Source organism: Ambystoma mexicanum, chromosome 9, assembly GCF_040938575.1.
Source record: "Ambystoma mexicanum isolate Mex_15411 chromosome 9, UKY_AmexF1_1, whole genome shotgun sequence".
In the NCBI taxonomy this organism is placed as follows: Eukaryota; Metazoa; Chordata; class Amphibia; order Caudata; family Ambystomatidae; genus Ambystoma; species Ambystoma mexicanum.
Genome location: NC_090931.1, coordinates 602,597,473 through 602,885,830, shown reverse-complemented (window position 1 = coordinate 602,885,830; position 288,358 = coordinate 602,597,473). Strand labels below are relative to the sequence as shown.

General features: G+C 46.3%; 1 protein-coding gene across 1 annotated transcript; it reads left to right on the top strand.

Moving 5' to 3' along the window:
• The first annotated feature begins 84,383 nt into the window (after window positions 1–84,383).
• On the top strand, window positions 84,384–201,324 carry LOC138487354 (trichohyalin-like). The gene is made up of 3 exons (XM_069613936.1): window positions 84,384–84,675; window positions 200,075–200,333; window positions 200,436–201,324. The coding sequence occupies exons 1-3, from the start codon at window positions 84,384–84,386 to the stop codon at window positions 201,322–201,324; spliced, it is 1,440 nt and encodes a 479-aa protein (XP_069470037.1).
• Window positions 201,325–288,358: the final 87,034 nt, after the last annotated feature.

The following is a 288,358-nucleotide window of genomic DNA, read 5'->3' as shown; positions in this document are numbered from 1 at the left end:
CAATCCTGGCTACACCTCTGGTCCTGGGATTTATGAGGCCTTGACCACAAAAGACGTTCATGGCGCCTTAATATTGTAGAAAATGACATTACATGAAGCAGCATAACTTAACATGTGCCTTTGCAGAGTTCACTTCCACCCTCTTCTCTGCTGGGGAGGAAAGGGGGGGCGCTCTTTCACTAACAGATGTTGTTAACCAATTCAGTGGTACCCCTTTCAGTAAACTCAGAAGGATAAAGGGCTGAGTGGACCTGCCTGGATTTGAACCTGTGTGCAGGAGGTGAAACACAGGGGTGGACTGGCACCAAAAGTGGCCCTGGAAATGTTTTTTAAAGTGGCCCCATATTACACACAGTGCTGGGCTTGAAATGGTTTTCCATCAAGGACATTTGGCAGGGGATCAGGGGAAGTGGCGGAGAGATCGAAGGAAAGGGTCCGGTTGCATGGGGGAGACAGGGTAAGAGGAGTAGAACGCGAGCGTACCCACATAATAGAGCCCCATGGTGTAGCGGCCTACTGGGATAACTCCAGAGTTCCCTGTAGGCCAGTACAACCCTGCCTGTCGTGGATTTATTAGCCAACCGAGCCACACCCGGATTTAATACTTTTGTTTCTTTCAATGTATGCCTTTTTATATATTTAACATTATGTGACCATGAAATATAACAGATATATCCAGTGAGAAAGAAATCATAAATTGGTCATATCGGTGCGTCCAAATGATAAATTAAACATAAACCCCCAGCTCCTTGACAGGAAGGAACATAGTGCACAGACTGTACCAAGTTGAAGAGAGGGTCCCAGGAATGGCCCTTATAACCCCTATGTGACTGTCAACCCGCGGAATGAAGAATGAAAGGTGTAACTCGCTGTTTGGCCAGTCACTGACTGCACCAATGTCTCTCAGATATGAGAAGAGAGATTCTCTCAGACTGCCATTCAAACCATATCCAGTTGATGGTTTTGAGGAGAAAGAGGTCTCCTCAATGGACCAGGTCAACTGACAATAAAGCCAAGCATCAATGACGTCGTTAGGGGCATCATGACCTGGCTACGTTAGCCACGAAGCAAATATGCATCTATTCATGAAGCTACACAAACATTCACTACTTTATTGCTTGTAGACGTGAAAAGCATGCTTATAACTCCTGTAGGTAGAGGACGGATATGTTCACATAATGCTAAGAACCTTTTCTTTCTTTCGCCAAAACGAAACTGCAAGATGCAGAATATACGGGGACCAAGCTTGCATATGCTTTATTGCAACTAACCATAAGAAACCATGAAAACACATAGGGTACCTATACGGTGACTGGAGTAAATCAGGTTGGAAAGACAGGCCTCAGATACATGGAAGGGGAGACATGAACTCTGCAGCACGAGGCGCAGAGCTGTTGTTCACAGACAGGGGCAGGGTGGAGAATTCCTGGCTCCCAAGGTAGCAAGTCACCTGCAAGAATTCAGAATAAAATCCTCATAATTTCAAACAGAACAGCCTCATTTTATAGCCCTTTCACAGTCTGTGATCTAGCAGAACAGGACAATGCTCATCTACCCGTGGTGGGAAGAGAAGCTGTTCCCAGCGAGACGGAGTGTCCACCAAAACTGCAACCTTCAGGCACTCCCTCAGGCTTAGGTTATCAGACAGTGGTAACAATATGGAACACACAGCCCTCCATGTTCTTTCCCATTACCTTGAAAAGGTACACTCAACTCTGTGACCAGACAGGGTCCCATGCCCGTAGGACCCGCTCTAGCCAATCCAGAATCTCCATTTCAGAGGTGGTATAAAATGTTGCACAGGCCAATGGTCTTCCGCAACCCTGCAACAGTGTAGTTTGTAACATTTAGGGGCAGTCTCAGGCAGAGCCACCTGATATGGGGAGCCAATAACTATACTAATGTATAGGTTGTGTATAAGTAGTTAACCCAAACTGACAAATAAGGTTTTTGGGGTGGACTTTTGTGACGTTACATGCAAACAAAACCATGTGACACGTGCTCAGGACCTGAGAATGCCGGAGAATTGTTTCTTCCTGTGTGATCAGTGTCTGTATTGGACAGTAAAGACAGTATATTCTGCAGTATCCCCCATGCAGGGATCAAAATTGGGATTTGTTCACCAGGAGCAAAAAGCAGCTCCCGGTATCAGCCATAAGCAGTTCGGCAGGAGCTTCCTTTGGGGAACCAGGAGCTAGTAGGTAGTGTGCAGCAAATCTAACTTTGCCCAAGATGTAAACTCTAACTTTGTGTCCATTTTATATTATCCAGTATTCTCTAGATGTCCCTTAGGTGTGTTCTTTGTTATCCCTAATATACATTCCCAAACATACACAGTTAATATTACATAGCTAGGATTATATGACACCACTTGCCACAGGAGTGAAAATTAGTTCCTGGTAGCTGTTGCTGTGAACCTAAGCAGGGTCCCCTGGGCTATAACCAGCAGCTAAATAGCTCCCAGCTCCTGGCAATTTCGATCCCTGCCCATGGCTGAGTTTTCATTCTTGCGGCGCAGTCTTTGATGGGCCCAAGCTTCTCTGCTAAGTATCTGGACGAATGCTGTGCGGTCCCATCCGCAAGTGCTTAACAGCTGGCAGCAGAGGATGGCCGCTACATTCGATCAGCAAAAGGCTGTCTCGACCCGCTGCATGCCTGGAAGGTTGTGAGGTAACCCGTGGAAACTGAGGGAGACACAGCAAGGGCACACTGTGAAGAGGTAGTCAGGAACCGCCCTGGAGAAATTCCTGCCTGCTTTCCGTGGGATGCTCATCAGACCATAATAAGGCAGAGTGGCAGGTTGGGGGAAAGTCTGAGAGCGAACGACATCAGCGGACCACAGAGTGTAAGTATAGACTCAACTATATGGCAAAAAGGGGAGGGTATGTAAAGGTTGAGCTTAATGTTTGTGTCGGAGTTCTGGTTTGGTAAGGGGTATTGTTGTTGAACTCTTGTTCTTGGCTAGGGAACATTCGTTCTTGGGGCAATCAGTTTGGACAGTCAGCCTTGATAATTGACTTAAGGGTTTCGGATGACAAAAGGTGTGTAAATATTGGATTTCCTGTGGGTTACGCATACTACCTTGGGCCATGGATGATGGTATACCTTTTTATGGGGCTTAGCAGGTGAAGCTAGCTTGTATCACGGAAGGTGCTCTCCTGGTTAAGTCTTGCAGAAATGTTTTATCTATAAGGCGACGCTATAGATACAGGACCACAGAATTATTGATTTTCCCTGTTGGTTAGGCAGGAAGGCGGCCGCGTATATGTTATATATGTTTTGTCAGGTTTGTCATTGTGTTCGGGGAATGTGTAAGCAGACAGATTAAAGGGGCAGGTGTCAGCAATGTATTCCTCATTGTAGAGGTGATGTCACCAACAAAGTTGTTGTTTAGGACTTGAGTTGCACAGCTTTCAGGTGGATAAAAACTACAATTGAGTTTCGAAACAGTGGTTGCACCTTTGGGGTGGAGCATGGAAAGCGCATGAGCAGAGTTGTCAGTTGAGCCTTTGGGGAGGAGAGCTGTAGAAGGGCGGTACATGGAGCACACCCGTGGCATTAGTCGAGAGCCGGAGAGACTGAGGTTAATGTGGTAATTTATTGGTCATACGTGGTATTTGTTACATGATATCGAGGTGGAAAAAATGAAGTGTACTTTAAAAGGTGGATGTGTCAAAATCCTGATTTGAGTCAAGTAAGTATTGATATATGATGTATTCAGGTAAAAACATGAGGGCCACACCCCTACAGCATATGTGCAGGTCCCTACCACCATATAAGGACACAATCTGTAAATATAACATGAATGGACTTGCGGTACGGAGGGCAAATTGGCAAAGCCCTGGCCCAAAGAGGGTAGCTTTTCCAAATGTGTGCAGCAACAATTACACAAAGCCTACTAGGGGAAAAAGTTAAGCAAATGAATGGCCATATTAGAGTTGTGGAAAATGTTTCAGGACGAGGAAGGGGACCTGGCACGGCAACAATGGATGCTTAGCCAACGAGTGGCAGAAAGTGTCTCGCCCTCGGCTCTCCCTTCTCCTCAAATAGAGAGCGAAGGAGCAGCAGCGGGAACCTAGGGATTATACCCAGCAAGGGAGTTAAAATCAGCGGCAGGATACACCAATCCCACATTTGCACCCCCAGCCTATAGCTGAAGGAGGGGCAAGGCAAAACTAAGGGAGCACAGAACGCAGGCGGCACATGCGAGGAGCGCCGCAAGATCCAGGTGAGGTTTATAGAAAATGACCTGGGGAAAAGGGGAAGCATTGAGGGGCAAAAGCCAATAGTCCCGAATGAATGGGTAGGTGGACAGATATTGCTTAAACTGGATGGGAAGGTTGCAGGATAGGCAGGGTGGGTAAACAGGGAAGTGGCAATCAACACGGACACAGAAGAGGCGAGAGAATGGGCAGAAATAATGGGGGAAGTAGAAATAAGGGAAAGGGAAGAGAGGGAAGAAAATGAAAGGTTGAAGGGTGCGCAGAGAGAAACAGAAAAAAGAAGACCCAGAGGAAAGGGAAACGAGAAGACAGAGAGAGCTTGAGGATATAGCAAAAAGAAAGACAGAAGAAGAGAGGGAAATGCAAGTGCAAATAGAGAAGGCCAAAAGGAAGGTAGAAGTCTAATTACTCCTCAGGGAGCGACAGCGTAGAGAAGAGGGACACTCTCTAAGGGTAGCCGAAATTAAGTGGGATTTAGCAGGCATAAGGGATAACAAGGAAGAGGAGACACAGAGGAGGAAAGAACGAGACAGAAGTGGGAAAAGTAGCAGGACTACCCTACGGATAGACAGACCCAAGGTCTATTCCTCAACGTGGAAGTACAGGCCAATCAGGTGGAAAGCAGCATGGAGACACAGTATTGGGGAGCGAAGACGATGAAGAGGAGAGGCCCTCCCTCCGCTCCTGAGGGACAAGCCCAGATAGAGACACAGTATGGGGAGACGACAAAGACATGGACAGACTAAGGGAAGACAGGGGAACGGCTGCAGCGTTCTAAAGGTATATCGTGCAGAACAGGCAATATTACCCAATATGCGCAGAGGCTTAGGGATCTGCCGACGTGGAGGAAAGGAGAAATGACAAGGGTGTGTGCCACCACCAATGCCATTGGGAGACAAAGCGGAGGGATAGGACTGACACAGAGTTCACTGTTAGAGAACCGAATAGGGCGACCTCAATGCATACTATGGCAGCAGATGGACAAAGACAATTTAAGATGTAAATTACTGTTATTGACTGCTCGGGCTGGCAAATGGATCTATGAGCTAGAGAGATTGACAGCAGGGACAACATTGGTGGTGGGTGACATGAAAAGTTTGCTTTCAGCAAAATTCAGGGAGGTTGCAGATGATGTACGGAAAAGATCTGGTTACCCCGGAGTAACGGTACACAACACGGCACACAATGGTGTGCCATTCAATAATTGATGAGTGGCCGGGTGTACACTCTAAGGGTACAGTATCCAGATACCTCAGACATTAGCACGATTATGGCACGCAAAAGGAGGGAGGATGAGGATCAACTTCAATATATTCAAACTATACAAGAGAAATGGAGGTTGGGAACGTGTGAACTGTGCGACAAAACAATGGGATTATTTTATCATATATTATGTCAGGGATTAACCGACGAGTTGCAAAAGCAGCTTAAGAAACTATTGGGGATGGAAGCCCAACCGTCGTCAGAAATTCAGCTGACTATAGTACACTATTGTCGGCTAATGCAAGAGAATGCAAGAAAGAATCGTGAGGACAGAAAACAGGAGGAAGCAAAACTAGTGCTGAAAAAGTTATCAAAGTATACAATGGAAGGAGCGATGTTAACCAGTGGGGAAGGAGCCGGTGTGCAGCATGTGCAGTACAGGTGGCCACCAGCGGGGGGAGACTTTGTGGTGCAGGAAGACATGCACCAAGGGTTTAGAGGGAGAGGAGACGCACCAAGGGGAAGAGGGTATGGATATCAAATGCAGCAAGGACCGGAGGGGTTTTGGGGGGCTATCAGAGACCGATGTGAGGACCACCACAATGTTGGTTGAGTGGACAGATGGGGCACATTTCTCAATTATGTAGAAGCAGAGGTGGGACACAACCTAATAGGGGAATGCCGCACCAACCCACATACCAGGCAGAACAGACTGACTATTATACCCAGGACCAAACACAGCGACAGGCGCAGATTTAAGACGCGCACATGCAAACATATCAGCCTATGACACAGGCACTATAAATGCTGGGAGCCGTACAGCCATATCCACATGCACCACCTGCACCACAAATGCAGAGACACATGCAGTCACCACAAGCAGCACAGCAGGATGCTAGCACACGGACACTCACAGACTCCATGCGATCAACACCCATTAGGAAGTTAGGGGGTGACTGTTGTGGGGGGGCCACCTGTTCATGGGGACAAGGATTTCATTATACCTACAATAGGACAGCCCACAAGTGGACCTTATGTGTTCAAACCTATCGGTTACACCCAACCCAGCAGAGGAACCACATATAGGGATGACGATACGTGACAATACATTTTCCTTTCTCCTGAACTAGATTCTGTATCAGGGAAATAAGCTACCCAATGTCAGGCAATGCCATGAATGTGCAGGGATTCCCTGGGGTGACGGACTTGGTTCCTTTTACAGATGAACTGTCACTCTCTATAGGGGGCATGACTTAGCTTTGCCAGACAGACATCAGTGAACATAATGGGAAGGGACATAATGAGTAAGCTCAATATGAGCATCTTATTTACAGGCCAGGGGATAGTGTTTTTAACACTAGAAATTCATTACATGAATGTGAGGGAGATTATCCAGGCATATTGTGGGAAAACAGTACAGAGGGGGGTGGCAGCAGACATTGAACTGTTCCAATATGGAGTGGAGGTATTGATAGCATGACTTCCAGGGATTCAGGGAAAGCTATGGCGATTACCTAATGAGTTTATATTCAGGCCAGAATTTCCATTAGATGAGCCTGAAGGGAAAGTGGTTCCAATTGAACTTGAGGCATAATAGTGGGGGGCGACAGGATAACATTACATGGGACAGATGATACCGGACGATCTTGGAGGACAGTGATTGCAGTGGGGGAGGGGTACAGGTTGACGGATGTGGCTGATGAGAAACTGTTCCAGGACAATCAATCAGATCACGAAGTGGTGTTTGACATCAGCATTACATATTGGGTGAGAATACACTATATGGAAGTGCCACAGAGAATGGCTATTTTGCAGAAAGCACCGCCACCATTTTGAGGAAGACTTGGGGAGGGTACCCAGTGTCTTCTGGACCACGGGTCCCTATGATGTGGGGCTACTGAAAGGGATAGGGGCAGTAAAGATAAAGCTCACAGCAGGAGCAATTTTACCAAGGCCATCGCCCTTCAGTCCTTTTCTATTACCAGGTCTGAGACAATTTAAGCAATAATAGCGGATACTTTTTAGAGGGGACAGCGGGCGGGCGTATGGAGGAAAGGCGACTATGGACTAGGAGTAAGATGGTCACCACAGTGAGTAACTTTGTTATACTCCAACGCCCCATCCCCTTTCCGGCATACTTGTGGGAGATTTCCAAGCACAACCAAAGGTAGTAAGGGTGGATGGAAAATCCCTTCTTTAAGACATCCTGGCCAAATTGGGCATCAGCCCTGGAGCTCAGGTCTAAGCAGTTATGCTTGCAGAAAGCTGATGGGGAGGCCCACGTAGCCGCCTTGGTGATGGACTCCCAAGGAACATACTTTTGGAAGGCAACAGCAGCCGCTTTGCCGTGGACTAGATGAGCATGGATGCCCTTAGGTAGTTGAAGGCCTTGGATCTTATAGGCCTCTGAAATGCATGAAGCAATCCAACGGGAAATCGATGCGTTGAAAGCTGGTTTCCTTCTAGGATCACCGAACGTAACAAAGAGTTGTGAGGAGCTTTTGAGTTTCCCAGTTCTATCGAGGTAAAACCTGAGAGCTCGCCTGACGTCCAAATTGTCGGCATCAGATGCCGGGTTCAGGAAGTAGACTGCTAAGGAGATAGACTGATTCAAATGAAAGTAAGTAACTACCTTAGGAAGGAAGGATGGGTGCAAAGCACAACTTTATCCTTGTGGAAAGTGAGGAACGGATGTTCCACAGAAAGCACTTGGAGTTCGCTTTCTCGCCTTGCGGTTGATATGGCAATCAGAAAAGCAACCTTCCAAGAAAGGTACTTACGATCAGTAGTGGCCATGGGTTCAAACGGCTTATGGAATAAAGCGGTGAGGACCAAATTTAAATCCCATTTGGGATGAGGAGTGCGTACTGGCGGGAAGAGATGAAAGAGTCCCGCAAAATGCCTTTTAATGACAGGATTAGTCAATGAGAAGGAACAGCTGTGCATGGACAGGTAGGCCGAAATGGCAGATAAGTAAGTTCTGCAAGACAGAACATGAATGCCAGAAGCTGCCAGGTGAGACAAAAAGGATAGAACAGTGTTGACCGTAGCATACCTGGGGTCGAGCTGTTTAGCTTAGCACTAGTGGAAAAAACAGAGCCATTTGCTCCTATATCGGGCCATCGTAGAAGGCTTCCTAGCCACTTGGATAATGCGCATATTGTCTTCGGACAGATTAAACTGCGCTAAAGATCTGAACTCAGGCTTCAGGCCGCCAAGCTGAATGATTGAGGGGAGGGGTGCCAAAGCTGGTGATGAAGGTTGGGTATCAGCGACATTCTAATCGGGGGAAGAATCGACAGATGCTGAAGTTCCGAAAACCAGAATCTGGCTGGCAACCAAGGAGCTATGAACAGGAGAGTGCAGTTCGATGCAGTCCTGAGCTTGCAGAGTGACAATGAATCAGTGCCTATTCAGGGAAGACATAAGCCTTAATGTTATCCCACAGAATCTCAAATGCGTCTCCCAGGGAGGACACTCCGAGTCTGTCCCTGGATGCTAAAGAGGAAGTTTCCTGTTTGTAGAAGTTGCAAAGAGGTCCACCTCTGGAGTACCCCATTGGTGGAAAATGTTGGAGAGGACATCGCTATTAATTTCCCACTCGTAACTGGCTGCCGACTGACGGCTGTGTGAGTCTGCAGTTACATTGATATGACCCGATATCTGTACAGCCTGGAGCCAGACCTTGTGCTGAATGGCCCAGACCCAAATTTGTATGGCAAGATCCACAAGGAGAGGTGACTTGGTGCTGCTCTGCTTGTTGATGTAAAACATCTCCACAGAATTGTCTGTGCGAATAAGGACTACCCTGCTGGTGACAGACGGTGGAAAATCTTTGATCGCCAGGAACATAGCCAGAAGTTCCAGATAATTGATATTAAACTGCCTGTCCTGAGGCGTCCACACGTCGAATACTTAGAGGTGATGCAGCGTCGCCTCCCACCCCAGAAGGGAGGAGTCTGTGGTAACCGTCACTTGTGGGCAGGGCTCCTGTATGGAGGCCCCCTAAGAAAGGATGTTGGTTGAGGACCACCATTGTAGATCCACTGTCATGCAGGATGGAACTGGAATTATCTTGGAGTCCGGATCAGATGTCTGAGACCAGCAGCTCAGAAGAGCTAGCTGAGTGCTCCTCATCTTCAGACGTGCAAGAGTTAGAGCTAGCACGCAAGAGGTCATGAGACCAAGAAGCCTTTGGAACCACCAGGCCGTCATGTGCGAGGACTGGAGGAAGAGCTGACACGTGGTCGATAGGTCTGCAATCCTTCCGCCGTTAGGAACACCTTGGTTGGCACCCCAACACGTTCCGTTACCTAGGAATCAATGTCTACCACACGCCAGAACTCATGCATGAGAATAACACAGCAGCGGCACTTCCTCCTCTCCGTAAGTCAATAGGGTTCTGGTCACAACTCCCCTTGTCCATGATGGGGAGGGCTTCTGTCATCAAAATGATCTTTCTCCCCAGATTTTTCTATCGGTTTCAGAATGTTTATTACTACATCAGGGCCCCCTTTTACCGGTTATTGGAGAAGTTGCTTAAGGAATTTCTGTGGGGGAGGGGCAGACACAAATTGGCATTCTCCACGTTAGTCCTCCCGTACCGTCAAGGCGGCATCCAGCTCCCCGACTTCGGGGGGTACTATTTGGCGGCCCAGCTCAGCTTCATTGCCAAGTGGTTGGCCGACGATGCCACTCTGGAAACGGACGTGCTGCAACACTCAATCGCCCCGATTCGTCGGAAAGAACATATTTGGGCTCCCCAGTTCCTCATGGCCGAAATTCCTTATCTGGCTACCCTGGGAAGGCAGATATGGCACAGAACAAAGTCGCTCAACCACCTGCAGCACACGTATACTCCAGACATTTCGCTCATCTCAGACTTGTGCCACAACAGTGTTTATCTGGCAGCCATTAGAAATTGGGAACGGCTGGGAGTGTACACCTGGGGGGACCTGTATGACGAGGGCTCTTTCCAGGACTTCTCCTCCTTACGAATGCAGGATGGAATTCCTGTCGGCCAATTCCTCTGGTACCTAAGGATCCGGAAACGAGCCCAAACTAATTGGGTCGTTTGGCCTGAGGAGCCCGAAACCAACCCCTTTGTGACACTTCTATATAACCTGGGAGAAGGGCAGAGACCAGTGTCTCAAATATACAGCCACCTCACCGATAAGCCTAACCCCCCATAGCCCTGATCTAAGACTTAAATGGAACATGGACCTGGGCCAAGAGATGTCAGACGGGGAGTGGGAGAGAGCATTGGCGTTCCCTAAGGAGGTTTCCAGGAACTCCAGGTTTAGACTGATTCAGCTCAATGTAGTGTATCGCTCGTACTTAACGCCGCACAAACTAGCACAGATCTATAAGCAATCCCAACGAACATGCCCTTGGTGCAACAGAGATGATGCAGATCTTATACATATGCTTTGGGGGTGCACTAAGGTCCGCCAACTCTGGGCCGCGGTCGAGCAGACCTGCAGGAGAGCTGGTATGACTAGGTATGGTTGGACTCCAGGGGAATGCCTTTTGGGAACGTATCCCAGGCTCGCTAAAATGAAGCACACTGTGAAGCTAATGGACTTGGCCTGCATCCTCACCAAAAGAACTATAGCCATGGCTTGGAAGCGACCGGATGGACCATGTTACCATGTATGGCATGGTGAAATGGAACGCTGGGTGGGGGCAGAAACTGCGGCCTGGGAGGAGGGCATTGCCAATTCCCCTGATGATGCGAGCCAGGCTCTCGAAGCCTGGAGGGCCCTCACATGGGAACTCTTCTACCCTTCCAATGATGACAAACCCCCTTGAACAACCTACCCGCAGGTATACTAACCTACATATTGCAGGACTTTTGTATATACCACAGCCTTGAGGTGCCTGGGCCACCCTCTCTCTCCCTTGATGGCTCCTCTCTTTCTTTCCTTCTTTTTCTGCGCTCTTTCTTCCCTCTCTGGGTCTAATTTCACAATAAGGCTCTAGATAGACCACTTGGAGACGTTTATTGTTACCGTTAACAAGTTTTTAGTTATAATTGTGTTTTGTTTTTTGTCTATGGAATAATCAGCAAATTTTGACAATTTTACCTTACGTTGAAGTGGGCACTCCTTTGCCACACTGCTGTTGTATTTATCATAAATGCCAATAAAGAGATGTAAAAATAAATAGGAACACCTTGGTACTGACTGTGTTCCAACGGGAACCCAGGAAAAACAGGTCTTGAGAGACTGTCATGGATGATTTCTGCCAATTCACAGACAGCCCAAGATGGAACAGGAGCTGAAGGAGAGACTGAAGATTGGTCAAGGCCGTTTGTGGGCAAGGACTGCGCAGGAGCAAACCGTCCAAGTATGGATACACATGAACGCCCTGCAGTCTGATGAAAGCTGTGATGACCGACATCTTCGTAAAGAAATGCGGTGCTGAGCTGAGACCAAAAGAGAGTACACGAAACTGGAAGTGTTCGGCTCCCACAGAGAACTGCAGATATTTCCGATGCAGGCTCCAAATCAGAATGTGCATGTATGCATCCTGGAGGTCTAACACGCTGAGCTAATCGCCCACCTGAAGAGAGGACCTTATCTGGCAAGGTGTGATCATCTTGAATTTCTCTTGGGGAAGAGATAGATTGAACTGGGAAATATTGAGGATAGTGTGCAGGCCAGCCTGGTGGGGTTTGGGCACTGTGAACAGATGGGAGTAGTAGCCCTCCGCTTGCTCCCTGAGGGGAACAGGCTCCACCGCTGTGAGTTCTAGAAGTTTCTGCACCTCGGCTCTGAGGGAGGGTGACCCAGTCTGCTGGAAGGGAGGGTTGAAGGGTGGGATAGGGGGGAGGGGCAAGCGGAAGCCCGCCCGAGTGATCGACAAAACGGTGATGGTCTGCCACACCTCCAGATGTGACGAGATTCGTCCTCCCACCAGAATCTCGTGCGACCGACAAAAAATATAATTTGGATGATTTATCGGCAGGGAGACCTGTCCCTGGAGAGGAGGCTGCTGGCCGAGAGAAAAATCAGCCACCTTGCTGTTGTTTACGTCGGGGCCCACCAACCAGAGCTTCAGATCGGCGCACACAACGATCCTGAAAACCCCTGAACCCATAGAAGGACTGAGGTTGGGACCCTGACCTCTGTGTATAAGGGGCCTTAGCTAGAGCTGGAGCCAGGTCCAATAATTACTTGGCTGTTTGAGTACTCCCCTTAGTCTTCGTGAGTTCCTCATCTGTGGAGGAATGGAACAACTCCTTACAATCAAAAGGAAGGTCCAGCACTTTGTCCTGCACTTCCTTTGAGAACTTCGTAGCATGGAGCCACGCTTGAGGGGAGATGTCAACCCTGACCATAATGCCTCGAGCTGAGGTATCTACGTGATGTGCAGCAGCCTCCATTGGATCCTGCGTCAACACTCTGGCATCCAACAAACCGGCTTTGAAATCTTCTAGCCTATCTGCGGGAATACATTCCTAGAAGTCGGCTAGCTCCCTCCACAGCTTGACATTGGCCGCCGCCAGGATAAGCTTGGTGTTAGCTTGACGAAGTTGGATCGCCAAATTGGAAAAGACTTTCTTGCCAATGGCGTCGAGAAGTTTGTTTTCCTTGGAGAGGATTTGGGCTGCTGCAGTGGAGGATGTAGAGGCCGTCTTGGACTGGAGAGTGGCTGCTGCCACTACCGTAGACGATGGGAGTGGACAAGCTGACAAGGCTGTATATTCTGAGGCATGAAGCTTGTAACGAGTGTCAATCCTCTTGTTGAGATGCTGCCCGGAAATGGTGTTTTTCCCAGACCTGGCGGGCCTCAGCCAAGATGTCCTTCTGGAGGAACAGGCCAGTGCGCTCCTGAGGTGATTAGAGTAAAGGCTCCAGAAAGCACCCCATCCTGTGGAGCGGGGGCCTCGTGAACTGGAATGTCAAGCAAGGCCATCATATCCAGCACCCGTTCATGAAATGCTCTAATAGAACGTGGCTGTTCATCGCTGTTCTGATCTGACCTGGCCCTCATACATTGAAGCAGGGGCAGAAGGCTGATCCACTGCACGTGGCGCCTCAGGTCTTAAAGTGGTGTCTAGCGGAGCACCCAACGTTTCGTTCTATAAGAGAAAGCCGAGGCAGAGGAGGAAGTGGTGGAGGAGGTGCAGCAGGAAGAGGTGGAGGAGGTGGCACCACCGGGGCCTGCATAGGATCAGCCAGAGCAGGAGGCGGAACAGGAGGTCCAGGATACATTTCCCTAAAAGGACCCTTAAAGTACACTCTCATGGGATCAAAGTGCATGAGTGTCTGAAATTTCCCAAAAAACGCATCCTCTGATGAAGGTCTATGCACTGGAGTGGGCAGAGTCCGCTCGGGAGGGGCATACCCCCATGAACGCAATGAGGATGGTTGCCAAGAAGGTCCACAACCAGTTGGGTCCACATATATCAGGGGTGCAGAACCAGGAGGGAGCGAGACTGTACGAGGCAGTGGTGCCTGAGCAAACCAATCGACTGAAGGGCAGAACGGGTTTTTGTTATCCACATGGTGTGGAAAGAACTGCTCAGCCCCAAAAGGAATCCCCCCCAGAGGCAGCCGTATTGAACATTGGTGTAAGAGAGGTAGTCAAAATGGCCGCTGTAGACAGCCGAGGTTCAGCCGCCATTTTGTCGACATCTGAGTTGAACTGCGTTCCAGGAGAAAGTTAGGCAACGGTCTCCTCAGGGGAGTCAGGAGTCTTATGTGACATTTTAGCCTTGAAACACGGACCCTCGGCCGAGCCGGTACTGGCATATCTAGGGATTTTACTGGACACCTTCTCAGAAACCAGTAGGAGGAGAACACTAGTGGCTGAGAAGGTTTACCAAGCAGGGAACTGGAGTGCGCCCCTCTCTTCTTTCTTTTTTGTCTATATATGTATATAAATGTACATAGAGAGAGAGAGAGAGAGAGAGAGAAATCATAGAATGACTGTAGTGAAATTGCACAAAGCCACATACCTCAGAATAAGGAACAAAAAGATACAATTCTGCAGCACAAAGCTAAGGGCCAGAGCTCGCAGCCAAGGACAAGGACGGGTGGAACATTCCTAACTCCAGGGGTTTGGAGCCACCTGCAAAATAACAGAATATATCCTCACTAATTGCAGACCAAAAAGCTCTGTTTTACGGTCCTCACAGATGTGACTCGGCCAAGCCGAACAATAGCCATTTACCCATTGTGGGAAGATGAGCGGTTCCCAGCAAAGCAGACAAGAACTGATACATGTGTTGCCCAACAAACATTGTAATCCGCAGGCACTCCCTCAGGCTAGGTGGCTATAACAGTGGCAACAATTGGGACACACAGTCTTTCTCATTACCTTGAGAAGGTACACTGAGCGCTGTGAACAGAGCAGGGTCCCAGGCCTGGGGTGACCCACTCCAGCCAATCAGGGAGCCCAGATCCTGTGGTGGCGTGTAACGGGCAAGGGCAAATGATAGTCTTGCGACCCTGCAACAATGTAATAGACCATTTTTGGGGAAGTCTCAGGCGAGGCCACCTGACATGGAAGGACCAGTTAGGCCACTCATATAGGCGACTTCTATAAGTAACACCACCTGAGTGACCAATAGAATGGGCTTTTAGGTTTTTGGGGAAAGGTTAGCTTTTGTGACACCATTGTGTAATAAAAACTTGTGACACAGGCTCAGGAGCTGTGATTGCTGGAGATTTTGGTTTCATGTATGATCCCTATCTGTTATGGAAAATAAAAGACAGTTCTAATTTTCCCTTGGCTGAGTTCTCCATCATTGCCGGGGGAGGGTTTGTTGGGCCTGGGGCACTCTGCTGAATGGTGACTGTGTAGCACGAACCATGGTCTGCTGGCATACGTTTACAAATTGGTTGCAGAGGACAGTTTGCTGCATTCGTTCGGCACAAAGCCACCTCTTCTGTTGCAATGCCTGGAGGACTATGAGGTGTCCCACAAAGCGCAAGAGCCACACAGAGGTACACCCCATGCCTATGTACGTGAGAAGCCCAGCAGACTAGAAAGGCAGGGTGGCTGCTTTGAGGACAGCCGATGGCAGAGCAGCATCAGCGAATCAGTATTGACTCTGCCATGTGGCAATTGAGGGAGGTGATAAAAAGCTGCTGGGTGAGGGGTGGTATTCAATATTGTAAAGTGTTGTTAAGTACTGTTGAGTGGTGTTGTGTAATGCAGAATGGGTTATTGATGATCTTAGGGAACATTCCATTTTGAGGTAAAAGGTCGAGGAAGTTTGCCTAGACTATTGACTGAAGTGTACGGATGGCGGAAGTTATTTAAGCATTGGATTCCCTGTGGGTTGGGAGTTGTAGCTCGGGTCATGGATGATGGTATTCCCATTTATAGGGCTCAGGAAATGAAGCTACTTGAACCGCGGAAGGTGTTATTCTGTTTGAGTCTCGCTGAGACGTTTTTCCTACAAGGCGACTCTGTAGGTACAGATTGAGCACATGAAATATTGGTATCCCCTGTTAGGAGGCTGGACGAAGGCCATGGGGGTATGTTGGTTGTGTTTGTGAGAATAGTGGTGTCATTGGGCAAAGGTGTTGTGAGTTCTGTTAGAGGTTTATTTAGTTCACTTATGCATTGTAGAGGTGACATCACCAGTGAGGTTTTTGTACATTACTTGTTAGTACGAGAAGGTGCGACAGAGTTGTGGTGTTCTGAGGCGGGGCACAGACGGTTCCACGTGCAATAGTATTGGGTGTGCTTGAAAAGACTGTGAAGTACCGTAAAGTACCTCTTTGCCTGTCGCTATGTTCCGCGGATGTCTACTGTGAAGCATTTCTTGTGATTTACAAGCCTCTTGAAAGCCAATATACGGCTTGTTATTTCCATTTTTAATAAACCACGCCTCTTTGGGCACGAAGCTTCAAAAGTTGCTGTGCGCGTGCACCAGCGCGTGTGCACTGGATTAAGTACTGTGAAGTACCTCCGTGCCTGTTGCTCTGCTCCGTGGATGTCTACTGTGAAGCATTTCTTGTGATTTACGAGCCTCTTGAAAGCCAAGATATGGCTTGTTATTTCCATTTTTAGTTCCATCACATTTTTTGCCGGTTGTTGTAACCGGTCTAGTTGTTGTCCCAAGATGGCCACCGCCAGCCGGATTTAGGCTCACAGAGTCTGTGATGCGGTGCATTGCACCTTAGTTTCTCTGTGCGTTTTGCTCCAGTTGCTGATTCTCTGGTCAGCTGCTCTACCCGTTTTTACTCGGGCACCCACCCAGTGCTCCTTGCCATCCTACTCTGTAGATCGGCACTCTAACTCTTGTACTGCCCTTTCTTGCTGTAATTTTTCATCCCTTCATTTCGCGGTCCCTGTTTCTTTCCCTTTTCGTTTTTTCATCTCTTTCGTGTTTTTCTTTGTGCTCCATTCTGTCTAGTCGGGTTCTTCCGATGCATTCCAGGTCCATTCTTACGACCGCTTGCTCCGGAGGTCTTGCTCCTCCCTTCTGCTGGCTGCATCCTTTCACGGTCGACTCGTCGTCACTCTGTACTGCACTCCACCTCTTCATCGTGCAGTATGTTGCAGTCCTGCTTCAGCATTATCTCAGAATCACCTGCAGTTCACAGTCCTCTTCACGTCATCTGAGCCAATTCCTCAACAAGCCATTTGAACCTTCGAGGGATTTCAGCATTTTTCAGCCAGGAGGCTTTTCCCTGTTTAAGGAGGCTCGCTTCTGGGGAATCAGGCTGTTAGTGTCCTTCCTACCGACAGTGTGGCTTCCTGCTGAGAAAGACCTTATTTGCTGCAAAAGAAAGAGAAGAAAGTGAACATTCAACTTACAACATCTCGCAGAAGGAGGAAGGATCTGGAGGAGAACTCCTTTGAAGGTGAAGGTGAGGAGGAAGGGAGGGAGGTTTCCCCAGATTCTGACAGTGTGCAATGCTAAAAGGATACCATGGTTTCCCTGGAACAGTATCAAGAAATGGTTACAGCCATCCGAGGCTTGACTGCAGAAGTGCAGACCCTTCGAAATGATAATGTGGCCTTAAGGCAACAGATCGCCGTCCGAGATGAATGAAATCGTGGTGATTTACCTCCTCTGCCATTGCCATTTGGGAAGTATGATGGTAATCCAAAGACCCTAAAGGAATTCCCTGATGCCTGTCTCATGTATTTTACATTCCAACCTCAGGCTTATGAATCAAGCAAGGCCAGTGTTGGCTTCCTAGTCTCCAATCTGGTAGGCAATGCCTTGGCATGGGCTACGCCTTTGATAACCCAGTCGGATCCAGTCATCAATGACTATGCTGCCTTCACTCAACAATTCAGAACCCGATTTGAGAGACATGAAGTTCAGTATTCGTCCTACAAAGCTATATTGGACTTACAGCAGGGATCACACGATGTTCAAACTTATGTCTCAGCCTTTCAACGTTTGGCGGTGAATGCTGGCTGGCCAGATTCAGCCCATTAGACATTGGGCCTCATTACGAGTCCGGCGGTAACCGCGGCGGTAAAACCGCCTGGTTACCGCCGGACTCGTATTACCATTCCGCCTCCGTGATTCCCGGAATTACCGGGGCATTACAACCCCGGTTTTCCGGGAATCACGGAGGCGGAATGGTGTAAATCCCCATTCCCATTGAGTCCTATGGGACTCAATGGGAATCCGGATCATGGAAACACCGGCAGCATCAGGTAATGCTGCCGGTGTTTCCTTGTCCACCTACATGCGGGAGGTGTTAAACCCACCAGGTCAGACTTGGCGGGAACATCACCTCCCGCCTGCAGGGGTCGGGATCAGGCGGTCTGGAAACAACGGTGGCGGCGGGTTTACCGCCACCATTATTTCCGGACCGCCAGGGTCGTAATGAGGCTCATTGTTTCATCGAGGGCTTCACAACGACATCAAAGATGAGCTAGCCAGAACAGCTCGACCTCAGTCTTTCCAGGAACTCGTTACCTTGGCACTACAGGTGGAGTTTAGGCTGGGAGAAAGAAGACTAGAAAGGAGGTGTAGTCGGATCGTTCAACAGCCCTTGCTGTGTTCCCCATCTGGGGAACGTACTGCCAACACCTCAGGAGAAGAGCTAATGCAGATTGGAGCAGCTTGTGGTCCTTTGACCCAAGAAGAACGGAAGAGAGGGAGAGAGCTTGGCTTATGTATGTACTGTGACTCGCAGAAGCATTTGGTTAAAAACTGCCCAGAGGAACCTCACCGTCGACCGGGAAACGCCGCTCCCTGGACCTAAACAGGGATAGGTCGGGGGTGGTTGCTATCAGTCCCTGTAGTTTTTCCAGAGTACGGAAGGTGGAGGAGGATGGTCCTCTCATGGTATTGAAGGTTAAATTGTCTTCTGCTTCTCAGAATTGGGAAACCTTGACCATGGTGGATCGTGGAGCGGCTGGAAATTTCATGGACATATCCTGGGCAACAGAAAACTGCCTGCCCATCTGTTCAAAGCCCAGAGCCATTCCAGTGGAAGGAGTGGATGGTTCACCCCTTTCTTCAGGCCTGATCAACCAGGAAACCCATCCATTTAAGCTACGGTTTTCCAGCATCACGAAGTGTTGGTGTTTGATCTTATTAAGGCAGCGCATTGTCCCATCATTCTGGATATGCCATGGTTACGTCACCACAATCTGTTTATCGATTGGACAGCCAATACTGTCACATTCAATTAATCTTTCTGTCATTTGAACTGTTCAAATCCCACAAGGCCAAGACTGGTAGAAGGGGAGAGTAATGAAGTTTCCTCTGTCTTAGTCAATGCAGTACCAGTACATAACCAGGACTTCCGCAAGGTCTTTGAAGATAAAGTCCACCACCTCCTTCCTCCTCCTAGAGCTGAAGACTGCACCATCGAAACCACACCAGGAGCCTCCATTTCTTTCGGAAGGATGTTCCCATTGTCCATCCCTGAATGCAGAGCTCTAAAGGAATACCTAGAGACGAATCTCAAGCATGGACTTATCAGTGAATCTAAGTCCCCAGCTGGCGCATCTCTCTTTTTTATCCCAAAGAAGGGATCTAGCGAGCTTAGGCCATGTATCGACTACAGGGGGCTCAATCAACACACAATCAAGGATCGTTATCCAATGCCTCTAATCAAGGAAATCCTAGAAAGAGTACAAGGTGCTATTATTTTCACCAAGCTAGATCTCAGGGGAGCCTATCATTTGGTAAGAATAAGAGCTGGCGATGAATGGAAGACTGCTTTCAGAACTCCCCTGGGACATTCTGAATATACAGTGATGCCCTTTGGGCTGGTGAACGCTCCTGTCGTTTTTCAGAGGTTCATGGACAAGGTTTTCCCTGATATATTGCATGTTAATGTGGTGGTGTATCTCGACGACATACTGGTGTATTCTGCTTCTAAATCTGAACACCGAAGGCATGTACGTTAGGTCTTAACACGTCTTCAAGAGAACCATCTTTATGCGAAACCTGAAAAATGTCAGTTTGAGGTACCTTCCATTTCCTACCTTGGTTACATCCTCTCAGCCAGTGGGGTCCAAATGGATCCTGAAAAGATTAAGGCAATCTTAAATTGACCAGCCCCCAAGACAGTAAAAGACATACAATGCTTCCTGGGCCTGGCAAATTTTTATCCCTGATTTTTCTGACAATGTTTTGGCTCTCATTGTGCTTCTTAAGAAGGGAGTACCGTTTTTCTGGAGTCCGGAGATGGAACAAGCCTTTACCCGACTCAAGCAAGCCTTCACCACTGCACCCATCTTAGTGCAACCCGATCAAAGCCTTCCTTTTATAGTGGAGACAGATGCTTCGGATGGAGCTACTGGAGCAGTTCTCCTTCAGAAAGGAAAGATGACCTTGAACATCCCATAGCCTACCATTCTCGAACTTTGAACACCAGCGAATCAAACTATTCCGTAATAGAAAAAGAACTGCTTGCCTTCCGTCAGGCCTGCAAAGAGTGGAGGCATTTGCTACAGGGAGCCGTGCATCCTTTTACAGTTAGAACAGATCACCGGAACCTCAAAGTATTACAACAGATGGGGGGTCGAAATGCCTGACATGCCCGTTGGGCTAGCTTCTTTTTGCACTTCGACTTCATCCTTACATACATACCCAGAAGAGATAACACCTTGGCTGATGCTCTGTCTCGTGGCATGGACAACAAACTTGAGCCTTTTTCCAGAGAGGAAAAGCTACTAGCTGGCAAGGAATTCATCGCTATGGTCAATACTTTCCTTCAAGACGTACAGAATAGTACGACTCAAGGGGTCCTACCCCCCTTCTCTCCAGTCCACTCTTCTACTCAAAGAAGGACTCTACTTGAAAGGACAAGCGTTGTATCTATAGGCAAAGAAACTACAAGAACAAGCCTTAGCGTGGTGTCACGATCTTCCATCTGCTGGCTATAAAGGTCAGAAGGCGACTACAAAGCTTCTCTCCCGGTACTTCTGGTGGCCTATGAGAGGATGCCGCTGTCTATGTTTCTGCATGTCCTTCATGTGCCATGGGCAAACACTCTACACAGAAGCCCATTGGATTGTTACAACACAAAAGACTGCCTTCTCAGCCTTGGGCTCACATTTCTACGGATTTCCTCTTGGAACTCCCCAAGTCAGAAGGGTTTACCGCTATCATGGTAACGGTGGATACCTTTTCTAAATTGGCCCATTTCTCTCCGCTCCCAGCTTTGCATTCTGCTCCACAGACAGCTACAATATTCCTGAAGGATATAGTCCGTTTGCATGGGCTCCCTACCACTATTGTGTCCGATAGAGGATCCCAATTTACTTCTTCCTTCTGGTCAGCCTTATGTCAACAGATGGGTATTCAGTGTGCCCTTTCTTCTGGGTTCCATCCCCAAAGTAATGGACAGACAGAAAGACTAAACGCCACTTTAGAAAAGTACTTGCTGTGTTTTTGATGTCATAGACAACACGAGTGGGGTAGATATCTCTATATGGCAGAATTTACCTATAATAATACGGTTCACATCACAATAGATATGAGTCCCTTTCTGTGTACTTATGGTTATCATCCCAGACACGTACCTTTACAATTGTCTACACCCACTAAAGTACCAGCCATTGAACAAATTATTGAAACCATCAAGGAGACCCATATCCAAGCTATAGAGGCACTGGGGGAGAGTAGAAAGTACTATAAACAAAGAGCTGACCAGACTCGACTACCAAATCCGACCTGGGGAGTTGGAACCCGAGTCTGGCTTTCAACCAGATTTCTACCTCGATGGGTCACAAGAGGAAAGTCTGCTCCCCGTTACATTGGTCCTTTTACTATCCAAGCTCAAATCAATCCGGTGGCTTATAGTTTGCGACTTCCGTCAGTGATGAAGAGGATACACCTGTGTTCCACACCTCTTTATTGAAGAAATACCAACCAGACCGGTACAAACGGACCATACCCAAACCAGGAATGTCGGATCCAACTAAAGAGGAAGAATATGAGGTCTCTCACCTCGTGGACTCCAGATACAGAAAAGGTGTGCTTCAATGTTTGGTGCACTGGAAAGGGTACACAGAAACACCTCCATTATAATTAAGGCTTCCAGTTTTCTGTTTTTACTCATTTATACACATAAATACGGACGGAAATCAATCTGCTTTCTGTCTGTATTTATTTATAAAAATGGGTAAAAATGAAAAACAGGTCTTTCTGTCTGGTTCTCTATGATGTCACTAATACATCACAGACCAATAACATTGCAGATTGGCAGCATGGAGTTGTATAAGAATAGAGTTATACGTTTTTCAAATTGCTGATGGCATATATCTTAAGGCAGCAGCAGTAACAGGAGCAACCGTTTGTTATGGAAAACATTTAGCTAGCGTTTCTTTCCTATGTGTCTGCATGTGTGCTTTAATAAATGCAGTTTTTATTAGAATAAATGCAGAAAAATACTGGTTGCGAATTATATTTTCATATGACAAAAAATAAATGTGGATAAATACAGAACAAAAAAGGCACCAAAATAAATATGGATAAATACAGATGGAAATGGCAGAAAAATAAATGCCATAAAACCGGAAGCCTTCATTATAAACTATTCGCCACACAGCTGCCTCAGATGGCTTGGAGGACAGGAGGGAGTGGGGGACGAATAAGTGATATCCCCAACAGTATTTTGAAATGGGCTCCCACCATCTGCCATGCGTCTTCAGCCTGGCCATAATATCACGTATAGCAAGAGGATGGAGACAAACAGCACAAACGTAGTCTCACGCGAAAACGCCAAGCGAAGGACCAGACAGAGGACCACAACCTGCTAACAAATGGGATATCATTGCAATCAATTGCCCAGTGTTTTTTAAAACAGCAAAGACCCAGCGCATATAAAATTCTGAACTCTCTCAACTTACTCATTACAAGAATACCATTACTTATGAAGCAGATAATTACGTAAATTACATGGGCCCTCATTAGGACCTTGGCGGAGGACCATGGCGCTATTTGCACCATGGTCCATGGCGCTAAGCTGCCAACTCCGCCATGGGGGTTGGCGGACTTACCGCCCCATTCCGAGGTTGGCGGGGCGGTAAGTCCCCAATCCCCATTTACCCTTCCCCATTCCCATTTCTGGCCCCATAGGGCATAATGGGAGTGGGGAAGGCGTTAATTACGCCACCGTAAATTACGGTGGCGTAATTAACAACAAGGTCCCTTAGCGCCATGGATTTTAACGCCTGCTAAAAGCAGGCGTTAAAATCACCATGGCGCTAAGGGAACTCGTACTCAGGCGGTAAGGTGCGCCATGGTTTACGCCGGCGTAAACCCCTTACCGCCTGGGTCCTAATGAGGGCCATGATCTTTTCATCGCCATTCATTTAAAAATGTATGCCTCAAGAGTCCTGAGGAAGAGCTTTGCTTGAAACACGTGTCGGCTCAGCACCCAACAATTATTATTCATGTTGCAAATTAAGAGATTACACTTATATCTTAAACAACAAGTATCTCTTCTTCTTCTTCTAAATTACTGAATGTGTGTATTAAGGAGGCGCAGTCACTCTAAAAGTAATTCCTTGTTTAGTCTCTGGCTACTGTGTGTAAAAGTAAAGTGCTTTTTGGGAGCATAAGAATGGCGACACATTTTTATATGTGACAAATATGTCTGAAGCTCATAATGCACAGTGGTCTTTTTGCTGATTTCTTTTGTGATGCCACCTTGATAGTTAGGCGTGTGCAAACTATGTGTCATATTTACTCATTTGTATAGCCTCAGCCTTTGGGCATGAGGCATTGGCTGTCTTGCTTGAGACTGCTTCTTGCTTCCCTTCACATTTTCCTTTCACAGCTTGTTAATACTTGGTATTGGCCAATGGGGAGCGGCGGTTGTGTGGTTGTCCCCCGCCCTCCATGTTTGGTATTACGGGATTCGGTGGTTGCAGGGGTGTCTCCTGCTTCCAGGACATTGGAAGCAGGGGACTCAAAAACAAAAACAAAAAAAAAGAAAAGAGGGACCCTGTGGCATCAGTGTGACCGGCGTTGGAGGGATGGAACTGATGCGGCATGGGTACAGCAAAGGCGCTGGCAGCCAGAAACTGGCGACAAAGATACCTAGGTGATGGGTGATTGATATAGGGCTTCTGGCAGGACAGGGATTTGGGTTGGTTGACTGATGGTCAAATATATTTGTGGCAAAATCGACTACAGTCAATTCCACCGCAAATATATTGACCTTGGTCAAACAAACCCATATCCTAATACTCGAGCAATTACAAGTCTCCTTCCCTGCCAACACTCTGCCCAGTGTAGCATTGCCCACTTAAAGCTTTGGTTATAGGTATCCATAAGATGGTTAGAGGGGGGGGGGTGACAGTCCCGCATTTACAGCCGGTATAACATTTAAGGTGGCAGGAAAAAGTTAACATTTACAGTTAATGGTGAACATTTACCGTGGCAAAGGGGGTATGTGGGTTCAATAGTGAGGTTGGTTGTTGGGTCATCAAGCGGGATACTGGAGTGGGTGGGTCGATGTGTGCATCTCGGGATGTGTGAGGAAGGTGCACCTTGAAGAGAAGGACTTGATTTTTTATATGAATGGTTCTATTCCATTAGCAGATTTTTTTTTCGCTTGATGTTTTTCCTGCCTATTATTGTCTAAAATAATTTGTTGAATACCTTTTTTTTATTTGGGGGTTCCTCCCCAAATACCTCTTCCCAGTTATTTACTGCCTTAGCCCCCCCACCCCCCTTAACCCTCATATCCCTTTACCCACACCCCATATTTTTCAATGAGTTTGTTCGGCCAAAAATCGGCAGCAAAAATCTCAGCGAAAACAAACCTGGCGATGAATGAACCTCTTAACATCGGAATTGCGTGTGGGTTGGTGTAACTTGATGGTTTCGACTATGAGCAACTGCAGTCTGCGGATGTAAACTGCAAATGCTCATTTACTAGTTCTTTCTACATTGCACGTCTGCTGCGATAGTCTGGTAAGGTCCTGATCTCTGGTGATGCTCTGACCACCAGAGATGATGAATTTAGCTCTGCAGGTAGAAAGATGCTTTCACTGTGACAACTTTGTTTATCAATCATCTCGCTTTGAAGATGAAGCATGTGTGCAGGTGTGGACAATGAAGGTTGATGGATGTGGGCATTAGGCGGCTATCTTTGCAGAGATCTTTCGTGTGCCGGCTAGCATCATGGAGGGTGCTTTGCATAGATGCTAGGCCGCTGAGTGTTTCCTCCGACCTGGTGAGATAAGACGAAGGTGTCTACGAGGGGGTCTGAAGTTGGTGTCTAATAGGAAGAGCAAGATTTTCTTCACGAGGGATGGCTGACCACATGCTGTCTGAGATGTCTGATTATGTGTGTTTTGAAAAAGAGGTGGCTATCTATGTGGCGTCCAGACCCTTGGATCAGGTTGTCTGCTGAGAGGAAAATGGGAATTAATTCCTTTTGTGACGATATTTGAATAGTACCCAAGGGGGAGTTTGACAAAAAATGTATGCAAATTGTGCATTTTAAAGAATATTTATTCAGCAACACTGGTCAGAACGATTAGCCTCACTTTGAAGTAACTCCTCAAACTGGCCCACATTGGACAAAACAATGGCCCACTTTGACCAAATAAACTGCCCCACTCCAGCATGTTGTGTTTTTGGTTCGGCCATGGGCCTATTGACCTATGGGCCAGTCCGAGCCTGATTGCATATGATGGAATATGCATTAAATGTCTTCTAGAGGTTGACTGATGTATGGTGAAATACGTTTGTTAATCCAATTTCTAAAATTATCAACAGTTTAAACAAGGTATATGAATGCCTAGCTCTCCTCTAGAATGCCTTTATCACTTCATTTTGAGGTATTATAAATGGCTGTTAGGCAGAATCCTGTGCAGTTCCCTTGGGGACCACTGCAAGAAGATTAAGACTACAGGAGTATGCAGTAAAGCCAATTGGAAGCAGTCTGTACCACCCAGATTTACCTGGTAGCTGTGGCTGAGCAGTCAGACTTCTCTCAAGAAGAGTAGGGCAGTTTGTAGAGTATACACAATGGGGCTAAAAACACAGTAGAGCAAACAAACACTGACCAGAGCTTTGTATCAAAAGTATATCATTATTTATTAAAACACACTTTAGGGAATACACTAGCACTCTAAATCAAAAGCAAGTTAAAACACAGTCAGGTAAAGTATACACACCTCCCTTGATAATTATTAGACAAGTCAGAGTTAAAACACCACTACTTGTTAAAACAGATGTGAGCGCGTAACCTTGATGGCACTCAAATAGTTAAGTGAAAGGGAGAGAAAAAGGAAGAGCATAAAAATAAAACAGTTCCCAACACTTTTAGAAGTTCAAAGCAAGGGAATAAAGGCAGTATAAACTGTAGAGCCAAAGTTCATAGGCCAGGCCCGCAAAGCAAAATGTGCCCAAGATCACACAGTTTAAAATGCACTAAAAGTCTTTGCAGAATGTTCAAAAGAGGTTGGGGTGATTCAAGAAGTAAGGTTAGAAGGTCTGGGGCCAACCCAGTTGGAGAGCCAAGGATTTAAGGGTCACCTTTAGCAATCCGTAGAAAGGGAGGCCAGGCAGAACACAGTACCTTAGAGAGAGAGGAAGCTCCAGTGGTGGCAGTTGTTTCTGGCAGTGGTTGCAGTTTGTTGTTTCGACCAGGCGAAGAGAGGATCTCGTCGAGAAGGAAACTTGGAGTCGATGCACTGCACAGGGATGAAACCAGCCGCAGAGTTTGTTGGTTAAAAGGTGCGTTCCTCTTATTTGCGGTCAAAGTGGTGAAGCTTGGCTATCCGGCCGCCGGGGTGCTTGGCACGGGCGATTCGACCAATAGTCATCTTTAGAAGGTGAAAGGGGCGAACTGGTTGATCCCACCAGCTCAAAGGAAGAAGACTCGTCCAGCAGAAGATCTTCCCTTGTCGTTGGGAAAGTGGTGAGTTTGTTGCAGCAGGCCTCCACCGGTGATGTCGTCGTTGCAGATGGCTCAGCTTCTTCCCTCTTTGGATTCTTAGGTCCTGTGGCATTTTCTGAAGTTCCAGTCCCAAAGGCCCTGCTTTTATGCAAAAAAAACCCCATTCAACAGTCTAGCTGTCACTCAAACATGGTAAGTGGTGACCGGGCGGCTCACCACTGGGCCAATCAGAATAGAGTGCGACTTGGGTTGCTAAGGCAACGCAGTCAAGGGTGCCAATTCCCCTTCCCACACATCCTGTGGAACCCAGACAGAGTGGCACCATTTGGAGGGCTTCTGTGGAGAAGCCTGCCAAAAAGTGGAACAAAGAACTCGACTTTGGTTAGAGTTACAGAGTCGGACACAAACGCCATTTGAGAAAAGAGTTCTGGCAAAAAGACGCAACCGTTAACATTGATTTAATATTAAATAAATAAACCAGCGGTATCTTTAACATTGCACCAAAAAGTGGTGCGTTTAAAATCAATGGGAAAATCCCATAGGAAATATTCCGGTGGAATAGTTTGCGTGGTAACCACTGCCACCAGCCAGAAACTCGAAAAGGGGGGACTGGACAGTGCCCCCTTGGAAACAGACCCAGGGGCAATCGAATTAACCCCTTCCAGTACTTCCACAATATGATGGTTTGTACTGGTTCTGTTCACAATTTTGGACTAGTAAAGTCAATGGTGACTTTACATGCCCTGGGAGACAGTAGTCAGTCCCAGGGTATGGAGTCTATGTTTGGGGGTCACTATGACACCCCTGTGCTACTGCACTGAGGGTGCTGTGTCACACATACACAAAAACAGATGATACCCTATGGAGAAAAAAAACCATAGCCCATAAGCACACAAAAAGTCAAAGACATACCTCAAATCATACCTAAGAGTGGGAGGAAAAGAGTCTCACTCTTAGCAGGAGAAAAAAAACAAACCCCAAAAATCCAGCAAAGCTGCTGGGGGACTCACTAGGTTTGGGAAATTAGCCTTACAAGAGAATTCTCCCTAACAATGGCCAAGCTCAGACTAAAAAGATTCCCACTTTTACAATCAGACATCTTAGGGCTCAGATATTAGCTTAAGGTGCACCTTCATGCATTTGCCAAACACACTGTGACCATGTCACATAGATATGTGTGTATGGCAACAATTGGCACGTGGAGTAAAAAGTAGCTTCTAGCAGCTGTTGGTATCCAACTAACCCGGCTCAGCTAGGCTACAAGCAGGAGCAAAATTGCTCCCAGGTATGCCCATCCCTGGAGTGTTCAAAACCAATCCATGCAACAAAGGAACCGCCCAGCCCTATCCCCAAGTAGCGCGCCGCGATCTGGAGTGACAGTCAAAGGGCTGGTCCTGTCATTAGCTCCGCAGAAAGAATTCTAATCCTAATTGCACCTGCGCAGCTTGTTCCGCTCCATGTCTGTTGATGACCCTTCTCTCTGACAAGGAATCATTAGAGAGTCCGCCCTCTACCTAAGAAGATGAATTGTTGCGATCATCGAGGCCCTTGTAATCATAGTTTCCAACAAATTGCTTACTATGGCCCTTTTGGTGCATGATCTCTTTGGCTGTCTGTATTCATCCCGTTATGAAGAAAATCTGATATTTACAGGCAAAGCCTGTTTCATTTGTGCTATAATATTGTCTAATAATACACTGCGCTATGAGGCAATGTATCCCTCCTCGCAAAAGCACATCATACATTGTAATACTTCCTCTGCGCACGAGAAATGTAATAATGGCTAACCAAAGCTATATGGTTCCATGTAATAATGTCCCTGCAAAAAGGTTGCCTGGCAAAAAAGTCGCCAAAAAATGTCTGGCTTTTGCAGGGACATTATTACATTGAACATGCGAAGTGGGGGGGGACCTCTGCAACCTCCAAAACTTTTTTTTATTGTCAAAGGGTGCAGGGGACACCCCCGCAACTCCAGCTCCCCTTGACCTCCCCTAAATATGGTCACCAAATATAATGTCGCCACAACCTTTTCCCAGCAATATTATGTATGGCAACCATATGTATGTGGACATTATTACCGGATAACAGCTATAAGGAATCACCATGTGGTGCAGGGCAGTGTATTTGTATTTTGTATTTTATTGACATTTATAAAGCAAATTCGCCAACGCGCTGTACAGAGTTCCAAATAAACAGTACAGCATATGAATAGATGAGGCTCAGAATTAATAGTAACACTTGGGATTGTTGGTGTTTCTTCCATTTTTTAATTCTACTCCGACAAGGTTCCCTATTCCCCTATTCATTGCATTAACAGGTCCTCCGAGTGATTTAAAATAGTGGTCTGATGACTCTGGGTCAGTCATGTCTTGCCTAATTTCCTCTAGGAGGGCTCCAAAGTCCCATGCTGGCTGCTGCGTGCATGTACAATATTTAGTCTCATTTTGCTTTTGCTTAGCTGTGTGATATCTGCCTCGAGGTAGTGGTCTAAATGAGTATCTCCATCACCTCTCAGGAGACTTCAACTCTGCAACATATATGCGATTTTACCAAAGTAAAATTCAGAGTGGTAAGTGTTACTGAGGTAAAAAAATAAAAAAATGGAATTCTTTTATTTGATGGGTCCTCCCCCTCATTGCCCCCATTTCCTGCCCTTTTAACCCCATCTCCACCCATTTTAACCCCTTACCACACTACCATATATATATTTATTTAAAATGTTCTGTATTCTTTCTGCATTTTTTACTTCAGTAAAACTTACCACTCAGAATTTTTTTCTGTAAAATGGCTGGATAGCTTGCAGACCTCTCATAGTTTTGCCTTCGTCTTCAGTCAGAGGCAATTTATAAAAACGTACTGAGGCCAATTAATAGTAACGTACCTAATGGAGGACAACCTCGGTGGTGATCAGTGGTGCTGCAGCATATGTGTGTAAAGAGGTGTTGTCGACATTTAGAAAAACAGTAGCTGTAATAGAATTACTTTGGATGTATTAAATACACTGTCCTGTCGATCTTTTACACTGTCCCGACTCACACCAAAGGTCGCATATTGGATTGGATAGCTTATCACAATTGTGCTGCTGACATCAGCTCTTACAAGCCACGTCCCTGGACCGACCACCATCTTCTGCACTTCCTTATACCCTCTAAAATTAGAGGTAAACACAGCCCATCTGTGCCCGTTGCTATGGTTAGGTCAAAAAAACTACTCACCAAAGACATAATTCTCTCTTTCCTTGAAGCCTCTGCTCTAGCACATCCAATTTCAAAAGATCTTACAGAACTAGTAGAGCTCTACAATGCCACTCTTAAAGAAGAAGTAGAAGCTGTGGCCCCATTGGAAAAAAAGAGCTAAGCATATTCTACATGCCAACTCATGGTTCACCCAAGAACTCCTAGATATACGAGTTGCCAAACGGGTAGCACTGACCGCTTGGCAATTAAGCCCCTCTGTGTCTACACGAGATACCTACTTGACAGTTGCTAAACAATACAAAAAGGCCATTTCTACAGCCAAAGAATTGAGAAAGCTAACTCCCAGTCAAAAGAGCTGTTTGCTATCTTTAATGAATTGTTCATCCCCCCACCTCTACACAACCAATAGAGAAAGACGAAACATGGTGTAATAACATACAACATGCCATGTTGGAAAAAATCAAAACACTCCAGGAAAAAAATCAAGACACAATTCAACAACTGCCCAAGGTCGCGTCACCTAATTCAAAGCCCTCTGCCACCAAGCCAGCCTCAGGTGGCTCACATTGAACAAACAAACCAAAACCCTTTTCCTTCAGAGAGGTAACCATACCTGAAGTCCTGTTGATTAAGAAGCATATTAAACCATCACTCTGTAAGGGTGATATCTGTCCAGCCAGCCTAGTCAAAAACTGTGTGGTAGCACTGGCCCCTTTTGTCACCGCCTTTATTAATGCCTCCTTTGCTTTGGGTATCATCCCACCCTCCCTCAAGGAAGCCTGGGTTCATCCACTGCTAAAGAAACCTATCCTTCACCCAGATTCCCCCAACAACGACCGACCAATCACTACCGTTCCGTTCCTGTTAATAATTCTGGATAAGGCTCCGTATCTGCAGATCCAGTCTTACCTGAAAGCACACGACATTCTCGGTAAAAGACAATCTGGCTTTCGTCCTTGTCACAGCACAGAGTCAGCTCTGCTTGTTCTTAAGAATCAGGTACTTAAATCCATGGACAAAGGCAAGTCCTTGCTCCTCCTACTCCTCGACCTCTCGGCTGCCTTCGACTTGGTCGACCACAAGATCCTGTGCAAACACCTTCTGGATACTGCATATTTTCCCCAAGAAGGCACTTCCTGGATCACATCCTTCTTGGAGGGCCGAGCCATGAGGCTCTTCTCTGATCAGGCATCAGCCACTCCATCCCCCATTGGGTGTGGAGTCCCACTAGGATCCTGCACATCTCCTACCCTCTATAATCTCTTCACTCTACCCCTGTTTAACGGTTTAACGACCTAGAAGAGTTCGGCATAGCTTTTACAAACTATGCTGATGATACACAAATTCTTCTCCCACTATCAGGTGACTAGGAGCAAGATCTCGACACCCTCCAGAAGACATATGCCCTCATCCAGGCCTGGATGGCAGCCAAAGGCCTATGTCTCAATGGGGAAAACACTGAAATTCTATTGGTAGGCCCCAAAGAGTCCCTAAATAAATTAGACAACAAATACAGCTCCTTAAGCATTGAGAACACTGTAATTAAAGTCTCTGCTGCAGTAAAACCCCTCAGCGTATACTTGGACTCCACCTTATCAATGGAAAGACAAGTCAACACCATTTCATCATCTGCTGCCCTCACAACAAAAATCATGAATACACTGAATTCTCATCTATCGCCAAAAAACTGCATCAACATTGTGAGAGCCACCCTTGGCGCAGAGTTGGATTACTGCAACATCCTACTCTTAGGTACATCCGTCAATAACATTAACAAACTGCAAATCACGCAAAATAATGCTCTCAGAGTGGCACTAAGTATCCCTAGGAGAGAGCATATCTCTCAGGCTAGAAAAGATGTCCACTGGCTCCCGATCAAAGAGCGCATACTGTTCAAGGCTCTCACCATCACACACAGATGCCTCTCTCAGTCTGCCCCCTCTTCACTAGTGGAACGAATACATCAGGTGCCCTCCCTCAGACCAAAACGAGACCAATACTCTCACCTACTCTCAGTCCCTGCGTTCAACAGAGCCAAAGCCGGCGGCACCAGCTTTGAAGTGTTAGCTCCAAAAGCCTGGAACACCCTTCCACTCACACTAAGAAAGGAAAACTCTCTCATGGCGTTCAGAAAGGCACTAAAAACTAAGCTCTTCAACTAGACTTACCTGAATGATGTTCGCCTGTAACCATGGAACACTTCTACTGTATTACTGTTTGAACCCCTTCAACATTTCTGAAGAGTATGTTTTAAGCTGTATCTAAGTGAATGTACTGTAACAGCGCCATGATGCCCCAGGGCTGTTGTGCGCTTTATACATTTAAATAAATAAATAAATGCAAATAGTTAATGTGATGTAAGAAATAGTTTAATGATGTAATATGATTATGTGACATATGAAATAGTTTAATGACATTTTAATGGTGTAGTAATTAATTGTTATGTATTTAATTGTTGTAATCAAATTTGCAAGATTGATTTTATGGTGCAAAGTTTTAATTAAACTATAAGCACTTAATAAAGACATTTTTAAAAAATAGCGGACTTCATCCTTATTCAGCCCTGGTCCAGGTTTGTGACGCAATTTGCAGTGCTTCTGGTATTTTCTAGTGCTTTGGCTTCGGTTGTCTGAAGTTGACCTGGTCTGATTGCTGATTTAGCACTAGTCCATACCTATTTCCTAACTGTTGTAAACTTGCTGGTATGTGCAATCCCTTTATTTCCCCGTTTTTGCTCACTGCGTTCAGATATTTTTGAAATGCTACCATCCATCTTTTTCAACATATTAAACTTGCCACGCCACCTTTTGCAAATGGCGGCTTGTCGGGATAAGTGCATGTGCAAATAGGCATATACGCTCTGGGAGACTCAGAGGCCACAGGGAGATCCGGAAACAGCAGGTGGACAAAGTAAGGAGAATGCTGGGCGGGACGAGGGTAACGCGGGGGAGTGTCTGAAGATTGGTGGTGGGAGAAAAGGATGGTTGGGGAGAGGGATATAGGGTGGAGGTGTGCGGAGTGAAGGGAATCTAGGGAGCAGGGCAGTCTGGAGACATGTGGTTGCAGGGTGTCCCCTGCAGGAGAAGTTGGAGTTGGGTGGGGGAAGGAGGGCAGTGCACCTTGGGGGATCGGGATGAGGGGGCATCCCCCACATGAGAAAAGGGTAGTGGCGGGCCCAGCAAAGTGATTCCCTGCAGCCCAAAAGTCAGACGCAGGAAACTGGTCTGCGGGAAAAATCATATGGATATGGCCGTACCCCACTTGTTTCTTTCTGTATCCGCTTTTAAGGATTCTGATGGCAAGTCGTTTTTAGATTTTAAATATATAGTGCCAGTTTACCACCACTTCTTGACAAAAACTACGACTGAGAGATGAAAAAAGAAAGAAAGGGAGCTAAAATGAGAAGTAGAATATTTGGTTGGTATTGCAATTGACTATGCTATTGACTTGCATTGCTTGTATCACAGATTAATATTTCTGTGTCCTGCCCACTACTCTTTCTTTTAGCTCCTTGTCATAATGTTTCTCTTTCGTGATTGTTCTCCTTTGTCACAGTACTCTGATTTGTCCTTCTTTTTCATATTCCTTCTCCTACATCACAGTCCTTCATCACACATAGTGCTTCGCCTTTGTCAAAGTTCTCCTTTGTCACAGTCCTTCTTCACTCTTCTCTTTTGTAGGAGTCTTTGTCATAGTATTTCATCACATACCTTCTTCATCATAAACCTCCTTTGTCATAGTCCTTCTCTTTCATCAAAGTTCTTCTTCATCAGAGTCCTTCCCTTCTGTCATAGTCCTTCTTCATTGTTATTCTTTGTCATAGTACGTTATCATAGTGCTTATACTTTGTCTTGGCTCTTCTCTTTCATCATAATCCTTTGCCATAGTTCCTCATCATAGTCCTTCTTCATCATAGTCCTTTGTGTTAGTCCATCTCCTTCAAAATACTCCTTTGTCCAAATCCTTCTCCTACATTGTAGTCCTTTGTCTGAGTCCTTGTCTTTTATCATAGTCCTTCACCCTAGTATTTCTCCTTCAACATAGTCCTTCTACCTAGTCCTTTGTAATAGTCCTTCATCATAGTCCGTAGTCATAATATTTATCATTTCTCCTGGTCCTTCGCCTTCCTCATAGTCCTTTTGATAAAAATCCTTCTCCTTCAACATAGTCCTTTGTCCTAGTCTTTTCTCTTCATCATAGTTCCTCATTATTGTCCTTCTCCTTCGTCATAGTCCTTCATCCTTGTCCTTATCGTTTGACATAATCCTTTGTCCTAGTTTACATTTTTGTCCTTTGTCACAGTATATATTTCTCATATTCTTTCATCATAGTCCATCATAGTCCATCATATTCATTCTCCAAAATCACAGTTCTTCTTTGCAGTTCTTTGCCCTACTCCTTTTCTTGTTTTGTAGGCCTTCTCCTTCATCAAAGTCTTTCATCCTCGTCCTTCTCCTTTGTCATAGTCCTTAGTTATAGCCTTTCCCTTTTGTCCTTCTCCTTTTTTTCTGTTCCTTCTTCATCATTGGCCCTCACCCTAGTACTTTTATTTTTTCATAGTCCTGCATCCTAGTCCTCCTCTTTTATCACAGTCCTTTGTCCTAGTACTTCCCATAGTCCTTCGTCATGGTTCATAGTCATAGTTCTTTGTCACAGTCCAATATAGGCATTCATCATAATCCATTGTTCTAGCATTTTCATGCATCATTAACTTCAACACATTCCTTCCTCGTCATAATATATCTCGTTTGTCATAGTCTTTTGTTATAGCCCTTCAGTTTTGCCTGAGTACTTCTCCTTCATCCTATTTCTTCTCCATCAACCTCGCCCTCGCTCCTATTCCTTTTCCTTCACCCTAGTGCATCTACTTTGCCTTAGTCCTTCTCCTTCATCCTACTCATTCTCCTTCATCCTAGTCCTTTGCCCTGGATCTATTCCTTTTCCTTCTTTCTAGTCCTTTGCTCCTGTACTAGACTTCCCCTTTATCCTACATTCTAATACTTCATTCTTCATCCTGGTCCTTCGTCCAATTACTTCTTCTTCACCCTCGCCCTTCATCTTTGCTCCCTAGTTCTTCATCCTTCATCCTAGTCCTTTTCATTCTTCCTACTCCTTTGTCCTAGTTCTTTATCCTAGTCCTTCATCCGAGTCCTTCTTCTTCATCCTGGTCTTTAGTGCTAATCCTTCTCCTTTATCGTAGTGCTTCATTTTATTCCTTATATGTAATGTTACATTGTCCTTGTGGGCCTTCATCCTAGACCTTCCTCCTATTCAGACAGTGTTTCTTTCACTAACAGTCTTTCTCTCTCTGTCTTTCTCTCACACCATCTCCCACTCCTCTCCCTCTATATCACTTCAACTATATTTTCTTCTTTCCACCTTCATGCAACCTCTTTGTCTCTCTTTCTCTCTTGCCTGCTCTCTCTTTCTCATCCTCTTAATTTGGAGTTTAGTTTTCGGCCGGGTTGGAAATGACACAAGTGAAATCCAACAAAGAATTTACAGGCTGCGTTGAGAGTTTGTAATGGGGCTCAACGTTGAAAACACAAAATGTGATGTAATTTATGAGAATGTCTCGGTTGTGCTGAAACAGCCATCCCCTAATCCTGCATTTGGATCTTCATGTAGTATTTCTGCATTTCCCAACTGTGTGCCTACCTTGGTTGGTGGGTTTGAGGTATGCAATGAACTAGGCTCTTTTATTAAGCATGACACCTGCAGGCAAGCACTGTGTAGAGCAGCTGCATCTGTTGTCCCAGAAGTAAATGGCTATGCATGAATGGGTCTCAAATATTTCTCAGCCTGAAATTAACATATGGCCTTCATGCTGTCAGACAGTTCTTACATCAGTTATAACCAGCATTTTGACATGAACATTGACGTCCCCTTTGAATGAGCGTGGCTGGTAAACTTGTACTGGATTGTGGTACAGTAGAATATTTTCTAATTTGGTAAATAGTAGTTATAAAGCAGTACCTACCCTCCTACACATGATCCAGTTCATCAAATACATCTGTATTCTATTTTAGAGTGGGCAAGTCCTAATTTGTGTCCCTCTAGTAAACCGATTGTTTGGGATATGCTGTGCCGCTAGGAGACAGCGGCCCTGGGTAATTGGAGGCATGTTGGAACATTGACGGTAAGAGAGGATTTTATGGACCTTTGTAGAAGGCTGTGCAAGCTGCAGGCTTTGTGCCTCCGCTGTCACTTTAAAATGTTACAAGTATTTAAACAGCCAGCAGAGGCTAACAGCTCACATGAAAAATAGTGATTTGATGCCCACCATTCAGCTTGCAATTTGGTTTTAGCAAAGCCCATTCTTTATTGGGCCAATACAAATGTGCACCTATGAATGTGAAATGCAATGGACATATACAAAAACCCAAACCCTTGCCTTTGCCAATGCTGGTTTATTTTAGAGTCTACCTAAGAGTTTGGCCTTATATTGTTGGATCTCTTGGTGCTTCCCCGCAGTAAATGTTTAATTGACTGAGATGCTTCCAGCAGTGTGGTAAAGTGTTATCTCGAAATCCCACATGTAGGGTCCTTCAGATGGGGCAGGTATTATACATCAGATAGGGGACTGGCCAAAGAGAAAGATTTCCTTATAAACACAATCAATGACTGTTTGCACATTCCACCACCAACCAAACTTTGTTAATTGACCATTCAGGTATTTGTATTCCATTGGAAAACTTAGGGTGATCTTTATTTTTTATTTTTTTTTACCATCACCTGTACCAGTTAGTTTTGTGGACAAATGATAAAAGGTTTCATTTCTCGATGCTTTCAAACTTTCAGTTAAGCCTCTAATTTTAACATTTGTCATTTTATATTTCGTGGACCACACACACTAGCTTTAACAATATTTTTGTCGTTGACTTTTCCCCTTGTAGCAGCTAATGGTTTAATATTGCATCCTGTGCTTCCTTCTTTGGCCATTAGATGTTTGCCACAGTAGCTGGGCTTCGGAGTACCTTTGTAAGTTGGGAAAACCATGGTTTGTTGACCCGACAGCTGAGTGGTTTGGCAATTCAATTTCAGATATTTGCCAGTTTCCTATTTTCACAAAGCTCTTTATGTATATATATACATAGCTTAATACGAGAGGTTTGCTAAGTGCGGTGTTATCGAACCAGTGTCATTCTGCATTGTTTTACTTTCAAGGCGAGCGCATTGCCACTGAGCTATCTTCCCAGCCCCGACTTTGCTAGGCCAGACTTTGCATGGACTGACTAGTAGTTTGATACTGCCATATCGTTTCGTTCGCAAATGTCGCTCTTGTCACACTGCCACCGATGCTGCCGACATGGGGCTGCAATGTATGTTAACTCCTCTTTCACGTCTCTTACATCAGTGAGCATTGTATCCAAGACGCCAGCTGACAGGTGACCAGACGAGGCTTGGCCGTTTTTACGAGCGGATTCGATGTTACTTAAATTATTGCAACTCAGCTTTGGTACAATTCTGTTTCAGTCATGTTTTTCAATGTATTCAGCTTTAGTTTCATCCTGGATTAAAACGGCGTCTGCTAAACATCGATCCGCTTAATGTCGGCCATTATCTGTTCCTGACGTTGCTTTTTTGCCTGAGGTGTTTCTAATCTAAGGTTGCTCACGCTGGCATATAAGGAGTGCTTGGCCGGAGCTGCTGAGTTTGTATATCTAGACAGTCTCTCATGGCTCTCCCCCTAGTGGTTCCAGCACAGAGGGCAGAGCCTTAAAGCAAGTTATACTTATTTTGCATATATTTAATTTCTCAAGTGCCGTTATAAATATTTGTTTACATTTTGAAATCCCACCTTGGGGAGTTATCTTCCACAGGTATAGTCATTGTTGTAAAATATTCAGGTCATCAGTAGATTGTAAGAACAGCTTTATTTGTTTTAAAAGCAATAGTTACAGGTAACACTACTGAGTTCTTATAATGTCCATGGGCTACTTGGGGTAGGGGTGTGGTGCCTGGAGCCCCAAGGCTGTTCTGGGGGCCTGGTAGCAGTCTTAAATTCCTCAATACGGAGGAGCACCAGGAGCACGTCTGCTCCGTGTCTCTGGCGCCGTGTACTCTGCTTTTGCAGCTTTGCTCAGCTAAGCGTGCATCCCGTGGAGGGTCTCACGAGACAAAGGCAGTGCTGCGTCTCGCGAGCTTCCTACAGCCAATGCAGTGGATATGCACAAGGTCTCCAAATACAGACTTTGAGCTGCCATCAGTACTTTCAGTATCCTTTGGGTCGATTCGTCAGTGTTTAAAAGGTCCTACAACCTGCTTCTTCGGTCCAACCTATGTTCAAGTATGGCTTCAGAAATGTGTCAGAGTTATCTCCCCCTCCCCTAGGTCTAAGGGGTCAGTTCATTTGTGTAGTCATAGTGAACCCTTGTTTTGTTTCTAAGGGAAATGTAGTTGGGCTACTGTGTTGGTGCTATTTCTTTGTGTCATTTGTTATGTTATTGAGGGTGATAGCTCTCTCCACTCACTTTTTTCATGGTCTCTTGTCTCCATGGGCCTTGAAAAAGAGTTGGGCTGAGTTTGGTGTGTGGAGAAAGAGGGACAATGCAAGATAACCTTGCTGTTGTGTTGATACGTGCTAATTGGAAGTCTCTGGGTACTGTGTTCAGGTCTGTTTCTATGTGGTTTTTGTTGAGAGCACCTCAGGTATCTGTATGCCGAGGGTATCCTCGGTTGCCCATATTGCAAGGATTTGCTGTCCAGGACTGTAATATATAAGTTGATTGGAGAGGTGTAGTTTTCTGATGTTGGATGTGTGCTGGGAGGGGTCTTCAATTGTAGATCTTACAATATAGAAGTAGGTCTTAACCTACTTCAAACTAATAATAATTCTAAAATATCAAGGTATAATTACCGTTGATGCTTGTCGAAGACGAATAATCTGTGCAACAAGAATTAATGTCAAAAGTCACAATTATTGCAAATTGCCATGATTGTTTCCAAAATTAATGTGACAAAAACCGAAAACCAAGATTAACAATGATTTGCACTTACCAATAGTGCGGTTAATTCTAGGGAACAATTCCAGAACTAAACGGGATTAAATTAAATATACCAATAAGTGTTAGAGCAATTAGCCCATTCGAAAAGTTTTTAATTTTTCGCAACACATTATTTAATGGAAGTAAAAGAATTACCTTAATATAAATTGCAATTGCAATGACTAATGATAGTAGACCGCAAAGATCCACGATGGAGGGGGGAATGTTGCCCACGAAGATACAATATATCAGCCAATTCAAAGTAGCCACGATGGTCCGGTGTCAGTTGACAATTGAGCAATTAGCAGAAAAAGACAGGGAGCCGAAGCACAGAGTTAGGTGAATGAATAGAGAACGAACATAATTAAGTGTCAGGGACCGTGTCGAAGGAGCAGCATCTCACTTACCAGCCTTCCGGCAACAACTGTATCCAAGGGAGAGTGCACGCGCGCGAGATGCAGCTAGTGTGGTTAAACAAAAAATCTAGGTCACGAGAGCAAGACCGTAATGAACCAACCAGCGGCAGCCATGTTGGGTGAGGAAACCACTGGCTGCCAATCAACTCTCAATGGAGACAGACTAATAAACCTAAATTGGCAGTCGAACCTACACACAATTTGTAATTGTAATTGTGTGTAGGTTCGACTGCCAATTTAGGTTTATTTTAGAATTATTATTGGTAATTCAGCCAATTATATCATCCAGGGTTGCTTAGTCACCTCACCGCACTTATTTTCTTATCATGTTGTTTTGTCATCCTTCTTATTGGTTTCGGAACCGGATGGATGTCTTTTGGAAACAGTAATTTATTAACCAATTTTTATTTTCTCATTTATGGTTATCCAATCTTACTGATTATGTAACACTGTAATGATTTAAACAATGCTGTTATGTATCACACATTCATGGTTTTGGCCAATTCCCCCTTTTCGACCCCTATGTGTTTGCCCAATTGGTATGATGCGTATACAATGGTCAACATGTTAATGGTTTTAAATTGTAATTTGATGCACAGCCTTTGAAGAAGAGCTCTGCTCGAAACACGTGTCAGGCTGTGGAATGGAATTAAAAATATAACTCAACTGTTTGATGTATTATTTGTAAATTGGCGCAGTTCACTGATTATATTCACCTTGTTTCTTACACTTGGTCTAGGTACCCTCAAAAATTCATGTTGAACGCTGCCTTTTATATTCATAACTATTGGCATTAGCGCTGGTCGTTCTTAGTGGCCTTTTGGACCACCTTGTTCTACTGTCTACTTCAAACTAAGATTATTGCACATCAACAGGCTTTGAGCAAACATATCAATGACTTACACCGCAGGACCCCCCACAAATCCCCTCCATTTTCCTTCAAAGGAATGAACAAACAGGAAGTCATTGTCCTACTCAAAACTATTAAACCATCCAACTGTAAAGGGGACGTCTGTCCTTCACAGCTCATCAAAGAATGTTCTTCCGCGCTGGCCTCATTCTTGACAGCTTTCATCAGCACCTCCTTTTCTACAGGGCTTGTCCCATCATGTCTTAAGGAAGCCTGGATACGCCCGCTCCTGAAGAAACCGTCACTTGACCTTACGGTCCCTGGGAATTATGGACCCATTACCACAGTCCCTTTCCTTCTAAAAGTACTAGACAAGGCTGCTTATCTTCAAGTTCAAAACTTCCTGGAGACCAATAATCTCCTTGGCCTACGCCAGCCAGACTTCTGCCCAAGACATGGGATGGAAACTGCACTCCTAGACCTTAAAAATCAAATTGATAACCTCAGAGATGCTGGCAAACCAGCTCTCCTCTTACTTCTAGACCTATCGGCAGCACTTGATCTGTTCGATCATAGCACCTTTTGCTGCCTCCTATCATCCTCAGCTAACTTCTCCTGCAAGGCCACTGAATGGATTGCCTCATTTCTCAAGGGCAGAGCCATTAACGTTTTTTCGGAGCAAGCACACGCCAACCCAGATGTTATCAAATGAGGCGTTCCGCAAGGCTCCTGCATCTCTTCCATCCGCTACAACCTTTTCATCAAGCCCCTATTCAAGTATTTGGATGAGCTAGGTACATCATATACCAACTACGCGGATGACTCGCAGATGCTCCCCCCTCTCACCGGCGACTACGACACTGACTTGGAACAACTAAACTCCATTTACTCCAAAATTCAAACATGGATGGCAGAAAATTGGCTTTGCCTCAACGGGGAAAAAACAGAACTGCTTCTTATTGGGGCCTGGCATCTCTAAAAAAAACTAGACGAAAGATACAACTCCTTCTCCATTGCCAGCATGCCTATCCCGGTGCTGTAGGCCGTAAAAACATTAGGGGTTTACTTAGACTCGAATCTCACCATGAACAGACAAGTTAATGCAATTGCATCCACAGCGTCATAAATTAATCAATGCAGCGAGACCCTTCCTGTCCAAAGAGAACTGCCTTAGTATAGCAAGGGCTATAATTGGATCAAGGCTAGATTACTGGAATGCCCTCCTGGATGGCACCTCTGGCAAAAACATCAGAAAACTTCAGACCATACAGAATAACGCCCTCCGAGCGGCCACTGGCATATCAAAAAGGGAACATATCTCTGCCACCAGGAACCAAGTCCACAGGCTTCCCATAAAGGAACGTATCACATTCAAAATTCTCACCATCTCACACAAATGTCTGAACAACAATGCACCGCTGTACCTTGCCCAGAGATTTTCTAAACCCATCTCTGACAGACCTACTAGAATGGCCTACTCTAATATGGTCACTGTTCCTAAAATCTCCAGGTCTTGCGCAGGTGGCTCGAGCTTCCCCTTCGTCACCACCTCTCAATGGAACTACCTTCCTACAAACATAAGGAACATTGAGTCACACACAGCCTTCAGGAAGGCTGTCAAAACCTGGCTTTTTGTGTAAAAGGCCCTTGTTGTGGTTAGCCGCCTGGCCTCTTCAACTGGCTTGTTTATACGGCTACATTACTGTGTATGTTGTTCATTGTTTTTCTTGTACATCTGTAACTGTTCTCATGCTCACTATGACATGTTTTTCTCTCTGTAACTCTTGAGCGATCCTCCACGAAACTGTAGCTAAGTCATTTGCTTGCAACAGCGCCTCGATCCCTGCAGTGCGCTTTACAAATTCAAAAAATAAATAAATAAAAATAAATTGCCATGTGTAGGAGGCCAAGTTGATGTGCGTTTTGTTGGTTGGATAGTAGAATTTGAGTGTGTTACTACAGGGGATTGTCAGTGAGGATCCCTGTGGGCATTTGGAGCATATATCCAGTGTAGCCGTGCTGACGTCTTAGGGTCATTAAATGGGGAAATCCCACAATCAAGCAAGAATATTTTCCTGGCAACGGACAGCGTTTGGCACCTGCCTCTGCACTACAGGGGAGAAAGACAGAGGAAGACATCCAGGAGCAGACAGCAGTGTGAGATCCCCACGAGGGAACCAAATCACGGGAATCAAATGATCAAAAGAAAGGCACACCCTCAAGGCGGACAGCAGTGGGCACCAAGTCACAATGGAGTGAGACACCAGTGGGTAATACGTCAAAGTATCTAGCAGTGTTGCGGAGGACAGTGGAGTAATATAATGGAAGCACACATCCCAGAATAGACAACAGTGAGGATCCCATGAGGGAATCACAGTGAAGCAAAGCTACTGTGGGCATTAGGTGTTGAGTTGGAAAAACTCTGCATCCTTTTATAGGAGAGGGTGAACCTAAGGGGACTGGTTTGGTACGGTCACTACCCGATTTTTGTCCCAGTGGATGGATGCAGTGGGATTCCCTCAGCTTGCCCGCACCTTGCAGTTGCTGTATTTTCTGAAAGCATAAGGATATGTCTTTTCCTGAAAAGTTGTTTCAGAAACACCGGTCCAGGCATTCCCCAGAATGGTCAGATTCTAATAATATGGACAATGTCAACTGTGACTGTTTCCTAAAGTGTAAGTGCCTCATTACACGGAAGGCGGTAAGGGTTAACGGTCACCGGTAAGGGTACCGGTGACCGTTAACCCTTACCGCCTTACTACAAGGTCCCTTTGCGGGACCCGACCTTAACGCCTGGTGTAGACCAGCCGTTAAAGTTGGGTCCCGCAAGGGATCTTGGTGCTAATTACGGTACCGCAATTTGCGGTACCATAATTAGCTCCTTCGCCATTCCCATTATGCCCTATGGGGCAAAATTGGGAATGGGGAAGGGCCATGGAGAAAGGGGGAATTACCGCCAACCTTGGAATGGGGTGGTAATTCCCCTTTTCTCCATGGTGGTACCGGTATGGTACCGGCGGCAACCATGGTGTTAATAGCACCATGCTTTACCGCCTTCCGTGTAATGAGGCCCTAAGTCTAGAATAATGTTAAGAGGAGCTGGTATAGAGACCGCTGCTGCAAATATAAATCCAACCACAGGCCTTTCAAACAGCAGAATACCAAAGGAAAGGCGAACTGGAGGTGTTCATAGAACTCCTAGTGTGGAAGGGAATTAATCAGCAAGAGTGCTAGTGAAACACTGTGCCTTTGAAATGTGGAGCAGACTGCTCTCAGACAACTAGAACAGCAAACCTTGCGCACTTCCAGAGAGCCTAACAGCACAGAGCATCGCAGAACCGCACTCACACAAATGTGACAGTTAAAATGGCACTGATGACCCAGGCCCAGATTTAAAGGCCCAGAGCTGACCGTTAAGCAACATGCAACTTATGTAAGGTAGGACCAATGCCAAAAGAGTACAAAGAATAAAACTGTGTTTCAAACGAAATATCATAAGAGGAAAAAACAATCGGGAAACCTAACACAACCCAATGCAATGGAACAAATAATCCTGAGACGTCTTAGAGAATCAGCCACTGACCCACATCTATAAAAAGGGCCAGAAAATGTCAGTAAGGGGCAAAGACTCGAAGGAAGGAGCCATGCTTTCATCCGCTCCCTTTATACACTAGGAGACTGCTATCTGGAGAGAGGCAGCTCACTCCCTGTTAGTTGTGCAGCAGTTACTTTGGCAAAGGTATGCCCAAGGGTCTACCTCAAGAGATAGGCATACTTTGAAAAGAGGCCCTAGTGACTGGTCGTACCCACCAAACTAGACGCAAGGAGGCAGCCCCGAGGACAGGGTGCTTCCTTGAAAAACCCAGGAAGAACAACCCCTGGCAAGAGGGTAAGATTAGTATTTGGCTAAGGTGGACCATGATTTATTGTGAAGAGTGTTGAGCTTAGAAAACCAAAGTCTGTGACGAAACCGGAGATAATTCTGAGATAGCTAAAGGTCGTGGAGGGACCTAAATGAAGTCTGAGAGCTAAAGCTAGTGGAGAGATCAAACAGAACTCTGAGAGAATCAGAGATTGTGGAGAGATCTACAACCATTTTTGTGCAAAGAGAAACAAGAGGCCTAAAGAACCTATGTTGACCTGGGACCCTGCGGAAGGCAGAACCTGCTCTGAAATGGACTGCCCAAGAAGGCATCTGATGTCTGTTTGATTTTTAGAATAAAAGAATAGGCCATGAACACATAGGTTAGCAAAATGGGGAGAACTCTTGATGTAGCTTAGGGTTGCTTTGAAACAATAGCAATTGTAAATAATATGTTGAAACTTTCTGTTGGCCATCACCAACTTTGGTTGTTCATATAAGACATGCCTGGAGGGACAGAGACTTATAGTCGTACGATGAACACTTAAGACATTCCATCTGGAAAATCACAATATAAGTTATGCAATTTTTGTGGAAAAATAACCACAGACTCTTCCAGTGGATTCGTTGGATTGCTGAACAACCTTTAATGGCAATCAGCAAAGGCAATGTACACAGAACAAACAGCAACCCAACAACAAAGGAGACTCTGTGCAGCAACCCGCCTCGCCTCCAGACACTCGCCTTTATACAGAAGATCACATCTGCATTTCAATGGGGTGGAGGTTCCAGACAAGGCATAATATCTGTAAGCAACAATTTTTCAAATGATTGAACAGTGTCTCAGCATACAAGTCTTAGGCAGATCCTGCAATATCACGCAGGAAGGCATAATCAGGATGGAAAGCAAACAGATACATTTAGGGTCTTTTTGTGCAAGCTACTTCTACAGTTCATATACAGCTCTGTGCTTGCAAGCCGGCTCACTATATGACAACTTCTGTCTGCTCAGCCCGCCTTGCCTGGGAAAGTGGTACTCTAAAACAAGCTTCTATATGCCAAAAGGGAAACACGTCAGGGGCGCGAACTGTGGTCGCGGGCACTTCTAGGTACTAGACGGTAAGGCCTTCAAAGTTAGAACATGCGAATTAGAACATGGGGCTCACACAGAATAGGCAATAATGCACTTGTTAAACATGGCAGTTAGAATTAGCTGAGCATTATTATACTGCAGCAACATAAGCGAGGAGCTCATAAAAGTTTTTGAGAACCCGGTTTTCCCCCCATAACCACTCCTAGGAAACATTCACTCCAGTCCCATCCACTACAGCTTTGTGGGTACAACCATCACATTCTGGCAAGTCATGACAGTTTACTAATTCTGTAGTATGACAGTAGAACACCTGAGTGATCTGGGGAGCCTCGGTGCTACAGGCACATACACGATAATGGAGACATTTGCGATTTATCACTAGACAGAACAGACTCAGGACGAGAACCAGGATTATGAGCAGGATATGGCTGATGGATGCACCAAGTGGTCCAGAATAAATACTGAATACCCAGGAACTGAAGGTCCATGTGGACTCAGGGCTGATTTGGAGGCACTTATTGTATTAAAGATGTGTGAGACAATAATTACGACTTTGCCAGTGCGTTGATATTGTGGCGGTAATTCTGTTTACCAGTTACCTTACCGCACCAGCAAAGTACAAGTTTGACAGTGGGGCAGCTGATTTACCTCCAGCTAAATCAAGTGCCTTACCGGCAATAGTTGCTGGTATTGCCGGCACCGGACATACCGTCGCCAGTAAAACTGGCAAATCTCCATGGAATGTGGATTTACAGCCGTTGCCAGCACTCATAATCCAGCGGTAATACAGCCGGACCGAGTGCCGGTAACGGTAGTACAATTTGATGGTATCTGGGCAAATTTATCAGCCAGATACCACCAAACCCGTAATGAGGTGTCTGAGATGTTGATGGTATAAGTGGCTACGAACAAACAGCTCTTGCTTTTCACTGTTGCACAAACGCCTTCTTGTGAGGCTATGAGGGTGTTCAGAGCCATGCGATTCTGGAGAACCATAGTTTGAATGGCTATTTGCTCATGAGACAGTAGGGTTAGGGCGGATTCAGTGGCATTTGCAATATCCTCAATCAGACATGATAATGAAGTCAGGCATTCTCGGTTTCAACTTAACCCCAGGGCCAGGACTGAGATAACCCATTCCAGCAGTAAACCCTTCCCAAACTATGCTTCTTTTCATGCAAGGTTGCATAGGGACAGTGCGGGTAGGCCAGAGAGCAGGTCAGACATATCCCATGTAACAGCTTCCTCTCCAGTTTATGGGAAACCATGGACAAGCTTTGTCCCCTCAGATGAAATAGGGCCCAGAATAAGTGCCGTACCCGGATTGGGTATAGTGAAAATCTGGATCAAAGTCAAATGTGACATTATTGATGACTACCCTGGATTTGTTTGGATGAAAGATAACATTGTCACTTGCGGATTCCCATGAATAGTGTACCCTTGTTGACATTACACACCTGGCCAGTAGCCTGAGAGGAAAGGGGAAGTGCTGCTTGCGTCCTGAGTACCTGGTCTGGGGTGGGGAAATTTGGAGGACCAGTAAACCCATTCTGGGAATATGAATTATTACAGGGTCCAGTGCCTCGGGATGATGTTCCCAGTTTGAGATCCAGGCAGACATCCCCCAGTTGAAGGGAATAGAGGCTAAGGGGAACTTGAAGAACAAGTCATGTGGTAAGTGTGCACAAGCCCATCAATCAGTGACATTGAAGATGCAGGCATATTGCCAGGTGAGGTGCAGATATGTGTACTCACTGTGAAACCAAGGTTGAGCAGAGGGTCCATCTTGATCATGGCATGTGGTTTTAAAAGCAGCAGTCACAGTGAGACGATAACAAATCAATAAACTGACAATAAAGACAATAGTAGTAACATAACCAGACATTGGGCCTCATTACGAGGTTTGGCGGTCCAGAAGCAAGGTTGCCGGTAGCAATGTACCAGCCCCCTTTCCAGACCGCCATACTCCGAGAATGCTGGTCGGGGCAGCGGATCCCTTGGCAGGCCTGACCTGTCAGGAAATCAGGCTCCTATCGGCATGTCTCTCATTGAAGCACCGGCACTGTTAGCTATGGGACTCCATTGGAATGGGGATTTACCGTTCTGCCGCCACTTGTGATATCCCAATGGCACCAGGATATCAGGCGGCAGAATCGGTGTTACGGGGTTGGCGGGAACCCGCCAGTAGCGTCGGTGGGTTACCACCAACCTCATAATGAGGGCCATTGTGTGTATTAAGGGCTGAGCCCAAATGCTGAAATCCAGGGAATCTGGCTTGTACTGCAATATCTAAGGTCACTGCAGAGGTATAGAGTTCAGTTCCTATGTGAAGGCTGGATGCCCGGTGCAGTCCGCAAGATCTCTTCAGTTCAGGGCATGACAATTGACAATTCTGCAACAGGACAAATGTCAATGTTCCAAAAGAGTTTCAACCTGGACCAGGTGTTGAGCAAAACATTTCCACAGTTCAGTTTGTGTGTCTGTACCAGTGTACCCCCTATTCAAAGTTCAAGCTAGAAATATCCAAAATACCAGGGCCACAAGCTTACAGTGACCATCAGGACAAAGAGAATGAAGAGATGGTAACAACAGTTTACAAATCCAGCAGGCACTGGCATATCAGTGGTAGTAGCATCCAATTTGTGCCAGTGTACCACCACATCAGGAGGATTCATTGTTGGCGGTGGGCAGATTCAGAGGTGAGTAGGTGGGCTGGCTGGCGCTCCACCCAGGGTTACTGGCCCTGTGATGGCCCTCCACAGGACCATAGGGTGTACCTTCCCAGGCCTGAGTTGAGCGATCTAGTGGAGTCAGGTTCTGGAGATGGTATGAAAGGAGCGGGAACCTGAATCATGGTAATTCCCCTAGGTGCTTTGATTGCTTGCTATAGGAGCTTGAGCAGCATTCCCACAGAGACATCACATTAATTTGAGATGTCTCTGCCCCCAAATCAAGAACGTCCTCTCTGCTGATCTGCCAGATTAAGAATGATTAAATAAATGGGTGGGTCCCCTTGGAGGAACCTTATGCGGACTATCGTCCTGAATAAGGCCTTGAAGAGTTGTGAAAGCTTTAGAGACCAAGTAAGAATGATAGTAGGAGCTGTGGAAGGGCACCGTTTTAACTTGAATGTCCCTATGGTGGCCGCAAATTGGATTTAAAGATGTCCACGGAGCATGTACACCGATCGCAGACATGTCATCACGCTGCATGGGCGCAGTCATTTCATGATGTCTGGGGACGTCCACGACACCGTAACAAGACGGCAGACTTCTGGTATAGAGAAAGTGCGTACAAAGTTTATAGAAGCACTAAGAATGTTAGTAGGATGTGGGGAAGGGCAAAGTTTCAACTTTATTATCCATAGTTTGGCAGAAAATTGGATTTTAGGGTGTCCATGGAACATGCACATCGATCGTGGCTACATCATTACAGAGCACATGCGCGGTCACATGATGACACATCGTTCGTGACTGGACAATGGGCCTCATTACGAGTCTGCCGGTCCGGGAACTACTGTAGGGATTGCTGATTAGGTAACATATGGAACTTACTATAGATCTGTTACAACAACCGGGCTTCCTGATAAACTGGGAGAAGTCAGGCCTGCAGGCAGACCAGAACATGGAATTTCTGGGCTTCAGATTAGACACAGTGCAGGGAACATTAAATCTCCCTCTGAGCAAGGTGAATGGCATAAAGAAAGAGATGCAGAACAGATTAACATTGGAGACAATATCCCCGAGAGAGCTAGCTAGAATAGTGGGACGCCTAGCTTTGTCAATACAGGCGATATTACGGGGACATCTACATTACAGGGCCCTCCAGGGACTGAAAATCAAACACCTCAGGAGGGTAGCATCCTACGAACAAAGGATACCCCTATCTATAGAGGCAAAAGATGAACTGGAATGGTGGTTGCAGCACACGGATGCCTGGAATGGAAGGGCAATATTTGGCTCATCCCCAGACCTAGTGATAGAATCTGATGCCAGCAGGTGGGGATGGGAAGCCAGATGCTGAGATCTGTTGACAGGGGGCAGATGGTCAGGAGACATAAATTGCCTAGAGCTTCTAGCAGGATCCTTTGCAGTGAAATGCTGGGCACAGGAGAGGGCGCAATGTTGCATACTCCTCAAGATGGACACATTTCAGCAGTTCTTATATAAACAGACTGGGAGGCACGAGGTCAAGGATGTTAGCAGTGCTAGTGAAAGAATTCTGGCATCTGTGCCAACTGAGAGGGATATCAGTGACGGCAGAATACCTGCCAGGCCGTCAGAACGAGGTAGCAGACTGGAACTCCAGATTCCTCAGGGATGCCAGCGATTGGAAGCTGGACGAGAGTGTTTTCCAGGCACTGATGGAGAGATGGGATCCATGCAGGACAGTTCTCTTTGCATCGAGGTTGAACAAGCAACCTGCTCGGTTGTTCAGCTGGAGACCGGACCTGGCGGCGGAAGCGATAGACTCTTTTCTGCAACAATGGGGTCGGAGCAAAGAATACGCTTTCTCTCGGTTCGCAAATGATTGCGAGGACTCTAGCGCAGATGAGGAGACAGCATGTATCCATGGTACTGATTACGCTAGATAGGAGGGTTCAAGCATGGTTCCCAGACCTGCTAGAGATGACCTACGACAATCCGATAGCATTGTCGAGATTAGACCTCATAGTGAGGGACCCAACAGGAGAAGGTCACCCACTAGTGAGGACAGGCAGCCTCAGCTACATTGCCGGGGCAATTTCAGGGGAGCCTGGACTAGGCCAGGATTATCGGAAGAAGCTGAACAGATTATCGATGAGGCTTGGGCACCTGGGACCAAGAAGGCATATAGAACAGCCTGGACAGGTTGGCACAGTTGGTGTGTGGAAAGGGACATACATCCCACTAGAACAGATGTAGTATGTGTAGTAAATTATTTGGCACAGTTAGCAGCCCAGGACAAAGCGTATAGGACGATTAATACAGCCCTCTCAGCTATTTCTGTGGGACACCCGAGAATTGAGGGGTTAACCGTGGGAGAACACCCTTTAGTTTGCAAACTGTTGAAAGGGGTTAGAATAATTAGACCTCCAAAGCATACATATGAACAGGTATGGGATGTAGACAAAGTCTTGAGAATGTTCCTATCATGGGCAGACAATGACAAACTAATTAGGAAAGCATTATCAGCCAAGCTAGCTATGCTATTATGTTTACCACCATGCAAGAGGGTATCAGATGTAAAGGCTTTAGGGATCAATAGGAAGTCGCTATCTCCTCAGGGTATAACCTTTGATATAGTGAAGAGGACCAAAACGTGGTTGAGATCAATATCTTATCAAGCATTCCCAGAACAACCATAATTATGTCCAGTGAGATGTATTACAGCATATGAGTCCATGACTAACGGAAGGAGAGCCCCAGGGGTAAATCAGGTATTCATAGCCATAAGGAAACTGTTTGGGGCAGTAGCGACAGCAAAGCTAGCGAGATGGATTAGATGGGTGATTACACAGGCCGGAGTAGACACAGATTCCTATGGGGCTCACTCAGTGAGAGGAGCAATGGCCTCGAAGGCTTTCCTCGCAGGGGCCAAACTAGAAGACATCATGAACACAGCAGACTGGTCGAAAGAATTGACGTTTAAAACCTTTTATTTTAAGCCAGTCGAAAAAATAGCTACATTGGTGGTAAGTAAGCTTTAAACAAGCATAATACAAGCTTCCGTGTCTTGACATAGAATTCAGATTCACACATTACAGAAAATCATAATTCTATTAAAGACACTGAGCTGAAGGATTATCCCACCCAATAATTGATGTTGTAAATGTGAGTGTGTTGCATTCTGTGATGATAATAATGTCAAAGATGGTTTTGTTGTCAAAATATATATGGGAAAGTGTTCATGTCGATTACCCACCCTTGGGACAGTAGTCTGCAATATGGTTTGTGTTTCAGGTTCTATGATGGAGAATACATCTAATGGATCATGAGGCCAATTGTTTATGGAAACATGAGGAAAAGAACAAAAGAATCAACTACACACAAAAGACTTTATGGGAAATGTCGTTTTTTGGATGTGTTATTCTTTGATTAGTTAAACTGTTATACTGTATGCTGCTCTAGTTTGAGTAAAGAAAGAAAAGCATAATGCTTCGCCTCTGTGCCTTTAATAGAATTATGACTTTCTGTAACGTATGTGTGGAAAATCTGAATTGTGCTTGCCCTTTCTGTAGAAATATATGACTATTTTCAGTTATTAAAACATTATTGTAAGTTTATTATCTTCCTACGGTAAACATTTCCAATAAAAGAGAAGAGAATTTTTACTTACTAAGTTAAGAGAGACTTTTTGTGTGTGCTACCTTATTGTGCTTCAGCTTGTAAGAGGTAAAGTGCATTGTTTACATAAGGTGTAAGCATATGTTCCGTGTGTGGTATAATGCTTAATATTGTGTAATGTGTAAAATAATATTTTTTTATATTAGGAAAGATATAAGTGTGTATAGACGTACATTTTGGTTGTATTAATTGTTAGGAATGTTGATCTATATATATTGTTTCTGTGAAAAGGAAAACATGACATGTTTTTGTCCCCTGTGTTTTTGGGTTGGGTTAATGCCACCTTCTCCTTAGTACATCCGCGGATGGACGATATTGTCCGTGGACTTTGGAACTGTTGCATACTGTGCAGAATGATTTTTTGATGTAAAGTGTTTTTTAAATGTAATAAGTTAGTAAAGATTAGAGTGCACTAGTAAAAACTTATGCAATTCAGTGAAAACACATTAACGGGAAGTTATGGTTAAGTTGCGCTAATAAAAACCTATCAAATTGAGTGAAAAAACATTTTAAAAGGGACGTTATGGTTACAAATAAAATAAAAATAAAACAAGACATTTGCCAGTTATGGTAAGCTATGCAACCATACCCTGCACCTGCACCACCACCATGCACAGCTAACACTGTCATCAAAGATGACATCACTGTTGACATCACATATCCAGGGTGCTTAATTTTGTTGAGCGACAGTGAGAATTTTAAGCAGATGACTTAATCTGGTTATACTCCATTGACCACATGATCCACACACTCTAAAGGTGCTGTGTAAGTTGACTTTCACCTTGTGCTATGCTCTTAAGTAACTTTCCTTGGGGTTTGGCCTGAGCTCATAGTGCACGGTTCCATATGATTTCATGGCCTGCTTTTACATCGCCATGCTTTTAAACGTGCACATTCCATCGAATGTGCTCATCGTTTTTTTTTTGTTTTTTTGGTGGGGGGGGGGAGTTCCCCCCAAACCCCCCACCCATACTTATTTTTTACTATTGCCCACCCGCCCAAACCCTTATTTGCCCTTTCCCACCCCCCCTAAAAAATTCGATGAGCACATTCGATGTAATGCGCACGTTTAAAAGCCTGGCGATGTAAAAGCAGGCAATGAAAGGACGTCGTACCATAGTGCACATACCTGGAACAACAAGCAGGCCCCAGACAGACAATTCATTTGTATACATTTTCTGGCTTTGCTGTTTCTTTCCTCCTAGCTAGAGTTTCCCTGTTCTCAGATGTGTATGCATTGATGGTCTCCATATGCATTTTTTGACACATGTCCGTAGTAATTCTTGTATTTTTAGCACTTAATTCCAAGTTTAACGTTAGTCAAGATTCTGATAGACTTGGATTTATGATACTACTGGCCAATATTACTAGATTAACAATACTCTACTTCAATGGTCCATGCTGCAGCCATTGCCTATGATTATGTATTATTAGATTGCTGTATTACCAACACTTCAATAGAACATTTCTGTTTCAATAGGTACATTTTGTGATACATTGAGTAGTTCATGAGAGGTCTCCCGATTGCCCTTCTTTTGTTTCTAAACAGATCCCCTTGTAGGGACTTTTCATCAGAATTGATGTTATGTGTGAGGTCATAAGTGAGGTCATAAGTGATGTCCTCGGTGTTAGCAATGAATGGTGGCGGCACAAGTTATGGTTGCATAGCTTACCAAACTGGTGAATTTCTTGTTTTCTTTTCTCCGATTTTACTTGTAACCATAACGTCCCTTGAACAAAGTTTTTTCACTCTGAATTTGATAGGTTTTTATTAGTGCAACTTAAGCATAGCGTCCCTTTAATGTTTTTTCACTGAATATATATATATATATATATATATATATATATATATATATATATATATATATATATATATATATATATAAATATATAAATATATATACACACACATATATATGTATATACACACACACACATTAAATTTTAAAGCAAAACACTTTCCTTACGTCCATGCACCATTCATATGAGCCCGCACAGCCATAGGAGGACCGTATGGCCCTCCCTCTCTCCGGCACTTAGACACGATGCCTGACAGGAGATCACGTCTTCATGTTGCGGGACTGCGCAGCGTGAACAAGCTGACTGCCAGGAGAGGCCTCCTCTCCTGTCATTCAGCGTGACTACGCTGTCAGCACAGTACTGAGAGTCGGCAGAGCTCACTTCTGAGCCACGCCTTCCCTCATCTTGCAGTTTGTTGCAGATCCAAATGGCAACGCATACAAGCAAACAAAAAACTTTGCAGGGGACAGGACCCTGCTGAGAGGCAGGCAGCACTGTTCCCTGTGTGAATAATGAACATGGGTGGACAGTGCTGCCTTCCACTCAGGTGAGGGGAGGGTGCCACGAGGCCCCTCCCAAGTGCAAGGCCTGGGTAAGTTTGCGCCCTCTGCCTATGCCCCTCATGGCTGTCCTGTTCCAAGGTCACATTTCCATTTCACACTGCTGCTAGAACACAACGTTCCTGCAGACATGGGTGGCTTTTTAAACTTCTGCACCTCTGTTTCCAAACTTAATAATGATTTACTCTGGAGAACCGACATTTTTAAATATTAGCCATACCAGTTTGTGTTATTGTGGCTACTATGAGCATACAGTTATACAGCGATTTAATATCCCACTAGTGTCAGCTCAGTGATCAGGGCCCAGCATGACAGGACTGATATGTATTAGTGTCTATTCTGACTGTCTTCACAGCTGCTATGTGGGACAATAGCCAGACTGCTGCCTTTGAATCCTCCTGCAGGAAAGGCAACGCTCCGAAGACACATGCACCCTCACCAGAACTCACACCAAGGTTCCTGACCACTGGAATCCCATTGAAGTCAGGTGACCTAGGAAGGGGGCAGAGTTAGAGAAACCAGAAGGGAGAGGTGGGCTGAGACAAAGGTTCCCCCTTCTTGGTTTCTGTTAGGGATCTCTAGAACATCATGCCCTTGACCCATTTCCTGCAGGACAAGGCACTGAGTGTATGCCAAAAGACAAAGGGCACTTGCCACATCAGCCTGAAAAAGATCCCTTACAGTAGGTTTGATTTGAGCCAATCTCCTGTGGTATGAACTCATCTGGAACTCTGTGGGGATACATTTTTTTCCAAAGCCCTTTGCCATGGATGTGAAGACAGAAACTTCCAAGGTAGAGGAAATCTCTTCCCCTAACCATCCCAAGGAAACCGTGGGGGTGCCAGGGCTGCTGAACCAAGGCCTCTCTGTTGGCTGTGAACTGGAACAAGGATCCTTCTCACTGGAGCTGAAGGACCCCATGTAGGTGCCAGAAAACCTCCTGGAGTGGAAGTGCAGAACTAAGGACTCCTCCTGTCCCTGGAGACCTTGGATTGGGCCTCCCTGTAACCCAGATGTCAAGAAGCACATCTGGGAGAGGCGCTGTTGCGCCGAAGCAAGATGGGCGCCTAAGTGCTGTGCTCTGGACAGTGAGAGCGAATAAACCTTGAATTTATCCCTTCAGCTCCAGCTAATCCTGATAGCACCAACGGCACCTCTTTGGGAACCTCTCCGCTGCACTCCTGTGGACTTTCGGAGCTAAACGTGTCCTGGGAGCTGAGTTGTGCCTCCCGTTTGAGCTGGGGCTGGTGCTTGGCTCTCCCCACGCCGTGGCTCCGGAGACTGCGGCTCTCCCCACCACCTGAGGGCGCAGCGCTGCGGGCCGCTGTGGGGGAAGGGTGTCCGAGCCCCCGGAACGTGCCGGGCTGCTGTGGCCGACAGGATCACCCTGCGCTCCCCTCGCCACTCTTCTGCGAGTTGCCTTGGGCTTCTGGCCCCTTCCCGGTACTGCTGCTGCCTCCTCTCACTGACCACGAGGACATCCAGGGGCGCCGGATTCCCCACGCTGCTTGCCTGAACACCGCGTGGGACGGAGCCATCGCTGCGGACACCCCCCGTCTACACACCATCTGCCTCCCCCCCCTGCCACCCCCCTTCCCAGAGAACACTGGACCCAGTCGGCTACAAGGTAGGGGGTACGGGGGGGCAGGTGTGACCGGCTCCTGCGGTCCTGTGCAGCCGACCCCTCCTGCCCTTGCGCGCTTCACGGCCCGCCATCCTCCATACCTGTTGTGACCGGGGCGCCTCGGCCTGATCGGGGCAGCGCAGGCTGGCGCTGGTGCCCTGGGGATAAAGATCTGCGGCAGCACTGCTCTCCACCCGTGGTGTTTGGGGGCACCTACTGCAATCGTGCCTGAGCCATGCGGCACCATTGCCCCTACTGCTGGTGGCCCATTCCCCTGAACAGTTGCTGTGGGCTCTCGGGGCCAGTGCTGGGCAGCGCACTTGTGAACACCCCCACTGCACACCTCCATCCCTGGGCTATAGGCATTTGGCCTTCCTTGCTCTCGCCACTGAGCAGTGATACGACTGGACTAACTTGTGGGGCCTCACCGGTCACTAAAACTAATGGCAATAACGTGCAGAGATAGGATCCTGTGGGTTCCTGCAGCCTCACTGGGCCTGATAAAATCCGCTGTGTCAACCCCGCAGCCCTTCAGTTGCACTGTACTATTTAAGCGATCCACACGTTCCTGCCTGGAGGCGGAGTCCTCCTTTGACCATCTGTATTACCCTGCTCATAACTGCCCACAGGGATCGAGTTGACCATACCTTGTGCCTCACTGGGCCAATCCTCAGGGACCCCCACTGTCATCGCTCCGAGCCATTCCCTCCTGTACCATTCTAGTGGAGCAACTGACCGGTGGCACCAGCACAACGAAGCGCCCCTACGGCCGCGGGGGGCACGCCGTGGGCTTTGATTGACTGGAAGTGGTCACGCTAACGCTGCACCCAGCGTACCTCACCACCATCCTCCTGCCAGCCCCTCCCAGGGCATTCGTCAATGCGGGAACTTGATAACCCTTACCGCTGGTTCTCTCTGGGGTCCCTGGAACCATACTCTGGCCGTCACCATGACCACGGGAGCTGGGGCTGGGAAGAAGCAAAGCTCACTAAACATGTCCACCAAAAAACCTTCCAGACCGCCGACCGAGCTCCCAGAGGAATCACCTACCGCCTCCATATCCTTAACCCCTGATGACTCGCAGAAAATGCTGGAGTACATGCGCGAAAGCTTCACCACGCTGCATACTAAATTGGACGATATGAATGGCACCATCTCATCTAGAAAAGCTCATATCGAAAGAATGGACAGCCGGGTTGCCGAGATCGAAACAAGGGTTGGCACTGCTGAGGAGGACCTTGGTTCCCTTCGCGCCGCTGTATCCACTTTCACCAGTCAAGTCTCGGCAGTGGATTAAAAAAAACGACGACCTCGAATCTCGCTCTAGACGGAATAACCTGCGCATTGTCGGCGTACACGAGGACAACATCAAGGAGCCCATGGAGGATTACGTGGAACGCATCCTTTTAACACTCCTAGATACCCCCAAGCTTTCCGCACAATTTGCAGTAGAAAGGGCACACTGCTCCCTGACCGCAAAACCCAGACCTGGGGCACCGCCTCCTCCCATCATAGCCAGAATCCTAAATTTCCGTGACTGAGATGCCCTTCTGCGGGTGGCCAGAGCCAAAGGGGAGCTACTTCTGGGGTCGGCAAGGATGCACCTGTACCCCGATTTTTCCGTTGCTGTGCAACAAGAGCGCAAAACCTTCCTGGCGGTAAAAAAGAGACTCCGAGACTTAGGAGTTAAATACTCCATGCTCTTTCCCGCAAAGTTAAGGATCAAACATTCCAACCAAACATTCTTCTTCACTATTCCAGAAGAGGCCTCGAAATTTATAGACGAACACTTCCCAGGTTGATGCACTCATCGTTGCTACGAGATCTACGTCCACTGTTGTTATTGTTCATACCTAAGCCATATATGGGACCACCGTAGGTGAGCCCCCTATGATGTCCACTCTTCAAATGAAGTGCGTTAGTTGCTAGTTTTGTTCTTGTTGCTCCATCAATCCTCCGCAAATGTGGCCTTGTTCGCCACACAGACTCATTATGTTTAGCAACGTATGACGTCCTGATAAGTCCCCAGTTTGGTAACTATCCTACTTCCAGGCCCCCGGCAGTTAGATCTCGGGATCCTGGGCCCACCCTCAGCCACTCTGGGTCTACATCACGTTCCTGAGGTGGTGCTCCAAGATCCATGGCTACTTCCCTTTGGTTCCACTCGCCCTCTCCCTCTTTGGCCATGACCCCTCCGCACCTCATGCCTATATTGGACACTCTGGTTAATGCTGTTGTATTGCATGATCTCCTCACACTCTCCCCAGTCCGGTGCGCCATCGCCAGGCTAGCTAACAGACCCCCAGGCGTAGATGCCAAGAAGTTTGTGGTTGTTATGGTTCTGTTTGGGTTTCGTCCCTCTGATTGGGGGAGGGTTCAGGGTGGGGGGGATGGGACGTTATGGTTAAAAAAGTCTTGACAGCCACCGGAGGCGGCGCATGCGCCATAGCAGTACATCATGAACACATAGATAGGGGTCCACATGCATCCAGATCGACCAACTCCCTTTCGCTGGTAACCCCTTTACAGAAATACAATCAATACCCTCACATGAATGGCTAATACCGACCTGACCTTTATGAGCTGGAATATCCGGGGGTTGGGTAATCACAAAAAGATGCGGCAGATACAGCTGCATACTGAACACCACAGGGTTAAGATTTTATGCTTACAAGAAACCCATGCTTGCTCTGAGCAATGTGAACGATTCGCTAAGCAGTGGGGACCCCAGAGGTACTATACCAACTATTCCACTCAAAGCCGTGGCACTCTTACTTTAATACACAAGAGCCTGAAGTTCACATGTCACCACTTGCACATAGATCCCCTTGGCAGATATGTATTGATCATTGGCAAACTGCAACACCAGGAGGTAGCCATCTTCAACATATATGGCCCCAATGTCGACGACCCCGACTTCTACCTACACCTAGCCTCCATCCTGGAAGGCTACCCCCTGATCCTGATTTTGTGGGGAGGCGATTTCAACACAATACTGGATGTCACCCTATATAGGTCGGGCTCTAGGCCTCGCCAGCTCTCCAGAGCAGCCTATACCATCCTTCCAACGCTCCCTCGTCTGGCACTAGCGGATGCCTGACGACTAATGAACCCTGATTCTCGCACGTACTCCTTTTATTCCTCAGTTCACGATTCACACTCTAGAATAGACAGATGGCTCATAACGGACATGCTGGTCAGATGCCTGTCTCACCTGACTATCCTCCCCAGGACGTTATCAGACCATTCACCGGTACTCATTTCGTTAAACTGGGGTCTGGACGCTGATAAAACTAGGCAGTGGAGGATGAGCCCTCATTCACTTCTCGATCAGGTCTTCGCGACCAAACTCGAATCCTCCATTGAAGAATTCTTCGAGATCAATACAAACTCTGTATCAATGCAAGCTGTCCTCTGGGAATCCTTCAAAGCGTTCACGAGGGGAATTGCCATCTCCAAGGGTTGCGGCATCCTGAAGGGAATCAGTGCAGACATTGCCGTTAGCGAATCAGCCCTGGCTAACCTCGAGTCCCAATATGCTCAAGATCAACCCCAACCACCCTGGCGGCATGGGCTTGGAGCTGGACAGGTTCCACAGCCTTGCTGAACGTGAGGTTAAATTCCTGGACTCCCCCCAGTCGGTAAGGAAATACGGCGAGGGAGAGCGACCAGGACGAATGCTGGCTAGGCTGCTGTGTCGTGAATTCGGAGCTCCCAATATTCCGGCCATAGTGAGGCCCGACGGCTCACCCGCCACTTCCCCACAGGATATCAACTCTGAGTTTCTATCGTTCTACACCTCCCTGTATTCCGAAGTCGACGGTCCCCATTTACCAGAAATTGACTCCTATTTAGAGAATCTCCCCCTTCAGTTCTGTCCGCTGATGCCAGCATCTTCCTGGAGAGGCCTTTCTCCCCCGAGGAACTCATTGAGGCCATTGAGTCACTGGCATCGGGAAAGGCCCCTGGCCCGGATGGACTCCCCATGGATTTTTATAAACAATACAAATCTCAACTGGCCCCACACTTACTGGCCCTATGGGAAGAATCATGCGATAGGGGTATACTTCCCCCATCTCTCCGGGAGGCACTGATAACAGTGCTCCTCAAACCTGGTAAGCCCCCTACTCAGTGCGGCTCATACCGCCCACTCTCGTTGATTAACAGTGATGTTAAAATATACGCTAAACTAATGGCCAACCGCTTAGCCCCATACATGCCCCACATCATCCACCCCGACCAGGCGGGAATTTGTCCCGGGTAGGTCCACATCCCTGAATTTAAGAAGGCTCTTCAATGTGATCAGCAGTATCAGCCCGGCCACACAGGCGGTTGCAGCCACTCTAGACATGCAGAAGGCATTTGACTCGGTCTCGTGGAAATACCTATGGCGAGTTCTCGAGAATTCAAGTTCGGCCCTCACTTCCGAACCTGGGTAAGGCACTCTACACCGCTCTGTCGGTCAGAGTCCATACTGAGAACAGGTGCTCCACTCCATTCCAGATATCCAGAGGGACGCGACAGGGATGCCCTTTCTCCCCGCTCATTTTCGCCATAGCCATGGAACCCTTCGCTGACATGATTCGCCAGTCACACTCGCATAGGGGATTGCGCACAGCCGGCCAATTCGATATAGTCTCCCTCTACGCCTATGACGCCCTTCTGTACATCCGCTCCCCTGAAACCAACCTCGCCCCTATACTAGCAGATGTTGCCCATTTTGGAGACATATCTGGATTGAAAGTAAACTGTTCTAAATCTACATTATTCCCACTCACAGACTCCACACAACACCCCTTGGATTTATGTGGATTCATCTGGTCTCAATCTAGCATCACTTACCTGAGGGTGGTGGTCTCCCGTCACACGGCGAAGCTGTGCGAGGACAATTACCAGAATTATCTAACTAACCTGGCTACAAAAACTTCCAGCTGGACCAGACTTCCCATTTCAGTAGCAGGTAGAATTGGAATACTTAAAATGGTAGTATTACCTCAACTTCTTATCGATTCACCTCTGCCTGTGTGGCCTGGGGACGCATTCTTCAAATCACTACGCCGTATAAGCAACACCTTCCTTTGGCATTCAGGTGCAGTCCGCCTCAAACTGTCTACGCTGACCACCCCCAAGGAATTGGGCGGGTTCAGCACCCCAGATTTCACCAGATACTGGGTGGTAGCCCAATCTCAGTTCTCCTCTCATTGGTTTAACACCATTGATCCCCCCTGCATGTTCGGCTGGAGAAACTAACGGTCTGTGACCAAGTGATTGGCTCCCTGATCCTCAAACCTATCCCCCCTAACCCAGATTCTGCAGACCCCGCCGTGGCTAGTACATCCTTAGCATTGACAAAACTCTGGGCAATGGTCGACACACCTCACCCATTCCACAGGGACCTGCCACTATGGAACTTCTTCCCTGATGTCCCACATATTCCACAATCTGTAGTATCTCGCTGGACGGATGCCGGCTTTCTGGCACTCCGTGATGCCTATGGACAGGGCAACTTCATTGAGTGGCCTGAACTCCCTCTCTCCCTCAAACGCCGGCCCTCAGTGTGGCTCCAATACTCCTCACTCCGAAAGAATCTCAAATCCAGATACCCCGATGCCCACCCTACCACCTGATGAACCCATAGTTGCGGAACTCTGTTCCTTTTACTCCTTCAAAGGGAAGGTGTCGAGGCTTTACTCCTTATTGCAGACTAGAGCAACCCCCTCCTTCGCCAAGCTGAAACGCAGATGGGAGGAGGATCTCGAGGTCGAGATCACTGACGGGAGATGGTCCCGAATGTGTGCTCGCACCCACGACGTATAACTCTAAATTTAAATTAATTCAACTCAAGGTGCTACATAGATACCATCATACACCAATGCTCTGTTCTGTAGTGTTCCAATTGCCCCAGGTGTGGCACGGATCAAGCATCTTACATCCATATGCTATGGTATTGCCCTCACCTGACCCAATTTTGGTCTGATATCTGTTCCACATTATCGGACACACTAGAGCACACTATTGTCCCCACCCCACTGCACTGCCTTTTCCATGACCTCCCCCAGTTCGCCCGCGACTCTAAGAAACTAGCAGGTCTTTGCATGCTGTTGACAGTCCGCTGCATATTGATGTGTTGGCTCTGCCCTAGGGCTCCTACTTACTTAACGCACAGTGGCTTAGGACAGTTACATGGGCTCATTACACTGAGGAGGCCTGGAGCGCAATGCAACACCCACATTCAAGGCCAAAGAGATATCTGGCGGAAGTTCCGGGATTACATGTCCACCATGGCTTCGCCGTCAAACTCTGTTTCGTCCTCCCCTGGTTGTTCCCCGTAACATGGTCGCTCTGTGAACGTTGTGCCCCTTGATACAGCTGTTAATACTTTATCTACTACCTCATCCCCCTGCCTGCTCCAGATGACTCATGGTATACTGCTGAATATGTATATTATGTGGTTATTTACTGCGGGTGCCATGTTGCTCCATCTGTTTCTGGTGTGTTGTCAAGTCAAATAAAAAAAAGTTTTAAAAAAAAGAAGCACATCTGGACCCAGATTCCCATATTGAAACCCTTGTGAGCTACAGCGACCCCGACATTGCCTGCCTGTCCCAATCTTTTTTATGTCACGTGCCGTTGCTGCTTGGACCACACAAGTGTTGGACCCAGTCGACCAGCTCACCAACCCGATGCCGAATCACTGCCCACGGAAGCGCTTAGAAGCCTGGCTCAACGATGTTTAAGTCCCAAAGACAACAAACCAAATGTAATGTCCCCCTGGTTCACTCTTAGAACCCATGGAGATGTTTAAGCTCCTCTTCTCTACCTTTTTTCTACAAAAACATATCCTTAAACTATTGATATTGTTGCCAAGTCTCTTGTTGGAACAACCCTGATGATAAACCCAAGGTGCCTTGCCACACTAAAACCAGCATTCTATGTGTTTCTTTTAGATGAGTGTGTTTGTAGTGTTTTTAGTTAGTTTCATTGATTGTTTTATTAAAGTTCCTTAATTTCTATAGAATATTGATTGCACATTCATTTATTTTGGAAACATTCTACTGAAGCAGTTTGGGTTCCTATAGTTAACAGATCACACCTCTCCTGAAGATATAGTCTGCCCTCTGCCTGGGCTAACAAAAGAGACGAAGGAGCTATACCTGGAGGGTTCTGCCTGTTTCCTCTTCATGACTATGATCATTCCTTGTTTAGTAGTACTATGGCCTCAGTAGGTGATTCAGTCACTACTCATCCCTTACTCCTGCAGAGCAGCAGGCATTTCCTCACACACATCAACACTGATGGAGCCATGACTAAGCTCTCGCCTTTAGCCTTGTCACATTCTGCCATTTCAGTAGTTAACCAGACACAAAGCGCTGAAGTCTATCCGTTCTTGAACTCTTTCCTTTGGATTACATACTACCAATTCTTTCCGCCCAACCTATAAAGAGCAGATTGACAAATAAGAAGTGAGTACTGCCAATCCGCAGCTAACAAATATTCATGTATTGGAGGTCTTTTCTTTTTACTGCCACTGCCAAACTTTGGAACTCTCTCCAGGGACATCATTTCACCAAAATGCCTGGGGTAGTGGAAGTGACATCATACGACTCTTGACCTCTGATGACACCACCGGAAGTGATGTCATTTGACCCCCACCCCTGAAGTGACATCACATGAAGTGATGGAACAGGACCTTTCACTCCTTGACAAAACTGGAAGTGGCATCACATAGCATTGTTCCAAAGTACACTACGAAAAATACGGTTACAATATCACTGCAATGTGACACATTGCATACAAGAATGGATCACCATATGTATCATTAATATCAGTGTGTATTGGCCCATTTTACCAAATTACTGTGAATGCAAGCAGACGTCCAAGGCCAAATGATAATGATGTGTCATTATTTAGCACTTTAGTTTATATAGAACAAATATACATGCACTATCACCCAGCTTCTGTTGGTGCTCATTTATCAACCTCTAAGGATGAAAGGCTGAGTTGGCCTTGCTGGGATTAGAACCTGCAATCTGCAGATCACAGACACAATGCAGCAGCAAGCACTCAACCCACTGAGCTAATTTACCGGCTATAGCTATTCTTAACGGCTATAGTAAAATGAGCAATTGCATGTCTGAATGTTCTCAAAGTCAGAAAGCAAATTACACTCTGTAGCGGATACCATTAAACTGGTAACTGAGATTTAACATCAGGCCAGTTCATCTGCAGGGCTGGTGCAAAGTTAGCCACATGTCACCGCTGAACGGATCTAATTTACATGCTTCAGAGGTTGGAAAAATACATACGATTGGGAGGGTTCATAACTGTGCATTAAAGTTAGAGTAGCGCTGGCAACCCGTACGCTGGACCCTCGTTAACTCATACATGCAAAAAACCCGAACAGCATGCCATGGAGATAGGAAAGATAGACACATTACAACAAAGCATTAATTGTGGCACAATGAAATCAGGGGCCACTCTATGGGCCTCATTACGACCCAGGCGGTAAGTTACCGCCTGGGCCGTGACTTTACCACCATGGCGTAAACTACGTTTACGCCATGGTGGTTGGCGGACTTACCGCCCCATTCCGACCTTGGCGGGGCGGTAAGTCCCCAATCCCCATTTACCCTTCCCCATTCCCATTTTTGCCCCATAGGGTATAATGGGAGTGGGGAAGGCGTTAATTACGCCACCGTAAATTACGGTGGCGTAATTAACTCCATGGTCCCTTAGCGCCATGGATTTTAACACCTGCTAAAAGCAGGTGTTAAAAGCGCCATGGCGCTAAGGGACCTCGTACTCAGGCGGTAAGGGTCGGCGCTGTTAACGCTGCCGTTAACCCCTTACCGCCTGGGTCGTAATGAGGCCCTATGTGCTATGGGCAAACATTTCTACACTGCACACAAGCTTTAAGGCACAAGGATTTTGACAAGTGACCGAGGACACCGAGATGGAATGTCTTCTGATGAACGTAACAGAGACAACGGCAGAAAAAACATGCTATAATTGCAGCTTGTGAAAAGCAAAATACATGGGGCCTCATTACCCGGTAGGCGGTGAGCCATGGCGCTATTAGCGCCATGGCTCATGCCGGTAAAATGCCGGCACCGCCTTGGCGGAGAGGGGATTTACCGCCCCATTCCAAGGTTGGAGGGGCGGTAAATCCCCTTCCGCCATTGCCCTTCCCCATTCCCATTTCTGCCCCATAGGGCTCTATGGGAATGGGGAAGGCGCTAATTACGGCACCGCAATTTTGCGGTGCCGTAATTAGCTCCGAGGTCCCTTAGCGGGTTGGATTTTAACGCCTGCAAAAAGCAGGCGTTAAATCCCCCAACCCGCAAAGGGACCTCGTAGTAAGGTGGTAGGGATTTACCGGTACCGGTAAATCCCTACCGCCATCCGTGTAATGAGGCCCATAGTCCGAAACGGATGCCTATTCTACTCTAAATGTTTTTTATTAGTTTGTGACAGCATTGTGAATTTTAGGTGTTTAACAACAGACTAAATCAGCGACTCACCCCCTGAAGTGTGACTAAAATAAACCTTTAATCAGTCTAGTAATTATTGTATAGAATTCCAGAAAGACAAATGATTTGTTATTCCTATTCTTTCTTATTTAGGGTCACTGCTCAGTGTTAGCCTTGTAGAACCCCCTGTTTTTTTTTAAAGATTCCTGACCGAGAAAACCAGCCACTCCAGAAACAAAGAGACACATGGCACTGGCCACAGACGAGGAGCTTCAATTTAAAAAATGTTTTTTTCTTTTTTTAGAGGTAGCAAGGGAGACCTCAGAGGTCACAGTTGCGACCCCTGGCAGCCCCCAAATGATGTCCCTTTCCCTCCTTTGTACTTCGTTCTATGGGGTATCATCGTTTATTTAGTAGGTCTTTACAGGTTCATTTGTTTTAATTTCTCTTTGCTCCGCCTCTTTGTTTCCCTCTACCTGTCTGCTGCTGGTGTCAATGCCCTTGGGCAAACATTGCGCTCTATATATTCTCATAACATATCATAACAACAACACAGGTTTTGCACCTGCCTCTCTCACTATCCTAATGACCCGACTCTTTCCTTACAGAGCCATGGGCAGCAAGGACACTACAAGAGGCAGAAGAATGTTAAATATAACCACTTTATTTATATTACATTACAGTGCATAATCTACACAGAACCTCTTTTGAGTGTGCACCCTTTGGGGGTTTGCCTTACCACTGGCCTGGAACACCAACTAGAGGAAGACTCACACATCCCGAGCTCCAGCATCTTGGCAATTGCACCCTTAATGTTGTGGCTCACCTTATCTGACACCATGTGTATCTCATTCTTCACAGAGCTATGTCCTCAGTGGTGTATGTTAGATAATAGGCTTTTTATATCATGCCAAATCACTGGTTTAGTAGTCTGAGTGTGCCAGTGTATGCAAAAGGAAAATGTACAGGGGGAGGATAAGAGGATGGGGAAAAGAGGAATAGATGCTATGTAAGAAGGGAGGGAGGGATGAAGCACTGGAAGAATGTTTTGTGGTAGCATGGGTGCATGTCACTCCTGTTATGTGGACCACAGTTCCAAAAAGCAGACAGAAAGGTGTGTCTTAAGTCGAGTCTCTGTGCGGCTGAGGTGATGTGTTTGAGTCTTTCAAGTCTCAAAAGCCAGGACAAAGACTGATATGCAGGGACATTTCTTCTCTGTGAAAGGGACAGTGAGCTAAAGACTTGGCTGAGACTCTCCCAGAGGCAATCCATCCAAGAACAGGTCAATGGGCTGTGTTCGTGCTGGTAGAGAGACTCCCAGACCCCCTTTGTTTTGCAAGTCTCAAAAGGAGTCTGGCAGCCACATTTAGGGCTCTATATAGTCTGTTCAGTAAGTAATCATGATAAATGCAATTTTCTATATGTTGTATGTGCTTCACATATGATATATAGTTCACAATAGATGTATATATATTTTTTGTAAAGATAAATATGTGTTGGAAACGCTGAATTACATCCCTAATGGCTCCTCAAAAATAGGATGCATTTTCTTTTGTTTTCCATCAGCAAGTTTACATAAGGGCCTCATCATGAGTTGAACGGAGTGGTAAAATGCTGCAGTATTGCTACTGCCACTGCATTTACCGCTCCGCCCAATCTCGAGTTGGGGGGAAAGTGGGAGTTCTATCTCAAGTTTTTTGCTGAGGTGAAAAGCTCCCCTTTCTGCCTGTTTTGCTAATTGCGCTGGCGCTAATAGTACCAAGAAACATCCATTGGGTCCAATGGACCCAATGGGAATGGGGATTTACCTCCCCACCGCAATTCGGGATCCGGTGCAAATTGCACTGGACCGAGTTGCAGTAACGCTAAAAGCATTGGGTGGTATCCTGCCACAATTACCGCCGGGATACCGTCCAACTCAGGATGAGTCCCTCGTCATCTTGCCTACCAGTATCAGCAATGCGAAGCAACATTTATATTTGTCCTAAAAATCTTAGGTCCTGTAGGGAGTGCATGCCCCTTGTCCAATTGTATAAGTAAGGGCTGGTCTTTACAAATAAGCACTGGGAATAACTAATGAAAGCACACGTGGGAAGGCAAGAATTGGATGCCTGGAAACCCTTCTGCTAAGTTGCACTTTTCCTGAGTTATGACTCAGGAAAGATTAAGATCAGTGCAGCGAGAAGTCGGCATCTGTTGAAAGACAGAATATGACGCTTAGATGAAGTGATAAGTGCACTCTGTGGTTTGACCCATACTGGAGATCAGCTGCGAAGGTACTGATGGGATGCACAATTTGGACATTAAGATCTTGGGTTCCCGAAAACCATTTTGTATCCATTTATGTATCCCATTAAAGACTCTGCTACTACATCATAGACAGTGTTAGACAGCTAAACACAAAATGTGGTAGTGCATGGGTAGCTGGAAAATAGTTTATAGACCAGGAACAATTCAGGACAAGAATAACAAGGACCGAGCTGCGGACTGTTAACAAGGAAACACAGATTGGGAATCTAGGAATCTAAAGCCAGTTAACACAGACAATGGCACTGAGCAAGGAATTGCCCTGCAGGGAACACAAGAACTGGTGCCAGAGAGCAAGGAGCTGCAGGCAGGGAATAGAGGACTGCAGGCAGGGGAGCAGAGCAGCAGGGTACAGGGCACTGGAACAGGTTCTGTAAGTAGCAGTAACAAGAAACAGCCAAAATACAAGGTTCAAAGCATTAGGGGCAGCCAGCAAACTCAATGCAAGAGCCCTGTGCTCTTGCAGGCAGTTGCTTAAATACTGATCCGCCCTGTGCTGAAGCAGGCTCATTATTTATTTTATTTATTGAACATTTGTATAGCGCCTGTTGGGAAGGAGAGACGGCCATCCCACACCCTCAAGCAGTTCAAGATAAGGCAAAGGCTGTGAGTTGTAATGTAAGAGACTAGGGGAGAGGGAGTGCTCTTAAAGTCCATCACACAATCACATTATTGCATGCTTTGTTTCAGCCATATTCAAAAGTAAGGCCTAAAACTCAGCATAGCAACAAGTATCACAGGCCGTGAACATGAGGTAAGGAATAGTTTTGTTTATTGTTTGCTTGTTAGGCGCTTAAACAGCAAATACATTCAATTTCAAAGCACCCACAGGGCAACAGGGAGGGAACATGGGATTGCAGTACAATTAAAATATACAAAAACAAAAAGAAAAAAAAATACATTGGGAGAGGGACGGCTGAACTTACTATGCCTTCAGAGTATTCAGAACGTGCAAGTGCAGCAAAGAAGAGGGCAGTGGGGCAAGTGCTGGGGTGTCCATGCTCGAGGGTGAGCCACAGATGAAGTGCTATGCGGCCAGGAGTCGCGTTGGGTGGGAAAGTGTGAGTCTCCAGTGCGGAGGGTGTGCTGAGGCAAGTGCTGAAGGTAGGCAGACGCTGGGATGATTGGGTGTGAGCGGTCAAGGGCCTGGAGGATGCATAAGGATCCAAGACACCAATCAGAGCAACTGTGAGGTTAGCAGAGGAGGGACGTGGGGAAGGAGGAGGAAAAGAGAAACGTCTTGAGGTGCTTATGGAACTTAAAATGGTCCTGCTCAAGACGCAGAGGGAGGGGGAGGCTGTTTTATAGGAGGGATCCTGCTGAGGAAAGCAAACAACCTCCTGCTCCTATTTATAGAAACGCTTTACACACAGGGAGTTGGTGCCAGAGGAGCGTAGAGGTGTAGAAGGAGAGTATTTGCTAAGAACAAGTTGCAGATAGTGTGGTCCCCCGCCCCAGACAGCCTTGTGGATGATGCAGAGGGATTTGAATGTGATCCATGCAGCACTCAGGAGTCAGTGGAGACTTTATTTGGCTGGAGAGATGCAGTCCATGGGCATAAAGCCAAGGATAAGTCTTGCTGCTCCATTCTGGGTTATTCTCTAATAGGTTGTATCCCGGACACTGATGAGAAAGACCTGAGCCACAGAGATCCATAAACCCTTCATTGTCTTAAAGGTTGCCAGTCTTCGTGCTCTGGGAAGAATGTGCCCTGCAAGGCCACAGGAGAAGGGGTGAGCGTCTTTGTACGATACAATCCCATGAGAAGGAGGGCACGGGCCTCCAACCCCCACTAGTCCTGACTCTAAGTTATAGCACCCAAATGCCCTAGCCTTAAGACCTCTGAATTCCAAGGCACAAGCCAGCCCCAGCCCCAGACCACTGATCATAAATCTGTTAGACCTCCCCCCCCCCGTCCCCATCACTCAAAAAAGATCAGAAAACAAGGCTTTCTTGCCTTCACCTCTGGGTCACGTGATTTGTGCTGCGAGGTGCAGGGAGGGATAAAATTATAGCTCCGAACGAGGGTGGAAGACGTTGGAGAGGTACCGCCCTGTCTTTGATCGAGTGACTTTTGTGAGTTAGTATGACCTCAGCTTTTCCCTCTGACCCCTGTCTGCTTTTACCAGGTGCTCTGCTACATAGAAAGAGTTGTATTGTTTACTTTGTACATAATTGCCAATGAGCCATCACCTCATTACCGATGACAAATGCAGCATCACCCACGTGGAAGAAGATGGACAGAGCATGATTGTGTCAAAGGCAGAGGACAGATCATGGAGGATGAGAACAGAGGGAGAGTTGGAGTTCAGGTATGAGAGCAGGTTTTTCACTTGTGTTCAGGAGAACAGTTTCTGTGCCTTTGGCTGCTCTGAAGACAGATTAGTGGTCGTGAAGACAGTTAACAGATTCAGTTTGACGGATTATTTGATAGAAGGCCAACTTCTCCAAAAGCTTGCCCAAGAAGGAGGTAGTGGAGATGGGGCGGTAGTTCGCTGGGCAGGAAGGGTCTACAGACTGCAGATGGCTATATTTAGGAGAGGGTGCACAAGGGAGTGCTTAAGAGGTGATGGGAAGGAACCAGTGGTAAAATAGTGATTGCAGAACTCAGCCAAAGAGGGAGCGAGTATGGCAATATTGTCCTTAATAGTTCTAGAGTAGCGTGGAAGCATCTGTTTGGAGGATACTTTCATAGAGCCAACAGTCTTTGTGACCTCATCAGGTGCTATGTGAGAGAAGGAGGAGAGTAGGAGGGAAGGAAAGAGAAGGGGGCTTATGGGCAGGTGGAGGAGGGGGGAGTAGAGGAGAGCGTGGACAGGACAGATGGAAAGTCTGGAATGCCTTTGGAGAAGGCGACAGGCCAGTTTGTCAGAGTGTGTGCGCAAAGCTAGCCACATCCGTTTCGCAACTCTGCACTTGGTTTTCAGCGAGTTAAGGTCAAAATCATAATAACTGTTGCACTTGGAGGCAGGCTTCATTTGGATCCTCATGGCAGGAACAAGGATGTCAAGGATGTTGGAGATGGAGAGGTGAAGTTTAGCAAGGTCAGAGTCAGAGTGAGAATCGATAGCAGTGGGGGGGGGATAAAAGAGGCGGCAAAGGCGACTACTTACACTTACTTCATCGATCAAATGATGGAGAAGGATGCTGACAGTGCAGACAGAGGCTTAACCGGGGAATCCAGGAGCTCCAGATGAGAGGAGAGGAACAAATGGTCAGACCAAGAAAGGGAGTACTGAGAGGGTTTGAGAAAGAGAGAGGTCAGCATCAATGAGCGCATCCAGAGTGCGCCCAGCTGAGTGAGTGAGGCCAGAGGGAAGAATGGTGCGGGAGAAAGAGTCACAAAGGCTGCATAAGGGTAATGCACCATCAGGAGAGTCAAGATAGATATTGAAGTCTCCAAAGAGGAGAAGCTTAGAGGTAGATGTCGGGAGTGAAGAGGTAAGGTCGGCCCATTCAGAAAGGAAGATGGAGATCGGCCCAGGGGCCCTGTAGATAATAGCAAGAGTGATAGAAAGGGTATGAGAGATGCCAAGCTTGCTGATAAGACATTCAAAGGAGGAGTAGGATTGGATAGGTTTGATAGAGGCAGGGATCCATTCAGGGAATACAAGGGCCACTCCGCCTCCTGGCCGATTGAGCCTGGACTTGTAAAGGCTCTTGTATACCTCAGCAAGAAGAGTGTCAAAAGCAGTGGCAGGGCTGGCATTGAAACACGTCTCGGTGAGCAGGAGGACGTCGTGGTCAAAGTCTTCAAGGAGGTGACAGATGTCAGAGGAGTGCTTGACAGCAGAGCGAGAGTTGACGTTAGCTAAGTAAAACTGGCTGCGCCCTTTAAAGGTTTTCTGAGGAGGGGTACAGGGACGAGGTACCCTGTGCATTATGGGACATGTAATTTGTGAAATGCAATAACTAAAGTACTAAAGTCTTGCAAACGGAAAGTAAAGACAAAAATATGAATAGGTATTGTCGAGGGAGGATCATGGTGATATATTTAGAGTCCAAAATAGTCCACAATGTGTGCCACTTGGTGTTCCAGTGGCACAGTCTTGGTAGCATTCCCCTCCAGAGGCCCTGTGTAAATAGTCCAAAAAAAGACAAATTTCAAGGCTTGTCTCATTACAGAATGGTCTAGTACTGTAAAAGTAGCACGTGAAGGGCCAACACCTGTTTAAGGCTTCAAGATAAGAGTCTTTAGAAGAGAAAACTTTCGAATCATTTATAACCTGGGTGCTTGAATAATAGACAAAGGATCTCGTTACAAGTTTGGCGGTGCAGTAAAAGTGCCGGTAAAAAGGCTGGTAAATCCGTTACTGATACTTTTACTGCACCGCCAAACTACAGGTTTGCCAGTGGGGGTTACCAGATTTGCCTCCAGCCAAGAGATGGAGGTAAATCAGGGCCCCGCTGGCAAACAACTGCCGATATTATCAGCACCAGTAATACCAGTGCCGGTTATACTGGCATTCCCCTCCAATGAATCCTATGGGACTCCATGGAATGGGGAAAGATCCCCATTTCTGCAACCTGTAATATCCTGGAAATTCCAGGGTATCAGGTGTCGGAAATGGTAGGTCAGTTTGCAAACTCGTATTGAGGGCCAAAGTGATGGCAGCATCAGCCTCAGTAGAATCTATCTGTTCTATGGCGACCACTTGTGTATCTGAAATGTCCCATGGACTAAGGATGTTTTTTGGACTCCAAATATCTGAACACATGGTTTCAGAGGCACATAACACTAAAGTGTTTTCATGGACTGAGGAACTGTCAAGCTCTGTTGCATACTCCATGGTTACTCCTTTTCCCAAGACAGATGTTTTCCTTATAATTGGCCATTACACAGTACTGAAGGGTGGAACCAGGTGCTTAGCTGCATTGGTTGCTTCAGGGAGGTCTTCCAAATCTTCGAAATTTTACACAGGCGGTGTGACTTTTTCATTGGAAGCCAAGTCAGGCAAGACAGGAATGTAATTGCATAGTGTAGACAGAGGTGCATCAGAAAACAGAAATTAAGTCTCACTGAGTAACTGTTGTGGTGTGTCTTTGTTCAAAAATTAATTTTCACTGAAAATTAGATACCTGAAAGGGTTCTTTAATGGCGCAGAATCCAGTAGACACTTGCTTGTCTCAGTAAATGAAACAGGAACCAGCTCCACTACAGAGACATTTCAGTGATGCAGATCAGAACTCCCTTGAAGAACTGTACAGTCCTTGTGATTGTGGGAAAGGCTTCAAGCAGCATGACACCAATGACTGTGCTTAACAGTAGATCTTGGGACAACTTTGTTGAAGTTCATGTCTTCCCTATTGGTCAGGGAATTGTCAGGCAAGGGCAGGCTTTCAGGTGGCTGGACTTCAGAGTCTTGTGTGTTCAGATTGGCTGATGGATCAGGGGTATTGTCTGATGCCAAAACTGGACTGCATACTTCTACTGGGTTCAGTTCAGAATTGGTCTCAATCGCTTGCTAGTGGTCTGGTGCAGGAGTGTCCATAGAAGCAGATAAAATATTAGACTTGTCCACTTCAGTAGAGGCTGTATGTGTAAGTAAAAGACCGGCATGCAGGGAAGGAACTGGATAATCTCTTGAATCAGCAGTAGCTTCGCTCAGAGGATTACACATAGTTTGTGACGTAATGACAGTTTGAGCAGTTTTTCCAACAGAAGTTGGCTGGTAATAGAAAGTGAGTTAGGAGAATGATCTGTATTAAGCATTCGCTGGTATGAATATGCCAAGGTCACGTCTCTGATCTGTTCTGTATATGTCTGTATCTGTTTCTTCATTACCATTTCATGCATTATCATGTTGATCTTTAAAGATATCATGTCAGGCGTTGGACATAGTGTCATATGGTCTGGTGAAATGTGACAGTTTGCAAGATGTTTGCAATGCAAGTAGACATACTCATCATAGAGATCTCAAGTTTGTCTTTTAAGGCACAGGAGCTGGTCCTGTAACTGGTATGTTCCTGTTATGTTTTCCAGACCCTAAAACGTTAGACCCTGGTGCAGCAGGAGCACTAGTTGTTGAAAAGGGAAGGCTTTGTTTGGTGTTATCATGGGCGATATACATTGGGAAAGCGTTAATGAGACCTATGGTCTGTACTGTTGTTTTGAACACAGGACCAGCCATACTAACCTCAGGGCACTGAATGTCTTGTCCTGTTGAATACTGTTGGTAGCAATCTGGGGAGGTTGTCCAGCTAGCCAAGCTGATCTAGAGCAAATAACATTGGCAACAGGAATCCCATGTATGTATTCCTCTGATATTGCCTTCCTAAGTGTGAGTGCCTTTAAAAAGGGTACCAAGTACATTCAAATTGGAATGAGTGTGCTCTGAAAAAAGGCAGAGTGGCATTCAGGCTGTGAGAGTAAAGTACGACATTGGCATGGGGGTCTGAATTGATGTGCATGTTATTGGCAGTACTAAAGGTGTTGTAGGGGTGTGTGTACATAAGGTATAGTAATGATTATAGAAAGTAATTCTCATCTAGAATTCATCTGTAGATAGAAGCTGAGGGTCACAATCGCATATGTCATTGTAATCAATCATTGTTGGATGACAGACCCACTGTGCATAATATGCAGCGCGTTAAATGTCATTCTCTTGCACGTAGGTCTCTCTACGACTAGCAGTTTTCTTAGCTATGGTGGGTGAACATGCAGTCTTTCACAAGGGTTTCTTTTACTGGTATAAAGATACCTTAGGCTTACATGTGCCTAGGCAAGCGGAATAATGAGGCTCTTGATTTCTGTCAGGGGTTCGAGGGCAGGGGTATGCCCCTGAGCCGAGGGGAGAAAAGTGCACAAGAGACAGGAGTGTAATGCGTCCTGCAGACAAGAAAGGATAGGCAATAACTGTAGACAGGCAACAAAGGCAGTGAACGGAAAGGGACAGGGAGTACAAGTAAGACAAGCACGTTAGGTTCCCTCTGGGTGTGTATGCAGAATGGGGGAAGGGTTTCTGACAGGGTCAAGGGAAACTCTAGCCTTCTGAGCTGGGTACTATTACAGGGTCCCACGCTATGATATTGAGGGGAGCTCGAAGCTATTTAGCTCCTACCTGCAGCCTAGAAGAGGCTGGTAGCTTGGCAACAGTAGCTAACAGGAGCTACTTTTAGCTCTCCAGTGCATTAGCACCCCTTTCTCCAGTGGTAGCTCCTGGTCACTGGTAAATACTGGATACCCAAGAGCTACTTTTAGCTCCTGCTTATCTAATCCTAATTTCGAATTCTAGGGCCCCACTCTGAATGCTCATGGCAGCAGGAGTGGGTGTCTGGGTCGACCCTAACACACGAACAAAGGAACAATACTCACAAGACTGAAGCCTATACAAGTACAGCAGGAACTGAACAGTAATTGCCCTCTGAAAGAGGAACCAGCACACTGTTAACATGGCCCAAGACTGAAATGTGACAAAAGAAAGGACAGAGATTGCCTTCTGGGGAGCCCAGCAGCCAAATTATGTACACAGGAATTACACATGCACAAGTGGGGACAAGAACAGTTACTGAAATATCAAACGAAAGAATCAGAAGTCAAAATTAGCAAGGTTCAAGATGGAGAATGGGAAGAAAGACCATAAAGTAGAAGGCAAGAATCTGAACACGAGGGTACAGGAAAATGGAACTGGTGACTGGAAACTTGAAAGATTAAAGAAATATCGAGGCTTGACACCACCTAATAGGAATACGCCAGGCACGAGTACAATGGTACAAGTACACTTTTATTTTGCAGAACAGCTGTCTGGTCTCTCAACACCTCGCAATGTGTTGTAGCAAATACCATGAGATGAGAGAGTGCTGGACATTACAAAGCATCCATATTTATACATTTCTCTCACAATCCCGGACACATCGTCCAGCCCATCTTCGAGTTACCCATTCACTATGGTTCGTAGCCAGTTCACATAATTAATACAGATTCAAACAACTATACATTGTTGAATGTTTTCCTCAAACACTAGACATATTTTTCTGCACATAAAACACAATGGTAACAGTCCTTGTTTCATTTACTCATATTTGTCTACCGTGTGTTCTTAAGATTAAAGTCAGCTTAGTTTCAAGGAGTGAAAACCCAGCTTTCTGCAAAAGCACATATTCAGCTATTCAACAGTCTGTTTTGCTGTTTGAACTGAGAAGACACTATTGATACAGATGGTCTCGATATTACTGTTTAAATATGGCTCTTGTTTAGCTCCAAGGTTTCTTAGTGCAGGACAAACAATTCCACCTTAGCAGCTTCAACATGCTTATCTACGTTGACATAGTACAAAGTTCATTTTGCTCTGCTGGAGCCAAAAACACAATTTCTAGCATGGGACAGAAAGCAGGAGTTAATCGAAATGGCGGATAACTTTAAGATGGCGGTGTAGACAGCTTATTGCAAGTTCATTTAAATGCGATATACAGTACGATGCGAATGCGCTTAGGCCAATGTTCATTTATCAGGCGTATTATGCGAAATATGCTTTTACAAACTAAGGACCGGAATAAAGGAACAGCGGACTGAACTATAGACCAGGAACAAGGAAAATGTACTGAAACTCTGGACAAGGATAACAAGGACTGAACTGCAGACTGGTAACAAGGGAACACAGGACTGGAATCTAGGAAGCTAAAGCCAGGAACTGTACGTAGGGAACAAATTAACTGGTAAGGAACTGAGGACTTCAGGCAGGGGAGAAGAGCTGCAAGGCTAAGAGCACAGGGCTTGAGGGTAGAGGGCACAAGGGTACAGGCAGTGTAGTAGAGCTGCAGGGCAGGGAGCATGAGGCATTGGAGCTGGATGAGGTTCTGGAAATAGCAGCAACAAGACAGAATAAAAATCCAAGGTTCAAAGCATGTGGGCCTGGCAGTGAACGCAGTGCAAGAGACCTGTGAGCATGCAGGCAGCTGCTTAAATACTGACCCACTCTATGGTGAAGCAGGTTCGTTAGCAGCACCTGGATCACCACAACTGAAGGTAATCGACCTCCTCCCTCTCCGGTCCTGGGAAAATTAGAGCAAAACGTATCTCCAAGGCTTCTGGGGATTGTAGTCCTAGGACTTCTGCATAGGAATAGCCAGGTAATGTCAACTATCACATGGTGCATTATGGGATATGTAGTTTGTGAAATGAAATAAGGAAGTACCAAAGTCTTACAACCGGAAAGTAAAGACAAAAATATGACTAAGTATTGTCCAGGTAGGATTATGGTGATGAATTTAGAGTCACAAATAGTCCACAGCAGGTGCCACAGCTGATACTGCATAATTTCCTGGGAAGGGAGCTACAGCCCATTGTCAGTGGGCTTGCTGGGGTAACCTTCCCTTTGGAATATTTATTCTTACACTGCAATGGTGGTCATTGTGGTGATTCCCTTAGTACATTGCAGCCCCACCCATTTGGCTATGAAGTCTAGGATGATGATGAACCCATGTTTATGTTAAAGTTACTCACCACATTGGCTACTGCACTCCAAGTCAATAGTCCCCTTTAGTTCTTACCTATAGGATGTCACTGCACAGGGACAGGCCGGAATCTTTTTGATCAGAAAAACAGTCTGTACATTTCAGCACAGAGCCAGTGCACATGTATAGAGTGGACTCTGTCCCTATATGTTCCACCCACCGGCTGTACCCTCCAGTTGGCTGTGTGGGAGGGGGAATAGAATAAAGGGGTCTATGGACTAGGAGTACAGTAGTCATGACAGTGAGTTACTTTTATATACCCCTTCTTCCCATGCCCTTTCCACCATACTTACAGGAGATGTTTCCAGGACATGTATTATCAGGAGGTTGCGTACTTTTATTTACCCAAAGAGATTCTATAAGACTGTTCAACCAGACCTAGCAACAGATCTGAAGCTGAGGTGCAGTGATTATTGTTGGCAGAACATAGAAGCCAAGTCTATGTGGCTGCCCTGCAGTTGACGGCAAGTAAATTGTATCTCTGAAAAGGACACAAGGCTCCTTCACCTTAGGTAGGTGTGCCTGAAGCGGCATGGGTAGCAGTTTGTTCTGGTACTGACATGCTTCTAGAATTCACTATACTATCCATCTGGAGATGGCAGCTTTGGAACCTTGTTTTCTGACCCAGCTAGGCCATAAGTAAAGAACAGGCTGTCTGCAGTATTAGTCTGGTTTCTTCTCTGCAGGCGGAACTTCAGACCTATGCAGACATCGAGACGGTGAAGGGTCTTTTCTGCCTCTGAGGAAGGATTAGAAAAGAAGGTAGGGAAATTGCTTTCTTGATTAATGTGAAGTCTAATATTACATTAGGCAAAAAGCAGGGCTGCATTTGCACCACGCCATTGTCCTTGTGATACCCTGTACAGGATTCCCAGTCCGATAGCACCTGCAGCTCACCATACCTCTTTGCTCATGTAAAGGAAATGATAAAAGCATTCTTACATGAAACCAAGCTTATATAAACCAAAGACAAAAGTATGAAAGGTCTCTGGGCTGCCGCGTTAAGGACCACATGAAGATCCCACGAAGGATGTGGTGACCTAACCGGCGCGTACACATGCACATCATTAAATACCAGTTTATTGTAGGATTTGAACATTTCCGAACCGAGATAGGTTGTGAGAGCCATCAGATAAATTGTGCAAGAGTCAGATTAAATGATGAATCCTGCCAAGTCTGCAATGAAAAGTATAGACCGTTGTCAAAAGAAGCCTTGAGAGTGTTGGCTTGATTGTTGATGCAACAGTGACAACATCTAATAGCTTGCTAGGATACTGTATCCTAGCTGTAGCCATTCTGGCTGCATGCAAAACTGCTCACTTGTTTCCTGAGATTCAAATGTGTCAAGATAAGATTCTCTGGGACCAGGCCACTAAGTTCAGCAATTGTGGGTAAGGGCAAAAGACAAGCGATTCCTGCTGAAAGAAACGGTCCATCGGTCTGAGAAGAAAAATTGCGAGTCGACTCGCCAGTGACATTAGGTCAGAAAACAAGAAACTCATTGGCCAGTTAGGGGCGATCCGAATGATGGTGCCATTGACCACTGCCCTGAATTTCCTCAGTAGTATGTTAAACATAAGAGCCAGGGGGACGCTTAAGCCACAATGTTGTCCCAATTCAGATCCAAGGTATTCCAGTGCAAGCCATCCCCCCCTTCCTATCCAAGCTGCATATCTCTTGCATTATGTATTCTCCTGAGTGCCAAACAAGTCTTTTTAGGATATCCCAAAGCCTGAAAAATGAGTTGAAGTATTTTTATAGACAGCTCCCATTTGTGGAATTGATGTTGTAACCTGCTGACCTCATCTGCCACGCCATTGCTTTCCCATGGAAGGTGAGTTGCCTGAAGGAATATATTTTTGGCGGGAGGCTCATTTTCAGAACTCCAGAGCCAACAGGCTCAGTTTATCCAACCTGGTGACTCCAACTAGGTCACATAGAACATGGAAATTGTGTTGTCTGTCATGATAAACAAAAAAAAATCCCCTTACCAGGGGAAGGAAGGCCCTCAGTGCCAGCCATATTGCTATGCATTACAGCACAATGATGTGCAATTGGCATCCTTGCAGTCCTATAGCCCACACCAGAGGGAGGAAGAATCCGTCGTCAGGGTGAGGGTTGTGGATTGGGAGGCCCAGCAAGAGGTCCAATGGACCCCCATGCCGCTTCTTGATTGCATCTGCTGTGGGACACATACTGAGATTACTCATTGATCCCAAAGGGTGGGCAGGTGAATCAGGGCTCGCCTTTTATGACGTAGAGCCACTGCCGCTGTCCAGCAGTCTTTGTATCCACCAATCTGTATTCTGTTCTTTCTGGAGAAAAAGTCAGAAGCGTCCCTGTTGTACAAAGGCATCTCCTGCATGGGCAAAACCCTGGCCTGCCTGGTGTCCCAGATGTAACTAATGTTCATCAACCTGTGCCACTGAACTGGCTGAAATCTCTTGGCATTGAACGAAAACGCCAGACTGAGACCGTACACAATTTCCACTAGAGTCTAGACCTGATCAAGCCAGTCAGCAGGGATGGGATACATGTGCACATCCACAACAATGGTCCTGAATTCCTACAAGATAAGCCCACATGCTACCGACCCTCCAGGTCACTCAGATCCAGTGCAGCTTTTCTCCTAGTTATCCCCCAATATAACTGCACCAGACCGGGTGGATCTTCCTTGTCCGTCCAAGCTACCACCATTTGGAACTCTCTGCCTCTCCACATAGGCAGCATTGACAATCATCTCGCATTCAGAAAGGCCCTCAAAACCCGGCTTTTTCCTTCCCCCTCTTGAAATCCATCTCCTACACTATGCTTTGTTTGCTCCTCACTCACAAGCACAAGCTCAGACCAAAGAAAACAACTACGCTTTCATACCAGTGTGGATGCCGGCAGCGTCCGAAGCAGCACACTGTGATAAACTCCCCCTTATCCCTGCCCACAGATGATCATACATACCCCCGCCCCTTCCTCCCGCACCCCTTCCCCCACCACCCCACCCCAGAAAAGCAGCTCTATAAATGGAACAAACTGGTAACCGTACTACACCAGAAAATCTGATCACATCTTGGATGGGGCCACCTAAAAGTGTCCGGAAGGAATGCTCAATCAGACAGACTGCTAAAGGCAGCAAGGTTAGTGAGAACAGTTTGAATTGGGGACAGGTATGATCACGCACTCAGCTGGATGGCCCAACCTTATTATCAAGGCACTTACCCAACCACTCCGAAATGCTCAAACCATAGGTTTTACTGGAGGGAGAATAAAATGTGCCAGTTCAACTTGGGCTATTCGGCTAGGAAAGCACTTTACGGAAAACTATACCATTGATCGCAGGCCAAAGGTGGCAAGGTCTATTTAATTTATTTACCCAGTCGCCCAAACCATAGGTTCACTGGAGGTAGAAAGAAATCCACCAGATCAGCTTGGGCTATTGGGAAAGAAACGCACACCAATGGCTTTTGGGGGTAGGAATAGAGATGGATTAAAACGCACTCAGGACGCTAGGGACGGGAAACTATGCCATTGATCTTAGGCCAAAGGGGGCAAGGTCATTTAATTTATGTACCTACTGCCACCAACCAAGCCCTTCCAAAGGTAGTATGCTAACCCCACTGGAAGATGCACTTGAACGACCAGTCTGTCACCAAGTGAGACCTAAGAAAATGACACTGAAGATAAAAGTCTAAGGTGTGCATAAATCGCACCATGTCCATGGACACATGCCGCAGCCACAGCTTTCCATGCATGCACTCTAGATTGCAGCTCCAGCTATGTCAAATCCAGTCTAGCAGCTTGCATAGTCATCCACACTGAAACCCCTGACGTGCCTCAACACCCCTACCATTAGTATACAGCGACAACCTACGTACAAATTCGGTCTAGCTGGGCGCACGTAGAATCTCCTGCACTAGCACTCTTTCCTAAACCGCCAACAGCACACGCCAATGTGCCTGACCTCTGGGTTGCTTACTTGGGCCTAGCCAGACACCCTCCCCTTAGTCCTAACCCGGCAAAATGCACACACGCTTCTTAAAGTAAATTTGTAGAAATGTCCCATACATGGTCTTCAGTCTGGGTTCCAACCACTAAGCGATTTGAGGCCATACAAATGGGGAAATGGCGCTAAATATATAATTAAGTGTACAATGAGAACAAAACCACCTGCTGGCCCTGATCCTCACTGAATTACGTAAATGGCCCTTGGAAGCTATGAACGAACTAGTCCAAAACAACTTCTTCTGAAGCTGGGCTTGTATAATCGTGTGGCATGCAAACGTCATGAGGTCCTCGAGCCTCTTGTGGAAGGCACAAGTGGAACTCATTCCCTTCCTATTCCTGACTATCATCTTCCTAGTCTGTCCTGATCTACTGACCTATCAGAGGTCAATGGCACAACTGGTACAAATATTGGAGAGGGCATCATAGGCAGCAAAGTCTTTGGTGTCCATGCCAGGGAAGGATTGACCATCAAAGTGGCCAGCCTCCCTGGTGGAGGGTGCCTAAAAAAGGTGGCTAAAACAGCCCCGAAGGAGTGGATACTGGAACTTGGGCAAGCTGAGAGGGTATGTGCTGCTGAGTAATCTCCTTGCTGTACCTCATAAAGTAGCCTTTCATCGCCGGGTACATCATCGGCGTCTGGAATGTGACCAAAAACAAATCCCATGCTCGTAGCAGTTGTGGGAGATCCAACCAGTGCATGCAGTATGTGGATTACACTTGGCCCGAAGTACCAGAGAACACTGGTGGCAAGTGAAGGCTCCTTTATAGGATTAAATCTTGAGGTACCAAAGGGGTGTTACTCCACACTAGACGGAACAGGGTTCATGTGATCCGCCTCAATGGCCAAGGAAGAGAAAACTCAGAATCCATACACCTCACATTCCTGTCTGCAATGGTCGTCACCTGATCCTGAGTGATGGGGCCGCAGGTAGCTCTTCCTTATTTTGCATGTCACACCCAAATGGGGTGTCTTCTAACATGTACATTATCTTTCGAACGACCCTTATCTGTGTCATGGGTGCGAATGTTAACTGTGTTGATATGGTCGCAGTATCACTGGTGAACAACTTCTCAGCCCTTAGAGGAACATCATGACAAACACTGGTGGTAGGCCGAAAGCCATTGGGAGTGTGACCGCTGATCTTAGCCAGTTTAGTCTTAGTGCACCAGGGTACAACCTTAGCACTGCTTCTGGTGCCTGACTCGTCCACGCCCCCAGCCTGAAGACTGATTCTAGCTCCACAAGGTGGAACCTCAGAAGTGCCAGAAGCAGAGTGGATAGCCGTGGAAGGTTCTTGGAGAACCCTCCTGTGACCGGGGACTCAAGGAAATGTGTCTACAGGCGGGGTGTTGAGTATAAAAGGATATTACTCATCTTAACCTTTCTCCTTGCCTTGTCCAGGATGAACTGGTGAAGATTTTGGGGTGGAGTCCTCCTGCAAACTGACCAATGCGTGAGGTGCTCCTTATGCGGTTTAACAAACACCACATGACACAGGAAGCACAGATACCATGCATGGTCTGAGCCCACGCAGTTCAGACACATTGCATTGAGAGACATCACAGGGAAGACCCCATTGCAAGAGATGCAACAAGAGAACCCAGCTTACCTGCATAAGCCGGCAGCACGGACCAGTGGATGGTCATGGAAAAAGAAGGGAATTATAAAGATTGAAAAAAATACAGGGATTTGCATGTGAAAAAGGAACCACATGCTAATCAGGAATACAGTCCTGCAGAGCACAATCAAAAGGACTGAAGGGCATAGCCAGTGAAGGGAGCTCGTAGTTCGAGTTCTTCTCCGCACATGCGCACCAGCTCTGCACCGAAATGTAGGGGGTTTTGCAGATCAAAAAGGCTCTGGTCCTGTCCCTGAGCGGGAAGATCGCATAAACTGTATTAAAGAAGACAGGATGTAGGACAGGATGTATATTATAAACGTAAGAGAGAGAGCAGAATTAGCCAGTTCATTCGGGTCACATACAGCACAGCACCACCTAGTGGCCATCAGTGAAAGTTATTTTCCAGTACAGAACCAGACGGGCAATGCATGGTGGGCATGCAATATAGCTCTAATGTCAAACCTCCAGGAAACTATCTTTGTATATTGGGCAGTGTTGTTTTATACATCATAGTTTCAAAACAAGACAGGCGCCTCTCAAGGATTCAGGCAACTGCATACATGGTTCACCAATATTAGGGGTCATCAGTCTGAACACTGGTGGTTGACTGGTAGAAGCATTGGCTTACATTATAATTATTTTTTAAATCCTTTATAAAAAGCTTGTGGACTGCTTTTGCACATTTACAAGCACTAACTGAGCAGCATTGTGAAAAAATATGTAAGGAAACCGACAGACAGTATAGTAAAGCAGAAAAAAGACACCCAGCTCTTTCCTCTGCAAGCCTCCTGTGGTATCCCATCATGCAGTGTGGTGACAGCAAAGCCCTCAGTTTATTTTTTAGTGTTCAAGGGAGGAAGGATAAGGATAGATAACCTTCCAATCTGTCAGGAAAGCACAGGAGATTATGAAGGTAATTTTATGAATACGAACGAAGATATCCATGATAGAGAATTAGGATTACAAGTAACCTTTCCTTCTTTTTTATGGAATTATCATTAATTTTCATAAACCGTTCAACAGAATAGCAGGCTTTACGCTACCTTGCTAAGGAGGAGAAACTAGAGTGGACCTCATCACGAGTTGGGCGGTATCTCGGCTGGGATACCGCCCAACTTCATTTGCATTAGCGCCTACCCGTCCGGCGGTATTACCACCGGGCCATGGGTTGGGCGCTAACCATTACTCCCCATTCCCCATTGTGGAATTTCCAGCGCAGTGACTGTGCGGTAATACCGCTGGCGGTAATTGTGCCGAAATGCGTTACCGCTGCATTCAAGGGCTACCGCCAAACTCATGATCAGGCACAAAAGATCACTACATCCAGACAGTAATGACTAGCAGACGTGTGGATGGATTTCTATCTTGCTACTTAGCAAAGCTCAGTAATACAAATGTTTATGAATGGTCCAGCTGTAGCAGCTTTTTCCCCCAGAGCATGAATCCCAAACCTGCAAGGGAGTCTTAATTGCTTTCTGGTAGCGGAGTGCAATGCAAAGTGCAGTCCATCATGGAATGGATTGTTTCGAAGCAGACGTGGCCTTATTTATAGGACCAGAATTGATGAACAATTCCTGTGAATTCCTCATGCATTTTGTTTTTTCTAGATAGTAATTGAGAGCCCATATACAATTGAGGGTGTGGAGATCATCACCTCTCCCCAAGGGGGAGCCACCCCCTTATGGACTAGGGAGGTGAGCCTGCTACACTTAACACCACTATGGGACAGGGTAAGCAAGACCACTCTGGAGGTGACTCCCCCTTAGGGAACAGGACGACCACAGAGAGAGGTTTAAGTCACCCTCCCTCCTCTGCCCCCTCCCACCCTCCAGACACAAACAGCTTTCTGGGGTATGTAGACACTCGGGTGTATAATAATCCTATAAGCCCTTTAATTATGGTTTTGACTCAGCTTCTGACCCATGCTATGCCCATTGTCCATGACAAACATCAGGAAGGCAAGTAAACCAGCCCCTTAGAGGAGTGTCATTGAAGGAACCAATCAGAAGAGAGTCTAAGCAAAGCCTGCAGAGTTCAGCTATGCAAAGCAATCACATGAGGTGTGCCCGGGCAGGGAGAGAGAATGCCAGATGCAGTGTCCGGGCCCACGGTGCACACTCAGAGAGTGCAGGCCGGCACTGCCGATGAAGAGCCGGAGCAGTATGATGCAATCATGAGAGCCAGAACAGAGTACCTAGGAGGGCCGAGGCAAAACCCTGAGGAGAAGTCGTCCATGGGTCTCCGCCATGAGCGAGCAGTAGAGAAGATCCGGCTGATGTGGAGTCCAGTTGACGAGTCCCGCAATTGGCTCCACAGCAGGAGGAGGCCGGACAGACTCCACACCGCTCCCGAGGAGCACCACTCAACGCAAGCAGGTATGCAGTGGTTCCATTGGAATGGGAGGTGGGCGGCAATGTAGGAAAGAGAGAACGAAGAAACCCCAGAGTGGGGAGGGTGAAGGAGGCAAACCCTGGAGTGGGGAGACAATGAAGGCACCCCAGAGTGGGGAGAAAGAAAGAGATAAACCACACATTGGGGGGGAGAGAGAAAGAGACAAACCCGGAAGGGGGGAGAGAATGGAGAAGTTCAGACTTGGCAGTGAGAAAGAGGAGCGCCCCAGAGTGGTGAAAGAAGGAAGCAATCCTAGAGTGGGGAGTGAGAAGGAGGAATGCCCAGAGTGGGGAAAGGTGGAAAAAAACAAAGTGGGAAGTAAGAAGGAAGAGAGAACAAGACAGACAAAGGTCTTCCCGAAGGGAGAAACACAGAGAAAAACCTACATTTGGAAGAGGAGCAAATAGGCGTGGCTAAAACCCCGGGAAGGTACTCCAGTACGACACAAACTGTTTGCCTGGAGCTGTACACACAGGTATGGACCTATAGTAAAGGGACATAGGTTTGGGGGCCAGAAGCCAGCAGCGAACCCTTTTCACAGGCAGTTACCAAAAGAATGTCTTTGTTGTTTCGTTGTTTCCTTTTTAGAGGTAGGCAAAGAGACTAGGTTAGAGCAGGATTTCGGACTGAGGACTTGATTTATATTTAGACATCCTGGCGAGCACCCTGTTACTTGTTTCTGTTATAGAATAGGGCTTGGACATACAGGTTTAGGGAAAGATTAGTCATTTTGTTTTGTGCATAAAAGTCAAAGAAATCATGCCTCTTTGTTCGTCTCCTGATTCTGACCTACCACAATTGAGATGATATTTTGATCGGAGAAGATCCTTCTGATCCTGGTAGCCCCTCACAGGTCAATTTCGGACCAGAAATAAACCAAACACCAGGGTAAAATGACACATACCTCCCAATATTTCACCAAAGGCAAACTATGCATTAGGTAATAGATTAACGTACTCCAAAAACAAGCTGGGTTAGTTAGCTAAAACTGTACTTCAGGTATTTATACCCATAAGATTCATACAAAGACACATAATTTCACATAGCAAATAACAGAATAACAGAAATTCATCAAAACAAAGCAAATAACTACAAAATAATTTACAAACAGATTTACAAAATATGTACACTTCAGGTAAAGTTTACTTTGTCAGAAAGACATACTTCAATCTACAGAACCAGGCCTTTTATAAAAAGTTGGAAACTACAAAAGCAAATGAAATATCTGAGTTACCCTTGCATACAATTGTGGTCTCTTTTACTCTCTAACTGATTTAATGCGGTGGTTATTTACAATCTGAACAAGACATGTTTTCCTAGGTTCTGAATACAATAGGCATAAGAGCGAGAGATACACACACATCACAATTTGAGCGGATCAAAAACGAACCATGACTCAACTGACTAAGCAGACATCAGTTTGATATAGATTTGGCTAAAGGGAAAATGTTTAACCTACATTTTATCTAAAAGGTTCTTATTCCCGGAGAGTGGATATCATTTAAATAAGGTACTCCTAAAAAGTGAGTCTCTGGAAATCAAACATTTTACAAATCTACTCTGATCTTACGACTGTGAAATCTGATTTTCATATTGCCAAAGGTCCAAGGCAGTTTTCACAGCATTGCATTGCGTGTCTTCTACCATATCATTAAGGATTCACAGACCAGATGCAGGAACTTAATGTCTCAAAAATTATTTTTCAGATGAGAGAATCATTTCCATGAGTAACCTCCAGGGATCCGAAGGACATACCGCAAAGCATCTCTATACAGTCTCAATTTTTTGAAAGCATAACTTTACTAATTTCAGCTGGGCTTCCACATCTGTAGCTATATGGTTCCAGGTAAACGTAAATAGTTGGAGTGCTCATTGGGAGTCCAAACCGCACTTCATGGACTTACTCTCAGCCATTTGTAAGGGCCTGATTTGAGAATAATCACATAGTTCACTGTCATAGAGTACAGAAGGCAAAACTGTGGATTTCTAAACTTCTGCGACTGTCGATGAAACCCTATATCCAATTCAATTATTTCAAAAGGTTAATAATCCAAATTGTTGCTAGGTTAATAATCCAAATTGATGCTACATTGACATCTCAGAATTATTTGCTTAAGAGGGCCAAGAACCTTTTCTGCAAACATGACACCCAAATAATCGAACAAAATCGACCTGCTTCATCGTCATTTCACCATTAAAAGTAAATGTGACCATCAAACAATGGGAAGAATCGCAGACCATAATAACTTTTTTTGCAGAATGTACTACTAATTTTCTTTCAGAACAAAAATCTGATATAACTTGTAATTGTTTATTTAGGGCGGACGTCGTTTTTTAAAGGATATCAGCATTGTCTGCATAAAGCAGTATGCTAATTTTCTTACCATTTAATGGAACGGCATCTGCATAGAGATTCGAAATCCTTAGGGCAAGCTCATTAATATATGAAAGAAATAATAAAGTCGCCTGGACACATCCTTGTCGAATGCCAACATTTATGGCTAATGAATCAGTCGTGTTACCTTCCTGGTCATACCGATCCACTGCCATATTGTTGATATATGATCTCTTTATAGCTAATAAAATGTCCAGGGGGCTCTCATCTCAGTTAAAAACTGAAATAAAATGGTGGGGTCAACACTGTGAAAGGCACTTTTAAAAACAATGAATGAGATATAAATCTCTTCTATTTTCAGTTAGACAACCTTTTATAATACTAAAAATAAATGAAAGATCTGTTCCACTGTACTCAGTCCCTTCCAAAAAACCAGTGTGAGCCGTAGCTCCATTCCTCAAAATGCATCAATAAAATACTACCATATAAATTTGATAGGCTGTCAATTAACAGTATGGGTCTATAGTTAGCTGGTGATGTCATGCCCCTTTTTCTGGTAGATGGGCACTATCTCAGCTTGTGTCCATCTTAAAGGAACACACCTTTATACATGCATCTTATAAAAAGGTAATGTTAAAAAGGGTGCCCATATCTGGTGTTCCTCTTTAAGTAAATCAATTGGCTTCTTATCCACACCCGGAGCTTTTGCTGCGCTTTGGGGCAATAGAGCTTCCCTAACCACGATTCGACTTCAGTCATTAGCAATGCAGAGCTAACATTCAACACAGCATCTATTAATAAGAGATCGTGGAAACATTTGGGTTACGATAAAGTAACTTGCTAAAGTGCATAAACCATGAATCCCTAGTAATACATGTTTCAATGGCATGGGATTAATTCTTGTCACTGGCCATGTAGCATCATATCAGGCACCAAAAGCTACTCTGGTCATTTTGAGAGGTGGACAGTTTAAACAATGATCATATAGTAATCACATCCTGTCTCTTTTTCTGTCCTAACACGTTCTTATAGTCTGCTCTTAACAAACTAATTGAGCCGGCTTCAGCTCCCTCTTCAGACTTTAAATGGTATAGTATGGTAATGTTTATTTGTAAAGTGCCTATACACAAAGCAAGTGTTTCAAAGCGCTCAAGAGGGAGGGGACAGGGGGAAAAAGTAACAGTCATTTGAGTTCTTGAATTTCTGAATGATACAAATCTGCACAGGCAGAGTAAGTGCATAGAATACAAGTAACAGTGTAGATAACAGCAAATAGGTCTGACGACGATTCTGCAGTTTTTCCAAGTGCATTGAGGCGCCACCAGGCAAGGGGGGGGGGACAGGGGAAGACAGATAGACGAATTTTCAAGGCATGGTACGTTCAGATCATGCAAGTGCAAGACGGTACAAGAGAGGGGAGGGAAGGGAGACAAGTGCAGGGGGGGAGGGTGGGACCAAGGGCGTCAAGTCATTAAGGAGCTGGTGTAAGTGCTGAGAGATGCCACTTTCATGGGTCATTGACCAAATGCAGTAACAATGGGGCTAGTGTAAGGCCCAGAGACAAGTGCGAGAGGTCTTGCGAGGGTGCCAGGGACCTGTGAGACTCTGAGGTACACCTTGCGGCCAGTCAGCAGGCTGTGTGGAAAAGGAGGGAGAAACGGATAGAGCGGAGAGAGAGGTTAGCAGGGTAGAGGGAGAGAGAAGGAAGAGAAGAGGAATGTCTTAAGGAGTTTCCAGAACTATAGGCCCAAGACGTAGGGCGGCAGAGAAGCTATTCCATAGGGAGGGCCCAGCAGAGGATAAAGAGCTGCAAGGAGTTTGTGCTTTGCCTTACGTCAATCTCCATCATACCACAATCCCCTTGAGTGTGAAAGGTGTGAATGTTCATTCGTCAGCTTAGTTTCAAATGGCCTGATAGCTTTGACATCTCTCGATAAATCTGATCTGCATTCAAAATATCACAGTCCTCTAGATCTAAACACGTTTCCAGAAGTGCAGCATTATAAATATGGGGAATACAGAGCTCATAGTGCAGATGTGCCCATGTGACACTTTTCCTTTTATGTGTAAGCCTAGTATCTACAGTTCTGCTCCTACTAGCTCATGATCCAGAGAAATTATAATTTCGAAATGCGGTCAGACATTCTGGATCGCTCTCAATTCGAGAGACAGCACATGCTACCATCCAGTGACATCTAACAGTATATTATTTAGTCAGGTGATCATTACAGCCTCTTATATGTATCATTTTCAAAGGTAGGTGCAGTGGGTTACATATAGTCCACTGGGCCATTTGACTTCTTTAGTAACATTAGGTCTTGAGAACCTATGTCTCTAACAAGAACAGCAGCATTTAATTCAATGTTAATCCATATCAGGAAACCCCCACCTGCTCGACCCATGGCTCCCCTCACAGCAGCAACTTGATAATGGAAATAGCCTGGATTCAAATGTTGAAAAGTCTATCAAGTCTCTTCTAGGCAAATAATATAAACATCTTCAATTAATGAATGCCAATCATGAACTGCCATTTTTCTTGTCGATCCAACTATATTACAGCTATATTCCATGTAATAGTTTTGCACTGACCAGAATCATCAGCACTTTAAAAGGACCCTCTGTTACTGGTCAGTATGGCTAAATAGGAATGGCGTTCTATGGCAGATGAGATTGAATTATATCGACAGTAGTTATAAAAGAGTCAACAGAATTCAACTTGTTCTTTAACTCAGGTGTATATCTAAATGAATGCATTGTTTTTTCAACATAAAAAGATAAATATATTGGTTAATATGAGTGCCTGTTTCTCCAGACAACAATGCCAATAGCCAACCCTACTAAAATCTTACCCCTCTTCACACACCTCTCAAAGCCTAACTAAGCACAACCATACCTCTTAAACCGCAGCAACCTGCACACACTTCACCACACCGCAACAACAAACACACCACACAGAGCCTTACACAACAGCACACGACGGACTCCGACCGGATACCACACACAAAAACCTCTGCGAACGGTGTTAACCGAACTGAAGCTGCCAACTGCACATCACAGCTCCCTTGCTCTTTCTCCAAACGTTGTCCTACTAACGTGCCCTAACCTACCCCCCCTTTTCTTTCAGATCCGCCAGAGCGCCAGGGGACCACTGCAGTGGAGATAGTGTGCGCTATAAATATCCTTTAACATTAACATTAAGAAAACATCACAAAGTGTACTGTGCACCCCAAACGTGACTTGTGTTTACAAATGTATGTATGTATTTATTTATTTGGATTTGTAAATCTCACCAACAGCCCAGCGGCATCAGGGCGCTGTTGCATGAAATTGTCTTATTAGCGTGAAGTTGTCTTAGTAACATTCAAGTTAATTGCTCCTGGTTACATTGAGCTTGCAAACAGAATATTCCTTGTCATGAGAGATTGAGATTACAGTAGGAGGAAAAACATATATGGTTCAGATACATTCCGCTTCACATGAAGGCAAAGAAGGAACGTTGTGTTTACCATGGTAAAAAGGCCTAGAACTAGTTTAGTTAAACAACATTATTTTTAGTGCTTTCCTGAAGGCTATGTGGGACTCCATACATCTCATGTGAGGTGGAAGAGCGTTCCAGTGCGCTGCTGCCAGCACTGGGACGCTGGACCCACCAGCCCGCATTCGCTGTGATTTGGGCATGGAAATCCTGTTAGCGTAGGCAGATCGTATAGGTCTGGCTGAGGTCGGTTTGACAACTCTCTGAGCAAGGTATGCAGGTGCTAGTTTATGGACACATTTATGTGTTAGAGCGAGGGTTTTAAAGGTTATCCTTTCTTTAAAGGGGAGCCAATGCACCTGCTTCCTGGTTTCAGAAATATGTTCTGTCTTTGAAATTCCAGTGGCAGCCCTTAAGGCATTATTCTGTACGGGCTGGAGCTTAGTAATGTTTTTTTACGGGTGTCCTTACAAAGAGGGCATTACAGTAATCCAGCCGAGATCCAATAATTGCTCTTGCAATTGTGAGACAGTTCTGTTCTGACAAAAAGGGTCTGGCTGCATTAAGCAGTGTTGTGTGGTAGGCTGAGGACGACGCTATGGCGTTGACCTGTCTGTCCATGGAGAGGTCAGAGTCCAAGTAGACCCCCAAGGTCTTGGCAGCTTGCGATACAAGGATTGATGGTTGTCAATTGTGAAGGAACTGTATTGTTTGTCCAGTTTCTTAAGGGTCATAGGAGATCTCAACGCTCATAAAGCCCAGATTTGAGAAAGCCAATGCCCATATGCCGAAACACGTGTCATCCAAGAAGGGCTGAAAATCCAAAATAAAGACTCTATATACACTACTGAATTGGAAGTCTCATTTATCAGTAATAGATACATTATAACAAGGAAACAACTTATCCTGGAGCAAACAAGTGTAGGCACATTCCAAATTGGGTTCGTGTTTTACTTAGGGAGTAGAGGGACTCACTGTCTCCGTAGTGACCTACACTCATGCGACAAAAACGAGAACAAACAATAAAACATCTAATTTCAAGGATTTCAAACAGCAACTAAATCAGGTCACGTAGGTACAAGCATTTGATATCGCCAAAAAGTTCCTCAAGTTCAAAACATTGCATTATTGGTCTACACAAATTTATTGCACATTGTTCAATTGGTATAGTAGAACAGCCAAAGGCAGTTCTGTCGTGCTCCTAAAGGATTTAATCGACAACAAGGGCTTGAATGATGTCCAGCTTTATAACAATCACATTCAGGGGGTCATTGGGCAACCCGACATGTTTCGTTCCAACAAAACTATTATTCAGGTTTATGGAATTTCTTCAGGGGATTTATGCATGTGCTGTTCATTAGATTCACATGTTTCTGTTGCAGGTACAATGCTATCTTTTATGTGATGATCGATTCCACCATGACGTGTGTAGTTATAGTTAGTGATGGAGAAGATCAATTTCTCTATTAGTCCTTCCTTTAGTAAGCCTTCTGAAGTAGTGTGGCTTCCGGTATGGATTCGTATTTCGCTCATGTGTAGTGCGCAGTGAACATTTACCGCACCGCCAAACTTATAATGAGGTCCACAGTCTTCATCTTCATCCAGCGTAGTGAGCATACTGGTGTTGATTAAGTCCACATAGCAAAACATGTATCTTCAATTTTAAAATAATTGAAAAGTCATCAAAACTCAATCAACATTACATTTCATCAATTCACCCTGTCTCAGATACATAGCCGAAACTTTACATCTCAGAATTAGTAAATTATCATTACCACTTAATTTTAATAAGATCAATTTTGCTTACAAATTTGAAAACTTCTATTGTTAATGACATCTCTACTCCGGAGCTTAATCTATTCCAGAATGCATCTGTGTTTAGCCATTCGTTGCAGTCAAAAAAGCGGTCAAATAACTGCACCCTAATTTCCTGCAGTGCCTGGCAGGTAACCAACCATAACATGTTTTAGGGTTTGCATCTCTACTCGATTGTAACACCTGTCACAATGCCTTGACAATTCATTACTATTTTGGCGAGTCGACACAACCTTGCTAGTATTCAGCAGGTTTAGTCTAAATCTTAAAAATTCATCACGCAAGTAGCCATTTGGAAACCTGCACAAATAGGGAGGTAACAAACCCAACGGTTTGTCAACCCTAGAAAAGGAGGAATGTATATCGTAACTTTGCATTCTCTGAATTGTCATTATCCAGTCAGAGGAAAATAAAGATGTTTTAACTGCTTTTGGATTTGAGATTAGGGCATCAATTGACTGATTGAATGTTGGTTCCATGTAATAATGTTCCTGCAAAAATGTCGCCTGCCAAAAATGTCGCCATAAAATGGCTGTTTTCTATCTTTCTGTTAACTAAATGCTACTTAAATATTGTCTCTCCTGCCCTCAACTTCCCTGGCAACCTCCTGGCTCTTTATCAGGGGTATTTATTAAGTGTGGACCTAGCTTCAGGAAGCCACTACCTACAAACTTTAACCGTATGCACTTTAGATTACCTGAAAGGCTGGACTCGCTCAAACCACCCTTCCTGACCCTTCAAGTAAGTTTAGAAATTACATTTTGTTGGACTAAATCGTTCAAAATTCATGCCATTCCAGGTTTTGCTGAATCAGTTTGGCCAAGCATATATGTGAATAAATGCAGGTTGCAGGCTCGCACTGTAACTGTTCTTTGTATCATGACTCAGAGAACTCAGCACACGCTCTAAATATCTACGTGTAATCTGTTGGTGACATGTTCAATTCACTTTACAGTAGACTCCGCCTTTCATTCATTTGAGGGAGGCCGATAAAAAGAGTAACCTTCATTTATGTATTAATACTTATTATTTAAGGAGTAGCACACATTTGAGTGTGAGGAGACACTATAGAAATGGTAAACATCAGTATCAATAGCATGGGTAAACATTTCAAGTTGCAAACTACTAGCCAGCCATAAAAAGTCACTTGCCACCTCAATTGTACGCAAATACACACAGCACACCATTCCTTACTTGCCAAGAGGCAATTATAACTAGCCAATGAAGAGTGGTGAGTGCACATTTTGAGCAGGGGTGGCACTACAGGGCATAGCTGTCAAGTGGCCCCATCTTTGTCATGTGTGACATCTTGAGCCAGTCCTGGTTTTACAATTGCTTGATGGGGCTTGTCGTTTATTTTTCCCCAATTGTAAACATGGGCCTACAAGGCTCACCATGCAAAGTTAAAAGCCAGGCTTTTCTATGTCACATGACTACTCCTCTCTGCCTTTGTCCTTTCTCTCTTCGACTACTGTTTGCCCTATTAATAGGACTGCCTGCCTACCAGCTTGCTCCTCTTCACTCTATCTTTAATTGTGCAACCCGTACACCCTTCTCCCTTTCTCCTCATTCCTGTTTGTTCTCTTTGCTCCATTCTCTGTCTAGGCTCTCTTTCAAATCTCGCCTTCTTTCTGATCGGCTTTCTTTCATCTTTACATGAATTCACGGTTTAGCCCGTCCCTGTCTCTCTTCTTTAGTCACCCAATGCTCCCATCCACGACTCCTATGGTCCCCTCCACGACTCCTGTGCTCTCAATCTCAATTTCTTTTTACTGTCTCCAATCCACCTTGTGCCCAGTCACAATTCCGTTCCTTCTCCTGTCATCCTCCCAAACGCTGGAACTCTCTGCCTCTTTCTATTTGTTCTTCTCCCACCTTTCAACTATTTTGCACTTGCTTGAACGTTTTTTCTTCTTCGCCCTAGTAAAATTGTTTTCTTGTCCTATTTTTATGCCTATCATTACTGTTATATGGTTATTTCGCTTTGACCAAAGTGCTGTATAAATCAATATGTGCAAATACAAACTACCTCTGCCTAGCCTATCACTGACCAATGGGCCACGTGGAGGGTTTATGTTTACCCAGCAACGTTTAACCAGCATTTAGTTATGAAGTAATATGCAAACGGACCATGGCCTTCGTGTATCGAGATGGACATAATACACTATTTTAAAAAAGGGGTAGGGAGATAAATCTTCTGCGACCTCAGTCAATTGGGAGTCACTGGCGGTGCTGTGGTTCCCACCAGCACATGTCCTGGGAGGGGGACCCACTTGGAGAAAACAAAAGCAATTTAAAAAAAAAAGTTTATTTTTTACATTCACTCTGCATTCATAATGACATTATTTCTGTAACAGAAATCATTTCTTTATGAAGGCATAGTGACTACAAAAATAATCTTTCTTTTTGAAGTCCGAGGGCTACACCCCCCCCAGGCCTCCATGACATGGAAGACCCTAGGCTGGAGGGAGTACTATGACTTTAAAAAGAAATCGTTTATTTTTAAAGTCACTCTGCCTTCTTAAAGAAATTATTTCCGTTATGCTTCGGTCATTAACGGAAATAATTTCTTAATGAAGTAAGAGTGACTTCAAAAATAAATAATGGGGCTTATTCTGACCATGCCGGTCCGGAAACAACAGTGCCGGAAAGTGTTTCTGGACCAGCATATTACAGGCATGCCTGCCGGGCCGCCATGTCCGACAGGTCTGATCCTGCCGGGCACAGAGGTCACGGTAGGCAGACCATTCACATAAGCACCGGCACCGTTAAGAACGGGGCCGGTGCTTCCATGTCCCCATTCCCGTGGAGTCCTATTGGATAGGAGTAATAGGGCTCCTACCTATTGTACGCCACAGGAATGGGGATTAACAAAATTACTTGCGCCTGACTTCCCGGCCGTCAGACTTGGAATAGCCCGATGGCACCGGGAAGACAGGCGCCAGTCACTTTTTACGGGTCCAGGGGCAACCCACCGGTAGCACTGGCACGGTTACCGCCGGACACGTAATGAGCCCCAATTTCTTTTTGAAGTAATAGGGCTCCCCTTAACCCCATGATGTGTGCGTGTGTGAGTGCATGGTGAAAGGGTGTGCACTTAAATGTATAGGTGGCGTGTGTTGAGGGGGCAGGATTATGCGATAAATCATAATGGTTGTCCATGTCCAGGCTAACCAGGCATGATGTGTGGTATTAGTGGCTAGAGGGGCATTTTCATGGAGCCAGTCTAGTCATTCCTCAGTTTGCTATGAATTTCTTTTAACTGGGCTTTTCTGATAAAGCAGACCTGCTAAGTGTAATTACCAGGCTAGATTGGCATTTGGGTGCTGCCAGTCTAGCCATTTCTTACTGCGGCATAGTATATTTTCTGATATGATATAAGTAATTTATAAAGCGCCTGTACACAAGTGTTTCTATGTGCGAGAAGACAAGGGAGGACAAGACAAACGATCTTACTAGGCCTTGTGTTATTCAGATCATGCAAGACGAGAGCGAGAAGGGCAAGGGGAAACGGAGGGGGGAGTGCAAGGGAGAGGGGAGGGGAAAACAGGGCAGCAATGCTCTGAGGCTGTGCAGCCAGGGCAGCGCGACTACGGATAGTGCAAGTAGAACAAGGGACTGAAGGGTTACCGTTGCAGTCCCTAAGTGCATGGTAGGCCTGGACGCAGTGCAAGAGTGACCGATCAAGAAAGAGCCTGAACTCAGAGAGACTCTGAGGGTAGCCAAGCAACCTGTCGGTACAGCAGACAGGTAGGTCAGCAGGGGAGGGTGAGAGAGAAAGCAGAGGAGAAGAGGAAAGTTTTGAGCTGCTTCCGAAACTTGAGGTGGTCCGGCTCAAGTTTGAGAAAGGCAGGAAGGCCATTCCAGAAGGAAGCACCAGCAGAGGAGAGAAATCCACCCCCACTCTCTACCTGGAGAAGCATCTAACCCTTAGAGATTTGGAGGTAGCTGAACGAAGGGCTCGAGAAGGAAGGTATTTTGGAAGAGAGTGTTGGATGTAGTGCGGGCCCGGCTCCAGAAAGCCTTGTGGACAATGTAAAGGGTCTTGAACTTGATCCTTGCCGCCAATGGGAGCCAGTGGAGAGATTTCAGGGCTGGAGAGATACGATCCCTGGGCTTGAGGCCAAGGATAAGTCTTGCAGTCCTGTTCTGGATTAGTTGCAGATGACGGAGAGTAGAGGAAGGCAGATTGAGAAAGAGGCTGTTGCAGTTGTCCAGCCTAGAGAGAACTAGGGCTCTGGAGAAAGTGAGCTTCTGGTGGAAAGTGAGAAAGGGTAGTGTCCCTTTGAGGAGGAGGAGCTGATAGTGGGTCTTCTTGGTGACGTCCGAGATGTGAGGAGAGAAAGAGAGAGTGGCGTCGAAGATGACACCAAGGTTTTTTGCCTCGCAAGAAGGCGAAGGTAGAGGGCACAATGCGGGTGGCCAGAGTGAGAGAGGGAAAGCTGGGGCAGGGGTCCCAATGAGAAGGATCTCTGTCTTACTGGCATTAAGGCAGAGATCATTGGAGACGCACCAATCCTGGATCATGGATAGACAGTCAGGAATGAGAGGAGAGGAGGCAGAGGCGAGCTTGAAGGAAAGCTGAGTCCTCTGCATAACACTGAAAGTTAGAGGAGAAGGTAGAGATCAGATGGGCCAAAGGGGCCAAGTTTAGGTTGAAAAACCAGGGTAAGAGGATAGAGCCATGGGGAACTCCACATGTAGAGAGAGGTGGTGGAGAGAAAGGGACCAGGTTTGACATGAGAGGGGAGGGGCGGTCCAAGAGGAAGGAGGTCAGTCACTCCAGGGCCTGATCTGTGATGCCCAGGTTCTCACGGAGTCGATTGATCAGGATGTCGTGGTTGACTGTGTCAAAAGCAGAGGAAAGTAGGAGGATGAGGACAGAAGAAATGCTGGAATCAAGGTTAGAGAGAAGATCATCACAGGTGTTCAGGAGAGCAGTTTCCGTGCCTCTGGCAGCTCTGAAGCCAAACTGATGGTCATGGAGACAACCACCAGATTCAGTGTGGAGAGTAAGCTGGGAGATGGCAAGCTTTTCCAAGAGTTTGCCCAGGTAAGGGGTGATGGAGATTGGGCGATAGATTTCCAGGCAGGTAGGGTCGGCAGATGGCTTCTTGAGTAGTGGCTGCACAAGGGAGTGCTTAAGGGGAGAGGAGAACGTTCCAGTGCGAAAGAATGATTACAGAAATCGGCCAAGGCTGGGGCGAGGGTGTCAATATGGTCCTTGATGGTTCTAAAGAAGCAGGGGAGCACCTGTTTGGATGACACTTTCATAGATCAGACTTGTCTAGAAACCTTGACAGGTGTTGTTAGAGTGAAAGAGGAAAAAGGTGGAGGAGAGGTGGAGATGGCCAAAGGGGGCCGAGAGAGGAAGAGGGAGAGGAAGAGGAGATAGAGGACAGGATGTTCTGAGATTTAGCAGACACGTGAGAGGTCAGAGCCATACAGAGGGCCTGGGAGCAGGGTCAATTGGTCCCTTGGCCTTTCGGCCCGTGGCCGGGCCGAAATTATCCCTGGGGAGTGGGGGCCAGTTTCTGGCCATGCCTGGGCCAGTTTGGAAGAAAGAAAAAATGTAAAAAAAATATTTATTTTGTTCAACTTTTTTTTGTTTTTTCAAAAAGCCTTTCATCCTTCTTAGGTCGATAAATGAGTACCAACACAGGTTGGGTGATATTGTATGCATATTTGTTCTATAAAGAAGAGCTTAAGCGTAAGTGCCTTACAATAACATATTATCATTTGGCCTTTGACGTCTGCTTGAATTCACAGTAATTTAGTGTACTTAGGAACAATGCGATGCCACTTCCTGTTTTGTCAAGGGGTGAAAGGTCGTGTTTCATTGCTTCCCGGGATGTCATTTTGGGGTGGGGTCAAATGTCATCACTTCCGATGATGTCATCAGAGGTCAAGGGTCGTGAGGCGAGGGATGGGCCACTTTTTTGAGGCGAGGGGTGGGCTACTTTTTTTTGGGTGACCGGGCCTATTTCTTGTCACAGTCCGATCCTGCCTGGGAGGGAACAGGAGAACTAGAGGCCGCAATAGGATTGACCAGTTCCTTGCAGATTTTAAAGAGTTTGGCCGTGTTGTTAGAGGCCACAGAGACGCAGACTTGAATGTGTGCTCTCTTCTTGATGAGTGTTATTGCTTTGACTGGCAAGCTTTACTATATGTCTAAATGTGGCCTGGCATGCTTTCCTGTAATGTTATTACGTGTCTACACGTGTCTACACTGGTCTACATTGTGCAGCCAGTTGGACATGTTTTCATTGTGGCATGGCATTTTTTATAGCAAAGCATTGATGTTCCTGTGCACTGTTGGTGACATGCATGTATTGGATTGCTGTTATCCTACAAAACAATTGCAAACACTGTGGCTTTATAGCCATTTTTTCTCAGAAAGTGTGCTGCATAGTGCAATAGTGCATTAAAAAACATGTTTATATCTTTCGCCTAGTGCAGTGTGTGGCATTCCCTTTCAACAGCACGTTAGTGCGTATTGCTCAAGCGTGATAATCTAGGCCGGCCCAGTGTGTGGCACGACCCGTAACGAGTTGGGTGGGGGGGTCCCTCAGCATGGCTCACAGTGCCCCTCTCCACCCCCCCCCCCCCCCACACATTTTGTGTTACGCCACTGTTGGGGGTTCTTCAAAACCCCGATTCATTGTTAACGGCGCCTCACTTTTTAGTCCCCTTTGGAGACACAGTATTGCGATGTCGCCAGGTGAGCTGGTTGGAAGAGAGATTTTTTTGGGTGACACTGTGATGAGTCTATATCGGTAAATCTGAGAATGGTATGCTAAAGTGACGAATCTTCCTAAATTCCAGACACATCTCATACCTCACTGTGGCGGACATTTCACACCTTCGCAGCCAGTAATTACTCTGTCAGGGGGAGAGTGCTTCTTTCAAGGAAACATGATTAGTGGCGGGCTATTAACGTTTACGGGCTTGTCTTGCGCATATCTTTCCTCTCAGTTTAAAGAAGCAAGGTAAGCACTCGGTAATTACATAAATGCATGGGGGGGGAAAGAGAGGGGGGGCGGTAGTGCGGGGCAGGAAACTAATGGGATATTTAACATTTTAGAATAATGACTTCATGCGTCCGTTTTTATTCCACCGTTTTCTTTTTTAATGTTATCTTTTTTCTTGTCCATATATATATCTAGTGAACGTACTGACAGAACACGACTATAACCACAAATGGAACAGGAGAATTGCATATTGATAGCATTTTCGTCAGCTGAAAACGGTGCCTGACAAGTTATGTTATGTCATGGGGACTTGCACAGCGCACTGCCGCCATTTGCAAGGTCTCCAGGTGCTCTGGTAGAACTAAAAGGGGGGTGGGGGACGGGGGGGACGAAAAAGGCGGTTGGAGAGCCGGCAAGAGGGGGAGCGGGAAAAGACAAGGAAGCTCATGTGCGTCCAATGAGTTACGTAAAATTATTTTGCCACTGTGTGCCCCCAGCCCCTTTGTCCCCTGTGTTGTCGCTTTGCACCCTAGCTCCCTGTGTTGTCGCTGTGTACCCCTCAGGTCCCCTGTGCTGTCGCTGTATGCCCAGCCCCATCTAGTCCCTGTGATGTCACTATGTGCCCTGTGTGCCCCCAGCCCATTTGTCCCCTGTGTTGTCGCTGTGTACCCCCTACCCTCTAGCTCCCCGTGTTGTCACTGTGTACCCCTCTGGTCCCCGTGCTGTCGCTGTATACCCAGCCCCCTCTAGTCCCCATGATGTTGCTCTGTGCCCCTTTGGCCCCCATGTTGTAGCTGTGTACCCCTGCCCTCTTGTTCCCTGTAATATCGCTGTGTACCCCTTTGGTCCCCCATTCTGTTGCTGTATGCCCTCCGCCTTTAGTCCCTGTGATGTCACTGTGTGCCTCCCAGCCCCTTTGTCCCCTGTGTTGTCGCTTTGTACCCTAGCTCCCTGTGTTGTCGCTGTGTACCCCTCTGGTCCTCCGTGCTGTCGCTGTATCCCCAGCCCCCTCTAGTCCCTGTGATGTCGCTTTGTACCCCCTACCCTCTGATCCCCTGTGATGTTGCTGTCTACCCCTCTGATCCCCTGTGCTGTCGCTGTGTGTCCCCTAGCCCCTTTGGTCCCCTGTGTTGTCACTGTGTACCCCCTGCCCTCTGGTTCCCCGTAATGTCGCTGTGTACCCCTCAGGTCCCCTGTGCTGTCGCTGTATACCCAGCCCCCTCTAGTCCGCATGATGTTGCTCTGTGCCCCTTTGGCCCCCATGTTGTCGCTGTGTACCCCTGCCCTCTTGTTCCCAGTAATATCGCTGTGTACCCCTTTGGTCCCCCATTCTGTTGCTGTGTGCCCTCCGCCTTTAGTCCCCGTGATGTCACTGTGTGCCTCCCAGCCCCTTTGTCCCCTGTGTTGTCGCTGTGTACCCCCTGCCCTCTAGCTCCCTATGGTGTTGCTGTATATCCCTCAGGTCTCCCTCTAGTCCCTATGTTGTCCCTGCGTGCCCTTACTCCCTCCCGTTCCCCGTGTTGTCGTTGCATACCCATCCCCTCTGTACCCACAGCCCCTCAGCTCCACATGTTTCACTGAATGCCCAGACCCTCTGGTTCCAGTCTCTGCACTGCGCACCCAACCCCCTGGTTCCCCGTGATGTCACTGTGTGCCCCCAGGCCCCTAGCTCCCCGCAATGTTTCTGTGTCCCCCCTGCCCACTCTCATCCCCCTTGATGTCGCTGTGTACCCCCTGCCTCTCCGGTCCCAGTGATGTCTCTCCGTGCCCCCAGCCCCCTTTAGCCCCTCCATGATGTTGCTGTATGCCCCCAACCCCTTGTCCCCTTCGATGTCACTGTGTTCCCCAGCCCCTCCAGTCCTCATGTCTTGGCACTTGCACTGTCTGGGTGTCCCTCGTCTGAGTGCAGTGGCTAGTCTTCACATTCTTGCTGTTCATGGACCATGGGAATGTCTTTACATTCTCCCTTGATCCCTCGCTTGTCGTCGAGCGCTTTTGAAGCGCGTTGTGCTTGGGCGCTGTGTGGATGAACAATCATATCATATCATACTACTATGCTTACTCTCCACTCTACACCTTCACACAATTAGAGTGCAGCTACATCCCTCGATCAATTCGGCCTAGCTGCTCACATACGAACACTAGCCCATGAACACCTCATCATTCTAATAAAACGCAGCTATATCCCACGAAAAACCAGCCTAGTGGCACACATAAGCATCCCACAGGCCTAACACAGACAGAACCCAGTCTTGGTGTCCACCCGCCAGACTGCACACATTGAACCGATACCAATACCACCACACCTAATGCTAGAATGCAGCTACCATCAAGCAATTACATCAGATGCACACTTAACTAGTGCACTCAAGCACCCTTCGACACTCTATTCTTTCAACTGGGCTACGATCCCGAGAGCGTTCAACGTACCAGCGCTTTGAGGTCATACCAATGATATATAGAGCGCTATATAAATGCCAAAAAACATAACATAACAAATGTTTACGCAGGAATTTGATGTCACTCATTATTTTAATGTATTTGTATGGCAGTGGGGAGCTAGGTTTGTAATTCAGTATTCTGTCTAGAGCTTCTTTGCCATATGAATACTGCAGCATTTACTCCAGCGTGAGTTTTTCATGCTGGCGTAAATGCTGTGGGATCCTCTGCAATCCTCCTGCTTTTTAAACCAGCAAAAAGGCATGTGGATTCCATAGTAATCCATTGTAAACACTGCCGCATATGCATGATTTGCAGCTGATATATTCCCAATTTGCTCTGTGGAGAACATGGATACAAATGACTCAGAGGGAATCTGTTTGCATCTAAGTGCAAACGTGACAGTTCCCCTCAGCATACTTTACGGGGTTATCGAATATGAGCTCCATGTGTTGTGCTTAACTGTTGGGGTGTGTAGAACCAGGAGCAACTAGCTTCTGTGTTGGTGTGCAAACTGCTGCCCAGTATTTTAGTTCCTTGGAGTAGCATGTTTACCAACACTTTTTTCCTATCTAGTTACACTCTGAGAATATACCATACATCAAATCAATGAGAGGGCATTTAAATTTCATGAAAGAAAGGGGACCCCAGGAGCTGAGCTGGCGTGATCAAGGGACGTTGTGGGCAAAACGAGGAGAGAGGCGCAGTAAAGCACAAGGTCAGCCTGGAGGACCGGCTGGTGTCGCAGTCAAAGTGAAGTGCTTGGAGGGAGGCTCCCTTTTTCAGATGCAAGTATGGGAAGCAATGGCCACATGGACAGTGACTGTTTGAAAAGGAGATTGCAGCTGCCATTTCTGTCCTGAAGATAATAGGAAGAATAGTGAGCCAGGGTGGGAGTGCAGAAGAAGAGGGACCGAGGAAGGGGAGGCTTGAGTCGGGGGCTACATCGGCGGGTCTTTCTGCTGCCAGATGGACATGTGGAAGCCCAGAAAAAGAGGAGGGGGACGTGGAATAAGGGGCTAGGCCCTTGCATGGGATCAATCTCCATGGAGCCTATGGAACTGAAGAAATGGGCAATAACTGGTTACAAGTTTGGCAGTGCAGTGTAAAAGTGGTGGTAATTCCACCAACGCCACTTTTTTTTATAGTAACGGAATTACTGCTACTTTTACTGCTGTTCTTCAAGGCCAACGATTGGCAGAATTACGTGGCAGAATTACAGGATCATACCAAAAGAAAGAATGTAAACATATATATATATATATATATATATATATATATATATATATATATATATATGTACAAACAACACCAAGAAAGTTATGGTGGGTTTAAAAAGATTTTAAAAAACCCTTTTACCTGAAATGTGAAAGTAGGAAAGTCCATTTGAGCCAAGTCACACGTTCCACAACGCCACCTAGTAGCCATCGCTGGAAGTCGCCGCTTTCAACTCCTTTAAAGGACATACCCTATTTCCTCTGTACTAGCACCTTTTGCTTCAGGTGAGGTAAGCGGAGCTGAGAGCTCAACACCTTCCTCCTTTCGCTGACTAAGCATCCACTTCTCAGGTGGCTGGTCTTCCATTCCTTCTTGGTACATCTTCCAGAGCTCTAAAATTGCTAATCTTTTCTCTAATTTCTTCCCCGTGTACGCAACGTGCAAGTATGTGGTCATGTGTTGTCATACCGCTTTTGGCAATCATTCCCCTTGTGGCCACGGCATGAACATTTTATCTGCTGTTCCTACCACCCATTCCGCACTATACTGTTTGAGCTTGTGCATGTTCTTTGGTAATGTTTTCCATACGTGCATAAAACAGACCTTCCAGGATTTTGCGGCATGAAATGGCAAATTTTGCAGCACAAACCTTTATTTATTGCGGCATTTTTGCGGGACATTTTGTATTAACTGGAGGGTGTAAGATTGCCACATTGCAGGAAATAGGCAGAGTGCAAGGCTACAAGAGAGCCAGGGTATCATTATTATGTATCTTTTGTATTAATTTAATAGAAAGAGTCCCACATGTCTCTGGCATGGCAGAACAGTGTTTGATTTGGCTACATTTCTGGTTTAATATTCATGCCTATTTAATAGTATTAACTAAATTGATCATTATCAATTGTAATGCTGAAAATATTCCCCTTCTATGTTCTCCAATTCCCCCAAACACTAAAACACCTCTCTCACCAACACACATCTCACCAACTCTCCATCACAACTTACATTCCTTAACCTCTCACTCTGTCATACAAATACTCACGTGCTATGTCACACTGTCAAGTAACAATTTGCACTGCCCAGCCCCTGCCACACTCCAAATCATACTCCCAACTCACACCTTACACTCTACAATTCCTCCCGAAATATACAGTCCTTCATTCTTTTGTGCTGCTTCTGCATCTTGCATCCTTTCTCCCATGCTATCGCACTCTTCCCTCATCCTTTTTCCCAATCTGCAGCTCACTGCCTATTTCTGGCCAACCGCTTCCTCTCTGCTTTCTGGCTCACTGACCACACGCTCCCTCTACTTTCTGTACCTCTGCTCGCTCTCAGATTTCTCACCCACCGCATCACTGCTTCCTCTGCTCTCTTGTGCAGCACTTCCTCCTCTGACGCACTGCTCTCCCTCTGCTTTCTTTCCCATCACTTCACATCTCACCCATCACTCTCCCTCTCTCTCATAGTGTAACCATTTTTTTATTTTCTTTAAATGTAGATTTTGACCCAGTTCTTCAAATAATGGGGCATTTAAAAAAAGAACAGAGGATATGCTATTTTTATACAACCCATTTTTGGAAATGAGCAGGTCACCTTATTCTCAAAGGTGACCGGCGCATTTCCACAGGCTTGAGCTGTAGCGCAAATTGTGCGCTGGCCAGCTGCCTTGAATGGTGTTCTGGGTTGTTTGACCGAAGTGTAATTATTTGCGGCGGAATTGACCGTAGTCAATTTCGCTGCTAATTGATTTGCACTTCAGCCAAACAACCCAAAATGTACCTTTCACCACCACCCCACCCCCTCCCCTACTTAACTGCTTGGTCACTGCCGCTTCCCCTGCAATCCTGCGGTGCCAGATCCGTCCCTCGAACACGGGTCGGATCCGACTCGGCAGGGTCCCTTTTTTCTCGTTATTTTCTTTTTTTTCTGTCCCCGCCTCTAATTTTGAGGAAAAAAGGGGAAACACTTCTGCAACCACCCTAGACCAAAAATACTGAACATGGGGAGCGGGTGACACCCCCGCAACACATGTTCAGTATTTATAAAAATCGATCGAATAGTACTGGACGAAATAGGTCAAATTGGAACATTCGATAGATTTTTGTCATCAAAATGGGCAGTACTTTGAATAGAATCGCTCTCCCGACAGTGTTCTGCAAGCTCCCAGCGCCTTTCACAGGGACAGGCCCTCCAGGTGCCTGCCGCTGTAAAATGCGGCCCAAAAAATGCATTTTTATCCTGTTTGAGGAACAGAAATGCAAGCGACAGCAGCGGTTCATACCTTAAAAGAAATGCATGACAGAGTCAGGAAAGACCCTTTCATGCAGTGGCAGCCTCACATCCCGTGTGCATAGGGTTGCCTACAATTCCTGCACATTTAAAAGTGCATATTGCTTGGAAATGAGGGATGCGCTTTTAAATTTTGCACAAAACGGCCGTTTTTTGCGGCATTTTGTGCAAAACGGCCATTTTCGTGGCATTTTGTGGGATCGCAAAATCGCTATAAACTGGAGGGTCTGATAAAAGGAGTGTCTCCCATAATGTCCCATAATGTCAAGTCTCACTTGACTGTCAATACTTACTAGACTTGTTAAATATCTTTTACACTTTTGCTTCAATCACCACTTATCAACGTTTAAAAACAACAAATATGAGCATGCAGCATCAATCGCTGCTCAAGCCTCTAATTTCTTGATTGCTGCCAATCACTTCACTGGCTTCAATCACTATTGCTCCTAAACTTTTTCAGTTTCTTCTCAACTTCTAGCGCTCTATATTTTTACTCAACAAACAACATTCAGACAAGTCAACATTACACATTTATAAACAGAGTGATCACCTTATCTTTCTCGCCTTTATACCATACCCTATACCATAATCCTGATTACGCGTTATATGTTTCTGTTCTACCCCCGTTGAGATTTGAGACATCTTCTTCTGAAACTCCCTTGAGTCTGGACTCCTAGGCACTACCTTTTCTCTTCACAATATTTCCCATTACTCAAAAAAGTATCACAATCCCATCCGCTTTTATTTGCCATTCCCCTTAGTCTACACACCATTCATTAATTGGCTTGAGGTCCTTCAATCCGACCATTTCGCCTTCCGTCCGCAGAACGCCTGTGTAAACTAGGCAGGGATGTTGTCAAAGTGGGACCTGTCCATCGTCTCAGTTCTTCTTACAAGTTTATTTCTATCGGCCGCTCTCCACAGGAAACCCTGTGATCTTCCAGCTAATAGCGGCGGATGCCTGATCGTCCGAAACACTGGAGACAAACTAGTTTGGATCTTTTTCAACCATCCACACTGCTACCACATGGATTTAGGGCCCTTTAGTATCGTGCATGCAATGGATGGGATCGCAGAGTAATTCTGAGTTCAAATAATCGAGCCAACTCTGAAAGATGGCAAACCATGTGTTTTATTACCAATTATAAAAGAAAAGGGATGTTACAACAGACGCCAACAGATGTTAGCTCAGCTCTTAACAATGTTCTCATAAAAACATCCTTATATGTCATACTATGTGACAAATAATAGAAAACCTATCAAGGGATGGGATTGGTTAAGGGCGACATCTAAACATACTTTCTATAGGGATTAGGATTGCGATTGGCTGCCCACTGTCAGGTGGACAACTTATGCCTACCTCTAAAAACATGTCATCTTTAACACTATTAAGTACACAGATTATCATTGGTCTTCACACTATAAGGCCCTTCGTTATACGGCCCCCTACAATTGGTTGACATGCTCGTGCCATGTCTGGAACATTCGGTTCACTTAGTACCACGTAAGCTCAGACCCAGGTGCAAGGAGGTGGATTTGACTTTACCTCCCCACCCAATTAGCCCAACATCTCCCATCAGTTGGAGTCCCTGGGCAGGGGTACCAGGCTCTGATCCAATCACCCGCGGCAGTTCTATTATGGATTACTCAACAATATATTGTCTCAGATTGTCTGTATCTGACTATTATCTGTATAAGCGCTGTGGCTTCCAGTCTCTCTCTGCCTGGTTGTATTCACAACATCTCTCATGCCTTCTGCCATGAAGATTGTCTTTGAACCTGCCCTTGCAAAGTATTCTTGTCTGTGGGAATCTATGGGAGTGCAGGCTCTCTCTATCGTTGTTCTAGGATTTCAAGCTCAACTCTATTTCCATCCTTGGTTCACGTGACCGGAGACCACTATTTAGTCCATTTAGTCAATTTTGCAGCATTTTAATGTCTTACATGAATAAAACCTGGCCCTCTTGGTGTTCTTTCTTTGCACCTTAACAAGGGATGAATCATCCTTCGCACAATTATTAAACAGGTGATTTTCTGCAGCACTTCGCACACCTGCAATCTTCTTCTCGCACATGAAAGTTTACTCGATTCTCAACTTCGTCATCAGTTTCTGTAAAATCCATGCATTCTTCTTCAGCCAGTATTTTCGGGGTGTCATGCTTGTCTCTTGTGATGTCACTAGCTTCTCTCTTCGCTCCTTTTTCTTCAGGGATACATTCGATGTAACGTGCAAGTATGTGGTCATGTGTTGTCATACCGCTTTTGGCAATCATTCCCCTTGTGGCCACGGCATGAACATTTTATCTGCTGTTCCTACCCATTCCGCACTATACTGTTTGAGCTTGTGCATGTTCTTTGGTAATGTTTTCCATACGTGCATAAGAGTGTCTCCCATAATGTCCCATAATGTCAAGTCTCACTTGACTGTCAATACTTACTAGACTTGTTAAATATCTTTTACACTTTTGCTTCAATCACCACTTATCAACGTTTAAAAACAACAAATATGAGCATGCAGCATCAATCGCTGCTCAAGCCTCTAATTTCTTGATTGCTGCCAATCACTTCACTGGCTTCAATCACTATTGCTCCTCAACTTTTTCAGTTTCTTCTCAACTTCTAGCGCTCTATATTTTTACTCAACAAACAACATTCAGACTAGTCAACATTACACATTTATAAACAGAGTGATCACCTTATCTTTCTCGCCTTTATACCATACCCTATACCATAATCCTGATTACGCGTTATATGTTTCTGTTCTACCCCCGTTGAGATTTGAGACATCTTCTTCTGAAACTCCCTTGAGTCCGGACTCCTAGGCACTACCTTTTCTCTTCACAATATTTCCCATTACTCAAAAAAGTATCACAATCCCATCCGCTTTTATTTGCCATTCCCCTTAGTCTACACACCATTCATTAATTGGCTTGAGGTCCTTCAATCCGACCATTTCGCCTTCCGTCCGCAGAACGCCTGTGTAAACTAGGCAGGGATGTTGTCAAAGTGGGACCTGTCCATCGTCTCAGTTCTTCTTACAAGTTTATTTCTATCGGCCGCTCTCCACAGGAAAACCTGCGATCTTCCAGCTAATAGCGGCGGATGCCTGATCATCCGAAACACTGGAGACAAACTAGTTTGGATCTTTTTCAACCATCCACACTGCTACCACATGGATTTAGGGCCCTTTAGTAACGTGCATGCAATGGATGGGATCGCAGAGTAATTCTGAGTTCAAATAATCGAGCCAACTCTGAAAGATGGCAAACCATGTGTTTTATTACCAATTATAAAAGAAAAGGGATGTTACAACAGACGCCAACAGATGTTAGCTCAGCTCTTAACAATGTTCTCATAAAAACATCCTTATATGTCATACTATGTGACAAATAATAGAAAACCTATCAAGGGATGGGATTGGTTAAGGGCGACATCTAAACATACTTTCTATAGGGATTAGGATTGCGATTGGCTGCCCACTGTCAGGTGGACAACTTATGCCTACCTCTAAAAACATGTCATCTTTAACACTATTAAGTACACAGATTATCATTGGTCTTCACACTATAAGGCCCTTCGTTATACGGCCCCCTACAATTGGTTGACATGCTCGTGCCATGTCTGGAACATTCGGTTCACTTAGTACCACGTAAGCTCAGACCCAGGTGCAAGGAGGTATATTTGACTTTACCTCTCCACCCAATTAGCCCAACATCTCCCATCAGTTGGAGTCCCTGGGCAGGGGTACCAGGCTCTGATCCAATCACCCGCGGCAGTTCTATTATGGATTACTCAACAATATATTGTCTCAGATTGTCTGTATCTGACTATTATCTGTATAAGCGCTGTGGCTTCCAGTCTCTCTCTGCCTGGTTGTATTCACAACATCTCTCATGCCTTCTGCCATGAAGATTGTCTTTGAACCTGCCCTTGCAAAGTATTCTTGTCTGTGGGAATCTATGGGAGTGCAGGCTCTCTCTATCGTTGTTCTAGGATTTCAAGCTCAACTCTATTTCCATCCTTGGTTCACGTGACCGGAGACCACTATTTAGTCCATTTAGTCAATTTTGCAGCATTTTAATGTCTTACATGAATAAAACCTGGCCCTCTTGGTGTTCTTTCTTTGCACCTTAACAAGGGATGAGTCATCCTTCGCACAATTATTGAACAGGTGATTTTCTGCAGCACTTCGCACACCTGCAATCTTCTTCTCGCACATGAAAGTTTACTTGATTCTCAACTTCGTCATCAGTTTCTGTAAAATCCATGCATTCTTCTTCAGCCAGTATTTTCGGGGTGTCATGCTTGTCTCTTGTGATGTCACTAGCTTCTCTCTTCGCTCCTTTTTCTTCAGGGATACATTCGATAGGGTTTTCTCAGTGGGTACCTTCTTTCAAATATCTGCTGCATTATTGACACAACTGCTGGTGTCAAATATGGCATGATCTTCGGCCTCCAACATATAGGAGGTAGGGGGTGGAATTTCCTGCAGAGGCATGCAGCTGCTCCTCTACAGTAATAGGTTAGGAAACAGACTGTGGAGAAACACAAAAAACAAGTAAAGAAAGAGTGGAGGGGGGGGCGACGACCACCACAGCAGTGCCAAAAGATAAGATAATGTTTACCCACCAGTCACACTGTAATTCCTCACTTAATAATGTAGAAGCCCCGTGCATCATTGTTAAAGACAATGTAGCGCACTATAAAAGTAATGGGACAGAAGGAGCTTTGAGTGCCCTCAGGAATTCCCCCAAAAAATCCATACAGGGGCTGCAAAGAAAAGAAAGAATGGTGAGCGCTCAGTTAGATTACCCAGTAGAAACAATACTAGTTCAAAGAGGAAAAGTGTCCGTATTTACCCCTGGCACAACGAAAGTGTGCCCAAAGAAATGTAAGTTAGGATCACAAGATCCAAGAAAAAGGGTCTATGCAAGTGTTGCGAGTGGGGTGGATCCTGGGCGACTGTGTCAGGTTGTGAGCGTCAATGCAGTGAGAGGTAGTGTATGTTGCCTTACCTGTTAAAAAAGTCCAGTCGCGTGGCAATGGATGCACCCTGCGTCGAGCGAGCTGGCCATTGTCCCAAAGTACCAAGTGTGTTTTCGTGCTCGATAAGGTAGATGTGCAGGGCTCTGTCAAGTCTACTCTGGGTCATGGCGCTCCCCGGTGTAGTAACATGATGCAAAGTTGTGTTGGCTTTAGGATGGGGCATCCTGATAATAAGATGAGTTTGCATGTCGTTCTACAAGCACACGTGTAGCTGAGGGCATGGTAATTAAGGTTGGAGCTCCTATTCCCGTGAGTCATCAGAGATGTGATGACGCATGATATTTCGCCAACGGCAGCCATTATTTGCAGAGGCTACCACGTGATGGCTACCACGTGATCGGGGGTCAGTGATTCTAATGGATCTGAAAAGGGGACCTTCAACGCACTTGCCAACCTCAACGTTAGGAATATTAGGAAGAGCACTGTGCTCTTATTCAATGTCCTCCATCTCGTTACAATACCGTTCAAGTTCAGAATATGTGTACTTTGCAAGTGTGCACCAAGGCCGTGGGTTCGTCCGCATGTCGAGTTACTGTTCTGTGCAATAAGAAAATATGTTTGGAAAAAACAGGGAGAACATGTTCAAGGAAAATCCGTGCAAGTACTGTGTCTGCAAAGAACTGCATGTTCGGAAAAGAAGTGCAAGTACTTGTCATGTTGTTCCTATGGGCATACCGCCCGTCCACCTCGTTAGGTGGGCGGACCGCTGTTGCAGTCCTTCTTCCTGTAACAAGGGAAGTGACGTTTGGGTGAGGGAGGGGGTTGCGGGAGTTCGGCAGTTCCTGCCGTGTTCACAAATAAAGCAGGTTCTCACTACCCTGGCTCCCGCGTGATACATACCTCTGTCAGTTTAAGGAACCGAGCAAAACCTCACAGTAATGTGTACGCAAAGAACTGCATGTTCGGAAAAGAAGTGTAATTACTGCGACTGTTTTGATATGTTCTGGGAAAAATCCCCTCATAGCACTGGATGTTTAAAAAAGAAATGTATGTACTATGTGTGTTTTAAAAAAACGTGAAACGCACGTTTCGGTTGTGGTTATGTTTGCTTTTGGTTATGTTTGCGTTCTCAAAGAGAATGGAGGAAGCCAGATGTCCTTCCCCAAAGCACTGTGTTTTCCTGAGAGTAAATCTTCCTTCCAGCAGTAGGTTTCCAAGGTGAAGCCAGGAATAAAATCAAGGAAGACCACATGAGCTTCTCGTTATACATGAACTTTACGTTATGGAACTGGAAATCTATACATTCATGCAAATGTTGTTACAACGTAAGAAAATGTGTTTTGCCCGTTGGTTGTTCTGCAGATTCTATGTCAAGACTGGAGGCTCGGAGTATGCTTTCTTCCTTTACTCAGAAAGCTCGAGCAGCACACAAAATATATAACAGTTTCAACTCATAAAGATGAATAGCACAATCAAAACTACATTTCCCCCCAAATAATGTTTGAGTGTAGTTCATTATCTTTATGTCCATGAACAAAAAGCTCACAGGACTCCATCTACCAGTCACAACCAACATTGCCCTTTATCCTCTCTAGTCCTTCCGTGTCCTTCCTCTTTCTTTGCTGCTCGGGCAGCCAGATAAGTGTCTTTCTCATTTTCTAGTGCATGGTGTGTATGTTGTTGAATGACATTGTATTGTACTACTGGAACAGGGTTGTAGGGTTAATGGGGCACGCACGTGTTGTTAGGACAGAGCTTGGAAGAGCATATCCGCATTACTAGGAGGAATAGTAATTTGCGACCGCGACAGGGTCACAAACTCCAGCGGCGCAACACCCCCAGCACACAGAGGGGGCACTGCTGCACGCGAAGACATAGGAGCGCGACAGGACCTCAGAGGTTCCGGCGCTCTGTTGTCACAGTGGAGTGGGAGAGTTTCAGAGCGTGTTACGGTAGAGGAACACTCGGCAGGCCAGAGTTGGTGTTGAGACACACACAGCAACACCATAAGGTTATAAGCCGAACAGCTGACTGGGAAGAGCATTGGAATGTTGCACAATTACGCCTCTTAGTGGCCAAACAAGATTTTGACACAAAGAGAGCCCAATTGGGTGATATTTCTTTGGTGCATGTACAGAGGCAGCAGCCAACATCACAATAAGTGCTAAGCGCTGAGTAACGGGCAAAGACCCAAGAAAAATTACTAATTGGAACACCCAGACCCACTTAGCTGCATTATTAGACGGGAGCAGGCCCAAGACACCTGCAGATAACCCCCCAACAATAAGAATGCATAGCTCCAGTGAAGCTGAAGAACCCCACACAAGCAGACAGTGGACAATGTCAAACTAGGCTAGAGCGGTACAATGTGTACTGGGGACAGGTGTGGGGGGCCCAGCACAGGGGAGGACCTTGATGGAAGATCTCATCACATTCTCCCAGGGGATGGAAGCCCTGAGGTGAGAGGCCCCAGAGAGGTTTTGTGAGGGGTATGGGGGAAGAAAGAAGGCCAGTAAGGTCCACAGCAATCTAACCCCCCCATTCACGCCATGCAGGCATAAAGGTGGCAAAAAGAGAGTGAGGTCTTGGGAGAGGAGGGGCACAGCATATACGGATGACGAGTCCTATTCAGAGGACATAGAAATGGAGGCGGAATGGCACGATTCGTCCGAAAGTAGCTCGCAAGAAGCTGGCACATCCTCTCCAAGCCCCTCATTCAAGCGTAAGTCTGCGAAGAAAAGTAGAAAAAGGGATAACAAAGAGATGGGAGAAGTATTTGACACCGACTCGCTCATCCAGCCCAGATCGGCGGAGTGGGAGCCTCCCACCAAGATCGGCAATTACAAAAAGAAGAGAATTAGGTGCTCCCTGTCCAAGGAAGCCAGAAGTTAAGGGCGGAATGTCCCAGGCCCTTGGTCCCAGATAACATGGCTGAGACGCCCGAGATAGATGAGAAATACATATGCCGCTATGTACGCCCTCGGTCCTGCTCCCGTGCTTGGTCGCAGACGCTTTACTGATAACCACCATATCACACTACTACGCTTACTCTCTCCTATACACCATCATTCAACTAGAACACAGCTATGCTATGACACATTCGGCCTATCTGTTCTCATACTAACATGACCCCACAAACTCCTCATCATCCTAATAAAACACAGCTAGCTGAGCACATACCGGCTAGCTTAGGCATCTCCTCAGGCCTAACGCAGCCAGAACTCAGTCTGGGTGTCCAGGGCTGGACTGTCCCACCGGGACACCGGGACATCCCCCGGTAGGCCTCTGTGGATAGGGCCTCTTTGACGTGGAAGGATATGGATATGTGCGTTGCGTGAATCCACCTGGGTGGTTTGCATGAATTGGCTGCCTGCCGTCTGCCACCACCCACAGCACGCTGACGCTGGCGCTGCCTGCGCATTTCTTTTTTCTTTCCAGGGCTGGGCTGTGCGCCTGCACGCCTGCGCATGAGGGCTGCATGCGATGGCACCAGGAAACCGAAACCGCACGTGCCCTGCCTGCCCCTGCACACACATTGCGTCACAGCACACAGGTCAGGTGCAGGGCCGGCTGCTGCAGCCGGGCCGACAATGCGGGCAAAGAAGTGTTTGGTGTCCGGTGCCACTGCCAGGGCAGCGGCGGCGAGGCCTTCTTCGCAATGGCGTGATTTCGGTAAGCAGGTCCCAAGATGTTATGTCCCCTTCTTCCTGCACCATGCATGCCCTGGTGCAGGTCCGGCCAATTGCATTCTGGGCTTTGCCCTCTCCCGGCGTCTTAGCACAGCAGGCTATACTGCCTGTCTTAGCCCTGCTGTCACAGTCGTATTTAGTTGCTGTTCCTTGTAAATTACATGATAAAGTGTCAGTTACCGACTAATGGCGCCAACCATTGTGGACTGCCTTACGTTTCGGGAAACCTGGACTCCCTCTTACCCATTTCCCCATATCTTATAAATTCGACTACAGCCTGCTGGCATCCCAGGATACTGCTCCAGTGGCAAGTGCAACCCCGTTACACACTTCACCACCCTTACAAATGAAGGGCTCCATTTGAGCCCCAAGCACACTGTTTGTACCACCTTTCTTGTAGAACATACCGACACACAGTTCCGGCTTCTCACAGGGCTCCGATAAGTCTCCACCAGAAACCCCATTCCCAAGCCCATGCTTAGCAACCGTGCCTCCCCTTGTTACGCTTTGACATCCCTCTACTGTCTGTGCTCCGTTAATCTACAGTAGCTCTTTCATAGTTGGTCGCCGAGTGATTTGCCTCCTGTTCTCATACATTTTATGTTTCACTGCAGCACCTTACGGGAATTGCGCACCTGTACTTCTGAGTGGGTAGTTCAACGAGAGGCCAAGAAATTGATCCATGAGGCTATGATTGGTGCAGGGGAATATTGGACATTCCTTTATTATGGCAAGGCTAGGCTTGATGCAATGCGACGTTCCGTCATTTGCTGCAGTGAGATTCTCTGGTGTTTAAGCTAATTACTTCTGTCTATAGCGCTTTGACCAAAATGTAAGCACTTCTAATTTGTATGCTTTGCAGAAGACATTGCTTTGTTGCTGCTGTTTTTGGCTATAATTATGCCTATATGCGAGCTGGATCTTCTTCCCATGTTTTCGAGCAATTTATACCAAGGACTTGCCATCGCGTTTGGTTTGTTTTTTGTGCACTGAGAGGCTTAGACGCCACTGTGAGGTTCCTGGTGTGACTATTTGGCTGGGTTTGGTGCATGGAGGGACAGAGATACTGACATCAGGTGACTGGCTTTGGGGCAGTGATTGGCTCATGTTGCCAGTCGCATATGATATACTCCCCGCAGTGATTGGCTTTTTTATTTATCCCCCAACGACCTTAGCAAGCGGGCTATCCTATTATGCACGTTGACTGGAGGGCCTGACTTCCTTCCCTGATCCTCATCCTATCATTGGCTTGTTTTAACCTGAAGATAGCTCAGTGGGTTGAGAGCTTGCTGCTGTGATCTATGTGCGATCTGCAGGCCGCAGGTTCAAATCCCGGCAAGGCCAACTCAGCCTTTCATCTGAGGTCCATAAATGAGTACCAATTTCAGTTTCTATGATGATTGTGTGTAAATATGTTCTTTGGCGAAAGCGCCATATAAATAACAAATCATTATCCTTTTTAGGATTTGCATTGTAACCTCGACGTCCCTAGAACTGGGAATGTTATGTTGCATTAACATAAGCCGGTGCTTCTGCTTAGTAGAAAACCTCAGCATGACTAAGCAACAGTATTCTTTTTAGTGAATTGAGCTGAGTGTGTGATGTGGTCTCATGACAGAGCATATCCATATGACTCGAGGAAGCACGCATCACAGCCTTCAGCTGGGCCCTTGTTTGTGGCATGACATGGCATGATAGCACATGCAGCACATGGCCTGGGTCCTTGTAACGAGTGTCCCAATAAAGTATGCAGCCTGTGTTAAATGACACGCATATTCCTTCACTCAGACATGGAGTAACATGTCAGTACATGCACATGGTACACACTGCATGTTCTGTAGCAATGCACTGTTTGGGGAGCTCAGATGCATGCACAGTTTTTGTTGAGCGCATACTCGTGCTATGATCTGTATCATTTGGACATGTACAGTTCAATGTATGAGTATATGGCTCACACAGTGGGGGTCCTCCAGTCGTGTCCAATGTGTACCATTCAAATATACACTGCCGTGCGCAAAGCCATGTCTGTGTAGTATTGAATGCAAGACTTGTCTGTATTCAGAGAACGCAAGTGGTCAAAGAGTGTACTAATGAGACATGGGGGTGTGTGCCATTCAGACATCTGTGCTGTTTTTGCTGCATGCATTAATCACACAGGAGACTTCCCAGCCATCCTGGACATTCATCAAAACTGGCTGCATGACACATAAGGCAACCATTACCTGTAAACATGTCTACTCGTGCCTCAGGTGTAATGCTAGACCATTGCACGATTCGAGATTAGACCAGGAGACAGGCCTTCTATTGCTGTGCCCGCCCCCGGCCTACTGGAACACCATACTGAGGGCTTCAATGCGCCTGCATTTCAACACAGGACTCAAGATCCTGCTCTTCAGAGAATAGCTGGAGACCGCTTAGGACCTGCTACTCCTGGGTATATGCCAACCAGTGGCGGCTGGTGAGTTTGAAACCTGGTGGGGCGTAAATTTCCCCGGGGCAATTTGTGAGCATGCGCGCGCAGTGCGCAAGCCTTCACCACTCCAGGGGTGGAATTATTTGAAACATGGCCTCCAAAATGTGCAATTTACTGTCCAAAAAACCCACTGAAATAAGACAAAAAGCATTAGGTTTAATATACTAATGGTGGTAAATTATTCTTATGTGTGCAAGTGTGATGGTGTATTTTACAGCAGCTTGTATTGAGAATAGCTGGTACTGTGGTGTACAGAGACTGGTCTGAGAAAGGGCAACATAGGCTCAGAGTAGTACTAAAATGGTTTCAGACGTGAATTAGGGAGTTAACTGCTTGTAACATTGAAGCTGCACCAGAAAAGTCTCATTACAATGGGTAAAGAACTTAGATGCCCCCATACCACTGAGTTTGCCCTGTCCCCAAGGTCCCTGAAGTTACCCTCCCTACATTTGAAGGATTAGCCCCTCCACCCCATCGAAATGTGTTGCCTTATTTATAAAACAAAAACAGAACAGAACAACTTAAATGTTATGGTTATTTACCCACCCATTGACTGCCTATGGCCATGTTAATCCCTATGGCCATTCCCACCCAGTTGCTGTCCTTCACCGCCCAAAACACCTCCTCATGGGAACTCTTGCAGCTCACTTTAATCAAGCCTCAACATAATAGTAATAATAATACATTTCTTATATAGCGCTACACACCCATAGGTCTCAGAGTGCTGAAATAACAGAAGACATTATTATTCCACAGAGTGGTACTCCATTATCGACCTCAGAAGGATGAAAGGCTAATGATTCAATGAATGACCATGCCAGGAATCTCTCCCTCCATTATGTGTTTTTGCCCTCCGTAAATTCCACCCCTTACGCTCTAGAGATTCCTTCCCTACCTCCTTTATCATTCTCGCTGCAGGTTCTGAGGTGGGGAGGCTGGATGATCACACATGTATCACAATAGGACAGGGGAAGGTACCCTCTCAGTTCCCCTGTCTCACTCTGCTAGCCCCTTATGAGTGAATCTGTCACAGCATGTAGCTCAAAATGCAGGTGAGCTTACGATATAAACGTACTGACAAAAAATGCCCATGTTTACTCCACATAGGCACAAGAGGTATACAGAAAAAGATGGATAGATAGAAAGATAGATACACAGAAATGGCTACGAGCTATACACACTTTACTATGGGCAAGAGCAATGTAAAACGGGACGCGCCCGCTGTTGCAGCCGGCCCATGAATAGGAATCCTATTCATGGGCTGGCCCGGTTCGACAATAGAAGTTTGTCTCCACAGCGCCCCTGCGCTGCTACAGATTCAGAAGAACTTTAACATCTTCTGAATCTGTTTAACACACTGAGTCACTGGTGGGGGTCCTGGTGGGAGGGGGGGTGGCGCCCTGCCGCCCTATGATAGCAGCCGCCACTAATGGCAACCATCTAGTCGATTGAAGAACTACTTTGCGAGATCATGAACTTATTTAAAAAATGATTTTTTTAAATCCATATATGATTTGAACATGGTTTAAATTCACTAATTTGAACACATTCTATTCAACATCTTCTTAGGGGATACTCGCAATCTCCTCATAGAAGGGTTGGGCTCACACGCTGTGCTCACTCCTTCGGCAAAATATGGGGCCACTTTGAAAAAAATGTCCAGGGCCACTTTTGGTTCCCAGTCCAGCCCTGTGGGTGTCCACCCTCCAGACTGAACACATCCAACTGATTTCCCCAGCACCACACATACTGCTAAGAAGCGGCTATCATGCAACAACCACACCAGCTGCACACATATCCAGTGCGCCAACGCACCATACTACACTCTCTCTCTCTACTGACTTGAACTGCGGTTCCCGAAGGCGTTCAACCTACCAACTCATTGAGGCCATACCAATGATACATAAAGCGCTATATAAATGCCAAGTAACATAACATAACAGAAAATGATGTCCTTCATGGGGCGTTATGGCAGAGATATCAGGAAAGGAAATGATAGATCCTGGAGATCCTGCCAGGACAAGCTCCTGGATGTTTTGGGTCCATTAACCAAGATCTGGCAGATGTCGGAAGAGGCCAGGCAACCGGAGCAGAGGGTGGACCCAGAGATATTGGCACGCTGGGCACAGAGGGTAACATGCCTGCTTGGCAACGCCAACAACACGGTTACAACCGAGAGAAGGAGGTCTATACTTGTAAAGATCGACCCAAAGATGGGTGAATTGGCCACGGTGCGGGAGATCTCCAAGAGTAAGGGGAAACTGTTTTGAGACACATTTATTAATGAAATGGCTAAATTTGCCAGTACCTATGCAGCAATAGACAAGGCGCAGGCCTCGCTCAAGAGTATTTGGCAGCAAGGTTTTCGGCAGGGCTGGCAGAGGTAGGGGCCGCTCTGCCATCCGTTTCGCCTCCTTCAAGCCCTATGCCAATAACAAATGATTGGGGGAACCAGGAAGAACGCTGAACTAACCCCTTCTTCCAATCAAGAGGAAGGGGCAGGGGTAGAGGCTGGAGAGGAAGCAACAGAAGCCAGCAGGCAAACACAGGTGAGCCAAAATGCAGAAGAACATGGACACAGGGGAGAAAAGGGGACCCAAATAGTCGGGGGGAGAACAGCTCAGTTTTTAGAGAAATGGGCAGAATTGTCAGGCGATACATGGGTCGGAGAGACGGTCCAAGGTTTCAAGATAGATTTCTAGTGGGAACCGCTTCAGACAGAGGAACCGAGACCCATAAGGATCTCACGAGAGGATGAGGAACTGTTAGACAGAGAGATCGCACAGCTAGAGAAGAAAAGGGTGATTGAAAGGGTCGTAGATCCCTGGAAGGGCTTTGTGAGCAATATGTTCCTGGTCAAAGGCAAAAAGAAACACAGACCTGTGATCAATCTGAGGAACCTGAACGAGTTTTTAGTGTACAAACCCTTCAAGATGGAGGGCATCCATCTACTCAGGGATGTGTTGCAGAGGGAAGACTGGTTAATCAGGATAGACCTCAAGGATGCATATTTGATGATCCCAGTAGCACAAGAGGACCGAACATTCTTGCGGTTCTGGTGGAGAGAACAGAACTGGCAGTTCACATGCCTCCCATTCGGACTCACATCAGCCCCTTGTGCCTTCACGAAGCTGATGCGGGTGGTAGTAGCTCATCTCAGAGAGCAAGGCATCAGGTTAATAATTTATTTAGACGATTTTGCCTGATGGGGCAGGATAAGCAGAGGTTGCTGGAACAATCGGAACAGACAACCCGTTTCTTACAGGAGCTAGGATTCCTGATAAACTGGGAGAAATCAATGTTAGTACCGGTACAGACAATCGAATTCCTGGGTTTTGTTGTGGACACAAAAGCAGCCATACTCAGCCTGCCCATGGACTAGGTCAATGGGATCAAGAGAGAGATCAGTTTGGCAATTGCGTAGAAAGAATTATCGCTCAGAGAATTAGCCAGACTGGTGGGGAGACTAGTATCTTCCATTCAAGCAATCTTTCAGGACCCACTGCATTACAGGGCTCTGCAGCGCCTCAAAATTCAACATCTGAAGAAGGGGTTGTCTTACGAACACAAGGTGCCAATCCCCACAGAGGCGAGAACGGAGCTTTGGTGGTGGCTAGACCACTTGGAAGCTTGGAACAGGAGAGCAATATTTGGTTCTGCCCCAGACCTGGTCATAGAATTAGATGCCAGCTGCTGGCGCTGGGGAGCTCGATGTGGAGACCTAACAACGGGAGGAAGATGGCCAGGAGAGGAACTGGAGCTCCACATCAATTGCTTGGAACTACTGCTGGGTTCCTTCGCAGTGAGATGCTGGACCCAGGACAGGGTGAACTGTTGTTTACTGCTGAAGATGGACAATATCTTGGCAGAACAATACATAAACAGGCTGGGAGGGATGAAGTCCAGACTGTTAGCGGGAATGGCAAAGTATTTCTGGCACATGTGCCTAAGGAAGAAGGTCAGCGTCACTGTGGAATATCTCCCAGGACTGCAGAATGTAGTTGCAGACTGGAACTCAACACACCTGAGGAATGCCAGCGACTGGCAATTGGACAGGTCGGTATTCGAGACCTTGATGATGCTGAGAGGTCCGTGCAGAGCAGATCTCTTTGCATCCAGGCTGAACAGACAGCTGGAGAGGTTTGTCAGTTGGAGACCAGATCCAGCAGTGGCGGCGACGGATGCGTTTTTACAGATATGAGGAACGGGGAAGGAGTATGCCTTTCCCCCATTCGCTATGTTCCCGAGAACAATAGCGCAGGTCAGGAGACAACATGCAATGATAATATTGGTAACGCCAGACTGGAAGAGTCAGGTGTGGTTTCCGGACATTCTGGAAATGTCTTTCGAAGACCCACTAGTGTTATCACAGTACAGGGAACTGATTCTGAATCCAGTGGGAGAGTGTCACCCACTAAACCAATTAGGAGAGTTGAGACTGATCACATGGCTGATTTCGGGAACGCCTGGCAGAACCCAGGACTATCGGGAGGAGCTGTGAGATTTATCGAAGAAGCATGGGCACCAGGTACTAGGAAGGCATACAGACTGGCGTGGTCAAGATGGACTAGCTAGTGTGTGGCACGGCAGATAAATCCCAATGGAGCAAATGTCACTATGATTGTGAACTTTTTGGCAGCACTAGCGGCGCAAGGCATGGCATACAGAAGAGTGAACACATGTAGATTGGCCATTTCAGCAGGACACCATAAGATAGAGAATGTAGCAGTAGGAGAACACCCTCTCGTATGTAGACTCCTCAGAGGGGTGAGGATGTTGAAACCCCCTTTATCCAAGTACACCCATATGTAGGATGTGAATTTAGTTTTGAACTTGTTCATTAGCTGGCCAGATAATGATAGACTAACCAGGAAAGCAATATCGGCAAAGCTCACGACTCTACTATGCCTTATTTCCTGTAAGAGGGTTTCAGATGTCAGGGCTCTGGACATGTACAGGAAATCGTTTAATCCAGAAGGAGTCACCTTTCAGGTTAGCAGGAGAATGAAGACAGGCATCGATTTGGTGTCATACGCCGCATTCCCAGACCAGCCTAAAATATGCCTGATCAGGTGTTTAAAGAAATATGAGGAGGTAACGAGTATGATTAGGCCCGCAGATGTATCACAGTTGTCCATATCTGTGAGGAAACTGTTCAAGGGAGTTGCAGGGCCAACTGTAGCCAGATGGGTTATATGGTGCATGACTCAGGCAGGAATTGATACGGAAGTGTACGGGGCACATTCTATTAGAGGGGCCATGGCATCTAAGGCATTTAATGCAGGTGTTAGATTGGAGGATATTCTCAAGGTGGCAGAATGGTCGAAGGAGTCGACATTGAAACAATTTTATTTCAGACCCATTGAAGAGATGTCTGTGTTGGTGGTAGGTAAGCTTTCAACAAGCATAAGCCGAGTCTCTGGTCTTGACATAGAATACTGATTTTCCATACTAGCGTTATAGAAAGTTAAGATTCTATTAAAGACACGGAAGCAAAGGATTATCCCACCCGAGTAATCGTTCACTTGAAAATGTATTATCTGGGGAGTATTTGTGTCGTGTGGACAAATAAATGGCAATGGCTAGATTATAAATTGCTTACTGGAAATTATATTTAACGATTATCCACCCTTACGCAACCAGGCTAAGGCTGTTTATTTGGATTGCTTTTCAGGAGCTGAGATGAAGAACGCAGGATCATGAGGAACAGGGTGTGGAAGTATTCAGCATGTACCAGTTGGGGTGTAAGGTTAAAGTTAAGGTGGTCACAGACAAAGAAAGAGGAAGGTCACGGAAGGACTAGAGAGGATAAAGGGCAATGTTGGTTGTGACTGATAGATGGAGTCACGTGAGCTTTTTGTTCATGCACATAAAGATAATGAACTAAACTCAAACATTTTTTGGGGGGAAATGTAGTTTTGATTGTGTTATTTATCTTCATGAGTTGAAAATGTTATATATTTTGTATGCTGCTCGAGCTTTCTGAGTAAAGGAAGAAAACATAATCCTTCGCCTCCGTGTCTTTAATAGAATCTTGTCTTCCCATAACGCTAGTATGGAAAATCAGTATTCTACCCCAGTTTTCATCGTTAAGATTGCCATCCAACGTTGTTATGTGGCCGTTGTCTTGCGTTATTCCTTGTTGAAGTTCCGTGTTGTGGCCAATGCGTCTGCTAAATGTTAGTAGTTTCCAGTGTGCCATAATTACCAATAACAATTTCTTGTTGGTAACGTGTATTACCGCCATGCAATGTCAATTTTCATACTGTGCTTTCCAGTGGTATATTGAGCGCAATGTTGCAGTTCCATTAATCACAGTGTCGCGTGTAGGAAGTATCAAGCAGTTCAGCACACCATTCATGGTACAATGGTAATGTCAAAGTTACCTTCCCTCTCCATGGTTTTACCACGTTAAGCAATTAGTGATGTTTTGTCCAACAGGAGCCATGATATTGTGTTATGCCTTCTCCCCAGGTGTCAGGTTGTAAAGTCTTGTGGTATCAAGTACCATACTGTTTGTTTTTGCGTTCACCGAACATGCAGCATGCACATTATATTCGACAAGTTTATCAGAATGTCTACGCCTAGCCTAGTGTTTTAAAAAATGCGTTCAAGTTTGAACATCAGATTCATTGGATCCTATCTGTACATCCGAGATGTATGTTTTTACGGAATGTTCATAGTTTTAAAAAGTATGTCATGACTTGTATTATTTAGTTAACATATTTTCCCTCCTCAGTGCTGCCTGGAGCATGTTTCCTTATGTTTCCATATATGTTCTTTGTTCCTGTTGATGAGTGGTAGGGAGTTCTCATCATATGCGTGTGGGCGTGCAGAGTGAGGGGTGGAGGAAGGGTGGTTGTGTGCCTGTCTGCGTGGTGTATCTGTCATGAAACACCACCACTCGTCCATAGTTTGTTCAGTCTCATGGATGTGTGTGTAGAATGCTGATCAGAAGGCTGTGTGGATATGCTGAGTGATGGTTGGAGGGAGCCTTGGTCATGTGCCTATCTGCGTGGTGTGTTTGTCATGACACACACCACCTGTTGCTAAAAGTGTCTGCCTACTGTGAGTGAGGCCTCAACATCGGATTTTGTGTGTATGTAACTGCATGTTCCGTCGGAATGTCTGTAGGGTTATGTATTGTTGGTTCAGGTGTGATTGTTGTGTTTTGTGAAAAGTGTATGGGGGAGATGTTATGGTGTATGTTTCCTATCTCTGTGATGATGTCAACCCTGCCCTGATGGAATGTTGGAATGCCTTTGAGTGTGTAAATGTTCCAGGGTGTCAGTTGGGAGTGAGCAGCGAGTGAGGTTGGCCTGTGATGGCTACAGCTGTGTCCCCTCCCCAGCCCCAGTCCTGTCTCCTTTGACTTATAGTAAGAGTATCTCAAGTATTGTAATTAACTGTAGTGTACAATAAAACTTCCCTGAACTACCTAAGACTCTGCGGGTGGACTGCATTCAGTCACATCACTGGGGACCCCAACCACGATATTGGGCCATTAACAAACAGTGTGATGTTTCTGCAGTGCTTTCTGGGGTTGGTAGTTCACGCGGTAATCTCGCAACCACCAAGGAAATCGCCAGCCACTTAGCCAATACTTTTTCGGTACGCGATACTGCCAGGGCTGAAAGAGTCCTCAACACCTCCTCCCCGCAAAGCCTGTGCACAACATGGGCAGTCAGGATGAAGCTGATGAAAAAGATAGACCAGACGGGGTGTGTGTACATTTCGGGCTGGCTCCCAGGTCCTCTCCTCAGAACCATGCCACTTCTAGTCTATCAAATAATTTAAGTCACCCCTAACTGTTTGGGAGTCAAGGATGTTGTTCACTTTGCATTCTTGAGAACCCTTAACATGAATGAGAGGAGGCCTATCAGGCAGACATGTGGTTGGAACACATGGCTTTAGGAAGGAGACATGGAATATAGGGTGGATTTTACAGAACTTGGGCAAACAGCGATGGCTGCCACTGGATTGAAAAGCTGATTAATATTGTGTGGGCCAACTACTAGGGCAAGACCTTTTTTTTAGCGTGAAGCTGATTGTGAGCCATCAACAACGTGCATGAAACCCTACATGTTACACAGGTTCACGTTGCTTATGACGATTGGCTGATTTTTGTTGCTTTTATTGAGCTTCGTTCAGATGGGTTACAACATGCGTTTGAGATTTCTGCAAGTGTGTTATGTTAATAGTTGTTGCAGGATTAGATGTGGTTGTGAGGAGTTTCCCTGGTAAGGACCTTGGGTGCTGACCATACAATATTACTCGGCCCGTGGTGGCGGTAGAGGCCGTGTAGTTATGGTTAAGTTGCTAAACTCATAGGAAGAGCACTTTTTCGGCGGCTTATAACTTCGCTCCCCCTGGACGAATCCTCACCAAACTTTACAAAAAAAAGTATATGGGCGGCTCTGAATTTTTCCACCAAGTTGGGCGAGGTTTCGTTCGGGGGGGCTTATAGGGGGGTCCCAAAAAGTTTTTTTTCCCATAGACTGAATGGGGAAAAACTTTGCGCACGGCTACAGGTCAAACGGCTGGACGGATTTTCACCAAATTTGCACCAGGAGTGGGGGCTTGGGCCAGAAAGCGTGCTTTTGTGTGTTCGGTGGAAATCGGACTGGTATATTTGTTGCAAAACACTGAAATGTACATCCTAAAAAATAAGTGATATCTGGGTCTGCTCCGCGAACCCATTTCCCTGTTCGCTCCGTGGACTGAAGTGTCATTGGATCGTGGTACGGCGTGGTGTCGGAGAAGTTTGGACACGGCCGGTGGTTGGCTGGAGGGAAGCTTGCTGTGCATCAACATTTTTTGGGAAAGCTGCCATGGTGTATCTGAGGACAGTGCAGCGGCGGAAGGGCCTGCAAAATGTACCACACGCATTGTGTTGGCGGTCATAAAGCAAGGAATGGCTGGGGGAGTGAGAAGTGGTTCATGTGACATATGTAGGCTAGTATTTTCTGTGGTGATTGGAGGCAGCCATCGTAATGGTCCCTTAGTTTCTGTTGCAACCGGTTTGTGCAAACTCTTTTCGTGGCGAGTGGTGGCAGGTCATTTGCAGATGGGGAGTGAATTGCACATGAGATAGGTTGGGTGGGAGCGCGGGTGGCAGTGCGCTGCAGATGTAATGCAGTAGTTGGGCACATGGAAGCATGCATGGGTGAATGAAGGTGCAGTGGGTCTGTGGCAGGATTACACTTTTGGGTGCATGGCCAAAGCCCGGAGTCCATAGGCTGTAGGGCATGCACTGAGGAGCGCAGGTCTGCAACATACACACCACAGGAAGGCATGTTTTAGTCTGCATCTGGTACAGGGTGGTGCTTGCAAAGTGCGGTGTGTGCCGATTGCTTGCAGTAGCGTTAGTGCTGCAAAGTGAATGTGAGTAGGGTGGTAGTGACACAGTACTTTGTGAATGGGAGTGGGGACGCCTATAGTATGTGAATGAAAGTGTATAGGGGTGCAGGAGAGTGTTTTCTTTCCACATTGTGTTATCTGTTGCAATTTGTTGCTGCATAGCTACGTGGTGGTGTGCAGGATGGGTAGGAGTGCTGGTGGCAGTGGTGTGTATGTCGATGGTCGTAGTTGCTGAAATGGTTAAATGCAAGGCAGCATTACCTTGCTGTAGGTGTGTTCGAGGCCTATGCTGTGTGCAGAATTGCTGACGCAGGCCGAATGTTGTGAAAATGTTGTGGTTAATGACACAATACTTTGTGAATGGCTGTGGGTAGAGATGGTGGAGGATGTGGTATGTTTGTGCATTCTGGGAAGTGCGACTTGTGTTTGTGATTGGGTGTTTTATGGTGTGGGGGAGTTGGGGTGAAGTGCTGCTACCTACGTGTGGCACGTTTGTGCAAAATGCCATCATGTTAACTGTTGCCATTTGTTGCTGTGTAGCGCCATGGCGGTGTACAGGTTGGGTAGGAGTGTTGGTGGCAGTAGTCTCTATGTGGATTGTCTCAGAAGCTGACATGGAGACATGCATGGTTCCATTACGTCGCCGTGAGTGTCTTCAAGGCCTACACTATTGGATACATGGCCGAAGGCCGTAGGCCATAGGCCATGCATTCAAGAGCCTAGGCCTTGAGGACATGCCCGCCAGTTATGCATTTTTAAATGTGCATGAGATAGAGGGTGGTGACATGTAAGGAATGGTGTGGAGCCCATTTAAGCCGTTATAGGCCACTGTTGCAAATAGATTGCGTGTAGGTTGGCAGTGGCACAATACTTTGTGAATGGTAGTGGGTACGCCCATAGTATGTGATTGAAAGTGCACAGGGATGCAGGAGAGAGTGTTTTGTTTGTACATTATGGTAATTGTTGCAATTTGTTACTGCATACCTCCATGGCAGTGCTGTGTGGTTGGAGATGTTGCAATGAAAAGTCACGCTGTGTGGGCACTGGGTGCAATGCTTGTATACTGTCAGTATGTTACAGGGTATGCTTGAAGGCCAGCTTATATGTGCTTGGATAGTGTGCTGTGTGCACAATGCTTTCAGTATGGCCAATGTTATAAACATGTTGGGCCTCATTACGACCCTGGCGGTAAGGGGTTAACGCCAGCGTTAGCTGCGCCGACCCCTTACCGCCAATTCCGAGTTCCCCTAGCGCCATGGAGGTTTTAACACCCGATTTTAGCGGGTGTTAAAATCCATGGCGCTAAGGGACCATGGAGTTAATTACGCCACCGTAATTTACGGTGGCGTAATTAACACCTTCCCCACTCCCAGTATGCCCTATGGGGCAAAAATGGGAATGGGAAGGGTAAATGGGGATTGGGGACTTACCGCCCCGCCAAGGTCGGAATGGGGCGGTAAGTCCGCCAACCACCATGGTGTAAACGTAGTTTACACCATGGTGGTAAAGTCACGGCCCAGGCGGTAACTTACCGCCTGGGTCGTAATGAGGCCCGTTGTGTTTACGTTGACAGTGAAACAATCCTTTCTGAATGGAAGTGGGTAAAAGAACAGTATGTGAATGAAAGGGCATAGGGGTGCCGCAGACAGTGTAATGTTTACACATTATGGCATCAGTTATACATAATAATGTGTTTGTCCATTGCGGTGTCGTGGTTGGTTAGGAGTGCTGGTGCCATTGGTGCATAAGTGCATAGTGGTAGTTGGCGATATGCTGACATGTATTGTTCAATTACGGTGGAGGGAATGTGTGCAAGGAGCAGACCCACTGTAGCAATGCAGGTTTGGCAGTGTATGCAGCACAGTGTGATGATCTTTGGGGAATGTGTGTGGGGCACAGTGTCGACATGCTACAGCAGGACAAGTGAGTTGCAAAGCGTAAATTGTGCATTCTATGGTAGTGGTGATAGTTGGAACATGCCACAGTATTTGGTGTGCGGTAGGAGATGGTGCAGTGAGAAGTTGGGTAGTGTAGTGTAGCCACAGGGTGTAGTACGTATGTAATGTGCGTATGGCAGTGGGTATGGTTGAAGGGCAGCTTATATGTGGTTGGTTACTCTGCTGTGTGCACATTTATTGAAGTAGGCCCAACGTTGTGAGGGTGGTGTGCATAGGGTGGCAGTGACACAATAGCGTGTGAATGCTAGTGCGTAGGGGTGGTGTAGGCTGCGCTATACTTGTGGCTTCTGCTAAGTGTGGCACATTTTCCTGAATGGGTGTTTTATGGTTTGGGGGAGATTGGTGTGCTGGGGGCGTGTTAGGATGTTTGTGGATGCAGCAATAGTGCCTTCTTTAGAAGACATTTCTGGTGGAGGACCTTTGCAAACAAACGGAACGTGTACTGAGAGTGTTTAATAGGGGAAAAGGAGTGGTGTATAGAAATGACAGTGTGCAATGCACAGGTTTTGTATGTGATTGATGCATGCGTGTTTTGAAATGTGACAGCACCCAATTTCAGGAGTGCTACGAAAATTGACTGTGCAAAGAGAAGAAGTATTGTCACCTCTTTATTGGGCCATGGCATTCACTGTAGATGGGAAAGCGCATGTGCACATCCTCCCATTATGAGCAGGGTGAAAATGTAAATGGAATTGAGGGAAATAGACAATTAGGAGTTCAGGGCATGGTTCATAGGAAGGGGCGTTACCATTTAATCACAATACTGTGTCATGAGGGTAATCGAGATGAAGAGATGCACAGTACTTATCGTCGGTGATATCTTTGTGCCCCATCTGCACAGGTGTTGCATGCAAAGAGGCATTGCTGGTAATTTCGGGTTGGAAGGAGTGGACTCTTTCTTGACCTGTCCGGGTGACTACAGTTTGGGCGGGATGGTTCCCCTTTGCAGATATGTGGCGTCTGTCACGAACGTGGACTGTGTCGTGGTGCACTATGGAAGTGCACATTTGGGTTACATGACATGTGGACGATTAATCCGTCTACTGATGAGGTTGCTGACCGCAGTGATGCATATTTTCCCTACTGCCAAGGTGGTTTTCTCATGCATGACACCAAGAGCAGTGTGGGTCCATGATGGTGTAATTTATCTCTAGCCAGCAGTTGGAAGGTGTGTTATAAACAGATTCATGCGTCGGTTTATGCAGACTGCTAGCATGTTCTCCACCCATTATGAGATCGCAAAATATGCAGTGGTTCTGTAGAATGGCATTTATTTGAGCGCCATTAGGAATGCTGTTTTCTTTCACACTGTGCAAGAAGCATTGATTAGAATGTTGTAAAACTGTGAGGACAGGCAAACAGAAACGCATACAAAGAGAAAATACAAAAAGAAATTGCTTGCACGCATGTATATAAAAAAATAATAATAATTTAAAAAATAATTATAAATATACGCTGGAAGACTGAATCCCCTGCCTAGTTTCACAATGTTTACCACCCATCCCCCCCATTTTCACTATCACGAAAAGGTAGTGGATTAGGCGGTACTTTCAGGATGGCAAGTGCCAAAACCTGGGTGGCTATGCGGATGTATGCGTATGGAGAAATCATGCATACTTTCATTGAACTTTGTAATGGACGTGCTTTGGAATAGCATAACATTTGTACTGTGAATGTGTAATGGTACATTTCAAGTGTTGCACAGCAGTGACAGTGTTCGATGATGGCGGTTTTAATGCGATTGGTGGATGCGTGTGTGCCTATTTACCCGTAAACTAATGAAGTAGAGCTGCAGAGAAGATAGTGCAAAGGGAAGAGGGACTGTTCCAGTTTTACAGGGGTGCGGGCCACGTGCTACTTTGGGAGGCGCACGTGGCAAAATCTGCCCTTTACACCACCTTGCCCAATTGCCATGGAAGTGTGGAGAGTAGCCAATCAGGTAGTGTGGGTGTGGTTAACAGGAAGAGGAGGTGAAACGGATGCACATTACACTCTGCGTACTGAGGGTGGCTGACATGGCGAAACGTATTGTGTTGCCTGTAGGTGCTACCTTTGTAATAGATGTGCACAACTGTGCTCTGCAAAGAAACTTTGACATCAATTTTGGTTTGGAAGGAGTGGACGCATTGTGGAACGCGGTGCATGAGTGCCATTTCGTCGATATGCATGCACTTTGCAAAGACCTCGCCACATTTCCAGTAGTAGATGTTTTCGTAATTTATTACGGAGGTATGCATATAGGTTACCTGCCTTGCTTACATTTGTCCCGAAGACTGAGGAGGTTGCTGGGTGTCGTGAGGACACTTTTTCCCACCGCCAAGGTGCTTCTCTCATCTACAATACTGCGAAGAGTATAACCTACTGCTCATGAATGTTGTTCCGAGCCAGACAAAGGAAGGTGTCTCATCAACAGAAGCATGTACACTTTTTTGGAGGACCTGCACGTGCCACATTCGACGCTACTCACTGTGCTGTCCTATGGAAATGGGACTGTAACGATTGCCCTATCATGTGATGCTCAGGATGTGCATCAGAGGAAAGTGCGTCAATAGGAAGAAGAACTCCTCCGGCTTTACTGGGGCACAGCCCTGACGGCATTTGGAAAAAGGCACGTGTCACATTCTGCATTTGGGAGCATGCTGGCCAATAGAAATGTGACTATGCCCTTTGGCCAATGAGGTGGTCAGGGTGTATGTTACAGAAAACAGCACTTATAGGGAGAAAGACTCCTCCTGCTTCATCGGGACGCCTCGCACATGGTGATTGGGGAAAGGCACGTGCCACATTTTACCCTTCTCACCATGTTGGCCAATGGAAATGGGACTGTGGCCTTTGGCCAATCAGGTGCTCTGGGTGTGTGTCACAGGAAAGGGAGGCATTCACTTTTCCAGAACTTTGTGTAGTGCGGCTGGCAAACATGGCAAAGCGCACAGTTTTCGTCGTGGGTGATTAATTTGTGTAAGATCTGTGCGTGTATGCCCTCCAAGAAGACTTGTCTAGCAATTTAGGTTTTGAGGGAGTGGAAGTTTTGTGGAGTGGTATGGAATCGTGCTGTTTCGTCGGACTGCTTCTAGAATGTCGACACGTGGCCTCTTCGGCAACTGTACATGTTGTGATTGTGCATTTTGGGGGCTTCTTTTTGGGTTCCATGCCTTGTTCCCATGTGTTCAGCCAACTGAAGATTTTGATGAAAGCAGTGCAGCACATTTTTCCTACTGCCAATGTGCTTTTCTCATGTATACTGCAGAGAAATGCGTGGCATTATTCCAATGCTTCCTGTCACCAGCCAGAGGTCGGAAGGGGTCTCATCAACAGAAGCATGTGTGACTTCTTGAGTTCTGCTGGGATGTTCTCCTGTGAGAATGAGAACATTGATTCCCGATACATACACCTTTTCAAGAGAAATTACATGTCTTTGTCGGCCAGTGGCAATGAAATGTTTGTGCACAATCTACAGACTGCACTGAAGACCCTACTGTAAGAATGTGAGCTGCAGTTCAAAACACACATTCATGTATTAAAACCGCAAAGAAAGTGTTTCTAGGGAAGCACCTTTAAAACATTTTTTTTTAAAAAAAAACACAAAACCAAGAAAAGTTCTTTTAAGAGCCACCACAACCAATGACGTGCACTCCCCTGGCACAAAATTATTCCCCCATTGCCGCGCAGCATGAAAAGTCTGCAAATAACGCGATAGTTGCACGGTGGCACGTGGTACATATGCCCCTTTTGCAGATGACGCCAATAGAAATGTGCCTGCAGAGGCTATGGGTTTGGGCAATGAAGTTTGTGGGTGTGGTGTGTACGGACGAACAGAGCTACACTGTGCATTTGTTCACAGAAATGCAGAGGGTGCCGTTATGGGTGTGTGTTTTACAAGGCACAGCATGCAGATTTTAGGGTATGCCGACATACATTCAGCGAAAGTGAATGCAAAACACAGTTCACTCGCTACTCATTTACCAATATATGATGTACATGTGTAGTGCTATGGTCTAGGTACAATGAAGTGCCTGATTTTGGTTTGTGTGTGTGATACGCAATCATGACAACATTATTGTTGCTCATTGTGCAGGGAACATTGCACAGCATGTTACACCAGTTTCAGTGCCGTTTACGATGAAAGAGGCACTTGCCCAGTTCATGTGTTTCTTTCCGATCTCTTGTATAACTTTCTATCGCAGTATGCAGCTACCGATGTAGCAGCGTAATTTTCTATTTGGTCCGTCAATGGAGACAGTGCGGTACATTGCAAAGAAGTGTATTTGTGCATTTCTTTGTCATGTGCCAATGGCATACTTCGCCCATGGCATTATGACGTTTCACAGCACGAATACTTTTCCCTACCAACAACGTTCGTCTTACTGTGCCAGCTATCTCCATTTCTGCACACCCCAAATAAATTGGCTTGGTGCCTTTCTTGCAAGTAGTGATATTTTCTTGCAGTAAGTGTTGCGCTGTGACTGTCTTCAAAACGCTCACTCCTTTGTAACCGACTGCACTACAGTCTTCTGCACAATGCCACGCCTCCCGCCTTACATGCGTGCATTGGCAATTCCGTTGTTCATCTGTGAAAGGTGCTTTCTTTTTTTACCTTCCAGGATCCTGTAGGGGACGTGCCGGGAGATGTAATTATTGGGTGACCATCACCTATATAGGCGGCACTCATTGTAATGCTCCTGTAATGACTGTTGCCATGCACTTCCAAGTACCTTCCCTGTGCACAGTAGCGCATTGCACTACATGTACAATACAATGCCCTTTGCCGGGTACGGGTCTGTAGCGCAGCATATGCTTTGGAAAGGTTGTTTTACAGCTCTGCTGCCCTACAGGAGTGCCCCTCTTGTTGCTCGCAGCAGATGTGGCAAATGCTTTACATGAAAGTACCCAACGTCATTCTTTGAAAGACCGTAGCTGCTCCATTGTCCTTCAATTTGAGTTGCCGTGACATGCAGAACACACACTTTATGTTACGCCATTACTGTTAGAGGTACCATTCACAGATATACATACATTGTGGAATACAAGAATGTTTACAACAGCGCCAACCACAGCTTCTTTACGTATGCCATGAAGGCATTTATTCTGTGCAACCCATTCACATACAGAGCTGCTGTTTCCTTACTTGCCTTTACATGCACTAGTATGTGCATGCGGAGGTGCACCAGCTTTGCAGTTTTGCAGCCTTACTACAACTGTCCCAACCATATTTGTGATGTCATCTTTGATGTCATGGGTGTTTGTCCTTGCAGTGCACAGTCGTAGCGCAAGTTATGGTTGCGCACCGCACCATAACTTGCAAATTTGTGGGGTTTTTAGGTTTTTACCTGTAACCATAACGTCCCTATAGCAACATTTTTTCATTGAATTTCATAGGTTTTTTAGTAGTGCAACTTAACCATAATGTCCCTTTAGCTATATATATATTGACAATGTTCTCATTACTGCGCCAATGTTCATATCCACATGGCGAGAGTTATGTGCACATTTGCAGAGTTTAGGAGGGAGATCCAAGATTCATGTTAATGTTTACACAGGCAGTGCCAATATTGATCAATGGTCTTGATTGGCTCGCTCGGTCTTCCATCCGTTTGTGGGTGATACACCAATGAATACCTTGCATCAAAATCTAGTAATTCGGTTAGGGACTTCTAGAAACGTGAAATAAACTGGGAAATAAACTGGGAGCCTCTATCAGTAGTGATAGACCAAAGAGCAGAACACATGCTCGAAAAACCGAGATGCCATAACAGAAGGCTCTTTGTATATCACAGCATGGAATACATATCCCCATGTTTGTGAGGGAGTCGATAACCACTGTAAGGGATCAAGAGTAACAGTCAGATAAAGTATTAGGTTTCGGGTTTGAAATTGTAATTTTATTGTCAAATAAATAGGAGGAGTTGGGAAAATCCTACCTGTCCCTAAGTCTATGAGGTGTTCCCTACCTCAAAAAAGCTAATGAACGTTTGTGTCAGGATGTTCAACAAATAAAGTATCCTCGGTCCTGTGTCCAAAACCCGAAACTGACCATTACATTGTAAACTAAATACAAGGTGAAAAAGGGGATTTCTCTGAGCTATGAACATATTGCTTATTCTTGAAGGTTTAAAAAATAAAGTTCTAAAGTGCATAAACGAAAATGAATCATTTTCCACCAGGAACAATGGGTTCTCCCTTCCCCTATGTTTCTTCTGGTTTCCCCCAATCTGTCCAGTACTTATGGTAAAGTCAATAATGCTCAAACGTTTTGCAAGGAGATGACTCTCTCCCTGAATATTTCTTTGTATCCACTTTGTTATCTCACAGTTTAAATGGGAGGGTGAGGGAGGCACGATTCCACTCTTGTATCCTTTCAGTTTTCACTGATTCGATGGTCTTTTTATTACGTAGAAGAAACAGGGATTTCCTTTGTCTCCCTCTGTTTCCATTCAATGTCACAGTTCTTTGAGACATTTACTTTGCTTTCTTTCTCTTTCTTTATCGTGTTCCTCTCTTAAGGGGTACGGCTTCCCCTTTGTCACTATTCCACACCTTCAGGTTTTTCCAATTATCTTCTTACTCTCCAGCCAGGGCTTCACTGTTTTGTTACTTCTCTTGTTTCTCTTATCACTCAAAGGAGTAAGGCTCTCCCCTTTCTGTATCGACTGTTATGGTTTCTTGCTTTAATCGTTCTTCTCTTCCTGGCCTTCTCTCCTGCCAGGGCATTGTAGCTTATCCTTACAAAAGGGTATGGGTCCTCCCTTTGATCAATATTCCATACTTTCAAGGTGGAGTTCTTAACCCCCTTTGCTCACTTCTTTTTTCACCCCTGGTTTACTCTCCTGCCAGGGTGTCACAACTTTCTGATTTGGGTGTGAGTCCCAGGGTCACTGTTTGCCTTGTTCACTATCCTGCCAGGGCTTCTTTGCTTTCTTTTCACTCTTTCTTGTATCCAAGAAACAACACTTCTCCAGTAATGGGTCACTGACCCTTTCTTTGTAAGCTTTGCATCAACTCTCTTTGCTTGAGTTTTCAACAATGTTCGGTTCTGTATTATTTTACTTTCTTTACTTAGGCTTTTCCCAATGTTTGTATGAATTCTATTACTTTCCCTTAGGCTTTTCCCAGTGTTCATATCCGAATCAATTAAATTGCTTTCTCTTAGGCTTTTTGTTATGTTCGTCTCAATTCTAATGCCTTCACTTCGGCATTTTGCAATGTTCATATCTGTATCAATTATATTGCCTTCTCTTAATCTTTTTGCAATGTTGACCTCAATTGTATTGCCTTCACCTAGGCATTTTGCAATGTTTGTGTCTGTATCAATTATATTGCCTTCTCTTAAGCTTTTTGCAATGTTGGCCTCATTGTATTGCCTTCACCTAGGCGTTTTGCAATGTTCATGTCTGCATCAATTATGTTGCCTTCTCTTAAGCTTTTCCCAATATTCGTCTCTGTATTATTTATATGGCCTTCTCTGTTGGGGCTCTCTGGCGTTGGAGCCGGCATGCAATATTCACCCTGAAGCGCTCTGGCAACCCATGTGCTCTCCCTGGGCTTACAGGTGTTACTCAGAGTCTTCGGCTTTCGTCGTGCTTCTCTGTCCTCTCTGCTTCTCGCCCGTTGACCGGCAATGCCTTCCGTGAGCTGCTTCATTCTCTCTTGGCTTCCCTCTGTGTCTGGCAGCTCTAGCTGCCCATGACAGGAATGCAGCAAACTTATTCAGGCTTATCTTTGCTGCACACCATCTCCTTAAGCCTCTGAGCTGTGTTCCACACTCCGCTCCCTTCCGGTGTCCCAAACAGCTTTTTTTCAGTGTTATTCATCTCCAAAACTGGGTTACTGTGGGATAACCTGGTGCTCCCTTGGCCTAGCAATCGACGATCAATTGACTCAATAACTCTGCCCTGTTTTTGCACTTCATCCAAAATGACCCCAAAATGTTTGCACCACACCCATGGGGGTTTTGTTTGTGTCCGTTGGATCTGCATCTCCACAACTGCATGTTATATTTTGATTACCGTCTTCGTCAGTGGTATTAGGAAGCAGGTTGGGCGAGCCAGAAAGGCGATGGTTCTTTTCATCGAAGGGGGAAGGGGGACTATGATGGTCAGATATTGGGGTTACTTCTTGGTTTAGGTCCCGACTCCTTTTTTTGGCCGATGGTTCTACATTTACGGTGCTGATCACTATTGTGCCTTGGAGGGAATAACAAAGCACCAGAAGAGAATTGTTGTCAATATCTCCAAAGTCTGAATTTTCACCATTTAAAATTCTGACAGCCGTTTTTTTTGCCATTTTGCACTGTTTTGGACGTGACCCCTTTGGTCTGGGTGGAAGTAGTCTGTAATTCTCCCTGGGATGGAAAAGGATGTGTGTTTGACAATAGTAACTCCGTCATCTGACCTAGCGCAAACACCTCCATGGCCAGGAGTTTCTTTTGAGCAAACATTGGCTCATGTTGCAACTTTGCCATAGCTCTTACCCTTTCTGAGGTTATAGTTTCTGGATTTGTTCATGACCTTTCCTGGCATTGTTCACTCATTTACTTCAAACTAATGCAAGGAAATGCTTTTATTGTTGCCAACAGATGAGACGCTGGACGTCATCCACAGCACCACACAACACAGCCGTATAGAGCCATGGGATGTTTGACTCGGTTTAGCAGCCCACGCTTGTGTGACTGTGCGTGGTCGGAAGAGATTGAAAAATAGAAACGTCTTTGTGGTTGATGTTTATAACAGATAACCTTGTTTCTTTTCAGTTTAGGCACGGTGTCCTCGATTCAGCGGTCCCCGGAAACACCAGGACACCAGATCACCAAACACCGAAACACTCAGCAACACACTCTGTGCAAGGCGCTTCGCGCTGCCTCCTGATTATTACAGGTTCTGGTGAGTTAAAGGGCCAGTGTCTCTACTAGCAAGTCAGAGTGTCCAAGAACAAATTTGTGGTCTTCAACACTGGGCAACACCGAAATACTCAGCAACACACCCCGCGCAACGCGCTTCACGCTGCCTCCTGGGTATTATAGGTTCCGCTGAGTTAAAGGGACAGTGTCTGTAATAGCAATTCAGAGTGTGCAAGAACAAATTTGTGGCGTTTAACACTGGACAACACCGAAACACTCAGCAACACACTCCGCGCAACAAGCTTTGCGCCTCCTCCTGGGTATTATAGGTTCCATTGAGTTAAAGGGCCAGTCTCTATAATAGCAAGCCAGAGTGTCCAAGAACATTTGTGGCCTTCAACACTGTGCAACGCCGAAACGCTCAGCAACACACTCTGCATAGGAATTCAGAAAACCATAATTAGATGGAACTCAACCTTAGAACAACAAATCTGTATACCAATTTCTAGCCACTCTACAGCTGGGTCACTTCCTAAAGCAGGTAGAAGGGGATGTTAATATAATATAAAGGGATGTCTCACAATACACCTTTCATTATACCTCTATAAAGGTCTTGTCCTTTGATCTTTTCTGTATATATTTTAATTTTTAAGACACAAACCAGCCTTGCAAATTACACAGTAAAGCAAACATGACTTGTATTGTGTGTTTGGGGTTCGATAGCAGAATGGTATTTGATGATTAATAAAGTCTAAAATTAATACTAGTTAATGGTATGCCCGACTATGATACAGTAGTGCAGAGAGGTAAAAGCTCAATGCTAAATTCTATATCAAATCTCTTGGTCAAAGGTTGACTGGACAGAGTTAGCTTTACATAGTTCAGAGGATGGTAAACTGACTATCGACTGATTTAATAATAATCACGGTTGGAGGACCCTGCATGAAGTGCTCCATAAATAGTTAAATACCTATCTGGATAAACACTACAGGGACACTTTTTTTTATTGAGTTTCTATTTCAATTACAAATTTAACCATTTCATTTTTTTTATGGTTTTGGACAGAGCTACACTGGCTGGAGAGTCAGGTTTTAATTCTAGTTTTGAAGATTTGAAAGAGGCTGTGACCCTTGTGATTGGTGTAACGACAATCACTCACACTTGAGAGCAAGGGCCCTGCTGCCTCTGGTCATTTATAGTACCATTTACCACAATAACTGCAAGTTCAGTTTGAATGGATGCCTAAACTAGACATTGCATACTTTTTTGGTGCCCCACATAAGGTTTTGTGGTATTTTACACACTGCTTTCATAATAAGAGTGTACATTATAATGTAAGAGTAAACATCATTTGCATCTGTTAGAGTGTAAAAAAGTATGTGTCAGGCAGCCAAAAATGACTAAACTTGAAAATGAATAGGACCCACCAGAAACAAAACAGAGATGTGTAGCAAAGATGGCTGGCATCAATTTATTACGTCTGAGGACAACCTTCTCTAGCACAATGTGCCTGAATACACCACATAATTGCATCTTGGCCGCATTACGAGTTGGGTGTTATTCCGGCAGTAAATCCACTGTAATACTGGCCAACAGGATTACCGCGACCACCACTTGGTCTGGCAGATTTACAGCCGGATTACAAGAGGTGGTGTCAGTGTCCATTAATTTGGAGTCCATAGGACTCCCCTGGGGATTTCTGCAGAATTATCGCCGGCAGAATTATCGCTGCGGTAATTCTGCTGATTCTGTCAATTTTTCGGCAGAACATGGAAGGATTTACCTCCAGCATAATGCTGGAGGTAAATCGCCCATTCCAGGGCCAAACTCGTAGTTTAGGGGTGAGGGAAAGTGCCGGTTATTCCGTTACTGCCACTTTCTCGCCACACCGCCATACTCATAATGAGCCTGTCTTTTCAAAGGATACTTCCCAATTGTAACTAATGTTTCCATTTTATTAATGCCAGGTGTAATGAATCCTATGGAGTCATCACTAATTCCCCGACAAGGCTCTCCTCCCATGTGGCCAGGGGAAGGCAGCCGCTACCTGATCCTGACCTGGGGGTGGTATTATGAGGGAGGATCATGTGGGAGGAGACGGCTGTCGGGGAAAGGTGCTGGCTCCATCAGGAGAGATGCAGTATTCTTCACTGCATAATAAAGAAGACTTCATTATTCCTATATTTCTGATGGCTTTTGACTATACAAGTCTTTCCCATGGTGAACTGAAAAAAACCCTTCTTGAAAATCACTCTAGGCAAAACATAATTCATACCTTATATACACGTAACCCACCTTTTACATCTACTACCTTTAATGGGTCTTTGAACAAACATACTAAACAATATCACATTGAAGTTACAGAGATTATGTAAACTCCAACTCCAAGAAAGCCTGAAGTACTGAGATGAGGAAGAGGAAGAAGGAGCTAATGCTGATTAAGAGAAACAGACATATGCAGACTAGTTGGTTTGAGGAGGTCTGGGTGAGTGGGACATTTAAAGAAGGTGACTGCTTTTCAAGAAAGCGAGCTGTGGAAGAAAGAAGCAGACCCGGAGACGAGAGAGGCAGAGCTCAAGCAGGATGCTGCACTAAGAGGGACCGCGCTGTATGAAGCAGGCATCTCTATCCCGCCGCTTGGAGGCATTACATACCGGTGCGGCGCAATGGAGAAGCCACCGGGAGCACAGTGGTGCAGAGCGACAGTGGTCATGCAGGCGAGGGAGCGTGGAGCTGCTTGAAGAGCGGAAAGGAGGCCTGCTGTGCATGGGAGACTACCCCAAAGCGGAAACGTCACAGCAACGGCGTGCCATGGCCTGGGAGCACTTCAGTATTCGGTGAGTCCACCCAGAGTCATTGGGGACCCCAGGGTGTACCGACAGGCCTGGAAGCAATTATGCAACTATTTTGAATACCGATCAAGTGAAGTGAAAAGACAGAATTTAAACAATTCCCCATACATGAAATGTCAAGGTGGGGAAAGTTAGTACAAGCATTACACTAATCAAATGAATTGTACAAAGTGTGTAAAGATTCCTGGCATGGGAGTATATCAGGAGATCAATCAAAGTTGTATAAAAAATGTATTTTTATTTTACAAAGTATATGGTAAAGAAGTACACCGGAGATACTTTTCCCATTTTAAAGGAACTATTGTTTGAAAGAGACCCTTTGCAATCCTTAAGAAGCTATATTTGAAAGATACATTTCTTTTGCTACCCTCAAAGAATTATTATTTAAAAGAAACACTTTTGCTTTCCTTAAAGAGCTATTCTTTGGAAGTGACACCTTTGCCATTCTTAAGGAACTTTTATTTGAAAGAGATACTTTTTCTAACCTTAAGGAGCTGTTGTTTGGAAGAGAGACTCTTGTAATCCTTAAAGAACTTATTTGAAATAGACACTTTATGCCATCTTTAAAAGGCTATAATTTAAAAAGACACTTTTTCCTATCACACTTAAATAATCCAGGGATAGAGGAAATCACCCTCTGATTCCAAGCACTTCTCCTTGGAAAATACTATTTTTGTTAGATTTGTCTATTTGCCTTACTTTTGAAACTTGTTGCTAGAAATAAGCCAGATACATGTCCTTGCACATTTAGTGTTCATTTTAGTCTTAGAGTCAGAGTAGTATGTTTTTGAACACAAGGACAGGTCATATGTTTGACGACGAGACACAGACTGATCTTTAGTTTTAGTTTTCTAGGTAGGGAAATTCTTTTTAGGATAGGGACAGAAAGGCTTTTACCCAACCTTCTTAGTTTGTTAAAGATGTCTGGCGTTGAAAACATTATAACTTTGTGTCTACCTCTCATTTCTGACTCCTCAGATAGTATCCTAAAATGCTGGGAAAATAAAATTGCATAATGCCTCTGTCTGCTTCATGAGCACCCACAGACAGAAAACACCACAAGAAGTTGAACCGAAGGAAACCATACCTTATTTAATTGCCTGCTGTCTCTTTTTAAAAAGCTCAGTGCACAAAACTCAGAGAAAAAGTATATATTTTCAGAGCTCCATAGCCTGCACTTTGATCCATGCAGATAAAAATGTAAAGACGTGTTCTGGCTTCCGTCAAGTTACCTGCCCCCTGCTCTCAACTGGTGCGTAAATTATATGAATAGAAAGATAAAAGCTGTTGTATTTACAAGTATTTAATGCGTTAAAAAAAGCAGAGTACAGTACTTTTCTGGAGGCCTTCTCCCGGGACTGTTATTGTCTTCCTAGCTTGAATCGCTGGTTGCTTGAGCTGTTTTGTTATGAATGTAATTCTATTAAAGTACAGTGAAAAATACCTAGCTCATAGCTTACAGAACCTAATATTTCTGGGCACAAGTCAATAATGCCTCCTCTTCACCTCCCCTACCACTTACCCCATGTTCGCCCCAGTGTTAGGCGATCCTCTGCACACCAGGCCACGACACATCAGAACACTGCCCACATTCCCCCAACATCTCCTCCCAAGCTTCGAGGCTCAAGTGATTCGGTGAACCCACAGAACCGAAAACTCCGTACCAGTGTACGGGCTCGATTGCAACCCTTTCTGCATTGGCAACTGCCTTGGAGAACGTATAGCAGAAAGGGCGGCCTTACGTCTTCACGCCAGTCACGTGATACACTACGGCGTTCCCCATGTGATCTTGGTGGACGTCACATGATCCAGAGAAGTCACATGACCCAGGGGCGATCAGTATAAAGGTCTGAGAGACAGAACGCTCATTGCTTCTCAGCTGGCTTCGGACACTGTTTGGCGTTACAACTTGCTCCTTGTTACCTTGATCACGGAACTCTATCTCGGACTCCCTCGGACACCCCTTGGTACTTTTGCTTGGAACTGTTTACCTGTTGCCGGATATTTGGACTGCACCTCGACTTGTCTTTGGATCATCCCTTGGTACCTTGCTGATCTTCTACGCCTTTTCCCTACTGGGGATTCAAGTCAAGCCCTGACTCCCACAGGTGGCTACTCGTCATCCACGCTGAACCTGCGATTCTACCATTCCAGGGATCGCCGCATCTAATGAGCCTCGAACCTCCCTACTAGGTCACCTGGGTCTCCATTACACCAGATAGGTAAGACACTTTAGTTACTTGTTTACCTCATTGTATTGTGCTTGCCTGGTACTTAACCTCATTCCCTCTTGACAGCAGCATCGGTGTTCCAAGAGGCTCCGTGGATCCGAGAAGACATCTCTCACCTGTGGCCTCAAGGGTCGTACAGCGGGTTTCTATTTAGTTCCCCTGTGCGTCACATGGGGACGGAGGTCTCATCGGTCTACACGACACTCAAGTCAGAACAGACTGAGAAGCCTTATAGTCGTGTCAGACGATGCAGGGATCCACGGATGAACCCATAGCTGCTTTGGTTCAGGCAATTACAATATTAAGGGCAGATATGGCCGCCGCAAACACTGTGATCCATCAAAGGTTAGATTCCATACAAAGTGTTCAACATTCCCTTCCTGCAGACCCTGAGTTTGGCGATACCAGCTCCTCCACTACACCCTCTCCCGTTACTGCTCCTGTAGTCCCAACTCCGATGATACTCCCAACCCCTTCCCCCTTAGCTGCTCCTGAACGCTATCAAGGGGATCCCAAGAAGTTCAGAACCTTTATTAATCAGTGCAAGTTACATTTCCTATGCAGACCTTTGGCTTTTCCCACCACCACTGCTAAAGCTGCCTTCGCCCTTTCCCATTTGGCCGGAACAGCAGCTGCTTGGGCTAATCCCCTGTTAGAGAACAATAGCCCAGTTCTTTATGACTTTGATTTGTTGGTCCTAGAAATGGCCCGAGTATTCGATACCCGACACAAGGTACAGTCTAGGGATTTGGAGTTGTTGGAATTGACTCAGGGTAAAAGGTCTCTGATAGATTACATCACCCGATTCAATCAGCTAGTTGCGGAAACATCATGGCCAGAAAACAAGAGGGCGGTGGTTTTCTATAGGGGGTTGAGTAACACCATGAAAGATGCATTAGCAGTGATCCCTTCTATGCCTACTCAGTATCAGGAATTGGTTGATCTGGTCTTGCAGGTAGATGCACGACGATCGGAGCGTAGAGCTGAATTGGGGGCCTCTTCCTCTCCCACTCTTGTTGGCACTCCTGCTTCCAGTACCGAAGAACCTATGCAAGTGGGAGGGTTACGTAGTCCTATTACAACATCTGAGAGAGAACGTAGAAGGGTGGATAATGCATGCTTTTATTGTGGTACCACTGGACATTTCGTGAAAGAGTGTCCTCGACGGCCCAGGAAGAGTCAGGTTTTTCGGACGGCTCGACCTTAGAACCGGAGAACAGGTCGAGTGTTCCGTCATCTTCTCCGGGTATCTCCCTTGCCTTTGCTCGTGTTCAACCCATTTCTGTAAAGGCTACCCTATGTCCCTCTACAGGCCTTCTTCATGCAGTCAATATCATTATTGATTCAGGTGCCACTGGTAATTACATAGATATTGATTTGGCCCATTCCCTCAACCTACCTTTAGTGGTGAAAACACGACCGGAACATGTCCAAGCCGTAGACGGCTCTGCACTGGTTTCTGGTCCTGTCAGACATCAGACCGCACCCCTCTTGTTAACCATACAAGAAGTACACACCGAAACCCTGAGTTTTGATTTGATCACCACACCCCAATTCGGCATCATCCTAGGGATTCCATGGTTACATGAACATAATCCATTGATCAATTGGCAGTCAGGTGCTGTAGTCTTTGAGTCTGATATCTGTCAGAATTATTGTCTTCCGGTCCATCAAGCCCCTGACACACCTTCTCGGGCCTTGGGGGCCTTAGCCCAACTCACACTGACTGTCGACGATCCAGAGCTAGTGCATACACATACTGTTGGGGGGTTGGTATCTGGGATTCCGCCAGAATACAGAGAATTCGAATCAGTGTTCGACCGGGGCTCGTCTGAGGTACTCCCTCCACACAGACCATATGACTGCCCAATCGAACTGCTTCCCGATTCCAATATTCCTTCGGGCAGGATCTATTCTTTGTCCCCTTCGGAGGAACTGGCGTTGAAAGACTATGTACAGAACGCCCTACGATTAGGACACATCCGCCCCTCCACTTCACCCGCGGCAAGTCCTATCTTCTTTGTACCCAAGAAGGAGGGGGATTTACGCCCTTGTGTAGATTATCGGCGTCTTAACGCTATCACTAAAAAGGATAGGTATCCCATCCCGTTAATCACTCCACTTCTAGACCATTTAACACACGCTTCCGTTTTCACTAAGCTTGACCTACGCGGCGCATACAACTTAGTACGCGTCCGCGAGGGAGACGAGTGGAAGACCGCTTTCTGCACTCGGTATGGCTTGTACGAATATCTGGTCATGCCCTTTGGCCTATGTAACGCCCCGGCCACTTTCCAACGATTCATGAACAACATATTCAGGGATATACTGGATGTATATATGGTTGTGTACTTGGATGATATCCTAATCTTTTCTCGTGATCTTGATGAACACGTGAATCATGTCCGAGAAATATTGACCCGTTTGAGAGAACATTCCTTGTTTGCCAAACCTGAGAAATGTCAGTTCCATAAGACAACTGTCGAGTTTTTGGGTTTTCACATCACCCCTGGGGCGTTATCCATGAATGAATCTAAGGTCAAAGCAGTATTAGATTGGCCAGTACCTCGAACACTCAAATCCTTGCAGGCTTTTTTAGGGTTCGCCAACTTTTACAGACGTTTCATTTCTTCCTTTTCCACAATTGTAGCCCCGCTTACGGCCCTGACTAGTCCTCAGGTATCTTATCAAAGGCAGAGAGAACAGCAGGAGGCTTTTGAGGCTTTGAAAACCGCCTTTACTACCGCACCGGTACTCCAACATCCAAATCCTGATCTTCCGTTCATAGTAGAGGCGGATGCCTCTTCCTTTGCCCTCGGTGCGGTATTATCACAAACATGTCCAAATACAGGCAAATTACATCCAGTTGCATATCATTCCCGTAAGTTTTCCAGTACTGAGTCTCATTATACCGTTACGGAGAAAGAACTCTTGGCTGTCATGGATGCTTTCCGTGTCTGGCGTCATCATCTTCTGGGGGCTAGGCATCCCATCACGGTATACTCCGATCATCGGAACCTACAGGATCTGGCTTCTTTGAAATGCATCAATAGCAGACAGGTCCGATGGCATCTTTTCTTTTCCGCCTTTGATTTCCATATCATGCACCGTCCTGGCACTTCACATGGGAAGGCGGATGCCTTGTCACGTTCTCCGGGAGGGGTCCAGTTGCCTACATTCCCCGACACTGTTCTCGGTAAGAGCCATGTGATTTGTCTCTGTACACCCTCATTGTCACTATTAGATTCGGTCCGGTCCTGGACTAGCAATCATTCTGACCAGTTACGAGAATGGGATCCTGTATATTCTGATGGTTTACCTTTCGTACATGAACGCCTGTTTCTTCCTACACCTGATACACGTAATCTAGCCCTTGAGTGGTCTCATGACGCTCCCTTTAATGCCCATCCCGGACAAGAGCGCACTTTAGATCTTCTCAAGCGTTGGTGTTGGTGGCCTTCTATGAAGCGCGATGTGGAGTGTTATGTCAGATCTTGTGCGGTATGTGCTCAGGCTAAACATCAAAGGGGTCGACCGGTTGGATTGTTGCTTCCACTTCCGGTACCTCCCAGGCCCTGGCATACGTTAACAATGGATTTCGTTACCGATCTCCCCAAGTCCAAAGGCTTTGACACCGTCTGGGTAGTGGTGGACACGTTCACTAAAATGGCCCGTTTTGTTCCTTGTAGGGGTATCCCTTCGGCCCCTGTCTTGGCGGACTTGTTTTTTGAACATGTGTTTATGCTATTCGGCCTCCCTTCGGTCATTGTTTCCGATCGAGGTTCACAGTTCACCTCTCGGTTTTGGAGGTCCTTGACGAAACTATTGGGCATCGATACGAGGTATTCTTCGGCCTATCATCCGGAGACCGATGGTCAGACCGAAAGGACGAATCAATCGATGGAACAATACCTTCGTTGCCTCATATTGCAACATCAGTCCTCTTGGTTGGCCGTTTTGCGGCTTGCGGAGTTCGCGTATAAAAACGCGGCTCATTCAGCTACTGGTTATTCTCCTTTTTACGCCCTCTATGGTCAACATCCCAAGGTTTTGCAGGTCCCTGATGCCTCTGGTTCTTTGAATCCTGCGGCCACGACATGTCTTAGGGATCTTTCTGCTATTCATGCGAGTACAGTGGTTCATCTCACTGAAGCAAAGGCCTCTATGAAGGCCCGTGTGGATGGCAAGCATCGTGCTGCTCCCCCTCTGGTGGTGGGTTCTAGGGTCTGGTTATCTTCCCGGCATCTTCGCCTAGTGGGTTGCCGGAAGTTGCTGCCTCGCTTTGTCGGGCCGTATGTGATCTCACAGGTTGTTAATCCGGTGGCTTTCCGTCTAGTACTCCCCAGCTCTTGGCGTATCCATCCTGTGTTTCATGTCTCCCTCCTCAAACCCTGTCCTGACTCAGTCCGTCTTCGTACCCCTGTTGCGCCGGTGTCCTTGACCTCTCCTGATGTTTTTGAGGTGTCGGCCATTTTGGGTTCTAGGTGGTTTAGGGGTAGGCTCCAGTATCTGGTGGATTGGACGGGTTACGGCCCGGAGGAGCGTTCGTGGGTTTCCGCATCTGATTTGAACGCCCCGCGGTTGGTAGCCCGCTTCCATAGGGATCATCCGTCCTGCCCACGGGGTCGTGGGCCGTTGGGGGGGGGCTATGTTAGGCGATCCTCTGCACACCAGGCCACGACACATCAGAACACTGCCCACATTCCCCCAACATCTCCTCCCAAGCTTCGAGGCTCAAGTGATTCGGTGAACCCACAGAACCGAAAACTCTGTACCAGTGTACAGGCTCGATTGCAACCCTTTCTGCATTGGCAACTGCCTTGGAGAACGTATAGCAGAAAGGGCGGCCTTACGTCTTCACGCCAGTCACGTGATACACTACGGCGTTCCCCATGTGATCTTGGTGGACGTCACATGATCCAGAGAAGTCACATGACCCAGGGGCGATCAGTATAAAGGTCTGAGAGACAGAACGCTCATTGCTTCTCAGCTGGCTTCGGACACTGTTTGGCGTTACAACTTGCTCCTTGTTACCTTGATCACGGAACTCTATCTCGGACTCCCTCGGACACCCCTTGGTACTTTTGCTTGGAACTGTTTACCTGTTGCCGTATATTTGGACTGCACCTCGACTTGTCTTTGGATCATCCCTTGGTACCTTGCTGATCTTCTACGCCTTTTCCCTACTGGGGATTCAAGTCAAGCCCTGACTCCCACAGGTGGCTACTCGTCATCCACGCTGAACCTGCGATTCTACCATTCCAGGGATCGCCGCATCTAATGAGCCTCGAACCTCCCTACTAGGTCACCTGGGTCTCCATTACACCAGATAGGTAAGACACTTTAGTTACTTGTTTACCTCATTGTATTGTGCTTGCCTGGTACTTAACCTCATTCCCTCTTGACAGCAGCATCGGTGTTCCAAGAGGCTCCGTGGATCCGAGAAGACATCTCTCACCTGTGGCCTCAAGGGTCGTACAGCGGGTTTCTATTTAGTTCCCCTGTGCGTCACTTGGGGACGGAGGTCTCATCGGTCTACACGACACTCAAGTCAGAACACCCAGGCATATTTCTATACACGTCCAACTTTTGTAACCGACACTGGCTTTGCAAACTAAGTACTCCCCCTATATGTAGGGATTGAATTTTACAAACTTATCTGGTGACAGCCTCCGGTATTACCCAAATTGTTTGTTTACAATTGTTCGAATGAACAATTGACCGAATTTAAAGGGTCACAATTGACCTTTTCACAATTGACCAAATATATATATATATATATATGGGTTTTGGGGGGGTTGGCGTTGGGTGGGGGGTTGTGGGGGGTTTCCCTCCACATATATGGTACAATTGACCTTCACAATTAGGTCAATTGTGAAAAGGTCAAGTGTCATTCGAGCAGTTGTAAAACAAACAATTCGTATACAACCCAGCCTCCACACTACTAGGGCCCACTTGAGCACCTCAAATCCATCACACAACCACTCACCATCTAACTACATCTAGTACCATGTTTGTCGGTTCTAGATATTGCAATCACAATAACACTCTGCTCCAAACCGAGCTGTACTTTCCTGAGTCCTACACTCACCTTTACCAGTAACTTATCACATTTGAGAAACATGCATCTCTACTTCGAAATCCATAGCCCCTCACTCTCAACTCAATTGTTTTACCTCTGATTTTGGTCATTCTGTTGTATTGTTTCTCTTTCTCATCACCTCCTCCCCAAACCTGCCCTTCCTTTCCACAGACTAATATGTCTGGCGTCACCCTGGCAGGGTCACAATATGACACTTTTGGACAAGGTTAGATGTCGTAAAACCACTAGGGTGTTGATGGGCACAGTATAAATATTGCATAACATAAAATAACATGCAAGCTCTACAGGATGAGTAAATTCCAGACATACCCTCTGGCGCAGCAAACACTTGTCTCCAGCTATCTCTCCATTTGGCGAGGTGCTCGATAGAATACAGTTGAGTCGAACAACAACTTTGGTCCAATTGTACACACAGCTCCTCCACCTTTTCCCTTCATGCCTTCCGGAGCATCTAATCCTCTGCCTTCATCTCAACTATCCGCCGGGCTTTGCTCCTCCCCACCACTACTGCATGTTCTATCACACTCTTCCTTTGTCTGTCTGACAGGCAAGTCGCTGCAACGCCATAATTTATTGCACAAGGCGCTATGCAAATGCAAGATATCTTAACATATAGTCAATCCGTCATAGTGGGTTGGTCTCTTTGAAGCCTTCTGTATGGGTATAGTCCTGGCTGTTGTGATCACTGGGCCTCATTACAAGTATGGCAGTAAGGCAACAACGGCACCGGTATCGCTACCGGCAACGTTACTACCGTACCGCCATACTAGGAGTTCTGCTCGCGGGTGCCCTTGCAGCCACCAGGTCTGACCTGGTGGCCGTACCGGCACCTGCGAGCAGAACATGATGGTAGCACCGGTACGGTTATTAACGGTACCGGTGCTGCTACCCTCCCCATTCCCATTGAGCCCTTTGGGGCTCAAATGGAAATGGGGATGTACCGGGCCTGGCACCTGCGAAAGGGCAATTACCGGGTCCGGCTGGGCCAGAATAGCCCGGTAATTGCCCATTCACAGATGCCGGACCCGGATGCGAGTTTGGAGGTAGCCGCCTTCCTGGTAAAACCGGCAAGGCTACCTCCAACCTTGTAATGAGGCCCATTGTCTTTTTCCTGCAGCTATAAGTCCAGAGTGCTTTGTCTGCAAGTGGTGGTGAGGGATCACAGGAAGTGTGAGTGACCTAAGAGAATCCAAGGTAGGGAGACCCATCTTTGTACTGTGAATTCTCTTATGGTTACTTTAACTCTGGCCATTCTCCTTTCTCCCCTGCATCAAAGAGCCTTCAGTAATTACCACCCTGGTGTAATTGCCCTATTGCCCTGGCAGTACTTTCCTTTGAAGCATGTGTCCCTTCATTACCCCCCAGAAGGTTTTCCTGTCCTATAGGGAATGCGACAAGCCTTTCCCACAGAGAACAAGTGGGAATTCTAGGGGGTTGGTATGTATATGTGTTACTAGAAAGGCTGGGATCGTAATGTGTGCAAATATGAAATGTATTATTAATTGATGATTTATTGATAAAATTGTGTTTATATGTGAAAGGTTCCTTGAGAACTAAAACACATAAATTAAATTAAAAAATAAAAATACACCTTTTTGCTAGGAGAGCTCCAAAGTGGTATCCCCCCTTTTACTTTGCCTAAAAAAGTCTTCGGCATTTTCTACATTTACTTCATCAGACATTTACTTGTTCATTCATTTACTTCATCATACATTTAATTCTTCATGCATTTACTTCTTCATGCATTCACTTCTTACCTTTACTTGGTCTCCATCTTCACATTGTCATGGTGTCAGTAGATGTGGTAACGGTTAGATGTAAGGTTAGAGCTAGTTCAAAGAGATAGTAAGAAGAATATGGGTTAGAAAAATATGGGAGGTAAAAGGGGTCTCCCCTGTTAAGACAAAGTGAATATTCGAAGAAGTGAAAGACAGAAGAATTAAAGGAATGGAGACGTAAATGTGACTAAGTGAATGCAGAAGTAAAGACATACATCCCCAGAGGCGAGAAGCTGATAGAGAGGTGTGTCCGGTCAAAGGATCGACTCAAAAGGGTCGAAAGACAAAAGGGTCGAGTCAAAACGACCAAAAACAAAAGGGTAGAATTTTATTTTTAAATGTATCTTTTTTTTTGCTTTAATCTAGGTAAAAAAAAGGTGTTTTTACACCAAAAAAAATAGAAAAAATAAAAAATTCGACCCTTTTTTTCAGTCATTTTGACTCGACCCTTTTGTCATTCGACCCTTTTGATTCGAACATTTGACCTATAACCGATAGAGGGTCGGTGGCACAACGGGAGGATTGCAGGGTTGATTCAGGCAGAATTGTTTTCTAAGACAGGCCAGGGTGGGGCGGCAGCCCAGGTATCATTAGGTTCAAAATGGAAAGGAAGGTGACGCTCCATTGAATCTAGCTGGATGGAGAAATCGAGGTGAAAGTAGTCTATTGGCTCATGAGAACAGGACCGCGTTAACCATCTATAAATTCAACAGTGTTTTGAAACTGAACACTGTGTTTCACTGCTTTGCACCTACACAATTATGTAACTCACACTTCTAGATCTGAAGGGCAACAAATGAGGACACTGGCATTCAGCCGGTTATACATGTTACGCTCATCCTCTAGCCAAACCGTTCCAGGTAACACTACATTGAAAGCATCTTGCACACTTCCTGAAGGCTGTGCAGAGGTCTTTATAGAATTGCCTTTAAAATCCCTCCCCTCTTGTCCTGCTTGTTTTCACCAAACCTAGCCCGCCTGGCATCATCTACCCTCTTAGGCAGTTGCCCCCTTCCCAATGCCTTTGTACAACACGGCTGCTGCCCAGGCACTGGCTATGGACCTACATTTCCCATGCTCCCAATCCCATAGAATACCTTTATCAAATGTCTCTTCTTCCAACCAATGAGTAGTTCCATAGTATGCATCGCATACCTGTGACAGAATGCCATCTGCGAGGGTGCAAGAGTCTGACCTATTTTGATTTTCAATGTAAAATGATGCAGGCAATTCTTTCTCTGAAAGTGAGATCTGCTAATCAGACCTCACTTTCCTAAGGCTCTACAGTGAAAAGTATAGTGCATACATGTAACTCTGCTGACAACCATTGGTGAAATAGCAGCAGTCACTTAGCAAGGAGCAGTTTGGAATGGCACTGGTTGTACTGGCATGTATGATCAGCCCCGAGGGAATAATAATACTTTGGTTACTGGTGCAGTACAAATTACATTACACAAATGCACTAATTGTGCCCCTAAAAAAAAAAGGTGTTCTTTGAATAATGCGCTCAAAAAAATACCCCAAACATGGCTGGAGGCAGGGAGCCAGTGACACTTGATGAGGAGTGGAATATGGTATGTGTTCTGGATAGAGCTGTGTATCTTCTAAAGTGTATGTTGGTGCATAGTTGGTGGTTGTCTCAGTAATTAGGGTTGATGCCACACAGATACCGGGTAAGGAACTTTGTGGCACTGGCAGTACCAGTTGAGGCCACTTCTCCGGATTCCAAAATTATGAATCCGGACTCTAATGGCAGGACCGGCAGGGGTTTGGTGGGAGTGGTGTGGGATTCTTCACGACTGGTAACGAGGGTATAGGCCCCAGTTGGGACGCACCCGGGCATCCCTTTGCAGTGTCCATCATCTTTGTGGTAGCCGAATGAAGGTGCTCTCTTCATCAGCAGGCTTTCCCTCTACGGGTTTGGCCTTCTCAGCTCCCTCTAAACTTAATAATGGGATGTTGGCAGCCCTTTTTCAAACCAAGCAAAGATGTAGTTTCATTTATTTATTTATTTTGTATTTATTGTTTGCTTGTTGGGCGCTTATACAATAAGAAAATACTGTTTCAAAGTGCCCACAGGGCAGGGAGGAAGTGGGTGTCTATAAATACAATGGGCCTCATTACGAGGTTGGAGGTAGCCATGGTGCTTTTAGCACCATGGCTACCCCCTTACCGCATTCCGGGTCCGGGTTCTCGAAATAGAGACTTACCGGGTCATTCCAACCTTGGAGGACCCGGTAAGTCCCCATTCCGAGAACCATTCCCCATTCCCATTCGAGCCCCCATAAGGCTCAATGGGAATGGGGATGTAGCTAATAAAGGGCCCGCTAATAGCGGGCCCGTTATTAGCTTCCTGGTCCCTTAGCGGCTCCCGCTAAGCGCGCCTGGTAAAACCAGGCGCCCATAGCGGGACTCGCTAAGGGACCTCGGAATATGGAGGTAAGGGATTACTGTCACCGGCACCCTTACCTGTAATCCCTTAACTCCAACCTCGTAATGAGGCCCAATGTATGTGTGGGTGTGTTATGTTAATAGGCTTTTATACTGTGCCAAATCACCAGTGTAGTCGTTTCAGAGTTGTATGCGTCTGAGAGAGAGCGCGCAAGAGAGAGTCTGTGTACGTGTGCCGGTGGGGGAGTGGGTACATCCAGGACTGACTTACCACACCCAGGCAGTTTACATAGCATTGGCATGGTGACTTGGTATATCTATCTGCAATTATGCAATTGCAGTGCTTAATTTGAAATGAAATAAGTACCAGGGCCTAAATATGTTCGAGCACTGCTGTTACGCATCCAGGCGGGCCGTTCCCAACCCATTCTTGCCACCACCCACTGCTAGGCCTCACAGTGTCAGCATATTTGGAGTTAAAGCTGCAACTATGCTAGGGGAAGGATGCAGTACGAAAGTGACATGCACAATTTACAGACAGCAATCAACATAACATAACATAGCATAGCGTACTAGTTGTGTCTTGAAATAAGAACAATATGGGCCTCATTACGAGCATGTAAGTGATGAAAATAGGAAGGCGGAATGGTATTACCGGCATCGTTAACGGGCCCGGGCCATTACGACCCGACAACCCGCCAATACCACCACCGCCCGTACCGTGCCCCTTCATACCGGTATGCACGCGTACACGCGCCCCTTCGTGGCGGAAATACTGGGATGCCGGTACTAGGAGGACATCACAAGTTACGCGGGCATGCACTTACCGGCATCCCGAAGGCGGTAATTAGGGCCTGCACGATGGCGGCAATACAGGCATCGCGGACCACCCGTAAATAGCAACCTGCAGTGTAGCCAACTGCCACAGGTGCACACAATCACCACAGGTGGAGGCAATGGAGCCTGTCCCAGTACAAAAGGAGTACACCCACACACCACACCCCTTCCCACACCAAAATTATACCACTAGCTGTTGCAATCATGGGGCTGGAATTATGCCTCTACTGCTACAACTACAGCAACAATAGCAACCACAACTACAGCTACAATAACAGGCAGACAGAGGAGACACAGGAGGAGAAGGAGGGAGAGACAGGGCCAGCAATTACCACCTGTGCAGCCAGTGGTACCTCGTAGGAAACCACCAATCCCTCGCATCAGACCCAGTCCATTCAATCTAACCCCTGAGCAGATCCACACCTTGTACCGGTTGGACCGGGACACCATCACCACCATAGTGGACATGATACACAACAACATCGTCAGCCTCATGGAAATACGCACTGCCATCCCCCTGCTACTAAAGGTGGTGTCTGTGCTCCACTTCCTGGCCACTGGCACCTACCAGCACACAGTGGGCCAGCTGCATGGCATATCACAACCACTCTTTTTGCGCATGCTGACCCAAGTGCTGGATGCCCTCCTGAAGCACGCTGGCACCCACATATCCCTACCACGGACTGCCCAGGAGCTTGCCGACACTAAAGTAGGCTTCCATGCACTGGCAGGCATGCCCAATTGCGTCGGTGCCCTGGACTGCACCCATGTAGAATTGGTCGCCCCTCATGCAACAGAGGCGGTGTATCGCAATCGCAAGCAATACCACTTCATCAATGTGCAGATGGTAATTGAGTCTAGCAAGATCATCACACAATGTTGCGCCCGATATCCCAGATCTACACATGATGCCATGGTGCTGCGTAACTCCACGCTACCCCGCCACATGGAGCGACATGCTGGATGACGTGCCTGGCTGCTTGGTGAGTTGCCTGACTGGCCCATGGCAGTGCATTGGGCTTGTGAGGTGGGGGGATGCATACTCCACCTGTGTGGGAATGGGGTGGGGGGATGCATACTCCACCTGGGTGGGAATGGGGGGGTGCATACTCCACCTGGGTGGGAATGGGGGGATGCATACTCAACCTGGGTGTGAATGGGGGGATGCATACTCCACCTGGGTGGGAATGGGAGGTGAGTGGACAATGCACTCAGAGCTAAACACTTCTGACCTGAACCTCCAAACTCGAACATGACACATCAATGCCACACATTAGATCAATGCCTTACATCAATGACAACATGCAACACACACAACCAGGCCACCATGGGTATGTCAAGCGATGAATGACTAAACATGAGAACAACTGTGCCAATGTTGCTAGTGTGATTTGGCACAGAGTAGCATACACTGCAATTATGGGAGCCAAGACATCGTTCCACATCCACAGTCCATCCGCATCAGCATGCAGGTGTACACTCTGCATCATCTGAACAATGCAATCCACACTAGCAGACCATATTGCAGTACACAATGCATCCAATCAAGCTGTGTGCATACGTACAGGGACATGTGCATGTCAACACCAAATAGCTGCGGCCATGGCTGTGAATCCTAAAGGTGGCAGCTCAGAATGACTCACACAGACCTCTTTGTGCTCCCATACAGGTGATGGAGGCTATCCCTTGAAGCCGTGGCTACTTACCCCTGTGCGGAACCCACGTAACAGGCACGAAGAGGAGTACAATCGGGTTCATTCCTGTATCCGTGTCGTGATTGAGCAGACCTTTGGCCTGTTGAAGGCGCGGTTCCGCTGCCTAAGCAGGTCTGGTGGAGCACTCCTTTATGGGCCTCAGAAGGTGGCAAAGATCACCATGGCCTGTATTATGCTGCACAACATGTGCAAACGGAGAAATGTACCACTGCCACCTGACATTGACATGCATGCACAGGGAGAGGATGATGAGGATGATGATGGAGGAGAAGCAGCACCCCTGCCAGTACTTGATGCACAAGATGGCAATGCTGTACGCCAATCACTGATTGACGAATACTTCTGAACCACAGGGATGTTGATGGATATGTGTGTGTGCTACACTGATCACTGGGTCCATGTGGACATGCACACAGGGTATGTGGGGAGTTGGGCACTGTGCACTGTCATGAATAAAAGGAACACACACAAAATGAACAATGTCCAGGCATTAAAAGATTTTGCACACAACGGGTGTATTAATGAAAACTACAGAAAAGTGCATCCTCCCTCCACCACTCACACGCCCCCCCTCTCCTCCTCCACCCCCAAACACACAACCACCCCATACCCCCAATGAACACCCCATACCCCCAATGAACTCCCCATACACCCAATGAACTCCCCATACCCCCAATGAACACCCCATACCCCCGATGAACACCCCATAAGCACCAATGAACACCCCCTTAATCCCCTATACACCACCAACACCACCTCCCCCCACACCCATTGTCATCCCACACTATTCGCGGGCTTTCTTTGAGTCCAGGGGCAGCATTTCGGTCTGCCTCACACTCCGCCTTGTCATCCGCACAGGGCTGGAGGTTGAGAAGGATGCAGGTGTGGAGGATGGGGTGGATGCAGTTTGAATTGGCAAGGCTGGAGCAGGTTGCTGGTGCTGCATGGGTTGCAGGATGCTGGTCAGGACCTGCATGATGGCCCCCAAACTGTCACGGATCATGACCGCACAGGCATTAATGGCAGCAGTGATCCCAGCAATGGCCTGACCGATCTCTCGCTGTGTCTCCTCTCCATCAGCCACATATTGGCGCACAAGGTCAATCATGGAGTCCTGCCTTGCCTCCACCCTTGACAGCCGGGCCTCCAAGTCAGTGGGAGCAGCAGAGCTTGAGGGTGCTGCGGCTGGGCGTGCCATTGCAGGGCTGGCCTTGGGGTGGTACTGAGGTCAGAACTGTGCAGTGCAGGATCCAGCATGGGGCTGGAGAGTGTGGCCTGAGTGTTGGGTTGGGTGGTGGACGGGGGGCTAGGGGTGTGTGGACATTTCACATGGATTGTTCCACCTTGGTCCACATACTCCTCTGCTCCTAGATCAATGTCACTGAGTGGGGCTGTGGCTGCTGCCTCACCCACTGAGCTTGTGGCAGCGGACTGGCTGCCATCAGCCTCCCCTTCGGCTGTTGTTGGCAGCTCTGTGGTAGCAGTCATGTCCACTGCTGCAGTGTCTTCGTGTGCCTGCATGGCCTGTGCACCTGCCCTGGATTGGACAGTGGGCCGCAGTGCTGCCCCGGAGGTGGATTGGCCAGTGGCCGGCTGTCTGGGCCTGGACGTAGAAGGCCTTGTGGCAGGGTCCTGACTCCCTCCTTCTCCATCAGTGCCTGTGTAGGAGGAAGAGATGCAGGGCATCAGTCACGCTGTTACATGCAAGAAGCATGAGATGGTGCATGCATTGCAATCTTATAGGTGTATCACATAGGGTAGTTTCAAGGGGGGCATATTGGCATTAGCCGTGGTATCTCCATTTGGCACTGATACGTACCACATGGTATGCCATTGTAATGGGCTTTGTGTGATGTGTTACATGCAAATGGTCACTGTGTGTTGGGTGTCTGTTGGCAATGGGATTGGCACACAGCATGCATTTCAGTGTGGCAGGGTTTGGGCCTCCATCTGGACATGGATCCGTAAATGTGCGTACGATGGGCCATGCATTTCCTTGCCTCAGCTCACGTTCACATCAGTTCTGCTACGTCATGGTTTGGCCTACTGGGGTTTGCAGGGTCACTCACCTCCTTCTCCAGATGTCGCGGCACCCGTCTCCATTTCCCCAAAGCCCTCTATCGATTCCATCTGGATGGTTGTGTTACAGGTTTCCTCGGGGCGCATGAGTTTAACCGGTGAGAGCGCACCCCTGCCTGTGCCCATGGCCTCCCTCCGATTGCTGGCCAGGATGTTCCGGACACTGAGACGAAGGTCGTCCCATCTTTTTTTGCAGTCTTTGACCGGGGATGGTGCCTACCGCAGACACCTTGCGTGCTAACTCCGCCCAAATTTCCTTCTTCCTCAACGGCACCTCCTTTTGAGGTTGTTCGTAAATACCTTATCGGCATGGTAGCAAGGGTATCTGCCAACATATTCAATTCCTCATCTGGAAAGCGCTTCTTGCGCAGGCGGGGGGTGTTTTTTTCGGGTTACCTTGGACATGTTGTACACAATGACCCTGGTCTCTCCTCTGTAGCAGTGGTGGTTTGGGAGGATTACAATGGATTGTGTTTTTAAAGATGGCCGCTGGCGCATTTCCTGTTCCGACGCGATGACGTTACTTCCGGGTCCGGTATTACGAGCCCGGTATTAGCATGTTGTTATTACCAGGTCATTATTAAGGGGTTGCTCCTTGGCAGAGGCGGTATCGGCGGGTCCCGTGATTGCGCTATCGGGGGTTGGAGGCCCATTAGCGGCATGGCGGTATGGCCATTACCAGCATGGGGGTTCGCGCGTTCTCGCGCACTCGTAATCAGCCGCTATTAGCGGTGTCAAAGGAGCACGGACCCGCTACTTCCTCCATGCCGGTAATGACCCCATTTTTAGCGGGATTCCCATAATGAGGCCCTATATGTAAGTGCTTCTTTAAACATGTCATTGTTAACATTTGGCTCTGCTTCTATAGTTAGGAAGTAGAACATTTTGACCATGTTTCAACAGAGAAAAGAGCAACATGCTTACCTCCTGTAGTAAACTGATTGGCTAATTCAGGAAAAATAATTACTTAGCTAGTTAACTCCCCGTCAAACAGTGCAACAAGATCTTCATGTACAGGCTGGCAAGCATGGCAGCCATTCCTTATCGGCAGTGCCCTTGTGCATGGCCTTGCCTCTGTGTTGGTGCTGCTGGATGGTGACTGCCCAGTTAATGTCAACTCAATCTGCTGTGGTGGTGCTCCTGGGCTTAATTTTAGGGGGGGGCAGGGGTGTTTGCCCCCCCCCCAACTTTCATGGCAGCCCACTGAGTCCCTATTTATTTGGCTGGGGCACCTTTTCTTCAGATGTCATGCCCCCACCCCCCCAACCATTTTCAGCAAAGTTACTCCACTGGTGGTGCTTTTGGTTATTACAGTGGTGGAGCTGCACCAATTTCATGCAGGCTGACTGGAGCACTGTGTGAGCACGGCCAGCACAATCATCCATCACTGGTTACTGCCTTCCAACTCATGGCTATCAATGAAAAACGGATAACCAGCATGGCCCTGGCCACCTGGATCAGCCGGTGCATGAATAACAATGAGCCGGCTCAGGCTACAGAGACCCTGCCAGTGCACACTGCCGTTGCTTGTTGTGTGACTATGACTGACTAACATTTATAATAACGAAGTTTCAAAAACACCACCTCATCGTGAAATTGAGCCTGAAACAATAAGTGCCAGGGCTGAGCCCTGCAAACACCCCCACAAATTAAGCACTGCCAGCAGCACACGAAGTTTGGAAACGCTTGCGCAATCACTCTGCATCTTCCATGTGGCAAACGGACTACTCGCCGATGTACACCTGCACACAGGGTCGGAGTGCAACATAACATTGTGTGGGGCACCAATGAAAAAGTGGCCCACAGTTGTAAATGGCAATTCATTCCTTTTGAGATAGACTGTTTGAGTAGTACCCAAGGGGGGGGGGGGGTCTTTATCAAATGTGGTGCAAATCGTGCATTTTAAAGAATATTATTTATTATTATTTATTATTAATATGCATTCAGTAAAACTGGTCAAAACTACTAGGCGCATGGTGAAGTAACTTATCAAACTGGCCCACTTTGGCCAAATAAGTGACCCACTTTTACCAAAAAAGCATTTTGCGTTTTTGGTTCGGACATCGCCCTATTGCCAGTCCGAGCCTGTCTGCAGATATCACCCACTTGCGCAGAGCGTGCTTTGCCACTCTGACGAGAACAGCGTGCAAAATTGCGACATGGCGCTTGCTTTTCGGCACGCGCTCGGGGCTGTGACAGGGCCACGGGCATGCAGCTCAGTGGCGTGATTTATTCCTGGCGACAGATAATTGCTGCCCTCCCGCCATCCTGTCAAGAAGAAGGGGGAAGCTGGCAGCACCTTGCTAGCTCTCCGTCTGCGCCCATAAATCTGTCGTGTTGGGCTATAAATCAGATGGCTTTAGAAAAAAGAGCAGGTCAGAGACTAAACGGATTCTCAAGCCTGCAATGCTGTACAATATTTCGATTCTCTTTTGTTCTGTCGTCTTTTTTTCAAAGAAGGTGAACGGCGACTGCCAGTTGGGTAGCAGCACCCCTATCGCTGCCGAGGCAAACAACATAGTACCTCCAGGGGCCGGCCTATCCTGTGGGCTTACTAGCCCCCACTTGTATTTTCAAATCACTCTTTGTGGACGCGGAGCGCACGATCCGAATCCACTCACTAATCGTTTCCTAAATGTATGATGGATGTAAACATGGATTCCTCCTACTTCCTTCCGCCATCGCCACCTTCTGGAAAACCCTGGAAGCATCTCCTCCACCCTGACTCGAGGAAGCTGTCCAAAGGATTCGCGTTTGCATGATCAGCACGTGGTGTCTTTACCCCTCCCCCGTATCGCCCTCCCCTCCCACCACCCCAAGCCCAGTGGGCTTTCCTGGCTTCTCTAGCAACCCCACCTCCGACTCCGGATGTTTCATAATCTCAGCGAGGAGTTGCCTTGAATCGTTTCCCCCCTGCCGCGGATCCTGTTTGTGCACCTGTGATCTCTGTCATTCTTCCGCCCTGCTCCCTGACAATGTGCTATTCAAAGAAAGATGGACTTATTGGAGTTTGTTAATGGCACCATATCACTGAAAAACATCCTTAAAACATGCATGTATAATCCATAACCTAAGCTCATCCAGCAAGTGCCAGATGCAAATACACCACTTGCTATTTTAAGAACTATGTTATCAAGCGCATTCTCATATGTGAAGATTCTCTCCCCTTTTTAACATATTAAACAATTACCTCATCTCCTCAATCAGTCTACAGGGTTTTATACGAGAGTTCTGAGGGCGTCTCTCTTGCCCTGGCACTGCTGCCGCAGGGTCATCATCTGGTCTGATGACCTCCTCTTCCTCCTCTGACAGCCCCCCCTCCCCTAGCTAGGAGTCATTAGAGTCTGATGGCAGTCATCAGAGTCTGAGCCATTCCGGTCAGCTTGGGTGGGGTGCCACCGGTGTATCTCTCCACTTGGGCATTTCTTGAAATGTGAGGTGTTGCGAGTGATTGTCTTGTGAGACCCTCATTGAGCTGCCGTCAGCATCGTACCTCTCTTGTACATTATGATCAGCCGTTCAAGAGCAAATGTGTGGATTTTGGAAACACCAGACATCATCTGAGTAGTTTAGGCAGTTGGTGATGTGTTGTATAACTATAAGAATTTTGTCTTCAAAAATGTTGGTTTCTGACAATATTCTGAAACTGAGCCATTTATATTGGAAAAGGCCCATGTTTGTCATGACTGTGGTGATGTATTGTGATTCTGGGGCGATTTCCAACTGGCAGTATCCTTTTGTGAGGTCTAGATTAGAGAACACCTTTTGTGAGGTCTAGATTAGAGAACACCTTTGCTCCATGGAGCAGGTGTAGCATGTCTGTAATTTATGGTGCCTGATATCTCTCCCTTTGTATCGCCTCTTTTGCCCCTCTCATATTTACACATAACTAGGTGGACTCCTCAGCTGCTTTCTTGGGGACCGGTACCGAGGGGGATACCCAGAGCGTGGGCCCCTCGGCGGGTTCAATGACGTGTTGTTCCAATAATTTGTTGAGTTCATCCTCCACTTGTTTCTGTATATTGACCGGGATGCTCCGGTAGTGTTGTGCTATCGGTTTGACATTGGGCTCTATGTGAAGTTGTATTTTGCAGTTTCTGAGCTTGCTTACCCCTTTGAACAACTTCGGGAACGCCCTTTCAATGTCATCTGCCTTTGCTGGGAATTTATGTGCCATTAACTGGTATAGAACGTGCACCAGCCCCATGTCTACTGTGGTTTTAAAGCTGAGGACACACCCGCTGTTGGTTTCTGTTTTGAGCACATGTAGTTGGAAACATTGCTGCTTGTGATTTGTGTGAGCAGACAGCTGAAATGATTCCTTTGCATGGAAACGCTTTGGTGGACCCGTATGGGTAAATGTCTATGGTTGAGTGTATTAGCATTGGGGGCTGCGGCAGACTATTTTACGCCTCCTCACTCAGATTGTTTACCGTCACCCCTGTGTAGATGAGGAATTTAGCTTGTGTATTGTTGACGCGCATGATCAGCATCAGGCTGTGTTCCTTGGCCAAGTGATTGTTTACTGTCAATGCATATTGCTTTTTCCTCTGATCATCTGTGGACGATGCAGATTCACTGCTCGACGCTGATCGTACTTCTATGTATTGAACATGTCGCCTGGAGTGCCACTATCCTTGTCCGTCCGATGAACATCGTTCACCGCGGGGATGAGATCTGGTGCTTTCATGGTCATCCTGTTTGTACCTTCTTGTGTCATTGCCAGGTCTGCCCTTGCGCGAACTTGTCTGCGCTATTTTCCATCTCAACTTTGGCTATCTTCTCCCTGGTGTCGGCAGGGGTGCATTCTTGCAGATGGCCCGAAGTTATCCTCGCCTCCACAGGCCACGCATTTTTGTCCCAGTGCGGGGCAAGCACCTACGCGGGGATACTCGTAGCCACACTTGAAGCATGTGGGCTCGCCCCGCCTAGATGCATTGGAGGTGGCTAGAGTGAGTTTGTTCACACTCTCCCCTTCTACCTGCTGGGTCTGTATAGTCACCTTATTCATGGTGTCCATTTGTTGATCAATGACAGATTCCATGCAGGCTAAAGCGAGTATTTCCTCGAGAGAGAACTTTGTTTCTGCAGCAGTTTCTTTCAGAATGCCTGGGATTCGCATCCCCCCAATGACTTGGGAGCGCAGCGCTTCATTTTTAGAGTATCTGTGGAACTCGCAATGTTTGATCTTGATGCACAGTCTCATTACAAAGTTGTCAAGTGTTTCACCCTTCTCTTGGCCTGTCGTGTGGAAGGTGCGGCTCTCAAAGTCCAAGTTTGTGTGGGGGCAAAGTAATTCGATAGTGTTTCTTGCAGGTTATGGACTGAAGCTGTCTCTGTGTCAATGAGCTTGCCCACGATGCCTCCCACTGCAGGACCTATTGCGAGCAACAGCATATTCTTTACCCTGGTGTTTTCTGTGAGTCCCATGGTGCCTACAAGGAATCTAAAGTCCCTTAGCCACTTCACCAATCATTGACCTAGATTCCTGGTTTCTTGGAGATAGAATTCAGGAGGAAGGTGCATTACTTGTGTCTCACCTGATGGTGGCTGAAAGGAGTAAAAAGGTCTTGCGGAAACCGTTGCTGGTATTTCACCTTCAGACATGATTAGATCGTGCTATGAGTGTGGACACGTGGTAATCTTTCCCTGATATCCCTTTGGCTTAATGGATTATGTCTCTACCTTGCTGTGGTGTGCTTCTATGGCACACAGTGCTTTAAATTCCCCAGAGCTGGTAGTCTGGTGAGTAGGTTGTGATCCCCCAGCCACGTGGTTTATACAGGAAGTGCCTCTTTGAGTTTCCCCGGGTGGCACTGTGGCTCTAGGCTGTCATTATAACGGGAGGAAGACAAGATGCGGGAGGTGCGCCGGCGCACTTCACCAGTGCCCAGCAGCATTCCTCCCTCAGCACTGCCTCAGTGCTGCCAATAGGCCCCCTCCACGTGAGATGGAGCGGGGCATGCCGTCCAGCTGCCAGCAAGATGCCGGCGTCGGCTGCTTCGCACAGTCTTCCGCGGCCCTCTGCAACCGCCCAGGTTCTTAGAAGAGGCTTGGGCCATGAGACTACAGTGTGGGTCCCTCTCCTTATTGCCAGTTTCAGGGGTCAACCGTGGTGTGATAAAGGAGGACCGCTCCATTGTTCGCAATAGAGATGGCAGACACAGTTGTGTATTCAACCACTTCTTTATTTCTGCAAGTGAAAGGAGGAAAGTAAAAACGCCCGGAACCCCCTCCTAGCCCCGCGTCACTTCCCTTAAAATGGCTCATGCAGGCCCCTCCCAACATAACGACAGTGATGTGCTCCTCTACGTACGAGATCACAACTACAGTACGAACTTTCCAATAATTCCTACAGGCAAAACCTAAAAACCAAAGCCAATATTCTGTCTCTGGCGCTACCGAAGCCAAATCAATTTACTAGCACAAACAATCCACTGTTCTACGAAACAAGGAAAATTCCCTTGTTCGTGCAGACAAGCAAAGTAGTCACCAACTTAGAAGGCATTATAGACTCACAGCTCACTGACAAATTATGTATGCAGGCATTAAACAAAATGCAAACTTTCTACAGCTAGGAATGTATCTTTGATTTGAATGAATAGCAGACTTTGAATTTAAATACCCCCAGGCACTGCATATATGGCGTTTCATAAACAGAGGTCAGAACTGAATGCAAACTGATTTACACTACACAATTCTAAAACAAGCAGTGACAAAGCCAATAGGTCTAGCTCTAAAAAATGCCACCTACAGCTGACATGTCCAGTTATTTCCATCAAGTGCCCAGTGACAGCCCCCATATGCAGATATCATAATCCAAATGCAGCCCCAAATGTCCAGAAATTGCCATTATATATTATAAATCTCAAGCACCACAATACAACTTTGCTTTATCTTGTCCTGTAATAGTGACAGTTATTTCGCTTAATAACATACAAAAATCAGTTCTGATGGAAGAAGTATAGATGCTCAGATTCTTTGGAACTGAAAAGATCCAGCTCAGGGAAAGAGCCGTTGTCACGGAATCCTATCTGCAACAAGAGGAGGCCAACAGGAGGCCAGATGAGCCTTCAGTCTTAGGACAATTACTCACGGCTTAAATAAAGACCACAAACTACATTCATTCTTGTGAGAAGGTGTATATTTAACTACAACCATATCAGTTCAATTTGATAAAGAATCCCTTTCTAACTTCTCATGTGGAAATACTATACATACAAAACATGTTTTGTTTTAGGTTTTTCTTTATGGGACAAGATCCAATGGCTAACTAGACTACCAATTGTGGTGGCCTGGAAAGCCACCCATAGCCCAGAAGGGGTCAGAGACCCACACAGGAGACCAGACAGGAATAACCCACTCAGACGCCAAGCTGATGGATAAATGGGTTTGTTATTAGACACACAATAATACAGAATGAACAAGTGTCAGCCAAGGCTTGGAAAGCACGTAATGACAAGTGCATAGATTGCTATTAGGAGCTCTGCTGTTGTGGCTAAGAGAAGTCTCTTTTATAGGCCTCTATCGGCATGCGTTCAAGTCATAAGAGGAACAACCCCCTTTCCTTATTGGAATCTAATACAATAACAAGTCAGGCGCTTACATTGTCAGCACATATTTGGTAAAAACAAGTTAGCAAATGTCCTTTTCTATTTTATTTAATTATTTGTATTTTGCAGTAAGCTCGCAAGCATCGGGGTGCATCAACATACAAACATTACAACAAACGTAGCGTACAACATCCACACAAGACAGGTGGTATCACCACACAGAAAACAAGGATCTGCATAGTTAGAAAAGGAGGCTTGTGATTACTTAAACAAGTGGGTTTTCAATTTTTTGCGAAATGCTAGGTATTTTGGTTCTAGTCTCAGATTTACTGGCCGTTTATTCCATTTGCCAGCTGCTACTGTTGGGAAGGCTTTACCCAAACCGTTGGAACACTTGTGTGGTGCGATGGCCACCGTACCCAGTGCTGCAGATCTTAATACTCCACCTGGTACGTAGAGATTGATCTTAGATTTAAGATATGCTGATGCTTTCCTATAGAGACATTTATGTACCAAAGTTAGAGCCTTAAACTGTACTCTGTCCTCTACTCTCAACCAGTACAGTTCTCTTCTGGCACTGCTGATGTGCTCGGTTTTGGATTTTTGTTTAATTATCCTGACAGCGTTGTTCTGGATATGTTGGTATCTGACAACACATTGTTTATTTTCTCCCAGGAAGAGTGCATTTCCATAATCCAGACGTGATAGGATAGTCACTCTTGCTATAATGGCGCAGTTTTCCTCACTCAGAAAGGGTTTAATAGCTTTCAGCAGCCTAAGGTAATAGGAGCAGTTTTTGCTAACGTAAAGAGCTTGAGCAACAGCACTCAACTCATGAAAGCTTCCAGTGTCATCCCAAGAGTTTTAACTTTGCACAGTGCCTGGATGTGGGTATCCTTAATCAAGAAGGACTCATATTTTGGGGAGAGTTTGGCCCTGGCTTGATGGGATCCGAACACCATCAGCATTATTGTGGTTGCATAATAAAGAACAAAACACAGTACCTGGAGTCACCTGGAAGGGCCAGGGGAGGTCTTAGCAGCACTCCACAAGTTGTCCCTCTGGCCGTTTTCTAGAGGGGGGTCGTCCAATAGGAACAGTGATGACCTTGTAGGGGGCCTTTGTCGTGGACCCTAAAATGCAACAGTAGAGAATCTTTTTTTTTTAATCCTTGATTTTGGAAGATTGCGTCTTTGTCCTGGACCCCAGACGAATCAACGTTTTCAGGCGGAGCAGGTGTCATCATGATTGGAGTCATGAGCAATGATTTTCTTTGATGGACCTTGAGGGTGACTGGGCATGATGTCATGGCACAGGGTCTCAGGGGGTTGCAGTAGAGCCTCTTTAACATTCTGGAAGTGAGGACACACAACGAGCATTAGTCTCAAGATCATCATTCAACTGTAGATTAGAATCAGGTGAGGGTGGAGCAGTGGGTGGCATTCTCATGGGCTTTCTCATAAGTACTTCATCTGGCGATAGGCCATGCTCCCTATTCACAGTATATCTAATGTCCATTAGAACAAGAGGGAGGGTGTCAGGCCATGCAAGGACGGTCTCGTGGCAATCCCTGACCAGGTGGTTTTTCACATCAAAGTTTTTGCGTTCCACTTCACCCGATGTTTGCGGGTGAAATGAGCAGTGGAAATTCTGAAATATGCCTAGTGCTTTACAAATGTTTTGCACTTTCTGTCCTGTGAAGTGCATACCTCTGTCATACTTAATGGAAACAGGGAGGCCAAAATGAGGGATGAAGTCTTTCAACAGTCTCTTTGCAACTGTAATGGAATGAGCATTCTTACAAGGGTAGGCCTCAGTCGATCCCAAAAATATGTCTATTACCGCCAGCACATACTCAAAAGTGGCACATTTGGACATGCATATAAACTCTATTTGTGTATTCACAAAGGGAGAAGCGTGTGTGTGCCTTGCATTTTACAATTGAAAGGGCAGAAGGCAGCAGAATTGCCATAAGCAGTGCTCCAACGTACAGGGCATTGAGGATGGGTGTCCCCTGAGCAGTTAGCTAGCCACTCTGTTTCCAGAGGATACCACAATCATGTGGGATGCCGAAAGTGTTGCGTGAATCTGTATAAATGATGGCTGAGCATTGTGTGTCGAACGTGCAGGCCCTTGTGACGGCAAAGTGCTCTGCAACCTCTGCAGAGTGTACTGAAGGGAGCTGAAAAGTTTCTAGGACTTTAAAAGAGGTGCACAGAGAAAACCAGAAAGCCCTGTGCGTAGAACACCTGAAGAATCCCAGAGGCATGAGCCGTCCATGAAGAGTACTAAGTCAGAACTAATAAGGAGGACATCTTTGAGGTCATTTCCTTGTGAGGAGACGATGTCAACTGCAGCAAGGCAATCATGCAGAAGACCATTGTCTGGAGTGGACATTGTCTGGAGTGGCCTTCCACAGTGGAGTGGAAGGCAAGGTTAAGAGGAGCATATCAAATAAGTGTGTTGTTAGTTGCAGAGATCAGTAATTACTCGTATTTTGTGAGGCATGCGGTAGAGAGGTGTTGGGTTTTACCCTTAAAGAGCATGGAGAGGACGCAGTGAGGCACTGCTACATCGATTTTATGGGCACGTGCTAGGTTATTTACTTCGGAGAGCAGGAGAGTTGCAGCAGTGACAGCTCTGAGGGAGCGTGGAAGAGCCAAAGCTACTAGGTCTAACGGTGATCCAAAATAGAGCACACTGCGCTGTAGGTCACCATGCTTTTATGTGAGTACCACTAGAGCATACCCCTCTTTTTCATCACAAAACAAGGTGAACTTCTTGGAGTAATGTGGAAGGGCGAGTGTGGGGGTAACAGAGAGAGAGCATATTTAATTTTAGCAAAAGCAGTGGATGCTTCCCTTGTCCAAAGCAACCTGTCTGGTTGGGAGTCGAGGAGCAACTTTTGTAGCGGGGAAACAACGGAAGCGTGGAAATAATCAAGGATACAGGCTCAATAGAAATTGCTCGTACCTAGAAAGGAGTGGGGCTGCTTTTTGGTGATATGGATAGGGCATTGAAGGGTACAGGAAATTCTGGAAGGAGCCGGAAGAAAGTTTTCTTCGATATTGGTAGGTTTCTTGTCCTGCGCGGGGCTCTCGAACAAATGAAGTGTAGAGTTATGCAGGGTCGGTGAGACACATACTTCTCTTGGTACTACGAAGCTCCAACGAAATTGAGACAGTCACAGACCAGTACATGGGTTTGTTATTAGACAAACAATAATATAGAATGAACAAGAGCCTGCTGAGGCTTGGAAAGCACATAATGACAAGCGCATAGATGGCAATATGGAGCTCTGCCTTTGTGGCTAAGCGATTTCTCTTTTATAGGCATATATTGGCCTGCGTCCAAGTCACATGTAGCATAAGAGGAACAACCTCCTTTCCTAACTGGAATCTAAGACAATAACACGTCAGGCTCTTACATTGTCAGCATATATTTGGTAAAAACAAGTTAGCAAATGTCCTATTCTGTAAATGGCATTGGCACAGTATGCAGAAAGGAGTGCAGCTGGTCATGTTGTTGGTCAGACCGTCTGTTCTGGGGAGGTGTGCACATGGAATACACTGGGGGCATAGACTAGGCTTACTGTAGTATAAATAATAAGGATAAATATATGGTCACATCACAGTAATTTGGTGAAATTAAGTTGTTATGCATTAGAGACCAATGCATGGAAAAGGACCCTGGAAAATGACACTATTTAGCTTTCTTATAACAGAAATTGTTATTGCACACCTTATAACTAATTTTAAATGCATAATTAGCAAGATATTGTATATATACCTTGCTGAGGATACTTACATACCGTGCAACTGAATAATTTAGATTGTACAAACCTCTCTTGTATAACAAGGGTGAACAGTAACAGACCACTCATTCGCCCACAGTTAACTTTAGCTCCATAACACATTCTTTTATTATTTTTTCATTCATGTTTCATCATTAAAACCGCTGTCAACATATCCAAATAGCAGATGTCTATGTCGCTCTCCTATGTTTATTTTGAATCTAACTACTGTTGCCAGTTTTATTAGTAGCAAAAAATGACTGGGGAGTTATGTGGCTCTGCTCTTTTGGACTGATAACAATGTGTATTTCCTCTATGTTTACACATTCAGACTTGCATATGAAGTGCACCAAGACGGCAGATGCCTGTTCCTGAACGCCACAAGCACATGTGTTGATGCTTATGTTTTGATACCGTTTATGGCAAGACGTGGATTGGGTTACGCGACCATCAGACAAAGTAGCTTTCCTTTCTCTGTCTATTTCATTAGACACACATGCATGATATGTGAGCCTGCATCCTTATTTTAATGTCACGTAGTACCAGTACAACAAATGTGCAAGTATGACAATGATGTAGATATGTATGAAAGGTTAACATTTATAGAAACTGTAATTAGCTTAATATTATTCAAATTAGAGAGTGTTAGTTGGCTAAAAAGCCAAATGAATAACTCTAGAGAACATTCGCCACAATGGTTAATTACTTGTTTCCTAACTCATGTATTGTATTTTCAGATTACTATCAAAGAAAAATAAAATCATTATTGGTACAAGAGCATTTTTGAACTTCAGAAATAAATATTACACAGATCTGACAAAATGTACTAATTATGAAGCGCGTTCCATTAAAATAATCAGGAATGATTTTTTGAACATTCTGTGATTCATAAAAATCTTTTTAATGTTACTATATCCAATTCAGAAGTGTTACCACTGCCATGTTAATTATCTTCTGATGAACCCTTCTGAGGGTGGGTTTACAATACAGATGTTCCCTAATCAAAGAGGAAAAAACATCTGGGGTACAGCTCTTTTACAAGCAGAAAATTTTATCTATTCCAGTCATCAATATATCATTTAAAGAACAGGAATGTGAGACCAAATATTAATTATAAGATAATTTCAGTTACTTATAATCGTATAACGAGGTATTAGATGGATTGATAGAAATAAAATGACTCGTTGTTTTCCCCTCCCCTTTTTCCCCAGACATTTCTGATTACTTTTCTGATTACTTTTCTTATGATTAATATTGTATTTTTGCTGTCTTATGTTTTTCACATGATGTTATGAATTTCACATTATGCTATGAATGTTACAACGCTTTATAAGGCCCTGAAGAAGAACACATCATTGGCAATACAAATATAGCCTATTTAGTGTCGACCACGTGTTGGCCATCTCTCTGATGAGTTGTAACCAAGGGATACGTTGATCCAGAGGAAAGGAATTGCAAAATGTATACTTGTTTATCTTTATACTGTAAACAGTTCAACAACTATAAAGAATTGATCTTTCAACATTAGTAAGAGAATAAACTGTTTACTGTTACGGTTCAACTTACACCAAAGTTGGTATTAGCACATGTGGAGTTTGTGATCAATAATACAAGTACTTATTTTAGACGGGTGCAAACATTCACACACACATGACCGCTAAATACTTCTGCTAGTAAAAAAATAGATGTACATTTTGAAGCGCAGAGATCCCCATTAATCACCTGACACAAACCATACTGCCATTATAGACTACATAAAGCCATGCGGAACATAGTCATAGCATCGAATGCCAAAGCATCGAGTACCTTACCATCTAAAAACAAGCATCGGAAAAAAAGCATCTAATGCAGTTTTATTTAAATTGTATTGGGTTTTTAAAGATTAAAAAAGAGGTTTTGGGGGAGACCCCCCATTAAAAGAAACAAGGAAAAGAAATGTATTAGATTTTTTTTTTTTACGCTTTATTTTAGATGGTAAGGCATCCGATGCTTTGGCATTCGATGCTGACTATAAATCATCTATGTATGCATGTCTACTTCCAACATATGCCCAGGAAAACATTCATTCACACGCATGCCACATGCAATGATACCAAATGCCCTTTAAGTATTAGGGCCTGACAGCACATATCTCACGGCCCGAATGGTTTTGGAGCCACATTAAAATAGGGCCCTGCCTAGGCTCATTTGCATGGGGTTAGCCCTCATTGTTTGCGCGACAAAACCACATTTGTCGCGAAGAATCTAACATTTATGATTTATTTATTGGACAATTGTAAAAAGCTTACACACAATGGTTTGTCACTTCCATACACATAATGACAAGAAGCAGGATGACCGTAAAAGAGGCATGAGGTTCAGAGGGGAGGAAGTAGGAGGTAGAGAGTTGGAGGTTGAGGAGAAAGATTGGCGTATTAAAACTGGACAAGAGAATTCGGTTGGTAGGCCAAGCACACTGGGGCATTTTTCAGTTATGTCAAAGATCAGGTCGAGATAGCATTATGCAGGACAGGAGTTGCACAGAAAATCCAGCCTCTGCAGCCTTGTTTTTTAAACCGTGGTAAGGCTAGGAGAAGGAATCTGGGGTATCCGGATTGGTGAGGACTGCCCGATGCCGCTTGATTCAAACTTCAAATATGACAGGGTCTCCCAACAACTGACAGAAAGCATGCTGGGATTTCGTACTGGTAATCTTCATTACTCCTAGTCCTACTCTACCGTGACACAATACTTACGATATTGGGCTTTGACCTCCATTACAGGAACCCTCTTCACACTTTTTCCTTTCCTTGGGCTCCACCCCCTATGGTGTAGAGCATACAACTCCACAGGTTCCATTATGCTATTGTTCTATAACCTAATGCATTATAGACCCAGACATTCCCAAAGGATGGGAGCCGTGGGTTGTAAGTACTGTGACGAGGAAGAGCAGGGCTAGGAATAATGAAGTATACAGTAAGTCATCCCAGCATTACCTCTACGTCCCTCTATCCCATCAAAAAATGTTCTCTATGAGACATACCCAAGTGTATCAAATGGAGGGGTCAAGAACACTTCCGGCTCCCAGATGCTGCTAATGCCTATTATTGGAAGGTACACTGCTTCAGTGTCCAGAAACGTGATGAACCCCCCTGTGCCATTGTAGATGCATGTGCAGGAAAGTTTAGGCAATTTCATTCACTGTTGCAGCCCTACAAATATCATGACCCCTTTAGCTTCAGCCAAAGATGCAGATATTCCCCTGGTAGACCTTCCTGTATAACCTTCAGGAGAGGAGCCACTGTGATCCCTCAAGCCTCTGAAATTGCTCACCTTATCCACCTGCTGATGAATGCTATAGAAGTCTTTCTGCCTCCTGGGGAAGCCCTGTCAAAGTTAGAAACAGACTATCAGAATCCAAAAGGCATGTGTCCTTCACAAATATGTTTACACAGACCTCGTAACATCCAGTAAATGCCATCTCTCCACTTCTTCAATGGGAGGATTTGGGAAGGAGCCTGGAAAAATCACCTTCTGTGACTGATGGAATTTAGATGTTAGTTTTGAACGAACTTGATTTCAAATACCAACTCAGGGGACCCTGGATGGATGTGAAGTAATGGGGCCTTACACGTCAGAGCTACAATCTCACCTCGCTTAGGAGATGAAGTTATGTGTGAGGAATTCGACCATCCTCACTGTGGATATGCGCTTGCCTGGACTTTTTTTAAAATTTTAAATGAATTTGAATGATGGTAGATCAACCTCTGGAAAATGTGACCCGTGTATGCTGGGTGGACACAGCCTAAAGGCGCCATCCTTCCTGTCATATTTAGTTGGAATATGACAGCCAAGACTACATCAAGGCATTTCAGAAGGGGGAAGGCAAAACCTTCTTCCTGCCATGGCCAGCCTAATTAACTATGAAAGGTGGCATGGATCTGCCCTGCCCATTTGTTTACGCTCTGCAGATGGTGGCAGCAATTAACATAATTAACATACTAATAGAGTATACTTCAAACAGGCCCACATGGGCCTGGCTTCAGAGTTTTAACAAAAGAGACAGGAAACCCCAACAACCTTTGATATGAACTGTGTCAACCTGAAGCCAGCACCCACCTCTCAGTACCAAGGGCAGTGACCTGTCATGTCTGGGACTATGTGTTTACAGTAGGTAACCCCCGCGGGGGGACCCCATTCAGATGGTACGGGTATGTGGATTGAGGGAGAGCGAAAGTCTGTTCTCGCCGCAGCTGTAAGGGAGTCCTGCCGCTTTAATCAGGAACCACAGAGAGCTCAATTAACCAGAGAGCCCCTTTGATCCACAACAGACAGGAAGATAGGTGGGACTTGGTATTACATGTTATCACACCTTTACTTTTTCTGTTGCAAATTATGACCTTATGCATACAGGAGATTGTTGGTGGGGACCCAGGATTCGTTGATTAAGTTGGGCTTAGCCTACACCAATCACTGAGGCCCATTTGGCTTTAAGAGAGGTCTGAGCCCCCCTTTTGGCAGATCATCTGAAGACCTTGCAAGGAGTAACAAGAAGAACTCAGCATTGGCAGCTGGTGCCTTACAGTCTGCCTTACAGCTTCCGCCAGTGAAGGAAGGCCAGGATTTCCAAAGAGAGAAGCAAGATCCCTCCCCTAAACATCTCCCAGGGAACAGAGGGAGCTACTGAATCCAGAGGTCCCTCTAGCAGATCCAGAACCGGTACCCAGCCAGCACACAGCGTGCCCTGCTAGGATCTGAAGCAAGCTTTCTAGGTGGGAAGGGCCAGAGAGTCTCTGAACCAAAGGACAAAGCAGTTGCCTGCAACACTCTCCTCAGCTTTGGCCCAACACAAGGCCAGTTAAGAAGCTAGGCGGAGTGCATCAACAAGCATCAACCAGCGTCCGGCGTAAAGGACATTTTCGAGCCATTCGAGCCCCTCGAGCTGCAACCGACTGCACTGCTGACGGTGTCACACCGCAGTCGCTAACATCGTCAGAGACGCCCCAACCAGTGCTTCAGACCTGCCAACCAGCATTGAAACAACAATTCCTGACCACGAGCCTCTGTGTAAGCCAACCTGCAGCTGTTCGTCCAGCCTTGCTCGCCAAACTGCCTGCCACCTGATACCCGCAGCTGTCTCGCATCTTAAACTCTGTCACAGGAACTGCAAAGCACCCTGAAACCGACTCAACCCTGTCGAGCACTAAGACCTTCTACAAGGACAAGGAACATTGTGGTTCTGTCCCCTGGGTCTTTCTCCGAAGGCCCCTAGTGACATTTTGTGACCCATTGCTCCCTTTGTGCTGAAACCAAGTATCCTTGAACTATTGCGATGAATTACTTTATCGACTACCCTCCTGTCAGTATCCAGAGTGCATTCCTTTTCCTTCTTGAAACTGTCTGCCCTCTGAATTCCTTTACAGGGTGAGTTGTATTGTGTAGTGTGCTAGAACTGTCTGTTGAATAATAATAGAGTAGATATTTGTGTACAACCTTGACTGGACAGTCCCTTTTATCACTGGATAATAATTGTATTTTCACTGTGTTGCAACTAACCAATGATCTACGACTTTGCAGAGATAAGCCTGCCGTTCCATCCATGTTACCAAAATTTGACAGGGACGTTTATAATTTACTTGTGTTTCCAATCTGGTTGCATCCCTTCTGGTGTACTAGAGGTGTGGGGCTAATTGATGGTTTACAAACCGATATTCATCCCTGGACCAATGGTGCCCTGGAAGTTGATTCGTCACATTGGAGGAAGGCAGTCAGATCTAGTTAGAGCCTTGCGCACAGCTTAGTCACCCAACGATAAAAGTACTGTTACAGGCAATGTTTAGGCACTGCTAAGTATTTGTAATAATCATGGATCTTGAGATAGAGACTGTGAAAGGCATGAGCAAGGATGTCCTGCATGTCCTATGTCAAGAAAGGGGACTTCCCCACAACACTAAATTTAATAAACCTGAGTTGTTGACCAGGCTCCAAGCTTGGGTAGAAGCGAGGGAGATTGGGGAGAAGACCCCAGGGGACGGGCTAAGCCCTGTGTACCCGAACAGAATGTGTTCCGGATGGGGAAGTGGAAGATGACGAGGAAGACAGCATGAGCAGTTTTTCTCACCAACCATCCAGCCAGGGGGCAAGCATGGTTTCTCAACACTCTGGAGTGTCAGTGAGGTCAGGGGTTAGTGCAGCATCCCACAGGTCCCAGGCCTCAGCACAGTCTCTAAGTGGCCAAGTAATTGTTCGGCTGTTAATGAGATAAAGGTTAGAAAGCTCCTGCTGGAGGAGAGGAGACTAGCGCTAGAGGAACAGAAAGTCCCCATAGAGCGGGACAGGGCCGCCATAGAGCTGCGCAAGCTGGCGCTTGAAGAGAAGAAGGAGGCTAACAGATCGACCTCTAGAGAAAGCAGCACATCCCCAAAGACTTAGTGCAGACTTACAAAGTGGGAAAGGATATTCTTTACTGGTTTGAAACGCACTCGAGATGGCTTTTCAGCTACAGAGATGAGTCGCTTACTGACACCAGGGTCTGATGCAGTTCTTCAGTTAACTTCTGAGGAAAGGCCCGTTTATGAAATCATGAAGGCGTCCCTCTCCAGGAAGTTCTAAAAAACCCCAGAACAGTATCTCAAGAGCTTCAGAGAGCTTGGAAAGAAAAGAGGGCAGACATTTAAAGCGTTCACAAACTTTTCTTTAAATATCTGAGCGGGTGGGTGGCTGGCAACAAATTTGACACATTTAAAGGGATGTACAATTTGATTGCGTGTGAGCATGTATTGAATAATGGTGAGGTTGACCTACACCAGCATCTTGTGGAAAAGACTATCACAGACCCATGGGCACTTGCAAAGGCTACCGACAGGATTGTGAGTACTCAAATCGTGAAAAAGGCTCATGCGAGCACACCCAAACCGGAAGAGAAATCTTCAGAAAGGTCCAACCCAATCCTCTTCGAAGTCAGGTATGCAAAAAAATGAAGGGAAATCCCAAAACTTTAGTTAGGTGTACACACTGAAAAGAAGAGCGCAGGCACCCCTAACACTGTGACACCTGCGTTCCCACCACCCAAAGGTTGTTTTGTGTGTAAGAAGCTGGGCCATGCAAAATGGGATCCTGCCTGAAAGGGCTTACCCAAGCAAGTCATAGTGAATGTTGGACTCATCGAAGAAGCCATCATTAGTGTGGGCCTTCTAGAGGATGATTTCCCATAGGCAAAGGAGTGGCCGAATGTGGATTGGTTACACTGAGTGGGACCGGTACCGGGTCTCCAGAAGAGATACTGCAAAAGCAAAAGAAAATATCGAGGCTGAGTACCACAAAAGGAAATACACCAAACGTGGGCTTACAAAGATACACAGATCTTTATTCTACAACTGAACAGTTTTCAAAGAAACAAAGCAACAGATAGCTATCAGGCCCTCAGTACATTACAGCAAATACCAGCCCGTTCGGTGTGAGAAGTGAGTGGGACTGTACATCAGAATGTTCGCTCTTTTATACAATTCTTAACATGATGTCCAGCCCATTTACAGGTTAACCATTTCTCGGGCTAGGGGTTCATGCCGAGTTTGCTTCTAATTTATTCATATATATGCATATGGCTTATTCTTAATGCATACTCTAATAGGTTACAATGGCAACAGTGTGTCCTTGTATTCAACATTAAGCCTTCGTATATGTCTCATACAATGTAGTTAAACAAGTGTTCGCATTCAGTATTTAAACAGTATTGTGCTTAATATATGTTCGCGGATTAGCTTCGTTGGCACAGGTAATCCTCGATCTACAGGTCAACGAAGGACAAGGTCTCATTACATGACCCTTACATTTGGCCTACGGGCAGTTTACACATTAACTTGTATGTAGGGGTCAAGACAGCCAAGTTACAAACAGAAGAACACTGTCCACCACTTTAGAACAGAGGGTGACTTTGGAGTGAGAATCAAAATGGCAGATGAACCTAAAATGGCAGCTAAATCGATCGAAGGTCAGAACCTTGCAACACGGATTTCTTCGCAGAGCGACTGGGCTTAGGCCAATATATACAATAAAGGAGGCACAATATGATTTCCCATCTAACAATCCCAGTTCCCAATAATACTCAACTCTATTTAGAACATGTGTATATCAATGGACACAAAATTCCTGTGGTCCGAGACACCACAGCTAGCGTTACTGCTGTCACCTGGCAGTTGGTACTGCCAGGCAAATACATTCATCGGCCTGATTGTAGCATCAGTGGGTTTGACGGAAAGAGTAAGTGCCCCTTAGTGCCCCTTAGCAATAGTAGAGTTCAGCTGGCAAGGTGAAACGACCCGGCGCTGTGCAGCAGTGAAAGACTCCATCCCTGTCCCATGTCTGTTGGGTAATGATCTTCCTGATCCCGAGATATTTGCAGCGGCTACCCAATTGAGGGCAAAAGAGATCACCAGATTGAACACTCTCAGAGCCTTAGGGCCTGGAGTGCTTCCAGAAGGCTTGTTGGAAGGACCGGCGTGGTCAGTAGCCACTAGTCCAGTCCACAGACTACTGAGTCAGCTACTCCTGCAGGAGAGGGGCTGGTGGCCACTGAGGACTGTACTTTGGTAGCATGGAACTCAGTGACTTCAGAGTTGCCTGGCGCAGCACAGGAACCTGAAGTGAAGGATCAGAAGGGAGAAGATCTCAAGGGCCTGCCCAAGCTGGATGAGTTTGCATCAGCTGGGGGCCCAGATCAGACTGACTTATTCACAGCCCAGAAAGAGTGTCCCACTCTGTGGAAGCAGGTGTACGGGCAGGCTGCGGGCAAAGCCCCTGGACTGTTCAGAGTGTACTGGGAGGAGTGACTCCTGTACAGTGCGCCAAAAGACTCTGAGGGCGAGGGCACCAGAAGGTTGCTGATTCTCCAGTGCCACAGAAAGTTCCTTTTGGATTTGACTCACCAAATTGCTTTAGCAGGTCACTTGGGAGTGACTAAGACATTGGACCGGTTGTCTGCGCACCTTGGCTGGCCGCAGTTCGGCGTAAAGGTTAGGGAATTTGTCCGGACCGAGTTGTCAAGCTTCTGGAAAGTCAGGTGGGGCCCCAAAGGCCCCCATAATTCCACTACCCGTGGTTGGGTGGCCTTTTGACGGAATAGGCATGGATATTTTGCAGGGTCCCAGTTCTGAAAGTGCCAGACTATGGTCAGGAGTTCATTATTCAGACAGACGCCTGTAATTTTGGGATTGGAGCAGTGTTAGCACAGCTGAACTCTCAAGGGGTAGAGCAACCTGGCGCCTACATAAGCAGGCCATTGACAAAAACCTTAAGGAACTGGGCTGTCATTGAAAAAGAGGCTTACACAGTCGTGTGGGCTGTAAGGCAGCTGAAATAGCGCCATCAAAGAAATACTAAGATGTTGAAACCCCTCTTGTGCTAATCATGTCCTGCCTCAGCCACTCTAACCCTGCCCCCTCCTTGCCTACCCTGCGTCAAAGGAACTCCGAAAATTAACACCCTGGTGGGAGCTCTCCATTTTACTGGCATGGCGGACTTTGAAGCACTGATTTCCAGCTAACCCCTTGGAGATTTCCTGTCCTCTAGCATAGATTGCATCCTTTCCGGAGGGAAGAAGGGATGTTTCCTGGGTTAGGCCCAAATGGTCTGTTTTTGTGAAGCCCTCTCCCAGAAAGGCGGGCACACAGACTCTGACAGTTGAATGAGTCCCGAAACTAGGCTGCAAATAAATGTTTCCTTGGCTGGGCCCAAATATTTTTTTTTATTTTGTGAAGCCCAGTCCCAGAATGCAGCATCCACAGACTCTGACAGTTGATTGAACCCAGAAACCAGTCTGCCATTAAAGTGACAACAAAGGTTTTTAGACTGCTTAACTCGAGCTTTCTATATGCCATCATATCAAAAACAGTTATGGCTTTATATATATATGTGCATACAAACAACCAACAGGACTAGGGGAATTACAGTTAATGAAAACTGCCTGTTTACTTTCCAAGCGATTCCTGTTTATATTGCAAAAATGGCCACCGTCGAACATGGAATAACCAGAGCTCTATAAACAACACTGATCTTTTGAAGAACACCATCATGAAGAAGTCACAAATGTTCCTATCGGCTGGAAAACATTTCAAAGTGTCACTCCAGTGCTGCTAACATGCCACTGGCATGCCGATTACTGATGCTCAGCAGCAAATGCACAGGCCTGTCTTATGTATGGTATGGATGTTGTTAAGTTCAATAATGTACCCAATGCTACCTTATACGGCAAAATCCTCCTTCTTCTGGTGTTGAAAAATGATTCAACTAAGATGATTCGATAGCTTAAATAGGCCGTCTGCCACAGCTGCTAGGCTCCCTTCTAGGCTTCAATGAGGACCCTAATGGTGGCTGCTGTGGCAGAGTCATTTGCTTGGTGATGTCATAACCAGAGTGCTTTGCTGCAGGAAGTGGGGAGGAGGGACAGGAAATGTGGTGGTTTAAGAAATACCAAGATGGTGGCACATCTCTCGTTAGTCCTTTTCCACCCGAGTCACTGTAACCCTGCCCTTTCCTTGTGTACTCTGCATCAAAGGAACTCCTGAAATGAACACCCTGGTGGGAGCTCTCCATTTTACTGGCAGGGCTCACCTTTAAGCACTGATTCTCAGCTAACCCCTGGCAGACCCTGGCAGAGGTCCTGTCCTCTAGAGACGATTACAACCTTCCTGGAGAGACTAAAGGGTGTTTCCTGGGCTAGGCCCAAATGGTCTGTTTTTGTGAAGCCCTCTGCCAGGTAGGCAGGCACACAGACTCTGACAGTTGAAGGAGTCCAGAAACTAGGCGGCCAATAAATAAATAACAAATGTTGTTTGGACAGCCTAACTCTAGCTTTCCATAGGCCATCATATCAAACAACAGATATAGCTTTAAGAGCTCATAGAGGGCAGGGGTGAATGAGGAGCCATGGGGTTGAGGGAGGCCAGTGTACGGGTCCAAGGATACAAGGGCACATCCCAGACGGGAAGAGGGACTGGATGGTTGAGCCATGGGCCATTCTGACTTGCCTCGTACCATCGCCAGCCTAATTCCTCTGTTATCGCTGGCCGATCTACATGCCTAATGCAAGGCTCAGATACTCTTCTCAAGAGCTGCTTGCAACACATCATGGCTCTAGCCATGCTACTCTCCTGTGCAGGCAATTTCAGGTGAGTCTATACCATACCCGCCGCCCTTCGTACAATTCAACAAAGAGACTGGACACCTCATTTTTCATGGATAGTCCTCTTTCTAGTCATACATCTTGATTGTTTGCTTTTTGCACTTGTAGACATTGGCCAGCCTCTGGAAGAAGACAACAATTCCTAAAGGAAATGCCTAGCCTGCCTAGCCCCAGAGACCTTCAACATGTCCTGAGGCTGTGACACCTGATACAAAAAAAGGCTTGCGCGGGACACAATAGCCTTTTCCTACTGCTTGTTTCCGTGCAGAGAAGAACGTGCACCACTAGGTTGGAACAGGGGATGCTTGAAGGCACCGCTTGCACCCATACTTTCAGAATTATAACCTATTTTAGGTGATGGGCCAATTTCTGATCATAGCACAACAACAAAAATAATGTTTTTTGCATTTATGAATTGATTTGTGATAGCACAGGAACGGAGGATAGCACAGTGGCAACGCGCTGGTCGTGGAAGCAAGACCACGCAGAGCAACATAAGTTCACATCCCGGATCTGCGCTTAGAAACCAGACTCAGGTACTATTAGGCGTGTTATCATTTTTTTTTTAAATAAATAAATCAAAAGATTATGGGCTCAATTGATTAACTGGAGCTATGTGGATACAGTGACATCAGAAAACCAGTGTAATTGAACATCAAAAGCTTTTTTTTTTAAAATAAGGACATTAGATGAATCACAGGTTTCCAAAGAATTCAGAGACATGGAAATGATGTACATTGACATTCTGCTGCGATTATATATGTATCAGCCACTTACACTGAGATGTTCGATTCCCTCTCTGCGGGCCGTCTGGTAATGTGAATCGTGAGCGCATGCGCTCCATTTAGAGACTCGCGTCTGAGAGCAGCTAATGCACTGTGCATTTTCTTTGGGAGCAAAAGTGCTACTAATGTAACTTAAGACGCTGCTAATTGGTCAGCTGCTTAGAGCATCCTAGGATTGGGAATATGGAATTAACCCAGGTCAGGGGCTGGGATTCTCCCCAGGGAAGAGAAGCAAGCAGGCTGAGCACTTGAAGTGAGCAGCTTCAGAGACGGGAACTCCGCGCTCCTGTGCACCATTGCTGGTTTCGCCCAGCTCCAGTGAATTGAGGAAAGGGTTGGGAAGTGGACAGAGTCATCCCAAGGGGTGTTTTGTCAGTAGTACCCAAATTGATCATTTACAAACGATCATATGGTAAATCTGTCCGAATTCGGCCAGTACCATTCGTTTGTTTCGAAACGATCAGTTTGGGTAATCACTAGCAAACATGGGGAGCAGGGGTTGCGGGGACACCATGTTTGGTAGGGATGGCCTTAGTGGTTGTCCCCCGCTTCCGGAGGTTTGGAGGCGGGGGACGAAAAAAAAAAGAAAAACGGACCCTGCAGCGTCGGATACGACCCGCGTAGGAGGGACGTATACGATACCGCAGGGTCAGAGAGAAAGTGGACGTGAATAAGGTAAGTAGGGGGTCGGTGGGGGAGTGTTTTCAGGGAGTGGGGGTTTATAATTTTGCCCAATTTGGGTGCGGCAAAATGGTCTTCGTGGTCGAATTGAGCACGGTCATAACCTTGCCACTACACTGGAATATATTGTAATGCAGTAGGCTTACTGACGCTATGCACAAGGTCATGGTGGGGATTTGGGCAGATGATGGATAGTTACTGTCCTGATTTCCCCTCTGTGAAACCTGGAATGTGGAATAATACAGCTTGTGAAATTCTAAAGCACTGCAAAAAATATTATGTTACGCTAGCCAGCATTTGTGAAAAATAATGCTCGCCATTTAATAGGACGCTTGGTGGTAACAGGTGTTTCGTAGGTGAGATGATATCAGGCTGCTTCTTTATTTTATTGTTAATTTGTGGTTTCTAAGTACAGGATCTGACGTCGAACTTGTGTTGCATCACGTTGCTTTGCTTCCAAGACAAACACGTTGCCCCTGAGCTTTCCTTCCTCCCCTTAGCTAGGCACCCTTCTGTTACACCTGAATGTGACTTGGGGCTGTGCATGGACTAATGGCCTCCCAGACAAAGTACCATTTTAGTGCCCCCCAACCCCCTTTACAAAGGGGCCAGACTTGATTTTGCTAGGGCACTATGACACCCCCAGAAAACTCCCTTGCTGGTGGTAGGGGGCTGCCCAGAATCGCATTAATATAGCATAGTCGAACGTGAAAAATAGTGGGTGTTTGTTCCCTACAGGGGTAAGGGAAGGGGCTTTGTTTCCTCAAGATGGTCAGGCTTTACACCTTCCATGACATTTGGTTGTACATGTCAGTTAGTGCCTGTTTGTTAGACTGGATAATAAGTGTAAAACAAAGGGGGGTCTGGGAATCTATCTACCAGCACAAACACAGCCCAATGACCTGTTCTTGGGTGAATAACCCCTGGGAGAGACTCTACCAAGTCTTTAGCTCACTGTCCCTTTCACCGAGAAGACATTTCCCCGCATATCAGTCTTTGTCCTGCCCAGGGGCAGTCCAGCACCGAAATGCTAGGCAATTCTCCTCTGAACAAGAGTAGCAACAGCAACCCCATACACGTGTTTCAGCCTTGTTGGGCATCATCAGTGAGGTGAAGCTGTGCCTCTCTAAGAACAGTGAGCAAGGGGTCCATGTCTGGATCGCCCTGGAAACTTAGGGTGAGACCCAAAGTTAATTTATGCAAAACAAAGGGGGGTCTGGGAATCTCTCTACCAGCACGAACACAGCCAAATGACCTGTTCTTGGGTGAATAACCCCTGGGAGAGACTCTGCCAAGTCTGTGAAAGGGACAGTGAGCTAAAGACTTGGAAGAGTCTCTCCCAGGGGTTATTCACCCAAGAACAGGTCTTTGGGCTGTATTCATGCTGGTAGAGAGATTCCCAGACCCCCCTTTGTTTTAGATAATAAGTGTGGCTTTTTTCCCCAGCTTGTTAAAGATGTGTAACCTTTTGCGACACCGGAATGTGGGTATTGGGTTGAGTTCATTTCTACAAAAAGATTGTTGAGAGTTGCATCTTCTCTCGTGGTCATCAGGTTTGAGACCTTCTGCAACATCTGAAAAAGATGGCCAGTGTGAGTTTGCGTCTGAAGCATGGGCAGTGAGGGCAGCTGGTTTGCTCTAGCTCTCAAGCTTAGCAACACTTTCATATGGATGTTAGCATCCGTCGGAGCGAGAGGTTATGCGACCATGGCTATGGGATGTTTACAGGTATTAGCAAGAGATGTGACGGGTTTTGGGATGTCGCCGTAGGCACTGTGGACATGGATAGAGTAATAGACCTGGATTTTGATATGGACGAGAATATGAATGTGGATTTGAGATGTAGGGGATGAGGACAGGTTTGAGGTTAGTCATTTGAGCAAGATCGCTGGTGTGGATGGGGATGGGGATGGAAATGTGGATGTGTGTAGTGGTGTGGAAGGGCATGTGAATGACATCATGGTTGCTGCTGATTATCATGTGAATGGTGATGTGTGTGACCTTGTGGAAGTTTTTCTGGATGATGATGTTGGCAGTGTTGGGTTAGTGGTGAGGTTGCTGCTTGTGATATAGATGGAGATATGGGCAAATGGTGACTAAGTAGGATGGTAATGTGGAGGGGTGTTGACATGGGGTGGTCACCACATGGGGTGACAGTGACATGGCATGGTGACATGTGGGGATGTTGACATGAGAGGGAACAATACCCATGGGGTATTGGTGATGTGTTTAGGAGTGTGATGCATGGAGGCATGCTTTGATGACAGAAAGGATGATGTGGATCATGGTGGTGATAGCGTGAGGATGGTAGGATGTGGTGGTGGAGAGGTGATAATAGTACTGTGTATATCGGTATTTGTGTTTGGTGTTCATATAGCACAAATCTAGCTATGCAGAAATCCAGTGCGGTACATGGGGTTGAGGGTAAATTATGAGGTTGGTATAAGGGGGAGTTGCAACAAGTGACATGGTATGTTTCGGCCATGGTGGTATGGTGTAATGCAGTAATGCCAGGAACCTGAGTGGCACCTAGGTATTGACTGAAGAGTAAGGTGTTCAGTTTCGTTCTAAAATGCCAGCAGGCACAGTCCAGATTGCCACTGAGATGGTGTTCTAGAAGGCAACGGCATAGCGAGACAAGGCCTGTTTCCTGTTTTTTTCGTTGTATGCCAGTTTCGTCTCATGGCTACCAATTGCCCGGAGGGGCATGACCCACGTGAGCTGCAGAGTGTTGCAGCTAGGTAGGCATGTGTGCGATCAGTGTATGCCGTATCTTGTCTTAAAGAGTATGCTGGCTGGGAAGCGAGGCCAGTGCAACGTTCTTAGGATCTGAGATGTTGGTGGTGTGGATGGATGCAGGTGCAATGATGGTGATTATGATGATGCTTTTGATTTGGTTGTGGGTGCCGAAGATGAACGTGATGGTGATGTGGATTAGCAAGGGACGTCAACTCTGGTTTCCCAGGCATGTAATGGATGTTCTTCATTCCATGCAGTGTTTTGAAGGTGCACAAGGGGTTGAACTCAAAGCACATACAAGTTCACTTTCAAATTTCATTATGTACCAAAACACACAGGGATTAGCCCATGGGAAGGGTTTGGGGTTTTCAGAAATCGACCATGCTTTCTTTAGCCCATGGTCCTCAATGCATCACACTCTCCCCTAGATGGGTTCTGCCTCCTTACGGACACTCACTCAGAGTCCATGGGATTTCAAGGGTCCCACACTTCTTTCCTGGCTGTCACTCATGTCTTTTTTGGTTGGTCGTTACTGGAATTGTTGGGATTTGCAATTGATCCATCTGGGCTCTCCTATAAGGTACCTCAGCCAAGTCTTCTAATAGGGATCAGAAGTCGGGCATTTGCACAGCTTGTTATCAGGCTGGTGGGCATTCAAGGTCTAAGGATTTAACCTTAGACGTCTCCACCACTATATACTCTTTTTAAGGACAGGGGTTCTAGACTCCCCTTCCCTCCTGCCATTTCTCTTCATTCTTTTTCCATCTCTTTATGCCTCTTCCTATCTGTTCACCTTTGTTCTCTTTTCCTCGTCTTCATCTCATCTCCTCCATTTTCTCTCTTCCTTCTCTCCTTCCCTCCTTTCCGCCTTTCTTCCCCCCTCTACGCTGTTCTGTATGTCGCTCTGCTGTCTCTAGCCCTCTCCTTCACTGCCTATTTCTTTTTCTTACTCCTCTACTTGTTTACTTCATTCTTTCTCTTTCAGCTTGTCTCCTCTCTGCCACAATCTTCCCCCTTCACCTCCTCTCCTCTGCTCTCTCTCTACTGCCCCACTTCTCATGAGCTCTCACTTTCTGTCTTTTATACTTTTTTTTCTTTTTTTTAATTGATTTATGCTTTCAAATAAACCTTTATCAAACATTCAAACATGACATCTAGGAGAGAAGCCTCCCAAGTAAAAATAAAAATGAAATTACTACTCAACAGTGACAGTATAAGATCCAAGACAACCAAAGAGAAACACAAAGGGTTAGTTAATCGGTTCAAATACATATTTTAAGAAATGCAACAGGGAAATGGTAGCTGCCAAGCTCTCTCTTCTCAGCAATAAGAAGCACATTTCCATCGCGTCCAGCGTCCCGGATGAATCGAACATTTTAATCAAGTGTCTAGTTCTAAGATCTGTCAGACATTGGCAGAACAATGACACATGCTTTAATGATTCCATAGTTTCTTCTTTCCGACAAAATCTACATCCTTTTGTAACCGATTTCCCGTAGATTTTTAATAATTGATTCGCAGGATACAAATCAAATCTGAAACGCAGGACTCGATCTCTATAGCAGCTGTTCGGGGCTTTGGCTAGGTACTTGGGGAGGAGTCCACCTGGTTTCATGTCTTCATTTAGGGAGTCCATAAGGCAGTGTGAATTTCTTTCCTCCAGGGTCTTAATCCAGTCATTACGCCAAAGCTTAATTTTAACCTTTTCTGGGAAATTGCACAGTTCCTCCCCAGGAACGTCATTTCACCAAAATGCCAGGGGTAGCGGAAGTGACATCACGTGACCCTTGACCTCTGATGACATCACAGAAGTTGATGTAATTTGACCCCACGCCGAAGTGACATCACAGGAACCGATGGCACATAACCTTTCACCCCTTCACAAAACAGGAACTGGCATCACATAGCATTATTCCTAAGTACACTATAAACAATGTGATTATGATATCACTGTAATGTGATATACATTTCATACAAGAATGGATCACCATATGTATCGTTAATATCAGCACGCATAGGCCCATATTAACGAATTACTTTGAATGCAAGCAGATGTGCAAGGCCAAATGATAATGATGTGTTATTATATAGCACTTACGCTTAAAGACTTTATATATTGTTATTGTTATTGTTATTTATGCTTGTACCGCGCCAAACCCCGTAGGCAGCCAAGCGCCGAGAGACAGGTATAGGGACCGAGCTGCTATCAAGAATACATACTAATTAAAGAGATATGTTTTTAGTTGTTTCCGGAATGCAAGGAGATCCTTAGTCTTACGCAAGGAAGCCGGTAACACATTCCATGTCTTCGCTCCTTGAGTGGAAAAAGCCCTGCGGAACCCATGCGATCGTTTCACTCGATATTGTCCTAATAAGTCCTCAGCTGACCTAAGGTTTCTTTTGGGCTGATAAATACTAACAACGTCCTTCAGATAAGTTGGAAAATTCCAAAAAATGCATTTATGGCAGATAGTTAGGAGTTTAAACTGGATTCTGGTTTCCACAGGAAGCCAGTGTAGTTTTTTCCTAGCTGCCGTAGTAGGTTCTGAACGTTTCATCTGGAAGATGATGCGGATGGCTTTATTCTGGACTTTTTATAATTCTTGGATATTAGCTTTGTTTGCCCCACCTAGGAGCGCATTGCAGTAGTCTACACGTGGCAAAATAACGGCTCTTACAAGTTTGGTGCGATTTTCAACTGAAATAAGAGGGGCGACCTTCCAGAGCACTTTAAGATGATAATTTGTGCTCTTAGTAATGGCTGTGACATGAGCTTCACAGTCTAGGCTATTTTCCATGAAAGTGCCCAGAGTTTTAACTTTCTGTACAACCTTAATAGAACTGCCATCTATCCTATATATAGAACAAATGTACATACAATATTGTAGAAAGCCATCCACTCCAGAAACAAAGAGCCACATGGTGCTGGCTTTTTAAAAAAAATGTTTAGGGGTAGCAAAGGAGACCACAGGGGTAGCAAGGGAGACCCCAGGGGTCGCAGTTGCGACCACTGGCGACCCGTAAATGACGCCCCTGCACAAAGATACGGCCAATAGGCAAGAACTTGGAAAGAATGTCCTGCAGCGTTACCAGTGCAGTCTGTGCATGGCAAGCCCACAATGCCTATGAACCGTTGTGGAGTTACTTTACACAAGCCCATTCGGGCATGAACACAAAACCCTCATCTGAGCTAAAAGAAGGGGCGCACTGAACAGAAAAAGGGAAACAATCTGTGCGAAAACAACGGCCAGATCTCTCACAGATTTTATGTTTAACTCTAATAAATACCTGTATCCACGATTTTGAATACATCACAGAGAACAAGGATTTAAGAAAATGTGGAACGGTTCATTTGTTCACAACATCCTTGATACATAAGAGTAGTTACGGAAACTGTCTATCACACACAACCGCCTTTACGGAAAAAGTCCCAGTTACCTAGCAAGCAGGCTCTCATGGCTTCCGAATCGGAAAACTCTCAAATCAAACAACTCCGGCCTTCTGCAAATTCCTAAATCCAAACTCTCACTTGTGACTGAGGGATCCTTTCCATATACCGTCCCGAGATGCTGGAGCGCCTTTCCGCCCGATCTGAGAGCGCGTCCCTCTCTAGTTAGATTTAAGCAGGCTCTGAAAACAGTCTTATTCAGCTAAACTCCGTCTTTCTTTCAGTTACTAAATCTGATCCGGTCTCGGCAACGATTTTTGTGCTTTGTTGTTGTTTGTCTTGTCTTGCGCTTCCATGCCTTTGTTTTTTTTTGTATTTAGCGTGCATTATAAATAAAATAAATAAAGTTATGTGTCAAGGATGACTGTAAGGTGTTGCATGCAGTCTGTGGCCTTTTAGAGCAGTCTGCGTGGGACCCCTTATATAGTTACTTTTTAATTTATTATTAGTTTAAAGTGCAAATTGGTTAATAAAAACCTTATACACTATAATCAAAACAAATACAAATAATTATACAATATTAAGAGAAACCTAAGGTAACATCACTTTGATTGTGAGTATGTATTCCTTTTGTAAGTTATACTGTGTATAGTTACAGTATGAGAAGGTAGAGAAATTGCAGACCCAGTGGTTGGCCAGTCATACTACATAGCTCTCGTGGATGTCAGCCCTCCCTCGGTAAGTGTCCTCAGGCATAAGCGCCTGAACCTTCACCTAATTGTTGCTTAAATTTGCTGATCCTGTGTCGGAGTAGCAGGCCCCTCGCTCCCCTTCCCTCCCCGCCTCCTGATCCAACTCCCTCCCACCTCCCGACCTGCCCACCACCCCTCCTATTGGCCACACATAATTCTTACTCAGACCATTACCGACCCTCCCCAGGGCAGCCCTCTGCCCGTGCAGTCCCTGCGGCTAAGGACCCGAGGCAAAGGACGGCTCTGACAGTGACGGCTCCGGGTCGTATCTGCAGGTATCCGCAGGAGAAGCAAGAAGCCGACAATAAGTAACTGTGGCAAGGGCGGGGACAGAAGCAATTACTTCTCGCCATACTACCCTACCACTCAACTTAGAAACTAAACCATTGTAAAATCTTCATATTGTGTTAGCATTACATTTAGAAGTGTGCATTTACAAACATGTCTGACGTATAGTTGCATATCCTCTCTGTGCAAAGTTGATTTTAGAAGTGTACCCAATATCCTCTCTGTGCAAAGTTGATTTTAGAAGGAACCTAGTAGAATCCCCTAGCTGACCTTAGAAGTGTTCTTAATATCCTGTCTGTGGAAAGTTGAATTTAGAAGTGTACCTAGTAGTGTCCCCTGGTTGCCTTTTAGAAGTGTCCCTAATATCCTCTCTGTCTAAAGTTGAATTTAGAAGCCTGCATAATACCCTCTCTATGCAGAGTTGAATGTAGAAGTCGCCTAGTTGCATCCCTTGGTTGTCTTTAGAGGTGTGCCTAATATCCTCTCTATGCAAAGTTGAGTTTAGAAGCGTGCATAATACCGTCTCTATGCAGAGTTGAATTTAGAAGTCTCCTAGTTGCATCCCTTGGTTGTCTTTAGAAGTGTACCTAATATCCTCTCTATGCAAAGTTGAATTTAGAAGTTGCGTAGTTGCATCCCTTGGTTGTCTTTAGAAGTGTGCCTAATATCCTCTCTATGCACAGTTGAATTTAGAAGAATGCATAATACCCTCTCTGTGCAAAGATGAATTTAGAAGGTGCCTAGTTGCATCCCCTGGTTGTCTTTAGAAGTGTGCCTAATATCCTCTCTGTGCAAAGTTGATTTTAGAAGGAGCCTAGTAGAATCCCCTAGCTGACCTTAGAAGTGTGCTTAATATCCTGTCTGTGGAAAGTTGAATTTAGAAGTATGTCTAATATCCTCCCTGTGCAAAGTTCCATTTAGAGGTGGGCCTAGTAGTGTCTCCTGATTGCCTTTTAGAAGTGTGCCTAATATCCTCTCTTTCTAAAGTTGAATTTAGAAGCCTGCATAATGCCCTCTCTATGCAGAGTTGAATTTAGAAGTCGCCTAGTTGCATCCCTTGGTTGTCTTTAGAAGTGTGCCTAATATCCTCTCTATGAAAAGTTGAATTTAGAAGCATGCATAATACCCTCTATGTGCAAAGATGAATTTAGAAGGTGCCTAGTTGCGTCCCCTCGTTGTCTTTAGAAGTGTGCCTAATATCCTCTCTGTGCAAAGTTGATTTTAGAAGGAGCCTAGTAGAATCCCCTAGCTGACCTTAGAAGTGTGCTTAATATCCTGTCTGTGGAAAGTTGAATTTAGAAGTGTGTCTAATATCCTCCCTGTGCAAAGTTACATTTAGAAGTGTGCCTAGTAGTGTCCCCTGGTTGCCTTTTAGAAGCGTCCCTAATATCCTCTCTGTGCAAAGTTGAATTAAGAAGTGTGCCCAATATCCTCCCTATGCAAAGTTACATTTAGAAGTGTGCCTAGTAGCGTCCCCTGGTTGTCGCTAGAAGTGTGCCTAATATCCTCTCTGCGCAAAGTTACATTTAGAAGTGTGCCTAATATCCTCTCTATGCAAAGTTAAATTTAGAAGGTCCAAAACCATAATTAGAAGTGTGTCCGGCTTCCTCTCTGTGCAAAACCAAGCTAGAAGTGTGTCTGACTTCCTCTCTTTGCAAAATTGACTTTAGAAGTGTGCCTAGTATCATCTCTGTGCAAAGTTGAACTTAGAAATGTGCCTAATAGGGTGCCCTGGTTGAATTCAGAAGTGTGCCTAATAATGTGCCCTGGTTGACTTTAGTAGTGTGCCTAATATCTGTGTATATATAGTGTCTCACTTCCTCTCCTTCCAAACTCGACTTCTGAAGTTTGCTTAGTATCTTCTCCGTGCAAAGTTGAACTTAGAAGTGTGCCTAATATCCTCCCTGGGCAAAGTTGATTTTATATCCTAATATCCTCTCTGCGTAAAGTTGAACCTAGAAATATGCCTAATACCCTCCTATCTGTCCAAAGTCGAACCTAGAAGTGTGCCTAATATCCTCTCTTGCAAACTTGAATTTGGTGCCTAATTGTGTACCCTGGTTGAATATATAAGTGTACCCAATAACGTGTCTTGGTTGACTTTAATACTATGCCTAATATCCTCCCTGTTCAAAGTTGAATTTAAAAGGGTGCCTAATATCCTCTCTTGCAAACTTGAATTTGGTGCCTAATAGTGTGCCCTGGTTGAATTTATAAGTGTACCCAATAACGTGCCTTGGTTGACTTTAATACTATGCCTAATATCCTCCCTGTCCAAAGTTGAATTTAAAAGGGTGCCTAATATCCTCTCTTGCAAACTTGAATTTGGTGCCTAATAGTGTGCCCTGGTTGAATTTATAAGTGTACCCAATAACGTGCCTTGGTTGACTTTAATACTATGTCTAATATCCTCCCTGTCCAAAGTTGAATTTAAAAGGGTGCCTAATATCCTCTCTGTGCAAACTTGAATTGGTCGGCTAACACCAACTCTGTGTCCCTAATATATATAATTCCGCGCCTTGCCTAATCTCAGACGTGTACCCATCTCGGTGCAAAGCTGACTTTAGAAGTGTATATAACAACATCACATTGGCATAGCAGAATTAGACATTGTCCCTAAGAGCGTCACTGTACCAAAGTCTTGAAAGTCTGTTCTATAGCGTATGTGTGTCATAACTGCACTTAGAATGTCCACATATAGCTTATCCGTGGCATAAGTGCATTCTTAAACTCTGCCTACCCTATAGCATGGCTGTGTCATAATTACATTTGAAAACTGGATTTAGAAAAGCTAGCCTAATGCAATAGCTTAATTTGTAGCTACATTTGTAGCCTAATTTATGGCCTAATTTACAAAGTCTGTGTCATAGCCTATCTATGCCATAACTGCAATAAAAACTCTGCCCTATAGCATACCAGTGTCAAAATTGCACTTGGAAATTGGATTTAGAACACTTAGCCTATAGCATTTTTATATCATAACTGAATTCAGAAGTCCTCCTAAATTAGAAAATGTAACCTAAACTAGAAAATGTAGCCTATAGCGTATTTATATCATAATTGCTTTTAGAAGTGCTCCTAAATTCCACTTATAAGAAGTACCTAAAAACAATATCTGTGGTGTTGTCACACTCGAAACTCTGCCCAAGAGCATACCTGTATCCCAGCTTCACAATTTAGTACATTAAAACTTAGTATACGTGAATAATTTCACCCTGCTTAGTTGAACCTATAAACCTTTAATAATCTCACCCAGTGGTACCACTCATCCTAACCATGAGTGCACCAATTTCACTAAGGTCTACCGGAAACGACCACTGGGCACCACCCTCCTTCCAGCCAACCCTACCTCCTGTCCCCCCTCCCCAAATCATCCCACCCTCCACCCCATCCCCCTCCCATCCCCTTACCAAACACCAAGCCAGAGGTGCATGATGGCGTGCCATCCACCCTAAGACCACTACTCTCACAAACCTCACCAATCAGCCTTCTGCGATCATACACGCTCCCCTCACAAGCCTCCCAAGTACACCCCGCCCAGCAATCATGCACCCCACGTTTCTCCTATCAACTCCTACCTCCATCCCGCCACGACCACACTCCTTCCCCTCCCTAAAAACTGCACGCCTAGCCCTAGCAAGAACGGAAGCCTCATCCCTCTCCCCCTCCGACCCCCCTACCCTCTCGCACACACCAATCGCAACAAAGACACTAAAGAGGAAATGTACCTGGTCCCACTCAATCTCTCAGCACTCATCGCCTCCCCTGTCTTGACCCACCACCTCATGCCCCCCTTCACCACCCTCACCCCACGCCTCACCCTGTTTGAAACCCCTCTCCCTTGATTTCTCATCAACCACTGCTGAAACTCTTAGCCCAACACACCCCACATTCAAGTCCCCCGGACCAAACCGCAACATCCCAACACACACCTCCATCCACTCCCACCCAAAACCTGCCAACTTCTCCGCCCGCCCACTCTTCCCATCGACCATCAACCACCCCACCCCTCTCGCTCTCCTCTCTCCACCCTCTCCCCCCCTGCACCCATCTCTGCAGCTCCGACATCAACCTCTTCTACCGAAGTGAACTGCATCCTATTTAATGCCCGATCTGTAGCAAAAAACAGACACAGCAACTTTGACCTCCTCGCCTCTGACAAACCAGACCTGGTCTTCATCACCGAAACCTGGTTCTCTGACGACTTCACCCCTATCGCCAATGAAGCCTTCCCCCCCCGACTACTCCCTCATCCCACTGAACCGTCCTTCTAGGGGAGGAGGAATAGCATTCACCTTCAAATCTCACTTCCAGGCCTCAATCATCGACAACCAACCTTCCAGCTCTTCCTGCCAATCACTCCTAGTTAAACTATCACTTTCCCCTTCGTTCTCCCACAGCTTCCTAATAATTTACAGACCCCCTGGCTATGACAGACAATTCTCAAACAACCTATGCGACTCTATTGCCGCACTCCAACTACACCATCCCAACCTCACCCTTCTGGAAGATTTCAACATATGGCTTGACATTCCCACCAACCCTATGACACACTCTCTTGTTGACAGCCTAGACGCAATTAACCTCCAACCCCACATCGACGGCCCAACCCACCATAAAGGACACACTCTTGATGCCATCTTCAGCTCCCACAACTGGATGCATCTAAAGCCCCCAACCCCTATCATCCGGCCCGATCATTTAATTGTTTCTTTCAACATTCGCTCTCCCAACCCACCTCCCGCACCCCAACCTGAACCTCAGACTATTCGCAAATGCTGGAAGAAACTAATAATCCTTCCTGACCTAGCCGACACACTTCTCCAGTCTCCCCCGCCTACCTGCCTACTCAATAATCAACTGAACACCGACGCCTTTGACACTTGACTCAATACCTCTCTAACGCGACTCACACCAACTGTCAAACCATCAGCCCGCCGTGGCCACTTTCCTAGATGGTTACACCTGAGTTGAAGACCAGTAAACAACTATACAAATACCTAGAACGCAAATGGCGAAAAGACAAAACTCTCCAGAGCAGATCCGCCTTAGCCCGGCACCTCCATCAGTACAAGGCCGAAATCCGGAAAGCAAAAAAAAGCCCATTACAACTTCCGAATTCTAAACTGTAAAAACCCCAGCAAAGAACTTCACAAAATCATCACCGAATTCACCAAACCATCATGCACCACAACCGCGCCGACCCCCTCTCAATTGCTGTGCGACTCGCTCTCTCTCCACTTTTACACCACAGCTCTCGAAAGAACGAACGCTCTAACCAACAAACTCGCTCTCTTATTTCCACCAGGCAACCGACCAGCCATCCCACCGCCAACGACCACTAGCTAACCAACGTTTGACTCCTTTTTTCCATTATCAGCTGACCAATTTCGCAAACTCCTCTCTGCCCGCAAACCATCTGGCTCCCCGCTGGACCCCTGCCCGGCCACAACCATTAAAGAAATTTTCGCATCTACCTGCGCAGGAGAACACGCAAGAACCATCATAAATGACTCACTTGCCTTCGGAATTTTTCCTGACGCATTCAAAACAGTTCACCTCAAACCTCTATTAAAAAAAACCTTCCCTCAATCCTCTCGAGCCCAAAAACTACCGCCCCATCTCAAACACAAGGTTCCTTGTTAAACTCATCGACCGAACCGGCTACGCCCAACTAAATGCCTTTGTCGAAGCCAACAATCTCCTAGACCCTGCTCAATCCGGTTTCAGAGCCCGACACGGAACTGAAACCACCCTAACCTCAATCTCGGATGACCTTAAAATCACGGCAGATGCCGCGGGGTGTGCTGCATTAATCCTTCTCTATCTATCAGCCGCCTTCGACACAATCAATCACTCAATCCTCCTTGACCGCCTCCACTCCCTAGAAATTTGTGGGACCGCTCTAAAATGGATAGCTTCGTTCCTCAAAGAAAGGTACCAAATAACGCTACTCTCCACCTATTCCTCCCAAGCCCGACCAGTCGACACGGGAGTTCCACAAGGAGCATGCCTATCTGCCCTCCTGTTCAATCTCTACTTAATCACCGTCTCAGCAATAATTCGCTCACACAACATCCTGTGTTACAACTACGCTGATGACACCCAACTAATTCTAAAACTCCTGAACTCAAAACCCAGCTGCCGACCTGCCCTCGCTTCCTGCCTCCTCGACATAGAGCTCTGGATGACCAGAAACCACCTCTTGCTAAACCCCTCCAAAACCGAAATCATGGTATGTGGCAACCCTGAACTTCTTCCAGACTCACTACCCTGGCCATCTGCCATGGGCAATTCACTGACTCGCTCTAAGTCAGTAAAAAACCTTGGATGCACCCTTGACTCTGACCTAACACTCTCACGCCAAGTCAACAACGTCTCAAAGCCCTGCCACTACCACTGTAAAACGCGTACGCGCATCTTTCCATATCTCTCCTTTCCCAACAGACTCTCCGCGGTCCAATCAATTGTTATATCAAGACTGGACTACGCTAACCCACTCTACCTCGGAATCCACGCTTACCAACTGAATAAACAACAAAGAGCACAAAATGCTGCAGCCAAACTGCTACTAGCGCTCGGCCCAGAGACCACATCTCCCCAGCCCTCAAAACTCTGCACTGGCTTCCAATGGCCCGAAGGGTGACCTTCAAAACCTTATGCATTTCTCACCGAGCACTGCATAAAACCGGACCTCAATATCTTCAAGACAAGTTAAAACCCTATCAACCTCCAAGTACTCTAAGATTTAGCTCAGCCGGCCTCCTAGTCATACCTAAAACAAACTTAGTCAGGTTAGGCGGATCATCATTCTCAGCCTTAGCCCCCACGCAGTGGAATGCACTCCCACCCCACATCCGCCTAACTGAAGATCTAATGTCTTTCTGCAAATTACTGAAAACTTGGCTCTTCCCCTAAAAACCAACCATGTGCTAAATCTAACTCAAACTGAAGAACAGCATCGCAAAGACACCAACCCAACAAACTACTAGATCTTGAATAACAATAAGACAAATAACAATACAACATCAAGATCCAAGCAAGAAATCGACAACTAATAACCACTAATGTAAACTAAAATGACAAACAAAATAGAATGAGGAAATTAGATCAATGCAGTGAAATGGATAAAAAGAATAAATCGTACGAAAACAGTAATTGCGGTTTAAATTAATGAAATAGGTGTAATGATTGCAATGGACAAATTAACAAAATTAACTAAATGAATAAAGAGAAGACAATGGCAAGATGAATACAGGAGACTGATGAGTAGACAGACAGATGACATGGAATGTATGAGTGCATGGCATAAATGGAAAGTACAGAATAGACGATTCAAGTACATGAGACGGGTGCAGTGTACGAAACAGATAGAGAGCACGGAACGGATCCAGTGCGCATGGAAAGTGACATGGCCTGAACCGATAATGCATGTTGAATGAACGAAGTGAATAGAGTGGACGAAATCGGTAGAATGGTTGAAGCGCGTGGAACGATGAGCGCGCTCAGCGGATGAATGCGTTGAGCAGATGGGTGTCTAGAGCGGATGAGTGCTTAGAGCGGAAGGGTGCTGAGAGCAGACGAGTGTGTAGATCGGACGAGTGTGTAGAGTGGACAAATGTGTAAGAGTGGATGAGTGTGTAAGAGGGTACGAGTGTGTAAGAGTGGACAAATGCGTAATAGCGGAGGAGTGCGTAATAGCGGAGGAGTGCGTAAGAGCGGATGGGTGCACAGAGCGAATGGGTGCACGGAGCGGATGGGTGCGCAGAACGGATGGGTATGCAGAGCGGACGAGTGTGCAGAGCAGACGAGTGTGCAGAACAGACGAGTGTGCAGAACAGACGAGTGTGCAGAGCGGACGAATGTGTAGAGTGGGCGAGTGTATAAGAACGGAGGAATGTGTAAGAACAGAGGAATGTGTAGAGCGGATGAGTGCGTAAGAGCGGAGTAGCGCATAAGAGCGGAGGAGTGCCCAGAGCAGATGGGTGCGCAGAGCGGATGGGTGCACAGAGTGGATGGGTGCATAGAGCGAATGGGTGCGCTGAGCGGGTGAGTGCGTAGAGCGGGTGAGTGCGTAGAGCGGGTGAGTGCGCTGAAAGAGTAGTGCAGGTGAGTGAACCGAGCGGGTGAGTGCGCAGAAAGAACAAGTGCTTGGAGCGGATGAATGCGTCGAGTGGAGGAGCGCCTCGAGCGGACGAGTGCCTAGAGTGAATGATGGAACAGGGAAGTATATGGATGGAATGGGTGATGTATGTGGATGGAACAGGTGTCGTATAAGGACAGAACGGGTGAAGTATGTGGATGGAACAGATGAAGCATGTGGAAGGTACTGGTATAATATGTGAAAGGTACGGGTGAAATATGTGGATGGGGTGCATAAATCAACTTGGAATACACCGACTGGATCACAATACATGGAACAGATTAGAGTGCATGGAACGAATTTGAGAGCATGGAACCGGTTGGAGTGCATAGAACGGATTGGAGTGTATGGAACGGATTGGAGTCCATGGAACAGATTGCAGCGCATAGAAGTACGCTACATACATGGAATGGTTTAGAGTGCATAGAACGTTTGAAAGAGCATGTAAACCATCATATCACATCACCACGCCTACTCTCTTCTTTACACCACCACTCAACTAGAACACAGAGATACTATGGGCCTCATTAGGACCCAGGCATTAAGGGGTTAACGGCGCCGTAAAAGGTGTCAGCGCCGTTAAACCCTTAACGCCTTACTACAAGGTCCCTTTGCGGGACCCGACCTTAACGGCTGGTACAGACCAGCCGTTAAAGTAGGGGCCCGCAAAGGGACTCTCGAGGTAAGTACGGTACCGCAATTTGCGGTACCGTACTTACCACCTTCCCCATTCCCATTATGCCCTATGGGGCAAAAATGGAAATGGGGAAGGACCATGGTGGCACGGGGAATTACCGCCCCGCCAACCGTGGAATAGGGTGGTAATTCCCCATTCCGCCATGGCGGACTCCGGCATCGACCATGGTGCTAATAGCACCATAGTTATCCGCCGGAGTCCTAATGAGGGCCTATGACACCATTCGGTATAGCTGTTCTCATACCAACATCCGCCTCATACTCCACATCACTCTAACTAAACACCGCTGGTTACACACCCACCAGCCAGGCGTTCTCCTCAGGCCTAACGCAGCCAGAATCAGTCTAGATAAACCTACCAGAGCGAACACATACTCCTGATCTCCCAACCACTAGACCTAATGCTAAGAAGCAGCTATTACACGAATGCCACACCAGCTGCACACATATACGGTGTTCACACGCACCTTTGACTCTCCCTACTCTATCGAACTTCGGTTCCCGAGGGCGTTCAACCTACCAGCACCTTGAGACTATACCAATGGTACATAAGGCGCTATATAAATGCAAAGTAACATAACATAACATGTCCACGAAAAGATAGAATGGAGAAATGACTTCATCTTTTTTTTAAATATGATCAGGAGGGGGGAGATCCCCACACCTACCCCCTTTCCCCCACCATAACTACCCTTACCCTACCCCATACCTATATTTTAGAAAAATGTCCCACATTTTGGTTAAAAATCGGTGAAAAGATGCGGTCATTTCCCCATTCGATTTCAGCCTTCAGATGCAGAATCCCCAGCCTTAACCCCTTAAGTGCCAAGGACGAGTATGCTCATGCTTTTTGGATAGACTTGCATAATAGCCTGGCACTTAAAGGTACGCTGTTTTGTGTATTTGCTGCACAAAGTTTGTTGTTGTATATTTTCGTGGCTGGATGTCAGAGGTTTGGCGTCTTACATTTAAAGTCACTTTTAATGACAGCATTGGGAGGAGCCGATCAATGAAGCCAACAGGATGCTGTTGCTCACAGTCGCCCTTAAAAGGAAGCGCCCGTGTGACGGGGAGTCCCTAGCATGTGGCCGAAAGGCTGAAGTCTGAGCACAATCACAAGCCCTGCCACTTTGGAGGGCAATTGCGTTTCAATTAGCGGACAATCTGGAGGCCATCAGTAGCCTGCCTGAGAGACAGTGCCCTGGGCGCTCAGAAACCACCGCCCGCAGGCTGGGGAGGGAAAGAGAGCGCAGAAGACGGCGGTACACCGCCCAGATGCCAGTGCCCATCCCCCAATACCAGCCTGTGGGGGTCCCCTGAAGTATGGAGAACACGCCGTGTATTCCCCACTTCAGAATGCTTTCTATTTGCGCGAGGAACAGGGCGATCAAGGGGATTTTGCTGTTCCTACACGTCATCCACTTTTACCGGCGCCGGCTGTTTTTCAAAACGTGTTTATTGACTGTAGGAAGCTGAAGCGCAGATCAGTGAATGTTAAACCCCTTAAGTGCCAAGGACGTGTATGCATGTCCTTTTTGCATAGACTTGCGTAATAGCCTGGCAGATAAGCATCGCAAAGTACAAATGACTCCAGTAAACACGCATTGGCAAAAACGACAGTTCTGTTATTTGTGAAGGCGTGGGATGTGCGTTTGCCAGTCCCTGCTGCAATAGTACTAACCGGCCATTAATGGTTGCAGCTGCAAAATGGTGCGAGTAACTGGGCTGCCTGGCAAATGCCTATGTAATATGTATACACAAGACAAAACTGTAGGCTTTGCCACTGCTTGTTTTTAACGGAACTTCAGTGAAGGGCAGCATCGTGTGTATAAATGCAGTGGCTGCAGGCACACTTGGCTAAGACATTTTTATTACACCAGCAGTGCGTTTAAAGCTCCAACCTCATTCACAGAGCCTTTTCCTATGGGATTGCGGCATTATAAAAATGCTTCTGTGAATCAGGCCCTTAAGTCTCAGAGGGTCTCTTTGAAAATGGCGGGTTCCGGTCTGTAAGGTGATTTGTAACACACATCCTCCCCTGCTTTGTAGGGTCTTGTGTACTATCAGTGTAAGCATGTACCTAAGTAACCAGATACCTTTGGGTGGGGTGTGCTATACAAGTAAATAAACTAAACTAAACTAAACTAAACAACAAGTACCATATTTGATGTTACTTCTGGATAAAGCTAGCTCAAACAGATCCCTAGAGGATATGTGTTGGGCGGGGAGGCACAGGAAGTGGGTGAGTGTGGCTAGAGGGATTGCCATGGCCAGGGACAGTCAATGGGTTGGTAAAAATAACCAAACAACCCCTACTTTGTATCCCAGCTCATACCTCATCTCCCCCCTACCTATACTCCGCTCATAGAAATAAATACAATAGAGAACCCAGGCACCCCTGCACTGCACATATGCAGCACCTTGTTTGTGGTAGTCGTTGGATAGGAACTTACCGCGCACACCGTTGTCCTGCAAAGTGAGAAGCCTCGTGATTATAAGGAATTACCGCCAAGACGGCACAGCCCACCTTTGAACCGAAAGGGGGGGCGAGTGAGTACAGCATTGATTTCAAATCAGTACAAGAGGGAAGACTCATTCCAGTGATGGCTCCATGACGCAATGACCCGAGCAAGGTAAAGTGTAAACAGATTTACAAAATAATGAATTTGTCAGAACAGGAACAAATTAGGTTTAGCATCAATAAATGGACTAGTTCAGGCAAGAAATGTGTTTGTTTGGAAATACATTACTTGAAGGTTTGCTGCACTATAAGGCACGCATTGCAGCGAGCCAAGAAGGAAGGGAGGGTGGGGTAAAATGCAAAGGAGTATTGCTCATTCACAGACTTGGAAAATTCCAGCTCAGATAAGTGCATGCGGGGGGAAGGCGAAAGTGCTGGGCATAGAGTGGAAAGAACATGTATGCAGATCACACGCAGAGTAGGTGCATGGGAGTGGGAAAGGGGAATGTGTGGGGCATAGAGTGGAAAGAACATGTAAGCACATCACATGCCGAGTAAGTACATGGGAGTGGGAAAGTGCCGGGCATAGAGTGGAAAGAACATGTATGCAGATCACACATCGAGTAAGTGCATGAGAGTGGGAAAGGGGAATGTGTGGGGCATAGAGTGGAAAGAACATGTAAGCACATCACATGCCGAGTAAGTACATGGGAGTGGGAAAGTGCCGGGCATAGAGTGGAAAGAACATGTATGTAGATCACACATCAAGTAAGTGCATGAGAGTGGGAAAGTGTGGAAAGAACATGTAAGCACATCACATGCCAAGTAAGTACATGGGAGTGGGAAAGTGCCGGGCATAGACTGGAAAGAACATGTATGCATATCACACGACGAGTAAGTGCACGGGAGTGGGAAAGGGAAAAGTGTGGGCCATAGTGTGGAAAGAACATGTATGCAGATCACACGCATGGAGCGAAAGAACGTTCTGCAAGTTAACAGTGCAACGACAATACCGATGGACAAATAAATGAGACCCGTATTCATGAGTTAAGATCCAAATGTTTTTGAATGAGAGGCCTTAGTCCTTTTCTGAACAACAGTGAATTTCTTCCACTAAAGGTTGGCTGGAAGCTCATCCACATAAGAGCATCTCCAGGGGTTCAACAAGTTATGCCAACAGAAAAGAGAGCCAGCAGCAAAGAGAGCCAACAGAAAAGAGAGCCAACAGAAAAGAGAGCAAACAGAAAAGAGAGCAAACAGAAAAGAGAGCCAACAGCAAAGAGAGCCAACAGCAAATAGAGCAAACAAAAGAGAGCCAACAGAAAAGAGAGCCAACAGAAAAGAGAGCCAACAGAAAAGAGAGCAAACAGAAAAGAGAGTCAACAGCAAATAGAGCAAACAAAAGAGAGCCAACAGAAAAGAGAGCCAACAGAAAAGAGAACCAACAGAAAAGAGAGCCAACATAAAAGAGAACCAACAGAAAAGAGAGCCAACAGCAAAGAGAACCAACAGCAAAGAGAGCAAACAGAAAAGAGAGCCAACAGCAAAGAGAGCCAACAGCAAAGAGAGCAAACAAAAAAGAGAGCAAACAAAAAAGAGAGCCAGCAGCAAAGAGAACCAACAGAAAAGAGAGCCAACAGAAAAGAGAACCAACAGAAAAGAGAGCCAACAGCAAAGAGAACCAACAGCAAAGAGAGCAAACAGAAAAGAGAGCCAACAGCAAAGAGAGCCAACAGCAAAGAGAGCAAACAAAAAAGAGAGCCAGCAGCAAAGAGAAGCAACAGAAAAGAGAGCCAACAGCAAAGAGAGCCAACAGCAAAGAGAGCAAACAAAAAAGAGAGCCAACAGAAAAGAGAGCCAACAGCAAAGAGAGCAAACAAAAAAGAGAACCAACAGAAAAGAGAGCCAACATAAAAGAGAACCAACAGAAAAGAGAGCCAACAGCAAAGAGAACCAACAGCAAAGAGAGCAAACAGAAAAGAGAGCCAACAGCAAAGAGAGCCAACAGCAAAGAGAGCAAACAAAAAAGAGAGCCAGCAGCAAAGAGAACCAACAGAAAAGAGAGCCAACAGAAAAGAGAACCAACAGAAAAGAGAGCCAACAGCAAAGAGAACCAACAGCAAAGAGAGCAAACAGAAAAGAGAGCCAACAGCAAAGAGAGCCAACAGCAAAGAGAGCAAACAAAAAAGAGAGCCAGCAGCAAAGAGAACCAACAGAAAAGAGAGCCAACAGCAAAGAGAGCCAACGGCAAAGAGAGCAAACAAAAAAGAGAGCCAACAGAAAAGAGAGCCAACAGCAAAGAGAGCAAACAAAAAAGAGAGCCAACAGAAAAGAGAGCCAACAAAAAAGACTTGGTCCATGGGTCTTAGAGTCAAAAGGGTTTTTGAAATTCTGCTTTGTATGTAGTTGGAAGTTTATTCCACTTGATTGCACCTGCAGTGTCCAATGTTCTGCAACCAAATTTATTTTTCCTGGAAAGGCTGATGAAAAGGGGCAAAGAACTGGCAGATCCCACAAGCCTTACCGGAGAGCACTTTCTGATCTTGAGTTTTAGCTCATCAGGGCGAGCGCACCAGTATGCTTGGTGAACAATTCAGAGCTTTGAACATGGCTGGGGTGTCTACAAAGAACAATTGTGGAAATTTTACGGCCTACATAATATAGTCTCTGGCCCACAATCCTAGAATCTGTTGGGCAGCCTTGTTTTGAATGATTTGGTTTGGTCAGGAAGGAATTTGTGGAGGCTGAAGGATAGATAGTTGCAATAATCCAGCCTGGAGAGAACCATAGATGTGTTAAAGAAGGGGGGATGCACTTGAGTGTATGTAGTTGGAAGTGAGAATTTCTGACAATTCCTGAACTTGTGGGGCAAAGTTGGAAATGATCCACAAGTTCTTGGCTTGAGAGTGCCAGGATAGTAGAAGTGTCCCTAGCATCAAGCCAGATAGGAGGCATGATGGAGGTGCCACATTAGATACATTTAGTTTTTAATTTATTTAAACAGAAGCTGTTGTGATCATCTGATCATGCATGTTTACGACGGGTTCGGCTATGACCAGCATCACGGACTACTCCTCTACTGAGGATCTGGTTGTTGTCACCATGGGTTTGGAAAATAAAGGAGAAGGGGGCTATAATGTCAGTCAAATGTTTCAGGTAAGTGTTGAAGAGCCAAGATGAGATGGGGGGCTCAAGGAATGAGGAGATCCACATTAGAGCCCTTCATTAGAACCAAAGGAGCTTTTTCAGAGATTTAATTGGGTGGGATGCGTGACAGTGTCAAATGCGTCTGACAGGTCCAGGTGAACGGGAATGGCTGTGGTGTCCTTATCAAGTGATGGCAGAATTTCATCTTTCATCAAATGAAAGACTGACTCAGTCTCTCTAGCAGGCTGGAACAGCAGCTGCTGGTTGTGATCCAGGACTTGAGAGTTGGCCCTTTTCCTGAGGATTTTGTCTATAAAAGGCATATTTGCAATGCAACTGAATCATCAGCAAGCTTCTTCAACGGAAAGGAAATTGTGAGGAAGGCAGCCTATGCCGACGGTTCTAACAGGCTGACCAGTGATGGATCCAAGTAGGCAACTGTTGTCTTTAATGGTAGTGTCTGGGCAGCAGACACCTTCTTTTTACGCACCAATGTAATCATTCTGTATGTGTAATCAGCTTCAATGAGTATAAGAGGATCTCCGATGACCAGCATTGTTGAACTGGATTGTCTTGGCCTTGTCAACGAAGGATGAAGACAGGTTACATGTCATACCTTGAGTGCTAATTACCAATCGTTACCACTTTAAAAAAAGCTGTAACTGTTAAGAGAATAGTCTCTCTCCTAATCAAAAGTTGCTTTAAAAGTAGTGCATCTACTATGGAATTGCCAAATGGGCCAAAAGGGTTATGGAGGTCCCTTTGTGAGGAGATGACCCTCAAGTTGAAAGTGTGGATCGAGTAGAGCCACCATATCCCTTTCAAACATGAAGTCAGAGGCGCTACCAAGACATCTTCCATACTTCCTGAGGGCAACAAGGGTGGTTCACAAACACGTGACTGTGCCTGATCAGGATCCCTAGCTCCTTTCTTTGGCTTCTACCGTGGGAAAAACGCAGCTTAAGGGTATCAGTAAAGGCCTGGAGTCCTGCCTGGACCGCCTCCTACATGTCGCATGTCCCCTTGTTAAGGCCTTTGATTTATTTGTTTCTGTTCACTCTGGAGCTATGGCTATGAAAGGTTGACTTCAAAAGGACTCACACCACCTGGGAAAAGCCAAAGAGTCCATTGTCATTGAGCGCCACAGTGGTGGCTCCCTAAAGATCACCCCGAAACTACTAACCTGCCCACCAATGACCTTGGCCCGTAGCCCAAGTTGTGCCCTTAAGTGACTCCTTCTTGAAGGAGTTGACTCTGTTTGTTTGGGCTTATGCTACCATAAAGAGAGCCCATAGGGATAACCGTTAAGAATTTGCAATGGCTTCCTTCCAACTGTGTGGCACGGGCTAGATCCCACATCCAGGATTTCCTGTCCTTCTACCCCTCCTGTGTGTGGTGCAGCAGATGTCATGGATGCATACACTCCAGAGGCTCCTTTGGACACCATACCAGTAAGTCAAGACCTTCATTTTACTCCTGTTCTCTAGGCTGGCTCTTTTCCAGATAGTTCTATCGGTATGATTTCAGACACATTGGGTGAAGCTGCTGTTGCCAGCTACAAAACAGAATTTTGAGATCACCACAACCAGACAGAAGCCCCTCCTCTCACCTACCTAGAGCTGGAACACGCATCTCTGATAAACCAGGAAGTTGTTGCCTTGTTGTCAAAGATCTCATGGCAGAGGTGACTGGTTTCTCGCCCAACAGTGACCGACGTCTCTACTTCCTCTTCCTATTAGAGAAAAAGAACAATGCGTGCATGCTCCTGACCAACAACCTCAAGGCGCTCAACACCTTGTTAGTTTACCATCATTTCACCTTGAAGGGGGTATTGTGAGAGGTCAGAAATGAAAGGCGGACACAAAGTTGTAATATTTTCAGACATTTTCATTAAAACAAAAGGGTGTGATAAAGGCCTCTGTATCCCTATCCTAAAGAGAGTCTCCCTACCTAGGAAACCAAAAATAAAGATCAGTCTGTGTCAAGTCGTCAAAACAAATAAACTGTCCTTGTGTTCAAAATATACTAATCTGACCTTCACACTAGAGTTGAACAACTATGGGTGCAACGAAATGTATCTGACTTATTTCAGTGGCGGCTGCTTTCATAGGGCGGGGGGGCACCGCCCCCCCCAGCCAGTGGCCCCAGGTAGTGTGTGACATGTTGAATAACTGCAGAACAGATTCTGAAGTTTTGAATCTGTTCTGCATGTAGGAGCACAGTGCGGCAGCAACACCACTATAAATAAATAATTATCTCCCGGCTGCCGATCAATTGTGTCTTCATGGCTGGCTGGGCCCAGGGCCAGCTGTCACAGAGGGGCGCGTCCCGATTTACGCAGCTGTTGTTATACTGTAGAGTGCGTGGAGGTCGTAGCTCCACGCACTCTACGTAACCCATCACAATCTGAACTGCTGGCGGGGCGCTAGAGGGGTGGCCCCGCCAATACATAATTTGTGCGCAAATAGCGTATCTCCTGATCGTGATCGTATCTCCTACAGTTAGGCCCATAGCAACAACAGAATATTCTGAATGTCATTGGCTGTTTCCCAGCCAATGACATTGAGTGTGGGTGGGGTGATAAGCATTTGGTGCACACGTGGTGACGGTGCATGCGTGCCACTCACTTCCTGTACTGCTGAGTTTTGTTGTGCAGAGCCGCCCAGAGAACTCTCCCAGTATGCACGGCCTGTTTCCAGCCCAGCAACTAGGTAAGTAAAGTTACTTTAATTAATGTAAATTAATCTTTGTGACTGCCTGCCTGGCCCTTCATTCCCCAAGACAGCGCTCCAGTCCAGGCAGGACCATCATCCTGGAGCCCTGTTTTAGGGAATGCAGGGCCTAGTTATCGAGTCCATCTAGACTGGGTCAGGTAACGGTTGTGTAGTAGGCCCTGCATCGACACTTGAGCAGCTCACATGATGAGCCTCACCCAAGTCAAGTGGTAGCCTCCTACATTCGTTAGGAATCGGAACCACTAACTCAATGATTCATTGCAGATGAAGGGGAGGCCAAATAGTTGGGTGGATGGACCCTTGCCACCCCCAAATGTAGTATTTGGCCTTCCCTTGATGTGAAAATAAATCGAGTTAGTGTAAGGGAGGACCAGCTAATGCGGACCATTTTGTTAAAGTGGTATTTGTGAATGCAATTTAGAGTGCTATGAAGAAGCTGCGACGTGCTAGAAAGCACTATATTAAACTTATAGAAATGTTGTATCCTTAATGTAGACAGGCACGGTCTGTTTTTGGCATTCCAGTGGGCTATCTTGAGGCTGCTATTGCGGATTACATGGCACGCAGAGAAGTACTGGTTCTTGGCGGTTTTGTCGCATTTCCCAGGGTGCAACGTTAGGCCGATGGGAATCTTTGGAAAACAATAGTGGGTAGCAAAATGGCCTGGAAAAAATGCTCTAATGTTTATCAGTACCTCCCAGGACCACAACAGGTAAAACTGATTTTGCACATTTCAGAGAAAGGTATGGCGGGTTGGGGCAGTTGGTGTGATGCAGGTTGCAGTGTAAACACTGCTCTCGGAATACAATGCAGGCACAGTTCTTTTCTTTATGGGAGCTCATCTTGCCATGTCATTTACAAAGTCTTCAAATGATCTTCTGGCCAGCATCTTCTGATAAGGTAGAGTAGCGGCGGGTTAAGCGCTGGCTGCAGAATCTGCTTATAGCTGCCGAAACCAGGTTGGAAACCCAAAGAGACACTTTGAGGATTTCCCTTTTCATGGATGGATTTTTTAAGTGTTCCAAAGATATGGTGCCATATGCAGTGGGCGCTATAAGAAATGTCATGCATGTCTCCTTAATATAACATGATTTAGTCAATTAGAAATTGACAAACTATTCAATACACAATTCTGAAATTATTTCCTTCGTCCAGAGATTAAAAGTCACTGTGATTTTCAGCAACTAATATTTGGGCGTAAACGCCACGAGAATTGAAAGCGTGGACAGGTGTATTTGTAATCAACAGTTTAGCCCGGAAAACACTCTGTGGGACTGTAATGAAATGTAGAAGATTACAGAGGGCCAGACGGGACACATGTGCTTTGTAGGGAATAGTCCAGGTGCAGTACTTTCTGCTGTTCACCCGAGTGCCGTTACGGTCACCAGACTTAATACAGGCAATGGAAAAGGCGGACAATTATCAAATGGAGTGACCAAAATTAAAATGGCCCCTACCTCTATAGCACCAACTGCTGAACCAAACTTTAGCCCATTTCTAAATGCTTTCCATTTTGCAAGCAAATTGGTATGTGGCGCATAGAGAGAAAAGATGATTTGTCTAAGATCACACAGCCCAGCAAACTGGGGTAGCAGTTGACAAAGTATCAACTAGTACACTTCTTTTCTCTTAACGAAATAAGATAAACTTAACACTTAAGGGGGCTATTTTTAATTGTTTTTGTAATTTAAAATCACATCGACAGGGGTGTTGCTAGGTCTGGGAAAGACCTGGGGCCATGGTGATGTTGGAACTGTCAGGACTGGGGGCTAGCTAGCCTTTTGGTTGTAGCTCCTGAGATTCTATCCGGGGCTACAACCAAAAGACCAGGGGCTATACCCCCCTTAGCTCCCCCCTAGCAACGCCTCTGCACATCGAGATGCTACCCTCCTCTCTGTTTCTAGCTCCATGAAATCGGAAGCCAATGCTTCTGGGCGCATCCTTTAAAGAATAGCCGGACGCATCCATTTACAGAATAGGCGAGGGATGGCCATTTATTATATTGCTCGCTTTAGCTACTGGAACACAGCCTTATTGCGTTCCTATTTCCGTCTATAGCTGTCAATGTCTGGTGGAACAGAAGTTCTGCGCCTGCTGTGAAGCTCAGCGTGCAACCTAAAGAAGTCACACTTCCTCAAGGCTCTGTGCCTCCTTCACACTGTCCTGCGTGCTCACCAAACACATTTCAACTTGGACATCAATGGCTCACAAGGTGATTAGGTTCAACAATCAAAACAAAATATGGATTTGTAATGAGCACCCATAGGTTTTTGGGGCGCAGCAGAGGCCTTATGCTTTTTGTAGCAAAAAGTTGAGTAGAGACACACAAACTTGGTGTCATTGGATTCGACTTTTAACAAACATTACGCTTCCTTGGTGTGACCTGCGTTTAATATAAAACACGCTTGTGACAGCAGCAAAAAGTCAGACTTTGAGGGCAATTTTCACACATTTCCAACAATCACTGTTTCTCCCTTTCGTCCCTAAGTCGGTCTTTGGGTCATGTTAGTGCTACATAAACACCAGCAACAACTTAACACCCCTCCCCACTTGTGTCTACGTGGTGCATGGCAGGAGCTGGGGAAAACTGCCGTGTTGCTCGGCTTAATGAAAGCACTGTAATACTGTGATGTGATTAAAATAACAATCCGTGTGTTTACTAGTTTTAAATAATTATAGTATTTGACCCACAACGCTTTTACTGAAGCTGGCGTGGAGTCCACTGTGCAGTCACACTGGGAGACTTCTCATGTGAAATGCACAGTTAGGCATATACATGTCCTGTTTGTTAACTTTTGTGAGACAAGCGTACCTGCCACTAGCCAAACCTTTTGGAAAAGGTGGTCTTTATTTTTGCCAATATGAAATTAGCCTCCATAATCCATGCTACTCATTTTTTGATTTTCGGGATGGCACCTCCATGATCTATGTGCACCTTTTAAAATTGACTCCTGTAGTACTTCTACCAATATCACACCATTGAAATGCATACTTGGGTAGTGGGGACTATTTTCTCCTCTGTCATGCTACATTATCCATCCACCACTTGCCTTTTCTAACCCTTATCACCACATGGCACCCTATGTGATATGTGGTGATCATAGAAGCTTAGACATCAAATCACCTAGTCTGGATCCATATTCCTCTTGCGCTCGTCCTACACAGTCCCTTCTCTACCTGCCACCAGCCAGCCAGCTCCCATATCTCACTCCTCCCCACCCTCTCACTTTCCTTTTATACATACACCATAGTACAAGCTATTCTCAATACAACTACTGCAAAATAAAAAATCACACTTGCACACATAAGAATAATGTACCACCATTAGTATGTAAAACCTAATGCTTTTATGTCACATTTCTGTGGGTTTGGATAGTAAATTGCACATTTTGGAAGCCATTTTTCAAACCTTTTTATAGGGGGAACCCTCCCGCACCACCATTGATGTGAGTTGGGCTTTCTTGCTCGCTACCAAGTTCGCCCGGAGAAATTTACGCTCCACAACCTTTAAAAGTCACCAGCCGCCACTGCTTATGTTTGCCAAAAGTGCTGACAATTAAAACAAGTAGATACATCCCACAGAGACAGTCTTTTCCAAGGTGAGACCCTTGGATCCAAGTTCAACTTCACTATTTCAAATGCCTACTTTCCTAGAGTTTCTGGTATACCATACTAGCATGTGTTCTACAAAGTAAGTACATTTCTTTCTGTGCCTTTAGTAGGCCTCCTGGTATACTCCCCTGACAGGAATCCTTAGTAGGTTCTTTAGATCCCCTGGTATACTCTCCTGCCAGGTATCTTCCTACAATTTTAAAGTCCTTAATTATCTTCAAAGTGCCTGGTGCTCTGACTGCCAGGACTTCCTTTAATCGGCTTCTTAGATCCCCTGGTATATACTTCTCTGCCAGGTATCTAGCCACAATTTTGTATACTTCTATAAACGTTGAATTAATTGCCTGGTATACTCCCCTGCCAGGAATCCCTTTCTAGGGTCTTGCAGATTGCCTGGTATCTCTTCCCAAATCTCTTCCCAAATGTTCACTGCCTGATGTGCTCCTTTCACCAGGTCTTCTTCTCGTATTCACTCTCCTTCAATATAGCACAGTTGTATTACTTCACTGTGCTTCTTCTTCACTGGCTTAAGGTACTACTTAAGGGACCACTTGTTCATACTTTCACCACATTGACATCTCATACATGGGGACTTGTTCAAGTTCTGCCTTTTAAAATGTTAATTAGTATTTATTTGTTTGTGATAGCACTTGCTCCAACTTTCCCCACATTGACATCTAATACATGGGGATGTGATCAAGTTCTGTCTTTGTATCTTACTTGGTCGGTATTCAAATATTCTTATTTGCTTACATGCCTGTTGGTATGCCCCGGGGTCCCCAATGCCTCTGGGCAGACGCACCAGTGTTTTGCAGCGATTGCGACCCGTGGCTCGTTGGTGCAACGATGCTTCCTCCAAGGGACAGCCTCCCTTGCACTGCAGACCTTCCTCCAGTGCTCCTGGTTGCTCTGCATGACCGTGGCTCCAGTAGCTCTACTGCTGCTGCCTGTTCTCCGATGGTCCTCCCACAGTGCCTGCTGCATCTCTCCTGGCCATGCACCATATATGCAGCACGGTCCTTTCCTGTATTGCTTCATTCTCTGGTTCTGCCTTCCTCTCCGGCTCTAACATTTTCTTGATTGCAGACACCATTTTTAAATGTCCTGCACACTCCTGCTGTATCACACCAACTAGTCTGCACATTTCTTTCAGTCTGCATTAAATCCTTCTTCACTCTCCTTGTCTCAGTACTTGAGGCATTATGGGAGTTGTAGTCCATATAATTTTTAGGATTCCCAAAGTAATATTGTTTAGGTTTTTTATTTAGAAAAAAACATTAGACAGGAGATGTTAAGTGTGTGTTATGTGTGCAGGAATTATGAATTAACTTCTTTCTAGAATGATTTACAGGAATGGATTTCTGCATTTTACAAGGGGATGAATTCGTATGGTGACAACAAACCATCAAGAATTTAGGAATGATGAGGTCTTCTTCCCAAAAAAGGGAAGAATGCCACGTTCCTCCTGATGGGGTCACTACCTTTCCCCGGCAGCCATCTCCTCCCACGTGAACCTCCCTCATGGTACCACCCCCAGGGTCAGGATCATTTAGCGGCTGCTGTCCCCTGGCCACATGGGAGGAGATCCTTGGTGGGGAATCAGTGATGACTCCACAGAATTCATCACAGTATCCTTCAAGGACGGGTGTCTCATCATTAAGTTTCATTGTACCGGTAAGACCTGGTGTTTACCTGCCTCTTCTCTGCATTGTTTTGTTCCATCAAGGGTATGCACGCACTCACCTCTTGGTGGCTGCTTGATAACCTTTTTAGATGACCAGCCATAAAGGTGTGGAGGCACAGTGTGGCTGCACCGGGTGTATCAACCTTATTCAATTCCTGGTTTCGTGGTCACCTTAGTAAAGTCCTCTTTCGGATCCTATCAGAAAACAAAGCTTCTGGGGTTCTTAATTGGCACATGCTCTTGTACCTGAAGCTTCTGAGTAACAAGGTGACAAGGTGTGGCACCAATGTTCCCTCTATGGTGTGCGCATGTGTGCTTGCCCAGCTTCCTTCTGGGTGCCGCTCAGAAGACTTTTAGCAGCGCACACAGACAATTCTCACCTATTCAAAAAGATTGAATAAGGCACAAGCCACAGCAATTACCTGAAATGTTCTTTCTCTTAAAATAAGCAACTAGTCTTGATGCTCTGCTAATTTGCATTACACTTCTATGCACCTAAAACCCCTTACAGCAAAATACAACACACGAATATGAAAAACTGGCTCCATGAACAGAGGAATCTAACCAAGACATGCCTGCACACATTAACCAAACATTTTCCGTCCCCACCCATGACTCCTGAACCTGACTCTTCCACACTTTAACCATATGACTTTAACTTCTGCCTGACAACTTTGACTCTTCCACTCTTGGCTCTGCGACCGGTTAGTAGATGTGTACTTACATCCACTTGTTTTATGTTTGTTGTAACATGAATACCGTTCACGTGCCAGAATTTCTGTTAATCATTGTGCCTTACCAAAAGCGTCACCCACAATATATCATCGAACTACCAGCTCAAATATCGGATACTAACTGTAAGTAAGCAGGCTACTCCGATGTGCAACCTTATCCCATACTTCCTCTTCTTTGTACATATGTCAAGCAAGTGCTTTGCAGCGGCCCCCTTGTAAGTTAATGCACTATAAAACTCAAATATAAATTTGGCCTCTAAAGATTATGAAAAGACAAATGTGATGCTCAACTTCTCCTATGTTAGCATTACTAACATTAACCTATAAGTAGAGAGCAACATTGCAATATCATTTACTTTGCCTACAAGGGATAATGTGTATGGACTATGCCTGGGATTACTCGTACGCAATATCAGGGCACCGGATATCCAGACAGGAGAATGCTTTTCATACAATCTGCATCGTTTCCAAGTGTTCAGAGTTCCTTTGGGTATCGACCTTTACACGTTATAGGGTAACTCGCTTCTATACAAAAACAATTTCACTGAGCACTTGTGTAATCCTACACAGTGATATAAGCGTGGGGTATGTTGCAAACAAGCTTATATGCACTGCAAAAGAATTGAGTACATGCAGGGTCATGACATTCTTAAAATGCACATCATATGTTGATGCATGTAAATATGACTTGCTTGCAAAGTATTGTTGGTCTGCAAATATCACAGTGAGTGTTTACTGCTACAATCCCTCACTTTTACAGTGCTCTATCAACTAGTATTGGAGGCTAGTGCAGGGGCCGGGGAAGGGTATGGGTGGAAGAGCGCAGGTCATCACTCCTTGCGGGTGATGAACAAAGCGGCACATTTCAAAAACAAAATCAGACATTTCGGCAGTACACTGAAGGAAATGTGTTGCTTGTTTGCTAAAGGATAGGACATTCTAGTACCCATATAGACAAAAGCACCTTTTTTTCCTTCTATGCTCAGCTGCTGAGGGCTTTTCAATATAACCACATGTTCTGTGTTTATCGTCTCTAGCACCCCCCTGCATCTTATTTAACTGATAACAAGAAATTACAGAAGAGGGATCCATAGTTACAGAAGAAGACACTCAATCAGTTGTATCTCTGATGAATGGATGCTATTAACTTAAAAAGCATATATGTGTGATTTTCTTCAACAGGGCTCCATAATAAACCTCAGCAAGGCTCTTGTTTCATTTAATCTAGGCTGTGGTAGGGAAGGGTGGGCAAAACTATACACTTTATTATGTGCCCTGTGTTTCACTCACTATGTCAGAGATTCAAGCAGGGCTCTAATCAGATTTTGCTCCCTACTTGGAGTCAAATGATTTTTCAGGGTGTAAAAAGTAATTATCTTTGCCAATAGGGATACTTTCTGCTTATTTAAAGATGTTCTTTCCCCAGAAGATTCCTTTTGAGATCAGACATTCATATTATTAGAGTTCCTTCCTTCTTATGCCACTGCTCTACTGGTCACTAATTAGAAAACATATCAGTGGAGCTTTATGGGTTGAAGCAATGATATGTTCATTGTTTCTAATTTTTGTTAGGCACATTTTCCTTTTTTAGGGTGTAAACATGCATGGTACATATGTCTCTTAGCTCTAAGGCTGGTGTTATCAGTACCCACGGGAGGACGTAATGTGGGTAGTAAGCAGAGGCACAGGAATTTTGGATCATCATATTCTAAGGTGCAGTTATTCTGATGCAATTATCATCCTTACACAAACTATTAGAAGCATGTTCTCCTGGCCCTTGAAATACTTAATTAAAGTGGCACTGACACATTGCTTTTAATTAAAATCTATATTCCTGGTGGCCTAGTGCACACTGTAAGGTAAGCAATTGTGGATGAGTTAAAGTTAATTAGTGGCATGCTGGGGAGAAAAACAACCTTGACACTGGGTTGTGTTAACAAATGTAAGACCAGTATATGTCCACACTCTTGTGGAACTTACCCGTCCCCTGCACACCCAAAAGGTATTGTATAAACAAACAATATTTAAGTTACTATAATACTTTTCAAAAAATCACTTTTAACACAATTTATGTAAAAAATTGAGGTTTTACTTCAGTTGGATATATATTTTCCCCCGTGAAGCTTTAATTCATTTTCCATAGCGTACGAATATTATTCTAATTCAAATATCATTAATTCATAGAAATGCACATCAAATCAGATTTTTCAAATTCTTAATTTTCAATGGTCCCTTTTGGGTAAACAATTGCACTCATCAGGTTCCTATAATATGTTTAAAAGTTCACAAAACATATGTAGTTTGGTTGATCCTAATGTGTTACACTCTATGCGTTTTGGGGGTGGCAATCCCCTTACTCAGGAGTTGTTCACCCCCTTCTCTGTTCCTTTGATAGATCTACAATGTACAATTAATAATAGTGTTTAGATTTCACAAATCATTTGAACTAATAACCTGTCATGACTTGCTAATCATCTACTAATAATCACCTGGATGTCCAATTCTTCCAATATGTATTTCCTTCACTTTGAATCAGTGTCTATTAATCTTGTTTCAACTGGGTCCTGTGTTCTGGGCTGTAAAGTAGCCCAAAATCAATCAAATAAGCCATATGTCAAAATATGCGTACATAACCTTTGGGTGTGCAGTGGATGGGAGAGTTCCACAAGAGTGTGGACATCTGCTGGTCTTACATTGCTGTTAATTGCCATTAATCCATCAGCAACAGTATCGAGTTTCTTGACAGCCACATCAGTTATGACAAGAGATATTTGAAGGCCACAAATGCCAGGGATGTCTTTTGAATCAGTAACAGACTGACAAATCTACCCCAACCGACCACCAAGAGCCAAACTACCTAACGGCCAATGAACAATAACACACCAGCCTTGATAAAGACCCCTTGGGTCGAAACATGTGTCGGGTAACCACGAGATTATCGCATCAAGAATAAAATTCCCTTTTTTTTGAAAAATCAGACAACAAAGAAAAATGTCTTTAAGAATAAATATTGTTTGTGCAAGATATCTAGGAACACAATTAATCAATATTTGGGTTTTGTAATACAAATGAGTGATTTTCCAGTGGCATAAAACCTACAGGGCCTCACTACGACTTGGGGTGGTATCCAGGAGTAAATCTAACAGAATACCACCCAAATGAATTACTGTTACTGCCACTTGTTCCGGAGGAATTTCCGTCGAATTACAACTGGTGGTGACAGTGTAATTCCTCATTCATATCGAGTCGATATTGAGTCCATTGGACTCAATGTGGCTTTTGTGGCGGAATTACTGCAGCGGAAATTCTGACGATACTAATTTGGCGTAGTGGTAAAGTTGGCAGTAACTCCATTGCAACTTTACCACTTACCACCAAACTCGTAATGAGGCTGACATTTTTCTGTGCGCTGAAGTACGTTTGCCAGGTGCTGTGGCAGATATTGTAGTCTTGGACTGGTTGATGAGTTTTCTGTGTAATCACATTTGGCATATTTTATTTTAGCCTATGGGCCTCATTACGAGTTTGGAGGTAGCCATGCCCTTAATGAGGGCATGGCTACCCCCAAACTCGGGTCCGGGTTCCCTGAATGGGGGAATTCCGACCTAGGAGGGCCCAGTATTTCCCCATTCAAGGAACCCTGACCTGGTACATCCCCATTCCCATTTGAGCCCCCACAGGGCTCAATGGGAATGGGGATCATGCTAACAACGGGCCCGTTAATGACGGGCCCGTTGTTAGCATGCTGGGCAGCTCGCGAGACCCACTAAGGACGTCTGGTAAAACCAGGCGTCCTGAGCGGGTCCCGCGAGCGGACCTCGTAATGAGGCAGTATGGGGTTAAGGGCGCCAGCAGCTCTACTGACGCCATTAACCCCATACTGCCAGGGTCGTAATGAGGCCCTATGAGTTTGGAAAAAGTGTTGTAAGACTTTTAAAGAATTGCAGTGGCTGGGAAGAGGAAATTCCTTTCCAAACTCTCTTCTGCGACGTGACGGTCGCTCACAAAGTGGCTTATCACATTAGTACGTGGCGCACATGGAAAATAATGTGCGCACAACAGCCAGCCCGGTTCCGCACATAGAGAAAAATAATTAGAGGGAACATTTTGTGGCACACCTGGAAGGAGTATCACAGATTCTTTGATTCCCGCTTGGATTTGCTCTCCTCATTGGCATGACTCCTGGGCCTTCTCCAAATCACAGGTGATTTTTCCAGGTCCCTTCCACTGTCGTGTGCTGCTCTGCCTCAAGGACTTCTACCATAGATGTGGTTATCGCTTGTTGCAAGAGGTCCCGTGCTCCTACGTCCTGTTGCCTTTCCTCCATACTGTATGGGTGTCCCTGCGTAGTGACGGGACAGGAACCTTTTTTCTCTTTAAAAGGCAGATTTCCCCTTTAAATTTAAGTTGCGTGGCAGCATGACTATGGGTGTGACTCTTTCCCGCACCGACAGGATCAAACCTTTCTCGCTTGCACTCAGCGGAATCGTTTTTAGTGTTCCATATCGCTTTCGCTTTCCCCAAAGCATTTTTACCCTTCTTCATCTTCACCGGCCTCAGGTGCCTCTCTTCCCCTGGTGCATGATGTGTGCAACTGGATTCAGCAGGTGTTCATCTTGCAATGGTTCCTTCACGGCTCCGGATCCCCTGGCGGTCTGTCTGCAGATCCTGGGCTCCGACCACCAGTGGGAAGGCTGCGCAGCGTGCAACGCCTTAACTCCACGCTTGCTTAAGAATCGGTCAGCCAGGTGGAGAGAGATCTTTTTTAGGTTGCCTCCAGACCGCCTGAACGACATCGTTTGATGGGAATCAAATCCTGAGAAAGTAGGTACTTTGTTTTCTAAAGCACCACGTAAGGGGGACTCCTTTCCGAGGAGTTTACCGCATGGGAGGGGCCTATCAGATTTGTTACCGGTCCTCATTCCGAGGCTCCACGGGTGTCCGTGCTCTACCGAAACCACGACTGAGGGGCTTCACAACTCTAGCACCAGGGTAACTCCTTAGGGGCATCACTGCTCTGCTACTGAGCTCAGGTCTGAGAGGTGCCTACATGCACTCAGACTACCGCGCCCATGCCTGAGGGCACTAAGCCTTCCAGTCCATACCCGATTTCTCCATTAGCACCAAGGACATACTCGGTTACTATATAGAATACTAACAAGAAATTCAAACACTGGAATGGTCATGCCCCAAACATATCCCAAATCGTTACTTCCACAATAAAAATGTGCTCGGATAGAAAAGCACGAGTACAGCCGTGTTATGCTTCACTCTCTCTTCATCATCCAGAATGCAACAAAGCATTCAACCAAGAGCCAATACAGAAGCAAATGGTCACGTTTTTGCTCCTAGGTGAAGGGCAACAATGTGGATACAGTCACATGCTCACTGAATCAGGTACTGTCCTTCTCAGCACACTTGGCACAATAAGAGGTACAAGTGTACACATGTTGTACCAATTTAGCGGCCAAAGGAGCTTCCAGGTATTCAGAGATAATGTCCTTGTCAACGTCTGGTCGTCAAAAAAAAATTGGCAGTTTTTATCAAGAATATACCCTCCCATCAAACAGCCTTAATGTCATCCTAGCGGCTTTAGTCCATAAGCCCTACGATATAGACTTCCACAGATATAAAGTGGGTAGTGCTAAACATGGCATTGTTAGTGGGACTGACATCAACAAGCAGGATTAGTAGGGGAGCCACCAGGGGGCGTCGGATGCTGGACTAACTCTCCGTCGCTCCACCGGGGTCGCCAGCATCCTCAAAAATCCTGCCGTATTCCTGGAGCAGAAAGTGCTAAAAATGGCAGAACTGTGAAGGGGACTGCACCCGCGTCCACCTCCACGAAACCCTGACAAAAATCGGAGCTGCCTAAGGCCTCCGGCGTGTCCTTAAGATCCGCCGAAGCTAGAGGCGAGGAACGCCGAGGGGAAAATGGCTGTCGGGACCCTGACACGGGCCGCACATACTCGAAGGGTGCAGACCAGCTATGAGCGACTCATCCGGAGCCAGACCGCAGCAGCCCACGGCGACAAAATCGGCGGATCTCGCAGCACCAGAGGGAAACACCGAATTGGCTGACGGCGCTGCCCATCCCCCACTGGCAGCCTTGAGGGGCACATTAGACCCATGCTGCAGAGCCACAACCAGCCCCTAAGAGGCCCACAGACTGGTTGGACTGACACTATACAGGGCTCCCCCTCCCCGGGGCCCGCCATGTACGCTGTGTGCGGGCGCTTGGGCACCCGGTTGAGGGGTACCCCGCGGGACCACAGAGCTACAATCAGCCTGCTGAACTTCAGCGGACTGCCACTACACAGGGCTCCCCCTCCCGGGGGCTCACCTTGTGCGCTGTGAGCGAGCGGTTGGGCGCCCGGGTCGAGGGGTGCCCCGCTGGCACAACAGACTGCAGAGAAGGTACGTCAAGGGGGATAACCTTTGGGGGGAGGGGACTGGGCCCAAGGCCCCGGCAGCCAAACATTGGGGTAACCCACAAGGGCAAAGACTACCCCGTTCCTGGGGGACACTTGACCTGCACCCGAGACAGGGCACAAATCTGGGGCATTAAATACGCTGACCCGGTGACCGCACCGGAAAGCCTCTAGACATTGAAGCAAGGCAGAAGCCACACCCCACTGGGGACCCAGGACACAGCACCCAACAAATTACTCGAGGGGGGAACACCAGTGAAACAGGCCCCACACAGGGGTGCACACCCCGAATAGGGGTCCCTTCGGACCCCCGGACTCGGAAGCCAAGCAGAGGCAATATCCCCCACACCCTCCCTCGGGGATTCAGGACACAACGGCCTACAGCCCTGCATACAACCCAGCAGGGAAAACAACAACAAATCAGTCCCGAGGATAAAGTATGCACCCTGAACGCGGAACCCTCCGGACACTGAAGATAAGCAAAGACCAGTCCAGACAGCACAGGGGAACCAGGACACAACGGCCTAGGTCCCGGAGAACACCATGAGGGGAGGAACTACGGCGGGACCAAAAATGGGGAAGGACCTACCCCGCAGAGGGGCGATGCAGAATAAAATCAACAAATACACAACAAGTACCCCAGCAAAGGTCCCCGGACCGATAAGCGAGGCGGAGGACATGGCCATGAGTGGAGGCACAGGCCCGGTGCTGTCGCTCACAGACCGCATGGCAGCTATCAGCGACTCCCAGACCTCGGTGGAGGCCAAAATAGATGGCCTAACCTCCGAAATGTCATTCCTGAGACAGGACCTGAGGAATCTAACATCAAGGGTAGGGGACACAGAACAACGAATATCCAGCACGGATGACACTGTCAAAAACCTAGGGGACCACCTGGTACAGATGGAACGAAAAATCACCGTCCTGGAAAACAGAGCCAAGGACAGCGAGGGAAGGTCCTGCCGCAACAACCTCCGCATCCTTGGCCTCCCTGAGAAAGAAGAAGGACCCTCCAGGGAACTTTTCCTGGAGGACTGGCTAGCAGACCTGATGGCCCCTAAAAAACGGTCAAAATTCTTCTCCATTGATAGAGCACACAGGGTCCCGACAGGCAGACCGGTTCCGCGGGCTCCCCCACGCACGGTGATCGCTAAACTCATGAACTATAGAGACCGGGACACACTCCTCCAGATGGCGAGAGCGACTGGCCCGATCACCTACAATGGTAACCGGATTGGCTTCTTCCCTGACTACACGAGGGAGATTCAGAAATCACGACAATCATATGACTCCGTCAATAAGAAGCTAACGTCCTTGGGCATTAAGTATGCACTATTTTTCCCGGCAACCTTCAAATTGTACTACAACGGGGCGGTCCAGGTGTTCCATAACCCACGGGAGACCTGGGAATGGCTTGAAACACAGGTCCTCTCGGCCCCGTGTCCCGACAACCCGAGAGCGGGCATACCCCGCAAGCACAACGAAAGCAACAATCAACCCAGGGAGCAACCCACACCACCCCAGGGGACGAACGGGAAGATTGGGATGCAGGCCGAAACAGAACCCACATGAACATCTGACTACACAGAACAAGGTCCCAAACAACCAGGAAAGAGACTTGGAAGTTAGGCGGCCCCTGGTGGGGATGAGGAGAAGGGAGCGCTTCCCCCCTTTTTTCTTTTGATTTCCAGTTTCTTAGGGTCAACTTTCTACTAAACCCAGAGCAGTTAAAGGTTACACTAATTGGGGCAGTCGGTCCTCCTGACCACCCCCACAATTTAGGTTTATGGTTTGTTTGGTTTGGGCAACAGGTGCTTCTGGTTGGGGGGAAGTGCAGGGTGGGGGGAGTTCAGGAGTTCTAGTTGTCAAGGGAAAAGGCGCAAGGACACAAAAAACACCCCAGACCAGGGGAACAACAAACCACACCTATCCTCGCACCAGATGCAGAGTTGGAAGGCTACCCTTAGTGGGCTATGCACTCCCACTCGCACTCAAACTGACCTGGCCTTAAGTTCACAGTTAACAGTTTTATGGTTTGCATATGAAGTACACCAAAGCAACAGTACAGCGAGAGAGATAACAAAGAGGCATCATAGCCCCTCTCAAATCACCCCACAGTAGGAAACACGCAGACCTAACACAAATGAGACAAATCTCCCCGCTGGCCTGGAATTTGAACGGTTTGGGGTCAGGCATAAAACAAAAATTGGTACTCCAATACCTTAATCGACACTCCCCAGACATCGCCTTTATCACGGAGACGCATCTTATAGGCACTACCAGCGGCTTCTTCAGGAAATCCAACTATCTGCACACATATCTCGCGGGGTTCTCTAGAGGTTCCAGGGGAGTCATGATCCTCCTACATAAACGAGTCCCATTCCAGACCAAAAGGGTGAGATCGGACCCCCGGGGCAGGTTTGTGGTGGTACTCGGGGAGATGTGGGGGGAGACCTGGGGCCTTATCGCAGTGTACGCACCCCCCACGCTGACAGCAGAGCTCCTCACCGAGCTCCAACCCATAATGCTAGAAGAGCGGGCAGACTCCTAGGCAATTGGTGGAGACTTTAACAAGGTCATGGAGATTGCTCAGGATAGAACACACAGGGGCAAGAGGACCGCAGACACCCCAACCACGCTGCGAACCTTCACTGAAGCAACGGGCCTATCTGACACGTGGAGGACAATCCACACATCGGACAAGGGTTACTCGTTCTACTGCAACGCACATAGATCCCTCTCCAGATTGGACTATATCTTTATCCCGAAGAACATGGCCCATCGACTACTATCCGCAGAATTCCTGGCACGAGGGATCTCAGATCACTCCCCCCTACTGATCAAACTTAAAGGGATACAACATAGGCGGGAACCCTCCTGACACTTAAATGCTTATTATCTGGGGATACCAGGGCTCACCAACAAAATGTCGGAATACTTCAACCTAAATGAGGAGGCGGTCCCCTGGCCAGCGGTAAGCTGAGAGGCATATAAAACAGTTCTACGCGGGGAGGCTATCTCGCTGGTGCTGCTCTCCGCAGGCAACACAATGAGGCAATCATGGAAGCAGAGACCCAAGTATCCCGGCGGGAAGAACAGCTGCTATTAGAAGGATCCAGGGAGGCGCAAGACGCCTTAGTGACAGCCCAAACAATTCTGAAAGACAGGGCCCTAGATAACTCTCGAACTGCCCAGTAGCAGGTTCGTAGCCAGATATATGAGTGGGGGATAAGGCCGGAAAGACCCTGGCCTGGTTAGAAAGACGAGAACAGAGCAAGGGGCAAATACGGGCCATTCAAAAATAGGCGGGGGAAATACTAACGGGCGACTCCGATATAGCAAAGGCCTTCGCAATCTACTATGAACAGCTATATTCCCCACCAGCAGAGGAAATCACACCAAACAGACCACACTTTTTAGACCTGATCACGACCCCCCAACTCTCCAGATCACAAATAGAAAGACTAGATACAGAAGTCACTGAAGAAGAAATAGGGGGAAGCCCTCTCACAGCTACAGACGGGGAAGACCCCCGGCCCCAAAGGCTTTCTGGTAGAGATCTGGAAGAGACTGAGTGAAATAACAATGAAACACATACATAGCATGTTCGTCTGCAGTAGAGAACAGGGCAGCCTCCCCCCGGATCTCCGAAGAACGAACATTGTAGTGATTCCCAAAGCAGGAAAACCCCCAGAATGCTGTGCCTCGTACAGGCCCATATTGTTAATTAACAGGGAAGCCAAAATATTAGCCAAAGTCCTGGCAAACAGGCTGATTGGGGTGATCGGGTCTCTTGTCCACCCGGATCAGTTCGGATTCATGCCGGACAATACATGAATGAACCTCCGCAGGGTCCGGGAGGCCTTCGACTGGGCGGTTGAAATACCAGCCACGCTGGCCCTCCTGGCGGTCGGTTTTGAAAAGGCATTCGACTCAGTGGGGTGGGATGCCCTATGGGAGATAATGATCCGTACTGGATTTGGGCACCAATTCATGGCATGGGTCAAGCTTCTTTACACCCTCCCCGTAGCTTCTATGCGGGTCAATGGGAAATCCTCCAGGACTTCCCTGCTAGGCCGGGGGACTAGACAGGGCTGCCCCTTCTCGCCCCTACTATTCCTTCTAGCCATTGAACCTCTGACAATTAGGCTATGCACTGACACACAATGGACGGGGTTCGCTTGGCCAACGGGAGGCAAGGAACGTGTTTCACTATATGCAGACGATCTCCTGATCTATTTAAGCAAACTAGCAATCTCCTGCCCGATAGTGACCAGGACCCTGGAGGAATACCAACGCTTCGGGGGACTCCGGTTAAACACACAAAAAACTATATATTTCCCCGTTCAAGTGGGGGGAACGAAGCAATCTCAGAACCCTGTCCCTACTCTGTCTCGATACTGGGCTTTACCTACCTGAGTATACAGATTAGTGCAACTGCAGATGACTTCCTCAAACTAAACCTACACCCGATAATGAATACATTTGTGAACAACGTTTCCCACTGGCATTCTCTCCCACTTTCACTACTGGGCAGGGCGGCACTTTTCAAAATGTTGGCACTCCCGAGGTTCCTGTACGCCCTCCAAAATGCCCCACTCCCAATCCCGGCTGCAACATTCATAGACATCGATAAGCCCCTACGTACGTTACTCTGGGTAGGGAAACAACCCTGCATCGCGCTCAGAACACTCCGCCGGTTGGTGTGGGAGGGGGGAGTAGGTCTGCCTGACATCCGAATATTATATTACTGGGCCACACAGGCAGGCGTGGCAAACGAATGGCTGCACGGGGACCCAACACTCCCACACATCTGGGTTGAAACAAGAGACACAGGCCTCCCGCCCCCCCTATGCATACTGTACGATGACAAGAGGAATCTAAAGGGGGTCGCGAGTGGATCCCTTCACATCCTATCAAATCTGGAAGGAAATACATAGACACATAGGCTGGGAGGGCAGACCAACCCTGATCCAACCTTTATGGCACAATGCATACCTCCCTGAGATTCAGAGAATGGGCCACTTTGACACCTGGGAAAGGAAAGGAATAACCACCTGGCAGACATCGTTCACGATGGACGGTTGACAGATTTTGAAGCGCTAAGGACAACACACGGAGAATCGCCTATAGATCGTTTAAGGTATCTGCAACTCAAACATGCTATCAATGCCCAATTTCAGAGCCTCACTGAAATAGCTGCATGATCCCCCGTGGAGACAAACACTCTCCCACATCGAATTTCTTCCAAAGTGACTTCCACCCTCTATCAAGCAATCAACTCCTTTGGTTCTAAGGAACTCACTCACGGGGGACACTAGAAGCAGAAGAATGGAAGGAGGCATTGATGTCCCCGCGGGATATTGGCATAGATGCCAAAATTCGACTGATACAGCTCCGAATCTTACACAGGTCATACTACTCTAGAACACAAATGTCCAGATGAGGGGGAGATGACAACGCAACGTGTCTCCGTTGTAAAAGGACAGAGGGCACCTTCTACCACATGATCTGGGAATGTGGGGTGCTGAAGGAATTTTGGACATCATGCTTATCGCGCCTCTCCAGAATAATGAGCGCCCCAATCCCAAAAGACCCCAAACTCATTCTATTGGGAATAGGGGGCGAAACTGAACTTAATAAATATGAAAAGACATTTCTCAGTGTGGCACTAGGGATAGGGAATAGACTAACGGCAACCACTTGGGGCTCAGCGGACAAGATAAGCATTGATCGATGGTCCAACAATGGTCCAAAAATGGATAGATGCGCCTGGTTGGAAAGGCGAATCTATACAGCAAGAGGGTGCCCCCGGAAGTTTCAAAAAATTTGGGGATAATGGGAGGAATAGGTAAAGCACCAAGATACTGGGGGAGCGTAAGACACTTTGGAGCATCGAACCAAACCCTTCCACATACCAGGAGATCCACTGCCAATGTAATGTCATGTACTATGTTGTGTTCCAGGAGCTAAGCCTCCTACTGTTAATGTGCACTCATGCTGTTTACTTTGTTTGAAAAACCCAATAAAGAGATGTTAAAAAAAAAACACCAAGCAGGGTTAGTGAATTACAGGGCCTGGTGTCCTCAACACATTAACAGTGTTCCACAAGGACAAGGTAGATCTTCGAACTCATCCAAAATTCCTCTAAAAAATAACCTCAACATTTCATATAAATTATGAGACTATCCTACCAACTTTTTTCCCGCATCCTCGATCGGATGTGGAAAAAACACTAACCTGTTTGGACTTAAGAAGAACTCATAAGTTCTATCTCAGCAGGACTAAGCCATTCTGTAAATCAGATGCTTTACTTATTACTGTTGGCGGTTCTTCTCCAGTCACTCAGGCATCCAAAGCATCAATAGCTAGATGGATGGTGGCTGCTAATACAGAATTTTACAGGATGCAAAATATACTGTGCACGTCAAATGTTCACGCTCAGTCAGTCAGAGCAGAGGCTTCAGCTGTGGCTTTTCAGAGACAAGCTCCATGGGATGTTATGAGCAAAGCGGCTACTTGGTCTTCGTCTTCAGCATTTTGCAAACATTATTGTTTAGACGTCAGTGCCAGATGTGTTGCGGTCTTCGGCCAGTTAGTTTCAATGAATTTATTTACTCAATGAAAATGAGCTATTTCTCCTCGGACACGGATAAATCTGTTGTAATCACCCATACGGTATGGAGGAACAGGGATGGGATGTAGACGTAATTAAAAGTGTCTCACCATAGTGAATAATGTGCTGCTAGTCCATAGTCCCCTTTCCTCCATACGGCCCACCATCCTCTCCCCTACTAAAATAGTTTAGGCTGAGACCTCTTGCCTATGCTTAAAAGGGGGACTGAGGTGATGTGCTATAGGGCAGGCTATCTGAGTGTAGTCACGCCCATGCGTGCCTTAAATTTCAAGGAGAAATGTGCTTTTTTTAGAGAAAAAAGGTTCTGGTCCCATCCCTTGCGGTGAGTAACTTTTAACTTCTCCTCCTCCCCTGTCAGGTCAGAAGCCTGTTAGTGGTCAAGCTATATGCAGCTCAGGAATGGCTGTGTTATTTGTGCTCTCTCCACCCTCCGCCCTTTTTTGCCGTACTGGAGATGGATGTGAGCTGTCTGGGCTGGCAAGCACACTGTGGTTCGGTGTGGATTGGGGTGCCTGGAGGGTGCCAGAACTGCACCTCTGCCCCAACATCCTGGAGCTCGGGTAGGGTTGATCACCCTATTGGGGGTGTTCCTCGCCTTCCTTCTCTCAAAGGCACAAGCACTGTCCATCCTCCTGAGGATGGGCAATGTATCCATGGTCCGCTATGTGAAGTGCGTGAGTATCCACGATCATGGTTACTTACGGCCCTGCCCCGCTCCTTTTGCAAGAACTTGGGGATGGAGTTGCACTCTCATTACTATGCTATGTGGGTTCCAGTGACTGGCCCTCATTACGACCCTGGCGGAAAGCGACTGACCGGACCGCCACAGCGTAAATAGCGTTTCCGCCATTGCACGATGGAGCAAAGTGCGGCCCATTCCGACCCATCGGGCACGAGCACCACGCCATGGCGGAAGTGCAAAGTCCGCGATGGCGGAAATGACCCCAAAACGGCCCACACCGCCGCCGTACGGCGCCCTAGGTGCAATACCGCCACCCATCATAGCGGACACCGCAGTGAGCGCCAACCGGAAAGTACGGCGACCGTAAATATACGGAAACGGAAGTAAAAACATGGGCCCGGAACGGGAAACAACACCCCGTACACCTATAAAACCACTAAATACACACAACCACTAAAAACACCACCCTGAGACACATCCCAACCCGTCATCCACCCTAGTGAAACCAAGAAAAATGGGAAAAGTAGCGAAGAAAGCGTGCGACCGCAAGCGGCAGGTCCACTTCTCCCGTGAGGAACTCACCGTGCTAACAGAGACCCTCCAGGAGAATGCCGCCGCCGTCTTCTCCACGCAAATGACCAGGACGGCACTAGCGAACAAGAAGGCCATATGGGCCCTGGTGGCACAGCGGGTAAGTGCGGTGGGGACCGCACCCCGCAACCCACAGCAATGCAGGAAGCGGTGGGACGACCTGCGGATACGCGTCCGTAGCATACTTTCTGCCAACCGCAACATTGCCACAGCCACCGGGGGAGGGTCGGAATCACCCATCAAGTTGACCCCCTGGGAAGAAATCTGTGCCTCCACCATTGGAATGGAGAGCATAGAGGGAGTCGGAGGGATGGAGAAAGGAGTGCAGACATCCGGAGAATCAGGTAGGTGGCCCAAATAAAACCATGCCAAATCCACAATGTCCAATCATGTGACTCACATGTGTCCACATAGCGCAACAGCAACACATGGCCAGGAGAACGTCCACACACATTGGCCTGATAGCGCACTTTAAAACCACAATAAATACATAAATAATTAAAAAACCCAAAAACACCCACTACACGTGCAGCAGGCACACCCTAACTGCAGGCTGCCAAACAACTGCACCCTCACTCCACACACAAATGAAAGCACCTCCAAGGCCCCGACCCAAATCACCCTCAGGTACCACCCCAATGCATGTGATACATTGCCATTCCAATTCCCACAGACCCATTAATAACGCTCGCCCTCCTTTACTCCACCACAGGGTCCGATCCAAACGACGAGCTCCAGGACACCCCTACCAGCACACCTGCAAAGAGGGCCAAGACCGACGGCCAAAGACCCTCCACCTCAGCTGCACGCATCAAGACACGGCAGCAGCACATATCAAGTGGCAGCACACAGGAGGGAACATCAACAGGCACCCCAGCAGCCAGCATGCCCACAACAGCACCACCACAGGTCCCCTCAATGGATGCCACAGAAGGTACTGCCTCTGGTGGCAGCAGCACCATAGGTGACACCCCATTAATGGCAGCATGCTCTGACACAGAAGACGGGGATGTCGAAGTCAGATCCATCCATGACCTGTCCCAATCCCCCTGTCTGTTCCATCCCGTACACCATGAGGATGCCACGCAGGGGCACCCACAAGACAACGACTGGCCATCCCCCACAAGCCCTGTGGCAGGGCAACATGAGGCGAACAGCCCCTCTGTGACACCACCGCAAATGGCCATGGCCCAGCAGAGGCAACAGTCCCTCGACCAGTTAATCGTGCAACAGCAGCAACTGGCCACGCTCCTCAAGGACCATGCCGATGGATGTGGGGGCACTAAGGCAGACATAGAAACATCAACTGAGACACTTAGGGCACAAATGGAGAGTAGCACCGAGAGCCTGAGAGTCCAAATGGAGAGTAGCACCGAGAGCCTGAGAGTCCAAATGGAGAGTAGCACCGAGAGCCTGAGAGTCCAAATGGAGAGTAGCACCGAGAGCCTGAGAGTCCAAATGGAGAGAAGCACCGAGAGCCTCAGGGGGGAACTGCATGCGACGTCCAAAGACGTATGTGCCGAACTTGCCGCAGTGCGCCGTGTGCTCACTGAGCTCTCACAAACCCTTAGGGACATGCATGGACGTGAGCAGGCAGAGACATCATCCGTTGCAAGTTCCGTCCAGGGCAGCCCCCAACGTAGATCTGGGAGGAACCTGCGCTCCACAGGCAGGGGTGCCCCTGATACCCGCAGAGGGGGCTTGCAATAGCGACTGCCCACTGACAATGAGCATCTTTGGACACTGGTGTTCGGGGGGGAGGTAGGAGGGTGGAGGGGGTGTGTTGGGCTCACTTGGGTGGCGGGTCGATAGGGTGTTCAACATGATATCACATATGCCATAAACAATGCACGATCAAACAATGAGATGTGTGGACAATGATCTTTGTGTACTAGGCCATCATAGGCGTACAGTCCATATTGTGCATGTACCAGACACACACAGTGCCACGAGTCCCGTGTCCATGTATCAGCCACCAGGCGTGAGTGCTAGAAGCATGCATCTATGAGATGCTGACGAATTTCACGGCCCAGACTCCTTGAGGTGCTGCCACATCCCCACCCTCATCATGACCATCTTCAGGTGCTTGCAGTTCTGCGTCAGGGGGCATGGGCACATTTCTACGTACGCACATGTTGTGGAGCATGACACATGCCATCACCATCTTTGCAACCTTCTCATGGCGGTACAGGAGTGCCCCGCCAGACCTGCTGAGGCACCGGAAACGAGTCTTCAGTAGGCCGAATGCCTGTTCAATGACTACACGGGTACGTGAGTGGGCATGGTTGTAGTCCTCCTCATGCTGGTCCCGTGGGTTCCGGACTGGTGTGAGGAGCCATCTCTTCAGTGGATATCCGGCATCACCTGTATGTGGACGATAAACGAATTATTTGGAATGCCATTGCTACGTACGCACCCCCCCCCCTTCCTGCCAGGTCATTGCCGCATCACATACCCCACATCATCATGCATGAAATGAGACTCACCGAGTAGCCAGGATCTGTTCCCTGCGTGTCGCTCCATGTAGCGTGGTATTGTAGAGTTCCTCATGACCATAGAATCATGGGTTGATCCAGGGAATCGGGCACAACAATGTGTAATGATCCTGTTGGAGTCACACACCATTTGTACATTCAGTGAATGAAATTGTTTTCGGTTGCGTTACTGGGCCTCCATGGCATGTGGGACGACCAATTCCACATGGGTGCAGTCGATGGCACCAATGCAACCCGGTATGCCGCCAAGTGCATGGAATCCCACTTTTGTGTTGGTAATTTCCTGCTCCGAGCGTGGTAGAGAGATGTAGTCGTCTGCGTGCTGCAGGAGGGCATCGAGCACTTGCAATAGTGTCCGTGAGAACAGTGGCTGAGAAATGCCATGCAACTGTCCGACTGTGTGCTGGTAGGTGCCTGTGGCCAGGAAGTGGAGTACAGACACCACCTTCAGTAGGGGTGGGATGGCGGTTGGGCTATCTATCATGCTGACAAGGTCAGCCTGTGTCATGTCCACAATGGCGGCTATGGTGTCCCGGTCCAAACGGTAGAGGGTGTGGATCTGCTCATCAGTGAGGTTGAACGGATGTGCTCGGAGGTGTGGGATTGCGGGCTGCCTGCGTGGTGGTAGTGGCTGTGCTGGCAGCCCTTGCTGGCCCTGCCTTGCCCTCCTCCTCCTCCTCCTGCGTCTCCTCCGTGCGGCCGGTTGTAGTTGGTGTTCGTCTTCTTCTTGGAGTTGGAGTACTTGCAGTGCTATCAGGTCCCCCAGGGCCAACATCGCGAGTCCTGCCGGTAGCATTTCGGAGTGGTTGTGGGAGGAGACTGGGCGTGCAATTTATGTGTTTTCAGTCTGTATGGCCTCCACCTGTGGTGATTCATTCCACCTGTGCAAGCTGCTCTCCCCCTTGGGCGAGCACGTCCCGCACACAACGCTGCAATTCGAGTAATGGCATCTTGCTATTGCAATCATGTATTTGTACCCGATGGCCGTGTAACATTGGTTGATATGTACATTCGGCTATGGTCCCATTGTTTCACATACAATCTTTGCAGTCGCGAACAGACTTGTGAAGGGTCAGTGGAACGTAGTACTCGAGTAACGGTGGACCCTCATGCATCACTGTACCGAGGTTCACCGACGGGCGGGGCCTCCCAATTGTGAGTGAAGGCAGTTGCCATTTTCACACACAGCCGCACTAGATGGATTAATTTGTGATTTCAAGCGGCCACAGATGCCTTTTCGACGTGATGTTGCAAATGAGGAATTCGAAGGGCGGCGCTTTCGGTCTTCAGCTAGCGGCGAGGAGATGCCCACAGGTCTGACTGCAAATATAACGTTCTATTGTTCAGTGTCCTTGGGACAGGGGCCATGGCGAGGATGCAATGATTGATATGAATAGTTTGGGATGCGCAATAGCGAAGTGGATGATGAGGCCGGACGTTCCCAAATACATGTTACTTCACAACACTGGAATTACGGGCTGGGGCACAGTGGATTTTGCAGGCTGCATAACGCACAGACTCAATGGAATTCTCACATGTTATGTGAGTATGGTAACAGGCGTTCTCATTACGGGATGAGGGAATGATGAATGGATGCATGGGCAGATAATTTGATACGGTGTTTGCCATGTACAGGGCTTCTTGGAATCTGTCCGCCTCCCCTGCGCTATGTGATGCAGGGCTGCCATAGTGGGACCATCGTCTATCTGGCCTTGTTGAGCCCTCCCTGTCTCGACGCGCCTTCAGACACTTGTGTCCATGCACGTTACCAATCCCATCTGATGGATTCTGTTTTCACAGACGCATGCACAGGTACACTCGTTTGTGATGGTGTTTTCACCTCGATATGGATAGTTATGAGTCGCAAGTGGTTTTGGGGTGGTGATGATCCTTTGGAGTGGGCTAGCATGCATATGGCTGTGGATTTAGTGTGATCATTGAGGTGAGTTGTTCGGATGTAGTTCTGATGGCCATTCTTTTCTTTTTCTTTTCTTTTGGTTGACAGGTATCTCCTCCCCTTTTGCCACTGCCATCTGTATGCCACTCCTGCAGATGGGTTTTACTCCCGACACCTGCTGCTTCGTGTTAATCAGTGGAGCAGCATTACGATCTTATGGGACGATCGCCAATGGGCCACATGCCCTTACGCAGTACTAGTGGCTCGGAGCAACATTTCGGCCTTTCAGCTGGACTAGTGCCTCCCTATTGGGACGGCCCTGCGGTTCTAGGCGCTTCCATGTTGCCTTTTCGTACGGAATGTAGCCCCTGTGTACCATGAAGGAACAGGGCGTCACACAAGAAGTAGCTGGTCATTTCTTGCGGATGCAGCCCACAATGGTGAAATGTGTTTTGGAGTTCATGGCCTAATGGCTGTATGGGCTTGGTGAATTTGTTGTGCATTAAATTTCTATTCTGATATGGGCCGTGTAGCGTTCTTCTTTGCAAGTGATGTGGCATATTCCTATTTGGGGAGCGATGTATTGTGAGGAGATCTGCATTGGGTTCCAGCTTCGGAGTATAGTTGCGTGGTACTGTGCTGGGCGCGTTTGCCTACGAAGCCCAGTGAGGTCAGGGGTGAGGGCTGCCAATATGACTGTTTGGATGATGTCATGCTCAGGGGCGGGGGATTAGGTTTTGTGTGACAGATGCCGGTCAGCCAGGTGGATTGGTGGAATGATGTGATTATCGGAATATTGCTGGTCACAGGTGCCTGTGTTTGCGTGCGTTTCTTGGTGGGAGTCTGAGGTCATGTCCATTGGAATAGCTTCTGTGTTCGTGCCATCTGTGCCCTGCAGCTCCCATTGGCCCCTCTTGTGATTCTTTTGTTCGTTGGCATGCATGGGTGACTTGTACATTTCACTGGTTGCATTGTGACTTCGTTGCACCTACGGGGAGTTGTACTATGTGGCCAGGGAGCGGTGTACAGGCACTCAGTGGGGCCGTTTACGGTTGATTCGCGATGCCGTACTTCTCACCATGGCGGAATGGTACTTTCCGCCGTGCTTGATGGCGTTAAGTACATGTCCGCTAGGGTCGGAATTCGCGTACCCTTGCGCCATGGTGCTAATTACGGTTTGGCATGGCGCGCGCGCGCGTACTTGGTGCAGTTAGCGTTGGCGTTCACTACGGTGTCGCTAATGGCATCGTACTTTACGGTGACGGGTCATAGTCGCACCGAGCGCTCTTCGATGGCGGTATTGCATTTCCGCCACAGTTTTTCGCTTTCCGCAAGGGTCGTAATGAGGGCCACTGTCTTTTGAATAGAGGGTTCTTCCTCACCATCGGCCTCCTGGTGCCCTTTCTCGGCGCAATCTCTTTTCATTTCAACTGGCAACTTTGTCCCTTCTTCATCTGCTACCACCATCTAGGCGCAGAGCAGGTGGATGCCTTTTTCCCCCCAGGACTGGTCCACTCTCCACCCTAAGGCATTTCCTCTCTTCTGGCTGTTTCCTTGCTTTCTCTTGATGCTGCGGAAGGGGAGCTTCACTCTGGTATTGATAGCCCCCCTGAAGCGCACCCAAAGGTGTTCCCCATCTTCTGGGCCTGCCTTTCCTTCTCCTTTGGCACCTTTGCATGAACATGCTGCGCTCCTTAGACCCGGTGCGCATTCAGGGCCTCCAGACCCTGGCAGTTTGGAGTATTTCCACCAACAGTTGTCAGTGCTAAGCCTTCTATTGCAAGCCCGGGACCCTACCCGGTCCTCGTGGGCGAGTGGTGTGCTTAAAGGGATAGTCCAGTAAAAAAAATTCTTTTAAAAATAGATAGGCAACATTAAAAAAATAATACTAGCACTTTTTTTTTTAAACTTCCTATGTAAAATTTTGAGATATTCAAGCTCAAAATTCGCAAAAGCAAGCACATGGGCGCATCCATTTTGTGAAATGGATGCCCGCCTGTGCTGGCTTTTGCTTTTGCGGCACTAATGAAGGAAAAGCCAGCCAGCTGTAGTAAACAAAAGCTACCGCTGGGTGGCTTTTCCTTCATTGGTGCTGTTCGCGGAGGACGGGAACCGGAGACCAGAGCAGGAAAGCTGCAGCTGAATCTCGGTAAGTGCTATTTATTTATTTTTTTAAATAAGCACTAGCTGCGTTTTTTTTCTAAGTTTTCCGGGCTGGAGGAGCCTGGAAAACTTAGAAATAAAACCGCAGCTTTAAAAACGTTGTATTTATGTTTGCGGTCGCTTTTGAAGCGACCGCAAACATAAATACAACGTTGTGTATGAAAACGCTGCGGTTTTTCTTTCCGAGTTTCTCAGGCTCCTCGGAGGAGCCTGAGAAACTCAGAAAGAAAAACTGCAGCGTTTTCAAACACAACCGCGTTGTGTTTCTGCCTGCCGTGGCCATCACTTTGGGTCTCCGGTGCTCCACCAGGGAGCACCGGAGACCTCCACACTCCTCCCACGCTCTCCTCCTCTGGTCTCTAGGACGTCCTCCCCCACCTCCTTTCCTCACCCAACCAACTCACACTCCCAGGATTGGCCAACTTACTTGACTTACCTTGCTTGGAGGGGTGTGACTGGGGAAGGCCTTGGGAAGGCTCACACGGGCTTCTATGCCGCACCCCCTTCTTGCACCATGCTGCTTGTTGTGTTCCTTGCATAAAGAAAGGGGTTAGTGAGATTATCCAGGCCAGGGTCTTCCTGGAGGCCTTTAGTTACAAGTCCTCCCTGGTGATTTAGCGGCTTAATCTTTTTAAATTGGCCTTTGTAGAAGTCTTTATTTACCACAATATATCCCGGGTGGTTTAGAGGGTTGTGTGCAAGCTCCCTCTCAGGCTTGGGCTCCAGCTGACACTGCCCACTGGAACCCTGCTGCTCTCCCTGATGCTGTTCTTGCCCACGGGTCGCTAGCAGCACTGATTCACCTCCCTGCAGCGAAGGCCTCCATGTTGCAGGCTTCGACCCTCACACTCATTCCACCAAAGGAGTATCTCCGCTGGCATCCCGGCAGCGTCCTGCGGGTCCGCCATTGACATTGTGGCGTCTCTCCCGATAGCGGCGGGGCCTGCCACCAACGTTTCTAAGCAAGATGGAGTAGGGAGGTGCCCTACCTGCACACACACACTGGCACGGCTTAGGTGGTTCGGGCCGGGCCCCGTCCCTCCCCTTTCATTTAATTTCTTATAGCAATGTGATATCTCAAACAGCAGTTGGTAAACAGTACCATACTATCCATAATTATTAAAATTGGTCAACTAGAGTAAGGTCCTATAACAAATGGCAGCGCTCTAATTGATCCATTAAAAATCTGTATTTTATTATGAATAATTCCTCTACTCTAAGCCATGCAGTAAGGGCCAAGATAAGAGAAACTACTTTTCCCTGTATGCATCTTCTCCAAAATTGCTGTGTTTTCATTTGACTTTCTTTATAAACAAATTTACCTAAGTAGAATATGTGTAAATGTTCCAAAGTATGCATTGTGTGAATAAGTGTCAAGCTGATTCTGTGAACTTTGTGTCTACAATTTCCCATTCATTCTTAACATCATCAACATTTTTCCATGTTTTGGAGAATGTAACTTGAGAACATAAGGCAGATTCTACAAATTATAAAACATAACTCTTCAGAGATTTCTTTAAGGCGCACATGCCATAATTATTTCGCCAGTTCCCCAGGCAGGCTTTTTCTTTTAAGCTCCTAATCAGCACTGTCAGATCAACAGTAAGATCAGGCAGCCAATCTATTTCTTAAAAAAACATAACTCATTGGCTGCTCTGTCCATACCCACATGTCTTGCTTTTCCCTGTAAATTTAGCAGTAGGCATTCAGGGTTTTTAATTGCTTTAATATATAACGTGCCCCTTCTGTTTGTGTCCAATGCAATTCCAGGTGAATTAATTCCATGGGCACACATTGACGTTGGCCAAGCGCCGGTCTCCATGGTGTCCCTTCTAGATATTTCAACCAGTTGATTGTAGGACAGATACATGTATCAAGGCTGTACACTATTTTCAGCACTACACAAGAATTGTACAATAGTAAGAGGCCCTTCATGCTTAACCTTGCTGTGCTAGTGAAACAACCCCTTGTGGATGCCACCATGCAAACTATGGGTCTTTGTTTTTTCAGTAATTATCATATAGTTTTTCTGCTTGCTCGACGTGATACCCAGATATTTAAAGAAATCTCCCACCTCAAGGGAGTGGTGACCAATCTTCCACAAGCCTAATTTGCCCTTACTAATGTCAACTCTCATAATTTTTTATTTGTATTTTTTTATTGTTCATTTATAAAACGCTTAATACCAGCGAGTGTTTTTTCTCCTGTATTATCTTTTTTCTTTTCTTTTTTTTGAGTTTTATTAATAATTTATTTTCTTCAATCCATCAACTACAAGCTGTAAACAACAGTGTTGACAAAATATAATACAAGTAAAAAAACAAAGAAAGGGTAACGTAAGTAATCCAATGAGAGATCTTGAAAAATCATAACATAGCAGACACATCTTAACATCTCATATTGTTGTAATAATACAGAATATCCCAACCCCACTTTACAAACTTGCCCCCGAGCACAACAATACACAACACAAGAAAAAGCAGGACAAAAAACATGAGCGAGTGGTTTCTAAGCACAGGATCAGGATTCGAACCTGTGTTGTGCCACGTTGTCTTCCTTCCAAAACAAATGCGTTGCCCCTGTGCTTTCTCCCCCAGTTGACAGTTAGCTTGCTGTTAGTGCAGTAATTATCTACTATTGTATTGGCCCCGCCGAGGCCTGTCATTGTATGGTTAAGATTAGCATGTCATCTGCATATGCAAGCCAACGAACGTGCTTTCCTCCTATTTTGGGGTTGGAGGGGAGGAATGAACTGTATATGTAATATTTTGGGAAGCTCTGCCAAGTATAGATTAAACAACATGGAGGCCAAAACACAACCCAGTTTTAGCCCAGAAGTTGTTATAATGCCCATGCCGTCCAGTCGAATACGCATTATACAAACCCCTGACCAGATGAAATGTTGCATAGTTCCAATTAGTGCCATAATAGTGATCCACCCCCCAATCAGCAGCCACCAAATCCATGAATCCCAAATATGTATTTAATTGTTTTTTTTATAACACACCTGAGTTCGGTTTCTAAGCACAGACACGGGATTTGAACTTGAACCTCTGTTGCTTTGTGTAGTCTTGCTTCCAAGACCAGTGCGTTGCCCCTGTGCTATCCTCCTTTCGCGTACACACAGGGGCAGCAGATTTATTTAAAGCATTTCCCTTTAAGATGTTAAAGGCTGGCAAATTGCGAGTGGTTGCAGATCCTCTTTGAACCCCAGTCTGAAATCTGCTAATTAAACTCTTGTTTCTAGCGCAGTTACATGACCCTTTTAACAAAAAGGTGGCAAAGAAGTTGCTTGTAGTGTCCAGCATGGCTAGTAGTCTAGAGCTTTTAGGGGATGGTTGCTCACCCTTCTCAAAAACTGGGATGACCAACGACTCTTTCCAAGAGTTAGGTATTTCCCATTGGCACGTATTTCATCATACGTTCGATCAGCTTTGACGCGACATTGGCTAGGCCATCAGGACCTGGAGTTTTTTTTTCTTATTGTATGAAAAATGTCAACTTCCACAATTACAAGTTCCCAGTTGTTTCGTACTTGGTTGCAAGGTTTGGTTTAATAGTTTTTACTTCATAACAATGATATTGCTTATGAACAACTTTCATTCAAGTTCACTGTTGGATTTACTTGAGTCATAGATTTCTTCCATTTATAAGCAGTAAATAAATGCCAATACTTGTTTGTATCGTTGGCAGTAGTTTTAATATTAGCTGGCATTGTGCATTATAAATGGATGTTTTATGTTTTAACAAATTATTATAGTGATTCCTGAAATGAGAAATACGTTTAACATGCAACACCAGGTAATGTCGCGTCTTTGAGTGAGCAAAACAAAGGAGGTGATGGCTGGAAGGTTTGGAATTACACTTAACCTCTGGCATTGCTCTGGGCAACCCTCCAGACCATCCTTCTCCGTCCAAGCCATTACAAAAGGGGAAAGACCATATGCAAATCAGGCGTGGTCCCACCCCAAAAGGGGCACTGCAGCCCGAACTGTTTGGTGACATCGCTGCTGCACGAGACCACAAGCATCCCCAGACATGTTTCCGCCTTGTTAGGCCTCATCAGCGAGGCCCGCTTCTGGGCATGCCGGTCCAACTTGGGGTGAATGCAGAAAAACAAAAGAGGTGATGGCCGGAACGTATAGAATTCATCTTAACACTGGACATTGCTCTGGGCACCCCTCCAGACCATCCTTCTTTTCCTGCCAAGCCATTACATAAGGGGAAAGACCATATGCAAATCAGGCTTGGTCCCACCCCAAAAGGAGCAGTGCAGCCCGAACTACTAGGTCGCAACCCTTCTGCACGAGACCACAAGCATCCCAAGCATGTTTCAGTGCCTTTGAGAGAGAGAATACATGCTAGATTAAGTGTCTGTGGCGTTATTGCAATGGAATGGGGTGAATAGTAAAATTCACCTTTTGTCCCCTATCTATGAAATATGTTGGAGGTGTGCTCGTAACAAAGTCGAGATGGTGTCAGCAAGTATTTTCTCATGGAAGATAAACACCTGCAGCACCTCCCCTGCACTCACAAAAGTTTACCTCCTTGGGGTGAGAGCGCGGGAGAGAAGGAACTGAAAGCCATGCAGTTGATGGATCTTTTTTGTTTCTTCGAATCAGTGTTTCCTATTTCAAACTTCAGCTGTGCACTTGCTCTAGCTACTCATCCCCCGTCCCCACCTTTGGATTTATGGTCAGTCTCCCCTATTCTCCCCCTCAATACCCCACTCCCACTAACCGTTCCCATTGACTCCATTGTGTTTTCTTTCCTATCCTATTTTCGAATTAAAAAGGGATGATCCATTTAAGGGAGTTATTTCACATTTTCATAAGAGCATTTTCGAAGAAACAACACACTTCTACAGTGGACAGTGGGGCTGCAGGAAGATTCGTTTTGGAAAGTACATTGGGTGACATAGTTTTGCAATAGTTGTATGGATAGAGAGGCGGAGCGCTTTGCAGAATCTGGATTGCTAGCTTCACAACCAACTGGCTGCAATCTGCAGCATGCACACACCTGGCTCCAGGGGTCTAGGAGGACGAATTCGATTAAACCGAAACTAAACTAGCATTATGAAGCATCAGACTGGGGGGCTTCAAACTCCTTTTATATGTGGTCTTTTTGCACTAGATTTCATCTTTCATTGTACACTTTAACCGAGGGTTACTTCTAGTATGCTTTTAGCACTGCTGTCTTAACTATGTATGTGATCACAACACATATTCATTTTTTTTCAAGAGGAGGAGCAGAATATACATTTTAGTGGTGGAAGAAGTCTAATGTGGTGAAACGATAGAGTAAGTATTTTTCAAGTAAGGAGTGGAGTTGAAATGTGGGCAGAAAAGTAGTTGAGAGTAAGATTAAAGGAACATATTGCCTTCCGCATATGCTGCTTTGTGACAGTCTGCAGTCTATTGGACTGTGGAAATAGATAGGTTTTGCATCATCTACATAGGAACTTATGTGTTGAAGAAGGGCTTGTGGTGTATCCATAAAGGTCCATTGATCTATCATCAACAGACAAATTCACTATGAATCACTCTAGCAGGCCTACGCGCTCAGCATACGCGCACCTACTCTATACGCCACGATTCAAGCTCCAGAACTCCGGAGGCAGTAGCTTCCCTGTGATAGCGGCTAAACAACGGAACAGCTCACCAGCTGCGCTAAATTCAGAAACCTCTACTGGACCTTCCGCAAACTCCTGAAAAGGTGGCTCTTTACACAGGAACTACTAAAAGAACTCCCCCTCAACAATCACCTCATCAGCAAATTCAGTTGAATTTTTGCTCCTAATCTCCTAGTACTCTGGCACCTATTGATGCATTTGTGTAAGCTTACAATGTCTTTCCTATTGCTATGAACACCTAGGTAACCTTGAAACCATGTAACTCTCAATCCTCTGCCACTGTCAGAATGTATTGTATTTTTTATCGGCAACCATAGTGTTGTAACCATGTAACTATGTAACATTGCTTCAAGTACAGCGCCCAGATGCCTTCGGGTTGGGTGCGCTATAATAAATTACAAAATAAATAAATAAACACATTGTTAGGAACCGAATAACAGGAAGAACTGTAAAAGGCAGTTGAGAAACTCACCTAGTGAAACACTCTGGTCCATTTTTCTTTTGAATGAATCAGCTCATCCATCTGTTTTTGTGAGACCAGAGACGCAGATAAAAATATTGAGGGGTGACATTATGAACCGCAACAAAGAATGCTGATGGATTGAGAAGAACCAAAGCTATGTATGCATTACCATAGGTTTTTGCAACAATATTTGAAAATTGTCTATCCCATACAGAGTCAAAAAGGAAACGTTGCTTATAGTACGAATAATCCATCATCATCGTTAAGATTACTCCATACAAGCAGATTGAAGCTGCGTTTGGACTCAAGCAGCAGAGTCTCTGCCCACGGGAACACATTAGGAAAACAGGTTGGCAGGTAGAAGTACACAAGATGGCTGCCAGGAAGGTTACTCCAGGCTGGAACTCCCAGGCTAAAGTGAGCATCTTTGGACTATCTCCTTTCCTTGCCACTACCAACCTCTAAAAACTCCCCCAAGTACAGCGCTTGTGCATGCCATTTAGCTCTCCTAAACGTTACATTTCCCTTTTCCACCCAAGCACTATAAGTGCGGGGGAGCGTGCCCGAGTCCTTCTTCTATTTCTTCAGTGATCCCATTCTGCCTCTTGCTCTCTACTCTCTGACAGGTGCTGACCCCATCTGCCGGCTTACGGCACTCCCAGTAACGAGTGTGGTGCGTTGCTGTTCATGAGGACAATCTTGTGTCTGGCCATCTTGTGGGACTTTGGCCATCTTGTTGTTGGCTCCTAATGTGAAGGTGGCCGAAATGGGATTCCGAGAGCAGAATGAGGCCTCTGGTGTTGCTGTGGGGTCCAAAACACCTTGGAAAGAGTGGTTGTGGACATTCAGAGAGCCGGATCTGCTTCGGTGTGTTCTACCTGCCCTGTAGGGAGCAGATCACCATCAGAGGTGTGGGTTTAAGGGTTTGTTCCATGTTCTGGTGAGATGTGGGGACAGTGTGTATGTACACAGGCCTTTGTGTAGGTTTGATAGCGGACAGTGCACCCTTTCCGATGTGGGGGAGTTGCTTTGGAAAGACGACCGTGGTGGTGATATTCTCTTTGCTGGATATTTGTGGGCACCACTGTTTATTTGTACAGGTTCATGATTGGGATTTGTTCTCTGGTGTGCTCCTGTGTATTACTGACTGGTGGGGCAATCTGCAGATGCTGGAGTTGTTTATAGAAAGGGAATGGATTGAGGAATAATTGGGTGGGATTAGCAGTTTCCCGCCAGATGCTGGGGGTTCAGAGTGTGCGAGGGCTATGTGGCTAGAGGTCAATAGGGTTCAGCATTTGTCATGATACTTTCGGAGGACACCATGGATCTCACAAGGTTGGGGAGTGTGGTTTTTGCCCTCTCAGGGGCTACTTGGTATCATTAGTATGGGCACGCATCCAGGGGGGAGATAGAAAACCAGATGGACTTTTGGATGAGGGAGTGTATTGCATTCTGGGGGTTGGATCTCTTTCTGGTGGGTTAAGCCTTCTCCTCCCTTCTGATGCGGGTGTGAACTCTGGGACAGTCTCTCGAAGCGGGTGGTTGGCACTCTGGTTTGCTTCTTGGGTGGAGAATCACTGTTTTCTTTGTTGCTTTGGCATCAAACTTTGGGCCTGGCTTTATAGACTTTGTGGGTTTTCGCTGGAGGGAAAAATATCCCGGAGTAGCTTTGGTGCAATTTTGGTGGTGGTGACTGGGGCATTTGCCTTGGCCTGTGAGGCATTGTGTCCTGGAGAAGGTTTGGTGCATTTATTATGGAGGTCAAAATACATAAAAGGGTTCCCAACGAGTCAAATTAATCACTAGCAAAGTCATCCCTTCTTAGACCTATGCGTTGTGCGTCCAAACTTTGCGGTCAATTAACTAAAGATCACATTCAATAAAAAAAAGTCCCTCACCATTAACAAAGTGTATGACCCCATAGATTATCAAAAATAGATTTTTCGTTTTTATTTTAATTACAAGAACGTATGGGGTGAGGTCTTTTGACAGGAGGATACAATAGTCCCTGAAAATGGCCTTCTAACCAATGGATTTGAAAAAGAGAAGGCTATATCATGGGAGAACGACATGCTCCAAAATCTGCCTGATAGGATTAGAAAGACCTTACCAAGATTCATGCAGCTACCAGATGTGACATGAATGAAATAACACGATTAACAGAACATGAAAGTTGGTTAATGTGATGACCATTGGCAGAATCCTATCCACTTGGTGTTACACTAAGATTGGGTGGATTGTTTCCCAGCGGGCATCATGATGGCCACATTGTCTGCTGACATGCCAAGGTGTCCCATGGTCAGCTTTTAGGGAACAAAGCTGCTAATTTCATCAATGCTAGGGAGGTGTGCAGAACCCTGTCCTGGCGTTGGTGGAGGAGAGCCTGACATTCCGGTCAGCATATGGTCCAATGGGGTAATGAGAATGAGGGCGGCTGTCTCGCCACTCAACCGCCCGACCACTAAGAACTGCCCAGACTCATTGTCTATCGATCCCCAGGTTTAAGCTTCAAAAAGCGGGGGGCACTAGCTTCCCTGTCCTAGCCTCCAAACTATGGAACACCCTCCCCGCTACTATCAGAGTGGAAGATTCTTTCAACACCTTCAATACCAAAACCAAATCTTGGCTTTTTGACCAGCACTAAGACATGCTCTGCGTCTCTGTCTTACATACTCTGGCCCGCTTCCTCTGATACTATTTCTGGCCCGCTACCTCCATTACTATTTCTGTACACCCTAGGGTATATCCTCTGTTAATCCTAGTGGCACTGTAATCTTTGTAATATATGTAGACTGTTAATATGCTGTTAATGTAAATTTTGTAATGTAATTTTTGTCTGTATATTACTGTAACTCTGTACAAATTGCGCCCTGATGCCTCCGGGCCTGATGGTTTGCACGTTATAAATAAAACAAATACAAATACAAATTCCTTGTTTTTGCGACTGTTGCAAGGATTCTGGGGATCAGAGGGCCTGGATGAAATGCATATTGAGGCATGCCCTGCCAGTCTATCAGCAGTGCATCTTCCATAAAGTCCTGCCTGTTCTCGTTGTTGGAGACAAAGGGAGGGCAGTTGTGATTGTGGGAAGTCGTGAACAAGTCCACAGCCGGCTGACCCAGGTGAGGGAAAATTAGGAGAATTACAGACGGCTTGATCTCCCATTGCTGACTCGAATTAATCAGTCTGGTCAAGTGATTGGCTTCTGTGTTGAGGACTCCCAAAAGCTGCACGGCTTTGAAGGACATTTCCTTGGAGATGGCCCATTTCGAGATTGCCACCACCATTACATAGAGGGGAGGTGACTTGGTGCCCCCCTGTTTGGTTATTTAGAACATTAATGTTGAGCTCTTCCATTTGTATAAGAATGTGTTTCCCTCGATAGGAAAGCATTCAGGGCATTGAACATTGCCTGCGGCTCTAGTGCTCAGTGTTTTTTCATGAACTATGCAAAGACCATGAACCTTCAGGTCCTTTATAGTGGCGTCCCGCCCAAAAGGGGCCGAGACAGTTGGTGACACACTCTGCACGTTGAAGCTCCTGAAAGAGAACCCCTTAAATTACATTGTGAGTATTGACCCATCATTCGAGATCCTCCGATACCCAATCGGGGATCAGAAAGCAGACCTAGTGCCTCCTATTTGGCCAGTTCCAGGTATTTGCCAGATGGGGTTGTAGTCATCACATTTCCATGCGGGCCAACAGAACAGACAGGAGACATGCCACCAGAGGTACCAGCAGTGCCTTGAACCACTGGGTTGAGGTTCCCATCTGCTGAAAATTGTGACACGGCTTGGTCATTACCTGCAATCCATAATGAAAGATCTTCGCAACCGTGGAGTCTCATATGAACTGCAAGAACGTGGGCCTCTGTGGGTTTGATAATGGACTTATTGAAGTTGGTGGAGAACCTGAGATCAAACAGCTTGTCCACCAGCATTTCTGTCAATGTCAACACCTCATGAGCAGAAGGAGCTCTCACCAGCCATTCATCTAAATAGAGATATACACAGATCCTTTAGATGCAGAACAATCTCAATGGCAATAATCAGCTTGGTGAAAACTCTCAGTGCAGCAATGAGCCCAAAAGATAGGACCTTGCATTGGAAATGACGATTTGCAATGAAAAATCTGAGGAATTTTTGTTGCGGTTCTCAAATTGGGACACACATGTGTGTGTCTTTCAGATCCAGTTGCTCTTCTGTAAAGCCCACAGGTTCTGCGCTGGCATGATCATACTGAGTGTGGTGGGGAGAAAAAGGTTGAAGGAGGGGAAGTCTAGAATTGCCCTCAGGCCCATCTGGATCATCTTGGGCAGAGGGCAGAGACTTGGATAAAAATCCAGACCTCTCTGATGGAAGTGGCAGGGGGGAAAACTGGCTCTATCACCTTCATTGTTGACCTCTTCCAAGTGTGGGGCTGAAATAGATAAAAGTAGGAGCAGAGGAAGGATTAGGAGGGATGGAGAGGCAAAAGACCCTCACCACTGCCAGGCTGACATCAGTATGCTAAGAGATTTTACGCCAGTGTTTCAGATGCAAGGGTAGCCTGTTCACCACTGGGGTGGAGTGACCAGAATCCTTCTGCTATTGCCTCTTAGGTTCCATTGAAGAGGGGGAGGCAGCACCCAAGAAGAAACCTTTGGAAGAGGTTATTGCATGTTTCCTTCTGTGGCTGCAAGGGGAGCGATCTGGTTCCTTGGATGTCCGGCCCTGATAGCCATGAAATCTACTAAAATGCTCTTTGTCTTGAATCTTGCCTGAAATACGAGGACTGATGAAAAGGCTTTGAGTCTGGTTTTGTTAGAGCCTCTTGTAAATCTGCCTGGTCTCTCTGGCAGAACTTTCGCCTGACCCATGTTTTTCTGTCGCATCTCTGCTTGATGCAGAGTTGCCACAACCAAGATGGCGGTGGCATTAGGCTGTCCGGTTTGCATGACCTTTCAAGGTGACGCTAGCCACATTGGCCGCAATAGATGGAGCGCTCCTCATTGGGAGTCTTAAGGTATAATTGTGGCGAGCCAAGACGCCATTTATGTATGTATTTATTTGTTTATTTATTGTTCGCTTGTTAGGCGCTTATACAATAAGAATATACTGTTTCAAAGCACCCACAGGACAGGGAGGAGTAATGGTGGGAAATACATTAAAAACACAATATTTAAGAGCTTGGGGGGTGGGGGGTTGAAGGTACAGGCGTACTATGCCTTGTGAGTATTCAGAATGTGCAAGTGCAGCAAGGTAGAGGGAAGAGGGGGTAAGTGCTGGGGAGGGCGATCTCATGGGTGAGCCACAGATGAAGTGCTAGGAATGTTGAGTGCCACATGGACTGAGACCGTGGGAGGGGTAAGTGCGAACCTCCAGGGCGGAGGGTGTGCAGCTGCAAGTGCTGTGGATAGACAGGAGCTGGGCAGAATGGGTGTGGGAGGTCAGGGCCCCGAGGATGCATAAGGGCTCAGGACACCAATCGCACCATCTGTGGGATTAGCAGAGGAGAGAAGAAGGGAAGGAGGAGGAAAAGAGGAAAGTCTTAAGGAGCTTCTGGATTTTGAGAAGATTTTGCTCAGGGCGCAGAGGGACGGGGAGGCTATTCCATAGGAGGGAGCCTGCAGAGGAAAGTGAACAACAACCTACTCTCTGTTTAGCAAAACGCTTTACACACAACGAGTTGGTGCCAAAGGAACGTAGTGGTCTAGAGGTAGAGTATTACTGAGAGAAAGTTGCAGATGTCGTAGTCCCATGCCTCAGACATATTTGTGGATGATGCAGAGGGATTTGAATTTAATCCATGCAGCAGCCGGGAGCCAGTGAAGACTTTTTAGTGCAGGCGAGATGCAATCCCTGTGTTTAAGGTCAAGGATAAGTCTCGCTGCCCTATTCTGGATTAGCTGGAGGGATTGCAGAGATGGAAGATTCAGGAGGTGGCTATTGCAAAGGTCAAGCCTGGAGAGAACCAGGGCTTGGGTCACATTGAGCCTCTGAGGGAAAGTGAGAAAAGGTAAAATTCTTTTGAGAAGGAAGAGCTGAAAGGGGGACTTCTTGGCAATGTCCTGAGTGTAAGGGAGGAAGGAGAGAGAGGAGTCGAAGATGACTCCAAGGTTTCTGGCTTCAGTTGAAGGCACAGGGGGAGAGCCCAAGGAAGAAGGCCAGAGTGAGGGGAAGACGTAGGGAGCAGAGATCCCAATGGAAGGATCTCAGTTTTACAGGCACTGCGGCAGAGATCGTTGAAGGCGCTACAGGACTGTATGGCAGATAGGCAGTCAGGGATGATGGAGGGTGCAAGAAGGTCAGCAGGATGACGTAATGCTTGGGTACTGTGCTCCTTCCTATCCGGCGTAAAATTCCATGTGCAGTCCTTACCTGTCTTGTCCTGTGGTCTATTCCTCCAAGCCTGATCCTTTTTGTGTGTCTCTGCCGCTATCTGTTGCTGCAATGACTGTCTCCTATTCTCCAGGAGAGCTTCACTTTGTCTCCTAGCCAACTCAGACTCAACCAGCACGTTTTTCAGATCAGCTCCAGTTGTTTGTTTCCCTGATGCCTCTAAAATTCCAAAAGGGTTTTATTCCCCACAAGGGTTTCCCATCAAGTGTCACCTGAGGGTTCACAGTTACTCCTGATTCCGAGGCTATCTACTCCTGCAATCTCCTGCTTTCGAGGTATGTGCTTGCTCACAAGCATAACATGTTTAGTCAATATTGCTAAGGATTTGGCTGTTTTGGTATATTTATTATGCTTTTTGAACTCCTTATTGATGGAAGCGTGAAAAAGATCTTGGCCATTTAATGGTAAATCCAAGATTTGGTCCCATACCTCCTGTGTGAATTTGGTAGAGGGCATCCATGCAACTCTCTGCATGTCGGCGCCCAGGGACATCCCTCTACTCACAGTGTCAATGTGATGAACAGAGGCTTCTAGCATATCTTGATCAATAGGGTTAGCCTCTGCAAGCCCTGTTTTTTTCTGTCGGCAAGCCCTGACTATTCTGCTGGCAGGAATAACTAGAAATCCCCTAACTCTCTCTATAGTTTTTGGTTTCCAACTGCCATAAGGGCACCAGATGGAGGGAAGCACTGGCGTACAACTTTTAATCATAAAGCTCCAAATGTTAGTCATCCCTGCTTAGGAGGCAAGCCAAGGAAGATTGCGTACGAAACCTAATGGCTTTGCATACAATGATGTTGAAGCAACAGTGGTTGTATGCGGTTGAGGGTGGCCTACCAGACATGCCTTTTTCTGAAGAAAGAGGCCTATTGTGTGTGTCAATTCTTTAATAGACATCAAGGTGCGAGGCTTCGCCCGGAGCTTCATAGCTTCGGCCAGTACATCATTTTGGATTCCCAGGTCAGGTTTGTCAGTGGCCTGGAGGGCCAACAACCTCAGAGAGGACCACTGGCCTCCTGTGGGGGTACTCCTGGAGCTGTTACCCCAATCCTGTCATGAAAAGCCTTGTGGAACATTCTCCTCTAGTTCACCACCTGAGGAATCCCTGTCAGGGTCCCAAGGTTTAGACGGCTCTGGGTTCTGAGGGCTGTCTCATCACGACCAACCGTGACCTTTATTAGGAGGATCAATGGCTGGATCTGGAACTGAAATGGGGCGTGAAGCCTGCAGCAGGGCTTCCATTTCTGGTGTTTGCAGACGGTACGGTGGCCAACTGAGCCATTGAAGTCAGAATGGTAGTTGCCTACTGGAGAAGTTTCAGCATCGAATTAATTAATTCAAAACCTTTATTCGACATTAAGACGTCAGGTTACATTAAATAAAATTAAAACACATTAAAATCACACAATCAGTTATCACAGTACAGAAGATCAGTAACACAGACAAAAGATATAAAAACCAAACTGACATCACTGTCCAAGGTGGATTACAGGGGCAGCAGGAGTGTTATACCCGCAGCCTGTTGTACAGTTGAAGTGCTACCATTTTCCTCATCAGGTTCCATGCTCTATGCAAAAAACAGCACCCACGATTGGGGTGGTAATTGATTGGATCAGGAGCTCAAGGCGTTGGGCCATGACTTGATCCCTGCCTCCAGCAGGATGGGCTTCAGGTATATGGACCGTAGCTGCTGGAATGGATTACAAAATAACATAAAATGTGATATTGACTCCTTGGGAGCACCACACAAGCGCTGATATGCAGTATACCTAATCTTACCCTCAAATATAGTGATCTTGCAGTGGCAGGCCTAATCATGTAAATAGGCGGTCCCCAAGCTCAACTTTGAGACCTTGAGAATGAGCATATCCCTAGCTCACTGTTTTAATAGTGGCTTCATTTAGGTCCAGCTCAAATTACAGAGCCTGCATGGCTCATTCCAAAACTCACCCATATTCAAGTAGAGTAGAATGTTTTTATGTGGGTGAGCCATTTCAATTCACTTGCGCCTTCAAATGTGATAATATGTACCAGCACCTCCCTGCACGGTTCAAGTGCTGGTCTCGTCCACAATCTGACTCAAAGGGAAACAGGCCAATGGATAATGGATAGGCTCAAATGGAGTGTGCCACATTCCATATGAGTTAGGTGATGTACCCCTTGCATGTCACACTTGGCTAATACAGTTATGCAGTATCTTTAGAAAAGATTGTCCATGACATTGTGTCCCAGACTCTTGGGTCAAAATATTAATCCTGTTTATTTCCTGGTAATAGCTTGTGCAGAAAAACAGCCAGCACGTGTTTCGACCAGATGTCTTTCTCAAGGCTGTGCATTCATCTCAAAACAACAGATTGAATCATGAAAGGTGCCACAGTGATATCCGTTACACATAGAGTATTTGGCATGATCAAAATACAAGATATACATGAACAAAAAATAGAATTGGACATCTGACCAAACATGGCTTGACAACAAATATATTTGAATTATTTAGGTTTTCGATTTTTAGAATTCTTTGGGGTGCATATCTACAAGAAGTAGTATTCTAGACAGAGGAAAGAGAAGAAGGGAAAAAAGAAGAAGAACATGTGCATAGGCAACCAGTTATTGATCATATATATTATATACCAAAATAGGTATCTTCCCTGTATAGAGAGTGGGGTGAGAGTTGCGGCTACCCTCAAACCATTGAAAACCCATGCAATGTGAACGACTATTGCCCTTTATCTTCAAGACTAACCATTAGTATTACCTTACATATGTATTACCACTCGTATGGCAAAAGTGAGTTGTGCTGACACCACTCCCTTATAAATACTGTTTAAGTAAAATTTGGTAATGGAGCCACCCAAGGTACACTCCTAAATCAGAGGTTCAGTGAAGTAAAAGGGTCCATCCAATTGGGGACTGACCCAAAGGATTCTTTTAAACTTGTCCTGTAGACCATAAGGATAAGACGTTGTCTGAACATCCTTATAACCAATGTCAATAAGTCATTCTAAGCACCAAGCGTCATTTACTGTACTCTACATGCTGTGTACTCACAGGGTAATACTTTGAGACTCCCTGTAGGGAATAAGTTCCAGATTCGCAAGTTCAGGTGAGTCTGTGTTTCTCTCAAGCGGAAAACTGTGAAAAGTGAATGCGAATTAGCTAGGTAAAGATAGATTCCCTAGGGCGTATATCATATTTAAGATCTGCAATAAACTAAGTCAACAGTACTTACTTGGGTTCTAAATTGTAGCATTGTTTAATAGATCAGCTACAGGGTTGCCAGAATGCTCTGAAACACCTGTGTATGGGTGTGCTCTGAAACACTTGTGTATGGGCGCGATACAAATAAAATATCATATCATAATGTCCCTCTCGTTGGAAACTGAAAATATGTTTGATAGTGTTAGAAAGACCGTTATGTAGTAGGGTTACAACTTCCCAGCAATACACAGCAGAGTAAAAATACACACTGTAGTGGGATGTCGTGTAAGGAGTCATCCCATAGTGGCTCCGTGCGTCCTCCTCACGCGGCTGCCTAAAGCCATTTTGTTGTTTCGTTTTGAGGCCTCGGCGAGGGGTGTGATGATGTCATCGTGCCCACCCCGCGCGCGGCTTGCTGGGAGAGGTAGTCCCTTTTTTTTTGTTGTGGCTGCTCATGGTAGATTGTTTTTGTCAGGTAAGTGTGTGTGGTCTGGGGCTAGTACACCTTTCCCATACATGCTGCATAATTCCTCTGCATAAGAACTGGGGGTCATCTGCACAACTCACTTTGGCAGGTTCAAGTGTAAATCACTACATGTATTTCATGAGAAATGGGCGAGTAAACACAAGAAACATCGGTTTAAATCTCATGTGGCTGCGAAGAGATTTGTAGTCACTGGAAAAAAAGGCATTACAATCTTCTCAAATTAGAAAAGCAACATAATACAGCACAGTGCTATAGTGAGATACTTATATGACGAAGACTCTATGCAATGGACTTGAAACATCGCCGCCTGTGCATGGCAGACATGTGTCCTATATACAAACTCTTTGGTTCAATAATAACATTCACAGAAAAACTATTTTTCCCATAGACTTCTCAAATTAGTAAATCGACATCATACAGTCTCAGCGCAGTGTTGCAGTGAAAGAATACATAAGGAAAGTTCTATGCAATAAACTTGAAACTTCAGCGCCTGTGCATGGCAGGCCTGTGTCTTATATGCAAACTCTTTGGTTCAGTAATAATATTCACACAAAAAAGTATTTTTCCCATATGAAAACTCTTTTCTGTGCAGCAAAGGAAAGGTATAGGTGATATGTGTATAGGAGGTGGGTAGTTTGGGGCGAGTGCCCATTGAATGTGGGATATCCACTAGCCTAAGGTATAAGATAATGGGAATGTTTAATTTAAAGATGATAAAGTAGTATATTCGAAGGTTATATGTGATTTTACCGACCACAATTACAGAGTGGTACATTTCATCCCGAGCAAAACACTGAAAAACACCAAATATATATATATTTTTTTAATTCGGGTGGGTTTGGGTGGGTTTGGGTGGGTTCCCCCCCAAGCCTCTGGTCCTCCCCCAGGCCCCCTGATTTTCTACACTTTTAACACCACCCCAACCCCATTCCAATCCCTTACCCCACTTCCCTTTATATATTTATTTAATCTTTTCAGTGTTTTTCAGTGTTATTTTACGCAAGCACTGGAGACCTATTCGAAGTGCACACAGGACGAAGAGAAGAAATCCACTGTCATACTTCCTGCATATCTGACATGATGTCACAGTAGCGTATGGGCGCTTTGTAACAGAAGTAGCGCTCGAGTACCTGTGTTGCTATTTTGTGTTCATTGTAAGCTCTCTTTAGTTGGGGAGATGCAGGCCCATGTAGATAGAAGCAACGAGTTAACATAGAGATAGATGAGGCGGCATGTATCTAAGAAATGATGAAGCTAGAAAGACACAATAGAGGCATAAACACGCCCAAATTACAAAATGGATACATTTAGGAAAAGAGAGGGAGGGGGCGATAGATGGGATAAAAAAGCAAAGCATTTCAATGGGACAATGAATGAAATAGGTCATTAATGCATCCTATGGCTTAAGAACCAGCATGACAAGTGATCTGTTTTCATGAAATAACTGAAATCCCCTTAAAAACGATGCCCCAATGTATACACTATCTTTTACCCTATTACCTACAATACAGTTGTGTTCCTGGCTGAAATTAGCATCGTGCTATTGTCTATTACCTGTCTGCTTTCCCAGGCCTTTGAAGCCACAGCTAATTTCAGTGGCTGTCTTCGGGCCAGCCAATAAATCAGATGCCAGAAGCCTGGGGGGCTGGGAAAGGGGCCGGGGACCGCTTCAAAGGGAGGAAGGAAAACATAGGGGTGTGTGAGGAGCGAGGGGGAGGAGGGGCGCTTCGGGAAATATTTGCAAAGTATTATCTGCAATTGCTGCTTCTGTAAAGTCGTTACTGGGAAGTGTTTCTCTTTCTTTCTTTTTGGAAGGAATGTCACTTGCCCAGGAGCAGAACCTTTTGCCCAAATTAATAGCCTGCCCATCCCACCAAAGAGAAAGGTGCTGCTTTGTTGTGATTTAGTGCTTCGGTTGTATTGCTGCTAAGGCGAGGTGGCTATTATCGATGGCCTTCAACAGCAAGGTGAGAGCCAGCGATTATTTATGGGCGTTAATATCGTGTGTTATGTTTTTTTTCTCTCACCAGTTAGTGATTACGGTGCAGAGAACAAAGGGGACACATTATGGGGCATGTGGAAAGCCCTGCGTTGCCTTTGGTGTGGCCTCGAAGCACTGGTATATTTCTATGTAGCACCTTGAGGGGCTCGCTCCTAAGAGCTATGAACAAAGCTACTGAAAGCTCATGACAAAACCTGCCCCAGAATGCAGTGTGGCATGCGGCTTCCTTGGGATCTTAACCGCTTGCACGACGCCATGCGCGTGAAACGGAACATGTGAAGTGCATGGACTCATTCGCGGAAAGTGCCTTGTCTTTAGTGAAATTCAGGCTGGGTCCTGTTGAGAATTTTGGAGCTCCGCTTAGAATGTGTCCGTCCTTGCTCTTGAAAACGCGAAAAAGTGGTTAACCTCGATAGCCAAACTTTCGAGGCACTTTCCACGCGTGGGAAATTCTCGCGATATTAGACACTGCACCAGAGTCACGTTTGGATGCATGGCCACAGCTGCGCGGGATATGGAAACACTGCATGCATATCCTTGCTATTGGAAATCCATCGAGTTCGATGCACAGTCTGTGAAGACTGCGTTGCACATCATTGCACGGCCCTATTCCGTTGTCCCTACACAGAGCGAACATGGAATCAGTCGAGGGCGCCCTATTGACACTCAGAAGACCCTGTCGACATAGGGCCATTGGAGAACGCTTTATAGATCAGGCCCACACTGCCTTCATTTCTTTTGCGCATCCAGCAGCATCACTACAGAGCACTGTATTTCACGCTGGCTTCACCCCTGCCATTTGTCCCCTATCTTGGCATATATTGGGGGATCGGGGCCCGTGTTTCCATTTTTTAGGTACCAACTCAGAGAAAAAATGTGCACAATGGCTAATCCCCCGCACTAACGTTAGAAGGGGGTTTAGATTCTATTAAAGACAAGGAGGCGAGTACTGGGCCATCTTAACAGTTTTGGGGGCCTGGGGCACAGACAGCCTTTGGCCCCCCGAAACCCATGTCCTACTCCCACCCCCCTCCCACCCCCCTCCAAACCCATGTCGCCCCCTGCGACACAACATCCATGCCCCCTCCCTATCTCGAGTCTAATTCAACAGATACTCCTCTAAGCTTTAAATGGATTATCTAGTTAAGAAAATATAAACATTATACATCTGTGATCTGTTTCCCCAAGAGGATGCTATATTAAGGACATTTCACTTTGTTTTTGTTTCGAATAATATATTTTGTAAGAAAATAAAGGAAAAGGATTTTAAGCAAGCATTTATTAAACAAAATGAAAACCTAACAGTTGAACATGAACTTTTTAGCCTGTATGAATGTGTCCAAAGAACAAGCACTTGGAAAAACATGAAATAAATAAGGCAGTACAGAAATGACAAAAGCATGTAACAAAACATCAAAATTCACTTGGCATTTCAGTTCATGCCCGCACGGCAAACAAATTCAAGTAATCCTAGAAAGAATGAGATGAGAGTGAGGATATGCTTTCTACACCACCAACATTAAACTATGTGTTTCCTCCTAGATTTGCGCATTGCAAAATCCTTAATTATGATTCTATCTCTTGAGCCATTTCAGATTCAATGCTTAACAGAGCCAAAGAATTCAGCCTGGCTTGAAGCATACGATTTCGTAGCTCACTTTTTATCAACTTCAATTTTGAAAATGAACTCTCCCCACTGCAATTTGTCACCATCATAGAGAGGAATATTCTTGATGCAATTTCTAGATTTGGGAATGGAGCGCTAAGCTTATCTACACCTCAGCTGCTCCTACCACCGGTGGGCATAGTGCTGTGGCATGCATTCCGACTGCACTACAGCGTATAGTGGGACAAAATGCTCAGGGGCCACAACAACTTGTCTGTGAGGCTGTGACCCCAGTGAAAGGGTAAATATGCAATGCTGGACAAGCCAGTGGATTGCACCGTGGAGTGGGGCAAGGAGCTGCAGCCAGAATTTGACTCGGATCTTGATGCTCATCTTCACCACATGCTTGAATGCCATTTAAACGAAGAAGGAGGACATTTGTGTGCCCACAAAAAAAGCCAGCCACATGCACTTGACAATACAGAGGATTGGCTCAGACCTGTGGAGCCAGAAGTGGCAATTGTGCCTCATAAGAAACAGTGTGTGCCTGTTAATGGCTGGGGGTGGTGCACAATGAGCCTGGGATGCTGCAGAACAGGTCCAGCTACGATATTGGTCTCCATCGTGTGCAAGATTTATAATATATCATCAAGGAACAATATGAGCTTAAAGAGCAAAATACAATGATATGCGCCATAGCATTCCATCATTTGTATCCCAGCATCTCCAGCTGGCACTCCCTGTGCTCTTGGCATTGCCACCCCTTACACACTTCTCCATCATCCCAGTGCTGCCTATACTCTCCTTGACACCCACTGGCATGTCTGTTGCTCCTTTCATGTTCCCCTTCATGTCCCCCCTCCATGCCACCTATCCCCTTGATTGACAGGTCCACCAGTGGCAGTTCCCACGCACCGTCACAACCCTGTGTACTGGATATCTACACACCAGTAAACCCCACACCTCTTTTCAACCTCTTGTCCTGGTTAATCTCTGCGGCAGCACAGATCCATTGTACCCACCTCATAGTGCACCAATGCCCATTTGCCAATGTGAGATATTACCCCCAGAGAATGAGCAGTACATTGTTAGTAGTTTCAAATGTACCACCCCGGGTGAGATGATCAGTGATGCGTGCAAGCACCTTAACAGTTTTACATTTGGTATAATATTGATGGGCTGGAAACCAAGGCAATATGAGGACCACAATACTCTGCATTGTGCATGTGCGATTTACTGGGGATCACACGCCGAACTCATTCTTGCCGATGCACCACCAAAATGAATGGTAACTTCTGTGGCCCCACTGCCCTGCTTCCTCCCCCACCGCATTTAGTAAAATAAGTATCTCTCACATCATCATCAAGCCAACACCTAATGACACTACCGTACAAACCACAAGACTACCTACTTTATTTAGAAACACCCCCTGATGAATACAGATTAATTTATTCATGCATTCCTTTATATTTCTTTATATACTTATTTAATTATGCTTTCCTGTTGAATTAATATCTGCAAACAAAGATGCCAAAACAAGCTGCTCTTTACAGGGGGGGACAAACCTGCAGAACATAAAATATAAGTCACATCAATGAACATTGCTAATCTTCAGGGAGTGATTTGCTAGTTTATGCTGACGTAACCATACCAACAGAAATGAGGGCATGGTTTGAATCCGGCGGCACACAATATTTTTCAGAGTTCAGACTACAGTTCCCATAATCCTACACATTAACTGTGCTTGGTAGTGATTTGGGAGATTTGGTGTAACCAATTAGAAAACAAACAGCTTTTCTGATACTTCAGAGACTCCCATGAAAAGACCCCTCTCCCCACTCCGTAACCTATGGCTGTGTCAGGGACAGAATAAAGGATTAATTTTGGAAGAATATTGGCTGCTCTGTGTTCATTTATCAATTAGAAAGGCGATTGGAAATGTGCACACGATTCGAAATGAACAGAAGAACAAATGCATCTGTTTCAAAGCAACTGAAAGGTGTGAGCCCTTGTTTCCGGGCATGTACACAAGTGTGGGATGGATAAAGACAAATTGACTATAACATGGGTTATTTTCCCAGATAAGCCGCATTTGAGAAACCTTCTGTGGAGCAGATGCGTTTGACAACTGCCTGCATTTGCTGTGTCCCCTGATGCTTTACTCTGCCTTTCCCCTGTTCAAAAGGCAGGTTTTGCATGTATGAAATCAGAGGTACGTTTTCGGTGTTGCTGCATGAAGTGGCTCCTGCCTCACTGCCACAGCTGACCACAGATGAGATCCTCAAGGGGTCCCATACACAGGACCTTGTGGGGCAACAGTAGCGCGTCTGACTCCAGATCAGAAGGTTGCGTGTTCAAATCACGTCAGGGTCAAGTGAGTCTCGATTTTTTGAGCGATTAAAAGTAACATTATTTTAAATCCTGTGGTTGTTTTGCCAAATACTGCGCAGAGAAGACGAGAGATGTTAATCCATAACTGTTTGATAAACCTACGTGTTCACCCAGAGAAGGACCCCCCAGTGTCCGGCTGTTGATGCTTTTTGTTGTGCACTTCGGCCAATCCTGCTGCACACAGTGGCGGCAGAAAGGAGGGAGTTCACAGCTCTGCTAACAGCCACGTTACATGTTGAGGGAACTTGCTGTGATGTCAGGGCACATTGTGGACCGCACAGAAAACAGCCCCACCCCACTCATGCCAACAGGGGCATGTTCACCCGTATACCTTTAGGGCGAGCGCTGGGTGTGCAGAAGTGCACTGTACAAATAAGGCACTTTTAGCTGTTAAATGTGTTTGGGAAGGAAGCAGAGGAACCTGCCGCCTTTGTGGGCCATCTCTGTTCTCGGCATCTGAGGTGGCTGTATAATGGTGTGAAGAGCCAGCATCAAACAAAATGGAAGATGAAGAAAACAAATGCGTTCCTGGGTGGGCTTGAACCACCAACATTGCTCCACAGAGACGACTGATAACATGATCTTCTATGAGGACATTTCACAGTCTAATGGCAGAGTCCTGGTCAACACTGCACCATTGCCAACCTACCTGAGACAGAGAGAGATGAGTAGAAGACAATCAGTTTTCGTCTCACCGTCCTTCGTCACTGTCACGAGCCTCCACAGCACGCGTTGCTACCTGATGGCTTGACTTCGGAAGATGAGGGAGGCTGGCAAGCTGCGCAGAAGTGCACTGCACACTCCAGCCCAGCCTGCACGTGCCGTATTCCCTGTTGGTGGGGGAGGAGGGGAACGCATGAGCAAGAGTTGGTGTCAACAACTCTTGCTCGTAGTCCTGCGTCGTCCTCCTCCCCCTCCCCCACTGTTGTACAGTGAATCAATCATGCCATGGCATGGATGGTAATCAAAACCACAGCGTCGGTCGACCAGTGCCTGCTGCATGCAAACTTCAGACAGAGTCTGAAGTTTGCAAGCATCAGTGCACAGATGGACACAGGACACACAAACTGGGGGGGATATTGTATCACCTCACTTAAGATTGTGGGGGGATTTGTTCCCCCCGTACCCCCCATGTACTATGCCCATGGGGGGCCCCTCCAGGGCCACAAGGATGGAGGGCCCGGGGTACATGCCCCGTTTGCCCACCCATAGAGATGTCCCTGGCGAGTTTTATGCACTACAATCTTTACTCTGAAACCACAGCAGCAAAGAAAAAAGCTTTTACAAACAAAAAAGTTGTAAAGAACAGAACTAAATAGAGTTCAATGTCAATGTAAGGGAGCTCCCCAATCCATCCTGGATGACAGGTCATGCCCTGCAGGAGACCAATGAGCAGGGACCCTTCCTTATATAAGTCCATTACTCTAAAACCAACTCCTCTTTCTGCAGCTGTCTCGAACAAGACGTCCACTGCACAGATCAGATGATAAACGATGAAGACAAATCCAATGAAGCTCTCGTATCACGCACTCCACATCTTGTAACTGTGAGCCACACTCCTGATCAGAACCTCAACTCGTAGCTGTAAGAACAACAAGCAAGAAGGGTGGGTGGATGGGAAAAACAACAAACCAAAGAATGTTCTCTCTTGAAATACCTGTGTATATGCGTGTCATAACTGCCATAGCATATCATATCATATCAAGGGTGGGTGGGTGGGATAATACTCACCTCCTTGTCTTTAATAGAATCTAAACCCCCTTCTTACATTAGTGTGGGGGATTAGCCATTCTATGACAAGACAGGAGGCTCATATTATGCAAGTTTGAAGCCCTTGCATCCCATTAGTACAACATGATCAATACAATAGTGACAATATAATAAAAATAATAGGATAAGAAAATGTTTTACATTTTTTCATTTGATCAATCAGCTGACCGCAAGAGTATTGCCCAAGGCTATGCTGCCTTAATAACTGTCTTATAAGGCATAGCCAAATCCACTGCAAGAAAAACAACTGGCAGATGTGCCAATTCCAGCATTTCTTACAGGCCACCAAAACCAACTGGTTAAAAAGAGGGGTGAGGGGGACACTGAACAAAGTTCTCCTATACTAAAAGGTTAGGAAAAAACCCTCTGAGTAATAAACTCCTCTGTTGTCCAATCAAACATTTAAAACCCTTAAATTCATACTATCTTTGGGAACCTAGATAGCAAACAAAAGAAGATAAACACTTAGCTCTCCTGGAGATAAAGAAAAAGTACCCCTTAGGGGGGTGAACGCTTTGTAGGTTCCATCCCATGCATTAAAGGAAGATATTGTATTAGAAATAGGACATGCCGCACGACTACACTGGGGAACCAAGTGGGAAAGACAAATCTTCATAAAAAGGTAAAATGGGAGTAAAAGGTAATTTTATTAATCTGTAATAGGACGACCTATCCTGAGCGGAGCCGAAAAGCAATAGATTTAACACACAATTATCCCCAGACATATGTGTATACTAAGAAAGGCATGTGCTGCGGAGGCAGAAGCAGAATGGAAGAGAGGGCCCCCACCTGAAAAGTTAAACCTGCCAAACCGCCAAGACGGAGACCTTCAGACCTCCTGAGCTCTTGAAAAAGGACTCTGCTACCCTGACCAAAGGAAGATATTTACAAAACCTGACCCTTAAGAGACCGACCTTGGCAAGGAGAAAAAATGTATCTTACATCCAATCGCTACCATTATAGTGATATCTGAACCCCCTTGTAGATGTGCCAGGTGCTTGGACCTTGTTCCCTCCTCCGTGGTTGATAAATCCCCTAGAGGATCATAAACTAACCGAAAGAGGACCACTACATTCCATAGTCTTAGCAAAGACTCTAAACTGCAAAGAATTGATCACTAAACAGTTAAAATAAAGTTGCTCACCAGCAGAGGACTAACCTCTATCTTAGCCAACCTGAAGAACTTTGAAGCCCCCAGCACCCTGTGCTGGCACCTTATTGCAAAACAATCTCCTGTGAAAACCCCAAAAGGTCTACCTGCCATGCAGGTGACTAGGAGAACCAAGTCATTAACTAAATATATATCCCAGCCCTCTGGAAATCATACTGACAGACACCTTCTGAGATAGATAATGTAGAGACCTTTGAACGCCTTATGATAGAGGGCCGTAATAACTTGGATGGAAGATGAGTAGTACTCCCAGACCCCTCTATCCCACCAAGGGATATTGTGCCTTCCCAAAGGAGGAGAAACCTCCCTCACTTATCTAAGGAAAACCTTGCAACCCAGAAGAAGGCTAGCCTGAGGACCACAGTAAAGCCCCGCTTTACACCCTTAAAATAACTACACTCTTGCACTTCTAACCAACCCCCTGACCGTGGAAGGGGGCTCCGCTTAACTTAGTGAAATACCAGGAATTAGCGCAAAGGAAAGTAAACTGACGGGAGGGAAATGCTCAGTGCGAGTCTGCACTGGTCATGAGCCAGAACTCCTGTAAAAGGAAAAACGGAAACCATCAGGTGTTACTCCAAGAGGTGTAATATTATGATGCAATCTCTCCCAAGGATGGCGGGAAGGGGAATGAGGGGGGAAAGGACTTTGGGATAATTATCATGCCCTGTAAATGAAAGGCTGTGAAAGAATACTGGGACCACTGTCCCTTCAAACACTGAGGTCTGAGTCTCTGTATGCATGTGAGGCTGACTGGCCACTATAGGGCTCAGGGGAAGGAAAACAATTAAGCACATTGCCCATAGCAATATATCACTTATATAGTGCTACGAACCCTCAGGTATACAAGTGTTGCTCATCACTACTACCAATGGTGTGTGGTGTGAGGTGTTCAATTATCGATCTCAGCAGGATTAAAGACTGATCTAGACCCTTCCAAATTAGGAACCTGCATCAGTAGGCTCAGCACAGATCTGAAAGCCAGCACTCTATTTGCTGCACTATAGAATATATATATATATACATATATATATATATATATATAAAATGAAAGAGGCTAAACAACTCTCTTGAGGGTACAGAAGTCTGCTTGTACCCCTCGAGCTGAGGAGAAATTGTAACACACTGCTAGACGGTTAGCTGAAAACAGGCCAAGCCTTGGGAGGAAAACTATGGGGCAGGTGTCAGAAAGTTATTATTTGGCAAATCGTCCCTCTGATACCAGCAAGTGTTTCCAAACATTCCATCCAATTAGAACATGGTTGCTCAACTTGCCTTGCAACAAAACTGAACATTTACCCTCGAGCTGACCTTGTCCCCACCAATAGTCCAAATAGTATAATGAATGTCATAATGGGACAAATAGTAAGGGGAACACACCACCCACTAAAGAGAGCATCAAGCCCTGCAGACCTCAATAGGGACATAACGTATCATTTCATTTTTTCTTACTCATGTCGAGAGAAAATTCTGCAGCTTAATCAGCACGGTTACTAGGTGGAGCAATTGTTATGGGGGAAAGCAAAACCTAAGGAACGGACTGAGTTGTCCTGAAACTAACTAAGGTAAAGGGCGACAGAATTTAACTAAAAGACGAAGGTTAACACCTGAGTGATGGCTAGAGAGGAAGGTACAACCCCCCACATGGGTCTGTTTACAACCACCTCCACACACTCTTTTCTTTAAAGTACTTAATAAATAAATAAATAAAATAATATAAAATAATATAAAATGCCCAAGGAAGAGGGGTTACGCCCTCACAGGGGTCCGAACCCCGGCCCTTATAGAAGCTGATACCTACTGAGCTATCCGGGCTACTGACAATTCTGAAAACGCAAATGTGTTCCAGGCATCACTTAAATATATTGTTTAGCAAATGAGTACACTGAGCAAGTGCACCTCCACTGCTCACCCTAGCAGGGTGTGGAACCAGCAGTATATGAGGGGTTCACCTCACAGAAGAACACAGGCAAAGCCTGCCACCGAGTAGGTGACAGCACACCTACAGGGAAGATAATGACAACTGCCACATGCAGCACCTAAACAAAGCTGCCGACTTTAAGGGAGGCATACACTGAGCAAGTGTACCTCAACTGCTCACCCTAGCAAGGCGTAATAGCCAGCAGTACACGAGGGGGTAACCTCGCATTAGAACTCAGGCAGAGCCTGAAATCGAGCAGGTTATGGCAGACAAACAGTTAAGGTAATCACCAATGCCATATGCAGCACTCAAAGTTCCCGACCTTAAGCGAGGAATACACTGAGCAAGTGTACCTCAAACTGCTCACCCTGCCAAGGTGTGGCAACCCGCAGTACACGAGGGGCCACCTCACACTAGAACACAGGCAAAGCCAGCCACCGAGCAGGTGATGGCTCACTTACAGGGAAGATAAAGACATCTGCCATACGCAGCACCTAAACCAAAGCTGCCGACTTTGAGGGAGGAATACACTGAGCAAGTGCACCTCAAACTGCTCACCTTAGCAGGGTGTGGAACCAGCAGTATACGAGTGGCTTCCTCGCAGTAGAACACAGGCAAAGCCTGCCACCGAGCAGGTTTATGGCACACCTACAGTGAAGGTAATTATCTATGTCATAATCAAAGCTTAAAGAAAGCTGCAGACTGGTAGCGCATCAGGACCTTGAGCGGGCAGGTTTTTGTCAGATAAATGTTAAAAATCCTCATTGTTTAAAAAATGGAACTAAAATATATATACTTTAAAATTATATGTACTTGATATAACGGGAACCGAACCCAGTTCCTCTTGCATGAGAAACATGCAGCTTCATCATTGAGCTATCCAGCTTTAGGAGTGAAACGGAAGCTTTTACTAAACAGAAAACACAGAGCTCGTGTGGGACCATACCGGCAGGCAGGCTCACTAGACTACAACACATGGTATTCCCAGGCATCTCTACACTGAAGCGTTCCAAAAATAAACACACAAGTCCGTGCGCTCTGGGTCTGAAGCTTTAGCAGCTTCTGTCAGACCAGTGTGTGACGGAACTACAATAGGGCAGGCAAGCCCTCTATAATATCTGGAACCACCGCAGGCATACAAGGAGGCCCAAGGACAACCGCGTCATAAATGGAGAAAAAGAAAACAAACGAAATAAAGAAAACAAAACCTGTGCGCGCGTGCCTGAAGCTTAGCAGCTTCTTTCATGCCCGGCGCGCAACGGGTACACAAGGTCAACCGCCTCATAAAACAAGAGGCTCGAATGAAACAAAAAAACGAAACCTCTGCGCACCGGCCTGAAGCTTAACAGCTTCTTTCCTTGCCGGCACACAACGGGTCCACAAGTACAAACACCTCATAAATCAAGAGGCTGAAAATGAAAGGAAAACAAAACTTGTGTGTGCCGGGTCTGAAGCAGAAGTTTCAGCCCGACTGGCGTGCACAGGTTTTAACTTAGTACGCTCTAAACCCCAGAGGTTTACAAGCGCAAGCGTATTCCACATTCAATGTTCATTTTACAAAACTTCATGAACGTTTGGTACCATTGTAAATAATATCAACTTGCAGGAGGCAGCACTTATACCCAATGTGAGAACACATACTAAGAAAAGACATCTATAAATAAAGCAACGGCCGCACGCGGCCTCTCAGATACAATGTACCCAATCAGAAAAACTTCCTTACATAATAAAGGTAACTTAAATATATTCATAAAAATACATTTATATTTATATAAATTAAGTCATTAATGTACTATTAATAACTACTACTGACTAACATGCAAGACACAACTGAAAGGAGTGACTTATCTGTGGTGTCAACAGAAAAGAAAGAGGAGTTGGTTTTAGAGTAATGGACTTATATAAAGAAGGGTCCCTGCTCATTAGTCTCCTGCAGGGCATGACCTGTCCTCCATGATGGATTGGGGAGCTCCCTTACATTGACATTGAACTCTATTTAGTTCTGTTCTTTAAAACCTTTTTGTTTGTAAAAGCTTTTTTCTTTGCTGCTGTGGTTTCAGAGTAAAGATTGTAATGCATAATATGAGCCTCCTGTCTTGTCATAGAATTCATAGTCATCCTCCATTTGGCCACAGGGAGGAATTGCGGTGTCTCATTTCTATATTAAGAAAACAGCAGACAGCAGAATCCACGTTTCCCCTTGACAGTTCAAGCCACCACAGGGGCACTCCCCTCGGCTTACACTGAGCTGGCTCCTCGGCTCCCCCATAATGGGTGAGGGTGCCCGTGGGTCGGCTCACCTTCGCCCCTTATGGACGAACCGCCACTAGGACACGCTCAAAAAATCTACGCCCAGGGTTAGTGTGGCTGTGGCGGAAATATTGTTGACTTTGAAGTCATGTACATGAACTGCACTGTTGGAAATGTAGTGATTTTGAGCACATTAAGGGATCCATAAACACGCCCTGTTGTAGGCCCAATATGGCCCTGGACCAAACACACACAACACATAGAGGGTAGCGTTGTAACTGCCTGCCTCTGGAACAAGTGGGCCCTTTTATACAGGGCTCCACATCACGTCTGCCCTACGCTGCAGCACATAGTGGCAGACGATATTACATCCCTTATCAACCTCATGAAAAACAACATAATACAAGCATTAGTTACTGAACTTCAGTATGATAGAAGATGACTTTCATTCAAAGCCGTATTCATCATTTTCTACCAGAAAGTCATCCAACTTTGCCGGCATCCTCCAATGTTGTCTTCTTGGGTATCTTCAGGGACGTCATTTGAGGGTCGCCAAGGGTCGCACTTGCGACCCCTGAGCTCTCCCTTCATACCCCTGTACACCTGTGGTCTCACTTGCTACCCCTAAAAAAAAAGTAAAACTTTTTTTTGTAAACATTTTTTAAATGGCTGTGGCTAGTGCCATGTGGCTCTTTGTTTCTGGCTGACTTTCTTGTTCAGGCTTCTTAAAAAAACAGGGTGTTCCACAAGTGTAACTCTTTCATCAGTGACCTTCAATAAGAAAGAATACGAATAGCAAAAAATGTGTGCCTGGAATTTTATACAATAATTGCTAGACTCATTAAAGGTTTATTTAAGGCACACTTCAGGGGATGAGTCACTGATTTACCCTGTTCTTAAACACCTCAACTCAGCCTTTCATCCTTCTGAGGTCGATAAATGAGTACCAACACAGGTTGGGTGATATTGTAGTATATTTGTTCGTTATAAAGCGCCTAAGCGTGAGTGCTATATAATAACACATCATTACCATTTGGCCTTAGACCTTCGCTTACATTCACAGTAATTTGGTAATATGGGCCTATACACAATGATATTAACGATGAATATGGTGATCCATTCTTGTCTCAAATATATATCACATTATAGGGATATCGCAACCATATTTTTCATGGTGTAGTTAGGAACAATGCTATGTGATGCCACTTCCTGTTTTGTCAAGGGGTGAAAGGTTGTGTTCCATTGCTTCCTGTGATGTCACTTTGGGATGGGGTCAAATGACATCACTGCCTGTGATGCCATCAGAGGTCAAGGGTTGTGTGATGTCACTTCATCTACCCCTGGCATTTTGGTGAAATGACGTCCCTGGGTATCTCCTCACCTGGCATCTATCTTTTTTCTCACATCTGTGGTAGCTAAAGCGACATCTCCCCAAGGGTCACTTTGGCCTCAGTGGCATGCAGCAAAAAAGGAGATTAGACACAGACTGATGGGTAAACCAAGCGTCTTGTATTAGATAGAAAATATACAGCATACACAGTGATCAGCGGACAAGCAGGAAAATACAGCAGGACAAGTGGCGGGCAGTCGGCACTCAAAGCTCTCAAGGAACAGTCCTTAGCGTGCAGGTTATATATATATCATATCCTTTGCAATCGCTAATATATCATAGCATTTGCACAATGGTGGGAGGTACTTGGCATGTAAATGATTCCATTTCGCAATAGCTGTCAACATCTCACTTGTGACCTAGTGACGAAGACTTGTGGGCACATCGGCTGGGTACATCATGTTGTACTATGGAAAAGTGGCATTCGCAGAAACCCTACTGCTATCTACCATATATGGTGCTAATGCTATACTTGTAGAGAGTAAGCGGAAGAGAAGGTCTGACGTGTCCCTTCGCTTTGTTAAGGGGTCTTGGTCTAATCTGCGCTGGCATGGGTTTGGGCATGTCAGAGGAACGGAGTGCAGAGGGAGGCAGAGGGAGGTAGGGGGAAATGCAAAAATTGAAGTTCTGAGGCCTAAATGTATGAGAGAGAGCCTAATGTAGCATACCATAGCATAGAATAACATGATATAGCATAGCATAGTATAAAATAGCCTAGCATAGCATAACAATCCTGCCACATCAACCCCCCCGCCCCCACTCCCATTTGGTCGTCCCTGAGACAGGGCATAGACCACAGGGAGCAGGATTGGGGCATAGCATCAATCAAAGGTGCCCAGGTACACGGGTGACATAGGATAGGGTGGATAGGCACAGGGATTGCCGCAGAAAGGATGCTGCTTCAGAGACATAGATCATCAGCCTCTAAGGTCCCAATTCAAAAATTCATAAAATTCTCATTTCCTGTTCATTGGAGGCATCTTTCGAGGCGCCCTCCTTAAGTAGAGGTGTCTCTATTTCGAGTGGCAGCAGACTGCTTCGGCGTGCAAGTGAGACACCTGTTTAGCACAGCATGATAGAAGGCAGCGAATAAGAAAAACTACCATTGCAAAGGTGGCAATTATAACAACAATGATCAAAATACCATGTAGAATGGAAGAGCCCAGGGAGCCAAAAGTGTTTTGAATCCAAGTTAACAGTGAGTCGGTATATTATATGTTATTTTATTTATAGCGCGCCTATAGACAAGTGTCTCAAGGCGCAACGAGGCAAGGGGGGAACAAGGAGGGACAAGACAATGATCTTACTGGGCCTAGTGACATTGAGATTGCGCAAGTACGGGGAGAGGGAAGGGGAAAAAAAGTGCAGGGGAGGAGGAGAAGTGCGAGACATAGGATCAAGACATAAAAAAAGGGCGGCTAACAGGTGGCGGAGGAGGGGCGGTGCAGGGGCTGCTCTGAAGCCAGACTGATGGTCATGAAGACAACCAACAGGATCAGTGTGAAGATTAAGCTGGGAGAGAGGGGTCGGGTGAAGGTTTCCTGAGGAGAGGGTGCACAGGAGAGTGCTTAAGGGGGAGGGGAAGGTTCCAGAGATGAAAGTAGTGGTTGCAGAAGTCAGCCACGGGTGGGGCGAGGGTGTCAATGTGGTTGTTGATGGTTTTGGAAGAATAGGGAAGAACCTGCTTAGAAGAGGTTTTCATAGATCAGACTTGTCTAGAAACCTCATCAGGTGAGAAGGAAGGAAAGGCACAGAAGGGAGGGGGAGTGGCTGCAACAGGGTTAGAGGAAGTGGAGAGAGTGGAGGGAGAAGCAGGAGAAGCAAAGAGGGTGGATTGTAGAGATGAAATGAGAAGCCAGGCCTGGGAAGGGACAGGAAAGGTAGAGACTGTGGAGGATTGGCCAATCCCTTGCAGATTTTAAAGAGTTTGGCTGAGTTGTTAGATGCCGCATAGATGCAGGCTTGGATGTGAGCTCTCTTCTTGGTAAGGAGAGAGAGTCAGTATTGCCTTTGGAGCAGACGGCAGTCCAGTCTGTCAGAGGATATACATGATGCCAACCATTTCCTCTCAGAAACCCTACACTTGTGTTTAATGGTGACAAGGAGGTCAGAGTTGTACCAGGAGTTGCACTCTATTTTTGGCTTCACGCAGATCCTCAAGACAGGGGCAAGTACATTAAGAGTATCAGAGATAGCAGAGTGGAGCATGGAGAGGGCTATGCCAGGGTGAGTGTCGCCAGAGGTGCAGGAGGGGGAGAGAAAGATATGGCGAAAGCTTCAACTGACACACGCTTCATAGGTCGAATGACTGAGAAGGTGGGTGGCAGTTTGGGGGTAGTTGTGAGAGAGAGGTAGAGGAGGAAGCGATCACTCCAGGAGAGATGAGTGCTGAGGGGGCTAGAGAGGGGGAGGTCAGAGGAGATCAGAACATCAAGAGTGTGCCCTGCAGAGTGAGTCAGGGCAGAGGCAAGAATATATATATAAATATATATAGATAGAGAGAGAGAGAGAGAGAGAGAGAGAGAGAGAGAGAGAGAGAGAGAGAGAGAGAGAGAGAGAGAGAGAGAGAGAAGAGAGAGAGAGAGAGAGAGTCACAGGGGTCGCCAAAGAGACCTGTGGCAGGACAGGAGGCATCCAGATGGATGTTGAAGTCTCCCAGGAGGAGGCGTTGAGTGGTCAAGGCCAGGAGGGAGGAAGAGAGGTACACCCACTCGGAGAGGAAGGAGGTGATCTGACCAGGTGACCGGTAGATAGCGGCAAATGTGAGAGAGTGGCCAGGAGAGAGAGAGAAAGCTAACAGACAAGGCATTCAAAGGAGGAGTAGGCCTGCATAGGAATGATGGAGGCAGGGATCCACTCTGGAAAGATCAAGGCCACGCCACCACCGGGACTGTTGGATCTGGGCGTGGAGAGGATCTTGTAGCCATCAGGGAGGAGAGTGTCAAAGCTTGTGACAGAGCTGGCAGTGAACCATGTCTTGTGAGAGCAAGGACATCAAGGTCCAGTTCTTCCAGAAGACGGCAGATGTTAGAGGAGTGTTTGACAGCTGAGCGAGAGTTAAGAGTTGCGAGGTGGAGTAGGTTGCCATCCTTGAAAGATTTCCGGGCAGGTGTACAAATCAGAGGTACTCCCGGAAGAGGGGAGGAAGGAGCCTGAGGGAGGGAGGAGGAGGTAAGAGGAGAGGGCAAGGTAGCCGAAGAGGAGGAAGAGGACGCCAAAGAGGTGTCAGGGGGTGGAGGCAAGGAAGCCGTAGAAGGGAGAGAGGGCAGAGCAGGAGCGGAGAGGAAATTGATAAGCCGGGGGAAACGTCTGTCAAAGAGGAGGTGGGCCTTGGACCAAGACGGTGCCATTAAGGTAAACATTAATGATGACCTTAGAGGAGTGGAAGGAAGCCAGGGGGGCCTTCCAGCGGGTGCCACCATTAATGGGAGAAAAGGAGAAAGGAGAGAGCACAGAAACCCTAGGTCTGGCGAAGAAACAACAAAGAGGATGTTGGTGAGGGTCTGTCTGGAGGAAGCGCTAGTGTAGGTGTCAGTGATAGGGAGAGGAGTGGAAGTGGGGTGGTGGAAACACTAGGGGAGAAAAAGGGGGCGGGGTGCAAGCAGAAGAGACAGGACAGGAAAAGCAGGACAGAATGAGACAGAATTGGCACAACTAAGTTCGAAAATTAACAAAGGCAGCCACTGGGCACAGCTAAGATTGAATTTACACAATGCAGGATGAAACACTAGGCAGCCCCTGGGCACAGCTAAGATCGAATTTACACAGTGCAAGATGAAACACAAGGCAGCCAATGGGCACAGCTAAGATCGAATGTACACAGTGCAGGATGAAACACAAGGCAGCCACTGGACACAGCTAAGATCACATTTTCACAGTGAAAGATGAAACACAAGGCAACCACTGGGCACAGCTAAGATCGAATATACACCGTGCAAGATGAAACACAAGGCAGCCACTGGGCATAGCAAGTTCTGTATGGCAGGACGAGGAGGAGGAAAACCGTGCAGCAACTAAGGGAGAGAAAAGAGAACAGGCAAAAGTGTGGATGAGGAGAGACGACAAAGTTAGTTGAGGCAACAAACCTTCAGTGAAAAAGTTAGATGCTCCATTAAATGCAAGTGTCCCGAGCGAATGGTATGGAGATCTCCTCAGCTTCCATGCGCACTTAGTGGGGCTCAGGGGGACCCCCAGATCCAGCCAGACAACTGACATGGGAACAGACAGGTCCTTGGGATGTGGGCCTTTGAGGGGTGGGCCAGCTGAAGCCTGCCGGTCCACGATAGGCCAGTTGAACAGTGTAATAGCCAATGGTAGGCAGGTGGTGGGTGGAGATCCACAGGAGCCTATTACTTCAAGAAAATACGGTGCCCATCATTCAGTGACCAAGAGGCCGCAGATAGAAGGCCCACTGATGTGGCTCTCCACTACGGGCAGTGTGCTTGGTGGGTAGAAGCAAGAGAGAGTGGATGTGAGGTAGAAAAGGAGCATGGAAGGGAAAAATAAAACAGTCAGTATTCTTTTTTTTCCAATTTCGGAAATCAGCTTCTTTTCTTTAACCCTTAATCTGTATGGAAACTTGGTATTCCGACCTCATGTGCTGAGGGGGTGCACAGGCATCTTTTGTGCAATCAGGCATCACGTCGGGACTCAGGAAGGGAGTCAGCCACCATGGGCTCAAAGGCAGGAAATGAAGGAAAGAGTTTGCAGTCCTGAAAGGGGGCCTTGCAGGGGTGGGCTGGCTAAAGCCTGCGGGTCCATGATAGGCCAGTTGAACAGTGTAATAGCCAATGATAGGCAGGTGGTGGGTGGAGGTCCACGGGAGCCTCTTACTTCAAGAAAACATGACGGCCAGGCCCACTGATGTGGCTCTCCACCATGGGCAGTGTGCTCGGTGGGTAGAAGCAAGGGAGAGCGGATGCAAGGTAGAAAAGAAGCGTGGAAGAGAAAAATAAAATGGTCCAGATTCTTTTCTCCTTTTTTTTCTTCGATTTCGGAAATCAGCTTCTTTTCTTTAACCCTTATTCTGTAAGGTAACTTGGTTCTCGTACCTCATGTGTGGAGGGGGTGCACAGGCATCTTCTGTGCAATCAGGCATCATGTCTGGACTCAGGAAGGTAGTTAGCCACCACCTGCTCAAAGGCAGGAAATCTTGTTTATATTGCGTAAAGTGGTACCAACCCTTTGGAGATGTTTTATGACGTCCTCAACCTGGGAGGAGTTATCGGGTACCCAAGTGCAGCATTCTTGTCCTATAATTGTATAGGTTCCCCCTTGGGCAGCTAGTTGTTAAGAAAGGAAGAAGGCAATGAATATGGCAAGGGAAATGTGCACGGAATCACACAGTGAACAACTTTGAATCTAACAACGTGCATACAATACCCAAGACTCGTGTATACTAAAACCCAGGAATGCAAATAGAGTGAAACAATAATACCAATATATGAAAAGGGATGTGGGGTAAGCACTTAGTACCTCCTTATGACTGAAAGGAAAGTCGGCAAACTCCTTACCCACTATGATATTACAGATACTGACAGCGCTAAGCCCACGTAGAGGGCAAGCAAGGACAGGATCTGTGAGCTGACACTCTGGATGATACTGAATAAGGAACTTAGAAACAGTACTCACGAGGACCGGAAAGACCACTAGAATGTCAGTAAACCCACGAACCCAGTTGATCAAACAGGGACCCTGAAGGCTATAACAGCAATGGGTGGAGGAAACTAAATACATAAGACCCTAGTCAAGGGGCAAGTAGGAATAGTGATTATAGAATAGTGAGGAAAACAAAGGGCATTCACACTGGGACTAGTTACAACAGCACCCCGCACCTAATAATCAATGGGAAATAAATGCAGAAGTGCAATGGAAAACATGGAATGGACCCCAATAGAAAGTAAGGATCAGGAGCAGGGAAAATGATATCACAAAAGGAAACCTTTCCCACCCATCCAAAGAGAAAAGGCAGGAAGCTAAAACTATAAAGGGAAAGACTAATGCATCAAGTTTTTCAGTAGCAAAGGACAGCTTCAAAGAAACAGAGAACACAGGCAAATTGGGCAGCATCAAAGGGTAAAGCACAGAGAAAGGCTGCCTGCAGACAGAGGAAGACAGAAAGGGAAATCCAGAAAGCAGAAATCAATTAAGCACATAAATTCGAAATCCAGGGCAGAGGAACAAGAAACAGGAACTAGGAACCAGGCACAAAAACTAGGAACCAAGAACAAGGGACCAGTCACAACAGGAACACTGCAACAATGACCAGCGCTGGACTGAAGTAAACTGAGGCTTTTAAAGCTCCTTAACGAGCACACCCCTCAGGTGTGCCGCCTGCTGCACCTGCAGCCACAGGTGTTGCCTATCCTCCACCCAACCTTGTCCTGCAAGGGAGGAGGTGAGGCAGTGAGCCAGGCATTCTGGGAAGCATAGTCATTAGATTAACGTAGCATGCTGGCTGCCAAAAACCTGGAATGGATCCGGAAGGGACGTAACTTGGAAAATAAGGTTTTAGCGCTCCCAATTCATCACAGCACTGTAGCATAAGGTTCGGAGGAAATGTCCAGTAGGGAAAAAACCCCAAAACATGCCCCCAAGTGACGGGAACGGGAGCGAAGGGAGCGAGCCGTGACACTATACCCCCTCCCATGGCCGACTCCAGGTGGCCGTCACCCGCACAAAACATCTTCCTTTCATGACAGGAGCGCTTTGTCTTCGGAGGTGGCACTGACGGAAACGATGACCCGCGGGCAAAAGCAGAGGGACTGGAATTAATAGAATCAGGCCGCAGTCTAGAAGAGCCATAGGCAGGTTTTCGGTGAGGAAGAGACTCATGGGCCGAAGAAAGGCATGAAGGACTTGCAGGACCCGAAGCAGAGTTGGAAGGTCCAGGAAGCTCAGTCTCTGGGAGCGAACACTCATACATCATTGAGGAGGGAGGCAGGCTGGTGCAACATGCTTTAGACAATGGTAGATGTTCTGGTAGCCTCCCTGCTGAGAGCGGACACACAGGAGGTGAGAAAATAGCAGGTTTCAGGAAATGTTCATGTTCAGAAAAAGAAGGTGGCGGTTGAGGTAGAGGTTCGGATCTTCTCCCATCATCCATCTGGTTAAAGGCCTGTGGTTGAGGGTGACCAAGGTTCGACTGCATCTGTTCCACGCCTTGGGGGGCTGGAAGTCCAATGGGTTGTTCGAGGCTGGCACTCCTGGTGTCAGTCATGTAGCCACCTTGTTGCACGTGGGATACAACCGCAGGGACGTTTGGCATACCGATAGGAGTGATAGACGCAGTACTTGGTACATAAGGCACACTCGCAGCAGGAGCAATAACAGGCACATCTTGAACTGCAGCAGTCATACCCTTCCTTTGGTTACTAGCACCCGGATGGTGCAGCAGCTGGGGGGCCATGCCTGTCCCCTCCCTCAGGCTCATGTGGGATCCGGCAACAAAAAGGCTGTCAAGCGGCTGATCCAAACCGGCCCCCAAATGTGAACCATCCAGCCCGTTATCCTGGTCGGCTACTTGTTCGGTGTCTGGGCCATGGCGGATGGTATCTGTCTCCCTCTCGTAACACTCCAGGCAGGTCCAACGGCCTTGCATGTAAGGCCCTCCCGACGTGATCCAGCTTGATGTTTCTGAAAAGAGAGCTGGCAGAAGTCTCAGACTCAGATGTTGCATATTCGGGAGGCGCTGATTCTACAGTCAAGCAGTTGGGAGAATCAACTTGAGTAAAAGGCAGGCCTTCTGGTGATCCTCCTGAAGCATAAGAAGGGCAGGCTGGACGTTCATCCATAATAAATGGTTGGGATTCAGGAGGTAACTCTGAAGTAGAAGAATATGCAACATGATCAGACAGAGTAGACAGGTGCACCTCCGATATTGGCAGCGAGGCTGAGCAGGAAACAGGTCTCTCATGAACTGAAGCCAAACTAGCAGTAGGCTCTGGGACTGAAGACAGGCACTCAGGATGTGCTACCGGAGGCTCCATGGCTGAAGGATAATCCGCTGGATGAGTCACTGTAGCCGAAAACAGGCATGCCAGAGGAAATTCTGATGCTGGAGGCATGCAAGCTGGAGCCGTCTCGTTAGCTGAAGACAAACTTGTCAAGGTCTTTGGCTCTGACCACGTACATGGTGAAGGCTCTTGAGTGACTGGCAGACATAGCAATTGTTCATTGATTGAAGACACGTTTGACAACAATGACTGCAGAGGTGTGGACTGGATAATCGAAGAGTCAATAGTTGTAGGAGGACAGACTGAAGTCCCAGAACTCGACAGACACATTTGTGGCTCAGGAATGGAAAGCACCTTTAGGGCGGCTGACTCCTTGACACCAGTAACCAAAGACTGAGCTGTACCCCTGCCGTCCCTCTCCTTAGTGGATGACACAGAGTCTCTTCCTTTGTAGAAGTCAAAATCAACCAGAGGAATCACCATAGTAAAGTCTCTGTTAATCAGGATTTCATCAAATGTCCATTCCTCTGTCTTAGCTTCTGAAAGTGGCATATTAACAATCAACAGTTCAGGAATTGCCTGCCGGGTCTTTGGTTCAGTATACTGTGGAATGAGTCCATCAAAACATGAATTCTGTACTGTCTTTGACTGTTCGTTGTGACAAAAATTGGCAGAAGGAGGAGCAAACACAGAGGTAGCATCGTTTTCCACATCAGCTTGAATGTCTACTTCAGTCTCAGCAGCTAGATCAAGGGGAGAACCTAAGCCTACAGTAGTGACTGATTCTGTGTATGCCACCATTGTGGATTGTGTTTGGAAATCAGAAGCATGTATGTGTTCAAGCTCAAAATTATGGCAAACTGCTACACAGGAAATCTTAGGTAAAGGAGTGGCTTGTAAATCCTCATCTAACAGCAATTCCTGACAAACTGTAGAACAATTGTCAGAACCTGTGCCCTGAATAAGTGTTGTGCTAGAAAAAGGACATTCACTCCCAATAGATTTTACATATTGACATGTATCATGACCTACAAAAACCTCCGCACTCAGGGACTGAACAGTATTCACTTCATCAACGGATAAAGTTTGAGGTGTATTCAGAAAAGACTGTAAGGTTTTATTCTCCTCTTGTAAAGTAATGTATTCTTGTTTTAACTCCTCAAGTTCAGCTTTTAGCATGCCCCGCCTTAACTGTACATCCCTATCAGTAGGCACAGGGGAAGGCATAGTGGCATCAGGGCTGGATCCTGCCCTAGCCATCCGGATGTGCACTGATTGTACATTGTCATTTACTGCTTGCAGGTTTTGTGATCTATATTCTCTCTTACCGACTTGGTCTGTGTTTCCCTTAAGCAGACTACTGACATCAGACCTCTTGGCATTAGGGACTACAGTAAGTACTTGTGCAGAGGAGTAAGCAGTAGACTGAGGGCTGAAAACAGAAGATATGCAATGAACCCCTCCATTCTTTATGTTTGAATCATGAAACTGTGGTAAAGCACAACCGGAATCATGGGGTTCAACAACAGACGTACTCGTGTGTAGTAAATCTTGCAGTGTGTTGTTTTCCGCTGCTAAGGCTTGTGCGGACATAGAATCTGGATCAAAATTAAAGACAGAACTAGGATCAGGCAATGTACGATGGGCCATCCTGTGGGAAAAATACTTTGCATGTAAATACCCATTTGTAACAAGGAGCTCATTTAAGTCAGGATCAGTGACTTGATTGTCACAGGTAAACTTAAGGGAAGCTTCCTGTACAAACTTGTTAGTGGCCTTGCTGCCATTCTTTCTTAAACTGGCCATATTCAAACGCGAATAATGGCTGGTCATTCTGTTAAGAAAGGAAGAAGGCAATGAATATGACAAGGGAAATGTGCACGGAATCACACAGTGAACAACTTTGAATCTAGCAATGTGCATACAATACCCAAGACTCGTGTATACTAAAACCCAGGAATGCAAATAGAGTGAAACAATAATACCAATATATGAAAAGGGATGTGGGGTAAGCACTTAGTACCTCCTTATGACTGAAAGGAAAGTCGGCAAACTCCTTACCCACTATGCTATTACAGATACTGACAGCGCTAAGCCCACGTAGAGGGCAAGCAAGGACATGATCTGTGAGCTGACACTCTGGATGATACTGAATAAGGAACTTAGAAACAGTACTCACGAGGACCGGAAAGACCACTAGAATGTCAGTAAACCCACGAACCCAGTTGATCAAACAGGGACCCTGAAGGCTATAACAGCAATGGGTGGAGGAAACTAAATACATAAGACCCTAGTCAAGGGGCAAGTAGGAATAGTGATTATAGAATAGTGAGGAAAACAAAGGGCATTCACACTGGGACTAGTTACAACAGCACCCCGCACCTAATAATCAATGGGAAATAAATGCAGAAGTGCAATGGAAAACATGGAATGGACCCCAATAGAAAGTAAGGATCAGGAGCAGGGAAAATGATATCACAAAAGGAAACCTTTCCCACCCATCCAAAGAGAAAAGGCAGGAAGCTAAAACTATAAAGGGAAAGACTAATGCATCAAGTTTTTCAGTAGCAAAGGACAGCTTCAAAGAAACAGAGAACACAGGCACATTGGGCAGCATCAAAGGGTGAAGCACAGAGAAAGGCTGCCTGCAGACAGAGGAAGACAGAAAGGGAAATCCAGAAAGCAGAAATCAATTAAGCACATAAATTCGAAATCCAGGGCAGAGGAACAAGAAACAGGAACTAGGAACCAGGCACAAAAACTAGGAACCAAGAACAAGGGACCAGTCACAACAGGAACACTGCAACAATGACCAGCGCTGGACTGAAGTAAACTGAGGCTTTTAAAGCTCCTTAACGAGCACACCCCTCAGGTGTGCCGCCTGCTGCACCTGCAGCCACAGGTGTTGCCTATCCTCCACCCAACCTTGTCCTGCAAGGGAGGAGGTGAGGCAGTGAGCCAGGCATTCCGGGAAGCATAGTCATTAGATTAACGTAGCATGCTGGCTGCCAAAAACCTGGAATGGATCCGGAAGGGAAGTAACTTGGAAAATAAGGTTTTAGTGCTCCCAATTCATCACAGCACTGTAGCATAAGGTTCGGAGGAAATGTCCAGTATGGAAAAAACCCCAAAACATGCCCCCAAGTGACGGGACCAGGAGCGAAGGGAGCGAGCCGTGACACTAGTAAATAATCGAGCACCATTCTATTTTGGAGGACCACAGTTCTGAGTGCAACTTGTTCGCTTTTAAGTATCTGTATTCCTTTGGCATTGTTGTTGGCTACTTGTTCGAGGACGAGTGATAGGGAATGAAGATTGGCCCTGTTGGTTGTAGTGCCAATGCTTGGGATCAAGAACCCTATGAGGCCTTTGAACCATGTCCAGGCGTCGCATTTGGAATTTCAGGGGTGTGTAGTGAGCCTTTTGAAAAAGGGACACATGACAGATCCCTGGGAGAATGAACCCAATGGTGCACTGACCCGTCCAGTTAGCTGGTAGCCATTGGTGAGCTCTAGCCCCACAAAGGAAATATAACCCTGTGTGGGTTTAGGGTGCTATTGCAGTGCTAGGTGTGCCATTACTATGAAATTGTCCTATCCTACTGACAGCTGTGTGGCGATGATGGTGATGGTGGTAGCACTTGTGTTAAGGACATAGGTGGATGGTGTGATACCCTTTGAAGGCATAGCGCCTATCGCAGTGAAAGAGATCAGAATGTGTGGAACAAATGTGGTTGGTATTCTAGGAGGTAAAGTATTGGTGTAGCTGTGGTAAATGAATGCCTGGGGGAAGGGATGGGTCAAATTGGGACAAGAAGAGTCATTGATCAGGAGGTCATAGCGCCATTCAGCAAGATTGAATGGGACGGGGATGAAGGAAACCCCCCTACTGGCGTACATAGGAGTGTGGGAGCATACATAGCAATCATTAAGTCAGCATAGGCTCAAGAGAAGTTGAGGAAGGTGTTGGTATCTGGGTGTAGGATGGCAGAGTTAGGGGGAGGCAGAGCCGATGCCATGGTAGACAGGAGAGATGATGATGCAAATGTTCAGGATCCCCGCAAGCATAGCGATGACAGATGTGTAGAGCTGCAAGAAATCAGCTCAGGTGCTGGGGACATCCAGCTGGCCCCTCAACCTCCTTGGGCTGTTGGATGTATGCACCTACACTCCAGGTGCACAGCGATATTGTAGCTACTTGGTATCCAACACTTTTGAGAGGGATGGCCCACCCATAGGAGACAAGTGTAGCAAACATTTTGTGAGGGATGGGCCACCCGTAGGAGACAGGCGTAGCAGTGACTACATCCGGTAGATGTGGTTCACCTGCTGAAGTTAGGTGAGATGGGGGCCGCACTCCGCCAGTTGTACCTCGGGACAGATAGTGGAACTTTGTCGTCGAAGAGTGCTGGATGCAGAGTCAATGGAGTTTTAGCTGCTGGGACCCCAGTGGACAGCTGAAGAATGGTGTTGTTCTCCTGTACCGCTGCAGATAGCAGCTTTGCTGTGCCTTTGGTGCTGGCAATGGCGGGTGGCCTTTGTCCTGGATCTCTTGCTGTTGTCCGTCGTCGATTGGAGGTGCTATTTTCACACACTGGCTGGTGCAGACCCAGGAGTTATGGCCTCTACAGCCTACTGCAGTGTGGGTTGTCAGCAGGACCTGGAACTGACCCTTCCAGCGAGGATGCAGGGATGTCTTTTACTGATGCACTTTCAGGAATATCCAGTCTCATAGCAGGAGGCTGTAGAAAAGCGTTTCAGGCAGTCGAGGCAGAGCTTCTTGGATTTGCTGGAAGTGAGAACTGACAGCGAGCATTAGTCTATTGCAATATGAAACGACAAGATCATCATTCAGTCGTAAATCACAGAGTTCAGGTGCAGAGTAACTGGAATTCTCATGGGCCTCCCCATGAGTATCTTGTGGGGGGAGTGAGGCCGTGTACTCTATCTATAGTGTTTCCTATGTCCATGAGTACAAGATGGAGGGCATCAGGCCACTTTAGACCTGTTTCCTGTCCGACATTGGCAAGGCGGAGCTTCACGTCAAAGTTTCAGTGTTCCACTGCCCCTGCCGATTGTGGGTGAAAATGACAATGAAAGTTCTGGAGGATCCCTAGGCACTGCACATGTCCTGTACACTTTGTCCAGTGAAATGGGCATAATAGAGTTTATGCAGACTGGGAAGCCAAAACGTAGGATGAACTCTTTGTGCAGTTTCTTGGCCACTGCAATGGAATCAGCATATTTACAGGGGTAGGCCTCAGTCCCTCCAGAAAATGTGTCCATCACTACCAGGATATTGTCAAAGGAGGCACACTTGGTCATGGTGACGAAGACGATTTGGACATTGACAAAGGGGCCATAAGGGACTTCATGTGCCCCTGGAGTGGTTTTCACTGGCTTTCCATGGTTGAGCGTGAGATATGTTGGACAGTGAGCACAGTATTTATGAGCTATGGAGGGGAATTTAGGAGCAAACCAATATCCCTGGACCTCTGAGGTCACATTTCCCTTACTTGAATGGGACACAGAGTGAGCAACACGTACTAGATATGGTAATAACGCTAGTGGGACCACTAACTGGCCAGTGCTATCACGTCATAGATGATCAGAGCAACAAACACATTTGTTACTTTCCCAGCCCTATTTCCCGGCCTGGGGGGCACCTCTTGAAGGTCCCCCAAGATGGAAAGAGATGCTAGGGGGTCTTCAAATGAGAGGAGAAACAGCAGCACATAATCAGGAGCCTGAGGGCCATGGAGGACCAAATCTTTCGCATGGCTGTCAGTCAGCACGTTACTCTGCGAGGTGCTGTCAGAAAGTCGAATGTGGACCTTACACTTCACAATGACCAACTCGTTAGGTAGCAAGATCGCATTGAGAAGGGCTTCAAAATTGGGTGCATTGATAATGGGAGACCCTTGTTCCTTTCTGTTTCCAGAGGGTGCCATAGTCGTGTGAGATACCAAAAGCGTAACGTGAATCATTGTATATGGTGGCTGTGCGTTGTGTGGCGATCGTGCAAACCTGTGAGGGAAATGAGTTCAGCAACTTGTGCTGATTGTATTGATGGGAGCTGAAAAGCCCCTAACACTTCAAAGGAGGTGCAAACGGCAAAACCTGCCTGGAGACTAACTGTTGAATCTCTAAGATAAGGCCCGTCAACAAAGAGAATGAGGTCTGCATTGGGCAGGGGGATATCCTTAAGGTCGGTTCTAGGTGATGATACAATGTCAACCGATGCAAGGCAGTCGTGCGGGTGACCGTCATCAGGTGTGGGTAAGAGGGAGGCAGGGTTGAGTGGGGCGCATCTGATTAGAGTGATGTTGGTGGCAGAGAGGATCAGTTTCTCATATTTGGTGAGACGGGCAGCAGATAGGTGTTGTGTTTTACCCCTGAGGAGGAGTGCTAATATCGAATGTGGTACTGCTACGTTTATAACTGTCTTTTAATGGTGGGCATGGGAAATTGTAAAATGCAGGATACCCTAGAGAGGACAATGGGTAGGCAGAGCTGCAATTGTGCCTTATTTACTTGGTGACCTTTTGCTGATAGGGCAGTGAGGAGCACTTCTGAGTCTGCGAGGGAGACCTGAAAGGAAGGTGATGCTAACTCTAGGTCATGCATGTATTGGATCATAGTGGAGCCCCTCACCCCCGGAAGGTGACATCCTGGAGGTCTTCCTGCAGAATCTGGGAGAAGAGAGATGGGAAGTCAATTAAGCCCATTGGAAACGACCTGTAGGTGAGCTGACATCCCTTGTATGTAAACGGAAAGATATACTGGGGGTCAGGGTGGATGGGGACAGAGAAGAAGGCAGAGGCAAGATCAATGCAAGTGAACAATTGGGCATTGGGCGAGATACAGGAGAGAATGTCAGGGGTCCGGGACCACCAGATATGAGGGTATTACCGCCTTATTATGGGCACGCAAATCTTAACCAAACGCAATTTGCCTGTGCCCCTTTCTCAATTGGGAGCACCAGGGTATTGCAAGGCCTAGTGGTGTAGTAGAGAATGGCCTGATCAATGAGGGAAGAGAGGACAGGCTTGATACCTTTCTCTGCTTGAGGGAATATTCTGTACTGGGGCACACTTGGGAGAGGGACTTCCAGAATGAGAGTGATGGCAGGGAGAATGTGTCCTACCTCATTGGTATGTGCTGCCCAAAAGGCAACTGACACTGAGACAGTAATGTGTTGTACCTGTGTAGCTTGTGCAGGTGTGAGGAGTGAAGGAGGCTCTGTAGGAGGCTCCAAGTGAGTGGGTGGTTGGAGGAGAAACAAACATTCAGCTTTTCTAGATTGTGGAACCTCTAGATAAATACCACCAGGAGAACAATGAGTGGTACAATGAATTTTGCATAGCAGATTAATACCCAACAGATTTTTGGGTGAGCAACGGCTCAACAGAGAGGCATGCTGTTCAGTGATGGGACTAATAAAAACAGACAATTCATTTGATACCGGGTATGGAATAGTGGTGCCAGATCCACATTTGGAAATTCAGCAGCTCGCTGCGTTGAGTGCCTGGCACCTGTGTCAATTAAAGAATTCACCCTTTTTCCTTGGATGTCACATTTGAGATAGGGACCTGGGACGAATCACCTTCCGGGGCACCAGTGATTCAGAGATTAATATAGGTTTCTAAACCATCAACCAACCCCACACCAAACAGATTGCAATACAAGTAAATTATAAGACCTCTTTGTCCAATTTTAGTAACGTGGGCGGAACAGCAGCAGCAAGGTCGTAGTTCTTTGGTTAGTTGCAACACAGCGAAAATACAATTATTACGCAATGATAAAAGGGACTATCCAGTCAAGGTTGCATAACAATATCTACTTTATTATTATTACAAGGGACAGTTCTACCACACTACAAAATACAGCCCACCCTCTAAAGGAATACAAAGGACAGACAGTTTCACAAAGGAAATGGATGCACTCTGGGTACTGACAGAAGGGTAGTTGGTAAAGTAATCAATCTTAACTGTTCAAGGTTATTATGTTTCGGCACCAACGGAGCAAGGGGTCGCAATTGTCACTATGTCACTAGGGGCTTTCGTAGAAGGACCAGGGAGACAGAACCACAATGTACCTGGTGCTTGAGATGATCTTGAGGCTCGACAGTGTTGAGTCGGTTCTAGGACGCTTTGCAGCTCCTGCGACAGAGATCAAGACGGGAGACAGCTAAGGGTATCAGACGGCAGGCAGTTCGGCAAGTGAGGCTGGACGGACGGCTGCATGCTGGCCTACACCGCGGCTCAGCATCAAGAATAGTTGTCTATGTGCTGGTTGGTGGATCTGGAATGCTGGTCATGGCGTCTCGGGTAGCTTTAGTGACTGCAGCATGACAACAGTCAGTGGTGCAGCCAGTCGTGGTTCGAGGGCTCGACTGCCTCAAAAATGTCCTTAAAAGATGGACGCTGGTTGATGCTTGTTGTTGCACTCGTCCTAGCTTCTTCACGGGGCTTTTGTCGCCCTTTAAGGCGGATGGCCCAAAGCTGAGGAGAGTGTTTGCAGGCAACAGCCTTGTCCTTTATTCAGAAACTCTCTGGCACTTCCCACCTAGGAAGCTTGCTGGCAGAACCTAGCAGGGCATGCTGTGTGCTGGCTGAGTACTGGTTCCGGAGCTTCTGGACGGGTCCTCTGAGTCCGGAATCTCCCTCTGTTCCCTGCGAGATGTATAGGGGAGGGATCTTGCTTCCCTCTTGGAACTCCTGGCCTTCCTTCATTGGCGGAAGATGTAAGGCAGACTGTACCTTCAGCTCAGGTCCAAATGAGTCCTTCTTCTTACTCCTTGTGAAGTCTTCAGATGATCTGATCAGTGAGGGGTTCAGCCCTCTTTTAAAGCCAAATGGGCCCCGGCGATTGGTGTAGGCTAAGCCCACCTTAATGGACCAATTCTGGGTCCCCACCAACAATCTTCAGTGATGCTTCAGGTCAGAAGCAGGGCACTTGGCTACAGACAGGGGAAGGATGACAACATTTACTTCTAAATCCCAACCATCTTCCTGTCTGCTGTACATCAAAGTGTCTCCCTAATTAAATTAGCCCTATGCAGCGCTTGATCGCAACATGGGCCTCCTTTGAAGTAGCTGGTTGCAGCAGACTTCCGTCTCCGACAATTCTCATACTTCCCTGCTCTGAAAGGGGTGGTTCCAGACAGGACATTCACTGCCCTTTCCTACCAAGGAGGGGTGTTAGTACCACGTTGACACATTTCATTACAAAGAGGTGTCGGTCTCCATTGTCACTTCCTGCACCCAGGCCTTCCCTGAGGCCTGCTAATTAACATTCTTCAGTATTCGCCGCCACCAGCAAGGTTTCCCGATGGAGATGTAAATCCATGGGTCCTTGAACTTCTAATCAGGCTGCCCAGGGCCAAAGGCTTTTGATGTACCTGTGGCTGTCAGGTGTCAGCTACACATGACAGGGGAGGGAGACGCTGGTAAGCTGTGTCCTCCCAGAGTACATGACTATTTTTATGCTGTGCGGTGAGCGTGGAAAATGTGCGTGACAATGGCCCCATCATTCATTCTTTTTTAAAACAAACAAAAAAAGCCCTGGCGTGTGCACTTTTCCCGCACTTTTCCCGTGTGGATGGTTGAATTCCTCACAGGACCAGACCGGTCTAGCGGCAGCAAAGCAGCAGACATGGCAGGGTCCCTCAAGCAATGTCATTGTGGACCATAGGAGATACGCATGTCCTGGTAGCCCCCGTTAGGAGAAGGAGGAGGCGGAGGGGGTGGTGGTGGGGGTGGATGTTATAAATTAGAATTGTCAAGAGTAATTCAATCATTGCAAGGAAGAATGGGACCATATTGCTGTGGTCTGGCAGGTTTGGTAGGGCATTGTTGGATGAGATGGCCTATCAGCTTACAATATCTGCAGAAAGGTTGGCCCGGATGAGGTTGCAGGGCAGTCAAAAATTGGTGTGCAAAAATCTGTTGTGGCTGGTGGCCCTTGTGAAAAGAGGGAGGAGCTGGTTGGGCATCTGCTTGGCGTGGAGTACCTGGGCGTCCCCCGTACCACAAAAGGCAGTCATTTGTTTAGCATGCTGCATCTGCAAAGCCATGAGGCGGGTAGCACCATTTTGCTCCTGGTGTTTGAGCTTGTCAATGAAATGTTCAGCTGCTTGCAATGCTTTTTCAATAGATTCAACTCGCCACCCAATCTGAACATTCTGAATATTGTTTGAAATTTCAGGAAGGAGACCATTCACAAAATGAGAAACTAATGCAGGTTTAGCTTGTTCCCCAGTGTTTGCAATGCCAGAGTATTTAGTGAAACAGTCAGTCAATCTAGATAGGTAGTCAGATGGTTTTGCTTGCAAGCAGTAATCTTTGGCCAGTCAGATTTGACAGGGTATTTCTCATTGATGAAGGCGGTAAGTGCAGTAAAATTAGCAGAAATAACCTCACCCTTCGCCAGTGTGTCAGGCCATTGTAGTTTGTCCATAATTTGTTTGTATAGAGTGTCTTTGAGCACAACTTGTGGGAGTTGTTTAAGGTCTCCAATGGTGGGGTCATATCAGGCAATCACTGTGTTCAAATGTTCCATGAAAGCAGTGGGGTTGTCTGGCAACGTGGGGAATTGTTGTGCCATATGGTATAAGTCAGTGGAGCTCCAGGGAGTGTGAATCCTCATAGGTACGGAATCGGTATTGGCCTGACGATAGGTGTGCATAGGCATAAGGGTGGTGGCAGCAGTGGTGGATGATGAGCCATCCATAGTATGCATTGCCGAGGGTGTAGACATGGAGGCATGTGACAATTGGAGTTCTTGCCTAGTTATCCAGTTAGTTCTTGCAATGCTTTGTAGAGTGCCGAACCTGGGTCTGCTGCCGCAAAACATTTTTGTAAATAGTCAGTGGTCCACCTGTATTCCAGTGTGTTACGGCAGTTATGCTGGGCGGGAGCATTGGCGGTGGAAGTAGCTAGGTTTGGCTCTGGCACTAGAATGTAAAAAGTGAGTTGGGGCACAGGGGGTGGTGCGGTCAGCTGGGGTCAGCTTGCGGTGGTGTGGGGGGCGGTGGGTCAATTTGATGCAGAGGTGGTGGTGTGTGGGCCCTCAGGAGAGGCGAATATGGCGCTAGTTCGTCTAAAAGGTCGACAGGTGCTGCTGCAGTTGCTTCTGAAAGAGAATCTTTAACAGTGTCTGCAGAAACACTTGGGTAGAGGCCTGTTTTGTGAGTGTGTTTACTGTTTGACCGGCCAGCCTTGGAGGGATGCTTGTATTGTTTGAATTCCTTAGCCTGAGAGTTCCTCAGTGATCTAGTTTGACTGTCACGCAATCTGTCTGTAGACACTTTGTACCAGGCAAAATAAGATGACCAATGAGCATCAGACAGCTTAGACTTTCTTTGTTCCAAAGCCTTGCACAACACAACAAGATGATCCTCATGAAATGAGCCCTCAAGTGGCCACTGAAACTCATTTTGAACCCAAGAGAAAAAAGTCCACACTCTCAAATATTTACATGTGAATGCCCATACCAATTACGATTACGTTGAAAACATGAAGAAGACATTGGTCCGTACTGCAGGTGTAAGTGGTGTTATGGATAGCTCAGAGTCCATGGCTAAGTCTAGGAATTTAAACGAGGAGGGAGACACAAAGGGAGAATGGGCTGGCAGGTAGTGCCGGTCAAGAGTGTTGATGCACACAACCTAACAATAATTTGGTATTTACCATTGGTGACAGTGGAAAGACAAACAAAGCAGGTGTTACAAAAAGGGCAAACATGAGCAAGCAAGGAGTGATAGAGTTTGCAGAATATAAAGAGAAAGTAATACACAAGAAAGACTAGAGCAACCGCTTCAGGGTTAACTCAGCAATAACATTTGGCACTTAACTCCAAAATGGCCAAGTGCCATCCGCATCACCTCTTTAGCAGAAACAAGAACACAGATATAGACCATAAGGCTCGGAGTGTTGTAGTCAGGAGTCAAGCCCTAAAAATAAAACTGGGGGGACTCATCAACAAACGCAATGGGATGTGACATCACCAGAAATTAGCATATCAAGGTGAAATATGCACATTTCATTACATTTGTTTAACCACCCAAATTGCACAGGACGAATCGCATTTGCCTTTCTTAAAATCAACACACACACAAAACCACAAGAGGATATTTTCTTCTAATAGTATTTTTCAGAACATTAAAAGGTGTGCATGTTTTAAACTCGAAAAACCAATACAGATATTTTCCCTGGAACTTGCAGTAATGAAATGCGACATTTCAGCTGTATTTGTTTGTTATGTTTCATCAAGTTATGTAGTGCAGTGGTGCAGTTTCCGCCCTGCAAACCTGACGACTGCAGGTTCGATCTCTTAGGTTAGCTTTAATTAACAAATTCAAGGAAGACTTTCAATGCTTTTCATTTTAGCTGGGGGGGACGGAGTCCACCCTCTGAAAAAAGTGGGTGGACTCCGTCCACCCGCGTGTACCCTCGACTTTAGCCCTGGTTGTAGTAGATAAAGTAATGAAGGGGGGCCCATCATGAACATTTTGTATGATCACGGAAGCAAAGCATGTAGGTACGTCTGTGCACTAAGTTGTCTGCAATGAATAGTAGCAAATAAATATTGACAATGCCCGCAATAAATCAAGAAATAAAACAGGAAGTCAATTCATCAACCAAAAATCATACAAGTAACCCCAAGGGTATATACATTCCCAAAACAAGCAGTCCTGCAGGCAGCAAACTAAAGACGTCTGGCGTAGGCCAAGGACATGTGTGATAATATCATACCACGGTGACCCTCTGGTTGAGTGGCAAAGGCAAGCCACGACATGGAGAAAGTCAAAAATAACATAGCGGCGGAGGACACACACACAAGGCCACACCATCAGCTGCGACCATAAAAACGGCAGCCCCAGGAATGCCACTGAGAACGAACTTTTAATAGATAACAAGGGGCAAATGCATCGGAACCTGCAACCAATCCCGGCTGCCGTGCGACAACACACCTGGACCCCCAATCTGTAAACCCACCCAGGTCACAAATCGTGGTTATGTGGTGGCACACATAAACCACAGGCGCAGTGACTCTGAAACTCACTCAATCTGGAGACAGTAGCATATTCCAATAGTCTGCAAACCAGAAATAGACTGCGACATCACACAGGGCCGTAGGCTTGAATCACAAGAAAACACAATGAGGATCAAAACATCATCTTTAAACAGTATAAACTGCAAACCGCACAGCAACATACACAGTTAAACCTAACATGATAAATAAAAAATTGAAATCAAACCCTCCCCGGCAAAATTGCGAAGACAAAACAATAAACCTCAGCAGCAGCAGAAGCCGTATTAACATAACATGGCAAATAGACAGTGACAACACGTACACGCTGTTTACAAGAAAGGCCCTCTTAAAATGTGCAGATCCTTAGTGATGGAACAGTGGGAGTCATTGAACTATGCTACTCAGATTAAAACTACTGAATAGAACTACACAAGCACTGCATTCTGTAGTTCAGTGCTCGTCTTTATCTTTGTTTTATGTTTGGTGAAAACATTGGCTTCGATGTACGCGCTGTGGCAGGCACCCTGCCAGTGCTTTTACACGTTTGCAGAGAGCTGCTCTGATACAGGTAAGAGGTTGAGTTGTGGGCTGTGGCACCCTGTCAATGCTTCTGCGACTGTAGGGACCTGCTCTGCTAAAATATGGGAAATCTAACTGTTTATTTTTCCAACTTTTCTGCCAAGATTGCTCAACACAGATTTATTGACCTAGTGGTCTCTGAGAGACAGACCCTAAATAACTACGCACAGGATAGCCTGAGGCACAAGTTTCTTTTGTAGGGACTCATGTTTTAGCTCTACACTGGAGCCAGCAAACAGCGCATAGAAGCAAACCAGACAGACACGATGAATGCGACAGACAGAGTTATAAATTTCTGCGGCGCAGCCATCTACCCACTTACAGACAAATACAAACTATACCAGAAGGTGTAGATAGAGAGGCAGCGCATACATGACATGGCAAATCAACATTTAGCCAAAATATAGTGCAATTGTCAAGAAAAACAAAATGACAGAAAATATGCATCCGGACGGTTATATTTACCGATCAGCCCGAGGGGAACAGGCTCACGTCTGTGCACTGCGCCAGAGATTCTCTGTGGCCCACCTCTCCACCACACCGCTGATTTTGGCAACTTCACAGGCAGGTGTGCCACGCTTATAAAAGTGACCTCTGGTATGGTGAGGACCTTGGTATGTACTCGGCTGTGCGGTCATGGTCAAGAGCAGCACACAGAAAAACTCCCACACAGTTAGGCCAGAGACACAGCACCATCTGTGGTAACTAAAGCAGCCCCTCCCCAAGGGTCACTTTGGCCTCAGCTTCGGCATGCACCAAATAAGGAGATTAGACACAGACTGATGGCTAAGCCACGCTTCTTGTATTAGATAGGAAATGCACAGCACACAGAGTGATCAGCTGATAAGCAGGAAAATACAGCAGGACTAGTGGTGAGCAGTCAGCACTCAGAGCTCACAGCCCTTAGAGTGCAGGTTACATAGCATATCCTATGCAATCACTAATATATTATAGAATTTGCACAATGGTGGGAGGTAGTTGGCATGAAAATGCAGACATTTGGCAATAGCTGTCCACATCTCACTTGTGACCTTGTGACAAAGCCTTGTGGCACATCGGCTGGGTACATCAAGTTGTAGTATGGATCAGCAGCATCCACAGAAACCCTACTGTTATCTACCATATATGGTGCTAATGCTATACTTGTAGAGAGTAAGCAGAAGAGAAGGTCTGACGTGTCCCTTTGCCTTGTTACAGGGTCTTGGTCTAATCTGCTCCAGAAGGGGCTTGGGCATGTCAGAGGAGTGGAGTGCAGAGGGAGACAGAGAGAGGCATAGGGAAAGGCAAAATGGAAGATCTGATACCTAAATGTATGACAGAGAGCCTAATGTAGCATACCACAGCATAGCATAACATAGCATAGCATAACAATACTGCCGCATCACATCTCACCTCCTGATCTACTTGTCCAGTATTATACACGTCCACAACCTCCAGAAAGTGGAATTCATTATCTCTGCTGTCGTGGACATCAGGGTCGTCATCAGCCTCACTCCTGCTGATCCCCATTGCGGACCTCAAGACCCCCTTCTTAAACCAACTGGAGTTTTGTGTCACCTTTTGATCTACCCACATGGCCACGACCATAGACCATTTCTCCCAAGTTATTGTGCACAGGGCCATTTTGTGAGGCAGATTCAACTTCTGAGTGATCTTACTGTTGCGCAGCAATGCAGTATCCCCCACTTGGACTCAGGACCAATATTCCAGAATTGTTGACCCAACCTTGAACTGGGGAAATACCTGTGGATGTGTGAGGCATCATTCTATATGCCTTCATAAAAGTAGTCCACGCCTTCTCGAGAGGTATGCTTTCTTCCATTGCAATCCTGAACATATTGTTGAGAGTGCGCATAAACCGATCCACATCACCATTGGCCCGGGGCCAACATTGTGTAGTGCGCTTATGCTCCACATCCAGGAATTCATCATCATCATGTTTATTTCGGATATGTAAGAACAATCCATAAAAACAATGCAAAGCACAAACATAGCTAACAATTAAAACTCAATGAGACATGTTTTCATAAGAACCCCAGCAAAAATTAGCAGCTAAAAGAGATTTCAAATACAATTCATTAGATGGTGTGTGTGAGCTCATTTCAAGGCAATATACTAAACAGACGTTTCCTTGGATGCAGTACTGTTTTCAAATATGAGAGTAGGGACCAACCAACCGTGGTGAGTCCACCCAAAGCAAATATATTAGAGCAGGACGATATTGTACAAAGCCCTGTTCCTGGAAGAAGGGTTGTATAGTCCGTCTTCTGGCTTGTGCATACACAGGGAAAAATAAGATCAGGTGTGCTAGGTTCTCGTAAGGAGCATCACATACCAGACAAGATCTATCCGCCCCACCACCCCCGGACCATGCTGCCACCACGGCCCTTAGGTGGATGCAGTTAAACCTACATATGAGGATACGATCAGCAGGGAATTCCGCCCAAAGCTGATAACGCTGAACACCCAGAGACATTATGGTCATCAGGCCATGATTCTTTGGTTTCATGGTTTCTGTGCTATCTCTATCCATTCTCACTGATTCATACAGACATGCCGTCCATTGGTTTATCTCTCTCCGGGAGAGTATACTGCTCGGAAGTTACAAGTGCATAATATTGCTCCCCATCAGCTATTTCTTAATGTGAGACAACCATGGGATCTTGTCTCCCGGATCCTTGTGTATCAGAAAGATGATCAGTTCATGGGTTAATGAAGCTTTACCATTACCCAATAACCTGAGCCAATGTAATACTGGTTGCAGGGAGATCGTATCCCCAATTCGTGTGCATCCCAGTTCCATGTACACTCCAAAATTTGGAGCTGAGGCAGGCAACCCCAGCAGGTTCCTAAAGAATTGGTTCTCCAGAGACTGGACCACACAAGCATTCGAGTGACCTCACAGTTCCATCCAGATCTAGCCACCAATGCTGCTTTTCTCTAATACAACTGCAGCAACGGTGCAGGAATTCCTTAAACACTATTCCCTGAAATGGTGGACCATTGTCTGTTCTCACCGACCACAGAAGTGCATGTGTTGCAAAGATATCCTCAATGACAGGAATCACTATCTCTGCCGATGTCGAGTTTACAAATTGCACCAACGGATATCTTGAAAACTCATTGAGGACCACCAGGAAATGATTGTTCTGTAGTATGGTTCCGAAGTCCGTACTCAGGGCCTGCCACATTTCTCCAGCGCTTTCAGGTGTGTGTGCCTTTTCCAGGAATGCCAGAATCAGGGCGGGGGAGATTACCATCCTTGTGTCTCATAGAAGCACCCCTTCAGTTCGCACTGAGAATTCAGCTCTCAATCTTCAGAGTCCATTCAGTAACGCCTGAATGTCCAGCATGCATTGGCCCAAATCAGCCAGCAGCGTCTTCCACTGCCCTCCGTGTAGTTGGTATCCCACCAGATGCAATCCTATATGCCTGCTTGCTGCGATCCCCTCTGACAACATTAATTTGGTCACAGCGGCCCTGGTAACCATGTTAATATTGTGCCAAAATAACAAGGTACACTGAAATTTCCCCCGGCATTTTCTTCAATGAACTGTGACAAAATTTGAATTAACAAAATGCAAAGTTTTGTGACTCACTGTAAAATGTTTGTTATTTTAGCGTAGATCCACCATGTTGACCAGCTGCTTGGTCTCCAATGTCTGGATATCCTCTTCTGGATCTATAGCCAGAGGATTTCTCGAAAGGTAATCCAAAGGATTTGACGCCCCTGCCTCAAAACGAAGCATCACTCCATTTTCCTGCAGTTGCAGCATCCCCCTTTCTATTCTCAGTTGCGGGTGCAGGCCTCAGAGCACAGCAAGTAAGAGTAAACAGAAGAAAGGGGAAATTAGAGTGGGTCAGGTCTAGGGAATCTATTTCAGGAGAATAAAGAGATGAGTCTTCACCTGTTTCTTAAATGTTGCAAGGGAGGAGGAATTTCTAATGTTGGTAGGTAAAGCATTCCATTCACAGGGTGCATTAAACTCAAAACTACAGTCTCAGGTTTTTCAGTCGTGATCTAGGCTAGTTAAGTAGGGGCATGTCGGAAGAGCCTAAGGATCTACCAGGTACTTTCTTAGTTAGTCTTTTTATAACATAGAGCGGGGCCTTGACATTTTGGCATACGTAAGCAAGGGATAAGGTCTTGTGCTTTATCCTCTGTTTCACAGACAGCCAGTGCAGTTTCCTCCTGGCTGCTGTGAAATGGTCCTGCCTACCCAGGCCAAGGACTGCCCTAACGGCCCCATTTTGGACAGTTTGTAATTGCTTCAAATTACCATGAGAGGTTCCCATCAGCAAGCTGTTAAAATGGTCCAAACGCAAATTAATTAGTTAAGAAGCTAGAAGGGATCTATTAGTA

Excerpts from the sequence above, each read along its gene's own strand:
- LOC138487354 (XM_069613936.1), top strand. The coding sequence starts at position 84,384 with ATGCCAGATGCAGTGTCCGGGCCCACGGTGCACACTCAGAGAGTGCAG. Across the intron at positions 84,676-200,074 it reads GCACCACTCAACGCAAGCAG|GTTGGCTGGAAGCTCATCCA; the intron begins GTATGCAGTGGT and ends CTTCCACTAAAG. Across the intron at positions 200,334-200,435 it reads GAGAGCAAACAGAAAAGAGA|AAAAGAGAGCCAACAGCAAA; the intron begins GTCAACAGCAAA and ends GAGAACCAACAG.